We start from the raw sequence: 224,229 nt of genomic DNA on the forward strand, positions 1-224,229 counted from the left end.
CAAAATAAAGTCAAAGAAACACTTTTTCTTCATGAAAAGAATAAATGTGAAGAGAACATACACATGTAAACAAAAATATAATTTCCCTTCAAATAATTATAAACCCCTGACTGGTATTCTTGTAAATACTACAACTTTAATGCACTAATCTACAGTTTTGTATAATAAGAAGAGTTACAAGCACACAAGCACAGTCCTGCTGACACTCTAGATTTATAAAAACTTTTACATGTGCATGGTTACACAACTATAACTTATCATGAGGTAATGAATACTATAATAATAATATCAGTTTGAAAAGACTTGTACATGTTATTAGACATGAACAGTCTACCGTATAACCTTTATCATGAAGTTATAATTCCAGTAATAATGTCGACTGTCGGAAAAACTCTGACATTCAAACTACCGCTAACACTGTGAAATTTAAACTGTGAAGTTTAAATGAAAATAACTAACACAAAATACATTACTTTAACCGAATAATGAAGTAATGATTACTAAAACCTGAGAATAAACACCTGCTGACACTCTGCAAATTAAAGTGTGTAATTTAACAAGACCTTGACATGTTATTACACATGGACATAATCACACGATACATGTTTTCGTTAATTAAAAACCGCAGGAACAACAACAGTCTTTCATCACCCTAGCCTGAAACACTGATGAAAAAGATCTTATGATTCACATGCAGTCCACAGTCATTCACCATCAGCACCGTCTTGTGTGCTGTGGTCGGACTGGCGTAGGGTAGCGTACTGTTGCGTAGGCATGGCGTACAGTAGCGTAGTGTTGCGTAGAATTACGTACAAAGTGCGTACTTTCTGCGAATAGTGTCTACGCCGAAGGTACGCGAAAAAATTAAATATGTTTATTTTTTGCGTCCATCTTGCGTACCCATTTGCGTCCCTCAGTGTACAGTTACGTAGACCGGCGTAGGGTTGCGTACCCTCGGCGTAGTCGGTTTGCATGCAACACTACGCAACTCTACGCAAGGCCCGGTTTGAAAGCCCCTTTAGACACGATTTTTTTAACTTTTCATACCCATGTCTTGAATTCAACAACTAATTTAAACTTCATATATTTGGTAAACAGAATTTTAGCACGCTATTGCGGCTATTCTACAATTTTCGTGAATTTGTAATTATTCACCTAATAAGGTTTGATCTCTTAATTAATTATGGACTTCTAAAAAATTAAATTAAATGGGGAGCAGATCGACCTATGCGTTTTCATAATGAGATCTTTTAGTAATCTTGAGCGATGTCACTGTGATTTATTTTTTTAAAATTAATATCCAAAGAATTACAGGAAAAACGAACGCAGTCATATTATTTGAACTTAATTGGAAGTACCTTTTCACACTGAACCCATTCAATCCTCGCTATTAAGAGCATATTCAAAAGACGAAGAAATAAATTTTGCACATAGTTATGATTGTATAAGCTTACATCAATTATGATTGGTTTCCAGGCGTACGTGTGCAGATTCTTGACATGTTCCGGATAGGAGCTGAACGGGAATTCTCGCACCTGAACGTTACACAAGTTTTTGACCTGCAGAAAGGAGGGGGGGGGGGGTAGATGATGAATGTCTTGTTGATAAAACATTGATCTACAAAATTTCCGGAACTGCTACTTTTGCTGGCGAATCAGATTTATTTCATGTATTTCATAATTGTGTGCTTTTCTATCAGGGGCGGCAGAGCATCTTTCAAAGTGGGGGCGCACCAACAAAAAGAGGCACTTTCTGGGGGAAAGGGGGGGGGGGAAGCACCTACAAAGGGTTACCTCCAAGCTTTAAACAAATTATATATTGGCATATACGTCTACATTATAATTGATACATTTTCAGGGACGATTTTCAACATTTTCTCTTTACGTGTTGGTCCTAGATACTGCTTCAGCAGCAGCATACCTGGATGATTGTTTGATGATTCATTTGCGAGCGAGCGAAATTTTAAGGTTTTTCAGGTGGCATTGTGACAGATTAGACCTTAATATTCAGATGAAAATCCTGACGGAGTTTAAAGCACAATCTCATAATGAAAGAAATGATAAGACAATATGTTACTTAATGGGATACTATGACGTGGCTTGCATGACATTTGGTTATACAAATGCATTTGATTTTGAAAACTCCTTATTTGTATGAACCTTTATATTCTTGAACAAAGCTATAGGGCAATTGATTATTCAATGAAATTCAAAAGGGCATGGGTTTAAAAAAAGGAAGAATGCCTCATTTAGCAGTTGAGTAGAATATATCGCCTCAGTTTAAAGCGAGTAAAAGGGGCACACTTTTTAAACATTGAAATGATCTAGAGAAGGAAAAGTTTGATAGCGTTGGAAATGAGCACGATCATATTAAGAAAGAGGCAAGGTTCGTTCTTATGAAATGTGGGGCACTGTGTCCCTCTACCCCCCCCCCCCCTGCTACTGTCTATCATCATGGTGGTATAAATGGGGAATATAGGCCAAAATAGGCACCGATTAAAGGGCAGTCATAGAAAGGAAAAGGGACACTTAAAACATTTGTCAAAAGCAACAAGTGGAACTTATCATTTTTAAAAAGGGCACTTATCAGAAGGGAAAATGGCACTTCTAGCGTCTGAAAGGGGCACTCTCCAGAGGTTAGAAGGGTTAACAGGGAAATGAAAAGTGCACCTATCAGACTTAAATAGGCACACTTATTAGAGGTACTAAAAAGGGGCAGTTATGAGAAGGGGAAAGGTGCCCTTATTTGGAAGAAAAGGGGGCACATTTCGTACGTAAAAAGGGGTACTTTTGAAGTACTCGAAAAAGTAGGGGCATGTGCCCTCTTGCCCCCAAGCCTCTGCCCCAATTAATAATTTGTTATTAAAGTTGGACTGCCTTACTAGCCAGCTCAAAATCATTTGATATTATATCATAAATTAAATTACGTACTTCCAATGATCAATTCAATAATATTTATAACAACATGAAACGTGCAATTTTACCTTTTGTAGAGAGATTGTATCTAATCCCAAGTTGTAGAGGATGATGGTTTTCTCTGGCATTAACTCCTGAATAGTAGCAATCCAAGGAAAGACCTCTCCATAATGGTTCTGGGAAATGGCAGTTATGATACTAAGTCTATCGTACAGTTCATCAACAGGAGGTATCCAGCGTTCAATATCAATTTGTGCATTCTGCAGGTTGTTGAAGAAAGAGGCAAATCGTGAAACATTATTATGAATAGTAAGTTCAAATGTTAAAGACTTTCGAGATAATATCAACCGGATAAGGACACAGTCTTTCAATCTGCAATGATGCTATTACTTTACATTTCTGTTATTTTAACTCCGTGTATTTATATACCGTAGTCATTTAATGTAATTCAGATTCGCAATGTTTATGAATGCATTGTTTAATGTTTGACACGGTCCAAGTAGAAACCAAATCTTATTGATTGGGCTTTTCACCTTATATATATGAATTTAAATAAATAAATAAATACAAATAAATAAAGAACTAATTACCGTAAAGTTAACAGCTCCAGTATTCAAGTCTTTTCCCACATCACTGTCTTCGTTACCATGGAGATGATCTTCTGTGTCAGGATGGGCAGTGGCAGAACCAGTATACTGCAGTTCCGTTGGTTTTCGTTGAGTTACTGTTACAGTAGAAATTTAGTGGGGTAGAAAATGCTTGTAATTATGAAATATGTTTAGATATACAGTAAAAATTGCTTATCAGCTTATAAAAAACAAAATTTACATAATTTATGCAGATGTCGTATAATGAAAAATGACCAGTGTGATATATGTAAAGAAACAGAAACTACTTTTCATGTCTTGTTAAAATGTAACAAGGTTCGATTTTTTGGGGGGAAAATTATTGAAAACTTATATTATAATTTTTTCATGAACAAATCAATATTAATGAAAAAACATTAGTTCTAGGTTATTTTATTGAAAAAAGGAAAAGTTTGTGATAAACTTCATGTTAATTTAAGGACAATACATAATTTACATAATAAATATTAAACTTCGGTGTGATGGTAAAGAGTACAATAGTAAAAATATGTTTATTAATTTCAAATTAAAGCTACGATATTACATAGCAAATAAACAAAGTTTTTTAATGGCGAAACACAAAGAAATTGTTCAAGAAATGTTAAGGTTATAACAATTTATTTTATTACTTTTGTCTTTTTTTTATTATGTTAAAATATAAACTTAATTAAATATATATGAAATGTGAAATATGTGAAATAAAACAGCTCGGTAAGAGGACAAAAACAAATAAAGAACAAAATATAATAAGTGTAATTGATTGCCATGGACATTAATGTAAAGCATAAACAGCTAGGGTCATAAAAGAGGCCATTGTGGCACACAAAACGCAGCATTGTTTACAAATAAAAGGACTGAATCAAATACACTGGGGCAATCAAAACAATGCCTCGAATTACATTTCTGTTCATTCTCCTGGCCATTATTAGCCTTCGGAAGTTCAGGCGTTTAATTTTATCTGTCACGTGATTTTTTAAATACATACAAAATATCTTACATAATATCCTACGCTCACAATATCAAGAAAACACAGTTTTGATACTCACTGTTTACTTCGTAATTTATTGAGAAGTATAGCAGAAAGATTGCCAAGATAACCATCGGGATTAGCCTATGCAACCGATTGATGTTCTGAAATCGCCTCATTGCACAGGTCAGGAGAACCTTAAAGATAGACCATGGAATGGACGTGAAAATGCGGTTATTCTTCCATTTTTGTGGGTCATCTTCTGCAACCACAAACAAAACACTCTCATTAGGGGTATTCAAAAAGGTACTGAAACCAATCATAATTTTTTTTTTCCTTCTTTTCAAATGATATTTTATTTGGTACACAAAACATGATTAAAAAGCAGTAATAAAAAAAAAAACTTTATAAAAGCATTTTATGATATCTTGTAAAATGTAACTGTAGCTTATAACTAACCAATCAGGCTGATATAGCACATCGATAAAGGGCGACAATTTCAAGCTTGTAGTGATACCATTAACAAAAGGCGGTTCAACCTGACATTTAATCAGAATTAAACAATCATAAATAATATGTCACTTTTCAACTGTGTTTACAAATAAATTAAGTTATAAATGTATAAAGTTTAATTATAAATGTGCGAATCTACACCTAACAAGCATTGCTTTCAAGTAGGTTCGTTTTTTTTCATTTCCTGTAACCAAATCATTTTGCATTAGAATGATCAAAAACAATTTCAAAGATATTTCAATGCTTATTTCTGTTATTTCATTACGTTTATATTGTTTGTCATTGTTTATTTTATGTGAAAAGAAATGAAAAATAAATTCGCTCTATAAAGAGCTACTAGTACTACTATTAAAAATAATCTTGCATCAAATAAGTTCTATGATTAATGCATTTTTACTGAAATTACATATTATACTGTTCCAAAAATGAAATATCAATGCCCACTAAATATTATGTTCTAATACCTTATAGCATCATAATAGATAAATAATAACTTTTATGATACCCTGAAACTATGGCTGCTTGAATTTCCTTTATTCACTACCGGTATTGTATTTGTGTGCATGATAAAACAACAACCCCTTTGGCTCTATACAAATCACCCTAATTCCTCTTTATATCTTATGCATGTCTACAGTTACCAGAATTTATCTCCATTCTGTCACTTTACACAACTGCCTGTTATATATAAATGATATTGAAAAATAACACAACACGGTCTGTACAACAGACTATCCCCATAACAGTATAAAACCAACACCCAAATCAAACTGACGGCTGATTATTAATTATCAACATTGTTTGTTCAAATTATACTCACAACATTGAGCTTTTCTGGAATTATACTAAATTATCGATTGTATAATTTATTAGAAAGATGACTTTCCCAAATAGAGAATCATGTGCAGCTAAATTACGATATGCCCCCACTCGGCAGACTAAAAATTCAACCCCAAAACCATCGCTTCTGACGTCATACCTCGATCGTCAACTGAAACAGAAAATGTCCTTTCAAAACAGAGATTAGTATCTTACAATAACAAAGGTAATCAATATTTTTTAATTTTCAGGTCTTAAATTAATTAGATTTAGTCCACTGCCTGAACCGTTTCCGCCTCCCTCTCCCCATGCCGAGAGAGCAGCCCGGTTGGCGTCTTTTTTCCCGTAATACGTGCCCCAATTTTTTTCCAAGATCGGTTGAACTTTTTTAACACCCCTCCCAGGACGTCGATCGATTACATGTATGTGCCCCCCCCCCCCAAAAAAAAAAAAAAAAAAAAAAAAAAACACATCAAACTCTGGCTACGGCCCACAGTGGGCCAGGATTTCCAGGAATTTTCGCTTGAATTTTATTACCAACATTTTCTCTGATGTCTAAGCTTTAAGTTGATACCAGGTTTGGCTGCCCGATTCTGCCCGTTATTATGTTAGAGCCGTTTTCCTTGCAACATTGCCCCGAAAAATGTGTTTATTTTGGTCCGCGGTGTCAGAACAAGTGTCACGCGCCCCCCTCGCGCCGTGATTTATGACCACGAATCCTTCATGATTCAGCCGCGGACCAAAATAAACACATTTTTAGGGGCAATGTTGCAAGGAAAACGGCTCTACATAACAACGGGCAAGATCGGGCAGCCTAATTTGGTATCAACTTGAAGCTTAGACATCAGAAAAAATGGTGGTATTAAAATTTAAGCGGTACACCGCGGAGATCTAAACATTTCTTCTGGATTTATATAAAACATGGATAATTAGTCCATTTTTCAGTGAATTACCCTATAATATATCATGAAGATTGTGTTTCTATTAATTTTAACCCATTCATTCAACAAAATGAACTATCAGGAATATGTGAGAGCAATTTCATATCAATAACTTAAAAACTTCATGTTGAATTGAAAGATTTATAAAATAAGTCACTTTTGCACTAAAACTGTGAATATGTAAGATTTTGCTGTTTGAAGTAGTAAATTTATACCCTTATTGTGCATACCGGAATTAATTATTTCACTGAGGTATTCCTCTATGTATTACCTTTCAACTGGGCAAAAAAAAAAAAAAATCACCCAAACTTAGTTTTGGCGCACTTTGGTTCCTCCCTGGCCCACTGTGTGGCCCTGGCTCAGCGCAGATGAACGAACATCTCTTAGACTTTCTAGAGGAATGTTTTAGAAGTATACTGTATAGCATCAAGGATTTAGGAGATACGAAGGAAGAACGAAATGCCTTAAAACGGACCAGAAACGGACAAAATGGCGCCTGGACGGTTAATTTGGAAAACGAAGAGTCAGGTGACCTAGATTAGATATCATCAGAGATTACGACTACAAAATTTGAAAGGAATTGGGCTGGAGGAAGGGACCTAGATTGGGATCGCAAGCACCTCGTGCAAAATGAATGGGATTTCGGGGAAGAAGAAGAAGACTAAGAAGAAGAATTCAGAACGCGAATAAGAACTAATTACAAGACATTGACGAAAGTCGTCAATGCAAAAAGCGAGAGTTCGGTATGAGAAAGAGAAGAAAGGGAAGAGGTGAGAATGAGAAAGATAAGAAAGGGTATACTCAGTCAAGGATGGCATTGTTTAAAAAATGAAACGTTTTAATAGAGTTCTAAAACGAGAAAGTATAGAACTGGATTTAAATTTATCACAAATTGAATTCCATTCATGTACTCCTGTAAAAGAAAAGGGTACTTACGTACCCTTTTACGTTGAATGGGTAATAGGAACACAAAGATTATCCAGTGTGCGAGTGTGATACGTATGGAATAAAGAATTAGTTCTAAATATTATCGAAAAATACTGGTAGAATCCCTTTGTGATACCTATACATGAAAAATGTTATATAAGGTTGTAATAGTTCAAACTCTGAGAGAATTTTTAATTTAACAGATAGGGGTAGACTGGGATTACGAAAGTCACTCTTTTTCATTAGTCGTATTGCACGTTATTGTAACATATATAGTTTATCAATATAGATTGGTGGGTATAAAATATCTGAGTAAGGATGAAACACTTGCACTTCTTGAAAGCTTAGAAAATATTATTATTAGCAATGTGATTCTCCCCCCCCCCCCCCCCCCCCCCCACTCCGGGGTCGGAATGACCGCATGCGTGTTACCAAAATGTCCGGTAAAGGGGTACTTTTACCAAAGTCCGGCTCGTACATACACACAATTGACTTTACACACCGGACTAAGAGAGTGTTTTCAAAAGGAGGGAACACGCATATGCGTACCCTAAATAACACTGAGTGGGGGGAGGGGGGGGGGGGCGGGAATGTGATACTTCCAGTCAAGTGACTCCCTCATGAATAAGAATGCCTAAGAAAATTAAAGACTCAGTCCTCTCAATAACAGTATTTTCAAATCTCATCGGGTCAGTGTTTGATGGATTTTTTTTCCTTTTAGAATGGAATAATGCATACTTTGCTTTCTTAAAATTCAATAATAGCTTGTTACATCTGAACCAGTCGTTTAACATTTGTAATCAGGTGATCTGCCGCGTAGGGTAGCAGAGCCCCTATTGGCTATTGATTTGGCCGGAATCTATCTTTTTAGGTGATCTGCAGCGTAGCATATAGCAGAGGACCTATTGATTTCATCAGAATCTATATATGTTTTCCCCTTACTTTCTGTATGGAGTTTGTTCGCTTCATACCTCATTAATGACGTGGTTAATGACATTTTCATGACATGTCCCAAATGCATGATTATTTTTACCCTTTTCTCTTTTTTTCTTTCTTTCTCTCTCTTTTTTTCTTTAGCCGCCAAAAGGGGGGGGGGGGCAAGGGCCAGCTATGCCCCCGTCTGAATCCGCGCCTGCTCATTTAACAGTGGGGATTGATTTATGACGAATGGGATAACTTAAAAAGGCCGGAGACATAGAAACTTTATCTTAGGTTTTAACATTAATGGGGTGATTTTCATTACATGGGAATAGTGACCTCAATATCGGCCTAATTCAACTAAATTATTGTGTCATTTCGTTTGGTCAGATAAATTTAGGAGCGTATGCAGTATTATACTCTGACTACATACATCTTTTAAAATTTGATTCTGGAAATTTCCTATTTCACTCCAATTGAATTATACATTAGCCATTACGTTATATTCTTATTCAAAAGAGAGCAATCATATATGTCATCATATATATATATTTTAAAAAATAGAAATGGAATACATGCATTAGTATATAGCTGAGATACAATATGCGATTTAATTATGCATGAGAGAGAGGGGGGACGGATGGGAGGTATAGAAAGGGAAGGGAGGCAAGGGAGAGAGAGAGAGAGAGAGAGAGTGGAAGGGGGGCAAGCGCGTAGCTAGTAATTTATTTTAGGGGGCGGTAGTGAGCACGCGAAGCGTAGGAATCACTTACAGAGCGCGGGGGGGGGGGGTGCAGGGAGGAAGCTTTGACGTTTTAACAAGCTATTAGAGAAAAAAGACGATTCGTTGTACCGTTCTCGACTCTTAATCCTTGTCTTAATTCAGTCTTCCTCCATTCGCGCGAAGCGCGGAAGCTTTGACGTTTCATTAGACTATAAGAGAAAGAAGACGATTCGTTGTACCGTTCTCGACTCTTAATCCTTGTCTGAATTTTCAAAATGTTTCTTTGTCTGCTCCTTTTTCTTCCTACGTCCTCTTACTTTTTCTCTTCTCTCTCTCTCTCTCTCTCTCTCTCTCTTTTTGGCCGGTTTATGACTATTCTTTACCGTATCATAACTTCATATTGGTTTATGAGTGAATTAAATATGTCGACATAATTATCAGTGATAAAGCTATTTTTGTATACTTACATTAACACTAACTACTGGAATGAGTTAAAGTCCACCCAATGTCTTTAACGTTATAAATAATCCGCAAATAATCCTCGTCCAAGATCGCGAAGGCAGGGAACTGCTTCCTGGATAACTAGTACAGAACTAATAATTTCACGACAAGACCGTTTATTATGGTAAACCTCGAGAAGTACGCACGAGAGGTTTCTGCTCCAGGAAAACACGGACCGATCAATAGGCCAGACTTAGCATGCGCGAACCAATCAATCGTTAGTATGTCTGCCTCATATTTTGTAGACCGAATATTTCTGTCTCTTTCGTTCGAGCCTCTTATTTGGGTATATAGGGTCGTATTATAAAGGGGGTGTAGCATGGCAAGTACTGGTTAACGTCAGGGGCGCCGGAAGCAGTTTGGGATGGGGGGGGGGGGCAAACATTCCAGGGAGCAGGCGCGGATCCAGGGGGGGGGGCAGCGGGCCTTGCCCCCCGCAACAAACAAAAGAGAGAGAGAGAGAGAAAGAGAGAGAAGGAAAAGAAGGGAAAGGGGTAAGAAGGAGATCGGGGGCCGGAAGGGCCTTGCCTCCCAGGCTGTTGCCTCCCCCCCCCCCTAATAAAAAAAAATAAGAGCGAAGGAAGAAAGGGAAAGAAAAAAGGAAAAAAGGAGATAAAGGGAAGGAAAAAAAGAGGAAGAAGAAAAGAAAAGAAGGGGGTATCAGTTTTCTCGCCAACAAGTTGTGGATCGGGGGGGGGGGGGAGGAAAAAGGTCATTGCCCCCCCCCCCCCACCGCCACAAAAAAAAAAAAAACAGAGAGAAGGAAGGGAAAGGAAAAGAGGAGAGCTAACCAAAAAAGAGGAAGAAGAAAAGAAAAGGGTGAAAAAGGGGGAGATCAGTTGCGGTTAATCCCGCCAACAACATGTGGATCGGGGGGGGCGAAATGCCCTTGCCCCCCAGCAAACCTAAAAGAGAGAGAAGGAAGGGAAGGGAAAGGGAAAGAGGAGAGAAAGGGAAAGCAACAAAAAAAAAAGGAGAAAGAAGAAAGGTAAGGGAGATCAGTTGCGGTTTTTCCGCCAACACTTGAAGGTGTAGATCGGGGGGGGGGGGGGGCTTGGGGGAATAATAAAAAATCAAACGTGGTTTATTTCTAATTCCATGACGGTGATTTAAAAATGTTGCTAAAATGACATAATTTTCCGAGATTTTTTCTCACTTTTTTTATTAAATTATACTTTTTGTATGCGTTTGTTGGAAAATGACAAATTCCTAAACTTACAGTCAGGCAAGAAATAAGCTTATTGCGATGCCTACATGTCAGGGACCGCGGAACGGTGGGATCAGGTGCCTCGAGCTTCCTCCCCCTCCTTCACTTTAAAAAAATATATATATTAAAGAGTAACAGAAAGTAAGAGAGCAAGAAATAAAATCAGTGAACTGCCAGTGTCACAAAAAAATGAGGTATCAAAATATGCTCATCTGACTGTGATTAACTGCATAAGACCCCCGAGCTTTAGGGGTCTCTTCCCCCTGGATTCCATCTAGGGCCCAAAGTTCGGCCCTTAGATGCTCATGTGACGGTAATTTAATGCCTAAAACCCCTGAAATTCTTGGGGCTCCGTCCCCTGGACTCCAAGCCAAATAGTGTCCTGTCAGTGTCACAAAATAATAAGGTATCAAAAAATGCCCATCTGACCGTAATAAAACGCCTAAAACCCCTGAGCTTCCGGGCTCTACCCTAGACCCAACCAAGGGCCCTAAGGCGGGCCCACGAATGCTTATCTGACAGTAATTAAACACCTAAAACCCATGAGCTTCCGGGGCTCTACCCTAGACCCAACCAAGGGGCCTAAGGCGGGCCCCTTGATACTCATCTGACCTTAATTTAATGCCTAAAACCCCTGAGCTTCCGGGGGCTCCGCCCCCTGAATCCCACGACAATTAGTGACCTGCCAGTGTCACAATAAGGTCCCCCCCCCCCAAAAAAAAAAAAAGAGAAGAGAAAAAGAGGACATAGGAAGAAAAAGGAGCAGAAAAGGAACATTTTTGAAATTCAGACAAGGATGAAGAGTCGACAACGGTACAACAAATTGTCTTCTTTCTCTAATGATTTAATGAAACGTAAAAGCTTCCGCGCTTCGCGTATGAGGGAAGGGGAAACTAACCCCTCCCTGCACCCTCCCCCCTATGGAACGCGATACGCGCGCCCTGTAAGTGATTCGCATGCATCGCATCCTCAAATAAAATCCTAGCTACGCGCTTATCTGACCGTAATTAAATGCCTTAAACCCCTGAGCCTCTGGGTCTCTGCCCCCTGGCCCCTACCAGGGGGCTTAAGGCAGACCCCTGAATGCTTATCTGACCGTTATAAAATGACTCAAATCCCTGAGTTTCATGAGGCTCAGCCCCCTTGACCCTACGTTATACGCCAATTAATAACCTGCCAATGTCATGATCGAATAATTCAAAATATGCTCATCTGCCCGTAATTATATGCCCATACCCCTGAGCTTCCGGGGGCTCCGCCCCTTGCCCCCCGTCGGGGCTTTGCCTTTAGACCCCATGCCAATTTACGCTACGCTCTACCTGATCGTAAATACTTTAGCCTCCCCCGACCCACTTTGAAAAAAGTTCAGCGGGGCCTACATGTAAGAGAATGGGAGTAGAGATTGTGCACATAGTGGATTCTTAGATTCTTTTAAATCCTCCCTAAAGACATTCATTTGTATTTCTCCCTGTTAGTCTGTAGCTTTAATGTGTTATTCACGGTAGATGGAATATAATTGCCTTAATTTGAATTTGTAATATTTTGCCCTAAAATTAATTGTATTCTATTGTATTTATATGTATGGACTAGATGTATCTGTGCTTATGTATTTTGAATTAATTGTAGGTTGATTAGTATATATTAATTCTAGTTTGTAAATATGATATTGAATGTATTATTATCTAAGTATTGCCAACTTTGTAAAGCGCTTAGAAACATTGTAATAAGCGCTATAGAAATATAATGTATTATTATTAATCATTGTTATTGTGAAAGATAAATACAATAGTATAAACAATGAATATTTCACCTATGTCACCTGTAAATTATTTTTGTTTGATGTGTTTGTTTAAGCTTAGTGGCTGCTGAGAAAGTCTGTGTATTGCAACCAGGGGACCGATATCTTAACTCTTATCATGCCACAGGGCTAATCCCCATTGTGCCAAGCCCCAAATCCCTCAGTGCCAAGTTTATATTGAGATAATCTGATTAACGCGATGGTTCTATGAATAGCGCGTGCAAAACACACATCACACTACAATGAGCATGAACAATAACTGCTACTACAAAAGTGTACACGCACGCACAAGGCACCATAGCAGTAGTTTGCTCGCATGAACAAAGCACCATAACGATAGCGTGCATGCAGCCACATGGCAGGCTATGAGTTAAAATCCTCTCTGGAGGACTTGGTAATGAGGATTAATGCCTTACCAAAGGGCATGAGCGCATATGCAAACCTGGGACGTCTACATTACAAGTCCACTGCTCTCCCACTGAGCCATCACACCTCCTATTACAACTAATACACAGGCAAATACACCATACTCATACAAATAGCTCATATACAGTAGGCTTGCGGGTGCACCATGTGAGAGAGAGAGAGAGAGAGAGAGAATTGAGGAGTCCTGAAAGGGACTCTGACTCGGTAATCTTTCTTGGGGGTGTGTAGTCCTGAAAAGGACTGTTTATTATCTTTCTTAGCTTATAGTTTTAAGGAGAACTATAGCGCTTGGAGATGGATGAGTGGCTCGACGTTTCGAACAGGTTGACTATCAGTCGTCAGGAGTGCACCCGCAAGCCTACTGTATATCTACATCACCATGCAAGCCGACACTTACAAGTAGCAAATAGCTCAGTTACACACGATCTGACACAGATAATACAAAATGACAAATGAGAAGTGAGATATTCCCCCACCATTTATTAAATTAATGCAGATAAAAGCAACTTTCCTGAAAAAATATTATATTGAATCTACCCTTGTAACTTGTCATTGTATTACATCAAAATGAATTCTCCATAAATATGAATATAAAAAGATTATTAAAAAAAAGAAAGAGTATAAATGACATTCAAATGATAAATTGTCTACTTCTAATATATATAAATATATATGGAATGGGTCTCGAGAATATATTTTAAAAGAAGAAGTAAGCTTCTAATGCACTTTAAGAGCATAATATTGTCTCCTAATGAAGTGACAAACGGGTATCACACATGCATTTAGTTTTATCAAAGCATCAAGCCCATCTCAAGTTCCCTTTTACACGTATTGAAAATGCGACAACAGTCATCAGAAATATGTGTAGAGCATTATGAGACATTACCCAAACTTAACATTACAGATATACTGCGTTAAAACTAAGACATGGTTTAGCACAATATAAGAAAAAAAATGAGTTGAAATTCATCATGTTAACCATCATACAAAAAGGATACAAAAAGGATACAAATAAGACAGTTAATTTAAAAAAATGCTATTTTATTTGATAAGACGAACCATACATGTATGTATAATAAACGTACATATTATGTAATTGAACATTTTTGCTACGAATGGATGGCTTTGGAACTTCACACATACATGTGGCACATTAAATTCACTTCAATATTGAAGAAGAAAAAAATTGCACTAACAGTTTCTAATTGAACGAGTACAATTCACTTTCTAAATCTCAACATTTCTTTATAGAGTCCGTTCATCAGCAAGGAAAAGAAAGAGAAAAAAAAAGAAGAAAAAAAAAGAGAAAAAGTGAGGAATAAAGTTGATCTGCTAACCTTTTAGCACTACAGAAAATCATATAATACAGGTATCACCCTTCACCAATTTATAATACAGGAAATACTATAAATTTGAAATACTGACAAATATCCTACAGAATATTAGAAAAATAGAGACTTATAACAAACATAATATGAAAACGTACATTTGGATACAGGATATATGTATGTATGATAAATTCACAAAGGAATAACTTTCATTGCATTTTGTAGGTGTAAAAAATGAGAAATTATTAAGGACTTGGCAAAAAGATAGTACTCGTAACAAAATGAAATGATGCAAAGATGCAATACCTCCTCAACGAATACATTAGTCCAAATATAAACAAATTATTCTAAACATAATCTCTGATAAATGGGAGCCCCTTGAATAAATGTATTTGGTTTAAAAAGTACCAACAAAATTAACGTAGAAAACTAATCAATATATATAGATACACAATGTTTACCGTAAATGAAAAGCCAAGAATTTTTCTTTGCATGATAAAACTGTAAGACTAATTCTTTATGAAAGACACAGAATGAAAGACATAAACCAATTTATAATCACAAATTAAACAATGAGATATATCTCATATTGTGATATGTAGTTTGCTGAGTATATATATATTTTTTCCATTATAAAAATTCATATAAATTCAGTCTCACCAGAAAAAAAATCTCCATTAAAAAATCTGACATGATTCTCTAAACAGTGAATAATATTTTTTAACAAACCATTTTGTTCACACGTCACAGAATCACCTAAACAGTTTCATACCCGTTTCTATATTAAAATAATCACATGGTTTTTTTTTGACAATCAAAGCCTTATTCAGATATGCACAGGTATACTGTGTCGTTTATAAAAAGAACTGGGGGGTGTTTCAAAAAGATCCTAAGTAAAACTTAACTCTAAGTTGGACTTAAAAATTATGGACAGCCATTGGAGTCTTAAAATGAAATATATTCAAAAGCAGAAATTTAAGTATTTTAGACTTTTTTTATAAATTCCAAATCCAGAACATGAAATCTCCTTGATGATAGAAAATATGAATGATTTGAATCAACATTTTATGCCTTTCAAAATAACTTTTACAAAATATTTTCAAAGATGCTAACGGCTTTCCATAATTTTTAAGTCCAACTTAGAGATAAGTTCAACTTAGAATCTTTGTGAAACACCCCCCTGAAGACGTAAAGTGTATTATGCTTCACATTGCCTATTGGATAGCATAAAGCTACATGTAAGTTTAATGCATAAGACCATTGTTGCGTGCAGTTTACATTCGTTTAAACATAAGGAAACCGCAGCAGTTTATACGCGGTGGCATACCCGGTCATATGTGAACGAGCATTTTTTATTTTATTTACTAGAAATGCAGAGTTAACCCAATCGAATCTCATGGAGTGTCTCTGGGTGTAGTAAAAGTCCATTCTGGAGTATGATCCTTATTGCTCCTCGATCAAGGAAAGCACGGTACGATGAAGATAGATGTATTGGTACTGCAATGAGAATATCAAAACAGGATAAAAGTTAAGTCATATATAAGCGAGAGGCTGAGGGAGAGAGAGAGAGAGACAAAAAAGAGAAAGAGAGGAAGAGAAAAATAGAGAGAAATTCAAAGAGAAAAAGAGAAAGGGATGGAGAGAGAGAGAGAAAAAAAAAGATAGAGAGAGAGAGAGATGGATAGAGAGAGATATAGACAGAGATAGAGGGAGAGAGAGAATATACACATAAGGGCCACTGTATTGCTCTTGCTTTAATATGTGGATTAAAAATCATGTATGACTATTTACATGTGTATGTACCGCATACATACATAAGTATACATTGTATACATGGACAGAAGATGAGATAACATTAAAATTGTAGGGACTCGCCCAAAATAAAATATTGAATTTATTTTCTTATTTTCTGTGGGAAAGAAAATAGGAGAAACTTTTCTTCACATGACCATATGTGGCAAACCTAGGTTAAAGTCTGATCAAAGGAATGTATGCACTTTGAAGTGCCAGCCAGGCTGGAACCTACCACCTTGGCGTATCCAGTTAAGTGATTAAATCACTCAACCACCAGAAATCTATTTTTCTAGTCTTCAATTCCATCATGTTCATCTACGTGTCCGAATGTAGAATTCAGTTTGCGAAATTAAGACAGGAGAGATATTATTCATTGTCCCTTACCAGTGTTTGAACCAAGAGGGCTCTTTGCTCTCTGATCTTCGCTATAGTACCAGCAACGTCAATGTAGTCGGTAGCAGTGGATCGTTGTATGGCATCCATTAACATATCAGCAGCGATGAACGTTCCTGTCCTGCCAACACCAGCACTGCAACAAAAACAATGAAGACATATAAGAAATGTAGTCGAACCGTCAATTTGTTTTATATGTTGAGCCTTGCTCGCTCTCTTATAACCCATTATTCATAAGTCCTTTTCAGGACTCCAGTCATGAGTGAATACATCTCTCTCTGAACTTTCTCTACCTCTTACCCAACAATATCAAGTCCTCATCTCTACCTATGGTGGACTAATGAAACAAACGATGGACTACGAGAAGCTACTCTTGGTCAATGTAAATAAACATGTATACCTACTGTATATGATCTGCTTTGGGTAGGAAATATACATGTATGAAGTATACTCTCATGATAATTGCTCAGTGGTTGAGTTTTAACACTATACCAAATTCCCAACTTTTATCTGTTATCGGTTGCACAGCACATGTTCCTACAGCAACTGGGGGGTGTTTCACAAAGATTCTAAGTCAAACTTAACTCTAAGTTGGACTTGAAATTATGGAGAGCCATTTGTAGCCCAAAAAATCGAATATATTCACAAGCAAAAATTCAAGTATTTTAGACTTTTCATAAATTCCACATCAAGAACATGAAATCTCCCATGATAATAGAAAATATGAATGATTTGAACTAACATATTATGCCATTAAAAACGAATTGTACAAGATATTTCAAAGATGCTAACAGCTTTCCATAATTGTTAAGTCCAGCTTAGTGGATAAGTTCAACTTAGGATCTTTGTGAAACACTCCCCTGGTCTGGAATTGATTTCCTGACCTCAACCACGGACCAAATACACTATCTATATACATGTAATCCTAACCCTACAAGGTCACATAAAACCCAATTACAACCTCAACCCTAGTCCAGCGCAAATCATCCATTGGAGCCAGAAGGGTGTTAACTCATAAGTATTGAACACAGAATTAATACCCTTTTGCCTCCTAACAGACGAAATGATGGATCAGCATTTGTTGTCACTTACCTGCAGTGGACGACGATCGGACCGGTTGCTGCCCCATCTTCCTGGTTAGTCACTTTGACCTGACGGAGTAGCCCCACTAGAGGGGCAGTGGACTCGGGCACGCCATGGTCGGTCCAGGCGAGGTACTGGTAGTGGGTCACGGTGCGTTCTGTACCCTCCTGTTTGGGTGGGAGCAGAATAGATTTTTAGTATATTTCATGAACAGTCAAGCTTTACGATGATTGCGATATTTCGGCATAGGACAAAACATTGCAGACTGACAACTTTTTGGGTGGCTATTCCCTAATTATTCCCTGATTTGAGTGAATTTCCCGCAGTTTAATTATTTTTTACTTTCTTAACAAGAAAACAAAAAAGGGTTTTCACTGATTTCCAGGATAGCTGGGAATCCTATGAAATGTGATATTCATATAAGCCCTTACCTTTTCTAGGAGAAGTGTGCGTTCGATGAAGTTCTCGGTCTGGTTACTGCCAACAAGGGTGACAGTCACGTTGCCATGCAGTTGAGGCTCTTCTCCAGCTGGCCAGTAGTGCTCGCATTTGGTCTGCAAGAAGGAAAGCATTTCATTTCATTAGGTATTATTTTCTAGCAATAGTTTGCAGATTTACCTTATTTATTGTGCTGATATCAATATCACCAAACATGAAATCAATATAACAATGATGGTGCTAATTTATGGTTGCCAACATCATCATCATCCTCATATTTGTTATTTTCACCACCACTATCATCATCACCATTGTCCTCATAATAATCATCACCACCACCACCACCTCCACCAAAAGACGTTAAAAAACGGGAGTTGCTGCTACCTTGTTTGGCGTTCAACAATAAAGGGGATAGAGCAACGTCGATCTGGCGCTGCATGCTCAGTGGCTGCCAGGCTCACGATCAATTGGTCAAAAAGAATTTCCATTTTTGGTTTAACTTAATAAAACTTGGAGTGGATTATTATTATTATTATTATTATCATCATCATCATTATCCTAACCTTTTCTTGTCTAACTAATGCAATTACTACCATCATCATCATCATCATCATCATCCTCACTACCATCAGTATCACTATCACCACCATTATCATCATCATCATGATATCATTATGAATTGGAAAACGTATATATGTAAAAAAATCTGAAAGAAAAACCTTTTACAAAGTGTTTGGTTGTTTATTTCTTCTAAATTATTTTGCCAAGTAAATCTATGATATTTCAAAAATAAACTGCAATTTGTAACTGATATTTATAAATGTATGTTCCTATCACATTTTGAATGGCCAAGAATATAATTTCGAAATTCTGCATGTATGTATCGATTCTTGTATACATTAAACGAACGACATTATTTAATAAAGGAACCTTGTGGAAAGGGAAAAAAAATGATATCATCCTACACATCGTCCACTAACTAAAGCAACATCACCATCACTATGATCAATATAATAACAATAACTAAGACATTTATAATACACACTATATCCACGCTAATGGTACTCATGGCGCTTACAGTAAATAACTCAACATCATCCTCATCATCATCAATACCAACATCACCAACATCATCTTCCCCCTTACCTTTCCTCCTTCCACCAATGCAGTCATCATCACAATGGTACTGGTCTGGTTTTCCCAAACCATCTCCCAGAAGTGTTCAATGGTGTTTGGCAAGGGTCCTTGGGTCGCAATGTACTTCTTCTGTCCATGATCATCCTGAACATTAAAAAGAAACAAGGTCAGGGGAGTGTTTCACAAACACTAAGATCAACTTAAGTTGGATTTGAACTAAAGGAAGGCGATTTATGCCTTAAAAAGTCTTGAACCAGATGTAAAATTAGAGGAAAAAAACATAGAAATTATGCTGGGAGTAAATATTCGTATTCGACGCATGTCTTTGTCAGTGATGAAATTATATAACCTTATAGCATGTTCATGCGATGACAATACAAAAGTTATGTAATCCCATGTAATCCCACGATACTTAAACGATAAACAATGCATGCAAAAATGATCTTTAGATAATATTTTTTTAGCTTCAATTCATATTGTCTGATTCTGGCTTTCTGTTCATTCTTACGATTTATGGTAAATTTATGATTCACACATGTTATCTTTTTTCCGCTTTGAGCCTTTGTTCATTTAGCTTTCATTAATATTGTCTGATTCTGGCTTTCTGTTAATTCTTATGATTTCATGTGAATATATGATTCACAGGACGTTATCTTTTGTGCGCTTTGTTCCTTTAGCTTCCATTCATATTGTCTGATTATGGCTTTTTTGTTCATTCGTGCAATATACAGTGATGAATACAAGATGAAAAGTATGCCTGTATTCGTTACTATTCTTTGATGGTAATAACAATTGTTTGCTATGGTTAGAGATTTACCTTAATGTAACTTGCATTGATGTAATCGGTACCGGCTACTCCTTTCAGTTGGACTCTGGTGTAGTCATCTGCAGGAAAGAAAGAAAATTAAAGATATACATGTTTTTGATGTGATCAAAGTTTTACATTAAGTTTAAAGAAAACAAAAGATAAACATATTAATGTTTTAATGGGTAAAAGTAAAGAAAAGAGAAAAAAAGCTTCTTAAAATTTGCAGTTAACAATTAAATCATTCACACCCTTACCATGTTTTGTAATTTTGTGAACTATTTCAAAACTTGCTTTCTGTCCCGATTTATATTTCTTGAGAATGTGACATATAAGCTTACATCTAAGAGTAATCAACAAAGACTTAATTACGTCAGTCCACCTTTCATTCTTGAGTAACGGAAAGCACAAAAACATCAAATTTAGAAGTATGAAATTTCAGTTATTAACTCTTATCCTGCCATAATAAATACAGCCTAATGCCACAGGGCTAATCCCCATTGTGCCAAGCCTCAAATCCCCCTGTGCAAAGTTAATTTTGAGATAATCGGATTAACACAATGGTACTATCAATAGCGTCTGCGAATCACTAGGCACAGTGCAATGGACATTAACAATAACTGCCATTACAATTGCGAGTATGCATGCACAAAGCAGATAAGCGGTAGCTCGCTCGCATGAATGAAGCAATCAGTCAATAGCACGCTCGTGTGTACAAAGCACTATAACGGTAGCGTGCAAGCAGCCTTATGGCAGGATATGAGTTAACTGTACATGTAAGGCATGTATGTCAAACCTTAACGCATGTCTCCTCTGGTTTTCTTCATTTGACAAATTTACCTTTGTTAATGGAACAATGTCAATATTTATGCTTGCAACATATCCTTAGATAAGTATTTTTAGAAAAATGAAACTTTGAATATAAAACACTGAGAAGAACCTAAAATCTGAATTACTTACAAGGCAAGATGTTCCTGTATCTGTTCTTATCATCATTTCTGGCCTGTCGAGCCGCAGTCACCGCTCGAGTCTTTTCCATCGCTGGCAAATTCTGAATGAAATTATTGAAATATCCACATTCATTATTTAAACAATCTAATAGAAAGGAAAATACTTTGAATTTATTTATTCATTTAAAAATTCTTTTTTATTTATGTGCAGCTAATTCACTCACACGGAACAGCAGGGTTATGACCTCATTCACTTTGCCAAACCGGAAAGTTATTTAAGCCAATGGTGGTAACGTGTTTGTCTGTTCGGTTTGTAGTTGGTCTAGTGTCTGTCTTGTTGGCGTGAGTGAGGTATTAGGGATGCAAGAGGGTTCTAGGTTACATACTGGGTTATAGGTTTCTTTATGAGTTTTAGGTAACATTACAGGTTTTAGGTTACATTACGGGTTTAAGGTTACATATAGGGTTATAAGTTACATAATAATACAATTCCTCTTATATATAGGGTTTTGGGTTACATTTAAGGTTTTGGGTTACATAACTGGTTATAGGTTACATAGAGGATTTTAGGTTACATACAGGGTTTTAGGTTACATTACAGGATTTGGGTTTCATTACATGTTTTAGGTTACATATGGGGTTCTAGGTTACATTACAGGTATTAGGTTAAATATAGGCTTTTGGGTTATATTTAGGGTTTTGGGTTACATTTAGGGTTTTAGGTTTATACATACAGGTTGTAGGTTATGGTCAATCAGTGTAGTATTTTGAACATAGAGCAAAGGTTGCCAGGGCACATGTCATTCAAACCATTGAAAAACCCATCTTTTAAAGGTGAAATGAATCATCCTATGTAATTATCTTAAATCAATAATTGAACAAAACAAATATAAATGCATGAAAAAATTAAAATTAATTATAAATAATTAAGAAAATGAATAAGAAAATAAATAAATAAATAAACAAAACTGTGAACACTTACATTATATTCATCACTGAATCCAGCATTGTTGCGAGCAGACATCTTGGCAACGTGTTGGGCAAACATATTCTTCTTGGTAGGACTGGATATGAACATAGCATGTAGCAAAAATAATTAAAATTGTGAATCTTCAAGTCAAATCATTTTATTCAAATCTGTAGAAATATAAATAAACACAATCAATAATAAACTTAAGTTATAACTCATACGAAGCCGACATCTGTCATACACACACGCTTTGTCTGTGGAACAATTAGGTTACAAAAATACAATAGGTTATTGTGCCTTCTGGTTTACAGAGTAAATAAATGACAAGGTAAAATGTCTGGAAAAAAATTACTGTGTATGTAAATGGCAATTGGGAGAACAAAACATCCTCACACGACGATTGCCCCATCCAATACATTTTGTCCCTGATCTGAGAAAGATGATACAGATATGGGATGAGCCCTCTGCCCATCCAATTTAATCTCCCCACACCGATATATTTAAAAGGATTGTACTGCCATAGATGTAAATGTATGCTTAAACAGGTTTTACTGGAGCCTGATCGTGTACAAGCTCTGCTTTTCAGTTACACTCTTTAGATTTTATTCTTTAAAAAAAATATTTCGTCTTGCATCTATACTCCCCTCAAAACACTCTCCTTATTTACCATGCATGGTACTGTACTTGAGTTAAGTGATCTACCTGTACAGTACTGTTTTGCTACTCTCTTGCTTGTATGAATCTTAATTTAAGTGGTAGCTTACCGGGTATGCGTGGTGGAAGGTTGGTGAACTTGGGCTGTGGTTCCCCTGTTAGGTGGTATCGTGGAGTAATCGGGTATATTCGTGAACGAGTGCTCCATTATTTGTGGCTGCTGGTATGCGTACGTATTTACTCCTTCGTTGATTAGCGCCCTCTTCATAATGCCGTTGCCATTGCCATTGATGTAGCCGTTGCCGTTGCCATTGCTGTAGTCATTGCCATATCCATTACTGTCATCAGAGTACATACCATCATCCGGTTTTCCGCAGCTGTTATTGTAAGGTGCAAAAGCGAAATTGTTCTTAGGATAGTTCTGAATGAAAAAATTGGGCATTAGGACACACCCCTTTTCAGCCCTATTGACTAAAAGGTAAATAAAATAGTCATATAATTGCGATTAAACTATCTATTGTTGTCCCAATGGTACACGCCACCATCTGGCTTACCACAGCTGCAACAGAAACAAAAATGAAATCTTTTCTCAGGATAATTTTGAATCAGAAAATTGGACATTAGAATGCACTTCTTATAGCCTGTTTTTTTTATACACTGTTGTGTTTGAAGTATATGCCATTCACTGGTTTTCCACAACTGTTGGGAAAAATGGGGACATATTTCAATGAAATCATTCTAGGGCAATTATGGATTGGAAAATTGGATATTTAAAAAACCTTAAAAAAAAAACATTCCTTAACCCTTACTGTACTGGAGGGGGCCTGGGAGGCCCCCCCCCCTCAACATTTTTGGAGATTGCGCCGCAACCGCTTGGAATTTTGAATTGTCGTTTCATGACTTTTCCCCTTCGAGTCTTACGCACATTTTGATACCATTTTCGTCGAAATCGGATATACCTGTAAGGTGTTACATAACAATTAGTATGTGCATGTCATCAAAAATATGCTATAATTGCATATATTCATGTACAAGCAGAAATGTGAATACTGAATTGATATCAAATTGCTTTTATATGTTTCTCAAAGTAACTTGATGTATTCCAGAACAAAAGAATACATTAGAAATAAAACATTAGATATAATAAGAAATAAAAAACAATAAAATACAAAAGAAAATAAATATTTGAAAATCGCATCAAATTTGCATAAATTATCATTATTAATTACTTCAGATTAACTATTTTGTGTTAGAAAAGAAGTTTCATATAGATAATTGGTTTCAATTAACATTCAAAAAGGGGAGTATGACAATTTTTGTAATGATTCTAGTTCCCTGTATATTTCTAGATTTGATATTCCTGAATGCGTATTCATAATTTATGCAAATTAACCTATGTATTTCCAAATATCATAAAATAATGTAACCTCTTCACAAGTCTACAGACAAATATGAAGAGTTTTCTGTAAGATGCATAAAATTAGCATTTTGCATAATTAATTAGGCTTTAACGACATAAATTTGCATATTAGGAAAAAACCTAATTATACCATCTTGTTCCTTACGTAAATATCTACAAACATGCAAATTTTCACGTTCATCGGACTTTCGACGGCCGAGATCATAGGAGGGGGCCTCCCAGGCCCCCCCCCCCCCCCCCCCCCAGTCACGAGGTGCTCAAAATAGCCCAGTACAGTAAAGGTTAAAGTTTAAAGGAGAGTGATTGTAGTTTGAAACTAAAGAAAATTACACGGATATGTTCCATGAGTCTGTTTGTCAATGTATTTTTCTCTTGCTAAATGCCTAGGTTACAAGAAAACTTTTTAATTTTTATGTCAGTTTGTTTCATGATTTTCCAAATGCATGCATTTCCCATTGAAGCTTCTACCCTACAATGCACTCTTGGTTCGAAGTATGCATTTTAATTTCAATGTCACCTCGATACTGTCTTGATGCTGCTGCGATGTGGAGGAAAGTAATAGAAACACAGTGAGAAATTTGAAATTTTGTAGCCAAAATTTTCTTGGGCCTTTGCATTGTTAATCTTTTCCCCCCTAAAACGCGTGGGAAACGCAGTGTAGCTATACATGTATCAACGTCACTTTGGATCCAATTCAAATCATGCATTCCAAGATCGATGTTAGAACGTCTGTCCAGTTTTCACATCGCAATGGACAAGCATGGGTTGAACGCATTGGTGTGACATAGGCATACCTGACGCAAAGATGGTTATAGTTATCTACCAAAATGTACCCCCAACACACTAGGCGCGTCTTCATCATCTCGAGATTGCCAAATAGCCGGCTATTTCTGATTTGGGAAATAATACCGAAGTTACAAATCGCGTCTTCATCAGCTTGAGATTTGACCTCGAAACTTGAAACTCGACCTTGAGAAATAAGCTCAAGATATTTTGCTCAGCGTTTGCGCATAGTGTGAGTCTTCGGTCTGGTGAAGACGCACTGGACAAATAGCTGGATATTTTTCAAACTATCCCAAGATATCTTGGGATGACAATCCCGACCAAATATCCTTATAATTGCTACTTCGGGCTGATGAAGACGCAAATTAGCTGGATAGTTTGCAATCGGGATAGTTCAAATAGCGGGATATTTGGCCATCTCGAGCTAGTGAAGGCAGGCCTACTGTGAAAGTAGAGACTCACCATCCAAATCCCATGGCCATGAAGATGATGAGGATGATGACTACCATGATGGCAAGGACAATTGCCGGGATGACAAATATTCCTCTGTCGGGATCTGAAATCAATAGTGGATAGAGATAACTATAAGGCATCGTTTAACAATGTTAATTTTTTAAGATGCATGGCCCTACGTATTATCAGTGTCTGTAATATGGTATAATATTGATGCCCTAAAAAAATTGCACTTCAAAATAATCATGAAGTGCCTCACAAAAGTAGAAATCTTTGAGTGACCGGTTTTACCATAGTCATTTTTCACAATAGACAGTAGTATTATACAAACCATTAGGAAAATTAAATTTAAATTTCCCATCATAAATATCTTGATAATCAGACGATCAGGCGATCGGCTTGTAAAAGTCATGAGATTCCTGACTGACCTAAAGGTTTATGATTACGATTGCAGCATGAGCTCAATCCAAGATTTTGTTTCAGAATCTGAGGCAATGTCACCGAGGCACTTTAACAGCTGTAGAAAATGGAAAGAGACGTGTTGGACACGGTCTCATATTATGCCTGATAATTCATTGCGCCATCAGTGATTTCCTACAGTATGCGTTATTTCCAATGAAATATCTGACATGAATTCCAAATCGTGGCTATTTATCGACTCTGTCAATGCATATGCACAAAGCACAGAAAAACTTACATGGGTAAGGGATGGTGTTATACACAACTGGTTGTACATCAGTTTTCACCTCACATTGATACGATAACACCCATACATAACACATAACACATGTAGCTTGTATCATGTACATGTATATATATTTATATCTTCCTACTTATCAAATTAAAGACAAATATATCAATGTTGCTACAAATTTTAGAACACTGTGTACAAAACATGTAAAGGGTGTACATACCTGTTCTAAATGGAGAGCTGAATTCAGTATCCACAAACTTGCCGTCCACACCATACGCTCTAATAGCAAATCTGGTTTTAAAAAACACAGTGAAGAAAATTGTTTGATTTAAAAGTCATGAATATACCACATTACATTTACCTAATTCAGTTGAAATGCTAAGGCGTACATATACCGATAGTAGTTTGTCTCATTGTTAATACATGCGTGCCATGAGGCCTAAATCACCAAGCCCAAATTCTACTGAAATCTAAACCCAGACGCTGAACTTTAGCTTTCGTTCAAATTTCAAAAACTGTCAACCAATTCAAAACCTGTCTTAAAGCTAGTATCTGTACTAGTTTATAGGAGGGATTAGAGCACCCAGCATGGTCACTGTTATAGGCATTGTTTTCTATATAGAGAGAGCAAGTAGCTACAAGTAGGACAGTGTGGCTTTAAGACACATTTATTCAAAATTGCTTTTGATGCATCTAACTGACTCTGTTCACATTGATGTTTGTTTTATATGTATTGTAATTTTTTGTTTAATATATAATAGTTTGTCATTTTAATTTGTTTTTTATAGCAATTAAAGACTTTGGTTGAAAGCGCTTTATAAGCACGTTTTATTTTTATCATTATTATTATCAGGCTAAAAAAAATATTGTCTGAAGTCTAAGGTTCCTTTTGTTTGGCTTTTTCTTTTTTTGCCTGTTAAAAGAGATTTCTGACCAAAATGGACACCCAAAGTGCAATGACCTTTTCTTTCTTCTTTCAAATTTAACATGGCAGGCCGAGTATCTGATGATTTTTTTTTTTATTGTTGCTTATACAAGAATTTATGTCAGCCAAAACGGAACACCTAAATGTGACCTCAGTATTTGTTACACTTTCATGAAGCCAAAACAGCACACAAAAACCTGATGATCTTTTAATTTTGGTCGTCGCAAAATTCAGGGATTGTGCCACCACCCGAGAATAACAAATGTTACTATAAAGTGGGACTCTTTATGGTTATTTAAATTGAAATATGCTCGTGATAATTATTTGATACAATTCAACTTTAAATTTATGTATAATATTTTACCAACACCTGTTAATTTATTCAAATGGAAAATCAAAGAAAACAATTTGTGTTATTACTGTAATAAACCTGGTACTATTATACATGTATTTTTTGAATGCGAAAATATTTACCGATTTTGGAACGTTATCGAAATATTATTATGTAACTCCTTCTGTAAAGATTTTAAATTCTCACCCATTTGTGTTGTATATGGTTTTCATGACGCAAAAGAAAATGTTATAGATATTGATCTAATACTTCATTATGCTTTATTTGCAATCTATAAAGCGAGTGTTGGAAATCAATTTAATAAAAATGTAGTGACGAGAATAATAAGCAAATATTTTTTGTTTATGTTAGAATACAAAATAGAAGTTGAGGAAAACAGAACTAAAACAACGAATTTGAATATTATTAAGTGGAAGGAAACTATAACTAATTTAAAATCTGCTATTAAGTAAATAGAAATATAATTTGATTTGACCTCATTTAGACATGTAATTCAGTGATTTGTTATGAATATTTATGTACTATGATGTTATCCATGATTTTACCTGAATAAAGATTTATTTAAAAAAAAAAAAAAAAAAAAAAAACGGAACACCTAAATGTGACCTCAGTATTTGTTACACTTTCATGAAGCCAAAACAGCACACAAAAACCTGATGATCTTTTAATTTTGGTCGTCGCAAAATTCAGGGATTGTGCCACCACCCGAGAATCCTGGATATGCCACTGATGTATACTCTACCTGTAAGAGGTACCAGGGTAGAGAGCCCCATTGCAATAGGCAGTAAGATCATCAGGATCACAGGACTCTGACCCAACTCTGAAGGTGGTTACACCTGCCCCATCAGCAAAAGGGTTATAGTCATCGGGCGTGGTCTGGTAGGAGGGAACAGGGCGTGTCCTTCTGGCTTCAGCCCAGGTGAGTGAAGATGTGGTCTGACGTTTGGCTGTGATGACGACGGTACCTGCAGAACAAGAAGATGAACGATGAGAATTCGGGGACATCTTATATCTAAACCCCTACCATGCCACTAAGTTGACAAGCAGTTATCAAATTGTACTTTTATCACTCAACTTTCCCATTTCAATTCAGCGTTTCATTGTCAAACTGAGCATTTGATATATCTCATTATAAATCAGAAATACAAAGTCTAGCTATTCATAGTCCAGGGGGTGTTTCATAAAGAACCTAAGTCGAACTTAACTCTAAGTTGGACTTAAAACTATGGAGAGCCATTTGTAGGCTTAAAATTAAATATATTCACAAGCGAAAAATCTAGTGTTTTAGACAGATTTCCATAATTGTTACGTACAACTTAGAGATAAGTTCAACTTAGGATCTTTGTGAAACACCCCCCAGGAATTGCTCTTAAACAACAGACTACCACTGAGCTCTCTTAACCCAATAGCAACTAAACCGCCTGAAACGTTTTCCGTTTTCGTCTGTTTTTAACATGCTATAGTATCCGTTCTAGGGTCTACCTATAATGTTATACGTGCGCAATCCTACTTTGTCTACAGTAGAACTCTGCATATGTTTCATATTGTTCAGAAAAATGTCAAAATGAGAGCAATATTGCAACATCTTCCAGTGAGTAATAGGCTATTATTACAAAATCTCTAGTTGCTAATGGGTTTATGCCATGGCCAACAAATGCAATGATAGTTTGCAAAATCATGGCACAAAATGTCAAGAGAGACCTAAATACATATGCATGTACTATGTTCAATAGAGCACAGGATAATTTGACTACATGCAGAAGACACTCACTTTACGTGTTTCTTCACATCATGCTTCAAGGGCAATCAAAACCTTAAAAAAGCTTCATCGGCATAGAAGTTTGAAATATATCAGGCCAACAACAAGGAAGGTAGAAAGGTTTGAAATGTGAGATGACTACATCCTTGCGATTCTCAAAATGGCAATTTGGACAGTGGATTGTGACGTCCGATTAAACAACTCTCCCATTTGTTGTGTACAAAAATATCTGATTTTAATTCTCTTTTTAATTTCTCTGCTCTCAGCAGATGACATTATCATTAACACTTACCGCCATCAACACGTTCCTGCACAATGATTGCAAAGCGCACGATTCGTCCAAACGCAGTATCAAAGAGATTGAAAAAAGTGATGGTGATAGTGCTGCCTCGGGAGACCAACGAGGGAGTTGCACCACGAGGTGGAGACGGTGGAGCTATATAAAGAAAGAAAATAATGAAGATAAATGAACTTAACTGATTTTTCCCTATTTTTATGATATCTGAGCCCTGCATGTATCTTAACAAAACGTGCTTAAAAAGCGGGTTCCAAACCTTCATTGTAGACCCTCTTGTTTCCACAAGCATTTAACTACACATACACTGTAGATTGGTTGTGTGCCCGTAATGAACAAGCACTTTGAATTATATTTTTGTTTTACCAAAATTAAATGTTGATATTCATAAAGTAGTGGTGCTGCATCAATTCTTCTTCTTTCATTTTCTACTCTTCCTCATCTTCCTCTCCTTCTTCTTATCATCAATTTCATCATTATCATAATTATTATCATCACCACCGTTATTACTACTACACATACCTGTTTCAGCAAACAGGGTTCTGGTGGTCGACCTTTGATTACTAGACGCGACCTGGTTGGTAGCGTACACCGAGAAAACATAGTACTGCCCTGCAGCCAAGCCAATGACATCCTGTGAGTATTCTGTCTGCTCAGCCACAGCACTAATGGTGACAGTATCCCCATACTGTGTGTAAAAATAAAAGATTTGGATTTCCTCTTTACGAATAAAGGTCATTGCAGGCGCGATGGCTCAGCATTAGAGCAGTGGTCTTGGAATTGGGAGGTCCTAGGTCCAAAACCAGGTCGATATACTGGTGCACTTTGGTGAGGAACTTAATCCTCACTCCTAGTCTCTTGGCAAGGACTTTTTTCTAAAAAGAATGGGCTGTTTTGAACCTTTCAAAAAATAGGGGGGGGGGGGGGGGAGGGAGGGGGCTATAATAGGGCTGCCCCCCAAGATCTCGGCAACCCAAACTCTGATCGACTCCAAATTTGGCATGGTTATAGATGTTCATGAGGTCTACCATATTGCATACTTAAAATATTTTTTAGATTAGAATATGCTAATTAGAGCTAATTAATTATGCACAAATTGTATTTGTTTGTATTTTTCTTAATATATATGGTGATTCTTATGAAACAGAACTGTGTTCATGGTACAATATACATGCTAAGATTATATTTACACAATCTCTGATAAAAAATGGTAATTGATATGTCATAATTATCCAACTTATGAATAATTATGATATCATATTATATTTTTAATACGTGTTTTGGTCATGAAAGACATGTTAGAGTGCTGGTTTATTTGTCTTAATCATGAAAATTGTTAGTTTTTTTCTCTGCTTTTATCTTTTTCTTTGTTTTTCTTTGTATTATTTTTTATATATTGTATTGTTTTATGCAAATGAGAAACTTTTAATAACCATGCCAAATGTGAATACTAAAAGTTCATGTGAAAAGATCGGTATAAAACTGTAACATAAAAGATGCATCCAAAAACTCTGTACGTTATATATGGAAGAAAAAAAAAATCAAAATCAAGTGACACACGATCGCAAAATGTTACATAACACCCGGACCATTGACCCAGTATGCCCAAATTTGGTATCAAAGATGCGCGAGTCACGAAGGAAGAAAGTAACGAAGTGGCACTGTAATATATTTAAGCATTACAAAGTAATCACGAAAATAGAGGAGGGAGAGGCTAAATCAGCCCCCTTCCCCCCCCCCCCCCCCCTCCCAGTCTTTTTAGGGTTAAAGCCATCGGTCCCCCTGGTTGCTTACTTACAAGCAAGCAAAAGCTATTTCAAGCATTTTAATTCAGGTAAAGTAACCATGATCTCTCTCTCTCTATGTGCCATATCGATTGACTTGGGCGATCATGCTGTTCCACAACCCTCGCTTCCTAGCCTTCTGTATTAGTACCACTCCCAGCTCTTTCACTCCTCTCTCTTCAAACAATTTCTGCAGACTGTCCATCCAAAGTATCCTCCTTCTTTCCACAAATTTTCCCTGTCAAAGCAAGATTCTCTAGGCCTTCTTTACGTGTAATGTGACCCATGAACTTCAACTGCCTAATCAACATCTCACGTATCATTTTCCTTTGAACTCCAGCTCGTGTAAGAATTTCTTCATTACTAACTCTGTCAGTCCAGGGGATTTTCATCATTCTTCTTAAGAACCACATTTCGCAACTTTCCAAACGCTTTTTAGCATCAGAGGCTAAAGTCCATGTTTCACTACCATATATAAGTACTGGGTAGATGTAACAATTCAATACTCTTATTCTGGTCCTCATACTCATTGTTCAATTTGTCAGAATTTTGCCTAGCTTTGAAAATGAAGATTTAGCGAGAGCTATCCTTCTCTTGATCTCTGTCTCACATCTGGCATCCTCGGTGATCATGCTGCCGAGGTAGTTAAATGAGGAGACTTGTTTAATAATCTGTTCTTTCAGTTTCAATTTACATTTTGGACTGCTCTTCTTAGAGACCACCAGGCACTTTGTCTTGGTATAGTTGATCTCTAGTCCCATTCTCTCACTTTCTTTTACAACTACATTCAGGAGTCTCTGGAGATCTTTCTGACCCCTCATAATAAGTGCTATGGCTAGGATTTGAACCCCTGACTCTCTTAGTCTAACACACAACCCACTAGGCCCATGCCACTTTTACATGCAGTGTAAAAACTTGAAGATAAATATGATTTCTAATAGCAGTCAGGTATAAAACAATATCAAACAATTAAAAACTTGAATGCTTGAATAAACTTACTGGAGAGAGGGTGCCATTGTCATGTGAGATGTGAATGGTCAGGGAGTAGTTGGCAATGACGCCATTTGGAAGCAAAGGAGAAGACCAGCTGACCTCAGCATCAACGATACCAGTCTTGGTGATGGTCAGTCCACCGACCGCACTAGGCACTGGGAAGATTCAAAGGGAAAGATTTATTAGTAAAAGATAGTAATAATAATTACAGCAACAACACCAACGGCAACAATAACAGTGGATTTCTTGTGCAACGCTCATGTCTGTCAGATATACATCTCCTGGCACTCCACAATTATTAAATAATTAAATAACACTACAGTCAAACCTGTCTATTAAGGTCACCCAAGGGATACAAAAAAGTGGCCGCTGTATACAAGTGGCCTTTCTATACAGGTTTTACAACACACATTTCTCAAGATACATGGCTACTAAAGACCGGTGGCCTTTACAGAAAGGCGGCCACTTCAAAAGGTTTGACTGTACTACTACTAATACCACTACTACTACCAATTTTCGTGCCAATTGTCAGGTCGGTTGTACGACTCTTGCTCCTTTAATAATTGCTCCCCAGTAATGTCCTACACTAACCCAATTCCTAACTTCACCCATGGACCCAACACAATACTTAATCCAACCTCCAATTCTAAATATAACCAAAAATCAAATTGCAATCCTAACCCTTAATACACCAACCAGTACCTTGGATGAAAGAAAGCCAGACAAAGAGACAAGCCAGTTTGTCTACCGGTATTCCCAAATGGTCTACACCCAGGCCGTCTACTATCCTTGTGGTCTAATAATCATTTCGTCAACTTATCATTAGGTCTAATGACCATTTAGGCTAAGAGTCGCTTGGTCTAATTTCCATTTGGTCTAAGAAACTGGCCCCCAAATTCTAACTTACTTGACGGCAGTGTTGTTACTGGCAGTGCACTGACAGGATCGCTAGGTACATTGAAGAAGACAGCTTGGAGAACAGCGAAATAAGCAGTGTATGAGGCCAGATTCTCTTCTGTATAACTCATCAAGCCTTCTTGTACCTTTATCAAGATATCATAATATTGATACATGTATTAAATATAAAAATTATAATGATAATGATGGTGATGATGGCAGTAATAGAAATAATAGCAATAATAATAATAACAATATTACTACTAATAATAATCATAATAACAAGAATACTACTACTAAATCATGGTTATGATAATAATAGTACTACTTTTAATTATAATGACAATAATATAACCTAACAACAAGACCGATAATAATAAATTTAATAATGATTATAATAATTGGTGTAATAACAATAATTGTAATAAAAATAATAAAGGCAACAATAAAAATACTGTTATTAATAATGATAACAAACAACAATAATAATAATATATAATATAACATCAATAATGATACTGATATTAATAATAATAATAACAATAATAATTATAATAATAATAATAATAATCTTCCTTTATACAGTTTTTGCAACCAAGATACACTCAAGCTTTGCTTATGATTGCGGTCTCCTGCACTTTTCCAACAGAATAGTTTGAATAATACTTTAAATTTATGATAATATGTTATGGACACATTAAGTTTTGTTATTATATGTACATATATGTTGTATTATACATAACATTTATATGTTCTTTGTTATTCAGTTATATTGTATTTGGAAAAATGCAGAAATAATATTTTTTAAAAATGAAAATATCTTACAATTTGTGTGTTGATGTTAGCGCCTGTGTTATCTTTGATTGAGATTACAAAATTGGTAACAATCGTAGATGGCGAGCTCCATGTCCATGTAATAGATGTAGCCATAACCTCGCTTCCTGTAAAAGATGGGCTGTATGGCTCTGAAAGATTCGTAATCAAAGAGAGATGTTAAAGATAAAGACCAGTTGCGATTGCATTGTGAAAGAAACGTTGTGGAATCGATCAGAAAAGGTTGATCATCTAGCATTTAAGTATTGGTGTGTACTGCAAGGTTCTGGAATAATCAAAATGATAAGAAATTTGGCCCATTCTTTGTAAAGTTACAAGCACTGCACACAGAAAGATGTATATGGGACTACGCACACGTGTGCGACACGTGCGTTTATCTTTCATAGGCCAATAGATAAACTGATTTACCAAATATATCAATTAGTTGGCGGTTTCCCGGCAAAATTGTTATCATGTATTAGTCAAAACATAGTCTTTAACATGATTGGTAATAAGAGATTCCATTTCATTTTTTGAAATTGGGGCGTTTCCAATACTGGTCTTTAACTTAATAACACAGAATTAAAATCCAGAAACTTTAACAAATCTGCAGCCATTTTGTTATCGTAAAAGCTTGTGACTGTATGAATTGCAAAAATTTAGGATTGGAATCCTATAATTTTTCAGTATGATATTTTGTAAATCTGGACTGTCAATGAAATTTGCATAAAAGTATCTGGTTTTAACACTTTTGAGACGACGGGCTTCTACAGAAGCCGAGCGAGTTGTTAAGTCTGTGACGACGGGCTTCTATATAAGCCGAGATGTATCCCTAATATTTTGACAAAGTTTTCCAGCTTATTTATTAGCTATAATGTGCTTAAGTTCTTTGAATTATTATTTAGATATATTCATATATATGCTTGCGCAATTTGTATTGTGAGTGTATTGAAAAGGAAAGACGTGAAGCTTCAGCAAAATAAGACGGCAATTTCCCTCAAAAATAACAGACCTTATTTTTCGTATTGATGAACAAAACTCTTTTTTTTTTAAAGAAAAAAGTCTGATCTTTCATTTTTACATTTACTAAAAATCACGAAAATGACAGAATGAGGTGCGATGGGCAATGCAAGTAGAAAGCACCGCCAAATTTTCCATTACTGGCGATGTAACCAAAATCGCTCTGTCACAGGGGAAACAATCGTCGTGCGCTGGCTTGCTCTCAAAGGGTTATAGTAACATTCTTGGGAGTCATTACGGTAAGCATAAAGTGACATTCAGCAACTTCAGGTAAAAAGTCTTTGTAGGAATGGAAAAGCCCTTACTGTACTTGGATAGTAAAATCTGAACAAGTCAACGCAAAGTGTAGCAATAGCATCCCCTTGCAAGATACAAATGGCCTATATACGTCAGAACAAGTTACTTCCATTGGACTATACTATTATATTACTAGGCAAGGAAGTTGAACCCCATTTTCACATATATAATTAGGTGTTTTTGCTTATTTAATGAGCTATGACCTTTCACCTACATACTCAGAAATCGAACTGATGCTCAACATCTATTTTGATACCATGTACCTTCATATTAAATTTCACTAAAATCCGTCAAACATTACTGAAGTTATCGATCGGAAACCAAATTTGTTACGGACGGACGCACAGAAGCATGGAAGCCTGGAAGGATGGACAGAAGCGTTACTGTATCCCCTTTGACTTCGTCGGCGAGGGGATAAAAAGTCAAGATGTCGAGATTTGATGTGAATTCTCATTAAAATGTTGAACTCAACACCGACTCCATGAATGCTCAGTCAAAGTAATAACTAATACTTTAATGTAGAGGTTGATCTGCATGGCTCCTAACTAAACTGAGATCAAATGTAGACTGAGAATTCAGTTTGAGATTTCTACTGAATTTAGGTGCAATGTGCCTCAATTAAGGAAGCCACGGACTTACTTGTGACGATATTAACTGTTACGACATCACTGGAGCTTGTTTCGCTTCCTTCCGTCTGATCGCTTTCTGCCCACAGGCGGAACTCGTAACGCGTGCTGGGTGTGAGATTGGACAGCTGGATGGAGGTGTCGGTTGTTGTGGTGGTTTCGCTGGCCGTGACCGTGAAGCCCGGAAGGCCGTAGGTGTAACTGTATCGTGCAACCACACCCTCGCTTGGCTGCCATGTTACAGTTACTCGTGTCAATTCGTTGTTGCTTACGGAGATGTCAGATGGTGAGGCAGGTTCTGAATGAATATAGGATGTAAAGGGGCAGAATTAGGAAAAATACCCACTGAAGTCTACTTTACCAAAACAAAATGACATGATAAAAATGTACCAATCACGTCCAAATCTAACGAAATTAACACTGAATGTTCAAGATTACAAATAAATGTCATGTGCCAAACAATTTCGGAAGAAAATGTATACTGGCGGAGTAATGAGCATAGAAAGTAAGGAAATCAGGGTAGTACTAGCCCCGACACCATGTGCATTGTCCCATATACATCTTTCTGTGTAAGTGATTGTTACTTTACCAAGACTCTGCCAAATTTATAATAATTTTGATGACTCCAGAACCTTGCATTACACACCATTATGATATGATCAACTTTTCTGATCCATTCCACACCTTTTCTTTCACAATGCAATCGCATTACCAGTACTCAAGTTTATCTTTAAGCAATGAACAGGAATGTCATTTGAGCAGCTAACTAGAACAGCTGAAGACAGGAATTTACAGAGAACCTGTGTCTCTCTCTATGAGACATAGATAGAGAGATGTAATAAAGTTGTATCACTAGCTTTTTCAAAACTACAGAATATATAGTCAAACCTGTAATAGTGACCACCTCTCTATATAGACCAACTGTCTATAGCGGCCATGTTGTGTGTCTGCTATTGTTAGTGTGTTGTTTAATATGTCAAGAAAAGCTACCTGTCCACAGTGACCATTCCTTTAGGTGGCCTCAATAGATACAGTGTGACTGTACAAACTAAATGTACCACTAACACGAGACAAGAAAAGCAGTATTTGTAGGCTGGTAATCTTTCTGTACAGGTTCTATTAGTTCATTTCAAAGAGTTTTAATCACAGACTCTATTCAAGGGAAACAGAAAACATGGTTTTTATAGACATTTGGTCTTTCTATACAGGTTGTCGCTAAATCAGGTTCGACTACATATAAAACGTCTACACCAGGCACTTCTTTAGTTCGCTTGGGTGGGCTCAATAGCCAGGTTTGACTGTTCTAGATGAAAATACATGTATATAAAATCTCGGCAAATCTTACTCATCAGGAAGGGGGATGACACCTGAGGCTCTCCAATCACTTCTGGCTGGTTCAGTGCATCATCTGGCCGTATCACTGATGCAAGTTGGACAGTATAAGTTTGCCCTGGGACCAGGTTGGTCAGCTCAACTGTGTTGGTGTTCAGTTTTACTACAAAAAAAACCAAAGAAATTAAGCTTATTATATTATATCAAAAATGAATGCTATGGAGTCCCATATAATGAATTATAAGAATTGACAAATGAACCCTTGAAAATAGTTTTACAATAGTCCTTTTGATATGATGATTCTTTATGCGAGTTTCATATAAATTTGCTATAGTCTCAACAGGCTATAAGAAGTTTGTGAGTGATCTTATATCTGAACGCAGGCCGAGGTTGAACTATATTGGCAGAGTGAAAATTCTGAATTTAAAGATACATATATTTCAGATGCATGCAATACTTGGTATATGAAAGTGAGGATAGCGGTATTTGTTCTCCCATGCATTGCTCGTTTGGTGTCAGATCCTTGGATTATATTAAGGTTGACTTTGCATCCGAGGTGCCCATCTAAAACATATGCCTATGGAGCAATAGGCACAAAAAAGTACAAATGGCATTCAAATAATTTCTATAACATCCCATAGCCCATGACTTACAGATCGTAGTCTTCGTTGCTGGCATCGTTGTCATGACAACTTCCAAAATATCGAAGTTCATCTCAGCAGGATCTGCCCAGGATAACGTTGCTGTGTCTTCCCCGATCTCAGAGATGACAAGGTTTTGAGGAGGATCAGGTACTAGATATGATGAAAAAACAAACGTGTATCAATTCTTCAGTCCTGAATGATCGAAGCTGAGACTACCACACTGTACATAGACCTGTATACTAATTTTATTAATGCTTCTTGAGGAAAAAGTTTGCAAGACATAGCAACAACTAATTATTGCCAGGTGACTTCAATCCATAGAGATTCCATTATGCATAGCAGGTGAATTAGATAGTTCATAAAACCATACTCAGCTGGTTGTCAACTCATTCTATACCAGGCTATAGTACACAGAAACACGACGTAGTTGACAACTTGGCTTAGTAAGGTTTTATGAATATTGATATTGCCCCTGGGGTTCTGACATTCATGAATTGAAATACACCAATAAACAGGTCTATTGGAATATACATAAAGTATTATTCATTTCAATTTCACACCGGTTGGGGGGGGGGGGGGCTTATGTCTCCACTCCCTCGAGAGCATACCAGCCAGGCGTCATTTTTACAAGCGCACACCTACTAATCTAACCACATTAACTTTCTGTTTCTAGCGCTCCTAAATAATCAATATTATTATCATAATCATTACACCTACGTGTGTAAAACAGGAAGGTTGTATTTTCGCTTCTTTTGTCTCCACTGATGGCGGTTATTCCAACTGTATAGCCCTTGCCGGCTGCCAAGTTCAGGATTTTAATACTGGTCATGACGCCAGTGATGTTGACAGGAAGCTCATCCCCATCCACATCCACACTGCCCTCGTCTGCGGGGTCAAGGGTTACTTCGTAGAGTCCACGGATACCCTCGGGTTGGTCCCATTCCAGCATCACAGCGCGAGGACCGAGGGAGCCGTCCATAATGCGGATCTCTGCGATGGCAGCCGGATCTGTGGAGGCAAGGTAATAATAATAATAATAATAATAATAACGTTTTTTTTACCCAGGGTGGCCACTTCAGTTATGAAACTGCTCTTCCATGGGCCCTGCATAACATAATGTGTTATTACTACCCTTCTCCAATCTAATATGCTGAGCGCCTAGCTAGAAGGCAGAAGGTCCAATTGTTATAAGTCTTTGGTTTGATTGGGCCGGGGTTCGAACCCACGACCTCCTGTTCATGAGGCGGGCACTCTAACCACTGAGCCACCATAATATTCTAGACTGACTGCTGATGGGAGTGTGAAAACACACTCTATAAACCTGACAGTCAAAACTGGATTTATCACATTTTATTCTTAAAACATTTATGTGTTTCGTTTAATTGCATTGCTAATTTGTTCTATACAGTAGGCTTGCGGGTGCACCATGTGAGAGAGAGAGAGGATTGAGGAGTCCTGAAAAGGACTCTCTGTAATCTTTCTTGAGGGTGTGTAGTCCTGAAAAGGATTGTTGGTGTAGTCTTGAAAAAGACTGTTGGTTATCTTTCTTAGCTTATATTTCTAAGGAGAACTATAGCGTTTGGAGAGGATGGGTGGCGGAAGTGGCTCGTTGTTTTGAACAGGTTGACTATCCGTTGTCAGGAGTGGGCAATTCGTTCTAATCAAGCGTCATGTCTCCGTAAACGATATGCATGATTATGAAATATGTTGAATTTTGTTTCTTCTTAATTTCTTATAAAAATTTCTGGTGTCAAATGCGATGTGGTCATACCCTATTTTTCATGCATCTGATTACGATTTGTAGGGCTCTGCATCCAAAGTTGCTGACCCAAACATCAAAGTGTGGAATGCTTTTTTTAATGATTTAAGCTGAAGTTGAGTATCAGTCATGCCATGGAAGTTATCATTAATGACAAAGTTACCATCAATGCTAAGTTTATTGCAACAGGGTCCTGCATGGTCATATTTCGAATGTAGGAGGACAGATTCTGAAGAGCAATCATTTCCAAAGAACGCTTTGAATCACTAAAACTGATAAAGGGGCTTTATCTGTAATATATTGAAATCAATGCAGGGAAAATGAATGAAAGTGACACGAGATTCCCTCACCTAATCTGAACGAAATTCTTTCATTTGCATGGCTTGTTGGGTCAGAGACTGAGGAGCAGCTTGTGACATAAACCGTGTACTCCTGGCCTGGATCTAGACCGTAGAACCGGGCAGATCGGATGTTCCTGGCTACAGGAAAACTCTCCTGCTGCCTGTTTTCCTGCGCCTCGTATGGTTCATACATGACGCAGTACTGTTCAAAGGCCTCGGTGTCCAGGTCTTCCCAGCTCACGGTGAATTCGGTGTTGTCTTCAGGGGTTACGGCCAGACTGAGAGTCTGGGCAGATGTAGCTGGGATAAGAAATGAAAATGAAAAAGCAGTCGCTATTTATTACCATTATAATTATCATCATCATCAGTATTATATTTATTGTTTTTCTGCTTGTTCTTGTTCTTCTTCTTCTTATCGTTATTATTATTAGTAGTACCAGTAGTAGTACATGTAGTAGCATTATCTTTACTGTCATCATCATTATCATTATTATAATCATTACAACTCTCTTTAGTATGTTGAATATATCTAGTCATATGATTGGTAAAAAATTGGATTGGTGATTTTAGCCATGCCTACCTACCGGTCAAAAGTTTTTTAAAAAGATGCCTGTTGCCCCGGGTAACGGGCTGCATAAATAAGTTTTGCTGAGATCCCCATTGGTTTATTTGTACAAAGTTTCTCTGTTCTGAATGATCATAACATTCAACCTTTTTCAGGCAACTTTCCAGTGAAGATTTACAGCTAATGTCTCAGATTTTCTGTGTTGTTTCAACTAGTCTTTACTCAAGAAAAGGATAAGGTAAGAAAGAACTCTTGGTAGATTTTGTTGTGAATTCGGTATATAAAAGATATATGGACTGCTTTAATATTTGAAGCATAGCTGTTTCTATAATGGCTCTCGGGGACGTTACATCCTGCTATAACCCCTCGGCCCTGCCCGCCCTCGGGTTATAGCAAGATGTAACGTCCCCTTGAGCCTATAGAAACAGCGATGCCTTTTGTAGCAGTCAATATATCCATATTATTAGTAGAAGTAGTACCATTATTTTTATTATCAACATCCTCACTATTAGTGTTATTACTATTATTATCATTATTATTACTAATGATTAGGTCTGGATCCTCAGGGCCTGGCAGGCAACCAATAAGATTCGCGTGGACTGATACTTGTGACGTCCATTCAAGGCAGTGCAGGGTTGCCTGAAGCCTAATTAGGGGGTCATTTGCCCCTGAATTGGTTGCCTTGATTCTTGCAACTGTATTTAGAGAAGCGTAACTGTGATGGCCTGTTCCAACATGCCGTGAAAAGCTGCTGCCTGTTTACTGTATCACTGTGGGTATCCTCAATGTGAAAATGAACCGCAAGTGGGGATGAAAAAAAGTAGCTGCACAAAATAAAGGCCTAACGCGTACATAATTTTGGTGTGTTATAATATACCGACAAGTGGAGCTTAAAATGAGTTTGTCATTTAAAAAAATGCTATGGTTTATTATCATCATTATTATCATTATTATCATTACTATTATTATTATTATCATAATTAACATAACTACATATATTAATATATATTAATCATCATCATCATTATTCTTCTTCTTCTTTTTATTCTTCTTCTCCTTAGTATTATTACTATTACTCTAATTTTTATTATGAAATATTTGGAATCATTTGTGCCTGGGAGTAAAAAAGTGAACTAAATGATGTGTGAAAAAACGTTTATGCTCAGCTTTTTCTGGCCAAAATGAGGCATCTGTTACGCGTTTAGTTCAAAACACGGTTGCGTCCTTTCTCATTTTTGTAGAATCACCAAAAAACAGCGATCATAATCGCAGATCGTAAACTCACAAAAAGGTGCGTTTACGATCAGCGATTCTGGGGAAGCATAAACGCACAATCTGTAAATGCGTTTAAATGGGGTCAACGTAGCATGCACAGTGCAGGTGTGCGAATCAAGCTGCAGACTCTGCACTGCACTTCTCTGGCTCCTGCAGGCATGATTCTGGCTCTGAGCCAGAATCATGCCTGGAGGAGTCAGGGAAGTGAGCATAAACAGTACACCGTGGTACTGCGATTACGATGAGCGTTTCAAATCGCTCATTCTGCCTTCAAAACTGAGCATAAACATACCCTCAGGCAAGTCTATCCTTCTTGGCCTCAAAGAAACCATTTTTATGTGACTTTGTCAAATGGATACTTACTCGCCCTGGTTAGCTCTGAACGGCTTGGTAGAGATTTCCAAATATTCACTATCGTGAAGAAATACTCAGTCAGAGGTGTCAGGTTGCTAAATGTCACAGACGTTTCCGATGTTGATACAGTGTGGGGAGATGGCGGCTGCCCTCCGGTTACATTGTAGGTGATGTTATACGTATCGCTCCCACCCTCTGAAGGTGGATCCCAACTGACTGTTATACTCTGCGCTGCCACCATCGTGGTTCTTAAGTTTGTTGGCGGATTCGGAACTGCAGTGAAACATAATCAGTAGTGCATCAGGGGGTGTTTCACCAAACTTGTCATCAGTGAAAAATGACAGGTGCTGTTATAAGCTACTGAAATCCTTGCTTCTGATTGGTTATCAGCACATTTATCAATGATATTTGTCATTTGTCATTAAAAAAGGCTTTGTGAAACGGGTCCCAGGTCTTTTAGCTCTTACAGTGCCATGAGGTTTTGCTTGATAGAGATACATGTACATGTATTACCAAAACATGAACAGTGCTTACTTTCCAAATGCCTGCACAATCTTCTACAACAAAATTTAGTGAACAGAAGTTAATGCATATTTAATACTATTTCAAATGATACAAAATATTCCTACTTTATGTAGCTGATTTCATTTATCCTTTGAAATATCAATATATATACATAAGTGTTTGAAAGTGAAAGAATTGAAACTGTCCTGGTTGTAAATTTTCTATAGCTTCCTACAAATACTTGTAAACTGGATTTCCTTTAAAGAACAGAGAATATACATGTATCAAGCTGGACTCTCATGGTGTTATCTGTACCAGGAGCTAGATTGTATCCTTTAAATTGTCAGTGTTTGAAAGAGAGAGAATCTATTCTGGTTATGAAGATGTGAGTTGGCCGGTCTAATAGTAATGTTAGCAGTACATCAAGCTTGCTGCCTCTGCCTACAAATATAACCCTAGTCCGGCCTAGGTTCTAAATTGAGACACGTCTTTTGATGTTAAAAGTCAATCCCCACACCATAAATAACCATAATGATTGAATCTTTTTTTTTCTTCAATTAAATTAAATTCATTTATTGATACACCTGTGTAAAAACCAAAACACACACCCACACAAACTGGGATTGAATTTTATGAAGCTTTCTACACATACCTGTGGACTGCGTCTTCTCAAGTGCAGCGTATATACCTGGCTGGACACCAATGGTGTATTGTGTACCAGGGGTCAAGCCGGTGAAGGTGTAGGAATTGGGGTCAGTTGATTGAACGGTCACGTTACCAGACCCTCCCTCCAGTGCATCGTAGGAGAGAATGTACCTAGATGGAATGGAACAAACAAAACAGTTTGCATAATAATGACTGACAAGTGCAGTATATATATATCTCATTTCCTTACACTTGTTTATAATTCTCTCTCTCTCTGGTGCTCTGCTGAACACAGGGGTGATAGAGAGCGCACAAAAAAAAGTTTTGGTGAGAGTTTAAAGCAAGTCACAGAAAAACAGCAACCTGCCCCCTAATTTCAAACCAGATTTACATCGATCTCAGGGACTGTCCATTTTTTAAAGAAAAAATATCATGATTAAATTATTTTTTTTAAATCAGGAAAAAAAAAAATAATTGGGAAATCATCAGGCCTGTGTACAGCAGGATTTAAGCATTACAATAATTAACACAGCATGCTTTTTCGTCTTGAGATCCATAAGGTTCATATGGTTCATATTCATTGTCCATGTAACAATAGAAATTTGTTGTATTACATGGTATATGGATACACATAATTTGTTTGATAGCATCCAACATCATAATTATTTTCCTTTCCATCGGTCTTGTTCTTCTATCCTTCCCTCAATGAAAAAAGTTATCCTATCTTAATGTTTATGAATTCTAAAGCATTCGCTTTGATCTGGCTGAAACTTGCACCTTAATTGTTAAAATATACGTTTGGTTGACGTGCAGAATGTGCAAATAAAATCATAAAATCGAGATGTTTTATGATAATGTGATATACGCAATGCAAGAACAGAATAGGTAATATTATATCCCTTCTATGAATATTCATGAGTTTCCTAAATACATGATTGGTCATTTGGTGGTCACGTGATAAAATATAATTGCACTATTAGAGACAAATCTCTGCCAGAGCTCCGAATATTTTCACTATTTTTTCATGGGCAGAACTGCGCATGCTCTCTTTGAGATTTTCAGGTAGATAAGCATTGTGACATCACACGTTCAATCAAAAGTAATGCGCAATTAGCGTCTTATTAAATGTGCATTCATATTACTGTACGCAGGTTAAATTGAAAAATTCAATTTCTCAAATACATGATAATAAATTATCATATGCCAGCCAATCTTTAAGTCAAACGTTGACCGTACACATTGGTGTCAAATCGGTTCGGATCGTAAAGAAGGGATATAAAACAAATATACCAAGCATTTAGTTTGTAAGGATAGTGGAAATTATATATCTTCGGAGGGTCCGGCAATTGTTACTATTTTTTCCTCGAGGCTTCGCCCCTCAGAAAAAATAGTACCATGCCAGTTCCTCCTCAGATCAATAATTTTGGCTATTCTTTCTCCCAGCTTCGTGTATTTGTATACTACTATTACAATATTTTGAACTTACTCTTCTACGTCAACTTGCTCCCATTCAATGTTCATGGTGGTCTCATCGAATGCTGTGATGTTTAAGCTTCCCAGAACTCCAACAACTACAGGAAGAAATAGAATGGTAAATTTCTGTTATAAACTTAAGGCAGTGTAGACTTGTATGTGCATTGTACCGAGCATCACAATTCATACATGAAATTAAAATAAAAAGTATATATATCTTCTTTTTTGTTGTTGAATAAATAGAAATACTATTACTATGACTGTGACGACTAATACACCTACATCTGTTACTACAGTACTACTACTAGTACTACTACTACTACAATCTGACTGTGACGACTAATACACCTACAGCTATTACTACAGTACTACTACTACTACAATCCCACTGTGACGACTAATACACCTACAGCTATTACTACAGTACTACTACTACTACAATCTGACTGTGATGACTAATACACCTACAGCTATTACTACAGTACTACTACTACAATCTGACTGTGACAACTAATACACCTACAGCTATTTACTACAGTACTACTACTAGTACTACTTCTACTACTACAATAATAATGTTTTGAATAATGATAATGATATAATACCAATAACAGGAATGATGAAAATAATAATAATAATACTAACAATAATAACTATGATAATGATAATAATAATATTAGGCCAGTTGCAGACCCACTTATGTGTGTCTGCATCAGAAACAGATTTACTTTTAAACATCTGTCACATCTGGCCACTGAAGAAGAGTGTGACACTAACCTGTTTTTTCATTTTTTTTTTTTGACAAATCATCGCCTTCCACCTGCTGGATGGAAGGTTTTTTAGGCTGTTTTTTGTTTTTTCACATTCATTAACTAGATGGAACTTTGACTGCTCACAGTAGAAAATGATGCCTCCGTCATAGAACAATTTTACAAACCAAAACAGAAGAAATTTTTCAAATTCAAGTTCGATTGTAATCCATTAACAGGTTCTCAGAATATCGTGATTACTACCTATTTCTTATATTCATGTATGACCAACCTGTGTATGACCCTTATGATCTTTGACCTCATGACCCCAAAATCTACCCAGTTCACTGGCTCTGCAAGATACATACATGTACATGTACAAGTCTTGAGTTTGATGGTAATCCATCCATCTTTTCTAATGATAATGTGATCACAAGCTATTTTTGCATACATAATGAGCCCTGTGACCTTTGACTTATGATTGATTGATTGATTGATTTTGTTTCATTTCATATGACCTTGTGACCCTAAAATCTAATCAATTCAATGACTCTGCAAGTTACATAAATGACCAAAGTTTGGTAGGAATCCATCAGTCTGTTCTCGAGATAACACGATCACAAGAACAGGACGTACGGACGGACAACCCGAAAACATAATGCCTCCGGCTACTTCGTAACGGAGGCATAATACAATAAAAACCAATAATAATCTTTACCTGCAAAGACTTCCACAGGAGCGCCCATCTCCTGGAGATCTGCTTCCACTTCAAGGAGAGACACCACAGTGAAGGAGTAATTCATTCCCTCATTAAGGTCATCCACTCTCAGCACATTGCTTTCAGCAGCAGCCTGAACGACCTCGAACATCAGCTTTGTGATGTCATTAACAGGATAGTAGGAAATGTTGTAGCTATCGATCATCCCGGCAGGGTTGTCCCACGTCAGGACCACATAGTTCCTGCCGATGCTGGTGAATTGGAGATCAACCGCGGATTCTGGGACTGTGTCGGTTAAAGCAATGAATTTAACAATAATGATAATAACGATAATTTTGTTCCCACAGGGAAGCCTCATCAGCATCAATGTTGTTCTTCCCGAGGGCCCTGCAATTAATTTGTGGCAAATGTGAATAAATGTCATGCCAAAATATGTAGCTGCAGGGCTGCGATTTGAACCCTAAAGCCTTGAATTGAGACTCAAGTGATTGAACCACTATACCACAGCCTGTAAAGGTAGGCTGAGTACATGTAAATAACCTGCTAGTGTGAAGATAGGTTCAATAATCTGTTGAACATTTATATTGCTGGAGAGCAGTGGATTGCAATTGGCTCAGCTGGTCATTTCTATGTGATATAGATGCACACGTACATGTATTATTTGTTTCGAGTGGCCCAAACATGTACAGCGAGCAGTGCAAAGTAGCAAGGGGGCAAAAAATATCCAAGATTTCTAAATGTTCAGTCTGTCCCCTAGCTCACACATTTAAACTTATTTTTCGTTCCGTTGTTATCGGCATGATTGGTATGTACATGCAACTGTATCACTGTATACATGTAATATGTTTTGTTGTTTTTACAAGTGAAATGAATTGAAATTGATGTTGAAATTGGCCATATTCTTACTTGTAGCTGCCTTTGCGAGTAAGGGAACAACTTCACGTCCACTGCTCTGTACAACTCCAGCATAGAGAGTGTAGAGAGTGCCGGAATTCAACGTATCAAAGTCCACCGTGAACGATTCGCAATCCGTGGTCGAACAGTTTCTTGTCGTGCTGCTAGTCACCATCTCGTCGTTGTACAATCCGGTTGTAATGCTGCAAAGAGAATATTCATAATTGTCATTAGTCATTTGAAATTGTATGGTAGATGTAGCAGTGAAATAGTCGAATCCCATCTGTCACCTCATAGACTTTTGTGATTTGCAAATTTAAATTTTACTTGGCATTTTATGAGTTAACATTAAAGGGATAGTTCAGTTCTTGTTTAAGAACGCAAATGCCTTCGAAGTGCGTGGTTATTGCTCTTATTCTTATTTCTGACATATGAAGTGCCCATTTAGACCCCAAAATGTTTGAATTTAGATTGAATAGGATCATACCAATTCAGCTCCACTTTCAAAAATAATATGGTGACCGTTAATTGATTAATTAATTGAAAAAATAACAATACACGGGCCGGCCGATTGTGCGTATTATAACCAACACAAAAGAGCCAACAAAAAGCCAATATTGGAATTGGCTGGAATAAAATGTTTAAGGCGCTATCTCGTTTTTCAACAGCTGGTTCAAAATTACTGAATATGTAGGGCACAACAAATATTAGAAATGGTTATATTTATGGATATTTCAGCCGTCTCTGAACAGATTTTGACATTAAACTTGTATATTCAAATGTGACACTCAGTTTTTCATTATCTCACAATTTTTTTTTGTGTAGCGCCCTCTGCAACAAAACTCAACTATCCCTCTCAGAGTATGAAAACAATAAGGAATAACAATACTCCACGCACAGACCCAAAGTCAGAGTTAGGTTCTAAGAGGGCCTGTTTCTATGTGAGACCGTATGGGTGTGTTGACTAGTCAATTTAAAAGTCCCTTATTTGTTAAGTGAGAGTGTCTTTAAACTTGCAACATCTCTTTAAAGAAATAACATTTGAAGCTCATATTGTGAGTACAGTACGGCGACTTGGAATCCCTAAAACAGAGAGCAAACTACTTTCTGGTGATTGGTACATTTTAAAATACAGTCTTACCTTTCTACATTGCTTACGCTTGAATTCACCTCAGCTTGTATGGAATTCTGATCACGGCCCAAAATGGTGATGGTTACAACATTGACATCTGTGAGGAGTTGGAAAGAAAAGTTTTGAAATAAAGGTAGGTGGATAACACATCCAGATTTTATTCAATTGAATTTATCCTTCAATATTTAATGACATTGCCTTAATTAATTTGATGACCACTTATCCACATCATCAATATATTTTTTCTAAATCTTTTGTAATTTTGCTGGGTGATGTTATCATTGTTATTTGTTATATTGCTATTGTATTTGATGATAGCGCAACATATATTATTATATTGTAAGTATCTGATTACTTTGTAAAACATACAATATCAGCCTTGAGCTGCATGTCATGTTTTTTTTATTAATAAACCAATTCAATTTAATTCAATTTAATTATGTGTCTCAAATCTACTATTTTGGGGGTATATCTCTATATTTTACCAAATGAAATACATGTACATGTAGATCAAATCAAAACAATTTAAACCCCCTAAACCCTTCTTCATACACGACATGGTAAACTGCATTAAAAAAATACAGCTTTAACAAGAAATGACAGTTATACATGTACACATAGGAATAGAAGGCCTCACAAGTCTTCATATTGTTAGTCTATATATTTGCAGAGATGGTTTGAAGATACTTGGTGGTGCTGGTTGTTATTTAATACCCGACTGCTAAGAAAGCATGGATGCTTGTAAGTAAGCAACCAGACAGCCGACGGCTTTAGGTACTCTCCGAAGTACCTGGTAATGAGGATTACTGCCTTACCAAAGGGCACTATAGTGCATCGCCTTGGTTTCGAACCCGGGTCACCGGATTACGAGACCACTGGTCTACCGACTGAGCTATCGCGCCTCCACTGAGAGGCTTGAAAGGCCTTGAAAGGCCAGGGACTGAAGCTAATGGTGAAAGTTAGATACTGTACATAAGAGTTATATATTCTGGGTTTATATAGTGCTTAATATATTGTCAATGTCTCTACTGGAGTACTTTACAGATCAGACTTGCCTGCACAATGTACGCACATTCTCCACTTGCTGGGGGATATTCCAGGGGGGCGGCATTTTACAGACACTCACCATGCTGAGCAAAATACATAACTTTTGCACCCTACCGGGTACCCATCTAACACCTGGGTGGAGAGTGGTAAATGTAGATTAGTGTCTTGCCAAAGGACATTAGTGCCAGGCTGGGATTGGAACCCTAAACCCTTAGATTGAGAGTCTAGTGAATGAACCACTATACCACAAAAGAGATTACTGTAAAAGTAGATAGATATGGCACCTAGATAGAGAGGTATCTTTGTATGTGTATAATCGCTGGAGTTCAGCAATCACTCACTGGACACCATGTGAGGGAAATCAAAACAGGGGACGTCAAAGAAAAAGATGGAGAGATGAGCTGCAACAGTACTGGGGGAAAGGTTAATTGGCACCAACAGGCACTGAACAGAGACATTTGGAGACAGCATGCTGAGGCCTTCATCCTACAGTGGATCAATAATGGCTGCAGAAGTAAAATTAAAAGTAAAAGTGTTTTACTGTGTGAAACTGACTACAATGAATTCTGGGCCCTGTTTCATGAAGCTCTTCGTAAAGTTACGCATGACTTTACGAACGACTTGAATATGAAGTGCCAGATGGGATGCCCAAAGTTTTTCCTGATGTTTTAACAAAGAGTAACTATACTTTCAATAACCTTAATTAAATTATGGAAAAAAATATACTTTGCATTAAAAATGTTTGTTAGGATTAGAATGTTAATCTACATCTGCACAGTTCAACTTTAGTTGATGCAGTTAAAAATGATTGAGCATCCCATTTGGCTTTTCATATGTAAGTCATTCGTAAAGTCATGCGTAACTTTACGAACAGCTTCATGAAACACCCCCCCCCCCCTGATCTACTAACCAAGATCTTTCACCACCTGCTGCAAGCTTTCGACTTGATCCTCTCCAGCTCCAGCCACAGTGGTGACACCGACTTCTAACGAGACGAAGTCAGAGGATGAATCTTTCTCAAGTCCCTCTAAGAGATACGTCAAGGTCTCTGCGGTGTCGTTGATTGCCACGTCGAGTTGGAGGGGTGCGCCGACGATGGTGCCTCGAGTCACGTTGTAGTGGAAGATGTAGCTATCGAGGTTTCCTTCGGGTCGATCCCACTCCAAACGAACAGAGCAGGTTATGGACGGGATGACACGAATCTCTGCAACAGTCTCTGGATCTAGAAAACAATGCAGGGATATTGGAATTTCAATAGTGCATTTAAGAATTTCATGGAAAATGTGAGTGATTTTGTAGGAATCAATTACTTTCAATCCTCATAAAATCACCTTCGTCATCCCCATCATTGTTTTTTGACCGTCTCTTTTTTCATAGCTGTAAGGTTGGACATTCATTTTCCTTAAAGGGAACCAAAACATCCATACTAAGTTACTTTAATTGTAAAGTTTAAGATATTTTAATAAAATCAGTGAAATTTGAACAAAATCGGCAAGGAATAAGGAAGTTAAAGCTCTTTAAAATGACTAGTCACTAGAGGGCGATATTCAATTTGATGCGTCATTTGTGGCCACCTCTCCATGCCTTTTGTACCTCAAATTTCACAATTCTTTCGTTTTCTTTGTATTTATTTGTGTTCTTGATCCGACTTCATAACATGTGAAGTAGAATATCATTTAGCATTCTATAACTTACTTTCAGGGGAGTAGATTATCTCAATCACAAGAAAGAAGGAAAAACATGAAATTTGAAGTACAAAAGGCATGGAGAGTTGTCCACAAATGATGCATCAAATTGAATATCGCCCTCTAGTGACTATTCATTTCAAAAAGCTTTAACTTCCTTATTCCTTGCCCGATTTTGTTCAAATTTTCACCGATGTTATTGAAATATCTTAAACTTTACAATAAAAGTAACTTAGTATTAAAGAAGGTTTTGGTTCCCTTTAATGGCCTTTCTTCCAGCCTTCCAGGCTTCAGCATCCACCTGACTGAGACCTGATGCTCTCACATCGTCTCCTTTGAACCAGACTAATATTCAATAATGTACTGTACAGACAATTCAGTCTCTGTTTGTTTTTTCATATTTCACGTTTTCAGAATACATAGTAAAAACAAATGAATTCTATTGTCAAAGGCAAGAAAAGAATGTGAGCAGCCCATATTAATTTCTGTACATGCAGCCAATGGGGCCAATTTGTCCAATGGGGCCAATCCGGACCAATTGAAACCAATTGGGGACCCATTAAAGTCTAATGGGGCCTAGGCCAATGGGGCCAATGGGGCCAATTTGTCCAATGGGGCCAATCCGGACCAATTGAAACCAATTGGGGACCCATTAAAGTCTAATGGGGCCTAGGCCAATGGGGTCAATGGGGCCAATTTGTCCAATAGGGCCAATCTGGACCAATTGAAAACATCTGAGGTCCCATTGAAACCTGTTAAAACCTATTGAGACCTATTGAGACCAATTGAAACCAATTGAAACCAATTGAAATTTCAACTGGTGTTCAATTGGTTTCAATTGGACTTTCGTCTTGGGGTATTTATTAAACGAGACAGAACTACAAGAAGAGTGAAAGCTAAGGAGCCTACAGTGAAAACTGTGAGTTATATGCCCCAATTAATGTTGCCAGTGTGAGTGTTGGATCACCCATGGACATACTTGTGTACTGTGTGGCTCCGATGGAGGTGACTGCCTGAACAGTTCCCAGGGCATCCACCATGAAACTATACCGAGTGCCTGGCACCAGACCGTCGATGGTGTAGTCAGTCTGGCTAGGATCGTCCACCGAGATGTCCTGGACTGACCCGTTGTTGGCAGTCTCCCAGTAGCTGACCACGTAGCTGCTGACGTCCAAGAGAGGGATGTCTGTCCCCCAAACTATGGAGACTGCGGTGGTGTTGAAGCTGGTTATGTTGACGTGGAGCTCAGCAGGTGGGACTACAGGAGAAAAAATAGTTCATAAATAAAATAAATAGGTCATAGTTATTAGGTTGTATGATGGGGTTATTTTCATGTTCCATAATCATTTTGTGTGTGTGTCACTGTCTGTTTCTGCACGTTTATACATATTTATACATATATCAATGACTGTAACATCAAGTACTCTTTAAAGTGTTGTGATATTTGAAGGGTTGAAGTGATGGTGACTGCACGTTTCATTACTAACAGAAGGCAACAATGATGTTGATCTTTTCTCAGATGATTTCTTACATGATCTTGTCCCACCATGAGCAGAACATGAGAATCAGATATTTCTAAAATGACTGTAATGACAAGTACCCTTGTGTGGGTGTAATTGCGTTTCTACAGACATGTATCAATCAATCATGATTATTTGCGTCTGAGGACCTACTTTTAACGTCACCATCCGAAAGACGTGACGCAGTTTCGAACCTGCGTCCTTGGCTGAATCAGTTCATAACTTCCATTGCTAGCTGGATTACAGTCGCACGCCACAACACCCCGTTGTTTCTGTTGTCTTTTGTATAAGGGGTAGGGTGACTGCGACGGTTTCTTTACAATTCACAATATACTTACATAAGGTGACAATGGTAGTGAACTTCTCGCTAGTGATCTGGTTAGTCCCCGTGCCAACGACAGCAGCGAGTGACACCAAATACTCCGCTCCTGCTTCCAAGTCTGACAGCGTTCGTTCCATGACAGCTGGTCCAAGCTCCAGCGAGTTGGTCTCGCCATAAGCCCAGCAGAGCCTGAATCCTTGATAGCTGGTAAGCGGTGCTTTCCAGTCGATGGTGAGACTTGTCGTTGTGAGGTCGGAGAGCATGATGTCGGTTGGTTTGTCTGGGCCTGGAATTATGAGAACGAGAAATACACAGAATTAACCCGATTGCCTTATTTCACCTTAAGCCTAGGTCACAAATGCCATTACAAACGCCGTAGGAACGATTTTCAGACAATGGAAATTCAGGAAGACAATGGAAAAACAGGGAGATTCGTACGAACCTTTGTGACTGTAGCATTACTTCAGATAATTTATATAATCTCAATGCTGTTAAACAATAATATCTCTAATTCATATGGGGTAAATTTGCCTCAACAAAAACTTTTTTTTAATGTAATATTCCTTAACCCTTTTAACATTGATAGCAGTTTCAGTGTAAGGTCTGATTTCATGTGTACACAACTGTAAATATTTTTAATGTTTGTTATATTTATTTCAATTTTCTATAGTATTTTACTTTACTTGACCTGTGTTTTGTAGTAAATGAATTGCTATCTTCCTACTTTTTATATGTCTTTTTTCTGTGATTTACATTTGTATGCTTTAGATTTTTAATTGCAATCGAAAATATATGATACTTGATATTGGATACTAGTGATCCGACATTTGCTCCTGCAACAATTTCTCAGAATTAATTTCATCATAGGTATTGGGTAAGGAATTGGTAAGTGGTTTTTCTTATAACCCTACTAGTAATCTGATTACATTTTTTTTTCTTATTCCTTTTTTTTTGCTTTGCTAGTCAAAAATTTGGGTAAATTGGACCTCCCTTTCACAAAACCCTGTATCTGCCCCTGATATGCCATAAGGAATCTCATTATCCATACGCACAGGTACATGTACACGTTCTGCTTTTTGTAATGGCATAAACTTACGGGTGTACATAGGTGCACTTCTCTGTCTGTTACTGTTGACAATCAGCTCCACCCTGTACAGCTCGCCTGGCATCAAACCAATGAAGGTATGCTCTCTAGTCTCGCTGGTATTCACCTGGACGTTTTGGACATCGATGCTCAACTCGTTCTTCAAGTTCAGAAGGTAGAAGTCGAAGGGTCCGTTGGTATCGGCCGAGACCATACCCCATGCGAAACTGATTGACGTGGTCGTGACCTCGTTGAAAGAAATGTCACCTTCCTCCATACGTGCTGAAAGTTGCCACATTAAATGCAAGTGAATAACAATTAAAAAAAAATAATGTTAATGAAAGTTAGGAGGCTCTCTTAGAAGCTGCCAAAACAACAACCCACATCCCTCCCCAATCACCTAATTGATGTTTGTTGGGATATCATTGAAAGAAATTTGGCCTTCTTCAATACGTGCTACCAGATGTCAAATGAAAATAAAATCAAACTTTTAATTGTAATGAAAATCAGAAGGTTTTAGGACCTCCCAGATGTTGAATCAAATCGAATCAATTCAAATAAGAGAGTCTTTGATTGTAATGAAAATCACATGGCTCTCTTAGAACAAGGCTGCCAAAAACCAAACTTCCCTTAAAGAGTTTCAGAAGTAGCAACCCCCCTCCGACAAGCTGATTGAAGTGGTGGTGACCTCATGGGAGGAAGTTTGACTTTATTATTGTTATTATGTATTTGCCGTCACCTGCGCCTGGGAGACGAAAAGCGAACTTTATCACTGTAACCCTCTGGTCTCTCCTCCCGGTATAACTAATTGGATTGTGCAGGTGGACCACTATACCAGGGTTTCCCCCTACTAGTACACAAATAGTGCAGTAGTGGGTTCTTAATGTGCAAAGGGTGTGACTCTTCTCTACATGGGCCTCCCTTTAAAGGTAAAGACCAGTTCTGGTCATGCGATTGCATTGTGAAAGAAACGTTGTGGAATCGATCAGAAAAGATGGATCATCTAGCATATAAGTATTGGTGTGTACTGCAAGGTTCTGGAATCATCAAAATGATAAGAAATTTGACTCAGTCTTGGTAAAGTTACAAGCACTGTACACAGAAAGGTGTATATGGGACTATGTAACACGTGCGCGATATGTATCGGTCCGAATAGATATAATATAAATATATCAATTAGTAGGCGGTTTCCCAGCAAAATTTGTATCATCACGTATTAGTCAAGACATATTCTTCTACATGATTGGTAATAAGGGCTTCCATTTCATTTTTTGAGAGGGGGGCTTTTCCAAAAATGGTCTATACCTTTAACATCCTATCCAAGAGACACCCTTTCAAAAGAGCTACCAGATGTTCTAATCAAATCAGAGACATTTTCATTAAAATAAAAATCATGAGGCTCACCTTGAATTAAGCAAGCCAAAATAAAGTCCCCCCCCCCCCCCCAAGATATTAATTAAGGCTCCTCTGTCCCCCTCCAAAAATATGATTCAGAAACAAGACATAGACGTACGTGTTGTTACATCCATTGTACTCGGACTGCTCTCTGTGCGTCCATCCTCAGCGACAGTGTTCACATCCACGGCGTAGTCCGTGTCTGGTAGAAGATTATTGAAGGTATACTCCGGACAGGCGTCCGTCGGAATCAAGAATTCGTCTCCGTCTGGTCCAGCGTCCAAGCCCTGGCTGCGTCGTCTGACCCTCAGGCGTAGGAAACGGTACCTGCTCAAGAAGGAAAGTAGCAGAACTAAATCACTTTTTTGTGAAAATAAATTCAGCTTTTTTGTTTTAATCTTCTCAGATTTTCTGCAGATTGTTAGGTTGAAGGATACATAACATACATATCCTCTCATAAACACTGGCATATGAATAATTTCAAAACATTGCAGCTACTCATGATTTTCATGATTACATTTAAATCTCATAATGTCGTAATCCTTTAGAAGAGACATTATTTGATGAAAGAAGCAGAACAACTTGTTGACCAGGGTAATGGATGTCCTTGGCTGCTTATATCTCATCAACCGCCCCCTCCTAACAAGAAAATTCTAGTGCCCCCTCAGTAGCTGGACTGAAGCTTCGCCATCAACATCTGCAAAGGGGCAGTGCCATTGTGTAATACTGCCCTCTTTGAGGCATTGCTGTCATAGTTATGTTCATATGAAAGCCGTTGTCCTTAGCCCCCTTTCAGCGGTTTCTCATGCATAAATGAATTGTAACTGTTAGTAACAAGGGTCCTATGCGTAATCAGTTAACTCTGTTAACTAAAACACATAAATGTAAAGCATAATTATTATACTTCATTTCATCATGAACAAAAACTGCAATGGTTTACCGCTTCATATTTGGATAAGGTCATTTTATACAAGCTAGTACCTACCTTCCTCTTCGTGGCAAAGTAATTTGGATGGTGAAAGACGTGGGCCGTCGGAGTACAATGATGACCTGCACTACAGGCAATGGTGCTGTATTAGGGGAGTTACAATTAAAAAAAAAAAAATCATTCATCACAAACCACGATTACAGCAAAGGACGTGTACATGTAAAGCCTTTATATATTATCATACAGTCAAACCTGTTCTACCAATCCCTTCTTCTTTTTTTTTGAAAAAAAATTCTATTAAATTGGTCTATACCAATCAATTTTCCTGTACCGATCATGCAGCCTGTATACAGCTTCGACTGTACATGTAATGTAGTAACATTCCTATAACCTTCTACAGTTTACATTGTATCTTCTAATTTGAATGATACTACATTATGCATACTCATGTTCATGCACTATTTTCCCTTAAGAACATTTTTCAATCATACATTAACCCTAATTATATACCTCACTTAAGAAATCCAGCCATCTGATTGGTCGAAATTGGAGTCGTGATTTTAGCCATTCCCGTAAAGAAACAAACAATGCCAATACCGGTTAATAGTCCAAGAGTGAGATCCTCAAAATTCTGGTTACCATGAAAATAGTACAATTTTGCTGCGATATCCATTGGTTTACGTGTTAAAATTTCCTTTGTCCGAATGCGGACACCATACATTGCTTTTTGTCTGCGATTCCCAAATGATCAAAACTTTCAGTCATTTTTCTGGCAAAGATAAACAGTTTCTCAGATTTCCTGTGATCTTTTAACCAATCTTTACTCAATAAAAGGATAAGGTAAGAATTCTTGGGAGATTTTTGTTTCAATTCGGCATATAAAAGACATATTGGCTGCTTTAATATTCAAGGTCTGGCTGATTTATAGGCTCTCGAGAACTTGCACATCTTGCCATGACCCCTCAGCATGCCGCCCACTCAGGCACACCTCTGGGTCATGGCAAGATGCGGGCGCGTTCTCTTGAGCCTATAAAACAGCCATGCCTCTCGAAGCAGTCAATATCTCTATAATATAAATATTGCAAATATGTTTTTATACAACCCCTGTATTAAAAACATATCTATTCCATCATCAATAACTAAGACAAGGAAATTTTGAAATTTCTGTACAGAGCAATTTGGAGAGGAGCTTGTATGTGCATCACAGCCTTGCCAATTTGTGGTTCAATGATGACAACTTTAAAAATCTTAACTTTCCAATTCTAATCAGATTTTGCACAAACTTTCACTAATATTCTCTGCTTTTATTAAAACCAACTTAATACTAGGGTGGATTTCCCCTTTAAATGTATCCTTCACATGCATATTCAACTGCAAGTATTTTCAGGATGTGTAGCCGTTGGACCCTTGGCCATACATTTCATGGTTTTCATCATCAGTTTACGAATACACAATTAAATCATTCTTATTACCAAGCACAAAGGTCACGCCGGTTGTCGATCCCGTAGCTGTATAGTGTAAAGTAAAGTGGTATGCAGTGCCTGGGGACAGGTTGCGGAGGATCAGCTGCCTGGTGTCGAGGAAGATGGGAGAGCTGGGTGTACCTTCCTGAGGTGTATATTCCACCTTGTACGAAGATGCCCCATAGTCCTGCCAGTCGAGAAAGACTTCTTGTCCCCCAGAGGGGGAGGTGGAGGTGGAGACCATTAGGTTTTGGGGATCTGAAGAAAAGAGCGGCAACAAATCAAGTAGAAAATATCCCCTCTTAAAACATGATTGGACATGTAAAGTATATCCATTCTCCAAATTTCAAATTTCATTTCATTAATAATATTGTTTTATTCTGCTTCATATCATTATTATTATTATATTTTTTAACTCTATTTCATTCTATGTTATTCTATTTATACTTCTTTTTTTTCTTTTTTTTTCATTTTACTAATTTTGTTTCATTTCTTTTTTATTTTGTTTTTATCTATTCATTCATTTAGTCATTTATCAAAGCATATCTTAAATCGATGTGCATCATCTTCATCATCCTCACAGTATTAACATACCAAGGGGCGACACAAATTGCCAATTTCTTATTGATTTGTTAAAATTTTCTTATACCAGGGGTGAAAGTAAGCACTAAAAAAAAAAGAAGAGGATTCGGGGGAAACTAGATGCCTCCGCCAAAGAGCGATTTCACAAACCAAAACAGAAGCAATTTGTCAAATTCAAGTTAAATTGTAATCCATTAACAGGTTCTCAGAATATCGTGATTACAAGCTGTTTTTCATATACCTGTATGACCCTTTTATCTTTGACCTCATGACCCTAAAATCTAATCAGTTAATTGGATCTGAAAGATACATACATGTCCTGAGTTTCATAGCAATCCATCTGTCAGTTCTCATGTTAATGCGTTCACAAGCTATTTTTGCATAAATAATGAGCCATGTGACCTTTGACCTTGTGACCCCCAAATCTATTCACTTCATTAGCTCTGCATAATACATACATGATATAAGTTTGGCAGGAACTCATCAATCGGTTCTTGAGAAAACGTGATCACGAGCTGTTTTTGCATACATAATGAGCCCTGTGACCTTTGACCTTGTGACCACAAAATCTAATCAATTCATCGGCTCTGCAAGATACATACATGACTAAAGTTTAGCAGGAACCCATCAATCGGTTCTTGAGAAAACGCGATCACAAGCTGTTTTTGCATACATAATGAGCCCGGTGACCTTTGACCTCGTGACCCCAAAATCTAATCAATTCATCGGCTCTGCAAGATACATACAGGACGTACGGACGGACAGAGGAAAACCCGAAAACATAATGCCTCTGGCTACATCGTAACGGAGGCATAAAAATGTCATCTAACAACATTCCCTCCCCCACCCCCCCCCCCCCCCCCCCCCCGACCCCTTCTGAGTAAGAAAATTGGGGAAAATTAGGAAAGAATCAAGAAAATAAGGGAAAAATCAGGAAACAGGAAATAGGGATAAAATCGGGGGAAAAAAGAAGGAAAAAAAAATCGGCAAACCAATTTAAATCAGGTAATTATCAGGCCTGTTATACACCATTTTAATTCCATTTTACAATTTTTATTAGTTGTCACATTAGGAAACAGCTAGTGGCAACCACAAGTGATTATTTCTAAATTTGAAGAGGAAATGTTAATTTCATTTGGCCATTTAGAAACACTGTGACCTGCTATGGGTTAAAGTTAATGTATAGAGGCTGTATTACCTGTCCTGCAGGTCATGGTAGTAGGTTCTCCTCTTAAGTCTCCTAGCGTGCTCCTGACGATGAAGGTGTAGATCGTGTTGTCCATCAGGTAGTCAGCCGTCGCTTGGAGCTGCTCATCCTTCTCTACCGATTCCAGAGGGATCTCTTCGCCATCACCGGTCTGTGTGCTGATAGCATAACCATCAAAGTTACCCTCCTGCGTTGAGCCCCACTCAATCTCGAGCAGACTTTGTGTGGTCTTTGTGGGGTCACAGGAGATGTTTCCTGGCATTCCGGGCACTAATTAAATTGAAGGGAAATTTATTTCAAGTAATATCACAAAAAGATGGAATATCAAAACAGATAACAATATCAAAATTACATATAAATTGACATAATAACATTCAATATACATGTTTACAGAAAATTTGAAAGTTTAATAAACCAAAGAACAAATGTAAAATGTTCCATCCGTAAAAGCCAACAAGGAGTGACAATGGAATGTACAAGGTACACAAGTAATAATAACATAAGGTGTAAAAAAAAGGGATTGCATTTTGGTATGAGAATTGAGGTTATAAAAACTAATTACCGTCGATGCTATAATGTTAAATTAAAATATTATATTCATGCATCAACGTTTTTGTGAACGAAAAAGCAAAGCAAAACAAAACAAATACTTTGTTTATATGTTTATACATGTTCTTACTTATTTTACTTATTATAAAGAAAAGATATTAATTGAAAAGTCTTTTTAAAGGGACTTGGTAACATTGTTCAGGTTAGAGATAGTGGTACTAAGGTAGTGACTTCAATGCTAGATGTACAATTAAAGATATCCTGAAAATTTGAGTGAAAACGGACCATTATTCATGGTACAAATTGGGAAAAACTGATCTGATCGATTCCTTAATTCTCCCAACTATGTTATTACAATTTAATTACATTTTAGGTGAATATAAATCGTCACAAAGCAATAAAATGGCTCTACATTCCATTCCAGACATTTAAGTGTTGACAGATTTAATATAGCCTGTTTAAGGTCTTTTTTTCATGGAAAAACGGTGGGGAAAATTCAAAAATGGTTGGGAGAATTTACTGTTGATCACTGTTAGAGGGTGTTATGCATAGACACCTTCAAAGAAAACCATAGATATCTTCGTGGTTTGAGAATTTTGTTGGAATTTTCGCATGGCAGAGGGTTAGTACAGTAGAGGGAATATAGTAAGTAACATTTTATACAAAAATCAAGCAATTTTTTCATCAAATTTCAACAATGTTACCGAATCACTTTAAACAAATTGTTAAATCAAACAGACTGTAAAAAAGCAGTTAGGAAATTCAAAAATTTTAGGACAAACATAACAGAGAGGAGTGTTTGATATATTAGAAAAAACATTCAAATGATGTAATTTATCAGCATTTCTTGCGTAGCAGGTATGGATTGAAGAATTTAATTTACCGGTAATAAAGTTTAATCATTGATACATTTATTATCAAATATTGTACAATGTGAATCACATTATTACATGTAGCATATTATGTAAAGAGCGGTAATGTATAAGGTGTACATATGCTTCAGTTATTTTTGTATATATTTTTTGTATATAATTGATAACCAAAAATTGTTTCACTGTTATTGAAAAAAAAAATACACCTTGTGATTCAATGATTCACTGCTATTTGTTGGCTCCATTTACCAAATGTATCATGCTGAAATACAATGTATCTCAAATTTTGGTAATAAATGAAAAAATAACAAGACAAATGCAACATTACTGCCTCTCCTATATGCCTCTGCCCTAATTTCAGTATAAGAAATGGATGAAAATATTCATGACATATCACAATGGAAAACAAAAGTCTCTAATAAAATTACAACTGATGACTAAGATCTTGACCTTGTTGTTCTCTCTGACATGTGACCTTTGACCTAGTTACTCTAAAATCTATATAGATTGTCCTCCTATGGTGATACATGCTATCATCAAGTTTGAAGTTCATAACTGAAGTGATTCTTGAGATATCATGTTAACAAGAAAGAGGAACGGACGGACAGCACTAAAACATTATGGCCCGTATACTGAAGTCGTGTCTAACTTAGTCATGTCTAAAGTTAAACAACGGTTTAGTTAGACACAACTTAAACGTGAGGTCGCATGTAAGTCACGTCTAACTAAACAACTGTTTAAGTCCTGTCTAAGTCCTGTTTAACTACGAAGTCGCTCCTGACTTTAGTCACTACTTCTGCGCATGCCCAGTATGCCCAGTAGGTGTTAATTCGGACGATAGACCCGATGCGCTTGTGTGTGTGCATGCACTGGATAAATAAATTAACACGCACAGCTAGCTGTGCGCGTGCTAGTAATGTGATCATGACGTCATGACTAGACTGCATGTACTGTGTACGTACACACTGGATTGGTGCACAGTACAAACACACTAATAATATCACTATCAGTGCCTCAGTGCTCGGAAGAACCAGAAAAGAAACCTCCCCAACAGAATGGTTAGTTTATTATAGATTATGGAACTACCAAGATGTCACCATTAGATCAGAATAGTTAATAATATCGAGAAAAAATCCTGCACAACGTATTTGCAATTTTAGAGGATGCACGTACCATTATTCTCCCCTGCAAATTTGGGTTACCAAGTAGAGTGTACCGTATACGTTGAAAAGCAGCAGAATCGTGCCCTTAAACAGGACTTAAACAACCCCTCGCAGTTGTCTAATGTTAAACAGGACTTAGACAGGACTTGATTCAATCAAGACTTCAGAATACAAAAAAAGTTAGACACGACTTTGTGACTAAAGTTAGACAGGACTTAGACAGGACTTAGACAAGTGTTTAGTTAAACAGAAGTAAGACACGACTTCAGAAAAAGGGCCAATGCCTCTGGCACCACCTTCGGTGGCCGGAGGCAAACAAATTTCAAAGCACAAATGCAGAAAGAGAAGTTATGGATGTGAGAGGCTATAAAAACACTCTACTGTATTTGAAGATAAAACTTATTACTGGAATGGGATGTAAACAGAAAGTCTACTAAATATTAGGAAATGTTGATTATAAAGACAAATAATTTCTGTGTATGCTTTTCTTGAAAATAACTGTGTGATAATCTCAGTAAATGAATCATAAGTGACAGCGTTCGACTAATCATTTGATTGGAATCTGGGAGTGGGTGGCATAATGAGAAATTTACACAATCCTCCTGAAAAAAAATACATTTGAAAACATTGAACAGAGAAACCTGATACCTCTGTAACAACCCCAAACACAATTGTATACATGTACTTACATGTGGTGACATCAAGGGAATGTACTGCTGTATCCAATTGGCCTTCTACTTCAACAAGCAGGTAAACGGTGTAGTTAGTGCCAGGGATGAGGTCGCTGAATTCAACGCCTAGGACATCACCAAGGCTTACGTTCTTTATAGAGTCTATCGCGTCGCCCTCCTGGAAGGTAATACGCAATACGAAACCAGTCACCTCTGGTCGGGTGGTGTTGCCCCAGGAGACAGAGATGGACGTGGACGTCCTTGTCTGCAGGCGTAGTTCCTCTGAGTTTTGTTGTCCTAGGAAAGAATGAAGGCAAGAGAAGGATATTGAATGGTGTTGGATAGTTTTGTGTTGTCATGACTGGATGGTTAATTATATAACTAGTTATGAATGGTTATAACTGGTTGTGGACGGTTATGAAATGTGATGACTGGTTATGAATGGTTATAAGTGGTTATGGATGATTATAAAATGTGATGGCTGGTTATTAGAGGTTTTGGATAGTTTGTGGTAAATTAAAAAATGTATTAACTGGTTATGAATGGTTATAAGTGGTTATTACTGTTTATAAATGTGATGACTGGTTATGAATGGTTATAAGTGGTTATTGATGATTACAAAATGTGATGGTTGGTTGGTTATAAGTGGTTGGGGACGGTTTGTGGATGGTTATAAAATGTGATGGCTGGTTATGAATGATTAAGTGGTTATAAATAGTTATGACTGGTTATGAATGGTTTTGACTAGTAATGGCTGGTCATGAGTTGTTATAACTAGTTATGAATGATTATGACTGGTTAAGCCTGATCATTCATGGTTATAAACGATTATATATGATAATGACTCGGTATGCCTGCTTATGACTAGTTAAGACTGAAAAGGCTATAAAAGAGGATGAGAGATTGAAAATCAACTCACTTGTCATTGCAGTTATTTCTGTTGCATCACTCCTCTCCTCTCCTGCCAAGGCATATACCATGATGTTATACAAAGTACCCGGTTGTAAGTTAGGTATAATTGCAGTGTTGGTCCCCATGTTGATGGGGTCTAGGGCCATCACAGAATCAGGACTCCGAACCGGAGCGTATTCGACGAGGAACATGTTAAAAGAACCATCGATTGGATTCTCCCAGGATATGGTAAGAGTGAAAATGGTGCTATCATCAAGAGTCACGTTATTTACTGGCAGTGGTTCTGTTAAAAGAAGGACAAGGAGTCAAAAATAAACAACCGGTGCTTCTTGTTCTTTTATTATTCTCGTAAAGCCCCTTTAGAAACCATTATATCGACCAATCACAACAATTCTAGACTCAGCTAAACATTCTGTACATGTACATATATGTTTCCGGTAAATGTGTATATTTATTATTCTTTTAAAAGTCAAGTTTGGAATCATTATACATGTATATGTACATGAAAGAACAAGTTTTTAGCTCTCTGAATTGGGGGTACCACCCTGGTATTCTCTTTCTTCAGTTAAATTTTCTTTATAAACCATTTGAAGCCTTTACAAACATTTACTTTAGGAGGACAATCTCAGTCAAAGAAAAATATCAGGAAGCCATCAAAGTGTTAAAATTTTGTGCAGAACTTTCCACAAGGGTATAAAAAGTGGCCACTGTAGACAGGTGGCCTTTCTGGACAGCTCCTTCAACACGTTTTCTTCTAGAGGGAGACAAAATACAGGGCCATTATACACAGGTGACTTGTTTGTAGAGGTGGCCCCTAAGAAAGGTTTCACTGTATTTCATTGCTCTTTAAGAGGAAACATCAAACTGTATTAAAACATCGATTATAGTAACTGGCTTAAAATAATTACAACATGACCTACTTGTGTATTGCCTCATAAATGGCAGCAAACAAAGAAAGTCCCACGCAACGGTGATGTGCACATCGTCCCCTGGCTGCAAATTTCCGATTGAAAGTTCGTGGGCACCAGAAACAGTTGCATTTAAGGGATCTCCAGAAGCAACCGTCCATTGCACTGTGAATTCGTCCTCGCCGGGCACTTCCGACCAAGTGATGTTGAGGCTTGTAGTGCTCACGTCTGTTACAGTGATGGCACCACCTCTGTCGCCTGCATTAGAAAAGTGGAAAAACTATTGCGTGAGGATGCTTTGTGGTATTGATTGAAGACTTTTATTTGGAATATACTCTTTGAAAGCATTTTTGTTCAATTTCACGCTCTTTGACCTGTACGACATACATGTATGACACTTAAATTTATTATTTGGCTAGTTATATTTCATCCATAAATAAAAATATCTTGATATCACCATTGATTTGTAGATCTTTCCGGTAGCACTAACATTATCAAATGCTCAAGAGACTTTTCATTCTTGGATACTGCGCATATCACATGAAATTGCTTTTCTTCTAAAGGTTGATCATGTAGAAAACAACCTTTGAATAGTGATTTAGTAGAACAGGGAATTTTTAACAAACAAATGCACCTGACCAACCGAAAATTCTATATTTTGCCATAAGGAGCAATCGCTCAGTGGTAGAGCAGTGGTCTTGTGACCAGGATGTCCTGGGTTTAAACCAAGTTTATGCGCCAGTGCCCTTTGGAAAGGCATTACTCCTCCGTACCAAGTCCCTTGGAGAGGACTTGAAGTCGTCGGTCCCCTGGTTGCTTACTTACAAGCATTCACATGCTTCTTAGCAGTCATGTAAAACAAACAATTTAGTACATCTACACAGTATGTTGAGAGACAACCAATAGTAAAATGACTTGTCTAGAGGAATAAACACCTAACTGACTTTTAAACCCAGGATCGCCTGAATAAATGTCAAGAGCACAAACCCCTCTACTGCATCATTAAGGGTAAAAGCCACTACAGGGTAACAAGACAGTGGTCTCAATTAGTTCTTTCTTCACAATCAGAGTCGTGGCTGGCACTGTTGCTGGTTCAGTTGATGATATGCTAAAATTTGAACGTATGTTGAAGAAAGAGTATATTGTGCCAAGTCTCTAAATGTGTCGTGTTCAGCATGTTTATGTAAGGCCTCCTTTATCCATCTGGTGAGCTGTCTCATGAGCGTATGCTGCTCTTATTTCAGTTCAAGCAATGACTGGTGGTGGCAACATGGTCACTGATTCGGAGATGCAACTGTTCCATTTTTGCCATATTTGTTCTGTTTTTTTGGCTATGAATACGGCAGTATGTTTTGTTTAAAAATATATTTAAAAAATTAAAAAATTATTGAAATTTTTCTTAGTTTCTGATCATGGGCTTTGTGTCATAAGTGTATTATGCACCTATGTCCTCAAACGATGTACGCAGGATGGTAATACGGGCCCCAAACTGCGCACAATGCGAACAACCCACTTGTACTGTATCCATGTCGCGCTCTGATCCAGGTACATATACGTGTTACTGCCGTTTTTTTAAAGCTGCTCGATTGGGCGATATGTTAAGGTGAGATATTTTCAAAAATATTGTATTTTGCTCTTAAGTATACTTTTTTGTTGTTGATGAAGGTTGGCATCTCTGCTGATTGCATCAGCAACAGCGCTAGGTCTGAAGGAGCTTGCAGCACAGCAAGTGAAAGCTTTACCAAAACAGGTTATTGTTCCACTGGTTGTGAAAAAAGGACTTATTTTCGAATGAAAACACCAATCATATAAACCTCTTCAGCCATACCTGTTGTGCTGTACACCATGACGACCTCACTGCTTTTGTCTCCGCTCATCACCTCAACTGAAACGTTGTAAGACGTTGCAGGCTCCAATCCATCAAGGTACACCGTTTGATAGTCACACATTCCACCGGTGCCGTTGCCGCGGCTCAACGTTCGCATCGAGACATCAGGGACGATGGTGATGCTGATGTTGTCAAAGTCACTATCTGGGAGACACCATTGGTAGAGCAGGTTGCAGGAGGTGGTATTGGTGACGGAAGGATCGTAGATGGGTAAAGGATCTGCATGGGGAAAGTAACAAAAAATACATTTTTTTTTAAATACACTATTTCAATCCTATTATTTCATTTAGGATATTGGGGGGGGGGGACCATAAGCTATGCAGTTTTATTTTAAAGGTGGAGATGTGTCATTATAAATTCTCTTCTTTATCTTTATTCTGCACATTCTGAAGTTGACTTGTGGAAAATATCACAGGAAATGTCAATAACACATAATTTCACATAATTTACAATTCCCATGTAAAAAAAAATTAAGAAAATGAAAGGGTTCAAAGATATTATGTAGTGCTACTAGATCAAAGTCATGCATGGGACAGAAAGTGGATATTTTTTTTTACATAAATACCCTAAACTGTTGCCAAAAAGTACATTGCTACGATCTGAATTCAGGCCTTGGCTAAAAACTACCATTCCTGATAATAACGATGCTCTTACTTGTGCGAATGGCATCGGTGGAGTAGTTAAAAGCCAGGGGCCAGACGACAGTGAAAGTATACTCCCTTCCCGGAGTGAGCCCAGTGAAGTTCACATAGTAAATGTTGTTGAGGCCTTCCGCAATCGCGGAGGACTCGTCAATGTCTTGTGTGGCTTGCTCATTGCCATCTGGAGGGCTGTACGAGAGAGTGTAGTCCACGACACCCGGGATCGTCACCCATGACACAGAGATGGTATCTGTGGCAATGTCCTTTAATATCAGAGGGGACGTCTCAGCTGTATTACATTGAAATGATTGAATTGAAATTCATGTTTTAATATCAACAATATTTGTTATTTTTCTAACACATATCTACCATGCAAAGTGCTCAAAGTGCTCCAACATTGCCCCGGCTCTGCTAGGCTACCGATTTCGTTGCTGACAACATACAAAGGACTCCTTTAAATGACCATAGAATGAAGCCTTACTCAAAAAGACTGCATGAAGTAATATTCAATGGAATTGGCAATATCTTTCAAAATTGCAGTTGAATCATTTTGTTGTGGGCTGAAACGTAAAATGCCTATATATAGTTGTAAAGGTGGCGATATATAGCCATTTATGAATATCGTGTATTACATCCTCAAGGGAGAAAAATTTAGTGTTCACTAAAGACAGTGATTTGGCTATTGTGTAGAGGTAGGTACTATATACAGCTTTGACTAAGTTTGGCTGCAAATAAGTGTCATCATTTTAAGAGAAAACTCACTCAGGGTTATGAAGTCAGTAACCTTATTGCTGAGGACGTAATCGCCCTCACGATCCCCAACGAACGTAGCAACAGAAACAACATACTCCTCGTTGGGAGTAGAGATAACCCATGGGTAGGTGGTGGCATCTCCATCAAGCCAAGCTTTGTTGTCTTCAGTAGTAGCAGAATACCAGCAGATGAGGAAGCCGTCGTACATGGTGCTGGGTGATGTCCAGGTGAGGTTGATGGTGTTTTCTTGGGGTGTTAGCACCAGGTTCGAGATTGGATCAGGCTCTAAGAAGGTAGAAATGTTTAAAATGATAGATGATGACATTTAAAATACAATCATTATACATGTCATTCATTCATACCTGCCATCAATGATTCATTTATCATCATCATGCATTCATCATTCATTCATACTTGCCATCAATTAATCCATCGTATCAATAGTCAATCATTCATTCATAGGTTTCATTAATCATTCATTCGTACATGTACTAGTAGATGTCATCAATTAATCATTAATTTATTTCATCATTCATAATTTTTCAAATTTGCCATTAATTTTCCATTCATACCAGTAGTTACCATCAATCATGCTGTACTTTTCATCAATCATTCATTCATGTTTACAGTAATCCTACATCATAGTTTCATTCATACTTGCTTTTGATTATTCATACATACCAGAAGTTGCCATCAATCATTTAATAATAATAATAATATTAATAATCTTTTTAAAGTCCTCTCCAAATTTTATCAAATTAAACCGAAAATGGAAATTCTTTTTTCGAAATTGATCGTGAGCCCGGCAACCACGGAGCAGCGCCAGATCAATGTGCTCTATCCCTTATTTTTCGAACGCCAAACAAGGTAGCAACAACTCCCGTCTTTTAACAGCATTGGCCATCATTAATTCAAAGTCTTCATCATTCAATCCTTTATTCATACATTCAAGTACATTTGTATAATAACACCATTAATTACATGTATTCATTCATACCAGAAGTTTCCATCATTCATACTTTCCTAGGTCTCATCAATCGAGCAATCATCCCCTCAAACTAGCCCCCCCCCCCCCTCCAATCATTCAGCCAGGACAGCTAGTAGCTGCCCCTGCCGGCCCCCTCCCCCACTCCGGGAACGGAGGGACCGCATGCATGTTACCAAAATTTCTGGCTTTTAACAAAGAAAAAGATCTGCCTGCATTGACTTTACACACCAGACTTATGCTGAAAGGGGGGGGGGGGTGGTTGCTGAAAAGGCTTATATAACAAAGAAAAAGATCTACCCGTATTGACTTTACACACCAGACTTATGCTGAAAGGGGGTGGGGGGGGGGGAGTGCTGGGAACTTGCATATGCGTACCCTAAATAACACTGGGTGGGGGGGGGGGGGCAGGGCTCCCCCTATCATTCATCCACAGTTCCCAAACTCACTTGTGTACTGCATCACTTCCAATGCATCACCTTGCCTTTCCCTATTTATCAGACTGATGACACTGATGCTGTACTGCGTCCCAGGCGTAAGCTCGCCGAAGGTGTAGTAATTAATCTCAATGTAGGGGACAATGTCTGACATCAAAGGGCCATCAGGACCACTGTAGTGCAGGAGATATTCATCGACATTGTCAGTTTTCCAGATGATCTCTAAAGAGTTGGTTCCTACCTTGCTGATTTCCACTTCATTGTTGACTACAGTAGCAGTGGTGAAATTTTGCACTGAAAGAAGACGATGTAAAGTGTTTTAAAGAGAAGGTCGAGTTGATTCATTGTACTTCCAGTAACCGATTTATTACATTGCTAATAATTTCCTTACACAAGCATTTGCTTCCCCGGATTTCGACTGCTACCTGTTTAATTTATTCACTGTACTGTTCTGTTTTATTTATTGTTAACCATATATTGACAAGGAGAAGGAAATATTTTTGAGAAAAAAAAAAATTCAACTACAACTTTTATGGTCTTTATAGAAAGGGTGTCTTCCTACACATGTTTATGCTAAGAAGGATTCGCTGTATCAATAGTCAAAGTAGCTGATTAACAATATCGCTAAAAACTTCAACTTGTCTGAATGAATCATGATCTTCCTGAAAATTTGAAGACTTACAGGTGGTTTCACTAGGAAGACTGAGTCCCCTCTCCCCGGTCCTTGCGAAGACCTGGGCCGTATACATGGTGTTAGGGTACAGGTCCAAGAGGAGGAGCTCAGGGCACGCCTCACGGGAAAGGGTGAAGACCGGCTGACGCGCACCGCAGCTATCCGTCGGAGACGATAACATGACAACGTAATCGTCAAAGATCCCTTCCCTTAGAGAAAAGGTGAGTAAAGCAGTCGTTGCTTTGATGTCTGAAATGTTGGTAGATGGAGTTAATGGACCTGTTGATATTAAAAATAATAATAATAATGATAATAATAGTAACAATATTAACAACAATAACAATAATGATATTAATAATTATAATAATAACAATAATAGTACATGTAGTTATAGGTCAGTCAGGAATCCCATGACTTTTACAAGCCGATCACCTATCTGATTTTCAAGATATTCATGATTGGAAATCGAAATTTTATTTTTTGTTTTCCTCACTGTTTTTATAATACTACAGTCTACAGGAGAAAAAGAGTATGGTAAAACCGGTCACTCAAAGATTTTTACTTTTTTGAGGCACTTCATGATCATTTTGAAGCACAATTTTTTTAGGGCTTCAATCTTTAAGTAATATTGACTGCCTTCAGGGCAATACGATATATATCCCCCGAACCAAAGGTGAGGGTAATATATGACAAGTCGTATTGCCCTGAATAAGGCAGTAAATATTACTATCATTAAGACATCTAGAGCAAACAAGAAACTCTTACTCTTAAATTATGTAAAATACAGTAGCCTACGTACTGCACAGGGTTTCCTAGCATAAAGAGTTGCAAAAACATTGTCAAACCAGCACTGTGAATCCAGTGCTTGTCAAAATTTTTGATACACTGCATTTAGGACCCGCATTTAGGACAAACACATATAAAAACAGTCATCTAATTTCTGGAATTAGAGTATGGAAACAACTTGAAAGTTCTATCAAGACATCACCTACTTTGATCAATTTTAAACACACTCTAAAAGCCCTGTTATCTGCAGATGACGTGTAAGTGAACTTTTGGGTGGTTTTCGTGCGAAGCTTACCAATTTTTTTCTATTTGCAAATTTATTAAATTTGGTTGACATGGTTAGCGTTATATCATCTATTCATACATGTAATGTATCCATTTTCAGCTATCTTGTAAACAACCTAAGTGTATTTTCAAAGAGCAATTGAATGTAAATATGTATATAACAATTTTGGTCACTCTTGTGTTAAAGCTTAAGTTGAGTTCTGGTCATGCAATTGCATTGTGAAAGAAACGGTGTGGAATCGATTAGAAAATATTGATCATCTATATATGTCAGTATTGGTGTGTACTGCAAGGTTCTGGAATCATCAAAATGGTAAGACTGAATTTGGCCCAGTCTTGGTAAATTTACAAACACTGTACACAGAAAGTTGTATATGGAAGTACATGTGGCATAAAAATCTGTCCTGATTTTTATACTGTTACATGCCATAATTAAGAATATAAAAGTATTTGAAGAGCCACGCTTTTCAGGAAACATGTTTATCTGACGTTCTTCCCCATTTGCATAATAATAATGATAACTCATACAAATTAATTTTCACAGAACTCAACCTTATTTTTAAGCTACCGGTATATCAGATTATAAAAAATGTAAGTTTTAAATCATTTTTTTCTTTCTTTTGAATACATTGTTATCATCTAATTTTTTCTTCTTCACTTTTTCAATGTATCTTTTAAATTGAAAATTCCATTCACATACTTCTTGTAAATGATCATGGATGATTCTTGAATGATCAGTTATTTCATGAGGATACCAATTAATTTGTAATTTACCTGTTTATATGCTTGTGTATTTATTTATTTTGTTTTTGCTGCCGTTATTTATTTTAATCTTACCACACAGGGCGTCATGGAAGACCACCAAATTGGTGATGATGTGCCACCCTGCATAAAATATCAGAAATAAATAAATAAATAAATAGCTTAGTCAAACTACCGAGACCGACATCAGACCGACAAGAAACCAAACAATGATATTACATTAATTCTATGGCCAAGAATCAGTCTGTTTGAAGTCGGTCTAAAGTCGGTTTGGAGGTGTGACTGAGGTATCAGTCTGGTTCTTACTCTGAACAAAATCTGCATTGGCAACCTCCATTTCAGTGCCATCAGCAGCGATGGTGGCGAGTCTAAAATTGTAGATGGCGCCAAACAGAAGGTTGTCGATGGTGATAGACGTAGAGGTGGCTGGACGAGCAATGCTGTTGGTATTTCTGTTGGTGGTCGTGTAGATGAGGCGATAGGACTCGGCGCCCTCTTGTACCTGCCACGAAACGGTGAGGTTCTGGTTGCTACCAACATTAAACTCTAGGATTTGTTCATCTGAGTTGAATGAAAGGGAGACAGTGGGACGTTTTATGTTAACATTATATTAAAATTGATTCTTAACATCATCAGCATTAGTTCAATTTAATGTATTAAATATGATACACGATTGTAGTCCCCCAAAATCATGTTTACAATATATAACTGATAACATGCACAAACGTTGACCCCAAAATGTAATCAGGTAATCTTACATGGTCATACATACTCTCACCAAGTTTAACTATGACAGCACAATTTGTTCTCAAAAGAATATATTCTAACACATTTAAATTGACCTGTGACCTTTGACCTCTTGACCCAAAATAATAGGATAATCTTTACATGGTCATACATACTCTCACACAGTTTAACTATGATACCTCAATTCGCTCTTACAGGGGTGATAGTGAGCACTAAAAAAAAAATTGTTTTTTTGTTTTCCCCTCAACCACGCCCCCCTTGAGTAAAAAAAAAAAGAGGATTCGCGGGGAAAAAATGGCATTTAACATTCCCCCCTTTCGAGTAAGAAAATAGGGACAAAATTGGGGAAAAAATAGGGCAAGATTGGGAAGAATAGAGAAAATAAGAGGGAAATCGGGAAAATCAGGATAAAATAGAGAAGAAAAAAAAAATGGTAAAAAAAAAAAAAAAAAAAAAAAAAAAAAAATCTGGATTTTTTTTTTTTTTTTTAAATCGGGAAAAAAAAAAAATCGGGAAAAAAAAAATCGGGAAAAATAAAAAAATCGGGAAACCGATTTAAATCGGGTTTTTATCAGGCCTGCTCTTAAGTTATCGCGTTCACAAGAATAACTACGGTCGGACAGATGAAACAACAACCCGAAAGCATAATGCTTTCCGGTAATCACTAAGTGTAGCGGAGGCAAACAAAATATAGGCTTAGGGTTGGGGATAGAATTGAATGTTAGGAATTTGTTTTGAACTTGGCATTGAACATTTTTTTGCAGGAGTATGTATTGTATAACCATAATATCAACAGAAAGGTTATTTTTATTTAAACTACGTGTACCTGTATTGAATGATGCTTCTGAAGCGATGCTACGCGATTCAAAGAAGACAGAGTAGATCCTGACGTTATAGGTCGTATCTGGAAGAAGACCACCCACTTCAAATTCATTCCCCTCGTTGGGATAGACCACACCCACTGGGCGGGGCTCTGGCATGTCACCCCCGGAGATGGATAGTTCGTAACTGTCAAAGTTGCTGGTGGCTGGTGTCCACGTAAATGAGAGGCGGGTCTGGGTTGAAGACTGCAAGGTGATTGGGCCGGGTGGGGCAGGATCTAATAGTTTAAAGATAAAGACCAGTTATGATCATGCGATTGCATTGTGAAAAAACGTAGTGGAATCAATCAGAAAAGGTTGATCATCTAGCATATAAGTATTTGTGTGTACTGCAAGGTTCTGGAATCATCAAAATGATAAGAAATTTGGTCCAATCTCCGTAAATTTGCGAGCACTGTACACAGAAAGATGTATATGGGACTACGCACACTTGCGCGACGCGTGCGTTTATCTCTCACACACCAATAGATTAACTAATTTACCAAATATATCAATTAGTAGGCGGTTTCCCGGCAACATTTTTATCATCATGTATTAGTCAAAACATATTCTTTCACATGATTGGTGATAAGAGCTCCTGTTTCATTTTTTGAAATTGGGGCGTTTCCAATACTGGCCTTTACCTTTAATGATGGTAAAGATTTGATCACTGAATTATGTACTACTGTAGTTCAGCACTTCTCTTCCTTTTTTGAGGCCCACCTTGGCCATTAACATTGACCTAAAAATAAATGCTGTCCTGAAAAAGTCTTATTTTCATGTCACAGGACCCTAGTTAAATCACGTCAAGAATAGACTAACCTGTCACAAACTGCAGAACACTTGTTTGCCGGCTACCATCAGTATCCATCACAAAAAGTTGCACAGAGTAGTTGGATGCTGGCGACAAGGAGTCAAGCGTGGCGCTCAGAGTATTAGCAGAGGGGGATAAATTCATCATGTTGATACCAATGGCATTATACAACCGGACAGCATAGCCCAGGATGTTGTTGACAGGTCCCCATGCTAGAGCAATTTCATCGCTACTAAGGGATACCACATGGAGCTGACCTTCCAGAGCACATGCTGTAGAAGAGGAAGTGGGGGAGAGAGCGGAGGAAGAGGGCGAGAGGGGAGAGGGGGAAGGAGGGAGAGGAGGGAGAGGGCGAGAGGAGAGAGGGGGAAGGAGGGAGAGGAGGGAGAGGGCGAGAGGAGAGAGGGGGAAGGAGGGCGAGAAAAAGTGATAGAGAGGGTAGAGAAAGGGGAGGAGAGGGGGAGAAGAATGGAGGAGAGGGGGAGAAGAATGGAGGAGAGAGGGGAGGGGTAGAAAAGGAGAAATGGGAGGGGAGGGAGAGAGAAGGGATGTACTAAAATAAGGTTATATGTTCAAGTAGAGGGTACAGTTTCAAAAACGTACTTGTACAGGGTGTAGTATATATATATATCACTACATGAGGTGAAACTGATGTTTATGTAAATATACTATACCTGTGCCTGTACATGTAGGTGTATATTGGAGTTTCTTTGGCATAAAACATACATAATGATGACATAACTGTCAAAAAACAAATGCTTACCGGGGGTACAGAATGATATGTAGACTTACAGGTACCTGCAGTTGGAAATAGCTTCTCGCAAAGAATCCAATACTTCGAAATATCAATCTAAAGTAATTTCAATATCCTTATCGATCACGTTTTGAAAGTTGTGAACATTTCCAACGACAAGTGCATCATCCAAATATGTTCCTATGGGATAAGAAAAGCAACATCTGGTGCCGTTTTCAATTATGTTGAAGACGTACTTGATCTCAGAAGCCTTTTTAATAGATTTTGGTTGTGTGCCCGTAAAGTAGCTCTATAAAAAGTATTTTTGTTTACCACAGCGCAGTTGAGTATATTCATATATTAGCTGTTTTAATCAATGTTATTACTATGTTTACCTATACATGTGCAATAGGGTATTAGAATCGCCCTTGGGTTAATTTCTTAGTTTTGATGATGCAAGCTATAGAGAAAAAGGACGTAAAGTTGAAGTCCACCCTGATATTTAGTTGGCTTGAATAAAAGACGGAACAATTATATAAGCTGATCAGTGAAAGTTTGAGCAAAATCTGACTAAAGATAATAAAGTTATGAAACTTAGAAGTTTAATATAATCAATCAATCACATATCGGCAACACTTTGACATACATGTATCCTGCAAGATTTTACTGAAACTCTCACTGACCTATTCCTCTACTTCTATCAGAACCCATTTAATATCAGGATGCACCGTCCCTTTCAAAATTGAGCTGTCTCTCTTACTTGTAAATCCATATCTGGTTAGTACGTCACTTCTGGTGTCACCAGAAATCGCAGTGACCGAGACAGAATATTCCGTGTCCGGCTGAAGCCCCTCAAGGGTGAAGGTGCCATCGGTGCAGCGACTGATGTCGAAGGGAGAGTCCGTCTGACTGGACTCGGGGCTGTAGCTGACCTCAAGGCGCTCGTAGTTGAGGTCATTGAGAGACGTATCTACCTTCCAATCCAAGGAGTAAGGTCCTACACTCTCTAGCTCCAGACCATCTGGCCTTTCAGGAACTGTAAAGAATTTCAAACAAGAACAAGGATAGAGATTAATAATAATAATAGTGGGTTCTTGTTTAGCGCTCATGTCCATCACATTTAACACTCCTAGCCCTCCACAATTATTACCCCTGCGTTTGCACGACTGCTATCATATGGCGCTCTAGCATTTCAAGGACTCAGGTCCTGCCAGGTACCCATTTAATTATCTCACCTGGGTTGAGTGTAGCAAACGTAGATTAATGTCTTGTCAAGTGATCCACAGTCCGGTGACATACACATGTCCACTAGACCATGACACTCTTTCTCTCTCTCCTTTTGTACACTATGCCCATCATTCTTCTTTATCTCTTTCTAGCCCTTTTCCAATGCATTTCCACTTCTATCTCTACCCTATTTAATTTTTACTCCAACATCCTTACCTACCTTTACGTTATTCTGTGTTTCTCTGCGCTTATTCACTATTATGTCTTTCTTTCTATCTTTAGCTGTCTGTTACATGAACATATTTTGTTTCTTGTACCTTACTGGGCTGTGTCATCTCCAACTGTGGTCACGTAAAATAGACGTAATACAGAATAAAGAACTCTGCTGACAAGTTTTGTTTCATTAACTTGTCAACAGCATTCTTTCTTCTGTCTTGTGTCAGTGTTTGCTATTGAGCATTATTCTCTCATTTTTACTTCTCACAATTATACATGTGTGTGTATCATAATAATAATATCCTTTGGCAAGATATTAACCTGCACTTGCTACTCTCCACCCAGGTGTTAAATGGGTACCCGGTAGGATGCGACCATCATTGTTGGTCAAACAGTTTTTGAGCATCAAGTAACGCCTGGCTGGAATACTCCCCAGGGAGTGGAGATTGTGCACACAGTGTGTGCGGGCAAGCACTGAATCCAATGACCGGGGTAGTAGTATATTTGTAAAGCGCTTAGAGACATTGTATTAAGCGCTATATAAAAGCTAAATATTATCATTTTTATTATAATACTTTGTTCTTTTATGGTGCATTTCATGTCTGTTGACAATTCAATGCGCTTTACAATATACATATATATATAAAATATAACAAGATCATAAAAGGAAGATGAGTAAACAGAAGCATATAAAGAAAAAAAACGAAGATCTTACGAAGAGAAAAATTACAACATTACTTTAATATTCTTCATGATATGCTTATTTGTAAAGATGAGTTTTGAGTTTAGATATGAATGTTTGGGAGTTTGTTTGGGAGTATGCGTGTGCGTGTTTGTGTGTGTGTGTGTGTGGTTGGGTGCATGTTCATGTGATAATATGATGTGATGATGAGTTTATTTGTACCAGTTGCCTTTGTCTGCGTAGTGTACAACATATATAGCATGTAAGTATTAAAGACAGAAACAAAACATGACGCATGCTGTTTCTGTTTTAAGCTTTCTTCCTCTTTGACCTTTGGAAATTTACTTCTGTTTTTTAAAGACGGACCATTTGCCAATTACTAAATTCTTACATTACATAAATCTATAAACATATTATATCCTTATTTGTGACTCTATATCATAAATACGATTAACAACTTTAAAAGAATAATAACAATATTAACAATAATAATAAAGATAATTAATATAAATACTTTTACTTATAATAATAATGATAACAACATTAATAATAATAATAAATATAACAATAATAAATAATTATTATAAATAATAATTATATTATATTATAAAGATAATACTAAAACTAACAATAATAATCATAATAATACTAATACTACTACTACTACAAATGATAACAAAGTTCATAACAATTACAATTATTACAATGAGAGTAATAATACCTATGACCACAGTAATAGCAGGAAAAGTACATCCTTTTGTGTTTACATACCTGTTGTGAACGCGAGGTCAACGTCTTCCACTGTGAAAGTATACTGCCTGCCCGGGGTGAGACTTGGAATCGTGTGAGGTTGACTCAAAACTGAACAGATAAGGTCATTAATACAAAACTGTTTAACCCATCAAGACGAACACTGGGTACACGTGTGAGGACTAGTAGGTAGAACTAGAACTGGAACTGGATATGCGTTCATGAAAGTTATGCCATCATTATTCATTCATGCAACTTTCTGTGCATGGACTTATAATAAAAGTCATTCGTACAAAAACTGTAAAACCCATCAAGATGAATAATGGATATGCGTTCATGAAAGTTATGCCATCATTATTCATTTTTGCAACCATCTGTGCACCGACTGATAAAAGTCATTCGTACAAAACTGTAAAAACCCATCAAGATAAATACTGGATAAGTGTTCATGAAAAATATGTTCCGGTAATCATTATTCAATTATGCAAGCACAATTTCATTCTACAGGTATCATAAACAGCTGGTGGTATTTTTGTCAAGAAAGCATACAAGAGGTATTTCTGAAGGACCTCTTATCATTTGTTATCAACACGGCAGTTTATCTTCTAAATGGAGAAAGCGTGACCTCTCTTATAATGTTTAAGCTTTCAGGACAAAGATTTTCATAAGGCTAAATAGATCACATTTCCTTCTACAAATTTGCAAAACATTTACATTTTGCTTTTATTGCTTCATTGTCCAAATAAAATACCCTGTCTCAGAGAACAATATGCATGGTTATGAGCTATGTTAAAAAGTTTTAAATTGGCAATTTTATAAAAAAACACTTATATTTTTAGCCTTTCAATGTGCTGCCAATTTATGGATTTTAAGGCTCATGTTCTTATAAATACTTCCTGGCCTCAAATGCTATGCGGTCATGCAAAAATGTGGAAATATTGTGTGTAAAAACGTTTGCCCTTTCTTTTCATGCAACTTGTACATTTATTAGGGATCTGAATAAAAAGTTATTGAGCCAAACCACAAAAAGAGCAATCTCTGTCTGTGGATATTTGGGGCCATCTACTTTCTACGAACTGGTTTATTAGCCATACCTGTAATCTGTTTACCATCCAAGTATACCGTTGTAGGAGGTGGGATGGTCCAACCAATTTGTGCGTCAGTTGACGAAACAGACAGGAGGTACACTTCATCTCCATCTCCACGGGCTGAAAATGAGGACAAAATCTTTAAAATACATGTAGATGTTGGGATCAAGACCAAGACCAAGACCAAGACATAAAACATCTATACCAGGACTGGGCCCTGTTTATAAAATAAATAGTTACAATAACTGGTATAAAGAAGGCACTGAAATCCATATTTTTTGCAGTAATGTTACACATACAGTAGGCTTGCGGGTGCACCATGTTGGTTATCTTTCTGCTGTGCATTGTAGCAGACTACAACGTCGCCTACGTCGGGGACACACACAGCGTCTCGCCGACAGCACACCCCACTCATGGATTCGAAACTCTCCTAAGTCCACAACCCAGAGACTCCAGCCCAGACGGACAGTCAGACGGACGAGCCTACCATCCATGTCCACTCCCCGATGACTCAAGCCCACACGGTCATGTATTTTTCCCCGACGTCCGCACCCCGGTGACTTAAGCTCACGCACGCCAGATATTCTCCACTCCTGACGACGGATAGTCAACCTGTTCGAAAAGTCAAGCCACTCCCGCCACTCATCCTCTCCAAGCACTATAATTTTACTTAGAAATATAAGCTAAGAAAGATAACCAACAGTCTTTTTCAAGACTACACAAACAGTCCTTTTCAGGACTACACATCCTCAAGAAAGATCTCAATCCTCTCTCTCTCTCTCACATGGTGCACCAGCAAGCCTATACTGTATATCTACATCACCATGCAAGCCGACACTTACAAGCAGAATGTTACACATGTTATTGATAATAAATTTTATGAAACAGAGCCCAAGAGCAGGTTTCATTAAACTTGTTATAAATAACAAGTTACAATAACTGTTATAAGCTACTGGAATCCTTGCATTTGAGTGGCTGAGAGGAAAGATGTCATGGAATTTCAGCAATTAGTTACTGATAAGAATTTTTATTGAAACAGGGCCCTGATCTTGAAATTGTTATTGACATCTAGGCTCTGTCTTATAAAGAGTTGCAATTAATCACAACTTATAAGCAATTGAGATCAATTGCATCTATATAAATAAGAGATAAGAGACTGCAAGCTTGCATTTATAAAAGGATTTGCGATTGATTCAAATCAATCGCAACTCTTTAAAAGACGGGCCCTTGGACTCAAATTACCTGTCATGACAGTCTTTTCTGCTGTTGTACTCCTCTCTTCCAATCCTTCTTCGCCCATGATAGTTGTGACAGAAACAGTATACTCTGTATTATGCATCAGCCCCACGAAGGTAAATCCGCGTATGTCGCTACCCACTATCCTGGGCAGCTCCTGCAGGGCGGTTGGTGGTGAAATGTTGACTTCAAAGCCCCGGTATAGACCGCTTGCAGGTGAGTCCCATTCAATGCGCAGCGTGGTGATAGTTTCATCTACAACACGAAGAGACTCTGGAGGACTTGGAGCTGAAGGGTAAAGAAAGAAGAAATAGTAGGACACATTATTGCCACTTTTTTTTTTTCTTTTTTTTTTAAACTCTTCATATGATACACAACTTAGCTTCCTGTGCCATATCGTATTTAACATATGCCAAAGGCTTCAAGATTATTTTGACCGTTTCCTGTGCAAGATGAATTCATTACCGGTGTTAAATGAGTTGTCATGGAGCTAATCAAGATTGGAAGTGGGTGATTTTACAAAGCCATTCTGTTGCACAAAGGAAGCCTTCCGTCAATTGGTGCTTATTGTCTTGTGCAAGGTTGCACATGTGGTATAGAAGTAACCATGCAGAAAGACGAAGAAAGCAAGCTAAGTGTTAATAGAATGCAGCAGAAGTAATGACATACTATAGTATGCATACGGGTGCATATAAAGATGGACGACTAAATCTACAGTGTTGGAAAGCTCTGGTTTTACCTGTTCGAACCTGCAGTTGATCCAAAGGCGCTGGGAAAGTAGTGATGGGCTGGAGGAAAAGTGAGACCTCGTAGAGCTGCCCGGGAGTCAAGTTCGATATGGATTTTTGGTACGAAGTCTCCTCGCTCTGCTTCGGTATGACCTCATTGATACTGGCGGATGTGATCAAGTAGCCTGTGAATGTCTCAGGGTTCGGCTGCTCGTCCCACAAGAAAGTGAGAGCATTTGCTGTGTTGACGACTGACAGGATTCTGGCACCTGCAATCCATACAAGTGGCAAATAGGGTAAAAGAACAACCATCACAATTAGGGATTTTTATGGAAGTGTTGAAGGAATAACCCCAGCGGTTTCATGGTCTAGTGGATATATTGCAGGACTGTTAATCACATTGTTTGAGGTTCAAGTCCTGCTGCGGCACTAATATCCTTTGGCAAGATAATAATCAACATTTGACACTCTTTACCCAGGTGTAGTCAACAGGTATCCTGTAGGAAGAAATTGCTTGAATGCTTGAGTGCCTTATCATGGTATCTTGGCTAAAGCCAGGCTAATTATATAATCTATAATAGTAATACGCTAAGGCTCCGCGGGGGGCGCGACGTCTCCGCCGGCCTTTGTATTCTATTGTTTTTTAATGAGATCGCCGACCCAAGTTGGTGCGGCTATCTCCTCCTGAACCCTCCCCTCGGGGTACCGGTGACCGGTGCCGTCGTCCGCGGGAGAGTCTACTCTAGCGAATTGGCTATACTCCGCCCGAGGTCCTCCTCCGTGTCGACGTCCAGGGCGAAAACAGACGCGACATGCATAATGCAGGATATGCGTGACGACAGAGATACCTCATGGATATTCAACATGACATCCGTAGACACACGACCGATGACTGTCCACTCACATTAAGTTGCGTATTAAATGCACGACGCACAGGGTCGGGCTTACCCGAGTAAAGCATCTTTCTATAGGATATCCATTGTATAGTAGCTGCACGAGCCACAGAGATACACACGAAGCTTCCCGTCCACGTCCAAACTTAGGGACCTATTTCCATCATTATTGCCGCGATTTTTATATAGGTGTCGTGAATGGAGGTATGAAATGAAAGCTTATTTTGTGATTATTACGGCCATGCTACTAAATTTTGATTATCATTTTCTAAAGGAAAGTTTTCACAAGAAAACCATTGGACTGACAATTCAGTCGCAAGCTGCCTTCAGTCAGTGCAGTGCTGCTGTGCAGTGTGTGTGAGCTGCAATTTAACTCCAGCAAGCTCCAACACCGGCTCCGCGCACCGAAGGCGTCCGAGGCCTGCGGCGCCGGTGTTCGAGCTTTCTGGAGTTACACTGTGTGTGTGTGTGTGAGTACAGCTGAGCTGAGCTCGAGTCGAAGAGATTTGACACTTTGGAATTGTTATCTGTTGGTTTGCATCATTATTGCCGCGATTTCAATATAGTTTCGTGAATAGATTTACGAAACCTGAGCTTAGAATTAGTAAAAGTATTACTAATGTCTACGTTTTTAAACGACTGTCTGATTTTCTTGTGAAAATTTTACTTTGAAAAATAATTATCGAAATTTATGGTCAGAAATAATCACAATCTAGGGTCTATTATGTTACAGTTCTTGCATCAAATCAATGCATGAAAACTTATTTTTTGAACTAGAAAAATGTTTTTTTTTTAATAGGCAATTATGAAGAAGGAAACCTGAAACCCTGAGTTGAGTGTATATTTGTTTCAAGGGGCCATAAACCCCCAAAAGCTCGGGGGTTACGTTCTTCAAAGTTGGGAGGGGGGAGAGATCAGATCGCAGCGAGTTGAGTGTATATACAATATAGGCCCCACGTGGGGTCCACGGTTTCAAGGGGCCATAAACCCCCGAAAGCTCGGGGGTTTTAGGTGTTTAATTAGGGTCAGATGAGCATATTTTTAATACTTTATTTGTGACACTTGCGGGTCACTAATTGGCGTGGGGTCAATACGTAGAGTTGCGTAGTGTTGCTACCAACTACGCTGGCCTACGTTACTATATGCTGAGGGACAGAAAGGGGTACGCAAGATGAACGAAAACAAGTCAACATGTTTAATTTTTTTCGCGTACTTTCAGCGTAGAAACTTGACGCGGAAAGTACGCCTTTTTACGCAACACTATGCTACCCTACGCCAGATCGTCAAAGCAGTAAAAGCTTTCCACACAGTAAGCAACCATATAAGCAAACCTGTATGCCAGCCTACGCATAACCTACGCAGGGACTATTTTCCCATTAATACGCAGCCTAATTTCTGCGTAGTCGGTACACCACACTACGGAACTCTACGCAGTTCCAGTGGCTTCAAGAATAACTACCGGTACAGTTGGATCTTTTTTTAATTTTTTTTATATAAGGCCAAATTTTAAAAAAAACATGTTTAGCGTCCTGTTTTTTCGAAAAATGGGAAGGAGGAGGCCCTTTTTTTTTTTTTTTTTTTTTTTTTTTTTTTTCTTTCAAAATGGCTGCTCAGTACATTTTCCCTGACATTCAGGCTATTTTTCAAGATGGCGGCCGACAATTTTTTTTTTTTCTTTTTTAAGATCAGAAATACATTTTAGCAGTGCTTTTCATGTTTTTTTTCTTTAAAAAAAAAAAAAAAAAAAAAAAAAAAAAAATAGGAGAGGCCGGCGGCCCCCAGAAAGGAAGCGGGTGGGGACGCTGTTTTTTTCTGTCAAAAAAAAAAAAAAAAAAAAAAAAATTCAACAAAATTTCAAAAAAAAAAAAATAGGAGGCGGCCCCCAAAAAGGAAGCGGGCGGGGAAGCTGTTTAAAAAAAAAAAAAAAGGAGGTGGCCCTCAAAAAGGAAGCGGGCGGGGACGCTAAACATGTATATTTTTTTAATGGCCTGAATGGCAAATAAAGTTCTTGACGATCTCTATATATCTATTTACACCCCCCGCCCCCTCTAGAATCCCGCGGATTTCCGCGGGTCCTGCTAGTAATAATAATAATATTACTCAGCTTTGATATAGCGCGAGTTACGATGAAGTCTCTAAGCGCTTCCAAACTTGGATATTATTACCCCAGCTTTAGCTGTGCTGCCATTACGGAGCTCTAGCATTTCAAGGAATTAATTCCTGCCAGGTTCCCATTTACATCACCTGGGTTGAGTGTGGCAAATATAGATCAATGCCAATATGATTGCAGGGCCCTCAGGGAGGACAGTTGTAATCCTGATGAGGCTACCCTGGGTAAATAAGACATATCATTATCATTAATTTTCAAGTTGGTAACACCCACAGTATGCCCTTGTATGAACTACCTGCTGAAGGCTTCATGAACTCAAAACATGAAGCACTAGCCAATTACTGGGATTTGAATTTCATATTTTAGATTCCAAAGATCGAATGATATACATTAGGATATGACTATGTGAAAACCAATGTAATACATACATGAACCTATGATTGTTGTACATATGATGTTGAAATATGATGTTGTAAAGTGCAATGGTCTTTTTCAATGATGATCAAAGTAAGTCTACTAAGCTTCACATTACTGTATCCTATAACAAAGAGCTCAGTGAGTACATGTAAGACTGCAAGAAGTTTGCCATTCATTTACACATTAAAGGTAAAGACCAGTATTGGAAACGCCCCAATTTCAAAAAATGAAATGGAAGCTCTTATTACCAATCATGTGAAAGAGTATGTTTTGACTAATACATGATGATACAAATTTTGCCGGGAAACCGCCTACTAATTGATATATTTGGTAAATTTGTTTATCAATTGGTGTGTGAGAGATAAACGCACGTGTCGCGCACGTGTGCGTAGTCCCATGTACATCTTTCTGTGTACAGTGCTTGTAACTTTACGAAGACTGGGCCAAATCTCTTATCATATTGATGATTCCAGAACCTTGTAGTACACACCAATACTTATATGCTAGATGATTAACCTTTTCTGATCGATTCCACAACGTTTCTTTCACAATGCCATCGCATGACCATTACTGGTCTTTATCTTTAACAACTGCTGATGTTACATCTTTGTATCTGATCGAGCCTTTTGTGACTTACTTGTCCTGACGACTTCCTCCAGGGGCTCTCCTGACAAACGCTTGCCATCGCTGCCATCGCCAGCTCCTGTTCGTCCCACGCTGCTCAGCCGTACAGTATAGCTTGTATCCGCATCCAGACCATGGATGTCGTACATTCCGTCATTGTCTATCCTCGCCTCCCAGGTATTGGAGGGAGATTCAGTATCGAAGTACTCAAGGACCATCTCAGCGATGTTTGGCGGTGGAGTCCAGCGAATCTCGATCAGGCGAGAGCTGACCGCTGTGATGGTTACGGAGGATGGGGGTGAAGGCCCTGAGTGGAGACAAATTCACATGTACACATTCACATTTGTGACGAAAACACAGGTTAACACACAATAAAACACAGCACCTACAGAGGAAGGATCGAGCTTACGAAGGCAATCGTGGAGACGGCAAAATAGAAATTGAAATAAATATCATCAACACAAAAAACTTCTTTACACACAAGTTAGTACATATACATGCACATGCACAACACACGCAAATGGACTACATATACATGTACATTAGGTGCAGTAGAGACTGCGGAACATTCACCCACTGCTGCAATAGTGAATTAAAAAGGAACACTGAAATCACTGTAAGCAGGAATTTACTTACATTTGCTAGAAGACTACACTTAGAGGGTGTTAAAAATATGCTACTACGATTCTTTGGTTTCTAAGATGAAAATGAAATATTCCAAAAATTTCTCTTCTCCCTAATTGTCATGTATAATCTACCCTGGTACTCTCTCAGGTAATCCACACAACACCTATTGAAGAAAGTCTCATAGGAAAACCTGTGGAGAAGTACAAGGTTACTTTAGGGTGAACCGAGACTTGCTCCTGCGACAATTGCTCCAAACTTCATTCTGTCAAAGGTATAAGGTTAGGTTGCTAGTTGCAGCAGGGTTTTAGGTTTAGGTTCTAGGATAAAGGATAGGGCTCACGTTACGTATACAGTCGGGCCTGAACAGTTCACATGCATGCAACTGGAAGAAAAATGTTTTACTCATTGCATTCATTCCTATCAGGAGTCACATTATATAAATGTCTCGGAGCAATTACAGGTGACTATACACATTAAAAGGAGGCCAAACTTGCCTGTCTTCCCGAGGTAAAAAGTAGGAAGGAATGATTGAGTTGTGATAGTGTTTTTTTTCTTTCTACCAGGTGTATGTAGTCTTTCAGGCCTGACTATACATGTAAGGGTCCAGGATCGAAGTTAAGAATTCGGTTATTAGATCTATCCGTTCACATTGTTACAGCTAAAAAAAACTGTCTCAGACATAGGTACACAGACGTTTATACTCCCAGAAATATAATGATGAAGACTATTTCATTATTACTATATGCAGGAAATTGAAGGGGAGCAATTCTACAAGCTATATCCTTTTTAGTAAGTTCCTTTTTTCACATGTAATTTCGAAATTATTTAGTGTAAATGCCATACAAACTTATGCTATGTACATGTAGATGTCTTTATTGTTCACGAATATCAATATTGTAAATATGCTATGTTTTGTTAATGTATTGTTTTTGTTTTTTCATGTGACATAACAGAAACTAAACTGATATGCAATCTAGAATGTAACCTATTGCACCATTCGAGAATTCAGAAAGTACCGAATTCCTCTTTTCTTTGATATGTCAGTGTCTGAATCTAAAATCTAATTGGTGTGTCCAATCTATTTAACCTTGTAAAGTGAAACCGCATAACAAAGGCTGCTCAATGGAGACAAGAAAAGTGGTCCTTATAGGCAGGTGGTTTTTATATGTTCCTTTACTACAGGTTTCAATGGGAACCGATTTTCAAGGGAAATGAAAAGTGTGGTCTTTCTATACAGGTGGTCACTACAGCAGGTTTGACTGTACTGTATAAGGTGACAAAAAGTGCAAGCTACTGCCACTCACTTGTTCAATCTTATATAAACTTGTAAAGTGAAACTGCATAACAAAGGCTGCTAAAAGGAGACAAGAAAAGTGGTCCTAATTATAGTCAGGTGGTTTTATATGTACAGGTTCCTTAAGTATGGGTTTCAATTGGAACCGATTTTCAAGGGAAATGAAAAATGTGGTCTTTCTATACACATGCAGGTTGACTGTACATGTATAAGGTGAAAAAAGTGCATGCTACTGTCACTCACTTGTTCTCACTTTCTCCAGTTCCATAGACACTCCATAGGGGTCCATGTAGGAGACAATATAGAGCTGCCCTGGGTCTAGAGAATCAAACTCTCCCTCAATGCTGCACAAGTCAGAGTTATTAGTGAGGCAAACAGGGTCATCCAGGCGCTGGCGGCAGTACTCGACCAGGCAGACGCTGTAGCCGGCTTGGCCCAGGCGCCCCCAACGAACAGCAATGCTGGTGGAAGTTAAAGAGTCAACAACCGGTGTAGACTCGTTAGCTGGACGCAGGCCCACTGAAAATCAATCACAAGAAAAATAGCAACACCGTTCATTCATCAAGACATAACATTTATACAAATATTAAAAGGCCTTACGGTCAATACAAGGAATTATCGGACAAGATATGCCATAATGTTGGACAAGTTATAGACAGGTCCTATTTTGATTTCATATAGGATTCAATATTACCTGACAAAAGCGGGTACAGTATTATCATTACCCTGGTGACTGGATTTAATTACTATTCTGCATATTACAGTGCACATTCTTCACTCCCAGGGAAGCATTCCAGCTACTTGCCTTTTTACAGGTGCGCACATGCTATTCCAATCACATTGACATTCCCATCCTACCAGGTACCCATTTAACACCTGGGTGGAGAGGAGCAACTTGGATAAAATACCTTGCTTAAGCATACATGTCAGTGCAGTGCCGGGGCCACTACAACACCTTTTGGTTTGCAGATCTCTTGACTTGCATCCTGCATCATGGCTGACTGTAACCAAATTGTAATCTTTGCTATTCCACTATGCATGCTCTGTGAATAATACAGTTATCAAAATTGCAGCGCATTTCCATACATGTATACATATGCTTGTGTGTTAGGCACTTCGTTGATCGATGTATTGAGCGCTATATTAACACAGAATATTATTATTATTATTATGCATATATAGGGTGAAAACTCGTTCCTAAACACATGGCAAAACCTGAATGATTTCTTTCAAGAATATACATGTACCTGTTGAATTTGTGGCAGTTGGTGGTGTTTCGGTTGCGTATTGTTTTTCAAACGATCCGCTCTCCTGCAGCAGGGAGACGAGTTCTACTGTGTATTCCGTTTCTGGCTCAAGACACTTGAAAACAAATTCAGTGACATTTCCTGAAACATTGACAGATCGCACCTCCGTGCTGTTTGTTGAGAGTGTAAGCAGAATCTCATTGGAGCTTGTGACAACGTCGGGTGGGTCCCAAGATGCAATGAGTGTGATCTCGTCGAGAGATGTCAGGAAGACATTACTGACCGAATCAGGATCTGCGAAAGAATATGAAAAGTTAATCAAAAAATTGCACAGACGAACATGCAAAGGGCAGCTATACAATACGTCTGCACTTCATTTAATTTAATTTATTTAATTTTAATTGAGGAACTTTACATAACTATCTTGATCTAAGGAGACTGGAATGAACGGCAACAAATTTCACTTGAAACTGACAATAATTTTCTATGACACATGTATTCTTCGTATGCTGGATATCCTATTATTCCTTGCATGCTAGTCAGTACGCTTACCAAATATCCCATAACATTTCAAGCAAAAATGACGTTCATTTCATAAGAAAAGGGGGCCGAGTCATTTAGACAGTGCAAAAACTCTTAGACGAATAGTGCAGTGGGTTCTTAACATGCAGAGGTAGTGACTCTCTTCTACAGGGTCTCCATTCAACATCCTCTCCAAGGGAGAGAGTGTTTCCAAGTCATAGCCTGCATTTATGATATAGGGGAGGGGCACATTAACACACAACACAAACTTCAGTCATCCACCTTGGTTGATGCTTTACCGACTGAACAATTTCGTCTCCTAGAAATAAATGGTAGATGCGACAGAGTACTTTTATTAAATGACATCTTTCCCAGTATGCTACTGCCGATTAGAAGCATATGAAGGGAGCACTACATGTATTTCTGCGCAGACATGGCACTTTAGCCATACAACGTACATGTACATGTATGTCCTGATGATCTCAGAAGTAAGCTGTGATTGTGCAACACATGCTCCTGCGATAATTGCTCTGTGGTAGTTTTGTACACTAAATGAATTCCTTACTTGATTCCCCGGATCCAAAACTATATACACGTAATCTGAACCCTAATCCTAACCTAAAAGCCAATTGCAATCTAACCCTGACCCTATACTTTTGACAGAATATACCCTGGAACAATTGTTGCCGGAGCAAATGTGGAATCACCATAAGTTGTAAATGTGTAAACTTACCAGTTCTCACACTTCCCGCTGCTACAGAACCAGACGGGCCGGTCTCAACCAAGACATTGTAAACTGTCGAGGAAAGCACGCCCTCAAAGTCAGCGAATGGTATCGAGTCATGTGACATCAGCATTTGCTGGTCACTGGGCGGGGCCGTGATGTTGTAATTCCCGGTGAAATTGCGATCGCGGTTCCACCATACTCTAAACGCTGTTGAGTTGACCTTCGTGAAGACAAGTTCAGTCTCTCCTATCATCACTAGGAAAGTCAAGAAAATAGGCTACTGTTCATATCTAATGCACACATGTACATTGTTAATGGTACTTCCTAGTAATAAATAGTAGTAACAGGAAGGCCAGTTAGAATTGGTCAAAGGGCCTGAAAATCACCTAGAGTGAGCTATGTTGTACACAAAAAAAGCCTAAACTATGGCCTGAAAATAACTCGCCATCCCTGTAGTAATAATAATTACAATAAACTTTTTTTAACCCAGGGAAGGCTCATCAGCGTCAATGCTGGGTTCTGTTTCATAAAACGTGTTATCAATAACCACTGCCACAGATCTATGACAAATCTGCCCAGAGTCAATCAAAAGCAAGGATTTCAGTAAAAATATATTTCATTAAAAAAATTATAAAACAGGGCCCTGTTCTTACAGAGGGGCCTGAAATAACTAATACCCTATTAATTGACAGGTTCCCATTTACAGCTACAGGTAGGTGGAGAGTGGTAGAGGTCAATTAATGTTTTGCCAAAGGATGTTTAATTAGTGCCAGGTTGGGATTTGAACCCTCAACCCTGGGATTGAGTTAAGTGAATGAATCCCTCTCCCTCAACACCTCCACTTCAGTTGTTATAAGCAATCCTAAAGCTTGCTGCTTAGCCCAAGCGGCAACAGGAATACATAAGTTGCCTTTTTGTAAATATTATGTTATATAATTTTTTATCTTGTTATTTAGTGTAGAAAATCAAAGCTGTGTATTTAATCACAGAACATATTTTAGCCTAGATGTAGAATAGTTTGTAGCTTAAGTATGTATTCAAAAGTTATTCATATTTATTCATTATATTCTCATTCATTGTTGTGATAGTGGTAGCAGATTTAATAGCATATAATGCTATTTCCTGGCCCCATCATTCCTTTCAATGAAAATCACATTGGATTGTTAAATTGATCTACTTTTTGTTTGGGCAATAAAACTTCACACTCAAACTCAAACTCAAAACATACATTTCATCTCATTCCTAACACAGTTCCCCCAATACTCTAAATGTTGTCCCTAATGAAGAGGAGTTCAGTCGCTCCCATCACCACAAGGAAAGTCAAGAAAAATAGGTCACTGCTCACATTTTATGTACATCATATTTCTTACCGAGTGTAATAATCGCTATTTTGTTCTGTATGTTCTGGGTCCCTGTGGCTGGACTTCATTAAAAATATGAATGTCAAATATTACTATTCTCATAAAGGGATATTGCTAGTTTAAATAGACTTTCAAAGCATATAAGAGCAACTAGTGAGATCGCTAATCGACTGAACCTTACAAGCTTGCATATTAGTGCGATTTGGGTTCCGTGCCTGATGTTTTCTGTTATTCTTTATTTTCTTCATACCGGTTCTCATTATCTTGTCGCCCATAGAATGCAGGGTGAAGTTTTTTTAATGTTGATTTCATACAATTTATTGTGACACTTAACATCATTTTCCCTATTTTTTGCATAAATTTTTCTGTATATAGCCCATAGCCAATTCATAGACACACATGTACACTGTTCCTAATGAGGTTGGAACATGTTTTTGCTCACCTCTTTTTCACGTAAACATTCTTGTTAATAGATAAAGTTTATGTCTTCTCGAAACTTTATTGATCAATCCCTGTGACTCTTTTAGAAAGATCAATAAAGTTATGAGAATACTGTATATATCTATCAAGATCAATCATATTGTCACAGTTATTCTATGAAGAGAGGTAAGAAAAGATCATTACAACTTTATGTGCAACAGTGTACATGTGCCAAATTATGTATATGCATTCTTTACCAAACCAAACCAAAATTTTACTTACAAGTTCTGCCGATAGTTTCAACCGGTGCGCTACATTCCTCATTCATACTTCCTGCACCGCTAACGGTCACAGCCTGCACAGTGTAACCTGTGTCTGGCACCAAATCATCAAGGACAGTCTCAAGTTCGTTTCCTCCCAATCTTTTCGCCAAATCAAAGCCAAATTCTTGCGGGGACCTCTTTCTTCGCTCCTGTACTGCCTGGAAGTCGTCCATGGTGAGTACGTAGAAGGCATTGTAGTCGCCTGTTGGTGGAGTGAGCCTCACGCAGAACGAGAAGAAGGTCTCGCCGACATCTGGACAGATCGAGACGTTGTATGGAGGAAGAGGCTCTGCGAACAAAGATACAATGATATAATGATGGTGGCTTCTTATATAGCGCACATGTCTGTCACATTGTGACGCTCCTGGCGCTGCCCCGATTATGAACTAATATTGTGCAACACATCAGCTATGCAAAATTATCCAATTCAGGTCTTGACTAGCTCCATGACAACCCTATTAATACCAATAAGCTTGCCTGAAAACAGTCAAACAATTTTGAAGCTTTTGGTATATATATCGAATGATGAATACATTGTGGCACAGGGAGATTATTTGTGTGGCAGAAAGAAAGTTAAATAATTCTATCCTGAATAGACATGTATATGTATATGTAAGGCATCACTGCAAAAATGCTGTATTGCCTGTCCTGGGGAGTGTTTCACAAAGACTAAGATCGACTTTAAGTTGGACTGAACTATGGCAGGCCATTCATGCCACTGGTTGCTCTCACCATTGGTCTCTCAATCATGATCTTTAGATAATACTTTTTCCTTCATTGATGAACTATTAAGAAAGGTAAATTCTGTAGATTTGCGACAACGATTTGTACTGACCTCACTACGATTCTTTGCATGTTCATATAAAATGCTGTTGCAAATTGAAATTGGATTGTAGCAGAGAGCTTCCTTACTTGTTCTTTGAAAGATGGTTTCAAATGGTAGGACGCTGATATTATAGAGTCTCCCAGGAACAAGGCCAGTAACCTGAGCGCTTCTGTTACCGATGTTCAAGTCAAGGGCGCCATCGTTGGGTATGATGGAGATGCTAACGTTGAGGTCAGAGGTCATGTTCGGCCAGGTAAACATGATGCTGGTCGTGTCATATTCAAAGACTGTAACTGTCCCATTTGCCTCAGCTGGATAAAATTAAATGAGATGTTAATGATTCATAGATTTATTGAATTAATTCAGCAACAATAACAACGTGTTTGATAATTCATATCTTTATATTTCTCATATCCGCCCGATAGCGTGGAAATGGCTCATAACATTAATGTGAAATCCCCCGAAAAGAGGAATTATTCCTCAAAAAAAGGAAGGATTGACACGTATGTTAATGAACAACGTAGCAAATTATATTCTAATGTATGCAGAAAACAATTCCCAATCATTGAAAGCCTGGGAAATTCCCTTGCCGTTTATTTACAGATGCATGTATGTTTTAGTAGTTTCTCATAATTACCATTATATGGAAATATATATCAGTGTACAACTGTACATGTATGAATGTAGAATACAATCTCCCATCTGTGACAGAATTTTTGTTTACAGGTGCATGATTGCTTTAGAAATTTCTCATGATTAAACGAACAACAGCTTACCAGTGTATGCAGAATACAATTCCCCGTCGCTGAAAGCCTGGGCTTTTCCCTCGCCCACGACCGTAGACACATTGAATAGGTATTCTGTGCGTGGCGTTAGTCCTTCCAGGAAGATAGAGGTCACATTGGGATAGAGGTAACCCACCTCTGTGAAGTTACCAAGCTCATCCGCTCTCTCGTAGGCGACGTAGTACCGGTCAAACATGGTCTCGTTGCCTGGGTCGGACCAGGCGATTAAGAGCGAGGTAAGTTGGCTGTCGGCAGTCTCTATGTTCACTGGTGGTAACGGACCTGAAGGATAATCATATCGTTCACACATGGTTACATTCATTGCACTGTCTTCACTGCCAAATCATACTGACACATGTTTCTTGCAGAATTAAAAACAAAATTACAAAGTGAATAGGAAGTTCTATAGATGCATAGTTTTTGTGACATGTAACTTTCACATGTTGTAAACATAAGATATTTTCATAGCAAGCAGAAATATGAGGCCATATTAATTCAGCTAATCATTATCATCATCAAGCAAATTTAGAGAATTCCTCTCCAAAATTTTGTGTTATGCCAGTTTTTATTCAAATATTTGGGGAATAAAACAAAACTTTTGCAAATCTGAACAACTCAAGAAATTCGCTGACATTTTATATGCACTAAAATTTCAGGTCTTAATCTAATCTCTTACGTGTGTACTGCTGAAGGGTTCCACACACACCATCCTGATCAATGAAGACGTGGTATTTCCGACCAGATTGGAGGTCATTGATGTTAAAAAACTCGCTGCCGTTGCCAACAGCACAGATAAATTCGTTCTCGCACACAGTCTGGTTCTCGCCGTCCAGGTTGAATCGTATATTAACATAATCCTGAGTGTTGTTGCCCCATCCGACCTGAATGGAATCCGCAGACAGCGCAGTAACTGCTGCACTGCCATTTGCAGGAGACTCTAGAACATTTATAAAAGAAGGACAAGGTAAGATAATGGAAAATCATGTATTAACAGCATTCCAAACAAACTGCATTTACTACTCGGGTATAACGATCTAAAGGTAAGATCTAGATGTTGCACTGACAGGTGGGTAGATGGTTTGTTTTACCTGACTGATAAGAAAGCAGGAGTATGATTATATGTTAGCAATCAGGGTACCAACAGATTTCAGTCTTCTCTGAGAGACAAATGGTGCGTCACATTTTCAAGAAGATGGCTGCGCCCATGTCATGCTAAAAGGCATAACATCATACCAAGAATATCTTTATTATATATCTCTTGTATACTTTTGTAAGGAATTTTTTACATCTAAGGGTAAGAATACATCTCATTTTTCAGAATACCTCTACTTGTTTTGTAGAGTGAGGCTTCCTTTAGGTCTTCTCTGAGGGACAATTCACTAACCTGTTCTGAAAGAGATGTACGAGGGCTCACTCCTCACATCGAGGGCCCCCACGACCGTGACCACTGTGACGTTGTAATTGGTGTCCGGCAGAATGCCGATGAAAGAAAATTCAACCCTTGTTTGGTTCTCATTGATGTCCATGCGGTAGATGGGAGCTGGAGAGTTGGTGAAGCCATGGTCTGGACTGTAGGTCACTTCAAAGAAATCGTACTCACTTTCAGGGATATCCCACGTCACTTGACCTGCGCAAGAGGAGATGCTGCCCAAAGACAGATTGGCAGGACTTATGGGTACTAGATGGGTACGAGAAGAGAGAGAATACATGTTCCTTTTCTGTTTGCTTATATAAAATAGGCATAGGGGTAATATTAGTATAGCACTTAAAAACATTAATTTTAAGCACTATGTAAATGTTATTATCTACCATGTATGAAGGTTCTAGTCTCTGAATGATCAAACTGCAGGCATGAAATACGCTACTGACTACTGGACAGTATACAGCCAAATAACATTGACCTGGCATAGCTGTACTTGTGCGTACAATGTAAACAAACAATGATCGCGCATGAAGTTAACAATGGTTACGTGCAGTGAGACATGCGTAATGCTGATAGACAGGTATTATCTCCTTGCACTCAACAAATAAATACACTTTATTAAACAGATATATTTGTTAAAATAAATAATGAAACAATAAACATATACGTTAAGATTTATAAACTACATTGTTGGGTAAACATTCTTCTTGGTCAAGTATTTCAGGATTTTGTTGAATCATCTTTTTCTCTCTCTAATATTCTTTTAATACTGACTCTATAAAACAGATGAAAAACACTGATATAATTTGCCTTATGTAAACAAAGGTGAAACCGACGCCTGCATGCTTATGCCATTCATACTGCCGAAGAATTGACTCGCTTGGACGAACCTCGACCTGAAGTGAAGAATAATTGCGCAATCGCTTGGTAGCTGGGCATGCGCTTTGACTTTGGATTTGATTGGCAGGGCAGCTAGCTAGCGCTATAGCTCAATGCAGCTCAGCGATTTCGGCCATCAATTACATTTACAAGAGCTAGATCATCTTGCGCTGGTGGAACACAACCATTGATCTACGGTGGCTGCTTCTATTTCCTTTATTTCGGACATTACAGTCCAAACAAGCATTTTTTTAATGCAATTCATCTGGCTGCCAAATGAGTATGAAGCTAAATTACGCAGGAGGCAGCAGTTTTGCCGATCTCGAGCATGGACGTTGTGGCTATTCAGCACCGCAAATAATTGCAGCAAAATGTAACCAACACAGCTGGGTTCCAAAAAAAGCGAGCGTACACTACAGTACCCGGAACAAGATAATGACGTTCGACCTATTCCCCTGTGTTTTTTCTCCATCGAATGCGTTTCATCGAAGTCGCACTGATAGAAAGAGAATTTCTCCTGCTCTTGTGCAGGAGAAATTTATAAGCTAAATTGCCCGGATATTTCTCCTCTACCCCTTTCACAGTGGCCGTTTCCTCGGATGCGTCCCGATGCATCCAATGGAAATCAGGCCACTATGAAAGGGGTAAAGGTTCCTAATTTTCTTATCTTGCACAAGAGAGACAGCACTGTGATAACAGAAACAAGACCATTACAATTACCAGTGTTGAAGGTGAGGGTTACTCCACACGCAGACTCCCACCCTAGTGAAAATGTGTAGGCTGCACCAGGGAAAAGGTCACTAAATTCCGTCGTCTTCTCAGTCACGTTACGGCAAGTGGCATTCCCCATAATCTGCTGAATGCAGACATCATACTCGGATGCGTCTGGAAGGTCATACCATCCAAACGCGATGCTGGTTGATGTCACCGTTGTAATGTTGAAGGCACTGCCAAGGGAACCTAGTATATTTCAGAAATATATTGGAATGTGAAGACAGTAGAAGAAGTAATCTTGAGGAGAACAAAAAGGGCCATGACACGTTTGCTTGGATGATTTATTTCCCTTATTGCCCTTCTCCAAGTTTTCCGATCTTCAGCAAGTTTTGCAAGGTCTGCGGTTTGTGATAAATATTTTAATTGATTATCTTTTTTTGTTCCCATCTATGCTTCAAGGCTGCATAATAATAATAGTAATGCAGACACTTACAATGCCCAACAAATCCGTCCAGATGGTGCTCATGGCCCTTATAATAGAACAGAACAAAAGTTACTTAGGGGAAAACACTTGTCATTCTGTAGAGGTGTCATGATCGAGTGGATATGTTACCGGACTGTGGATCACAAGTCCTGCCGCGGCACTAGTGCCCTTTACCAGAACATTAATCCACATTTGCCACACTTGTCCCAGGTGGGTTACATGGGTCCCTGGCAGGAATTAATTCTAATGAAATGCTACAGCACCTTAATGGCAGCCATGCTAAACCCTAGGTAATAATTTCCATAGCTCTTTGGGAGTACATAGAGACCTTAAAATGTGATATGCGCTATACAAAAACCCAAAATATAATCATTATTAGATGTGTTTTTCTCTGAAAGTGATCTACAGTTTTACAATTTTTTCACTGATTTTGGAAGTCTGTTCCCCAACAGGGAGCTGCAGAGATTATCACTCCCCCGTAATCGTTAAGTTTGGGCTTGTGAAGGTTGATAAGAGAAGAGATGTATTGTGGTTAGGCTAATTAAAGCTAACATAGTAGTTACTCACTTGGACTGATCTTGACGGGGTTGCTTCTGGTCTGGGTCATTCCTGCACCAGCGAGCGTGGTGATGTTCACCTCAACACCTGGTCCATCCATCAAACCCATGATTGTTCTCTCCAACTGCAAAGAGTTCCTGTCGAACACATTGATAGGACTGTATGGACCACTGCCGTCGTCGTACATGATCTCGTAACCGAAGAGCTGGCTTTCAGGACGAGACCACTGCAGGGTGACAGAGTCTTCGGTGACCCAAGTAAAGACGGCGCACACCGGCTCAAGAGGTACTGTAAAAGATAATATAATAATAATAAAAACAATAATAATAATAATAATATTGATGATGATGATCTACAGCACTTGTATGGTGCCATTTATCTGTTTCAAACATTCAAAGGCACCCGCTCTTCCAATAGTCATGGACTACGCATTTGCTTGAATAAAAAAATTTAAAAAAAAAAAAAATTGGTTTTGAGGCCTGACTTCAAATCTTTCTAGCTTGTTGGTGTCGCGAAGAACAGGAGGGAGGGAGTTCCTGAGGCCTACACTAACGATGAAAATACTAATGATAATGATAATAACAACAACTATTATTCTTGTGTCACATGATATTACGTGCTTCCAAAGGACTTTGATATCATTACCCTGGCTTAGCTCCAGCACCCGCGGTGCTCATTCTATTCATGGATCAAATCCTACCAGGTATCCACTTTCTACATCTTGGTCAAGTGTGGCAAATATGGAATAATATCTTGCCAAAGGATGATATAGTGCAGCGGCAGGGATTCAAACCTTGGACCTGGTAGTTCACAGTACAGAGACTTATCCACTATACCACAATACCTCTCTAGACATGGAAGATAATTGGAGCACCAAGAATGTCAAGTCTGACAGACATGAATGGTATACAAGAACCGACAATTATTGGTAATAGGAGTGATAGATGTCACTTTCGTCTTACAGATGAAGGTGTACATGTACAGAGTATCAAAGGTACACATGTAATGTTTATTGCTTTAACTAGAATAGTGAACTATAAGGAATCCTCCTGCAAATGTCATTCGTGTCATAATACCATGCAACACACATTTATATCTCTGTGTGTGGCGTAATTGGCAGACAGGGAACAACGCCCTGTGTGCATTGATATGGTAAAAGGGTTAATTAATTTTGGTATTAAAGCCCTCGTAAAACTATTGTCAAATTTCTTTGATTTTAGATGATAAATAGCAAGATACTAGCTAAGCTGCTGTGAATTTGTTTCCACCTCAAGTGAAATAGAAAAATGAAAAATAATAATAACATCTTTGAATGTAAATTCTCACAACATTATCCTGCACTACTCGCATGTAAACCCTATGAGGATTGTGTGTATATATGCTACAGTCAACACACACACTGTCTCTAAGCGAAGTGCTCGGATTGATATGCCAGGAACCTTTGGGAGGAAGGGTCCTATCGTAAGGGTGTGTATATAGCTATTATCTATCCATTCCTTGTAGATATTCCACTACAATTCACCTGATATCATAGATAGAATACCAAATCATCTTGTATATACACATGTATGCTTTGATACAAGGAGAATTACATGAGACAGTCATCAAATTTAAACAAAATTGATCCAGTTTCTATTTTGATACCAAACATGCATGCTCATTGTACATGAGCTTCGACTACCGACTTACATGTATACTGTCGAAGAGAGAGAACTTCTCCGGCGCACTGCAACCCAATTTTGATGATGTACTCCTCTCCCGGCATCAGTCCTGAGAAGCTGGCCTTGAGGGAACTTCTGATGACTCCTGAGAACAGCTCAGTGTTGTTGCTGGCCAGGGTGAGGTTGACAATATAGTCGGTGATTCCTGCAAACTCGGTCCACGTGATTGAGATGGATGTCGAGGTCAACTCTTCCACGTCAATAGTCCCAGGTTCCCTTGGGTCTGTGGGTGCATGGATGGAACACATGATATAAATATGCATGCTCAGGCGTTCAATATAACAAAATAAATGAACCAACAAATTCAGAATTTCCTGGAAGATTTTATATTTCATTAGGCCTCACACCGAGGTTGAAATATAATGGCGTTGCATGACCCCAAAACTGTACAATCTGCAGCTGGAACCCCTCTGCATGTCATCCGCAAAATATGCTTGCCCAGTTTGAAGCAGATGAGCCCATATGAAGAAGCTTGATACTACACTCAATAACACATATCGAAAGCTAACAGGCTACCTGAAACCGACAAAAGTTGAGGAAATGTATCACCTCGCTGGCATCGGATCTCCTAACCAAGGACGCTCTAACACCTGCCTAAAGGAACGGATGAAGCAGGCGACATGTTATACGGCTACCTGCCACCCCACAGACGCCATGTATCCCGACACAGCTTCCTCGATTCAGTCCCACCACCTGAGCAGATTCCTCCACCACCAGCCAAGCCCATCATAAGGACTCATCAAAGGACTAAACCTGAAGTGGCCAGAGTGGAAATGCCTAAATCAAATGCGGACGAGAATGGGGCGGTGTGAGGTCAAAATGGCAAGATGGGGCTATGCCCATGAAGAAGAGACTCTCTGCGACTGTGGAGAGCCTCAGACAATGGGCAACATTTTGAAGTGCGGTAGAACGGGTTGCACAGATGAAGACCTGGCCCTTGTAAATGAGATGGCCATCGCAGCCATTGGGCGATGGAAGAAATTTAATTTAATTCAATTTAATTCAATTAAGAAACTGTACATTAATCTTGATCTAAGGAGACACGAACGAACGAACAACGTACAGGTACAGAGAGCTTGACACCGACTACGGTATTGCTATAGACAACGGCATTAAACATTGAGGTGATCGTCAAAACCGAGCTGAATACACATTCTCTACAGGGTAGACATCATGGCGCATGCGCAGATCATCAGAATGACGCAATGTTGCAATTTACTATGTAGATGTGACAATCGAAGAGTCCTTAATGTATGCTCTCACCACACTATTCAAAAGATTCATCTGTAAAGGAAAGGTCAACTGTAAGAAAAAGCCATCATGTTAAATTCTGAATCTGAAAGACGATAGAAGGTTAGATACATAAACTGTACATTAATAAATAAGACCCATCACACCAAAAAACACCATAGAGTAACAGATATGATTTTTAAGACCATTTCTAAAACAGAAGATATTCTTAGCTTTACAATGACATAAAACTCATCAGAATTGAAGGGGAAAAAGAGATTGAAGAATATCCCAGTCCCTAGAGATGTTAGTTTTATTTAGAGGAAAAGAGGCGTTTAAAATTTGGAATTTATTGAAGCCCTCTCACTCACAAGGCTTTGTACTAGAAGATTAAAAGAAGGATTAGAATTCAATAATATAATTTTCTGTGAAAACATTATCTAATTAAGCACATCCTGTTCAATATCAAATTAAGCACATCCTGTTCAATATCAAATCGAAGTACCTACCTACTTATATTACTGTAGACTGTATTTTTAAATAATGGTAATGTACAAGTACATCAAAATAAACAAACGGACAAAACGTTAAGAAAGGAGATTAATCAAATGAATTCCATACCACACAAACAAAGATATACAACAAATTGATTTGTTTTCGGTGGTGTTTCTTAATTAGACATTTCATACCTGAAGATGAATGTATACTTTTACAGAAAAAATACCACACAAATGAACAAATTACATCTTTATAGCACTCTAACCTAAAAGTCAGGCCATCAGTCAGACACAAATTATGAAAACAGAGAACAGGCAAATACTTCAAAAACGGCAAAGGAGAGCCTTCATCGTGCGATGCGAAGCAGTGTGTATAAAAGGCATTGGGGAAGTCTGGCAAAGTCACCCTGTTGTTAATAAAATATTTGTTTAAAGAAAAATAGTGTGGCTCAATTAACTTCAAAATCCTTGAATGGTTAGTCGGACTGTAGATAACGAGGTTTGGAGTTTGAGTCCCACTCCGATAATAGTGTAATAGTGGGAAAGCAAGATCTACATGAACATTTGCCACTCTCCAACCAGGTGAAGTATAAAATTAGTACCTGGTAGGATTTAATTTACTCCTTGAATGTTTAAGGCCCCTTAAGTCAACTGGGATAAATCTACGGTAATGATAGTACTTTGTCTTTGTAGGTGCCTAGAGTGTCCTCTTGGATGGATACCCGCACAATATACAAATGCAGCTATTGTTATCATTATCAAAATAACATTTAAATGGCAACCATTTGAAATAATTGTATCCACAACATTGTTTCTCAAAAATAAATACAAGTTTCAAAAAGAGGTTCACTTTACAAGGTTTCCCCCTTGCTTTTTAACATGATGCCTTGTATTGAACGACGAGGGCTCTTCCTTCCCTGCACACTATTCACTGTTTTTGAAGAGTTTACCTATTCTTGGTTTTCCAAAGTTGTGTCTGCCTAACCACGCCATTTGTTGGTAGTTTGAACGTGGCGCTGGGTCACAAACTCACCTATGATGAAATTCAGTGTTGAAGGCTCACTATACCAGTAATTAGAAGAGATGTTGGTGAAGGTGTAGATTGAGGCTAGGAACTCTTTATTTGAGTCGACCTGTATGGTAATCTCCTTCTCATCAAGAGGTATACTGTAACCGTCTAACGGTGGTCCGATAGCCAGAGCATATGCTTGAAAGTCTGAGGATGGGCCACTCCAAACAAAAGTGACGTTGTTGTCAATAATTTCCTTCACTTCAAAGAACAAGACTGGTTCTGGTCCTGCAGGTAAAGAATTTGAAATTTACCGTATAGAAATGAAAATGCTTTGTTTTAGAGTCCCACATTGAGTGACTTCAAGTTGAGTGTTAGTGTTAGTGTTTAGAGCAGTCAAGAGCTCTTAAATCAAGCTAAGAATTTGGTGATGAAATTAAGAGCCCGATACCGATATCAATATCGATAGCTTAATACCACACACAGACTTGATTTCATGACAATGATTTAAAAATAGTACATAAAAACAGTTCAAAAATAAAAAATGTTAGTGTTTATTAAACACTAACACCAGCCCTAAACACTCAACTTGAAATCACTCAATTATGCATAAACGCAGACAAGGGTGCTGTGAAAACTTGGGCATGCTAGCTATCACAATGCTGTCACAATGACAATCATAACACAATATAAAGCACAATTTGTGCTCAAGCCCATTTTCACTTGGAGGTGATTTTTTAGCTGCTTTCCAAGAAACTGTACTGCATTCCTATGCCAATAAATCAATAGAGTTGTTAGAACAATATGCTGCTATAATAATCACACTGAAGATTACTTTTCCTAGTTCTGGTACAGTAATATTCCAATAAATTAATAATATCTAATAATACTTAACCCTATGTTAACGGGGGGGGGGGGGGTGAATTTGACCCCTCCCCCCTGTAGTTATTTAGCGACTACTCCGGAACCACAGCAGATATAAAGTTTTCCTTTCATGCTTTTTTCTTTCGAGTCTTACGCATCTTTTAAAACAATGTTTTTGAAAATCAGACCTAAAGTTACAAAGTCATGTGACCTTTTGTCTTTGCATGTCAGACCAAAAATCGCTCAATTTTGTGGTTTGTGTCGAAACATATGGCAAAAGCATTTTTCCTAAAATGTAATTTCACAATTTACTCACGAGTAGAAATTGCGCCGGTATCCACATTATCTAATTCAGTCATCCCCGTCTTCCAGACCAAAAGATTAGGGGAATACTCGGTACCAGGCTTTAAACCAGTTAGTACATATGTAGTCTGAAGAGTGAAGAATAACCTGTCGTTGAGTTGAATGGCATATGTGTCTGTGTCAGGAATCGCTGCCCAGACAAGTCCAATAGAATCAGTTGTCACCTCTTCATGATAAAGTCGGCCCTTTATAAGAGGACCTGTAGGAATATTGATGAGATGATTGAGAACTGATCAATATGCATATAATGTTAAATGGCCTTGGGGAGGATAAAAAGGTATATCACATTAGCTGGCAAGCATATTTTACGAGTCCACGAGATGAATGAAATATTTTCATAACCAGTGCAATATAATGCTGAAGCCTTGAGGAAGATAAAAAGGAAAACTGTCAGTTTCAGTGAAACAGTACGTCAATCATTCTCACTACAGGAGGGCTCAATTATAGATGCAGTTATGCTGCAAGCTAAAGGCCTTCGGTTTTTCTCACATACCGGTGTTTTCTCAGAAATCGCTAGGCAACTACCCATGAACAAGCCCCAAAACCCACCTGTGATATGAATTCATATAAAACGGCAGCAGAAATTCCACCACAGAGCAGCGGGCGCACTACTCACCAAAAAAAAGAGAGAACAAACACTAATAGTTTTTATGGGTTTTTCCTTTAATGTAAATGGCAGTAAAAAAAAGCAATGGTTTTTAACAATATTTCCTGTATAAATGGGCCTTATGTTAACCCAAATCAGGCGGGAGGGGGGGGGGGTCAATATAGTTGAATCATACTTAGAAGTGAAAAGTAAACGCAAAGCGTAGCATCCCCTAGCAGGCTACAAATGGCTATATACAATGTACGTCAGAACAAGTTTAACTTGTTCTGACGTACATTATACCTCAGTTAGGCTACACTAGTACACTACTAGACAAGAAAGTTAACCACATTTTTGCATATTTAATGAGCTATGACCTATCACCTTTGACCTACATACTCCGAAATCGAACTAATTAGGCTGTATTTTGATACTATGTACCTTCATTTCAAATTTCATTAAAATCCATCAAACATTACTAAAGTTAGCGAACGGAAACCAGATTTGTTACGGAAGGACGGACGGACGGATGGACAGACGGAAGAACAGACGGCAGCGTTTCTATATCCCCTCCGAATTCCGTCGCTGAGGGGATAATAAAACAACAGAAACCATAAAATACCTAAGTTAAAAAAACAAAGAAATACCGAAGAACATAAGAAATTATCAAAACAATAGATAAGATAATGAAAAACCTGGCTCTTCCCAATATTGTTTGTTGTATTATTATTCAATATGGATTTATGTAGTGAAGACGAATAAATATGAAGACTATGTGATTTATGGGTAAAATGTGAATTTTATGACCTTATTTGCATAAATTACCATAAATATAAAAATGAGTGAATTTGTCAAAAAATAGAAATTACCATAGTATTTTACACACTTCACGAGACATGCATGCAAAATTTCGCGGCGATCAGCCTTAAATCTTGGGGTGAGGGCAATAATGCCCCCCCCCCCTCCGGTGTTAGAAAGACATGACAAAAACTCATCGTTTAAAATTGAAACCCCCATTTGACTTCCACTATTCCTCGAGCTAAGCCTAAACACTAACGCTATACAATGTAATCCCCCCGCCGAGACCTTGACTGGGTGATAAAGAGGGAGAGAGAGATAAGTATGATAGAGGGAGAGATCGAGGAAGGGAGAAAGAGTGCTAATTTTCAGTTACAATTGTTGTTATATCGCCAATTCTGGGTCATTTTGCTTCGTTCAAACTTTCATTTCGGTCTTCATCTAAATTATGAGTGACTTTTCGACATGGAAATATCTTAAAACGAGTAAAATATACATTTCCTACTTCTCATTTCCTTTCAGGCAGAGCCCCAGTAAGAGAGTTTGTTTATATTATTACGTAAGATGAAGCGTACGGCTGCAATCCAATATCATAATCTCTCACACAGAGCTGTAAGGCCCTGTCTAAGTTTTAACAAGAGATGTGAAAGTGGGGTCGTGACCCCACCTGATTTGCATTGGTTCCTATGTTATAGTGATGGCTCTGTCCCAAGTTTTAACGAGATAAACCTGATTTACATTGGTTTCTGTGTTAGAGTGGTGGGGTATAGTTTTAACGAGAGCTTTTCGTAATGGACCTCAAATACCCCAGCCTCATTAGCGTTTAGCAGCTTACATTCCAGAAGATCCTGATGAGAACAGGGATTAAGAGACAGTGGCCAGTTCAGACTTTGTTTTCAGACCTTGTCACAAGTTCTGCTTGACACACTTTAAATAATATCTTCATTTTTCCAAACAGATGAAAAGTAGAAAGAGAAATTTTTCTTGATTTAGTTCATCTTCGCAAATACTATAGAGTAATAATGTATGACAATCACCACAGAGGCACGTAAAAGAAAGATGATAAAGTATTGTGTCTAGATTCACAAACTAAGCAGGCGGCTTAAAGTAGGGTCAGATGCAGTTTCAAGATCTCTGTTTAAAAGACAAAGTGGGGTAAAATGTAGTCCAGCCTCTGTACCGTTTTCGTGTAGCGCACCCAATCAGCTGATAAAATAACACACCCTCAACGTTAAAAGTAGACCTAGCCATTCCTCTCAATCTGTTCGTGTGGACGGAAATTTGGGGATTGCGCGATCAGTGGAGAGACCGCGCTGTGTGCGATCATCGCGTGTGATAGAAGAATAAAAACAAAGAACGGACTGAATCTGGACTAGGTAAAATGCAGTCTCTAGATCGGAGCATTTCTTTTTCAGAAAATTGGTTTTCCTGCATCAATTTTGTTTGTTCAATGTTCTTTTTTCAGGTCTCTGTATAAACAAGACTGAGAAGATGAAAGCAGAAAATATAAAAAATATGATAGTATAGTAATAATGACTGCTATGAGAGACATAGTTGTTTTTATACGCTCAAGGGGAGATTACATCGTGCTACGATGTAACCTCCCCAAGAGCCTAAAATAAATCTACTATGCCTCAAATGTTAAAGCAGTCATTATAACTTTTATATACCGAAAAGGGTCATAGAATACATGTGCGACTTACCAATCATGGTAATCAAGTTTGTTCGTCTGCGCTGTGTTTGTAGCAACCAAATTAATCGCACACAAAAATGTAGTCGCGCTCTGCACATACTAAGTTAATTAACACGTAAACCAAAGGGGATCGCAGTACTCAAGACTATTGACTGGTAGGTGGGGCATGGCTAAAATCACGACTACAATTTCGACCAATAAGATGGCTAGATTTCTTAGGTGAGGTATATAATTCAATATATTTTCATTTATCAAAAAAACAGTCAAGGTGCTCTGCTGGTGGTATTTCATGACCTCAGCTTATTGACACCCCCCTCCCCCCACCCCCCTCAAAAAAAATTGTCACCTCCTTAACTCACATCCTGCCATGAGACTGCTAGCACGCTATTGTTATAGTGCCCTGTGCACGCGAGCGCGCTATCGATTGATTGCTACGTTCATGCTAGCGAGCTACCGGTTGTCTGCTTTGTGCACGCTAGCACGCACATGTAATAACAGTTATTGTTCATGCCCATTGCACCGTGCTGAGTGCTTTTGCAGCGCTATTGAAAGTACCATCGCATGCATCAGATTATCGGCTTTCGATTACGCGTCTTCGTCTACAACAGTCAGATTGGATTTTCTCGAGTAATTTAGCGATTTGTTTTTTATATCATATATCATCATTACGCCTCCCCATCGCAAGAAATGGGTATGCTTCATTCACCCGGATCTGGTGCGAGAGATGCTTATTTACCTCAGCAAAATTACAAATACATGAAATTATATTGGTATCAATGAAAAGAGGGTGAAATTTCCTACAACTTTCATGTACAATGTTTGTTTATACAACATACAAATGAGAAGTTATAGTGGATCAAACATAGTAAGATTTAAAAAAACATGCACTTGAACAAACACTAAAATTAACTTGGCACACAGGGGGATTTGTGGCTGGCGCAATAGGGATTAGACCTGTGGCACTGGGTGCATTGTATGGGTGGCAGCTTAAGAGTTAAGTGTCAATCAATGCTTCTTGCTTCTGGCAGTCAGAGTACAAATGTAGAAACTATCATATATTACAATTTTGTATAATTCGTTGCCAATTTTTCATGATGCAATATTCATTTTGGGACTACACTTCAAGAGAAAAAAAACAAGCTGGTTTTTGCTATGACCCTTCCAACCCGACGGCTCCTGGTACATTCATTTCAGCGCTTCGCTTAGAGACGGGGTGTGTGTAGATTGTAAGATATTTACACAGGTTTTACACACATGTAGTGCAGGATGCTGTTGTTAGAAATTACGTCCAAGGATGGTATCTAAATTATTTTCTACCGCTCATTTGTTTAATATTTCACTTAATGAGGAAAAAATTTCACAGCAGCTTATTAAAGCTATTATCTTCCTATTTATCATCTAAAATTAAAGGAATCTGACAAAAAGTTTGAGAGCTCACTAAAACCGTGCATGAGCTTTAACCCTTCCTGTACTGGGGGGGGGGGGGGCTTGGGAAAAGGCAGGTTAGTGATCAGGAGAAAAATCAATGCACAAACATGTGACGGTAATGAGAAAAAACGAAAGGATGCATCAGTTTAACTTACAAAGTAACTTGATGTATTCCAGAACAAAAGAATACATTAGAAATAAAACATTAGATATAATAAGAAATAAAAAACAATAAAATACATAAGAAAATAAAATGATGAATTTCGAATGCGTAATTTGCGTATTCATAATTTAAGCAAATTAACCTATGCATTTTCAAATATCATACAAATAATGAAACCTCATGAATTTGTGATGAAGGAAACATTTTCAAGATCCTTCACAAGTCTACAGACAAATATGTGGAGTTTTCTGTAAAATGCATAAATTTAGCATTTTGCATAATTAATTAGGCTATAACGACAAAAATTTGCATATTAGGAAAAAACTAATTATACCATCTTGTTCCTTACGTAAATATCTACAAACATCGGACATTCAATGGCCGAGATCATAGGGGGGGGGGGGCTGGGCAGTGAGGTGCTCAAAATAGCCCAGTAAAGTAAGGGTTAAAGGGGAAGAGTTCCTCTCGGTTTTCTGCTTCTATTGAAACCAACTTTTTATCAGGGTGGACTTCCCCTTTAATTATATTAGAAGAAAAAGTTCTTAGCAAAATGCATGCCTGTTTGAACTTGATGGTCTGCTTCTGCTTCTTCATCACCGGTCTTGAAAGTGATAGTGGCCGTGTACGTCGTGTTGGGATCAAGCCCTGTTATGTCCTGCCTGATGAATGCTGCTCTGTCACCCTGGAAAGTTCTGCCTGATGGACTTGGAGGTGGACTGATACTAATCTTGTACGTTTCAAACACTCCTTCTGGTGCTGTAGCGCCCACTCTATAAGTAGTTACAGAAGGTATTACTCCAGTGGTTTCTGGGTTGTCGTCATTGATTATTACCGGGCTCACTGGTCCTGTGGGTACAAGAAAATATGTTTGTTTGCGTTTACTCATAATAGTTCAGTCTTCTTATTTTCTAAATTAATCAGGTTTCCCTCCTCAAATTGGCCAAATTAAACTTATTCTCCACTCCTTCTTATTTTAAAAAGAAGAAAAATGAAATGTTTGTTACATGAACCAAAGTGAAAGAAGATTCCAAACATTTAACAACAACAAAATTTGCCAATTTGTACACAAAAATAGTTATTTTATGTTTTACACTGTGTTGCCAATAAAGAGACTTTATTGACTAGTTACAGTTGAATTGCTCTTAATCGAGATTGGCACAGCGTACTGCATTGGAAAGACACTCAAAATTTGTAGTGATTTTCAGCTCAAGTATAATGTATAATTTAGAGCATTTTGGATCAAATCATAATGCAAAAACGTCTCTAAAAGGAGACACTTTACTGCTTTGGGTTAAAATGTACCAATTTTCTAAAAAAATAAATTGTGTACAGATAGAATGTACTCTAAAAAAAATACCTTAAACTGCACTCTATGGGCTAACGGATAAGGAGTACGTATGAAAAAAATAAAGAATAACCAAAAAAGCTGTGCACATGGAATCAAAGTCGGGCTTGGGCTCTATGCAGGCCCTATCTTAACCCTATTTAGCCCGGGGGGGGGGGGCTTGAGAAGCCCCCCCCCTCGACATTTTTCGCGATAATTTTTTAACGCAAGAAAGTCTTGCACTGAAATTTTGTGACTTTTTTCTTTCGAGTCTTGCGCAACTTTTGAAAGAAATTTTTCGAAAATCGGACCTACCATTACAAAGTCACGTGTCCTTTTGTCTTCGCATGTCAGCCCGAAAATCGCTCATTTTTGTGATTTGTGTACAAAACATATGGAAATCTCATTTTTCAAATAAAGAGGTAAAACATTGGTTATTTGGTCTTGTTTAGATTTTAGGTGTTTATTTTGGGGTCAAAATAGTTGAATTATAGTTGGAAATGAAATAAAACAACATAAACAATAAAATACATAAGTTAAAAAAACAAAGAAATACATAAGAAATTATCAAAACAATAGATAACATAAGGAATAACCCTGGTTTTTCAAATTTTTGTGTTGTATTATTATTCCAAATGGTCTAACAAATATATGTAGTGAGAAAGAATGCTTAAATATGAATAATGTCTGATTTATGGGCAAAAATGTGAATGACCTTATTTGCATAAATTACCATAAATATGCAAATGAGTGAATTTTTCAAAAAAATTGAAATTACCATAGTATTCTATACACTTCACTTGACATGTATGCAAATTTTCGTGGCGATCGGGCGTTTCACGGCCGAGATCATAGGGGGGGGGGCCTTAGAAGCCCCCCCCCCCCCCCCGGGCTATGCAGTTTCAAAATAGCCCGGGCTAAATAGGGTTAAGTGAGCGTGTACAGGTGCGTCGAGTAGTCTACTCACAAGTCACTTTAATGTTGATTGAGAGTGTCCCAAAAAATTATTTCAGAAGTAATATTTGAAGTTCATATTTTGAATATACATGTAGTATAACCACATGGAACTGCTGATATACAGAACAAAAAATATTTGCTGGTGCCTGGTACACTTTAACCCCTACCAGTTAAGTGTCACCCATTTATAGTGACATCTTATTTTCATCTTTTGTCTACAATTCTTTGAATTTCAAATTGTATATGGGTAAAGTAAGTCACTTGAAAATTTGAGTCTATTTTAGGGTACATTGTGCCATTCATGAATAAGATTGATTCAATAACAAAATGAATTCGACTGCATCTCTAATATACCTCCACCTATATGTTCATTGATTGGTTTGAGTTGCTTTGATACTTTTCAAATTATCACAATAACAAGATATTTTCTGGCATTTCGCAACACTTTTATGATCCTGTGACCATTGTAGTTTTCTGCCCAAAATCTAATTATTCATCCTTGTATGTTCTTTCATAATTCATCCAAATTAGGTTTGGATATTACTTTAACGCTTTTCAAATGATCATGGTAACAAGATATTTTCTGTTCTTTATAACATTTTCATGACCAAGTAACCTTTGGCCTTTGAAAAATTTGATTCAATGAGCCGTTCAAAATACTCTGCCAAAGTTTGTGCTGTGTACATGTTTTTAAAGCCCACAGGAAACTTTGATGATCGTTTTCTTTCTCACTAATCATCTTTGAGAAGTGACTAACTTTTGTTTATAAGTGGCCCAAACATTGTAGAGCGGTGTGTGCAGCACTTTTTAACCGCAAGGAATAGGCGCTATGTAAAATATATTTTGGATTGGATTAAGTGTTTCTGGCCATGGTAACAAAATTGGTGCTGTCCTTCCCTATCCATTAAAAAATAACATTGTCAGTCTTGTCAGATGTTTTGACACAAGAAACTCTGACAATCCTTTTGACTTTGTCATGCTATAAAGTTGCCTTTTGCACACTAACTGTTGCTGCCCCTCCCTATATACTCCCTGGAAAATAATCCTGGACCCACCACTGAAGCTCCCGACTTACTGAGAGTATATGAAGTCTGCGCCAGCAAATCGCTTTGTCCATCCATGCCGTGAACAGACAAAATAAAGACATATCTCTTGCCAGGGGTCAGGCTACCGATGGTCACCGAGAGGTCAGTGAGGTTGGTCAAATCACTATTGGTCAGGTTGCCGTTATCCGGAATGTAAACCAGGTTGACGTAATCAGCGCCATCAGGTCTCTGCCAAGAGACTGTCACAGCCTGGCTATCATCATCCACAGTTGAGGTCATCACAAGATTATCAGCTGAAAGGAAATAGTATAGAGGAAGATTACATTAATTCTTAATGTACCAAGGGTTTTTTGTTGTTTCAAGATTTTACCAAAACACCTAAGAGCTTCTGTTTCAAATGCCTGTACTCATAAACCATGTTTTATATAATACAAAATGTGGTCTATACCAAAAAACGAAATATTCCGGATTATTTGGAAGGGTTGGCAGGTAGGCAAATGCTTTGTATATATTGTATTGTTACCCATACAAGGCATTTTAGCTGTAAAATAAAAAGTCATATTTTGCACGCTACTCCGAATACGAAACCGGAGCAGGCAATATTTGCCATATTGCCCTCTTCCAGGGTTTCCCTGTAGACCACTGTACTAAATCAGAGGGCAACATTCTGTCATATTCCACTCTTTCTTGTCAGTGCGCTTTTATTAAAGAGCATATGTGCAGTATTGTGTACGTGTTAAAGTGCACTCGCGGTAACAATTTACGTCACAATGACATTTTCATATACATTTTCATCTCTGGACAAGAGTAAGGGAAATACATGCATACACGGTGAGTACAAATCATGCTTGATACCAAAGTTGTTTATCATTTGTAAAAAATGCCTTGTATAGGTAACAATGATTATATTGACAGGGCTTCTTTCAGGGTAAGACCACATGGCCCTCGTCTTCGACTCAGGGCAATATAATCTAAGCTTGGTCAATGTCTTTTAAACTGAAGCATGAATAAAAACAGAACTTGATTAATTCACACAAGATTCACGAGTTTAATACTAAGGTGTCTTTTTGTTTGTTTGTTACATGCAAAAGAATAGCATATAGGGAGGGGAAAAAAAGTGGCTGCGTGCAACAAATATCCTACACTTCCATGTACTCACTTGTTTGCATGTTATGAGAAACAGAAATGTAAAAGAGCATTACACTTTAATACATTTATGTCATAAAAAACACTGTGGTTTACCCCGTCATATTTTGAATAAGAAGATTAAATAGATTACTTGTTCGCTGAGTGGCGAGGGCGGGCTTCCCCTTAAATCCGTCAACAATGGTGACCACACCGATGGTGTAGAGTGTGCTGGCATCGAGGTTCTCTACCAACACATTCAGATCATCATCTGGATAAACAGTCCGCTCTAAGACAAACACTGGAGGATTGCCATGTCTGACAAAAACCTCATAGCTGCGTTCAATCAGAATTTGAAAAAAAGACAATTATTATACACATACAAGGACGGTGTCCACAATTGCAAAGGCAACAATTGCTCCTGGTTTGATACCTTCACAAGTATGGGGTTAGGGTTAGGGTTGCAATTGGGTTTTAGGTTTATAGGTTTAGGGTGAGGATTAGTGTTAGGTATAGTGTTGAAGTTAATACTGAAGTGGTGAATACCTAATACTGACCTAAACACGCAGCGTTGCGTGGAGCTTGGATATGGTAAAATGTACAATTATATTCCTTTGACTAAATAATCAATATAAATATCGAAATTGGAAGGGGAAAAATATGTTAATTATGATCATCGCAACTGATATTATGTGACAAGCTGTGGACCAATCGCACCCTTCTATCTGTAAGTAATATAACAGATAGTAACTCAAAGGGAGTGTTATATACATGCTTTGGACTGCAAGGGAGTTAGTTTTCCCTCGTTATCAAATTACATGACTAGCCCCTTGTAAAAATATAACTCCCTTCTGTGGTCAAAATTTGACCAAGCACCATACAACCACCAAACAGTCAAATGGTGTGATTTTCAATTAGAGCTCAATACAGGTGCATTAGGTGAGCACTGTAAAATTTCACTTTTTAACATTTCCTTAAAGATTATTCATTCCTATATCAAAGTTTGAAAGCACCCAATAATCTACAAGATGAATTTTTTTGAGTTTTGTACACTTATGTTTGTCTGATCTTGAGGTTATTGTAGTACATTCTTTATGACCTTAGCTACTGGTCTCATAATCATTTTGATCCATAACTTCTGTGGAGCTGGATCACATATATACATGTATACTACACTCAGCAACAAAAGAAAGTTGGCACTTTTCATTATTCAGATTTTCAAATAAATATTGCAATTTAACAATAAATGAGTCTCTGAAAAAATACCAAAACTGATGAGCATTTCCATCTAGCTAAGTCAAGCTAAAACGATGAAAAATAAAAACAATCACAAGAAACAGGAAAGCAGTGGCATCCTGACCATGCTTATTAAACCATGCAGTCCTGACACTACAGCTGACATCCAGAGCTCAATTCTTCTTATTATTTCTCAATCTTTGTTTTCATTGTTGAACAAGAAAGTCTTACAGATGACATGTCGATTAACATTTGAACGGCTACATGCTCTCTTTTTGCAATGTGCTTAATCAGACCTTATAACGGTTAAATGAATGTGTCCATCCAAGCATGACAATTAAAAACTTCATCTTAATATTGTTGGTAGGGATTTAATTTTGCTTTCATTCGCTATATATTTATCATATTTTATTGATGTTTTTATGTGAACATTTTTTTAACAATAAAGATTGTCAACCTTTTTTTTTAACACACCTGTGAAAGTTCCCCTCTGGTGGAAGCCAAGTGAAGGTCAGGCAAGTTTGGGTAGAGAAGATTACAGTCACATTCTGGGCTTCACTTGGACCTGGAAAAAATGGAGTTCATGATTTGTCAAAACTTATCTCCATACCACATTTGTTCTTTACAGCCCTACATGTATTGCCCATTACATCATTTGTATTTCTATTTCCGGCAATCTGTTTATTACTTTGTTACTTTCACTCTTTCTCTCCTTCTCTAAGGCCTAAAAAACAAATTTGTATTACCCTTTAGGGGCCAAAACGTGGGTTGGTCGGTCAGAAACCTTCTTCTTTTTTTTTAACCTTTTTTTTTTCTCTCCCTCTTCGGGCTGATATTTCTCAGTTTTGAATGCTTTAATATTCTTTTCTCTCTAAAACACGCTAAAAAAAAATATAAAAAAATTAAAAGCCAACCGTAGAATTCAAGATTTTAGGGTTGGTCGCAAAGGGCAAAATTAGGCCTAATTATAAAGCACTTTAGCCTTTAAAGAAAAATCCAACCTTAATAGACGTCTACCCAGAGAGAAACCAGGATTAGAAGAGAAGCATACGGGTAAAGGAAATCAGACAAATAATTAAAAAGTAATAAGTTTTAGAAAGTTGTAATCATTATGTATGGGCACTTTAAATTGGCTGAATCAATCACTGTGATGAAGTTTCAGAAAACTTTCCTATTCGTTTCAACTCACACAATTGCTACAATGTGAATTTTTCAAAATATATGAGAGTTATTTTCTTTTTAAAGGACCTAATCAAACATTCTACTCATAATAAATTTTGAGTAGTGCTCCAAGTGAATAGAAATGTAATGATATTTTTGTACATGACAAATGGAGGAGTTGTTCCTGACTGTATCCCAATCAAATGACCAAATAGCCAATTTGGGATTTGCATAGATTTAGTGATCACAAATTGTTCAAACATTCATAGCACCCTCATTATTAGTCAGATTTATTTCAAACTTTTGTCAATCTGTTTCTCTTACATTTAAGCTTTCATAGATATGGAGTTATTACAAATGTTGGACTGCCATTTAACTGACCAAAGTGCTTACAGTATTATTATCCTGGTCAGTGGAATCAATTACTTTTCTATACATTACAGTACACATTCTCCACTCCCTTGAAGGGCACTCCAGCTAGTCGCCTTTTTACGGGCACGCATAATATGCCAATCTAACCACAATAGGCGCGTCTTCATCATCTCGAGATAACCAAATAGCCCGCTATTTCTGATTTGGGAAATAATCCCGAAGTTACAAATTGCGTCCTCATCAGCTTGAGATTCAACCTCAAAATTTGAAATTCGTTCAGGTGAAGACGCACGGCACAAATAGCTGGATATTTTGCCAAATAGTGGGATATTTTGCAAACTATCCCAAGATATCTTGGGATGAAAATCTTGACCAAATATCTCACTAATTGCTACTTCGGTCTGATGAAGACGCAAATTAGCTGGATAGTTTGCGATCGGGATAGTTCAAACAGCTGGATCTTGAGATAATGAAGACAGGCCAAATAATGGCCTGCACATCCTCCTGGGTACCCAAATAACACACGAGTGGAGAGGAACAATGTAGATATGGGTCCAACCTTGCCTTACCAGTCCAGTGATTAAACCACTCAACTACAACACCTCTACGATAATTCAGGCTCGTTCAGATATGACGCAGCGAAAACACGGCAGTATCTTTATGATGACATGAAGTGTAATACGCTTCATATACAAATCCTTTGTTGCTCGCGGTTGCCACTCATTTTAATACATGTTTAAAATTTTGTTTCTGTTTTCACGAAGTGACGGTAGTGAGGAAAATCCGCACGCAAATTGAATGCGATTTTCATTCACTAACGTCACTTCGTGAAAATAGGGACGATTTGTAGCAGTTTACAGCGCCATATCTGAACAAGCCATTATTGAGGATAAATGTTTGCAATCACAGTTGTACACAGTGGTATCGACATGACATACATGAACTCTCTTCTACAATTTGAAAAATAAAAAAATGCATTTACTCACACGTAGTCTGTGTAACAGTATCAGTGATTGCGGTGCCGTTCACATAGAGCACTACAGTGTACTCCACTCCACTCATCAATCCATCGAATGTGTATTCTAACACAGACAGATCTAGCTCCATGACGATGGGGGTGGAAGATTCGGGCGTGGCAACAAGTGTGAAACCGGTTGCAGTGGCCTGGGTAGTGTTTCCCCAGGTGAGGGAAATGCTGTCTGCCTGTACAGAGCCCACATTGAGTTTCTCCTTTTCAGGGCATGCTAAAATGAACAAAGAGAATAGATATTAATAATAATAATAATAATAGTAATTAGAAATATCGCAATTTGTATTGCAACGCACGCGGCGGTGGACGTGGCGTAACGCTGCTGAATCCAAAGTACCCCACCGGCATGTTGCCGGGGGATACAATAATAGTCTGAGGTTATACAAGACTTACTACATCCATGATGTCTCTAGTGCTTCACGGATATATGATTATCCCGGTATAGGATTCAGGCTTGCCGACACACAATGTATGCACATTCTTCACTCCCTGGGAGGCATTCCTGCCAGGTCCTATTTTACCAATGCTTACATCCTACTAGGTACCAGTTAAAACACCCGAGTGGAAAAAAGCAATGTAGGTACAAAGATGGAAATTATACTTCCTGAATTTCTAATTACAACAGTGTATTTTTTTCATTTTGAAATACAGAAGAAGGGTTTTCACAACTGCCCACTGATAGCTCGATAGCTCAGTGGTCTTACAATCAGGAATTCTTGTGTTCGATACCACGTCTACATGTACAAGCGCCCTTTGGGTAAGGCATTAATCCTCATTACCAAATCTCCCAGAGAGGACTTAAAGGCATCAGTCTATGCTTTCTTAGCAGTCAGGAAAAACCAATCAACCAAGATATTATACAAATAATGCACTGTTTTCAGTGTGTTAGCGCAAGGCCAGTGCACAAAGTTTAGTCAGTGTACATAGGTGATAATCAATGCATGCGCCCGCAGGGCAAGTGCGTTATCGATATCGCACTGACTAAACTGAGTGCACTAGAACTGCGCTAACACACGAGCGAAACAGTGCATTATTTGTTTATACTTTCATAAAATATAGTCTAGACCTAGAGTATAATTAGATAAAGATCTAGGTTATATCTAACTAGATCTAGGTCTCGAATATTCTAGATCTAGATCTAGATATTGAAAATCATGCAAAAAATAAATTTGGCTGAATTGCGCGAAAGCAATATCAGCAGGTATCGAGCGTGTGTTATCAATTTTTGATGGGAGATGTTTTGCACGATGAGAAGAACTAATACACGCCCACGTGATGTCAATTGACCAATCGGATTGCTTACATTCGAGAACCCATCTTATAAAATCGTCTGATAACAATTCCTTCAAATTCTTTCAACTCAACATTCTAAACAGATGTGAAATATCCTGCTGTACTCACTTGTGCGTACGCTGGCTACATAGGGCTCACTCCTGGCTGTCATTTGAAGAGTAACAAAGGATAACTGATATTCCTCGTTGGCTTGTAGAAGAGTCAGAGTGTACTCATTGCCTTCATCGTGATTGAGCACAATTGGTGACGGGTTGGTGCAGGTGTCTGGGGCGTAACTGATCTCTATCCGGTCGTAGCAGCCAGAGGGCCCCGTCCAGCTAAAGGTGACCGCACTAGAGTTGATGAATTTCACGACGATGTTGCTTACTTGGTCAGGCACTGTTTGAAATTTTGGACAAAAACACAAACTTTGCAATAAATTATCTGTGATTGTCTACCTGTAGCAACACCTAATGGTGTCTGCTTGTTAGTCTCTGAATTGAATGGAATCAAATACATTGGAAGGTAATCAAATTGAAATGAGTGGAATGAACATGGATAGAATTCAATCAAAGTGAATTGAATGAAATTAAATTGAAACTGAATTGACTCAAAATGAAATTAATGAAGCCTCTTTTAATTGGATGGAATCAAACTGAAAAGAATGGAATCAATCTATTATTACCATCAATATTATATTTCAATTATTATCATTATTAATACTATGACTACTGTTTTATCATCATCATCAACTTTATTACTAGTATTATTATCATTATCATCATTATTAATATTATCATTGTTAGTAGTATAATATCATTATTATTATAATATTATTATTATTATAATATTATTATTATTGTAAATTATCACTATTGTAATATAATTATTATTATAATATTTTCATTATTATTATTATCATTACTAGTACTACTTCTACTACTATTTACTACTACTATCATTATTATGAAGTTAAACGCACCTGCTATAAACTCTGCATTATCTCCACCAATGCCGGAAATAGCATATCTGGCACCAGGCATAAGGTCATCAAATGTCGCCGCTCTAGAAGTCACTTCCTGTTCAGGTGGTTCTTCCGCCATGCAGCTTCCGATGGGCATGAGTCCGATGGGGGATTCAACCGATCCAGTCCCCCACCAGGTGAAGGATACAGACGTTGAAGTAAGGTCGCGGATATTGACCTCGTTTTCTTCGCCCTCGCCTTGTGGACATAGAAAGAATATACAGTTAAGAACTAAATTAGTCAATCCTTACAAAGCTTTGTCATTGAAAAATTGATTTTTCCCAATTCATGTTTCTTGAGAATGTGAGATATCAATGCTTACATCTAAAAGTATTCAAAAAAGGCCCTAATTCAACCAGTTCACCTTTCATTCTTGAGATACCAAAAACGAAAAAAATATCAAATTTACAACAGGTATAAATAATTTAGTAATTTAGCTGTATGTACATGAATAAAGTACATCATGAATCAGGTTTAAATCTTTATAATAATAATAAAATACTGTTCTTGTAATCAGCATATCACATTATGATATAACTTCTCTATGCACTTCCAAAGGACATTGGATATTATTACCCTGGCTTTGGCTACGGCAACCATAGTGCTATGTGTATTCAAGATACATGTAGTAGTATAACGCAGTGGAATTTTTGTTTATTTAAAGTATATTATGCTTCACATTTCCATATTTTATAACACATACCAGTAGCAGAGGTAACCAGTAGGACCTTCGTTACACATTTGCCATGCATTTACAAGAAGAAAACAAATCTTGGGGGGCTTGTTTTTGGCGGTTTTACTGCATCATATCCGTCACTGTTACTAAAACCTTAGTAGCAGAGAGGTTTGCCAAAAAGCGAAGCTTAGAGAGGACTTGTTTTTTAAAGTTGTTATTTAGAGGTGCTCTGTTTTGGAGAGAACAAGTTTGAAATTCATCTAAGTACTGTTTTTTCTGTTTCCTAGCTGGAATTCTGCTCATTGCCCTCCACATAATGGCAAATTGGGACTACAAAATCATTGGAATATTCAACAAATTTTTAGACTTGATGGGAAGTCTATTAAAAAAAATGTACAGGTTACGGGCTTCTTTTTGGCAGTTTACTGCATCTTATCTGAATGAGGCTTCACTGTTAATTAAAAAAAGAGCTAAATGTACAGAACATGTACCTGTTATAACCATGTCAGATGCTGGGTCACTCTCAACGTAGGTGCCTTCTTGCCCCATGATCGACCTAATACTGACATTATAAATCTGGTTAAACTGAAGTCCAGTGATGGTCAATTCTTCTTCATCCGGCCCTAATTCTATGGGCGAGCTCTGGTCTCCGTTGGCTGGCGAGTACGATACGAGATATCCCCGGTACAGGCCAACAGATGGCGCCCTCCACAGCAGCCGGATGCTCGTTGATGAATCGGTCTGTCCTTCGAAAAAAGACACCATTTCAGGCTCTGTACATGATGAGAATACATGTATTTCATCAGATAAGATGCCAGCAGTTGGGAGTCAATTTTTTCATTTCATTTTGATTTTTTCTCTTCCAACAAAATACAATACATAATAACGAATTCAAAGTAAAATGCATACAAAACATAGTTACATTTGAAAAAAAATAAATCTTAATAGAAATCTATACATTTGAGGAAGACAAATATTGAATTTTTTTAATTTAACTGCATTTATATTTTGAGGAAATGGAGAGGTCCACTGAAAAGCAGAGCTTGTAAATTGTGTACCCCTCAGATAATAATAAACATCATGAATTCAATTTTGATGGTAGAAAAAATATTCAAGGAAAACAGTCATCAGCAAATAAATTGCTTTAGAAGAAGAAAAAAAAACAGAGACTCTGATAAAATTGAGTTTGAGGAAAATCGGACAACAATATAAAGATCACTATTTATGGAGACAAATTGGCAACACTGTGATGAGGCTGGGATGTCATAGGCTCCCTATTTTATAAATTGTGACATAAGATTTTAATATCCTACATTTCTCATTTTCCCCCATGAACCTGATTTGTTTGTGGCTTTGCCCAAGTAAGATTTAGGACACAATGTTATTTTATGTATCGACCAATACAATGGAAGTATATTTCTTTCATAAACACACAAAAATGTGATAGTTTTTGTTCAAAATAATTTCAAAGACTTATCAAAAAGATCTGTATTTTGGTGTGTGTGTTTTTTGTGTTAAACTCACTTGTTCGGCGGATGATAGTGTCTACTAAAGTAGCCTGGCCACTTAACGTGACAGTCTCAAGGTTGAACGTGACAAGATCTCCTGGTACTAGGTCTGTGACTGAATGGCCGTAATCAATGCTGGTAGACATGGCGTTTTTGGGGATGGGGATTGAATCAGACACCATCGAGAAGTACAAGAGTCTGAACATCTGGAAGGAGTCGACATCGAGCATCTCTGTTTCCGTTGACCACAAAACGAAGATCTGATTGGTCTCAATGTTTGTAGCAACAAGAATTTCCTCATCTAGAAAATATACGGTGAGATCAATGGATGATACGTATTAGAGTACCCTGTATATTGTACCATTTCACCCAAATAACATTAACAGAGGAGTCTTATATAAGAGCCCATGTCGGGCACATTGCCACACCTGGCGCTCCGTTGTTATGACCCTCGCTTTAGCACGGCTGCCATTACAGCACTCGAGCATTCTTGGGAATTAATTCCTTACAGGTATTCATTCACCTCACATGTGTGGAGTGTGGCAAATGTAAATGAAAGACTTGCCACAGGACATCTTTGGTGCCGCGAGAGGGATTTGAACCGTGTACCTTGTGGTGCAGAGACTTATCGAATGGACCACATCTTTTATTGCAAACCTGACCTTATGCCTGATTAGTACTGTGCTACGGTACTCAGAATATAAGATGACCACCAGTACCAGTTTTGTTAATCTGTTTCTGTTTATCGTTGGATATGACAAAATATCTATATCATTATATTTTAAAGCTTTATCATCATACTTTTAAGCTATGATGAAAAAGGGGGGGGGAAATCTATTATACGCCCTGTTTTCAAATACCTAATACATGTACATGCACATTTATTAGGGAATAGCTTGATGTATCCTGATGATATACATATAAATATCTGTGTTTTTTTGTGATTGATCAATATCAAAGAGTTAAATTTCAAACACAGGTCTGAATTTTATTCTCACCAGTGGTGGCTGTTGTTGAGATCGCATCACCCTCTAGCCGTTGTCCACTGCTTCCACTATAAGCAAACACCTGGATGTTGTAAGTAGTATAACTTTGGAGATTGTACAGGAGATGCTCCCGCGTGTCTGGTTCAAGCAAGATGGGACCGCCGGCGGAATTAGGAGAGAAGGAGAGCTCGTAACCGTCAAACTCTCCCTGGGGTGGGGAGAGGAGGACTCTAATCTCATCGGAACCAAGAGCAGTAGCGTTGAGGGACTCTGGAGGGTTCGGTTCTGGGAAGTAATAACATATCAAAAATGATTATCAACCCACATTTAATGCTAATTTCTCTTGTCATAATACCAAAAACCTGCAATTTACTCTTTACCCGTTATGGACATGAACCCCAAGACCACCAAATTGTACAGAGAATATTGTACATGCAAATGTGAGCTTTGATTCTTTTTACGTAAGTGTGGAAGAATAACATAGAAAAAATGTCTCCTGAAAATATAACAAGATATAGCTGATTCAGAAGTGATTTGACTCATCTTTCACGCCACATGTTTGTGTAGTCCCACACATTCCAATGTTGAGTGTATATGAATTTCAGCAAATATGAATCAATTTCATATCATTTTGCTAATTCCAAAGCCCCATAGTTAGTATACACCAATTCTTATATACAACATAATCAACTTTTCCCATAGCTGCTAACATTTGAAAATAAGAATTAGGAATTTTTAGCATGGTAAACTGCCGCATAAAAACAATGCCAGGGTCTTTTTTGCATGTAAATGAATGGCAACTGAGCGCAACAAAGATCCTGCGCATATTCACTGAGCTCTGTGTTACTACAGTATTGAAGGTCATATCTGAACAAAGCTTTACTTGTTTGCGTGAAAATGACATCCTCCATTGTCCCGTCGTTGTATTCTACGTAGACCACATATCTCCTGCCGGGTACCAGCCCCTCGAAGGTGTAGAACAGCGGGCACGTCTGGTTGGTTGGGAGACACATGGGCGTGTCACCTCGTAGGGTGCTGCAGAGTTCCTTCAGACACACTTGTTGACCGTTGGTGGCAGCATCCAGCCAGATGACCTGAAGGTTGGTGTTGTTGGTGCTGGAGACGTGGGGTTCGTTGTTGTCGTATTGACCTGTTGGAAGGTTTAGCATTCAAGATCCAAATTCAAGAAGTAAGTTTTATTGTCAATATATACATGTAGTTAATAGAAACATGACGTCCATAGGGTTACATACACTGTACAACATAGACATATGCAAATTAATGGTTTAAAAACTGAGAAACTGTGGAGGAAGTGGTAATGAGAAGTAAATTGAGATGGATGGGTCATGTGTTGAGAAGGGAAGATGATGAACGTGTGGAATCTGGAGGTGGATTGCATAAGAGAGATAGGAAGATAAAGCAGTAAGGTTGGTCTAAATGAGGAGGACGATTGAGACAAGAAGAAGTGAAGAGAGGGAGTGTCATCACCACACAAAAGTCAGTAAGTGGGAAAATGCTGACTTAATTTATAGACCTCTCTACCTCCAGTCCTCCGCTTATATAAAAACAGTTCAATGTTTAAAAAAAAATGAAACTGACCTTTTATTCTGAGTATCGTTAAATTTACCTTCCAAACCTTTATGCCCCCCTCCAATTTTAAATTATTTCATACATTTTTTGTCTTTATATTGTGTTTATCGCCGTATTTTGTGATATCTTTAACTCATAAATGCTCAACAATATAAATAACATAAATTATAATATTCAGGGAACTTTTTATACAAAGCCACCATGGGCTTTTCCTTTGTTCTCCAATTTCATTTGAGCTATTGTGTTAACTGACCATTCCTTGTATGTACATGTATATATACTTGTATGTTTATTTGCACTTGCTGTGTTTTTTATGAAAATGAAATAAATAAACTAACTTGAATTTGAACTTTAAAAAATAACCCAGATAGTAGATGTAGGAATACAAGTGTACATGTAAGCCTTTTGGTCCTGATATGCTAAAAATAGATATCTATATCTAATATAATTGCCATCTCTACGAAAATCTAAATTGCACGAAGATAACATAGTGTGCGGTGGGCTTAACTTATTCTTGCACAAGGAAAAAATGCAACCCCTGGCTTACCTGTTGTGATCGAGATTGACTGTGCAGAATCGCTTGTCTGTTCACCAAACCCATCAGCTGCATCCAAAACAGTCTCTACCTCGAAAACATACTCCGTGTTGGGTCTCAGACACCCCTGGCTGTACGTCAGGTCCGAGCTGTTATTCGGAATCGTGGATATAAGTTCTCTTCTGAAAGAGAAAGGGACATAGTACATCCTGTAGGATGAGAAGGTTGTGTTGGTAGGGGCCCACTCAAAGGACAGGCTGAAAGGTCCTACGCTGGTCAGGATTGGTGGCTGTGGGGTTTCAGGATCTGTAAATTTAAAAAAATGAGAAGAACCGTCACTATCATGTAATTTTTGGTTAGGCAGGAATTTCCAAATACCAAGTCCCTCTGACAGGATGTATTAAACTGTTGGTCACCTGGTGACTTATCTTTAAGAGTGCTTCACTAGAGCAAGACGAGATTAGACATCACTATCATCAGAGTACTATTCCATCTGGTAAGGCAGCGATCTTCAATTACCAAGCCCCTTTGAGGTATGAAACTTTCAATAAATCTAAGCGCTCTGCAAAACTTTCCAATATTTCATGCATGCCAAAAAAAAATTGCTTTACAGCAGGTTCTAATGGAGCACTGGTGAAGGACTTCAAAAACAAATATCCTTTTTATTAAATTTGTGAATTTTGCAAATGATCTGTAGACAGGAATTTGGAGTTTCTGAATTTGGAGGTGAATGTGTGTCACAAAGAAGAATTATATGCAAGCAAAAATGTAAACATTATTTTAAAGGCAGTATTTGCTATATGTACATGCTTTGTATTTCATTAAAATCATCTTTCGCAACGACATAACAGTTGCCTTCTCAGTCAAATGCGCACAGCTATTAAAGACAACGTAAGCAGCGGATATGCGTATGGAAGCATTGGTGATTCAATAGGATATGCCTTTACAGAATATCCTATTTCACGTAGCTCTAAACAGCAAAACGGTGGCAAGAAAAGACATATAGAGAACGAAAAAGGCATGATAATAATCAGTAATGTCAGTGAGTTAAAAATTCTTATTTCATACATTTCATGAAAGTTTTGGTCATATCAGGTCTAATGAAAGTTATATTACAGCTCCATATCATTACTGTATGGCCTACATGTACACACAGTGAATCAAATTGCCAAGACTGTCATAGCCCCCACACGGGTTGTTTTATTTTCATTTGTCATGACTTTCCAGAACTTTCTGGAAAGAATTTTCATTTTCCATGACTATGGAAACCCTGAAGTAATGTATGCAATAATGTATAAAATATTGTAGATCATAAACAACCGTTATGTAACACCTTTACCCAAAGTTACAATGCACTGTCCCTTTCATCTAATGACAAATTAAGAAGAATTGTAGAGGTTTGTATTCAGTGTTTTGTTTTAAGAAGTGAAGTGAAGTAGTATTTCTTAAAGTGCAGGGAGTTTGTTCTATGCACGCCGAGCAATGTATTGAAAGGATTTGATGTCGTAACTTAAAAATAAATATATCAGTATTATGATAACCATCAAATATAATAGAAAAGTGAAAGAGCAAGCTTGGATAAACATGTACTTACTTGTTCGAACAGAATTATTTGCCACCACAAATGCAAAAGTGGAATCGTAGATAGTGAAAACATAAATCTGTGATGACTTCACACCGTCTGTTACGATGAGCATGTTGCCATCAGGACTCGGGGTAGAAAGTGTGTTTGTCTCAGTTCCTAACATGATAATTGGCGTATACGGCGGTGAACCACTGTCCGACCAAATGGCAGTCATAGATGAAGAAGTCACATCTACAAAGACGAGCTCCCCGGTCGTCAAATTATCTACGGATCAAATGTAGTTATACAAGATAAACGCTACTTCGTCTCCAGTATGATACTGCCTACATGTTCAAAGTATATTCAATGATCACCCCAAAATCTAAAAAGTTTATCCTTAAATAATTATATATACTAGATTGAAGTTATCGCAGTAACAAGATATTTTCTGGAATTTTTTTACACTGTAAATGGCCCCCTCCCTAAGATCTCGGCCTTGATACGGCTGATCGCAGCAAAAATTTGAATGCAAGTCTAGTGAAATGTATAGAATGTTATGGTAATTTCAATTTTTTTTGAAAAATTCACTCATTTGCATATTAATGGTAAATTATGCGAATAAGGTCATCAAATTCACATTTTTACCCATAAATCATATATTCTACATATTTAAACATTCGTGTTCACTACATATACCATTTGGATCATTTGGAATAATAATACCAACACAACAATTTGAAGAACCAGGTTATTCCTTATGTTATTTATTATTTTGATAATTTCTTATGTATTTCACTGTTACCATAAGTTATGAATTTTAGTGTTTTTGTTGCTTTATTTCATTTTTAACTATAATTCAATTTTTTGACCCCCAAAACAAACACCTAAACTATAAACAAGACCAAATAACCAATTTTTTATCTCTTTTTGGAAAAAATGATATTTCCTTATGTTTTGTACACAAATCATGAAAATTAACAATTTTCGGGCTGACATACAAAGACAAAAGGTCATGTGACTTTGTAATGGTATGTCTGATTTTAAAAAAATGTGTTTCTAAAGATGCGCAAGACGCGAACAAAAATATTCACCAAGTGGCGGGGTGTCATCCTTGTACGTTCCTGAACAATCAGAAAAATCGCAGAGGGGGGGGGGCATAATGTCCCCCGGTCTGATTAGGGTTTAAGAAGGACATTCTCTTACCAGTTATGACCTGGAACTCAATTGGATCGCTTATTTGCTGATATAGCCCAGTGCCACTGATAGCCACAATAGACACATTGTAGTCCGTGCCTGGCAGGAGGTTCGTAACCTCAATGAAGTTTTGATCCGTGTCAAGGGTTGGGTTTATTGTCACCCTGTAGAAGGTGACGATGCCACTTGGTGTTTCCCATTGGAGACGGACAGACGTGACACCAGCAGATGGTGAGCTGCCATCGACAGGGGGCAACGGTTCTGCAATTGTTAAAGTACAAAAAAGAACATTATAAAAGTGTCAGAAAGACACATACACATAGCTACACACTGTATGATCCTGACTTTATTGCAGGGAAAATATGTACACATAAAAGACATAAACAGCATTTTATGTCTATATTTTAGCAGCTGGTAAAAGAGGAAAAAAAATTGCATCCAGCTGTTGGTTATTAAAGATCCATCATTGAACAGAAATAGTTCTTTAAAAATTGCAGTACAAAAAAAAAAATTAAATGTGTCAAAAGTGTCTAATACCATAAGGGGCTTAGGGCAGTTGGGCTAAAGCCAGGATAATAATACTATTAGTAATTTGTAGGCACCTTGAGCATCCCCTGTTGTGCTTTAAACCTCAATGTACAATTTAAATTAAAAGATGTGTTTTTTGAGCTGTGATTAAAAGAATATAGTATTTTGGGAGCTGCACAGGGGGTGTGTATATTTGTGAGACTTAAGTTTTAAACAATTCTACACTACAACTAAGAACCTGAGCAATTAGCGCCTTATAGACAATCAACAGAATCTTGAATAGTATTCTGTGAAATAATGGTAGCCAGTGTAGAACTCTCACCAGAAGGGTGATCCATCAGAATTTGGAGCAACCACAAATCAGTTTTGTACAAGTGTTATTAAACATACAGGGTGGTATTCTCGAAAGTGGACTAATTTTAGTCCATGGTTTAATCCACTGACTAAGTATGGAATGCCAAATGTCCATGAATATGTTTTGAATAATTTAATCTGTCACGAAATTAAAATAAAATGTAATAACATAATTAATAAACAACAATATAACTATGATATAATTATGTTATCATGGTAATTTAGAGACATATCAATTCATTCAAAAATATATTCATATGGACAGTTGGCAGTTCATACTTAGTCGGTGGATTAAACCATGGACTAAGGTTCGTCCACTTTCGAGAATACCACCCACAGTTATTATTATTATGAAACAGGGCGCTAAAATCACTAGAGGTTGATATCCATGCCTTCTATGGTGAGTGTCATGGTGTACTACTGGTATGTTTATTAATGTTATTGTTATTATTATGATCAGTAGTTATATCAAATAATAGTAGTAGTAGTAGTAGTAAGAGTAAGGTAAAGAATAATAGTAGTAGCATCATTATGATCATCATTAATTAGTATAATCAAAATAATAGTTCTAGAAGTAGTAGAAGTAGTAGCAGTAGTACGAGTTTCAATAGTAGTAGTAGAAGTAGTAGAAGTAGTAGTAGTCATAGTAGTAGTGGGAGTAGCAGTAGTTGTAGTAGTAGTAGTGGTAGTAGTAGTAGTAGTAGCTGTACTAGTAGGGACAAGAGCGTGGACTGCCGTGTGTAACATTGTGTTAAGGCACTGGGCCGTGCCCGGCAGTGCCTTAAAAGGACGTCACATTACCTTAAAAGGATGTCACACATGGCGGTCCACGCTCTCGTCGTGTAAATCTTACAGTCCCTATTAGGAGGAAACAGGGCCCTAGAACTACTGACTTACTTGCTCTTTCTGTGAGGGTGAACGTGACGTCCGTGCCTTCGATGGTGGAGGTGATGGTGTATAGCTGTCCAGGGATGACATTGCTGTAGACTCCCGTCAGACTATCAGCGTTGAAGCTGATCACAGGGCCAGGTGGCTCTACCGCAAAGGCATAAGCCTCGAATCCTTCCAGGGCACTGGCGTTACCCACAACGAAGGGGATCTCATTGACAGTTACATTCGTGGGAGATACTTCCCCAGCTTCCAGGGACTCTGTCGGTGAGAAGGAGAAATTCAAAATGAAAACGCATACATGTAGGACTTACATGAATCGGATAACTGTCAAAATTTCATTCTCCATCCTCAGCCTGAAATTGACAAAATAATTCATTCTTACATACTCTCTGGTTACATACAAATAATGTTAAATCCTGATTGATTAAAGATTGCGAACAACAATGGGAAGATGACAATTTTTTTTTAAAGGAAAGGATTAAGCCTGCTGATGTATAAATGCAAGAACTTGTAGTCGTGTACGACTAAATGCAATTTGTTACTTTTTGTATTACCGGTACTTGTTTTGGTATTTAATGTCTATCTATCCAACTTATCTGTATAATGTTACAATTTAAAAAACATTTCTAGATTTGCAATTCCAAATATGTCTTAGAATACAATCCTTAATGTTCTACATTACTATGTAAAGCTCATAAGGACTTTTACGAGTATCATGCTCTATCTTAGAATTTAATAGAAAGATTAAACAAGAGCTTAAGTTAGAAATTATTATTACTATTATCATTGAAATTATTATTATAATTTTCATCACTATTATTATTGTTATCATTACTATTATTATCATTGATATAATTATCATTGTTATCATTATTACTATTACTCTTAATAGTGTTATTCTTAATGTTATTGTTCATATTGTAACATGAACATAAACATTGACTGAAAAGATGGATGATGAAAAATTATCAATTAACCGTCATACCTGTACGTAAATATTTACATCACAAGATAATTGTATCTGTACCAGTGCTTATTTGATGTCATTTTTGATGGAATATTTGTTTGTCTTTTGATAATGCAGACTGATGTGTTGTCAAGGCCAAATAATTTTTTTAGTAACTCTCAATACCAAAATTCAAGAAAACTTTTTACACCATGGACATAATCTTGAACAATGAAGTTTTCACCTCAAAATGCAGTGGTGGAATTTTGAAATCGCATAAACAAAGGTTCTGTTGTCTGTGTACTGTTTCACATTACACACGTTTGGGATTTTTTTTGTGAAAGGTAGCATTTGAAGGCTTGTGAATAACAAAATACTAAATTTTAATATTTCTCAATATTTTTAGTTGTTTTTGTTAATGAATTTGTATTGCTGTCATAGACACAGATGTTTTGTGCTAGTTGCATGTTTCATTTTATCAGAATCACAGTTACTTGTATGGGCAGACATAGGTACTCCAGCCATACTCACTAGTGACAGCATTTTGATTACAGGGCACAGCCCCAAACTGCTGAGGAAAGTTGTTTGTGTCATCAGCTGCCAACCATGAATTGACTGCCAGTGTGAGTTCGGTTTCAGGTGGGACCCTGATCTTAACCACTTCTGGGTTGTCTGTGGGAGGAACTGCCTCTTCTTGCACAAGGCCACCTTGTGAATCGGTGACGGTCACCTGGTAGCCATCGTTACTGCCAGGGGCTAAGGCTGACCAAGTAAAAGTGTAGCCTGAAGACGTGGTCTCCACGGAACAATTTTCAATTGAAGGAGGATCTGAACGAACATAAATTTGTTAGAGATACAAGATGTAAATACGTGGCCATTTTCATAATGTAATCAACTGAACCCTATATAGCCTAGGAGCTGCCCCCTATTCCCTCTACATTTTTTTGCGATAATTTGTTAATGCCAAAAATCTTGCACTGAAATTTTTTCACTCTTTTCTTTCGAGTCTTGCGTATCTTTAGAAACAAATCTTTAAAAATTGGACCTACCGTTACAAATTAATGTGACATTTTGTCTTTGCATGTCAGCCCGAAAATCGCTCATTTTCATGTTTTGTACAAAACATATGGAAATATTATTTTTCCAAAAAAAAAAGATATCAAATGTTGGTAATTTGGTCTTGTTTAGGGGTCAAAATAGTTGAATTATAGTTTGTTTTGTTTTCCCCTTGAATAAAAAAAAAAGGATTTTGGGAAAAAATAATAGCATCTAACAAAATTCCCCCCCCCCCCCCTTTTGAATAAGAAAATTGGGGGAAAATAGGGAAATTAAGGGAAGATATGGGTAAAATCTGGAAGAAAAAAAAAATTGGTATAAAAAAAATATTAAAAAAAACAGGAAAAAATTATTTAAAAAGGGATTTTTGGGCTAACATGCAAAGAAAAAAAGGTCACGTAACTTTGTAACGATACATCTGATTTTCCAAAAAAATTGTTTCAAGAGATGCGCAAGACTCAAAAGAAAAGAGTAATAAATTTCAGGTTAAGACCTTTTTTGCTTAAAAAAATTATTGTGATAAATGTAGCGAGTGAAGCTTTAGAAGCTATTTGGGCTTAACGCTATTCAGTCCTATTAATATGTTCCATTCAAAACAAAGAGCTTCTTGAGCTCTTTTGATTGATGCTAGATTTGTCACAACTATTTCTGGAGTCATCAGTAAGTTAATGATATTCAGCAAGTGAGCAATTTCCCTGGAATTGCCGATTCACATAATGGCTTACCTGTTCTGATGAGAATTGAAACATCGTCCGGCATGGTGAAGCGATAAATTGTGACGGGTTCCAGACCACTGACCTCCAGCACGTTAGAGCTGAAGCAACCGTCGTACACATATGTGGCATTGAGGACATAACCACTGGGCATCAAACGTTCCATGGTGATATTGGCTGGCCCACTCACTGTCCAGGCCAAGATGACACTATCTGGTGTCTGGTCCAAAACCGTGAAGCGATTATCAGGAATCCCCACTGCATAACGATATTATAGTACATGTAATAGTATTAATAATGATAACAAAATAATGATCATAATAATGGTAATTATAATAATAATAATAATAATAGTAATAGTACTAATGAAAAATTACTTCTATTATTATCTTTAATATTAATAGTCGTAAGAGTAATAATACTACTAATAATAATAGCAATGATAATAATTACAAAAATAATTTAAATAATTGTAAACAAATACTTAAAGTAATGAATATAATAGTAATAATGATAATTAATAATAATATTAATAATTTATAATACTGATAACAATAATAGTAATAATATTGATAATAATGCAAACTAATACTATAAACCTAATAATATTAATATTTTACATTTAATACAGGATATACAATGTAACACATGATGCAAATACTTCAGTCTTCAGTGTAATACAATGTTATTATTACACTTAATTCTATCACCAAATATCAAGAGATTTCATATTTTTGAATGAAACATGTGGTGAAAATTCATATATTATACAAGATACATTGCAAGAAAAAATAAAGGAAAAAACATTTCTATTTGTGTTTTACCGCTCAGGCTATGAATGAAATATATGAATGCTAAAATAATTCTTGATGATAGTCTGAGTTTTGGGAATGACCAAAATAGATCAAAAATAAAACATATACAAATATAAATGTACCTTGCTGAATGAATTTGACCAAAAAATATAAAACTCACGAGTCGTCACTTCCAGAGTAACTTCTACACTGGTTTCAGCTAGTTCCGATCCAGCCCATGCTACAACACTGATGCTGTACTCAACACTGGGTCGAAGGTCATCGATGACGAAGGTCTTTGCATTTCCTGGAACTCTGTGTTCCTCTTCGCAAACACAGTGGTCTTGAGTAGCATCCATGCATTGAATGGTGATGATGTACTCATCTAGAACGCCGTTGCCAGGCTGGAGACCTAATGCGATGCTGGACTCCGTCATGTTAAGAACAGTAATTTCAGGCATGCTAGGACCTATAAAATAAGATATAATAATAATGATACTACTATGTACTAATCCTAAAATCTGAACTCAACGCCAAGAACAAGATCAAGGCAATAAACACACCTGTATGACAATTTATATCTTAAAAGAAATTAATTGTATTCTTAAAATATCTAAATTATTTTTTTAAAAGCATTAAGGATATGTATCCTAATCTTTGCATAGGCATGACAATTTAATGAAATTATACTGTAGAAAAGAAATCATATTAATAACTATTGTATTACAGCATGTAAACACATTTTATTTTTAAACAGGCCCTGTACGGTATCAGAAATTGTGATCTGCTTTTACAAAAGTTTTCGACAGTGTTTGACCTTGGATCAACATGTCTATTGTGGAAAATTGTTCATCGCCTATAAAGACATTGTATACTTCAATTGAGAAATGTATTTAATAATAGAGTGGTGTAAGGACAAACATCTATAGAAAAGGGATATGCAACATTAACAACACAAGGTCTTCTATCCGTTCATCCTAGTGTTATCGGTTATGCTTACAAGGAAAACTGGTTCTTTGTGGCATCAGCTCCTGCATTCTTTGATCTCGTACCATTAATATTTAGGAAGATAAGTTTCCTCTAATCTACTATAAAGCTTTTCAATGAATCGTTCTTATAAATACAAGTAGTGATTTTCTGTATGAAATATTTATTCTTTTATTAAAAGCACATTGCAATGTACTTGCCATACCATTATGTGGTGTCATTACCCCCCCCCCCCCCCTCTCCCATAGTTGGCATCTGTTTGAAATCAAAAGCTATTCTATAAAACGAACAATTAAAATAACTTCCTTTTTCTTCATTTATAAACTATGCATTATGAAATATAATTCTTGTACCGGTATATCTTTGTAGTAATAGCATTGCACCTTTGTTTTTCAGTGTTTTTTATGTGTGTTTTGTATATTGGTTCCAATTGCATCTCGTGACATATCATGTAAACTGGGTGGATAGTGATGCTTTACAATTTTGATATCTTTGGATGCCCTTGTGCATGTATCATAAGCAGAAAAATTGAATATACAAATTTACCGGTGCTCACGGTAAATTTTGATAAATTTCAAAGAGCGCCTATGGCCGTACAATGGTAGCTGCGACCATGAAAATCTCAGAATTAGTTGTGATATACATGTATAATTTCCGAACGGGAATTGCTAATCGGTCGATTTTTGTCAAAAAACATTGTTTTACAGCTTAATTAAATTAACACGATCGCGGTTTACTGCGCCATATCTTAACAAGCCATAAGCAGTGTTTCTTGCGATTATCACCACTCTCAAAACACCTATACATGTGATCTACATCATGTATAGTAATGAGCGATTCAATTCAATTCAATTTATTATTTGATAAAACAATCACATACGATATATATACATTGAGAATTGTACTGGATCATTAGCACCGATAAAGCTGAAGACTTGAGGGAAGTGGGTGGACCCATGACATAAATGACAAATGTGGAAAATACAATCATCAAAATTCACAATATAACAAAATGCAAGACGTAAACAAGACATTACAAACTAAAACACAACCATAATACCGAACATAATTTATATGGTATTTGTATGCATCAGGGAAGTCATTTATAACATTATAAAACTTGTCAACATAACAAATGAAATCAAATCAAATGCCACGATTTCAGTAGCTTATACCAGTTATTGAATCAAGTTATATTTAAATATATCACTAACAAAACACAATAGATCCCAATAAATGCAAACAGTATGTAAACTTACGTAATCTGAATTGGATAGGGAGTATTTCGGCGGTTGAAATGGTACCATTGTACAGCTGACCGGGGAGCAAGTTAGTGATGAAAACTGTATGATCAGTTTCGTAACTACTCATCCAATCCCCGTTAGGGGATAGTGTCACATCGGAATCATCGAAAGCTCCTATGCTATACACGATGGCCGTCTCATTGCGATCAATCTCAAATATCATTGGTGAAACAGGAACATCTGGAGAAAAAGCATAACGAAACAAATTAATCATTAATTAATATTCTATCCAAATAGACGTGGGGGGGGGGGATGTTTCACAAAGACTAAGATAGACTTTAAGTTGAACTTAACTATGGCAGGCAATTCATGCCACTGGTTGCTCTCACCATAATGATCTTTAGATGATATTTGTTCCTTCAATAAGGAATTATCAAAAAATGTGAATTCTGTAGATTTGTGACCATGATTTGTATGTCCTTTGAGAGACCAATGCCAGTAAATGGTGAGAGCAAACAGTGGCATGAACGGCCATAGTCCAATTTAAAGTCGATTGTAGTCTTTGTGAAACACTCACCTGCTTGCATGCATGTTTCTCTCGCTTCTCTCAATAACCTCTTGTTAACTGTTATTTCATTCCACAGGTTTGAATAATGGCATCTTTATGGATGGAATCCACTTTGCATACAATAGTCGTTGCTATGTCCGGCAATCCTCTGGCTAGCTTTCTAGTTGTCAAGAGAATCTTTGTTTTTATAGGTATGCATAAAATATGCAGCTAACTGGACTATCTCTAATATTCTACTGAAATGCAAACCCCTCACAGAGTTTAATCCTTTATCTCAAATTGAATTTGAAGTTTAATAGTCTGTGGTCTAAATTGTCTCTGTGTTAAAGACCCTGTGTCGGGTTTAACTGAATTACATGTAGATGAATACGGACCAATGTGTACAGATAGCCAAGTGATGATACACAATATTCTTAAGAGATAATCTTGCATTCTGTGAATGGAGGAAAACAAAATTTCATAGATTCATACCAAAATTGCTGTTGACTGAATGTTCAATAATACACATTTTTATACTCATTTGACTAAAAAACTAAGCCAATGCTTTTCTTGCTCCAAGCTTGCCACTTCATGTAGATTATGCTTGAAAGAAAAGAATGTTTCAAGAGAACATCATCTTATATCACTGGTACTATACAGTATGATGTCCTTCCACATCACATCATGAATCTTAAAGGCATCGTTTAACAATGTTAAATCTGAGATGCACAGCCCTATACGTGCTACCAGTGTCTGTGATATGGTGTAATATTGAAGCCCTAAAAATAATCGTGCTTCAAAATGATCAAGAAGTGCCTCAAAAAAGTAAAGTTCTTTGAGTGACCAGCTTTACCATACTCGTTTTCCCCAATAGACTGTAGTGTTATGAAAACCGTTTGGCAAACGCAAAATTTGGTTTCAATTTCCAATCAAAAATATCTTGATAATCAGACAGGCGATCGGCTTGTAAAAGTCATGGAGTTCCTGACTGACCTAAAGGTTTATAATTATCATTGGAGCATGAGCTAATTCCAGGATTTTGTTTCAGAATCTGAGACAATGTTTATACTGAGTCACTCTAAGGATGCTTACCTGTTCGTTTGGTAATGTTGTACGGTCTACTCTTTTGCTCCTCAAACTCATCGGTCGAATTGAGAACACTCCTTACAGAAATATAATACAAGGTGTTAGGCAGGAGATTGGTGAAAAGATAGCCCTCTTCTATCACTGATGCAGTTTCAACCGGAGTAGTGTATCGCCCATCTTCCGTTGATGTCAATGTCAATTCCACACGATCCACATCCCCAACAGATGGAAGTTTCCCGGTAACTTCAATAGATGTTTGGTTTGCCGAAGTGACATTCAAATCCATAACAGCCGCTGGGTCTAAGATCACAAAGATATGCATTTTGGCATCATTAGCCCTAGAATCTACATGGGTTATTTCAGCGTAACACTTTGGGGGTTCTTTAAGACTGCTTTGAACAGAATTAAGAGTCCTAAAACATATTTCAGTCAGTGATTCAGAAACATTATACTATAAGTCTCATACATAGCATGTGTAATGCTAATCAACATAATGAGCACAAGATCATATTATGAGATAAAAGGTATTATGAACATTCTTGCCTTTCCTTTTATCTTTAAACAATAAAAGAAATCATTGCCAATTTGAAGAAAAACATGATTACAGCACTAATAAAAAACCTTGTCCTAGAAGGGATAAAGGATAGCTTATTATACCTGTTCGTGTGGTGTAATTGAACCCTTCCGAGGAGTCTGGACTGTATGCTATGATGTACACAGTGCCGGTACGGTTCAAGTCAATCTCCATTATTCGTGGGGAGGAGCAATCTGTCTCTGAGAGGAGGGTTTCAGTCACACTCTGATCCCTCGACCAACTCGTCAGAGTGAGATTAGAGGTGGTGTTTGAAAACCAGGCAAGATTTACGCTCTCTTCTCTCCTGTTGATGACGGTGAAACCATCTAATGGGACCAATTCTGAAAGGCAAACAAACATCATCAGAGGCAATAGGCGGTTCTCCTGTTAATACACAATCAAAGATAAAGTTCAGTTCTGGTCATACAAATGCATGACTCAGTCATGTAGAAATACTGTAAGTATGCGTGACCACAGGTTTTCCAGACACCTCTAAATGAGGATTTCTTCTGAAGCCAAAATACACCCTAAATGAGGATTTTGCATGTTTTTTTCCCAAATTCACACTCAAACGGGTGTTTCAAAAAAATTAACTCCTAAACAAGTATTGTAAAATTGTAACCACTTGAGCATTTTGAAGTCGCTAGGGATTACCATTTAAGTTGTTGACAATGTAAACTAAATCAAATTGCGCTTCTGATGTAAAATTCACAATGTAAACATTTATTTCAATAGAGAAGCAATTAGGTTTAAGGCCATCATAAGTCCTTTCTTTGAAAGAAAGAATTACATTCTAAATTTGATCTATTTTATGTAAAATACAAGTAGTGTTTACAAAAAATATACAATGTACAATGAACATTTACTATTCTACTATGCAAAAGAAAATATAAGGGACCAGCTATAGGTGTGAGACTTGGTAAGTCAGTGGGGTTTTACACTATAAACCCTGAAACTGATCGTAAAATCGATCGGATCGATTTTAAGGGCCTAAAGTTGATTTGATGAAACAGTTCACAAGTATCAGTTTTAAGCTAAAACAGATTCGGCCTTGAAATTGTTATTTAAAATCAAAATCAATTCTAGTTGATGAAACACCCCCTGGGTCGGTATTGTGGGCATCCATCTCGATCTATTGAATGTGTAAAGAATGGCAGGCGGCGACTGGTAGTTTCACCAATGGGCATTATTACACCTTTTTCTTCCCGGTCTGGCCTTGAGGGCTGGAAAAATACCCCTAAACACGTATACCGGCGCGTACAGCAGGGTTTTGAACTATTTTAAAAAATAAACAAAAATTCTTGAAAATGGCCCAAAATGGACATTTTGAAACCCCTTAATGTGGCACCGCGCGGACCGTGTCATTTCTCCCAAAACACCCCTTTATACGCGTTTTTCTTGATCACGCATTTATATTTGACTGAGACCCCCGGGCTCATTCCCTTCTCTCCCCACCTCTCCTCTCCTAATTCCCCTACCACACTGTCTCCTTATGCTTTTCTTAATAGTGCTTTCAAATTCTGTGCCTGCCTCAAACTCTCTTATCTCTCTTATTCATGTTACTAATTATGCTACATGTGATTTCACTCCAGGGTCTGTATGTCTATGTTTATTTAATATCACTCATATATTTTGAGTTCTTTTCTTGTTGTTTCAATATGCATTTCATTGCTTGTAAGAAATTGCCACGACAAATTAAATTGAATTGAATTGTATAATCTCCCATTTTTAGGAGTAGGATGGGGGACGGGGGGTTGTATGTCTGTACATGTATGTTGTACATAGAAAATTAAAGCTGTCTCTTTTGCAGTTGTTTCTTTAGAAAAAACATATAACAAACAAACTTTTGTTCCTATTCAGTGCAGTGTTATTCATTCACCTCTCCCTAAGTGACGTGACCCAGTTTTATGAAACTTTTAGCACAACCAAGTTGCACTAACTGTTATAAGCTACCAAAACTGTTGCATTTGATTGGCTGTGAGGAGATTTGTTATAGAAATGTGGCACTTTTTAATATTGATAACATGTTCTTTATGAAATGGGAACCAGGTGGGTTTTTTTCTTAAGTGTACCAATAACCTAAAAATTATTTGTGTACAGCCAGAAATGGTACAATCAATCTAAAAAAAAAAAGATAAGGAGTATGGAGAAAATACAGAATAGCATAAAACTGCGAAAATAAAACCCTATTCGGGTGAGTCGATTGGTCTACTCACAAGACGCTATTATTTATTTGCGAGTGTATTTCATTTTAAAGAATTTCTTTACAAAAGTAATGTTTGAAGCTCATATTTTGACTACCGGTACATGTATAGTATTGCAACATGGTACAGTCATACCTGCTTTAGTGACCACCTGTCCACAAAGACCACCTGTCTACAACAACCACATTTTTTGTTTCCCTTGAAAATGGTTTCTCATTGAAACATGTCCTCAAGGAACCTGTCTACAAAGACCACTTTTTTGTGTTTCTCTTGGGTGGTGGCTATAGACAGGTTTGACTGTACTACTAACATTTACAAAAGAAAATATATTTTGAAGATTGGTAAAAATTTAGTGGTTATTAGAATAAGAGACTTCAGTAATACCTGTAGATGCACTGAGGTTTACACCTGGGCTATATGCCTCTAGCCAAACGTCATCAATTGCTGCAACTTCAGACCTGACCTCTATGTTATACATTAGCGAGGGTGGGAGGTTGTCGATGACGTAGTCACCACTCTTAAAGAATTCAATGTTCCTTATATCTTCATACGAACAGAAGTCTGGGTTGGTGGATGCGATTCTAATGGCATACGTTTCGGCATCGCCTGGGCCCGCCACGATGTCCAGTGTTATTGTGGTTTCTGTGGTATCCCTGACAGCTACCATAGGTGTTAATGGAGCTGCAGATGAGTATCAGAATAGAATGACTTTGGCATGTATTCATAAAAGTGAACTAGCTATTATAAAAATAACCCGTTGCCTACAGGAAATGGGTGGCTCCTGTTCAGATATGGCGCGGTAAACAGACACAGAAAAGCCGCTGCTTCTTTGTAAAATGAATCGCAACTGCGAGCAACTTGCAGGTATTCACAGAGCGTTGTGTTATTATTATTATTAATTTGGCATTTCAAACATACAATAGAAGGTACAATAGAATGGCACATAGGATACAAAGTATGAAAGGATAAAATTGGCTTCCCCTGCTGCACCTCTCGAAGTTGCCCGGAAGAAAAAAAGGTATGTGACATTTCTATAACCCGTAAGTCTTTTCTTCCAACTCCAGGGAGTGCATCAGGGGATGCCTAAAATATTATACATAATCAGACTTTAAAAAGACAAAAACAACAACTTATTGATGACAATGTATAAACTTAAGCTCAATAAATTGCAATATGTTATCTCAGGTGTCACTGGCATGTCTGTCTAAGTGGAGCAAAAAAGAAAAGTGAATAGCAGAAATTGCAATTGAATAATAGTTACTATGTTGCACTTCAGAAAGATTTTGGGAAATAAAACTAAGCGGTCAGTTTGAGATGTGCGATAGAAACAAATATAATGAGGGAAAATACAAATCAATCTCCTAATATTCAAATTATATATTCAATTAAAATTATATCCAAACATCAAATTTTGATGTCTTTTACATGTGTTCATAGATTATTATTATAAGATATAGAAATGTAAAGAGTCTACGATTTGACGTCATCACAAAAAAAAACTGCCATGCTTTTGCCATTTCATATCAGAACGAGCCTTTACTGGTACCGCCATTGCCAGCAGAAAGAAGAACCCAATCTGATATGCGACATCAGATGCTGACAAGTGACTTTATTGGATGGAAGGAGCCAGCAAGAATGGGGAAGTGACTTACGCAATCTGAGCAGAAATGAACTCTCGAGATCTTCATCGACGACGTAGATTGAAACGTTATAGACGGTTCCTGGCATGAGATTGGTGAAGGCTACCCTGTTGTTGTCGCCTGGTACGATTACACCATGGTCTGGGTTGATGCTAAAGTTGAATGAACTGCCATTGCCCCCATGGATTAATTCCACTGAAGAGTTACCCATCTCCAAAATGAATACTTCAGAAGCTGGTAGAGACACTAAGAAATCAACAATGAACAACATTTTGAAAGTAACATGTATATAGTATTGCCAAATCAAAAATTTTACATCACAATGTATCTTCTTTTATCATTATTTTTGTTATCTTCATTATTATCATCATCAATATCGTTATCCTTATTATTATTATTATCATTACTATCATCATCAATATTTACTATCATTTATTTAGCAAAGACAAAAGAGAAAAGAGAAAACAAAAGAGTCAATACAAAATGACATTAAAGTTTGAAGAGAGTCACATGGGTGTTGGGAAATGCAAAAGATTAACAAAAGAACTATAATCCAAGAGTCTTCTTTTCCAATCAATGTGACTTCACGAGGGAAACGCTCTCAGCGGTCTCGCCTGCATTATGCAATTTGATATGATCAACTAGATGGAACTTCGACTGCGCGCAGTCGAAATGATGCCTCCGTCATAGAGCAATTTTACAAACCAAAACAGAAGAAATTGTTCAAATTCAAGTTCAATTGTAATCCATTAACAGGTTCTCAGAATATCGTGATTACAAGCAATTTCTCATATACATATATGACCCTTTGATCTTTGACCACATGACCCTAACATCTACTCAGTTCATTGGCTCTGCAAGATGTCCCGAGTTAAATAGTAATCCATCTGTCAGTTCTAATGAGAATGCGTTCACAAGCTATTTTTGCATACATAATGAGCCCATGACCTTTGACCTTTGACCTCATGACCCAAGAATCTACTCAGTTCATTGGCTCTGCAAGATACATACATGATCTAAGTTTGGGAGGAATCCATCAATCTGTTCTAATGATAATGCGATCACAAGCTATTTTTGCATGCATAATGAGCCGCATGACCTTTGACCTTGACCTCATGACCCCAAAATTTAATCAGTTCATTGGCTCTGCAAGTAACATACATGACCTAAGTTTGGCAGGAATCCATCAATCGGTTCTTGAGATAACGCGATCACGAGCTGTTTCAGCATACATAATGAGCCCTGTGACCTTTGACCTTTGACCTCGTGACCCCAAAATCTAATCAGTTCATCGTCTCTGCAAGATACATACATGACCTAAGTTTGGCAGGAATCCATCAATCGGTTCTTCAGATAACGCGATCACGAGCTATTTTTGCATACATAATGAGCCCTGTGACCTTTGACCTCGTGACCCCAAAATCTAATCAGTTCATCGGCTCTGCAAGATACATACATGACCAAAGTTTGGCAGGAATCCATCAATCGGTTCTTCAGATAACGCGATCACGAGAACGGGACGTATGGACATACGGACGGACGGACAACCCGAAAACATAATGCCTCCGGCTACTTCGTAACGGAGGCATAAAAATTGAGATTGAGACGTTATTTATAGGCAGGGTGGCATATTAGCAGGCCCCCCAAAAATGAAATCTTCTGAATATTATCAGCATTTTTAAGTGAATATTGACTCATCATGAATCGTCATGACCTCTGACCTTGTCTTTGTTACCTGGAATCTGTGTCATATGATATGTTGCCATTAAAGCTGATATTCTAAGCAAATAAATGTCCCTTAATTTGGTACCTAGGGCAAGCATGTGTTATTTATAAGTTTTTCAATTACAAAGTATATCACAAAAAAATTCTGGCTACTCTAAATCCTTGATTGAATTGTCGAAAATATCTGCCTCTCTTTGCATAGAAAATCAGTCACGGCGCTGGTCTACTACATATGACATCACGTCCTTGAAAGAGTATATTCACGTACCCGGATGTTCCATAAAAACCATGTGCAGAGAGATATGATTTTCTGCTTATTTTGTTTCAAAGGCTGAAAAGTTTAATACATAGTTATAGTATAGTTGTCTGGTAAATGGACCCACAGTTCATTACCATACAGCGATCTCCCGATGGTTTCTTCTTCCCGCTTTCCCCATGTCTTTCGCCTAATTCCTTGGTCCTGAATTAAGATCCTTCATCTTCTTCCATGATGTGCATTGGGCGATCTACCGATTTTGACACCAGTAGACACTGAGGAGCAGGTCTTTGTTAGTTGTTTTTTTAGCTGGTAATGTCGCTTTCATTCTCTTGCAATTACTGATAAACATATAACTAGCGCATGTACGTTCCACCACAAGCAAGCCGTGCCTACAGCAGCGGCCTGGTCTTACATCCTGATTCTGCTCTTTTGTGCAAAAGCCGCAGCACTCGCGGATGAATATCGTTCGATCACTAATTAGACGTTGTCAACATATTATAGAGGAAGATCGCTTGCATGATCTCATTCAAGTTAGATATTTTACAACATAAAATGTTTAACTAGTACTGTATCCTTTTTTGAGGCAGTCACACACATCTATGATAAGTACTATCATGGTTCTAGTCCTATTCGTTTGACAAAACTGCTCCTGTACCTTATTTGATGACAAGATAATGCATCCGCCTATTCATACGTGCATGATTTAACTTTGTTTCCCAAGCAGTAAATTCGTCTTAAATCTCTACCAAATAGGTGAATATGAGGATATAAAAAGAAATCAGCGACTGGAAAATGTTGCTTCGTTATTCTTCATTCCAATGAAAACAGAAAATCCATCAAATATACTCATTAACAACAACAAATCTAAGCTCTGACAGGATAGCATTTACGTAGGGATATCACTGCCATCCACTCTCACTAAGCCCATGAGTCTCGTTCGTGACGTCACGGATACAGGCCCGACTCTACATGCATTTCCGGGTTTCAGACTTAGATATTTTGGTAGAGTTTACTCGCATAAATTCACCATTCTAAACTTGTTTTTGTCAGTTGGACACCATTTAGTGTTATTCTGGGGGTTAAAAGCTTTCTATTCATGTAATTATCTCAATATTTCGGATTGTCTTAGAATATCAACTTTAATACTTCATCCAAAGATGCTCATATTGTATTAACACTTTGGAGACGACGGGCTTCTACAGAAGCCGAGCGAGTTGTTAAGTCTGTGACGACGGGCTTCTACAGAAGCCGAGATGTATCCCTAATTTATTGACAAAGTTTTCCAGCTTATTATTAGATATTATGTGCTAAAGTTCTTTGAAGTATTCTTTAGATATATTCATTCATCTCATCTATTAAAAAAATAATAAAGTTACGTGGAAAAAAATCGAAAAAAAGGTGATATCATTTCAACTTAACCCTAAGTTAGTGTTCGGATCGAAATAACCGTACAGCTGGAGACGGACGCGTACGTGCGCGTCCGTTCTACATTCTTGCCTTGATTCAAGGCTTTGGATTATTGGTTTTGTTGGTGAAGATGATTACATGGCGATTTTCCATCAGTGATTGGATGATTTTTGCTGGTCAATATGAGAGGGCGTTTTTTCCCACATTTCGATAGATGTATTGTAGTTATTCATATAATAATATTATTAGGCCTATAGTAGTCCTAGTCATGAAGACCTATTCTTTTTAAATTAAATTTGCGATTCGCCGTGTTTCACTTGGCTACAAATAACCGACCTTACTCTAAACTGTGTAAGTAAAAAAAGTATGCTTTGATAAAAGGAGTTGGTAATTCTTCTCCCCTATGATTACCAGTGCCTTTTCATTTCATCAACTTGACCAATTTAGCGAATCATTCATGTATGGACCTCCTCTTTTATGAAACGCTTATCTCAGCTTATCTCAGGACCCTACCCTTAGAGGAACAAACGAATGTAAAGAAGTATCGACTCTGGAAGATTACTGTTTTGAAAGAAGAGGATGCAGAAGACAATCATTGTCATTGACAAAAGGGGAATGAATGGAGGTATCGACCGATCTGCGCGTGCGGAGGTGCTTGCGCATTTTGTATTGTGAGTGTATTGAAAAGGAAAGACGTGAAGCTTCAGCAAAATAAGACCGCAATTTCCCTCAAAAATAACAGACCTTATTTTTCGTATTGAAGAACAAAACTTATATTTTTAGAAAGAAAAAAGTCTGATCTTTCATGTTTACATTTACTAAAAATCACGAAAATGACTGAATGAGGCGCAATGGTAGGCGAAAGTAGAAAGCACCGCCAAATTTTCCATTACTGGCGATGTAACCGAAATCGCTCCGTCACAGGGGAAACAATCGCTGTGCGCGGGCTCGCTCTCAAAGGGTTAAAGTAATCTAAATCAGTTCAAAAGTATGTTGAATATTAACTGTATTCATTTACATTTACTACTCATAAGTATGTACCGGTATGTATTTTTTTCTTCGGATGTCAGTTATTGTAAAAAAAATAATGATATCACAATTCAGTTTTATGACTGAGAAGATTTTTGAATCAATAAAGTATGTAAAATCAATCAAATCCAATTTACAAAATAATAAAAAAAATCATTACTTCCCAACCGAACATGAGCTTATATAACGTACGTGTAGTAAAGCTGATCCTCTCTTCAGGGCCAAATTGTTCTTCAAATCTAGCCGTGGCATTGCTGAGGGCCTTCACACGGACGTTGTAACTGGTTGAGGGTTTCAGGGCTTCTAAGGTGTATTGGACTAATGGATTGAACGTTCTCAACTGCTGTCCTGGAGGAGAGTATTCTTGATCTTGAAGGGAAGTCACGACTAATATAACACCATCATAGCTGCCTGTGGACGGGTCAGTCCAACTGAACTGAGTTGACGTTTCCATCGTTTTCGAAAGGGATACACTGTTAAGGATCTGAGGATCTGAGCGGGGAGCAAATTACATAGAATACAACTGATGATTGGTTTGTGTATAATTGAAGAAAAGATATTGAAAAAACAAGAAAAATGGAAAATCTCTAAAAAATCTTCCATGAACAAATTATTGATTTTAAGTGTGTTGATTTCATTCACCTACATAGAGCAATTTGATATTTGAAAAAATAAACTGTACTGTAATGCTTGTTTGTTTAACAATGACTTTGTTATTGACTATATCATCTTGTTATTAGTTTTATGAAACAGATTTTCACTTCTATAACAGGTTGCCATAGTCGTAATTAGATTTGTTATAGATATCAAATTTGTTATACGGTAGTCGTAAATTAAATTTTTTATGAAACGGGCCCAAGGAACGCAACATGCATTTAATAGCTTGTTAATTAGAGGTTCTTTTTTACACATTTGATGAGAGTTCAGCTAACATTACGCCTGATGGTATATACATTTACCAGCTTCATATCCTAACAATGTGGTTCTCTACCTCTGTGTGATTGCATTATGATTTTCAACAGTGAAGATGAGTCTGTTTGCAACACTACATTTCACTAAGCTACTCAAACCTTTTCAGATCAGTTAAACAATTATAAGAGAATACGACAGAAATAAATCTGCCATGGACTAGTATAAGATTTATATACTCATTACCATTATTGTAAAAATGTACCACATATCGTTATATACAGTGTTTGATACATGGATATTGGCATTTCAAAAATAAATTGACAAAACACTCATACTGCACATGAATAGCCAATTAGAAAATTAACAATCAACTTATAACAGAATTTTTTAAAATTGAGCAAGAAAAAAATTGATGTTTTTCGTACCTGTCCTGTACTCTGTGAATGGATGCCCGAAGGGAGAAGTCACATTAAAGCCTACAATTATTCCCCTTGTTAAATTCCATGTTATGAAGCTTGAATCTTCACAAGATCCACTTGTTGAGATGGACAGGGATGTAAATGTAAACTCAGTGTCAAACAAATAAAGTACCAATACTTCTTGTTGGTCTCCAATATCTTTGCTGGGTATTACGGTCAACCTGCCATCCACAACTCCAGTGGAATCTGAATAAAAGACAAAGAGAATGTTAAGACAGTAGAAGAAATTATCTTAAGGAGGACAGAGAAAGCCATGACATGGAAGATGTGTGGTGTGAAACTATCTGATAGAAAGAAACACAAGGGAGCTCATGGAAAGGATAGGTCTGGAAGTGGTAAAGAGAAGTGGATTGAGATAAATGGATCATGTGTAATTGAGAAGGGAAGATGATGAACTTGTGAAAGGAGCATGGGAGCTGGAACTGGATGGTGTTAGAGGGAAAGGAAGACTGAAGATTGCATGGAAAGATATGGTGAAAAAAGAAAGCAGCAGTAAGGTTGGTCTAAATGCTGAAGACAAGGAGAAGTGGAGGGAGGGAGTATCATCATGTGGCGAAAGTCATTAACCCCTCGCAAGAGGGAAAATGCTGATGTTAATAAATGATGGAGATGATGATTATGAGGGAGAGAGAGAATAACTTCATGTCGGATATATAGGCTTCACAAGAATTTGTGTAATTATCATTTTGTGTAAACCTTGGAAAGTATATCAACTGTTCAGAGCCAAGAGGGCGTTAACTCTGTATCAAAGAATATGAGTAAACACCCTTCTGGCCCCAACCAGACGATCTAACGCCAGCAAGCACGTAACTTACATGACACATGTTTGTGCCATGCATCTGTGTGAGCCCAAAGTAGAGTATTGTCAGAGGTACTGTACTCTAAGGGTGAATTGCCATTTGACTAAATTGACCATTTAGGCTAATTAATAGTCAGGTGGCTTAGCGTCAAATCTATCAATTATCGTTACTTGCTGGATAAAAGCACCATTTTTGGTACATGGCTTCCTTAGGATCTACATGTACTAAACGATATTAGGCTAGGAGCCCCCGGCAAAAATTTCAATCTAAGGGTGTGGGGGCGGGGGCGTCTCTTTGGAGCCCCCAAATAATTTTATAACATTGAATTGTTGTTGTACAGATGCCATTTTTGGTACAGGGCTTCCATAGGACATACTGAACGATATTAGGGTAGGAGCCCCACGGCAAGAACATCATACAAGTCAATGCAAAGCGTAGCATCCCCTCGCAGGGTACAAATGGCCTATATACATCAGAACAAGTTACCTCCATTGGACTATACTATTATATTACTAGGCAAGGAAGTTAACCACATTTTCACATATATAATTAGGTGTTTTTGCATATTTAATGAGCTATGAACTTTGACCTACATACTCAGAAATTGAACTTAGGCTGTGTTTTGATACCATGTACCTTCATATCAAATTTCATTAAAATTTGTCAAACATTACTCAAGTTATCGAATGGAAACCAGATTTGCATATTTAATGAGCTATGACCTTTGACCTACATACTCTGAAATCGAACTTAGGCTGTGTTTTGATACCATAAACCTTCATATCAAATTTCATTAAAATCCTTCAAACATTACTAGAATTATAGAACGGAAACCGGATGTGTATTTGTTCGCATGTTTAATGAGCTATGACCTTTGACCTTTGACCTACGTACTCTACAATCGAACTTAGCCTGTCTTTTGATATCATGTACCTTCATATCAAATTTCATTAAAATCCGTCAATCATTACTGAAGTTATCGATCGGAAACCAAATTTGTTACGCACGAACGCCAGCTAGCATCGCCGGCGAGGGGATAATAAGGGTGTGGGGCGGGGGTGTCGCCTTGTAGTCCACAAATAATTTATAAGGTAATATACCATTGAGTTTTTGTTGTACAAACGCCATGGGGTCCCCAGTCACACATATATGAATAGCTATGCCAGGGGCTCCTACCCTACCATCATTCAGCAGGTCCTAATGAAGCCCTGTACCAAAATGGTGCTTTTATTCGGCAAGTAACGGTAATTTCACTAAGCCACCTTACTATAATAGTCATTTGGTCTGATATCCATTTGGTCTAATCTCCAATAAGATAAGACTAGGTTGGTAGTAGACTTATTGGAGATAAGATCAAATAGTTATAAGACCAAATTACTATTAGCCTAGACAAAATGATAAGTAGACAAAATGATTATTGGACCATGTGGATAGTAGACTGGCTTGGTGTAGATTATATCATGCATCAAAAATTTATTGGCTTTTGATTGGTTGAGAGCTCGTCACGTGACCAGAAATATTTCATGTACTTTAAGGTTGCTCTGAAAAAATACTATATGAGAGTACTATTTGGGAGTTGAACAAAATGTGATTTATTTTTTTTTAATTAATTTTTTTTTCTTTCAATTCTTAATTTAATGAAAACTAAATATTTTAAATCTTTTTTGATTTAAATTGACATTTTAAAAAATTCTAAATTCTTTTTTTTTTTGCCCAATTTTTTTATTATTTTTTTATTTGTATTATTTTTTTCAAATAAATTTTTGATGCAGGATATAAAACAAATATACCATGCCTTCTATTCAAGGTACTGGTTAAAACTATGGGCCTCGGTGACTCCAAACGTACAATTGGAGACACCTCTTGCGCATAGTTTTAACCAGAACCTCTCAAGACCTGTATATTTGAATACTATATGGGAATAGACCAATTGGGAAGTAGACGAACAACTTGTGGACCAAACAGCTATAAGCCTAGTACTCTATGTACCTACCTGTAGGTACTGTGATAACAGCAGGGTCACTCTTCTTCTCCTCATTGGCCACCGCCACAACACTGATCGTAAAGTTTGTAGCAATCCTTAGATCCGTCAGCGTTATGTTAAGATCACTAGTGTTAATCACCGGGAGAGAGATCCCTCCACATGCTTTAGACGTTGCAACAATCTCGTACTCTATGTCCTGACCAGAGCTCTCACCCCACGACAACACTATCTGGTCATAGGTGGCGGACAACATAGCCAAGCCATTTGGTGGTAGTGGAACTGTTTGGGTGAACCAGGAAATAAAAAGGAAAATGAACAAAAGAAATGAGGTTGCATAAAGCATCAATTTTTCCAAAGGAAAATATATGGAGGATATAATAACATGAAATATAGACGTTGAGGGGGATATAATGATACTAATGAATCTGGATATATAATGTGCTTAATATGGTAGAAGTAGTAGTAGGAATAGACTGTATCAGATAACTTGTTTAGCACAAGGCTAATCTGCCACAAAGTCCATTGTGGACAGAATGCCATCTGTAAGAACTCTACAGATATTATTATTACCCAAGTTATTGATTCATTCGCACATGGAGTGTCCACAATTTCCATTTCCTGGGGAGTATTCATACCATATGGTACTGGAGAGCATATGTCAATTTCTATCACAAAGGTTTTTGTCATCCTACCAGGTCCCCATTTTTCTCCTAGGTATTGAGTAGCAAATGTAGACTAATGTAATTGCCAAAGGACGTTACAATGGTGCCGTGTCAGAGATCAATCCTTTAGTTTCTTCATAGTTATTAACCCCAAAACACAATGCCTCTGGCCCAACCTTCAGTTGGCGGGGGAATAAAAATGAGCCCGTCAATATCATTAATTATATTTTGAATAACAGGTTTTGAGCTAGCAAAAAACTCCGGACATCTTGAATGCTTTGAGCAAGAGTAAAAATTACCATGCAGTACATTTTTAATATCTTGTGGTTTGCGAAAGTTCCCAGATGACCATGAAGTAAAATTTCATATCTCATGGCTTGGAACGTGTTGAAATAAGCACAAGCAAAAGACAAAGGAGGTTGGCGTGCAGCCCTTGCAAAATACATGGGTAAGGACATAGTAATCATTTTTTTTTCTTTGGATGTTTAACAGGCAACTCCATACAAAAAACATTAATTTGTGAACATGGAGAAACTATGTGTAGGATTCAAACAATTGACCCTACCACCAAGTACTTTTTTTTTAATTAGGTGGAATTAGGACCAAGGCTATGTCTTTGCTCCTCTTACAACCGTAAGTATCAATTTCACAAGATTTCTAGCTAGCAAGCTCTTTGTGAAATGGTTTAGGAAGATCAGAGACATCTCCATTGTTGGCGGATAAAGTTTGAACTGTCTTGTCCTTGGTTTCGAGAAACAGGCCTCAGTTTCTTAAAGGCTAAGTCCACTCCAAAAATAATTTGCTTATAATATATGCAGAAAAACGAGAGAAACAGAGCAAACAAAATTGGACAACTAAATAAGGCAGTTATGAATTTTTGAAAAAGTATGATAACTATCGAACAATGGAAATCACTACACAAATTGCCAATTTGGTTATCAGTTTGTGACGTCATTTCCTCACTATTAATTAATTGCTTTATATATTTTTATCTCAATTAATTTCCCTTACTTATCCCCCAAAACTTGATTTCCCCATGTCTTTGCCCAGGTTATGTTATTAGTATCGTATTGCGTGCATGACATTTCACAAAATCATTTATGAACTTTGAAGAATCGATACTATTTTCTGAATATTGTATATTCATAATTACTGATTTTTACATAAATAGTTTATCAAATTTCACACATTTGTCATGATGTATCCACACAAAAACATATAACTATCAATAAAACTTGGATGCTGATGTAAGGAAATAAGATTTTTAGGGGGAAAATGGAAAATTTATATTATCAATATAGTGAGATAGTGAGGCAATGACGTCATAGACGTATGAGTGAGTTGCCAATTTGTCTTGGGATTGTCAAAGTTTTTCCTGTCATTAAAAAATTCTTAACTTTCATATTAGTTATCCGATTTTGCTCAAACATTTTTTGATTGGTTTGTCTGATTTTTCTGCTTCGGTTGGAAATAAGATATTTTTGGAGTGGACTTGGCCTTTAAATAACAGACATCAGGGAATGCATCTCATAATGGACTGGGCCGGTATTTAAGTCAATACTTGTGTTAGAAAAATGAGTATTTAACTCAGTTTTTCAGTTCAGATAAAATACCCAGCCAACATTGATCTTAAGTTGAAATTTTAGGCTAGTATTTTACCCTAATAAGTTTTATGACAGCTCCCAAACAGACTTAAGCCAATTATTTTGGAAGCATTGATTGGCAGGCTTTTGGTTTTCATATGGAGTCATCCCTTGCTGCGCACATTCAATGCATCACATTAATTACACAATATTTTGGATTGAGAATGTGACGTAGATATTTTACCTTACAGTCGGCTTGCTAAAGTAAACTGCTTAGATATGATCTGAATAAGAGTTAAGACTAATTACTTAGCTACGTAAAATGCTAAGTATAATACTGACTTAATTGAAGTACTGAATTGACTACAAGCCCTGGTTGGAACAACATACCAGTCATGTAAGCCTACATGCCAAAGCAGATGCATATGCACAATGTAAAAGTAATGTAGAAATGAGAAGGGGTTGGAGAAAAAAAAGATTATCCCTGTGTTGGGGAAAAGAAATAAATTCTCCCAAAATAAAAAAATAAAGTGAAAATGGGGTAGGGAAACAGAAGGAATTCTGCCCATGAGTACTTTAGAACCACAACCTTCACAGAACTAGAATGCAGAACACATACCCGTGAATGAGGACACATTCAAAGACACACCCGCGGAGCTGTTCGTAATGAAGATAGTGTACTGAGTGCCTGGCTGCAAACCACGATAGGTAACAAGACCATTGACCCTGTCTAGGTCCATTTCTGTTCCCTCATGAGTAGGTTCGATCGAATGATCATAGGTATAGGATGACACTCCCCACGTCACCTGGATGTAGTCTGTACCGCAGTCAACAAGAAAAATCTCCTCAGGTTCAGGGGCATCTGATCAAATGTCAAGTAATGGAACATATAATAATAATAATATTAACGATAATAACAATAATAATGTTTGTTTTGGTTTTTTTAACATTCATAATAATTATAATGGTTATAATTGTAATAGTATTAATCATAATAATGAAAGTAATAAAAAAAGTTGAAATAATATTAATAATGATTATAATAATAGTATGCATATTAATAATAATACATATAATAATGATAATAATCATAATAATAAAAGGTTCTTGTATAGTACATAATACGTTAAAATATAAAAAATAAAAATATCCCTTTGCACTTCTAAAAGAGTTTGGATAATCTTAACCTGGCTTAATTTAGCTCTAGCAGCCGCAATAGGTGCACAGTGCATTTCAAGGATTAAATTCTATCAGGTACCCATTTAATACATGTAACACCTGGGTGGGGAGTGGCTAATGTGGGTTAATTCTTGTCAAAAAGACGTAAGTGTCCGGGCCCTGTTTCATACAACTTGAAATCAATAACAAGTTACAAGCTACTGTTATATTAAGCTACCGAAATCATGGCATCTGATTGGCTGAAAGCAAATTTGTCATAGAAATTTGGCAGTAGTTATAGATGGCCAGTTTAATGAAATGGGCCCCTGGTTCAAACTCACAACCCTCGGACTGCTAGTCAAGTGAATGAACAACTATACCATGGCACCTCGATTTCACATCACCACATTTTCATAACAAAAAAATGCAAGACATGTGTGACTTTGTCTCCAATATACCTCCACTAAATTTAGTTAAATTCATAGCTTGAATTATTCTTGAAATATCATGAGAACAAAAAACCTATACTTGCATGTCAATTGTTCTGTATGAACCCTTGACCTGATACAACCAAAATCTGATCACTTGTCTCCCTACAGTGATGCATAGCAGTTACAGGTTGTTGAGTTCAAAGCAAAAATAGCTTGAAATAGTCATTGATTTTGTAATCAGATGAATGCAACTGCGTCTCTAGCTTGTCTCCCCCTGTATGCAAGTGTATGTTCAGTGGTAAATGATCCTGTGACATTTAACAGCTGACTTTACGAACTCAAACTTTTCATTTAATCAGTTCATGCTTGTACATACTTGAGCCCAGTTTGGCCAACATAGGTCCAAATTTGGTTGAGTTATCTGTGGAATAAGACGTTTTATTAACACTTTCATGACCCTGTAATCTTTCACTTTTGACCTCTTACACCCAAAATCCCTTCATCCTTGCATACTCATACATGATACTTGAGCCAAGTTTGGTTTGAATTGATTCAATGAATTTCAAGTTAAACGAAAGCAGTTCCTTTCTGCTGGGCGAACTGCCACTACATCAGGCAAAGGAGAATTCAAGATAAGTTCAGCTTTTGCTACAGGATTTGAAACAGCTCATCATCAAGTACTTCATGTCTCTTCTCTCTCTTCAGACCATCTCGGGAATTTCTCCCTTTGACGTCACTCATTGGCCAGGGGGGTCTTTCACAAAGATTCTAGTCGAACTTAACTCTATTTTGGACTTAAATATTATGGAAAGCCATCTGTAGCTTTATAGTGAAATATATTCAAAAGCAAAAATTTAAGTATTTTAGACTTTTTTTTTAAATTCCACATCAAGAACATGAAATCTCCCATGATAATAGAAAATATGAATGAACATTTTATGCCTTTTAAAATAAATTTTACAAAATATTTTCAAGGATGCTAATGGCTTTCTATAATTGTTAAGTCCAACTTAAAGATAAGGTCAAATTTAGGTCTTTGTGAAACACCCCCCAGATCCTGCCTTCGCCCTCTGTTCATGATTTGGGTGTCATCTTCGACAAGAATGTGAACATGCGTGGGCACATCAACATGGTTTGTCGCAAGGCTTCACTAGCACAAAGACGTATTGGGAAGATTCGGCCCTACTTGAACAAGAACGTGAACGAGATCCTCGTACATGCTTTTGTGTCTTCCATTCTCGATAACTGTAACAGCCTCCTGCATGGAGTCCCAGATAAAGATGTAAGTAAACTCCGAAGAATTCAGAATTCAGCAGCAAGACTTGTTTCCAGATCCAAGAAGCGCAACAACACCACGCCCATCCTCAAAGAACTTCACTGGCTGCCCATTAAACCCCGAATCAACTTCAAAGTCCTACTTCTCACCTTCAATGGCGTCCACGGTCTCGCTCCTCACCTAACTTCTGAACTAGTATCCTCATATAACCCTTTAAGATCACTTAGGTACTCCACCCAACAACTTCTGCAAGTACCACGACAGAGAACAAAGACGTACCGTGAAAGGTCCTTTGCTTAAAGCAGCCCAACCCTTTGGAACTCTCTACCAAGTGCTCTTCGTTCTCAGAATAACCCTGAACTCTTCAAGAAACAACTAAAAACATATCTTTTCAATGATGCATTCAATTAGATCACGTTTCGTAGATTAATTTCATATAACTATTTTTGTTGTTTAATATTGTTTTGTATCTTAAGTGTAGAATAAGGTATTGATATTTTTTGTATTTTTAAAGTGTAGAATAAGGTATTATTTTGGATGTAAAGCGCATTGAGAGTTTTGACAGTTCTGAAATGTGCTATATAAAATGTATTATTATGATTATTATCATAAGTGTCAACCTAAAAGTGGGAACCTTCAAGTGCTTGTGTCAAGCGGAAGGTATCTAATCCTAACTCTAGTACAGATGGTAAATGCAAGTATACAAGTCAGTCTGCAACTTCGTCAAGTCATAATAAGCAAGAATCTAGAGATAAACGAGTAAAACAGACTATTTTTGTCACCTCAGACAAAACTCTTAGTTTCTTTCTACGCTATGCAAAAAGGTTGTTTGAGAAGAGAAACCTTTTGCTTCAAAGGAAAGAAACTTGCATCCATCTTCTTAACAGAGAACTCAATAGACAACTGAAAAAGATCTATCTCAAGTTTGTAAAACCAGCATCAGTTTCGTCAGTAGCTCTTATACAATACAAAGAAAGAGAACATCATCAGGTGCCCATTTCACAAAGCCTTTTTTCAATGACAAATGACAAAAATCAGTGACAAATCTGCTGACAACCAATCAGAAGCAAGGATTTCAGTAGCTTATAACAAAAACTGTCATTTATCACTGATGACAGGTTTTGTGAAACGCCCCCCAGAACTTCAGAAGTATGATGAAGCACTCATGATAGGCAAGGATTCTGAGCTCTATTTGAGGCACCAGAGAAGTCTCTAGAGCAGTCTACATTTTCTCTGAGTGAATCCAACATTCAAAGTTTCTACAGTGCAGTTCGCACTTTCCATGTGAACGCTTGTGATTACATCTTGAAAACATGGCCTTTGGAGGATGCATTAGCAAAGCATGCTGAGGTACTAGATTTTGACCTTTTTTTCTTGACAAATTTCCGTCTGTTGGGAGATTGTGATGTTGATCAGCTGCACAGTGAATTTGCACTGTATCAGGCTGACAGCTCCATGTCTATACACTTGTAACTGATACAGTTAGAATGGATAAGCAGTGGAACACAATATCACAGATTGCAGATGCTAGTTGAGGCAAGAGGTTTCCTACTTTGAGTAAAGTGATGAAGGGGATCTTAGTAATCCCTCACTCAAATGCTTCATGTCTGGTCTTTCAGGGCTTTCAGTCTGGTCCGTAAAAACGAGACAGACTTTCGACCCAACCTGAGCATCTTCGTTGAGAAATTGTCCCAAAGTGCTCCTTGTTACCAAACTACTGCAAAGACATGGTGAGAAGAGCAAAGCAAGCAACATACAATGCTCTGAACATGTCTGCTTTTAAAGGAGAAGCAAACATAAATAGCAGTCAGAGAGGTGGGTAAAATCTGTCTACATGTGTTTCTTTCTTTTTACTATTTTAATTTTAAAAGGGTATGAAAAGTATCAGTAGAATTAGCTAATATGAAATTGCAGAAACCCTGGACTTCAGAGGGTGCTGCCCCCTGGTCTCCTGCAGGGCTTTGCTCCTTGATCCCACCACGGCCCCTACAGCGGACCCCTGGACCCCACCTGTTCTCGCGAGCTCGTTCACTACGCTCACTTGGATTATCCTTCTGATTACATTTTTCCAAAGTTGGCATCTCATATATGTGTGGAGTGAATTGAATGGGACAAACTGGATGACACAGCACAAACATAAAAATGGAAAAGAGATGAATGGTAAGGCCTTACCTGTCGTGATATTATTACGCAGATTTATACTCTGTTCACTCCTCTGCAATGGGAACATTCCCACAGGATCAAGGTATGTCCCAACCTCGATTTCGAAGGTTGTTCCTGGAATAAGACCTGTCACAATGTAGAACCCAGGGTTGTTGGACAATGTCTCTTTGAGAATGCGCTCCCCGCTAGGCAAATCCAAATTTGTAATGTATACCTCGAAGCCATCATGAGGGCTTGCTGGGGATATCCATGTAATGTTGGCCGTGAGGACGGAGCCGGAGATGTTTAACGGACCTATTGGCGATCCAGGCCCTGAATGAAACAATGATTAACAGCAACAATTATATGTAAGGTCTGTTCACATAGGAAGCACCATTCTTTTTTGGTTTGTTTAGGGTTTTCGTTTGTACTTGTACACAAATATGCCACAAAGAGGGAAAGGAAAAACAGTAGCCGAGTGCAAAAATTTTGTAACATTGAATTCAAACAATTTTCTGACAATATAAGCATACCTGCCAACATTTGAAAATGAGAATTAGGAATTTTTACCCTGAATAGGCAACTGGCAATACGCGGTAAATCTGTACAAAAAAGCGAATACAATTTCGCTGCTCGATCATGCAGCCCTTCAACGCACGCAATACGTATGTTTAAGTGGTTAGAGTTGAATCTGCTCGAAGCAAGTGGAGGGAGATCTCTAGAGTCATCAGGGGCAAACAAATGCCTGTGAAACTAAAGGTCAAGTTGTACAACACAGTGATACGACCAGTGCTACTTGGCCTGCGTCCTCTGAGGAAGAAGGAAGGATTTGAGGTGACAGAAATGAGGTCTTACGAAGTATACTAGATGTAACATTAACCCTAATGAGGTTTTTTTCTGATTGTTTGGGAACGCATACGGATGGCGCCCCGCCGCTCACAGATTTTTTTCTTTCTTGTCTTGCGCATCTTTTAAAACAACTTTTTTGAAAATCGAACTCACATTAACAAAGTCCTGTGACCTTTTGTATTTGCGTAATAGCCTGAAAATCGCTCATTTTCGTGATTTGCGTACAAAACATATGGAAATATCATTTTTCCGAAAAAAGAGATAAAACATCGGTTATTGGGTCTTGTAAAAAGTTTAGGTGTTTGTTTTGGAGTCAAAATAGTTGAATTGTAGTTCGAAATGAAATAAAACAATAAAAATAATAAAATACATTAGTTTAAAAACAATGAAATCTAAAAAAAATTATCAAAACAAGGGATAACATACCGGTAAGAAACAACCTGGCTCTTTCAAATTTTGTTGTCGTATCTATTATTCCAAATGGTCTAATGAATATATATATACCGGTGCATATGATTTATGGGTATAAATTTGAATTTTATGACCTTGTATGCATAAATTACCATAAAAAATTAGATTTACCATAGTATTTTATACACTTCACTTGACATGAGTGCAAATTTTCGCGATGAACGGCTGTTTGACGGCCGAGATCTTAGGAGGCTGGGGCCATAATGCCCCCCCCCCCCCCCCCCGGTACTAAAAAGATCTCAAATACCCCGGCCTCATTAGGGTTAAGAGACAGAAGACACAAGAAAATAAAAAAAAGAGCAGAAGGTAGCTAACATCATGGATAACATAGTATAGCATCAACCTAAGAAGCTTTATACAAAACAGTTATCATTATTGTAATATCCCGTATATTCACTACTGCATATTCAGTACGAGATAAAATAGTTAGGTAATACAAATTCCTTGTATATATATATTTATTTGCACTCTCTTATAAAGAAAGTCCACTGTATGCCTTTTTATGGCAAATAGGAAAAATACCACAATTATGACTCATCCCTACTGGAATGTGTCTTGACCATATGAGTGACCACTGCAGGCATTTGAGTTTAAGACTTCAGCCTACCGAGTTATGTGTGCCGGCCTGTTTCTCTTATTTACACTTTCTCGGTTGAGTTCTGGTCATGCGATTGCAGTGTGAAATTAATCAGAAAAGGTTGATTATCTAGCATATAAGTATTGGTGTGTACTGCAAGGTCCTGGAATCATCAAAATGATAAGAAATATAATTGGCCCAGTCTTGGTAAAGTTTCAAACACTGTACACAGAAAGATGTATATGGGACTACACAGTCATGTGGCGTAAAAATCTGTCTCGATTTTTATGCTTTTACATGCCATATTTAGAATATTAAGGCATTTGAAGAGCCATACTTTTCAAGGAACATTTTTAATCTGATGTTCTTCCATGCTTCCATAATGCTCACAAAATATTGTTCACCTCTTCCCAAAACTCAATCTTCTCTTTAAGTGCTGCTAGATGTGTTTGACTACAATTCTATATACCAGGTAGTTTGTCCAGTAATAAAAATTATTATCATAAAATTGTACATACCACTTCTGAGTTGTGTGAAGGCTAATACATCAACGCTATTGAATAAATCCCCCAGAGTCACATTAATGATATTGCCGGGTGTGTGGATGACAATGTTAATGTCAGGCACAAGAGCGCCATTATTAGGTATAACTGCGTCAACAGGATCGAAGGTTATTGAATAGAAGGTAACACCGTCATATGTTCCCCATTGGATGCGGGCCCCTTCAGAGGTCACATCTGTAACCACGAGTAGCCCTGCAGGAATCTCCTCTGTGTTTAAAGATAAAGTGAAGTTAAGGTCATGCAATGGCAATTGTGAAAGAAAATGTGTGGAAACGATTATTAGTATTTTCATTATTATTATTATTATTATTGTTGTTGTGTTGTTGTTGGTGTTCTTCTTCTTCTCATTATTATCATCTATTATTCATTATTGATATTATTATTAGTAGTACCGTAGTATAGTATTGTTGTGTTTGTGTTGGTGTTGGTGTTCTTCTTCTCCATTGCTTTCTACTTATTATTATTATTATATACTATTTATCATTATTATTATTATTATTATTATTATTGTTATGATAATCATCATTATTATCATTATTATCATCATCATTATAATTATAATTATTATTATCATCATCATTATCATTATCATCACATCATTATTTTTAATCTTGATGTTGAAAACATATAATGGTATCTACATTTTGAAGTAAAAGCACTTAGGATATGTAGCTTGTAAATGCATGGACTACCTTGATTGCCAACATACTACCTCTACTTTCATTCAAATAGGTAAGATAAGAACGCTTAATAGACCAGTTCATAGTTAGCACATAGTACAAATGACTTCAAATATCGGCAGATTTTTTACAGATGGAGTATTCCCACTTTGTGAATTTTAGAATAATCATTGCCAAAGTGATGGATGTAGTAATACTTCCACCTGTGTTTAATAGAATGTACCACCAGTACATCAATTAATAATGATTACAACACTTTCATGAGCATGTATCCAGTATTTATCTCGTTGGGTTTTACATTTTGGTACAAATAACCAAATGCTCATGAGCAGATTGTTTCTACAAACTGGTTTATTCACCAACATTACTAACTATTTCACCCTAAGCGATCCAATGGGTCTTTTCTTGCCCTATGTTTCGCTAAGATACCTTAGATTACTAAACACCACAACTGTTCTTATAATCTTATTCATGAATGCCAGAATGTACTTCATTGAAATGAGCTTCAAATATTTGTTGTGATTTTTTGCTTATTCTGCTCATGTGTCAAGTGTAATTCCTCATAATTTGAATCAAAAAAGAAAATCGTAACACATCTTTAAAATGAGACAATGAACTGCTATGAGTGAAGTAAACATAGGTAACAAGCCATGTAGAATTAGGGCAGTGTGGTCTTTTACTTCACAACTTGAGTGGTGTATTGGTATACGGTAGTTATTCTCAGACAGGTTAAGCCTCATTTAGATACACAGTAAAAAGAAAAAAGGGTGACATTCTTCTTGTATCTTTAACACATCAGTTTTGTTTTTTAAAAGGATGCCACTTGGATTTTAAGGGGGCATGGGTTGGTTGTGACCTCCTCCCTAAATCCAAAAGAGCATTTTTTTTAAAGGGGTGGGGGGGGGGGTATATGTATTGTGCAATTGTGAACAACAGCCAGTTCAGGTATCAATAGATAATTGTTGACTGCAAGGAAAGCCCCCAAAATCGGCCAAGCACTTCGGTTTGCTGCATGTACTTGCCTGCGGAAGCATCGATAGTCACTTCTTCACTGTCAAAGTCCCCGGCGCGGGAGCTAATGATAGAAAAGCTGTAGACTCTGCTTGACCGTAAGCCGGTGAAGGTATGGCTGGGCTGATTAGTCATAACTTGATCATCTCCTGGGGTTCGTCTTAGAATGTAGATTGCAGCATTAGGAACAGCTGTCCACTCCAAAGTGATTTCAGTATAGGTGGTCAATGTAGCCTCAAAGTTCGAAGGACTACTAAGAGCTGGGGGGTGTTTCACAAAGATTCTAAGTCAAACTTAACTCTATGTTGGACTTAAACAATATGGAGAGCTATTTGTAGCCTTATAATGAAATACATTCAAAAGCAAAATTCAAGTGTTTTAGACTTTTCATAAATTCCACATCAAGAACATGAAATCTCCACAGATAACAGAAAATATGAATGATTTGAATCAACATTTTATGCCTTTTAAAATAATGTTTACAAAATATTTTCAATAATGCTAACGGCTTTCCATAATTGTTAAGTCCAACTTAGAGATAATTTCAACTTAGGTTCTTTGTGAAACACCCCCCTGGTGAATGGGAATCAAGGAGAGGAAAGCATGTCAAATACAGATATGTTCTGGGCATAAGCGACGGACAGTCCTTTCATGCAGTGTTTTAGGATATTTTCTCTTTATTTCTCTCTTTTCGCATATTCTTCAGTTGACATCATCAAAATGAAAAAGTTCATAAGCTATGCACATGTAATAAATGAATGAAAATTTTGAGTTTGCAGCTGACTACCTGTAATGTTAAAGCTCCGTCAATTTCAAACTAATGATGATATAGAGTACCGAAGCTGTGACATCATAAAAATCTATTTTTAGAATTTCTCATTTATTTCTACATTACCTGAAAGAGCATCAAAAATAATGTCCAAATGTAGAAAACCAATTGAATATGTTAAGTATTGGCTGAGATATGACCATCTGAATAATAGATTTCCTATAGGAACTCGGTGTTATTTTGCTATGGTTCATAATGTTTTGAACCAGAGCAAAATAACACAAAATAACAATTGAATATGTTAAGTATTGGCTGAGATATGACCATCTGAATAATAGATTTCCTATATGAACTCAGTGTTATTTTGCTCTGGTTCGTAATGTTTTGAACCAGAGCAAAATAACACTGAGTTTTACATTCGACAGTTGGACATTATTTGTTATGCTCTTTCGGAAAATGAAGAAAAAATTTAGAAATTCTAAAAAAACATTTTTGATGACGTCACACTTCACCACTCTATGACAAGAAATAGATGACAATTTCTAGAAAATTAGGGGCAAACTTAAATGATATTCTCAATAAACGAGTCAGGTCTCATTCATTATCCCCTCAATTGTACCTGTGCTTTCTGATTCGGTGACCTCTGAACTTTCCAGATTCATGAACACAGACACCACTGTGAAGGTGTAGTTTGTGTACGGTTCCAAGCCAGAGAAAGAGATCGAAGATGAAATGTCTGTGACTGTCTGAGGCACATCTGATCCCCCACCGGTTACAGCGTATGTCACCAATTCACTGCTACTGCTTGGTGCGGTGATGTTCAACAACAGCAGTGAATCAGTAGGGCTCCCTCTCTGTACGGTCACAGAAGGTGGATCAGGCACTGGAAAGGAATACAGATTTGGATTAGGGTTATAACTGTACATGACGGTTATCAAAGAATGGCATACACACACAAAACAAGGGAAACACTCTCGGCGGTCTCGCCTGCATTACGGAATTCTATATGATGAAAAATTGAGGTTGGAACATTATTTATAGAAAAGGTGGCCCATTAGCAGGCCCTCCCCCCCCCCCTCCCACCAAAAAAAAAAAAAGAATGAAAATGAAAATGAAAACCTTGGAATATAATCAGCATTTTGAAGTGAATATTGGCTAAGAATCATCAAAACAATTATGTACTATAATTTGTAACAAGGTTGATAACTTTAATGGAATATGAACAAATAATAATATTGATTTATTAATTCTCATATTAAGTTGTGAAAACATAATCCAAGTCTACTGACCTAAAATGACCTTTGACCTGGACTTCGTGATCTGGAATTTGTGTCATATGATTTGTGTTACTTGATAACCCTTGTCTACAAGTTTCATGGAATTTGAAAACACGCTTTTGAAATTATGCTAAAAAATTCAAAATCTTGATGTTGATACCACAACAAAGTCTAAGTTTGCAGAACTTAAATTACATTTGACCTTGACTTTGTCACCTCAAAGACTAAATCACATGATTGATGATACCTTGATAACCCCTATGTTCAAGTTTCATGGAATAGGAATGTATTCTTTCAAAATTATGATAAAAATTCAAAATCGTAACCTTTTGGAAAGTTTTGAGAATGATGCCACAACATAGTACGCTCCACTTCCATCTATCTAATATTGCTCGGATCAGACCCTACCTAGACAAGTCTGCGTGTGAGCATGCTGTACGTGCTCTCGTCACATCTAGGACTGATTATTCCAATTCTCTTCTATGTAATATTTCTATGTCAAATATAAATCGCCTGCAACGAGCTCAGAACCGAGCAGCAAAGTTGGTGTTCCGCGCTAAGAAGCATGACCATGCCTCTCCCTTCCTTCGTCAGCTCCATTGGCTTCCAATAGAAAAGCGAATCACATACAAAATTCTCACAATGACCTACAAGTGCATCCATAAAATGGCTCCCTCCTATCTCCAAAACCTTCTCTCATTACATCAACCAGGAAGGCATGGTCTGAGATCTGGCAACGACCCAACCTTGCTCTCGGTTCCCAGGAGTCGTACACGCTTTGGGGATCGATCTTTTTCTGTTTCCGCACCACATCTCTGGAACAATCTCCCTCAGGCTGTACGATCTTCTCCTTCTCTCGCCATCTTTCAACGTTCCTTGAAAACCTTCCTCTTTAATAGTTGAATTTATATATTTTTGTGTACGTAATTTTATTGTTTGCTATCAATGTCAATTAAGTAATGTAATGTTGTAAAGCGCTGTGATACACATGTATGTCTGTAAGAGCGCTATATAAATGCCAATATTATTATTATTATTATAGTCCAAGTCTGTTGACCTGAAATGACCTTTGACCTTGACTTTGTGACCTGAAAATCTACTCACATGATTGAGAATACTTGATAACCCTTTGGTCCAAGTTTCATTGAAGAAGAACTTATACTTTCAAAATTATACTAAAATTTCAAAAACTTAACCTGAGGTTAAGTTTTTGATGTTTACGGCGTCGCCGCCGCCGTCATCGGAAAAGCGGCGCCTATGTCTCGCTTTTTGCTCGAGGGCGAGACGAAAATACATAACACAAATCCGTCAATGTATGCTGATATCCTAGATCATTATACATGTAATACATGAGACAAAACAATTCGCAGAAAGCCTTCCTAAGAATGTTTATCTTCATTTCTTTTTTTGTTTGCACTCGAGAATCACTTTTACAAAAGTTATATTAAAGGTATTACAAAGTTTTGGTATGGGGTCATGAATTTGGTTCAAATAAACATATTGAAAGCATATGCGATCCTACAATATTCAGTGATTGTTGTCACGGTTGAAATCAAGTCTAAAGTGATAAAACTGTAAATAATAAACTCTTGATGTTGTATAACTCCCTCCCAAGGTCAAGATATTAATTTCGCTATAAAACAATGTTTCTTGACTAAAATTGACCAATTGGCTATTCCCGTTTGAAAATTATTTAGCCCAACTACATATTCTGAGATTTTCATGGTCGCAGCTACCATTGTATGGCTGTAGGCGCTATTTGAAAATTATCGAAATTTACCAGGAGCACCGGTAAATTTTGATATTAAATTTTTCACAGAAGCAGAAGTGTTTTAGGGGCTTAATTTTTTAGTGCTTATAATACATCCACAGGGTCATACAAATGTTTCAAAATTGTAAAGAATCTTTTTCCAGCCAATTTTCAAAATTGTAAAGATTATTTTTCCAGCCAATTTTTCAAAATTTCACAAAACTTTGTATTACTAGCTTTAAGGCTGTATTATTCAGGTCTCTCTGTATGCAAGCTCATTATGTGCAGTGACGCCACAGATGGCGTTATACAACTAACACACATCATTTTCAATGAAACAACTTTGTTCGCTAGATAATTTTACCATGGGCGGTACTGTAAGTGAACATGTACAATGACAGCAGGCACTACAAGTAAAAACTTGGCTGAACGGTTGTTGAACAGGATCATCAAGATGGTCTAGATCTTAGGAATTGAAGGAAGCATGACAGCTCCATGGTAGAGCAGTGGTCTCGTAACTGGAAGGTCCCAGGTTGAAAAAATGGGTTAATGCTCTTTGGTAAGGGTACATTGATCCTCATTACCAAGTCCGTCAGAGAGGACAGAGCCGTCTATAAACTAAGTCTAACTTCTTGGACATCCCATCAGAACACATTTTGTAGAAATAACGTACACTTCTTCGGGATGTCCATTATCTTAGACTTGCAACGGTTTGAGAAACTAACCCCTGGTTACTTATTAACATGTACAAGCATACAAATACTTTCTTAGCAATCGGGTAAAACAAAGAAACAGACAATTCATACTTACGGGTGCATTCTTCAAAAAAATCAATTAAAGCTAAACTTCTGGCGACTTCAATTCTATAGCACCTGGCCGGTGATAATCCGAATATAACTCCGTTCCCCAACACATCAGCCAAGACTGAACCACCACCTTCTGCTGATGCCTCATCACCCGCAGTCAAGCTGCCTAGGGTTATACTGTCCCCCGTCCTGGAAGTCACCTCTGCAAAGCGTGTGACTGTGGGAGAGACAAAAAGAAAGAATTACAACTTGCCATGCAGATTTATCCACAACAATAAGACTAGTGTATAGTTTTTTAACTTCTTGTATGGATTGAGATACACAAAAACATTAGTCCGATTGTAGAATATAATTCTAGTGTTTGAGACTATGAACAAAAGGCTATTGACTGAGCATTGCTTGAGTTTGCATGTACAATGCTAGGGTGCAACAAATGGGCATAAAGTTTGTAATGGATACATGCAGTAAGACACGTTCACTAGTTAGACTGGTAAATTTTCTAACAAATAACTATACATTGTGACAGGCATATCTTGTCAAAATATCCCCTGTAAGAATCTACATGCGGGATGCAGTACTGAAAACAAAGAGTAGCTGGGGGGGGGGGGGGTGTTTCACAAAGATCCTAAGTCAAACTTAACTCTAAGTTGGACTTAAATATTATGGAGAGCCATTTGTAGCGTAAAAATAAAATATTTCCAAAAGCAAAAATTAAATAATTTTAGACTTTTCATAAATTCCACATCAAGAACATGAAATCTCCTTGATAATAGAAAATATGAATCATTTGAATCAACATTTTATGCCTTTTGAAATAACTTTTACAAAATATTTTCAATGATGCTAACAGCTTTTCATAATTTTCAAGTTCAACTTAGAGATAAGTTCAACTTAAGATCTTTGTGAAACACCCCCCTGCATATTTTCACATCATGGTTGAAACCGTAGCTCCTCGGTGAACTAGAGACTGCACTATGATCCTTGACTGTTATTAAACATCCGATATCACACTGAACTAGATGGATAGTTTGCTAGTAGTCCATCCGTCTGTTCTAATGGTAATGCGTTCGCAAGCTATTTATAGGCAACATAATGAGCCCCATGACCCTTGACCTCATGACCCTAAAATCTAATCAGTTCATTGGCTCTGCAAGATACATATACATGCCTTGAGTTTGATTGTAATCTGTCTATTGGGTCTCATGATAATGCGATCACAAGCTATTTTTGAATACTAAATGAGGGCTGTAAGCATAAAATTTATCCAGACCCTCTCATGGCATTATGTATTTCAATATATTAGATAGCTTAGACAGATACCTAGATGTGATCGGTCCAGAGCTACGTGATATCGATTGCAAGGATCGTAAAATTGTTATATTAACCAGCTGGTGAAATAAACATTTTTTTATCAATGCATGTCGCCCTCTTGAGGACTGTATGTCACTAATTACACAAATTACACCAATACCAGGGGTCAATTTTTTGTTTTCAGTATTTTTTTCAAATTGTTTTTTTCCTTGGTATTATTTTGTCCAAAATTTTTTTTGTCAAATTATTATTTAATTTTTTTTTTTTCTTTCACTTTTTTTTTCTAAATTTGTTTCGTTTTCTCAAGAAAAAATGAAAATAATTTCGTGCAAAAAAAATGGACGCCCCCCCCCCTAAATTTTGAACCCTCGTGACCATATTTTTCCCTTAGCACTGTGCGCTTTGGGAAAATATAACTCCTTTCAACGGTTCTAAGAATGTTATATATTACACCCCCTGCCAGTCAAAAGCTGGATAATATTTTGAAGCCCTACGGGTGAAAATTCCAAGTTTTAGAAGTTTTACAGAATTATTCAATTATTTCAACTTGTTCTATTTTCCAGGTTTATTCAGAGGCAGACTACGACTTTTATTTCCTATATACATATGTATATACATGAAATATGTAATCTTGTTATCACAGAAGGGGTCAATTATTATAATTTTTTTGTTACTACAGGGGGGGGTGTTTCACAAAGAGTCTAAGTTGAACTTATCTCTAGTTAGACTTAGCAATTAGGGAAAGCCATTAGCATCTTTGAAAATATTTTGCAAAAGTTATTTTAGAAGGGATAAAATGTTGATTCAAATCATTCAAATTTTCTATTATCAAAGAGATTTCATGTTCTGGATGTGGACTTTATGAAAAGTTTAAATACTTGAATTTTTGCTTTTGAATATATTTTATTCTAAGGCTAGAAATGGCTCTCCATAATGTTTATGTCCAACTTAGAGTTAAGTTTGACTTAGGATCTTTGTGAAACACCCCTCTGAAGGTGAATTTACTTGTTGTGAAGGGCATGGTGCTGGTCCTGCCAGTGAGCTGTTCTCCAGCAATTCCATTTGTGTCTATCGACGTGATGGAAACTGAGTAGGCAGTTGCTTCTTCCAAGTCCTGTGGCTCAAATGGAGGTCCATCGTACATATCATCAGACAAAGTGTCACCGCTTAAATCTGTTTGGTACAGGGAAGACAGAAGCATGGGAACAATTTATAGAAATTCCTTTCTAAACAGGCTTTTGCTGTATTTTCCATCATATATGTTGGTACGATCATTAACATTGCTATTACATTATGAAGAAAACCCATTAGCAGCATAAATTCTCCACCCTATTGGTGGAGAACTCTCCCTTATTATTATTGTCACTTTTATTGTATCACTAGGATTATTTTTATCATAATTATTGTCATTATATTATTATATTTCTAATCCTTATTCTTAATTATGAATATATTCCTCATTATTATAACTATTACCACTATTACAAATATATTCATATTATTATTACTAATGTTATTTTTATCATTTAGTTATCATTAATATTACTGTTATTATTATTATTATTATTATTATCAGTTTCTTTATTATTGTAATTATTGTTATAAGATGATTTTGGGCACCACAAAATGGCAAGAAAAAAAAACGAGAGTCCATCATCATCATCATCATTACCATCACTCTCATTATTAATATCATTATCATTGTTATTTACTGTTATTCACAAATTAAGGCATTCAGTAGCATCATGTGATAGCCTTGTTGAAAAGAGTAATATCATCGTTCATTTTATTATCATCATCTTCATTTTTAAAATTATTATTATTACTATCATTAATATTATTATCACTATCATTAATATTATTATCATCATCACCATCATTATCATCAATATCATCATCATCATCATCGTCATTATTATTATCATCATCAAATGATAGACTTTTTGTAGGACTGGGACTAGAAAATTTGAGTTGATATGATTCCCCATGATTGAAAAATGCTAGAATATTGTAGCATTGTTAAATACTGCTTTCAATTTACTTTTGAGAATAACACGATACATTTCTGCATCGGGAACATCTGTCCAATCGATATCGGCTCCAGTTGAGTAAGCAGTAATCTCGATGCCTCCTGGGGCTGCAGGGCCTGCAAGTTCATTTAGAAATAATCAAGATATGAATATGTATACATGTACACACAGGGAAACAAATACTAGAAACCACAGAATTAGCTGTTTTGTTGCTGTTTCTATTTAATAACTTAGATGTCTTATAAACCCACCCTTCAATTTGCTACAAACCAGCGATAAAGCAGAGGAATCTAAGCAACAAAACAGAATTTCATTATTATTTATTCATTATTTTTTAAAGGACCATTAATATGGAATAGTATACCTCAGGAAATTAAAAACTGTCAATCTTTTTAAAATTAAATATAAACAATATCTGTTAAATAAGTATAATAATCAGTATTAATAGCATGGGCAAATTTTGACACTTTTTTTTACTCTGATCGTGCATGATAGTAAGTTTAAGTATGTTCTTTGTTTTTTGTTCTGTTCTTTTGTTCTTGTTTTCCTGTATGTGTGTTTTTAGGGGTAGGCTTTTATATAAGGAATCCCTCCTTTCTGCCTATCCCAAATGCTCTTATAAATTGCCATCGTATTTGTTATCACTTTTTTTTTTAATAACTTCATTCTGTATTTGTATGTTTTAAATGTTATTATGAAGAGTGTTGAATAAACTTTGAATTTGAATTTGAATGCCATAGTAGTAAAAAAACTAGATGGAATTTTGACTGCGCGCAGTCGAAAATGATGCCTCCGCCATAGAGCAATTTAAACAAGTTTGGAGTTTAAATCTCCAGTGGTTCTTGAGATATCATGATAACAATCTCAATGTATGGAATTTCATAAGTTGACCTCTGTGACCCTTGACCTTTGACCTACGTGCTCCAAAATCTTTTCAGATTGTCTTCCTATGGTGATACACACTATCATTAAGTTTGAAGTTTAAATCTCCAGTGGTTCTTGAGATATTATGATATGGTGATACATACTGTCATTAAGTTTGAAGTGAAAATTCTCCAGTGGTTCTTGAGATATCGCGATAACGATCTCAATGTATGGAATTTCATAAGTTGACCTCTGTGACCCTTGACCTTTGACCTACGTGCTCCAAAATCTAATCAGATTGTCTTCCTATGGTGATACACACTATCATTAGGTTTGAAGTTTAAATCTCCAGTGGTTCTTGAGATATTATGATAACAATCTCAATGTATGGAATTTCATAAGTTGACCTCTGTGACCCTTGACCTTTGACCTACGTGCTCCAAAATCTAATCAGATCGTCTTCCTATGGTGATTCATACTATCCTTAAGTTTGAAGTTTTTACATCTCCAGTGGTTCTTGAGATATCATGATAACAATCTCAATGTATGGAATTTCATAAGTTGACCTCTGTGACCCTTGACCTCTGACCTACGTGCTCTAAAATCTAATCAGATCGTCTTCCTATGGTAATACATACTATCCTTAAGTTTGAAGTTTTTACATCTCCAGTGGTTCTTGAGATATCATGATAACAATCTCAATGTATGGAATTTCATAAGTTGACCTCTATGACCCTTGACCTTTGACATACGTGCTCCAAAATGTAATCAGATTGTTTTCCTATAGTGATACACACTATCACTAAGTTTGAAGTTTAAATCTCCAGTGGTTCTTGAGATATCATGATAACAATCTCAATGTATGGAATTTCATAAGTTGACCTCTGTGACCCTTGACCTTTGACATACGTGCTCCAAAATCTAATCAGATCGTCTTCCTATGGTGATACATACTATCCTTAAGTTTGAAGTTTAAATCTCAAATGGTTCTTGAGATATCGCGCTAACAAACTCAATACAAGGAATTTCATAAGTTGACCTCTGTGACCTGTGACCTTTGACCTACGTACTCCAAAATCTAATCAGATCGTCTTCCTATGGTGATAAATACTATTCCTGAGTCTTACGTTTAAATCTTAAATGGTTCTTGAGATATTGTGATAACGGTCAAACGGGACGGACGTACGGACGGACAACCCGAAAACATGATGCCTCCGGCACCACCTTCGGTGGCGGAGGCATAAAAAGGCTGAGACAATAGTGAGAGAATGGCTAGAAAACAGAGGAAATGGCAAGTGGTTACAACAAAAGAATCCTGGGAACCGCTTCACAAAGCCTTTTTTCAATGACAAATGACAAATATCAGTGACAAATCTGCTGATAACCAATCAGAAGCAAGGATTTCAGTAGCTTATAACATCAACTGCCATTTGTCACTGATGACAAGTTTTGTGAAACACCCCCCTGATATTAGCTCATTGTGACATGTAGCCTTATGCTATGGTCACAAAGGTGTGTACGAAAGATAATTCTGTACCGTACGAATCTCTGTTTTTCCATTGTCTTCCTGAATTTCCATTGTCTGAAAATCATTCGTACGGTGTTCGTAGCAGTTCGAAATGGCATTTGTGACCGAGCCTTTATCATTGTTGGAATGATTTTACTGACAGGTGTGTATCATGGTAAAAATTACAAGAATTTAACAATGACGATGAGGATTGATATCATAAGAAAGATGGCACCTCACACCCTGTACAATATGTCAATAATTCTTTTAAGATTCATCTTTTCTTTATTTGGCTAAAATACTGTTCAGTTTAACAGTTAAAGTGTAACAGTCACCTAAATTTTGAATTGAATTGGTTTGGTTTATTGAAAAATCACATCAAACAAGCAGCTCGCAGGCTGAAAATGTTCAATTTACAAACAAGTTAAAAATATAGAGAGACATAAACATATACCAAACTAAAATACATATTGTAAGTCAACTTTTGCAGAAATTATTTAGCATTGGTAATTTGTGTACAGCTAGAATGTATAAAAATAAACATTGAAAACTTTATCTGACATTCTATGGGTTAACAGCTGATGAAAAAATGCACACAAGGAACTAGGCTTAGTTTCCGTGTAGGTCCTGTTCTAAGGGAGCATGTGCCGGTCTACTCACAACATGTGTTTATGTTTACTGACTGTGTTTGAACTTGCAATGTCTCTATACAGAAGTAATATGTAAAGTCCTTTAAACACTTTAAATATATACAGTAGGTTTGCGGGTGCACCATGTGAGAGAGAGAGAGGGTTGAGGAGTCCTGAAAACGACTCTGACTCTGTAATCTTTCTTGGGGTTGTGGTAGTCCTGAGTCCTGACGACGGATAGTCAACCTGTTCGAAACGTCGAGCCACTCATCCTCTCCAAGCGCTATAATTCTCCTTAGAACTATATGCTAAGAAAGATAACAAACAGTCCTTCTCAGGACTACTACACCCCCAAGAAAGATTACTGAGTCAGAGTCCTTTTCAGGACTCCTCAACCCTCTCTCTCTCTCTCTCTCACATGGTGCACCCGCAAACCTACTGTATATCTACATCACCATGCAAGCCGACACTTACAAGCAACTTTAAATATAGTATAGAGGCATTATGTTTTAGGGATTGGAACACTTTAATATTTTTAGAAGCCCCTACTCCCCCCCCCCCTGAAACCAAATTGCAACCCTAACCCTCATCCTGTGCTTTTGATAAATAAAACGTGAAGCAAATTGTTGGATCACCATTGAAAGGGTTCACAATATGAATGCCTTAGGCACTATGTCAATCAATGCCCAGTAGAAACCAATCTTTGAGAGTTACCTGTAAATCTGTTTTCCGTAGCCGTGCCTGTCGACTCAAAGCCACCCGTAAAAGTTTTGATGCTGAATGTGTAAGTGGTCGACGGGTCCAGAGTAGTGAATGTGTACGTGTTCGCTGTGATGTTCAAGACCATGTCCCCGGGGGTGACAGTAACCTCATAATAATCCACCACTCCTGGGTCACTTCTCCAGTTCATTACCAGGTCACCATTCTCCTTCACAGAGAAGGTGATGGTGCTTGCATCCAGGGTGGCAGGCACTGGAAAGAAATAGGAGAATAAATGTATTACGCAAATATTGACTGGTAGGTTGTGTAACATCACATTCTTTAGACCATGGAAGGGAGTTATATTTTCCCAAGGGTTTATGAGCATGAGGGAAATATAAACTCTCTTGCAGTCCACATAATGTATATTACACCCTCCTGTGAATATCTGCTTTTATTGGATAGCCGTTATTATACTTTGTTTTATAAAATAAAGGGGATTTGCGATGTCGTGCCTTGTATTTTTTCACACTATCTAGCACTATGCCTGGCCACATTAGAAAACAATGGGTATGGTATGCGCAGAGTTGCTTGGATACTGTACCATGCAAAAATATACCCATTTTACCGTATGGTCAATATAAATAACCATCGAAAAATGACCGGGATGAAATATTCTAATTATGATCCTAGATATGAGCTTTGGGCCCATCCCACCTTCGTATCTGTAACAGCTTTCAAATATTGCTTACTCTTGCACATACATAATGTGATTTGAGTCGGGAGAAACCATTTATTTCTAGTAACATTTATGGTGTCTTACATCTGTAATCCAGGAACTTGCCAGTTGTGCAAATTGACTGAAGGATTGCTTTGCGCAACACGATGGCTTTGGAAAGTTACCCATTTCCAGTCTTGTTTAGCTCCAGGACATCCTTTTTAACACCAATATATAGTTTGTAGATTAATCCTGCACTGAAAATAGTTAAACATCTTGAAGCCTTTGTTATATCTATCCCACGATAATGCAATATGGCACAGGGAGACTATTTGTGTGGCATATAAAGAGTTAAATCAGATTCAGAAAGAGCGGATTCTCACGGGCGCCCAAAATACAAGTCCAGACTCCCCAACGTTTTCATGTTAAAATAGGGCTCATACATACAGACTTTTAAGGTCAATCCAGACCACCTTCAAAAGAAGGTAGCGTGGAGTCCTATACAAGGGTCAGATTTTCCTTTCAGTTTTATACTTACATGTCTGAAATGTATTCCGTGTGACGAGATCCCCTCTGTCTTCGCCCATCTTCTTGTAAAGAGACACAGTGTGCTCGGTTCCGGGAGTAAGTTCGGTTAAGTTGAAAGCTAGAGATTCAGCTGGCAGGTCCTCGATTCTGCTGTTCAGTCCAAATGATGCTTCCAGCCGAAGACTGTCATAGTCTGTGCCTTCAGGTTGGCCCCAAGATAGACCAAGGACTGTCTCCTCTCTCAGGATGAGGTTAAAGTTCACTGCGGAAGTAACAAAAATAAAAACAACAATAAAAATGTTTACCGATACAAACATTGCAGTGCAGTGCGACCGTCAGCAGCGGCTATACCGCGCCGGTAGTACCGGTGTCAATGCTTCCGCGGCATATCTGCTGGAGCTAGAGGCGATTGCAATGACCGAAACATGCAGAACAGGAAGAAATGGAGAGAATGTCATCACGGGATGAAAGTCAGTAACGGACCCCATGTAACTTGTAAAGTTGTAAGAGGGAAAATGCTGACTTAAATAAATGATGATGAAAAAGTATATAATTTAGGAGTATCATGGGTACCAATTCAATGGAAATTTGTATTAAAAAAAAGAGCCCCCGTCATTACTGTAAGAGTCCCTGTGAAAAGGCTCACGGAGCATTTTTGAGGGAAAGAGCCCCCATGGAAAAAAATTATTCCAGGCTTGGGAAGTAGTAGTAGAAATACTACTACTACTACCTAATCCATACATGCCAACATTTTAAAATCAGAAATCTGTACAAATTATGCTATTTTCAAAAAAAAGAGGAACAATCCTAACTCTCCTATTCAATACTACAGACAAATTTGTACAGGAAGAGGAACACCTGCATTAAAATGATAATTATCTTCTCCCAAAAAGAGGAATGTTCCTCTTTAATCTGAACAGTTGGCATGTATGCTAATCCATATAATTGTCCTGCATTTTATCTCATTATTAAACTAGAGAGCTCAGGACTCAAACATAGATATGTACATGTATGTATTTTAAAGGAAGTAATATCAAGTAGTGATAGAGTAGCTAAAGCCACCTTCACTGCTTGATTTGAAATATATTTTACATGTACGGTTTATTATCACTTTCTTATGTTTATAATTTTTTTATACTGTAGTTTATGAACAAATTATTCATTCTCATTTTACATAACACGTATACCTTGATATGTTTATGTATTTGATGGAACTCTCATACCCCAAAAGGGGGTAGAAAAAGTCAATAAAATCAACTCAACTTCTACTACTAGTTCTACTACTACTGCTACTACTACTACTAATTATAATAACAAAAATAATAGTAATAATATTAATTAGGTTTTTTTTTAAAAATCAACAATAATAATAGAAACATTTCCAATATACGCATATCCATCCCAAGGGATGCTTACCTATTTCAGACCAGGCTTTTACCGGGGGGGGGGGGGGGGTCAATTCTTTATGTTATCTATTGTTTTGATAATTTCTTATGTATTTCATTGTTTTTCTTAACTTATATTTATTGTTTTATTTCATTTCTAACTACAATTCAACTATTTGACCCCAAAACAAACACCTAAACTTTAAACAAGACCAAATAACCAATGTTTTATCTCTTATTAGGAAAAATGATATTTCCATATGTTTTGTACACAAATCACAAAAATGAGCGATTTTCGGGCTGACATGCAAAGACAAAAGGTCCCGTGAATTTGTAACTTTACGTACGATTTTCAAAACAAAAAAAATTTAAAGATGCGTGAGACTCGAAAGCAAAAAGTTGTGAAAGGAAAACTCGATATCTGCCGCGGTTCCAGAGTAGTCACGAAATTACTGCAGGGGGTCAAATTGACCCCCCCCCCCCCCCCAGTTTACATAGGGTTAAGGTACTTATACTCTTAAGCTGCCACCCATACAATGCACCCAGTACCCCAGTGCTAATCCCTATTGTGCCAGCCGCAAATCTCCTGTGTGCCAAGTTAATTTTAAGGTTGGTTCAAGTGCGTGTTAATTAAATCTTAACAAAAAACAAATCGCTGAATTTCTTGAGAAAATCCAATCTGACTGTTGTATACAAAGACGTGTAATCCAAAGCCGATAATCTGATGCACTCGATGGTACTTTCAATAGCACTGCAAAAGCACTCAGTACGGTGCAATGGGCATGAACAATAACTGTTATTACATATGCGCGCTAGCGTGCACAAAGCAGACAAACGGTAGCTCGCTAGCATGAACGAAGCAATCAATTGATAGCGCGCTCGCGTGCACAGAGCACTATAACAATAGCGCGCTAGCAGTCTTATGGCAGGATATGAGTTAACAACATAGGCCTACATACAATTGTAAAAGAAACAGATCAGAAGATTACATAAGAAAAAGTAGATATAGTATGGAAAACATGAAACAAGTGAAACAAGATGATCGAATGCCACTGCATCTATGATATGCCTCATGTGCACATTTATCAATGTTCCTGTAACCTTACTTAAAACATCTGACCTCAAGAACCTGTCTTTTCATGCCCATACATACAGTTTACTTGAAAAACAAAATCATGTGAAAAAACCCAACCTCATACCTAGAATTCGGGTGTCACTGAAGATTTCGCTTTCTGCTTCATCCCCGCCGATACCCACAAAAGACGTCACATCGAACGTATACGGCGTATTTGGGGCCAAACCGTCGATGATCACTGAAGTCGTGGCACTGCCCATCAGAGTCTCCCGCACTTCGTCGTTGACACAGATCTTAAATCCATCATAGTTGCCACCAGTTGCTGGAAGGTCGAAGGTCACTGCAAAAGCATTGCCTGGCGATGGATTTACCATGACATTCTGGGGGGGATTTGGAGCTTTGATGGAAGGAATAAAGGGATATTCATCATCAACACAGCTGTCAAAAGCAAAACTTTATTATAGACAATCACCCACTGGTATCACTTCATATTGACTTAATTTGTATATGCAGGATAGTTTTGTAACACATAGTACAGGGGGTGTTTCACAAAACTTTTCATCAGTGACAAATGACAGTTTTTGTTATAAGCTACTGAAATCCTTGCTTCTGATTGGTTGTCAGCAGATCTGTCACTGATTTTTGTCATTTGTCATTGAGAAAAGGCTTTGAGAAACACCACCCTGGTGTATACTGTGAGGTTTTGGAATTATAAAAATGATAAAAAATTAGCGCAGTCTTGCTAAAAGTTGTATGCAAGGTAGACATAGCCCAAATATGTACATGTCACTACACACACGTGTGGCATGAAAGTGCGGTCGACACATTTTGCCTCCAAAAAAGAATGTTCAGGAATGCTGAAGAACATTTCAACGTTTGCAGATTTGAAAAAAAGTATGACGGATTGGATTTGAAATAAAGGGTATGTTTTTTTAAAGAGTAAGTTTGATTAAAGAGGTTCACATTTTCACATTGTATGCTTGAACAAAGTTTGTGAAAACGGGGTACTTGTATACTCGATAAGCAGGTATAAATACAGAGAAAATTAAAAGACATGTTTTAATGCAACAAAGAGTCATATTATATGTGGGAACTGAAAAATGCAAAATAGGGGTATATTTGCCAAAATTGTAATTTTTAGCATTATATCTTGCCATCAAACTTCTGATAGGGTGAAATCTATGAGTACAAATCTTCTAAAATTTGTCTAAAGCTGTATTTACCCAATAAGGCTCATTTAGATATGAAGCAGAAAACCTGTAACTTTTTTCTACATGACACGAAGTGAAATACACTTCATATTTCTGTATTTCGCAACACAGATCTCATTTTGCCTTCATTTACATGTGTAATAAAAAAGTGTTTTTTGTATTTTTTTTGCAACAGCAGCAGTTTACAATGCCATATCTGAACTAGCCTTTAGGAGTAAAAATTATAGTCACATGAATACAAATATGTGATGATCAAAATCTGCAACTTCATGGTAAAACACTTGGTTTTCACAATGCACAAAGCTATTTGAAATGTCTTTTGCGGTTCATTATCTGTATATTTTAAAGATAAACTCCAGTACTGGTAAAAAAAATAATAATAATTTTCACAGAATCAAACGAAACTTACACTGAATGTTCAAGATTACAAATAAATGACATGTGCCGAAAAATTTTGGAAGAAAATGTATACTGGCTAAGTAATGAGCATAGAAAGACAAGGAAATCAAGGTAGTACTAGCCCCGACACCATGTGTGTTGTCCCATATATAGCTTTCTATGTGAGTGCTTGTTACTTTACCAAGACTCGGTCAAATTTATTATGATTTTGATGACTCCAGAACCTTGCAGTGCACACCAATACTTACATGCTACATGATGAACTGTTTCTGATCCTTTCCACACCTTTTCTTTCACAATGCAATCGCATTACCAGTACTAAAGTTTATCTTTAACTATCATTCAAAATCGCAAAGACTATTGAAAACTAATGAAAGGCTAATTTCAGCACCTTATGCTGTATCATGTTAGGATTATATAATACATCTCTGTAATGTACACACACTACAACCGGTGATGTACAAGGCTACTGGAATGCCTTGGCTTCATTTTTCGAAAGTCTTTGCGATTATCTCATTCCCAGTTTCCTGGAAGAAATACTTACGATATCTGAAGTGGATCTCATTCAAGTAGTTGGTTAGGTCACTCGATGGAGCATTTGATGCGTACAGTAGATCTCCCGGTGAGACAGCGGGAAATGAATTGAAGATGATGCTCCCCATATTATTTACTGGCTGATTACCAGAAGTCTGCAATGTACTCCCGAAATGACCAAGTCTTATTTGCTGATTGGAAGATGGCTCGTCCTCGGGCAAGGTGTAAGCAACACTGATAAAGGTTTCGCTCCTTACCGTCACCTCTATGCGGGAGACTTTGGGAAGAAAAAGTGGGAAGAAAAAGTAAGTAGAAACATGGTAAAGGACTAAATAAATCAGTTCTTCAGCGTCAAATTGGCATCAATTATTTGTATATTCCACCCTTTCATAGTTAAAAAACTGAAAGGGATAATTGAGTTCTTGTTTCAGACCGCAAATGCCTTCAAACTTCAAAGTACATTGTTATTGCTTTTATTCTTGTTTATGACATTTCTAGTGCCCTTTTAGGACCTAACATTTCTATGAAGGCAATTTCAGACCCCAAAATGTGTGAAATTTAGCCAATACGATCATACCAATTTAGCTCTACTTTTATAAAAACGCAGACCGTTAATTGATTAATTAATTACCGGTAACAATAGCAATACATGGACCGGCTGGTTGTGCGTATTATAACCAACAAGAAAAAGCAACACCGACATGGGCTGGAATAAAACGTTTCTGCGTCGACATAGTGGGCGTCACACGTCCACTTTTTTGACGTGCAAATCTAAAAGTCCCTAATGAGAGCTATTTGACTGCTCACAGTCACCAACCATGCCTCTGCCCTGCGTGCAACTCCAACTTCCTCACATTTCACCAGAATCCAGACCCCCTCCTAAAAAGAATTTGTGTAAAGCCCTGCCAATAGTGAAGAATGATCAAGGGGGAGTCAAATACCGTTTTTAAGAAATGAAATGAAATTAGATGGAACTTTGACTGCGTGCAGTCCAAAATGATGCCTCCGCCATACAGCGATTTTCACAAACCACAACAGAAGCAATTTTTCAAATTCAAGGTTAATTGTAATCCATGAACAGGTTTTCGGAATATCGTGATTACAGTCTATTTTTGATATACATGTATGACTCTTTTATCTTTGACCTTATGACCCTAAAATCAGTTCATTGGCTTTGCAAGATACTTACATGTCTTGAGTTTGATAGTAATCCGTTACTCGGCTCTAATATTAATGCGATCGCAAGCTATTTTTGCATATATAAATAAGCCCCATTACCTTTGACCTCATAACCCCAAAATTTAATCAGTTCATTGGCTCAGCAAGATACATACATGACCTGCGTTTGATGGTAATCTGTCCATCGGTTCTAATGATGTGATCATGAGCTATTATGCAAAATAATGAGCCCTGTGACCTTTGACCTTGTGACCCCAAAATCTAATCAATTCATTGGCTCTGCAACATTCATACATGACCTAAGTTTGACAGGAATCCATCAATCGGTTCTAATTGAGATAACGCGATCACAAGCAATTTTTGCATACATAATGAGCACTGTGACTTTTGACCTTTGACCTTGGGATCCCAGAATCTAATTAATTCATTAGCTCTGCAAGATACATACACGACTTAAGTTTGGCAGGAATCCATCAATCGGTTCTTGAGATAACACGATCACAAAAAGGGGACGTACAGACGTACAGACGGACAACCTGAAAACATAACGCCTCCGGCTATTTCGTAACGGAGGCATACAAAAACAGAGCCTCCATGGTGTTCTAGATTACCAGACTTTAAGCAGGTCAGGGGGGTGTTTCACAAAGACTAAGATTGACTTTAAATTGACCTTTACTATGGCAGGCAGTTCATGCCGTTGTTTGCTCTTACCATTTACTGGCATTGGTCTCTGAAGGGACGTTTAAATCGTGGTCACAAATCTACAGAATTTACATTTTTTTTAAAGATCATTATGGAAGGAAAAAATAGTATCTAAAGATCATAATTGAGAGACCAACAGTGAGAGCAACCAGTGGCATGAATGGCTTGCCATAGTTAAGTCCAACTTAAAGTTGTTCTTAGTCTTTGTGAAACATCCCCCTGGTCTAAAATTGTTTCTCAAAACCGTCATAATTACAAGATCAATGAAATTGTGACGCTGTTGCTCAACTTGTCTTTACTTTTACAAACAGTTTGAATGAATTAAGCCTTATAATCTCTTTTGATAATTCAGGATAAAATCTCATTGATTGTGACAAAAACTACCGGTATATCTTTTTAGCCGATAGTTTAGAAATCCGCCACTGCCTCCCCCCCCCCTTTCTTTTTTTCATTTGTTACGAGCCAGAGATTTTGGGAACACGCATGCGGTCCCTCCATTCCCGGAGTGGGGGGGGGGGCGGGCATCTCCATAGGTCGTGGACATAGATTTGACTGTTATGGAGTTGGTTTCATGAAACGACCCGTCCTGATTGCCATGCCCTGCGGTCCGGCCTTTAAGCAGCCCTAGGGTCATTTCACAAAACTTGTCATCAGTGACAAATGACAACTTGTGTTATAAGCAACCGAAATCCTTGTTTCTCATTGATTATCAGCAGATTTGTCACTGATTTTTGTTATTTGTCACTGAAAAAAGGCTTTGTGAAACGCCCCCCTAGTCTAAAATCACCTGTTCCCCTTTTAATATCTCTATACTCTGTTCGGGTGGTTCACGTGTAACATCCACAGATATGCATGTTGATTGTACAGGTTTGAAATTCAGGAACAGGTAAATTGCAGGTTAATATTCATTCTCAACCAAAATTATTCAGGAAATTTTAGTACAATTTTTTTGGGGAAAATGCTTCAAAATATTATGACTCAGATTTTACCACAGTGCATCTAAGAACCTGAGAGCCCATAAGTCCATACTCCTTCAATGTTTCAATTTTACATGCTTTAATTTTTGTTCAACCGTCATTCTCCATTTTCTTTTCAACATTCTATCCCTTATTAAGGTACAAGAAACATATTGAAAAAATTATTAATGATGTATTTTACTCGTATTAAATGGACATTCCAAACACAAGGCTTGCTTTATAGGTTTTTGGCTTCCCTCATTGTTTGATCTATCATTTTATTGTACATACTGACCTCTTCATCAAACCATGTTCCATAATAATAAGAAGGAAATATCCATGAATTTCAATTAAATTCAAATTAACTTAAATATCCCACATAAAGTTTGGCAGGTTATCATTCTATGTCTCATGACACATTATATTTTGCATGATTGGTTCACTAAAAGTAGTAGAACTCCAGGCTGAAATTAGAGAATATATATTCAAACTCTTGGGACAAACCTATGTGGGAGTGTGTTACAAATCGATTACTGGACTACTTCAAAATAAACACTAACATCAATTGAAGTAAATTTTAATTTACTTACATTTGCTAGTTGACCTGATTTGGAGACTTTTCAACTATTACTCTACTACAAATTTGGAGTTGCTATTAAAAAAGTTGAAAATGAAATTCTAAAAATTATTTCCCTCTCCTCCTGTATGATATACCCCGGACAAATCTGGGCCAATAAACACCAGACCCATAGGAGCCAATTCTACACGGAAAGCTACATGTATGTAGGGGTCAAAGGTTATCTCCAATAACAATGCACATGTATAAGCAGGGTTCAATACTAACAGGCACCTGGAACACCGGCTGCCCAAATTCTACCCCCGGTCGCCTAAAATTAACAGCTTCGTCAATGACATCTTCGAGCGAATTGCCAGCGATTCTTCCCGCCTCGCTCAGTACAACAAAAAGTCAACCATTTAAAAACTCCCAATTTTAAAAACTCTTACAAAGGTAGCATGCATATACAGACTCTAAAAAAGTTAAATCCGGACCCCTTTCCCCAAAAAGTTAGTGTGTATACGTGGTGTAAGTGAAATTCTTATGACAGTTATTACCATCAGTTGTGCCCGATCTAGTGTCCAGTTGGCCTTCTTCTCCATTGTTCAGTTTAGGTTGTACCTGAATATCGTAAGCTGTATCAGGGTACAGATGGATCAGTTGTGCAGACGTTGAGGTGGAGTTCATAGGATATCCAGGGGCTTCCTCACCAGATCCTAGATAGGCAGTAATGACGTAGTAGTCCCAGGCTCCTGCCGACCATGAGATTTCAAAACCGAAGGAAGTGGTGCTGTCGATCTGGAGGCTCGAGACTCCTTCTTGTCCATTCTGGAAATATATATGAAATACATGTACATGTATTATATATGGCCTTAGTGCAGGTTCGTACCCCCACCTGACATTCTTCATATTTCTCACTTGTATTATTCGTTTCTTCATACCAACTCTATAGACGCTAGACATACATGTAAGAGTGGACGCTAATGCATATGTCGAAAAGACCTAAGCATGCATGCCCCCTGCGAAAGTGCACTATACATCATAACAATACTAGTGCCATATATATAGGTCCGAGTCGTTTCAGTACGTAAACTAGAGGGAACTTTGACTAAGCACAGTCAAAATGATGCCTCCGTCATAGAGCAACTTTATAAACAAAAACAGAAGCAATTTTTCAAATTCAAGTTCGATTGTAATCCATTGACAGGTTCTCAGAATATTGTGATTACAAGCTATTTCTGATATACATGTATGACCCTTTAATTTTTGACCTCATGACCCCAACATCTACTCAGTTCATTGGCTCTGCAAGAAACATACATATCTTGAGTTTGATGGTCATCCATCCATTGGTTCTAAATGATAATGTGATCACAAGCTATTTTTGCATACATAATGAGCCCTGTGACCTTTGACCTATGACCTCATGACCCTAAAGTCTAATTAATTAATTGGCTCTGCATGATACATACATGACCTAAGTAGGGCAGGAATCCATCAATCAGTTCTTGAGATAACGTGGTCACAAGCTATTTTTGCATACATAATGAGCCATGTGGCCTTTGGCCTCGTGACCCCAAAATCTAATCAATTCATTGGCTCTGCAAGCTGCATACATGACCAAAATTTGGCAGGAATCCATCAGTCGGTTCTTGAGATAACGCGAATACAAGAACGGGACGTACAGACGTACGGACGGACGGACAACCCGAAAAAAAATAATGCCTCCGGATACTTTGTAACGGAGGCATAAAAATATCTTCCGCTGCACTCTTCTCTACACGTGGGACAACGGTATAGATTTTGCATTTAATTTAATTTTGGAGTAAAAAAAAAAAAAGAGGATTCAGACTTCATAGAAAAAATGGCATTTAACAAAATTCCCGAAATTCTCCCAATTACAAGCCAACACTCACTCAAAGACAGGTATATAGACCTCTCCAGCAAAGCATAGAGAGTCAATATGCTAATTATGCGTATTGACCTCTAGCGCTGCACTAATGTGCTAGTATAATAGGCAGCAAGTGCACACATGAATATTCAATACACAAATAACACACAAATACACACAATGATGCCAATGTGGCTGTAAGCTTGACAGTGTCAGTAGCTCGACGTCGACTCATGATTTTAATTTTTGAATTATCCTTTGAAAAATTGTATTTTACTGCTATTTAGGTGTCATCAATTGTCACTAAAGTACCGAAGTTCAGTGAAATCAGTTGAGTTTAGTACAGTGGTGTATAGAACAGGTTTTAACTTTAATACACAGCCAGGATAGTAATACATGCATGCAGCGCAGCTATGTGTGTTATATAGGTCTACTGGTTACGGAATACGAAAACTCTCGCCTCACGCCTCATCGCCCACCGCGATACTAGAGGGAGGGAGCCTGAAGCTAGGTGCTTGTCGAGTAAAATTCGTTTCTTACCTAACTTTCCAAGAGAGATGAGTACTTCTTTACCCCCTTGTCTTTACGTTAGCTTTTACACCTGGGATTTTGGAAGAATTTCGTGCACCAGAGATTGGTCACCATGATGAATCGACTCACAAAGCTAGATGCTCTTTTAAATGCATCTACCATCAGTATAGTTTGCGCAGCTCAGCGTACTCCACTAGTCACACCCGGTGTCACAACGCGATGGCAGCACCGCAAAATTTGTTTGACTTTAATTGTTAGGTTTGTGTCCACTCAGCTGGCTCAGGGCCTAGGGAGGTGGATCTCGAAGCTCCCTGGTCCAAACGTCACAGCTTAATTAGTACTAGTATATGTATATATATATATATATATGAATAATTCATAGAATAGTCATTTGTGACTAATTGGCAAACAAAATCAAATCAAAGAAAGAAAGAATTAGAAATAACCTCTCTTCCTCTTTACCTCTCTTCCACTCCCACTCCCACTCTCCAACTGCCCTCTCCCATACCCTCTCCCACTCTCTGTGATGAAATTATCATTATTGATATTATTGTCATAAGTATAATAGTATATATAGTAGTATAGTAGTAGTATATAGTATAGTAGTAGCAGTACGGTAGTAGTAGGCCTAGTAGTAGGCCTACTCTCTAAATTTGAAAGTCTTATTTTTAAATCTTAAAGTCTTACTTTTAAATCTAACAGAGACTGATATTAGTGACGAACCCTTTGGGATTTAAAATAAGTCTAAGCTAAGACTTGAAATTTTAAGTCCCTGAAAAGGTTTAAAATTTAAGTCAATTGGATTTATATTTCAAGTCTTTTAATATTTATTTTAAACCTTTCTTGGATTCATTTCAAAAATAAATCTAAGCTAAGACTTAAAATTTTAAGTCCCTGAAAGATTTAAAGTTTAAGTCAATTGTATTTATATTTCAAGTCTTTTAGATTTACTGGTCTAGCTAAGCCATTAGAACCATTTGGTAAAACTTCCAACCAATTGAACGGCAACAACACTTCAATACTGGTACGTCTGTATTATCAATGTAAAGGCATCGGTAATAAGTAGACTTATACATAATTTAATTAATCGAATTTTTTTTCATATACTTGTATTTTATTGAAATTATTTTAGTTCATAGTTAATGTTTCCCTTATTCATGTTTAATTAAATGGAATTCATACGAAGTAGCGAAATGTCCTAATAACTTGTAATTTATATTTGTAGTATTTTCGAAATGAATTGCATATACCTAAATCATCAGTAATTAAGAAATATGCTGTAAATTCAGAAAAATTGTTAAAAAAACATAGATCTGCACGCACCCCATATTCAATATGCAAATTAATTGGTGTCAGCTGGTTCAACTGGAAATATGCCAACAGTCAGTCATCAACAGGTGCAACTGGAAATATGCACATCTTATTGGCGAGAAGTTCAAGTCTTTCCAAGATTTATATCTAGAAGCTGGTTTCGATAAAACTTTTAGTCGAATTCCCAATTTATTAAGTCTTAAAGACTTGAAATATTTTAAGTCTCAAAATGGATTTAAAACTTAAGTCCTAGAAATTAAGAGAGTAGTATGAGTAATAGTAGTAGTAGTATAGTAGTAGTAGGACATTTTTAATGATTGGCAATGTGTGTATATATCTATCATTTTAACCCCTCCGTCTGACCTTTGTGACATTTGATTTCTACTTATTTTGTCAGGTTTCTCCCCCCATATAAATCTATAAAAGTGAGCATTTATATCTTTCAAAAGATTTTCACCAGGATTAGGAAGCTAGGGACAAAATAAGTTTAACTTGGATACCAACAATGATTTGACAACAGTGATTCTTCCAAGAACAGTTAAGTATCGCCTTAACCACGATGTCATTTGACTTTCTTTTTTTCTTTTTTTTTTTCATTATAATTGTGATTTGCCAATTTGAGCAAATCCGTACAAAAGTCTATATCTAAATATCTGAAATAATCATCAAATACCCAATTTAGATTTCTATTCAAAAGAACACCATCTTGCTTTTATATATGTAATGCTTCCTGCAAATTTCAATTATTTAGACATAATTGTGGCTTACACCCAGTAAATAAGATCGATTGATCGATCTGTATTGAAAAACAAGTCAGAAAAAATCTTGGAACCAGCATCTACTGCTTGCCGGGCAGCGAAATTTTTATTCCCAACGGTTACTTCATTGCCAGTTACGTAACATATCAGCCAATCAGATGACCGGAAATATTAGCATTGGCAAACCTGTTTGGGAATTAAAAAAATTAGCTGCCGGGCAGCGACTCTACCACCAGGCCATCACTGGTCCATGGCATAGTCACGATGGACTAGAAACAAATACCCAAGCTCTCCTGATTTATTGTGACTTATTAATATTCATTAGTCCGCCATAGGACAATAACTTTTATATATGTAATGCTTCTTGGGAGAAATTTCAATTATTTAGACACATGATATTTGTGGCTTACACCCAGTAAATAAGATCGTTTGATCGACCTGTATTGAAAAACAAGTCAAAAAAGCAGCAATATATGCAATCCTGGGAGAAATTTCAATTATTTAGACATATTTGTGGCTTACACCCAGTAAATAAGAGCGTTTGATCGACCTGTATTGAAAAACAAGTCAAAAAAGCAGCAATATACCAGGAATGTCATTTATATCAGTATACAATAATAATCATATAACAAACGGATTTTCTCTCCGATGAAGCGCCCTGACATAAAGCCTTTCTGATTATCATGTAGGAAAAGAAAATTCCTTTCTTTAATCTGTTTGCTATACAAGCGGAACCTAATTTATACACCACGTTCAATAAAGATATGGGTCTCCAACTTTCTCTTTTTCCTTTGGGAATTAAAGAGATGACTCCTAACTTCTGTGTATAGGACATTCCGGATGAATATGCAGAATTCAAATATCTCACTAAAAATATGTGTAATTCTTTCCAAATTTCTTTTTAAAATTCGACGGTGTATCAATCTAGACCAGGTGTTTTTTTTTCTCTTCATATTTATAAGTGCTTAATGAACTTCATCAATGGAGAGTTCTCCGTCGAGCTTCTGTGACATTGAAGTGGTTAATTTACTTATATCTGGATTGTTTAATATTGTATTTAAGTCTACATCAACAACAGGATTATTTTCATACAATTTAGAGTAGAATAATACAATTCCTGATATAATATCAACCTACGATGTTATCTCCTTGTTTTCAGTAGTGACCAATTTGCACATACTACGTTTATTCACAGCATATCTTTCTTCTAAATTCAGAAAATACTTCGATAGTTTCTCGCCATATTCCATCAATTTAATTTTAGACCTCATCTTTATTTCTTCCATTTTATTCTTTTCTCAACGATTTTATCTGACCTTTTTTTTCTTCATTTAATACAACTAAAGCTCTATTTTGGTCCGTTTTTTTTATATCAATGCCTTCTCCAAATCTATAATTTCTTTCTCTAAATCATATTTTAAATTTACCAATCTTTTTTTCTTTCTGGCTGCGTATGAAATTGTTTCACCTGTGATTATGGTCAACAATGTATAAAAAAAAATAACTGATCATTTACAGTAAATTCATATTGTGTATCTTGTCCTTCTACCTCAATTCTACTTGAATTGTTATTATATGGAACTGAATGTTTTCTCAACGATTTTATCTGACCTTTTTTTTCTTCATTTAATACAACTAAAGCTCTATTTTGGTCCGTTTTTTTTTTATATCAATGCCTTCTCCAAATCTATAATTTCTTTCTCTTAATCATATTTTAAATTTACCAATCTTTTTTTCTTTCTGGCTGCGTATGAAATTGTTTCACCTGTGATTATGGTCAACAATGTATAAAAAAAAATAACTGATCATTTACAGTAAATTCATATTGTGTATCTTGTCCTTCTACCTCAATTCTACTTGAATTGTTATTATATGGAACTGAATAGGTTTAAATCGTTTGTTGATTGACATCTTTAATTTTTCCACATAACTATCATCCCTTAACAATGAATTATTGAATTTCCAGTAACCTCGACCTACCCTACAATGATTTAAATTCAAAGATAACTTGACCAGGGAATGATCATTAATTAAATGTCTACAACATGTCTACAAAATGCTCAGTCCACCTCATATTGAATATGTTTGATAAAATAAATTACAACTAGCATCGTTTATGTTTTCTTATTCTAAACAAATATTAACCAATAACTTTCATGACTATTTTGGATATAATAGCAACATCAATGAGTGTAAAACAAGAAATTCCAATAAAATGTATGTACCTTTGTATAAATTTTAACTTTTCAAGAACCACAGTAAGTTTTAAAGGCCAACAGCTTTGGAATGAGTTGCCAAATGTATTAAAAGAAATATCCACTGTTCTTGCATTCAGGAAAGAATATAAATGTTTTCTTCTTAATAGTGAGTAGTTTTATTTGATCTAATTGCCTTTTATGTAATTTATTTTTCTTAAAGCAGCAGCCCAATAAATAGCGAATTTTTTGTGGAAATCTCAGCAACGCAAAGTATATTTCAGAATTATTCATAATGTCCCATTCGTTTACTATTGTTACTCATAATTGTAGGCTAATTGGCAATATAATATTTAGAAATATCGACATTAAATATTTGAAGATGGATATAAGTGAGTGGTACAAGGAAATCATACAGGTGTGGAATGATTTTGTCCACAAAGATGTATCAATCTAAAATCTAAATAATTTGGAACAATAAGTCTATACTTCTTGATGGTAAAACTATTTTTCAAGTCGAGTATTTTGGAGAAAGGAATTGTGGAAATAGCGTAGGCCTACATTTTAGATAAATACGGGCGACCTATGATTTGGAAAGATGCAAAAGAAAGGGTTGTTTCGTTTGAATAATATTTTACTTTGTTAGACTGTTACAAGAAACTCCCTCTACATGGAAACATTTTTTTCTTCAACAAAACTTCCACACTGACACTGTTATGCTTTCTTTAAGCCCCATTACAACTAAAACTATATATGGTATTGTTATAACTTCTGTTGATGTGTCCAAAGGACAAATGTATTCTATGTGTATGCAAATTAACAATCCATCTATTTCGTCTACTTTCGCCCGCCTCAATGATCTGTACAGACTTCATGATTCCACCGCTGTTGAGCTTTTTAAATTGCCATTTATGCTCACGAAAGATACAAAATTACCAATGTTTCAGTTGAAAATCATCCATAATCTAATACCAACTAAAGTCTGGTTGGTTCATATTAAGAGAATTGAAATGCAGCTTGCTACTTTTATAATAATGATGATGAAAATCTTAAACATCTTCTTGTTTCATGCAGAGTTATAAAACAGTTTTGGTTACGCCTAAGCAGAGCTTTTTTTTGGAAATTTCTCTCCCCTCGATTTTGTCAACTAAAAATATCCTGTTTGGGCTGACCCAGCTTGTCAAAGTAAGAAACGTTTCCACCGTTAATTTCCTGTTTTTGTTAGGAAAGCACTATATCTTTAGGTGAAAACAGAAAACATGCCCAACGTTCATCATTTTGTACATTATGTTAAATATTTTCATACGGTAAAAAGGTTTATTAAAATAGATAGGCACAATGAAAAATGGCGCTTAATTTCCGGAATTTTAGAGAATAATCCTATTAAAGCATTTTAGCAGATGACAGAACGCTGACGGATATCCTTTTTTGTTCTAGGGAAGGGGGATTTTGACGATCGTTGATGTTTTTTATTCTTTATACTATAGATTCATTTGATTTCTTCTTTGATTTATTGTTGTTACGTGGATATAAATGTCTGTTTATTTGTATTATGTTTATGTTGAATGTAAACATTTTATTGGATTAATAAAAACTTATCAAATATACAAAATAAACGAGAAATTTAATTCGTCACTGAGGACGATTTAGGTGGTCTGTTATTTAATCTGAATAACTGGAAGACTATAAACATCTGTGAAGGAGAGTAGAATCATATATATATATATATATATATGGGATGAATTGATGTTGCATTATAAATTGATGATCATGATGATGGTGATAGCGATGATGAAGATTGTATCACATTATCAATATACTTAGTACACTGTGGCTCATAAAGTTGGATTTAATTTTTTTAACCCCAATTTATGGAATTATTTTGACAATGATTTATTCCTAATAGATCTAGATAATAGTATACATTCTCAGATTTTATTGAATAATAATTTGCCAGTGTTTGCTTTGCGTGACTGCTAAAGCATGTGTATGCTAATATGCTTATCAACTAGGAGACCTATACGCCTTTAAGTCATAAATGACAGTAATGAGGATTAATGCCCCACAGAAGGGCATTAATATAGCACATCGACACAGTTTTGATCCTGGGGCCTCACAGTTACGTGGCCATTGCTTTGTCACTGAACCATGACTGTACGCAGCGGGGGCTAGGGTAGGGAGCAGTTCCCACAAATACAAACAAAAAATGCAATAAATTATCAATAATTCATCCCAACATTAACAAAAATCCTCTGTACGGCCATGCATAATGGCTCAAGGCATGGGCGCACAGAAGTTTTTTTTTCTGTTGGGGACCGGGGGGATTCATCCGTAATCAGTGCCCATCGCCTTAATTTCAAGGAATTAATCCTGCCAGGTACATATTCAACACCCGGGTGGACAGTGGCAAATATGGATTAATGTCCTGCCAAAAGACGTGAGTACCCACCTGGGATTCGAACCCTCAACCATTGGATTGAGAGTCAAATGAATGAATCGCTATACCACGAGACCTCCTTAGCACTACATTGCACCAACAACCCCCCTCATTCTGTGTTATACAACATTAGACAATCGAAATTATCCGGTATGATACAGAAGCGGATCTAGAGGGGGGGTTGGGGGGAGGGGTTGCAACCCCCCCAAAAAAAAAATCCGGGGACCATTTTTTAAAATCTTATCTTTTTTTTTAAACTTGTAATTTTATTTTATTCTATTTCTATGTATTTATTTCATTTATTATTATTATTATTATTATTATTATTATTATTATTATTATTATTATTATTATTATTATTATTATTTCTTTTTGGGGGGAGGGGGGGGAGGTTGGACGAACAAATGTCACAGAGTCCCTTGCCCCCCCCCCCCCCCCCATCAGCTTTTTTGAGGACACGGGCCACCGCCGAAGTGACAAGCTAGGCCAGCGTTGCCGATTCTCATCCCCAAAATCCCCACATTAAAAAAAAAAAAAAAATTGGGGAATTGTTGAAGTCTTTGGGGATGAAAAATAAATATTTGGGAATGAAAATAATATTGAGTTTTATGAAAAACGAATTTGGGGATTTTCTGTCAAAATTTGGCAACTTTGGGGATATTTTAAGTGTCGTTTGGGTGGGGATTTTGTGAAGATTTAACCTGGCAACGCACGCTGAGCTGGGCTGCTCATTTCCTGGATTACTTGTTCAAGTTGCTCACTTTTTTATCAGTCTGGTCTGAGTGTAGTGACAAGCAATATGGAAGCAAACAGGGCAAAGAAGTTGCGGCAATCCAGTCTCGCATCTTTTTTTACAGCTTTTTATGGTCTCCATTGTGTTAATAGATGCCAGGAAAACATCACTTACGGGTTCAAATAAACACCCCCCAAAAAAATCGGCTCGCCGCTTCGCGGCTCGTGGACGATGCTCCGCATCGTCATTATTTTGGTCAACCCCCCCCCCCTTAGCAAAAAGCTAGATCCGCCCCTGTGATATCAGATACAAATTAAAGGCTTCAATATGATGTAATTGACTTATTTGTCTTACATTTCCGTACACGATTATAACACCACCGTGATGAACATTAAATTCACGATTAAGATTTCTATATCCCTACAATCGAATCTCCTTCAATTAATCGCAACTTTACAATAGATAATCATGTAAAATTTGTGTTACAGATGCATTATAATCAAAGGTAAGATTTAAATGCATCAAGATTTTAGATAAAGTAGCCATAGGTTATACGTCGATGTCAATGTTACTGACATGGGTCATACATTTTAATATTTCTTTAACCATTACTATACTTACGGTATTTGTGAATAAGCAGCATGTTAACACTCCCAGCATCCAAAAGACTCGAAAGTTTCCATCAGTGTGAACAGCCATGGTGTTTTGTAGCCGCCCAAGTTACAACGCCAATCCGAACGAGCTGACGTACAAGCCGCCGTTCCCCCACCACGCTAGAACGACCCTAAACAGGGCGTGGTTATCCCGTTACGAAAATGTATCCAAAATCGGTGGTTTGTTTCCAAACTTCCTTATATAAACTGTCATAAAAAGCGTTCTTAAGGACCAAATAATCGAGTCCAGTTTAAGAATAAACCATCAGCAAGTTGTGTAGAAAGTACCCCTAAACGAGGAGCAGAATTTTGGTGGTGATTTTATTCCGTGGCGTCACAAAGTTGGCAAGAACGTTTGAAAGCAAAATAGATCCAAGGTGTTGGCACGCCAGCCTTGGAGAATGGTACTGCAGTATATGCCAGCGGTCTTGCGAAATGAACGCAAAATTATAATGCAGTATACCAGTCGGTATCATGTCATAATTCATACCTGTATCGAATTCATGGTGCCCATCCAAGCATAGGAGGTGCTATTATATTCCGTTTGTATATGCTTTTCATTTGGACGTGAACCTTTTTGTGTGCCAGCAAACTTGTGGGATTTGGATGAATCGGTGGAAAGAATTGGGCAATTCCATTTGCGAATGATAGGTAGAGGGAAGGAGCTGGAAATAACAGAAAGAGGGAAATAGAGAGAGAATAGAAAGAGGAAATAGAGGGGAGGGAGAGAGAGAGAGAGAGAGAGAGAGAGAGGTGGTAATGTACCTGCATGGGGTATATTTAAACAACATTAACATATTTGAACCTTAAGCATAACCTAAGAGCATATAAAATACAAAATTATGAATATAACTATACAAGTTTAAGAAACAAGGAATATTTTAGCCTAAGATACAGAACAAATTTCGTCGAGTAAGATTTGGGGGATAATTTAAGTGTGTGATAGAAATAGCAGGGATAAAGGGGAATGGCAGAATAGAAAGAAGAGAAAGGGAGAAATTGAGAGCGAGAGAGGGAGAGAGAAAGAAAGAGAAAGACAGAGTGGGAGACAGAGAGAGAGAGAGAGAGAGAGGAAGTGAAAGAGAGAGAGAGAGGAAAACTTAGAGAGGGAAAACAATAAGCATGAAATGGGAACTCCAGAGTAATCGAGGAATACTGATATAATTGGAGAAATAAACGTGTACACGATAATCAGAAACACTTAAGATTTAGAACGAAGAAAGGGAGCAAGAGGAGAAACAAACAGAATGAGAAAAGAATGGGAGAAAATGGGGTATAAACTATAATGAATAAACAAAGCGAACTGAAACAAAAAAGATCGAATTAATAAACATGGTGAAAATAGAATAGAGAAAATTGGGATCCGTGAAAAGGAGAATAATAACGAGAGAGAGAGAGAGAGAGAGAGGGAGGGAGAGAGTGGGGGGGGGACATTTTGTGTTTACTTCCCCTGATAAAATAGTTGGATAAAAGTATCTTTGTCTTTGTTTTTATTATTGAGGTTGTTTTAATTTTTTTAAATACAGAAAAATACGTTTATTTTATAATCATGTTGTTTATTGTTCACACACATTCAGAATTAATATAAACTATCGACTGTGATTAAATAAATCTTAAAGACAAAGTGTAGGTGCCAATGTATTACTTACCATAAATGCGGTTGTGTCCATTTCCTTGGTATTTCACATTAAAAACAATCTATTTTCTTCCTGTATCACATGAATACAAAATCTTAATTTATACTCACATAGAGCTCCGGACTTGTGACTAGTTCTTAACCCAATTAGTTCGAATACATTCCGTCCTCTATAACGCCATAATTTAAGGTTAGAATCTATTTCTATCTTTCTAAGTACCTTCTCCCGGTTCGGAGGTTGATTGCAACATCTCTCCAGTTCACTTTATCTTCTGCCATTCTGGTGCACTCTTACAGTTTTAGTCCACTCCAGTTCTTGATATTCTCTTCCCAGATGATTACGGGTCTCCCTCTTGGTCTAGTTTCCTCCACTTGCTCCTCTATCCAATACATCCTTTAAGAGGCTTTAGGGCCTATTAAAGGAACTTTGTCCCATTTGTAGGCCAACAAAAATGAAAAGGTTAAATTCCAAATTCCGGCATTTAAAAGATAATACTAATTTAGAACTTCCCTAAAAAAGGGGGGAGCTTTAAAACGTCTTTAAGTGGGAACATAACGACTATTATTTGTCGAATCGACTTAAGTGCTACGAAGTCAGTAAGTAATATGTGACCCGCTACGGCAAAACCCGACGCTTCTCGGCAAATCCCATTGTGCTGTAGGCCCGTTTGAACATGAAATTTCGAATTTAGGGATCAACTGAGATTTTTGCATGATCAGAAAGTCTATTTTTTATAAATTGATTTAGAGAAAAAATGAACTCAAAAGACGATCTAGAAGTATTTTTAAATATATTTTGTATCTAATCATGTGCTCCATTGTCCAGTGAAATTAGTTGAAACAATGCGGTCAAAAGAAGGGAAAGTTCGCGATTCATCGCTTGTTGTTTTCCCTCTCAGTTGACCACGTTTGAGTCGATCCCTGACGTATTTGGTACGAAAATAACGAGTAAGGATCGGTTATTCCAAATATGGTTATATTGGGCGGTCCTAAATAAAATTGCCCAATGAAAAATGCCATGAAAGATGACATCATTTCGATGAGCTGTCAAGCAGGCCGTAAACAAATGCCTGTTGCCAGCCACGTGATCCAAATCCAGACACTTGATTCGCCAATATTCGCACATGACGTCATTGCCTTGTTGTTGTGATTGCTCAGCGGTCAAATTCTCGCATCGAAACACCAGCTTTTTTCTTCGAAAACTTGTTCAGAAGTTTGTTTTTAATGAGCTAGAGTTTCATATATCAAGTAAAATACGTGTATTCATCGAGTGGCTAGAACAATGTCGAGGAAAAAGAGGAATTTAACGGATAAAACCGTCGCTTCTTTGTTGAATGATGCATCGGCGTGCGGTATGCCGTGCATGGCTTGACCGAACACCTGGCTGACTACTTCGCGAACCCGACCGGGCCGAGCCCCCGGCCGCGGGCGAGAGAGGAACTCCTTCGTCTCCTAGCTCCGACTCTGATTCTGGTAGGTTTATTAATATTATCATTATTAAAAAGGTATTCAAGTTACTTAGTTAGGTCTACGCCCATATTATTTATTAAAGACTTGTTTCGCCAAAATGTTCGAGCAACAAAAGCTAGATTAGACATTTTAAGTGCACTATTATTTAAATTAAAATTTATTATTAAATTAGATTATGATTTATGAAGCTTCTCATACCTATACAAAAATCTCTGCGGAGTCTAGACTACTTGTTGATATTAGTTTTTGAATCTCTATTTTATAATTATACTTAACAGAGTCTGATGAGTTCGAGGAGGCAGGTCCATGACCAGCAGAGCCATGTGAAAGCGGCGATGAAAGCGGCGATGAAAGCGATTGGGTCGATGAGGCAGATGCATGCAGAGGAGCCTATGGATTTGTCAAGTGACAATGAAAGCGTCATACTGGGACCGGGTCCTGTCATTGATGACGAGGAGGAGGCGGCAGCAGCTACAAATCTGGCCCAACAAATAGATCTTGATCTGGAACCGCTGAAGGACCGCGTGAATAAATGCAACTGCCGTATCTTCAATCGAAGACGCTGTATCAAACAATTCTCTGTAGCCGAACAAGAGTCCATAAGGTATAATTGGATCTGTCACTATTTACTTGTATTTCTTTATAATAATGTCTAAGGACTGGATGTTTATGTACAAGCTGCAGTTTAATGCAAAATATACTTACATTTATTCTAAGCTAATTATATTTTCTCCTATTTTGTAGCATTAATCAGTAGACCCTAACGTATGCTTTAAAAAAATACTTCACCACTAAACTGTACCAAGCATAATAAATATTATAATTGAGATCCTTAGGAAAACGTTGCAAAGCTCTGTCCAAATTTCAAGTGTTTTAATGAAATGAAATTTGCTACAATACATTTACTCTTTTCTTCTTCCAAGTCAACCAACTTTTACTTTATTGTGAGCTGGTGTTTTCCATTTGAGAATGATCTACTATTGTAGTGTAACAAAAAATATTTACTTTGTAAAGAAAAATAGTAGATGCGAAAATTTGACTAATCAGGAGATTTTTGTTTCGTTTTGCTTTTTCCCTCATGTCTGCAGGTCAATGTTCCTAAAGAACAGAAGACAGAGGCACTCAGGAGGCAGGAGGAGCATCTTCTACAGGACAGCCTGTCAAGCCTTACAGGCAGTCGCGATAGAGCTCTCCATCAAGAAGCTAGGGAAGAAGACTGCGAACTCCAAGCCTGTAGTTTTTCATTACAGATTCGACTTTGCACAGCAAGTGCATTATCCAGTTGACCCCCAACAACCTGGCCCTTCGTATTTCCGTACACAAAGAAAGTGCCACATCTTTGGCATGTCTTATCCTATGTACATACTATTGATCTCTTCGGCTGTGAATTTTGTATGAAACAAGATAACTCAAGAGATTCGAAACTGTTCATCATTAATTCTTGGGCACTAATGCATAATAGTTTATGATTAGTGTAGTCACTAGTCAGATTGCATTTGTTATGGGATTTGTTATTGTTTTTTCTTTACTTTGATAATGAAAGAATATATTTTATATCTGATACATCATACTGATTGACTGAAATTAATATTTTTGCATTATTAATCTCTATCTCAAGAAGACAACAGCTCTGTCAAATGGTCTCAACTGTTACTTTATTGTACATTCCTAAATGAACCAGGATATTTTTACAATACATGTATTATAGGTTATCTGTTGTCGAGTGACTTACACGATATCTTTTTTTTTCTCAAATAGTCTTGATTAAGACTAATGCTTTATATCATAGCCTTTATTAAATATGACAAAATATCAATCATTTTGAACTCGCTTTATTTGTTCCAGTAATCATCATTTGAAAAATAGATTCTGACGGGTTTCAAGTTCAACGCAATTCGTTATTTCACTTTATTGCAATCTTATTTTTAATATATTTTTTTAAAATCATTTTTATTACATCTGGTTTTGTAATAGGCCTATTATTAAGCATAAATTTTAAGAAAATGCACTATTACATTTTATTATTGCAACATTGATGTAACCTGCTACTATTTTGTGTACAAGAACAAATTCTGTACTGATGAAACATAATAAACCGTGGAATCGTTTTCCCATCAACTTTGCCTAGTATAACAAAAACTTTGAAATTCTTTTGTTTTCTATTGTTTTTAAAAATTATCATAACTTTATTAATATTTTTCCAAATCTAATGGTTTTAACAGAAATGTAAGTTGGGTATGTGTCTAGTATGCCTGTAAAAAAACAAGACTTTAGCTTGTTTGGTTGATGCCGTTGCTATGAAGTGAATGTATGCATGTTTTTTGTGTGAAAATTGAACCAAATTCTTAACTTTAAACCTCAATATCTCATAATCAACTTCCGGTGATTGAAATCACAAAAATCACAATAACTTTGTCAAATTTCAATCAATTTTTTTAAATGAGGTATCATCTTAAAGGTCATACTTTACTCTTTCCAATGATACCAAGAACTCAATTTTTATTTTTACCATGAAGTGTTGGGTTTTGCCATAGCAGGTCACATATGCTGATTTTCAGACCATTGTACCGAAAGGTCGTACGTTTTGTGCTGTACAAAGATTCAATCAGTTTAATTTTGGCCATTACAAGAAGTGGATTATTGATTCAGACAAATGCTCATGTACCCCTTTACAGCTTTTTGACATCTTATGTATGTTATTACCGAAGAAGAAAACAGCCAGTCAGTCACTCAATAGTGTCTGACAGTGAATTCTAGCAAGTAAAGGGGTTTCCTTGCATAATTTGAATATTAGGACACTGCTAACGTTTTAATTTCACAGATAGGACATACATGACATATTGATAATTCCTGCAAAGTTCTACAGAATGTGATGTTGGCTGCAAAAGGGACATAGTATGTATAACATGACCAAAGTATTTGATTTTCTCTCCTTAACTAACTACTAGTGCAGGTTGTTTACGCCTTGCCATGTGCAATATCTCTTTGTTGGTTTTCATTCGTTTCCAGGATATTTTCATAATTCTTCTGTAAATCCACATTTCAAAAGATGTTATTCTATTTCCATGGCCTTGCTTATTGTCCATGTTTCTGCTCCGTACAATAGGACATACCATTAATAACAGTTTACTAGTCTCAACCTAAGCGTAAATTTCACCTTTCTGTCTGTGAATAAGATTATAATATACAACTTTATTAAAGTTAATACCCATTTTACATCGTTCTCCCATCGAATGTAAACTTTGGCTAGTCCTTTTGCTCCCGTGTTGTTTGCCAACTTTCCTTTGAACCATTGGGCGATTTCTTTGCTGCTACCGTGGAATAAATTTTTTTAAATAAAGACACAGGGCATGTTTTTTGTCATTCCCGGATGACCAAAGGTCAAAGTGGGAATCCATGCGAAGTATATTTGCAGAGTCACACCTTGCTCTCGACAGTTGGATACAAAGTGGTCTAATAAAAGGCACGTCCTCGAGAAGAAAAAAAACCCTGTATAAATACATTTTGTTAATGCCTATATGCTCAGAAACCTCGGAATATCTATGAAAACCTGGCTATAAAAGCAGGCAATGGAAATAAAAGGGCATATATTCGAAAGGAGGATCAAACGAGTGAAGATAGATCCTTGGTCCATGCACTGACATCCCCCAACCCCCATCACACACGCGCGCGCACACACACAGGCACAAACATACATATCGACATACTTGTGTAGGCTTATTTAGGGGATATCTTATTTTGGGCGATGCCTTTTCTTCATTCCAATGTAATACCATTTCAAGTTTCAAGTTTTCTTCAACCATGTTTCCAGAGCATTCATTAACAAATACCAAAACTTCGATCATGTTAATTATATTTCACACTGTTTTTGTAAACTCAATTTCAAAAAGCTATGAGCTTATGGAACATACTGTGGGACCAATACCAACTATCTTGATATCAAAGTGCTATTGCATGACATGTATTCAATTTTCAACGTTCATACGCACTGTCACGCACGAACGAAGATCGAAAATTCTTTTTGATGATAATCGGCTAACTGAGACGAAAAATGCCTTTCTTCCATTTTTTAGGAAAAGGGTATTATACAATCAATCATAGCCCTGTGTTGTTTGTTTGATGATTCATAAGGGAGTCATATGGTTCGCATTTTAGAGACACAACCACACAGGTCACACCAACGCCTTATTTACGAACTAGTGCAAGATGAAATGAATATTTGTGTAAATAAAGAGTACGTTTATGCTCAGCTTTTTCTGGCCAGAATGAGGCATCTGTTACGCGTTTAGTTCAAAACACGGTTGCGTCCTTTCTCGTTTTTGTAAAATCACCGAAAAACGGCGATCATAATCGCCGATTGTAAACTCACACAAAGGTGCGTTTGCAATCGGCGATTCAGGGGAAGCATAAACGCACAATCATTTGTAAACGCGTTTAAATGGGGTCAACGCACTGACCTCTAGTGGGTCTACGTTGCATGCGCAGTGCAGGTTTGCGAATCCAGCTGCAAGGCTGGCCACCCAGCCAGAATTGCCTGGAGGAGCCACATAAGTGAGCATAAACAGTACACTGTGGAACTGCGATTACGATGAGCGTTTACGATGAGCGTTTCAAATCGCTCATTCTGCCTTCAAAACTGAGCATAAACGTACCCTAAATGACGTGAATGATGGGTGTGACCTCTGATTTGTGAGCTTTAGCTTGATGGGTTTGAAAGAATGGGTGTCCGATAAAGCGAGGATGACAGACAACTGAAAAGGATCATTCATTTGGTGGCGTATTTGACTATGAGTCAAAATTAAAACGCCCTGATGATATGGCTGCCTTATTATGAAATAACTAAGAATCGTTCTGGCCCCATCCCAAAATAAAATCACTTAACCCGTTGACTACTGAATTGTATAAGTCCCATAGGCTTAACACAGGGACCACCAAGTTCCCGCAAGCAAAGGGTTAAGACTTAAGACTACCTTTGATGGTTGCCTGTTAACTATACTTTTAGGGTAAGATGTGATTTACACAAGTATTTGAAGTCACCATTATTTAAAAATTGGTATGAGTTGATCATATTTTACGAATAACCAATATGGCTTTGTGGAAATGAAAGTCCGACTCTCACTGCATTCACAATACAAGGATATCAGTTAAAGAGAAGATTGAAAGATTATGAAGTAGCAAAATAGAGATCTTTAATCCAATCCCGTTCTAATCTAATATGCCATTTTCGTAATGTAACCAAATGTTATGCATAAGTCTTTGTGAAGTGCCTCAACACAAATTATTTCATTCACCTGATAAGAATAATATTATTTCAATAGACAGAATCCGAACTGCATACATAAGTTGTTGGTAGGTTGGACAAACATGATGGCTTGACCTACCTAGCAATATGCAGTTTCATTCTGACTATTGCCGCCCAACCAACCCTCTGGGTAATCCATTGCGTTAACTGGGAAAGCCCATTATACCTGTATACATAATTTGGCTAACGTTGGTCTGAGCAAGAAGGCAACTTCTTGGTCTGAGTCGGCGAATGGAAAACTCTTTCAAGCGCAATGTAAAGGTCATTTCGTGCAAAATGTGAATGCAAAATGAACAGGGCAAATAACGCGTTCAATTAGTCTGGCGGTTGCACTTTTTTGCCTACCTGAGCTTTCTCTAAAGTTCTAAACAGTCGGTCGCGGTGCGCTGACCAAAATTATCCAAACAAATCAGGACTTTCTGCATGGTATCTTTTATTTCTGCGTGGTATTACTTTTTTTTCTTTAAGAACTAAAAAGATGACCACATGGTAAGTATGAATGAATGAATAAATGCATGGCATTGATAAACGTTGATAAGAACGCAGTCAAAGTTACATTTTTATAAACAAATCCCACGATTCAAATTAGGGATGAGACAAGAATGTCAATGATATCGGCATGGGAGGACTGCGTGTGATGAAATATGTGAAAATAGGGAGAAAATACTGGAAGAACATAAATGTTACTTGGAATCAATCTGAAAAGCTGGGCCTGTTGAAATAATTCGTCATGTCAAAATTAACAACTTCCTGTTGTATGTGTTGGTATAAAGCATATCATTTTTCAAACAGATTCTTTTAATTTGGTACATGATTATAAGGATTTGATGGAATTCGTAAATTGGACATCCGAATCTATTCAATGCAGACTATCGACGATTTTGAATGGCTAGCTATCCATTATAATTATTCATACACAAAGGGGTAAAAGCCGGAGGGCATATTTTCTACATTCTTTGCATACTATTGGTTGCATCAAGTCTTTCACGGTTATTCAAAGAAAAATAGTTTGCTATGCTGTTTCTCATCCACAGAAAGCATTGTTACCATGACCGCAAAGTGAACGGGGGTTCATCAACAGATTTATAATTCATAGGCATGTGAGCGGAGAGAGAGAAAGAGAGATAGGAGAGAACAATGTGCGTAAATGAGAGAGAGAGAGAGATAAAGAGAGAGAGGGAGAGAGAGAATGAGAGAGGGGGAAGACACTGAGGGAGATAGAGGAAGAGAGAGAGAGAGAGAGAGAGAGGGGGGACGAGATACAGAGTGAAGGGGGAAGAAGTGGGGGTATTACACAAAATCTCAACAAAGAGATAGGGCAAAGAGTGGTGTAAGATAGGGCAACTAGGGGAGGAAAAAAAGAAAAAGGGAGCAAGAGAGAGAGAGAGAGAGAGAAAGAGAGATGGGAAAACAGAGGGAGAGCTAGAGTGTACGTAATAGAGAGAGAGAATGAGAGAGAGAGAGAGAGAGGGGGGGCTGCAAAATATAAAATATCATTTACAAAAATTGCAGAATGATGTGGAATGCAAAGGATGGGGAAAGAGAATTATTAGATGGATTGCTTGCATAAAAGCTTGAATTCCACCCAACTGTATTTATATTGCTTAACACATTGAAATCACAAAGTCTGTTTTTAGAATCATTTGGTTACTTTTATTCTAGATATCGGACAATCTTTTTACCGTATTATTGCTCAAATTCTAAATTGCTGTTTTTTCCTATATATTTAAAGAACTCGTGGGCTATCGAGCATTTGCACATACTGGACCATAGTACATATGGAATTAACTGCCACATGATATTTTAGGTTTATCCCCTCGGAACTCATTCATCCCAAATTGCTTACCAGTAGATCTACTTTCATTTTGTCGATTCAATCTTGTGTATTTTCCTGTGTTAACTTTTGCTTTTGCGACTTGAGCCTATTTAACTAATATTAGCAATGATAAATTGCCTTGTTCTGATTTCTAATACGTGCTATCATTACCTGTAGGCCTATTTGAATATTAATATGGTATAAACGAAAGAAAATCGAAATACAAAGACATGTTATCATTGATAGTGAGTGAATATCAACATAAACTCATGACCAGGTTGCCAATTTGTTCATAAAAGAACATCATAATTATGACAATAATGATTTTACTTATTTCTTCATGCAAAAGAAAAATCTTAACCTCATGATTCAGACTTCCCTCTGTAATGTTGGGTTTATCATAGTATTGAATTCTCAAATTGCCCCGTAGAGCGCAGCGGGTACAATATATGGGGCAAATGTATACAATACGTCGTATAATATGCCAGTTCGTAAATAGCTTCTGAACGCATGACCCCCAAATATCCACAGATCTTTTACACTATGGATACGTCGAAGTGATGGAGGTGCTTCATAAATACCTTTTGTTTGCCCTCTTGACAAGAATACTTCCACCTGTGTATCAGATAAATGTACTGTTGGTACATAAATAAATACAAATTACAAAACTTTCATGAGCACGACACGAGTATTCGTCTCAATGGTTTTACAGTTTGGGAACGAATGACCTTATCTGCACATGCGCAAGTCGTAATTACGAACTCGCTTATTATCACAGGCGCGTTTAAATGTACATGATAGTTTTCATACTATTTTGACAATTTAACAGCACTGTACGCACATTCAACGCGACTTATTTCATACATATAGTTGTATTTGTTCATCTCTAGTTATCATCATAATCATCATCAGCATTATTATTATTATTATCATATAGAAGTAGTATTAGTAGTAGTAGCAGTAGTAGTGGTGGTGGTGGTGTTACTAGTGGTAGTAGTGGTGGTGGTGGTCGTGTAAGTAGTAGTAGTAGTAGTAGTAGTAGCAGCAGCAGTAGTAGTATCAGTAGTAGTAGTAGTAGTAGTAGTAGTAGTAGTAGTAGTAGTAGTAGTAGAACTAGTAGTAGTAGTAATAGTACTAGTAGTAGTAGTAGTAGTAGTAGTAGTAGTAGTAGTAGTAGTAGTAGTAGTAGTAGTAGTAATAATAATAGTAATAATAGTGGTATTAATAGTAGTAGTAGTGGTATTGTTAATATTAGTATTATTGATATTATTTGTATTGTTATTATTGATATCATTATTATGGTCATTATTATCATTATAGGATTTCCCGGCGGAATTCGCGAGGTTGTCATACGAATTTATTCACTTTGCATTTAAGCAGATCTGCTTTGTCATGTCAATTATCATTCAATTTTCCCGTTTTTGTATTTGTATAATCCGATATATTCCTGACAGCATTAAAACCGTCGAATTTGAACGCAAGACAAATTAATTTGAATGACAAACTCGCGAATTTGGTCGGGAAATCCTATATTATTACTATTATCATCATCACCATCACCATTAATCTTATCACTATTTATTGTTAGGTGATCTTTCGCGTAGCGATCCAACGGATCACCTCTTAATTTCGTCACTGAAGTTTCTAATATTAATAGATAAGATAGAAATCTTATCTATTAATATTATTCATTTCTTTTTATTCTCTCTCGTAAATTTGATCGGCAAAGATCTCGATAGTGGAAAGAGCTAAATCAATGAAATTTCATAACATGATGTGTCAAGTCAATGTCCTGAACATAACGTCGAGATTTTTCCGAGAAATGGTAATGTCACCTGCCAGGTGCCATTTTGTTGTTTTTCGTGCATGTCTTTGGACCATCATATCGTACAAACATAATGTCGTACAGATTTCTTATGAAGACCGTTTGTTAGGGCATGGGTTGCCCTGCATTCGGTATGTGGACGTAAACTCGATGTAACGTCATCTTCAATACGTTATCACATGTCCAATATTGTTAAAAGTGAAAATGACCTTGAAAATGTAGAGCTTTGATAGCTTCGTTATTGAATATAATTTTGACATGAAACTTATACCACTTATATATCTTGAAATCGCAGCCATGTCTCTGCATGGACCGTCTCAGAAAAGCTTTGCTGCACTGAAGCGTTGCAGTGCGGACTTTGGACTCGCGCCTCGAAGCCATGTCCACGCATGAACCATCTCAGAGAAAAATATCTTGAAAGCCCTACTGCACTACTTATATCTACTTGCGCCCTCTATATAGCAAACAATGCCTAATTGTTGCCTGTTGGTACCCCATGATCCCCCTTTTCTTATGTTAATTGAGAGCTGATTTGATGAGATAATCACCTGTCAGGGACCTTGCAGGGATATCAAATCCCCCCCCCCCCGGCCAAACTAGTGCAGACGGGCTTTAATGCAGACTCTTTTTTTAATAAACTAATTACATTTAATTGTCAGAGAGATACATAACGGATCACTTAATTCGTCTCAACGACGATTTAACGTCAAGTTTTGGTTTTGTTATTGTCTACCAAAACTCTCGGAAAAGAAGTAACATTAGAATACATATTTTTAATTAAAAAATGAAAATAAATGAACCTAATCAATACGAGGGAACATTAATATACTTTGTTTTAATTAAAAAAATAGGAAAAAGAAAAAATTAGATCCTATGATCATGACAATAGACAAGATGTCATACATCAATGTCTTTAAGTTTACCCAGTGTGTATGATATAGGGTTCCTCTTGCCGGGCGTGAAGAAAAAAAAATGGTAAAAGGGGGCAAAGAGAGAATTTTTCGTGAGTTAAAGGAAAAATGAAGAAAAAATGAAAGAGAATTAAACAACGATAGAGAGAGGTGCGAGAGCATGATGAATTGCATTTCTTTTAAAAGAAAAATGGGATACATACCAGGAGCGTCACTAAATGGGGTGTAGAGTGCGACACCCTCCCTACTGTCAGGAAATTGTCGGTAAAATTGTACTGCTGTCGGGAAAAATGAGAAAAGGGGCATGGGAAAATGAGAGGGAAAGGGAAGGGAAAAAAGGAAAAGAAAGGAAAGAAAGGAAAGAGAAAAGAAGTTAGAGAACAACAAAACTTCAAAAACCTGTGAGGGGGTAGTCAGTGCCGTCACCTTCGCCCCTCTCGTTCACTTTGCTCTCTCGTCCCTCGCACTGGGGTACCGGCGGGGGCTTGTGGGCAGTTGCCCCCCCCCCCCCCAAAAAAAAAAAAAAAAAATAAATAAATAAATAAATAAATAAATAAATAAATAAATAAATAAATAAATAAATAAAAATAATAAATATAATAAAAATAATAATAATAATAATAATCAAACGTTTTTCTCACTTTTTTACGCGTTTATGGAAATTTACAGTCAGCCTAAAAATATGCGTATTGAGAAGCCTACATGTCAAGGCCCGCAGATCCGGGGGCTCGAGCCCCCCCCCCCGGCCCCCTCACTTATTTGAAAAAAGTATGTTAAAGAAAACCTGCCAGTGTCACAAAATATGAGGTATCAAAATATGCTCATCTGACCGTAATTAAATACCTAAAAATCCCTGAGCTTGCGGGGGCTCCGCCCCTTGGGTCCTACAAGGGGCCCGTCAGGCAGGCCACTAGATTCTCATCTGACGGTAATTAAATACCTAAAACCTTCGAGATTCCAGGGGCTCTGCCCTTGTACCACATCAAGGGCCATAAGGCGGTCCCCTGAACGCTCATTTGACCGTAATTTAATGCCTAAAACCCCTGAGCTTTAAGGGGGTTTGCCCCTGACCCCATGCTAATTAGTGACCTGCAAGTGTCTCAAATAAAGGTATCAAAATATGCTCATCTGTTAGTAATTATATGCCTAAAATCCCTGAGCTTCCGGGGGTCCACCCCTTGACCGCCGCTGGGGCTTTAACCCCTGGACCACAAGCAAATTTTCGCTCCACTCGCTTCGCTCGCTACGCTCTACCTTATCATTAATACTTTAGCCCCCCCCCCCCCCACACTTTGAAAAACGTTCTGCGGCGCATGCATGTCACATATAAGAGTGGTGGTGATGCCGATTATTTTCTTCTGCCCCCCCCCCCCACGTTTTTGCTCATTACGCCACTGGTCCGTCGCATCCCCCCCCCCCCCTCCCGGTCATGAAAAGAAATCGTCGCCCTTGGATGTAGAGCATACAATTATTCAGATGTATTTTGAAACAAGTTAAAGACAAAAAGGTGAATGAAACAGCAATAACACTAAAAGAACAACAACAACAACATACATAACTTGAGGCGAACGTCTTTCACTATGAATATGTCTTAGATTGGTTTTGAATTGTGCTTGTTATTAATTGTCTTACCGTCTTTTTATAAAACTGATTTCGCCCCAATTCAATTCCGAATTTCCAACGTTAAATTACACAATGGTTAGTATCTTTCCACCAAAAAAATATTTACACCGATTAGGTAGCATAAATTGGCACCAGGTTTAGTGGATATCTGAATATGCATCATTCCTTTCGTCACAGACGTGCGTCGTGCAATTAAAACTTTAATCCGGGCCTACAAGTTATGAAGTTTGGAAAGCTTAATCGCCTATTGATACCGTGGTGTGATGGTTGTTATTTTCTTGTCTTTCCTCACTTAAAATGCAGATCATGTGCAGACCCCCCCCCCCCCCCCAGGTTGTTCTCCGAACTGTGTATTCAGTACGAAGGCCTACCACATTAAAGGTATAGATCATTTTTGGAAACACCCCTTCTCAACAAATGAAATTGAAGCCCTTATTATGTTTTGACTAATTATGTGATGATACCAATTTTGCCGGGAAACCGCCTACTAGTTCATATATTTGGTAAATTATCATTATCGATCCGGCCTGGATAGATATCGCGAATGCACTTCAACATTGCACATTTGAGCAACATATTTGTCTGCTTTTTTGCGAATTTTGGTCGAAGTATTTCCATCTAAACCTATGAAGGCAATATTTAAACAATATTGAATGGTTATTTTGCACCCAAAATCCTTAAACCTCAATTTTACCACTACCGGTCTTTAAACAGAGTGCGATCCCCATCCAGCCAGGCACCATATTTAGAAAAATCATTCTGTGTAATGGTTTATTTAGGAAAATGGAAATGTAATACTGGAAAGTTGTTGGATAACATCACTCAGTCTGATTCGATTGAAGACATATCTCATTAATGAAACAGTGTAAAGGCTATATAGTCTCAAACAAACCTACACCATTAACATTTAAGCTCACTCACACATTATATATTGCGACACTTTCTTTGAATGCTAATTATTATTTCAAGTTCATGTAAATAGGCCTACAAACGGCATCAGTTTCCATATAAAATGTAAGTTCTCCTCACTAAAATCATTGGTCTGGAAACAATTATTTGCCCATTGTTGAATATTGTATGACATTTTCACTAACGATAAACGTACATTGTAATGCAATTGTCAAGTTTCCCAGGTTTATTTAGGAGAATAGAAGATTGATATTGTTAAGTTGTTCGATAACATCACTCAGTTTGATTTGATTGAAGATATATCTCAATAATGAAACAGTGTAAAGGCTATATAGTCTCAAACAAACCTACACCATTACACTTCAAGCTCATCACACATGACATATTGCGACACTTTCAAGGTTACTTATTATTTCAAGTTCATGTATATACAAATGGCAACAGCTTCAAAATTAAATATATTAAGTTCTTCTCACTTAAATCATTGAACTGGAAACAATTATTTGCCAATTGTTGTATATTATACAACATTTTCCATAACGATTTATATACATTGTAATGCAATTTTCAGGAAAACCATACTCGTCATTTGTTATATTTGTTATATGGTACTAAAGCAAATCGTTACGCTTATCGATATGATAATGTGAAGTAGGTGCCAAATAATAAAATCATTACGTGCTATTATTAACCGGACTAGACATTTAAATTTATAAAACATGTATACACTTTTGCCAGCAAGCAAGTTTTCAAACAAAAAAATTAGAAATCGAACAACATTGCAATTTTAGTCAGGACAGATTAGATTTAGAAGATGCTTTCAAGCATCTTCTTATCTGACCTGACTAAAATTCCCTACACTCTTAGTTGGACTGTAACAGTTGTCTTCTAATGTCTTCCATATCAATATAAATTTAAAGGAGGTCAACAATCATTATGAAAACCACTTTCGTAAGGTTGACACATCAATATATATTGTGAACACATGCAACAATTTGAAAATATTTTTTCTTTGGGGGGACGGGGGGGGGGGGGGGTAAGGGACCGATATGTGAACATTTGGGTACTGGCCCATGGACTATGGCCTAAAATGGAAGTTTACTGATAGGTCGCTTCACAAAAAGGGCATACATAGTCCTTTTTGTGGATACTTTTTTTGGCAAAATACAAAGCACATGGAGCTAACGTCCACACACGTCACAACGCACCCATGGAGGTTTTGTGTCTGTGTCCTTCCGTGGCTTTTCACACGACACATATATTTCCTCATGTCTTTGGCGAGATGCCCCACCTTCCGAGGATCTATTCCCTAGGACATAGCTAGAGCGTTCTGCAATTGAAAGCGAAATGTGCGAGTCAGGGGCGGCGATCCCGGGGGGGGGACACGTCCCCCCCCCCCCTCCTCAATTTTTGTACGGGGATCGTCCCCCGGGAAATTTGAAAAAGTGCACACCGAAAAATGTAAAGCAAATACTGACTAAAGACTGCAACACACTTTGAGGCTCTGGAGGGCCCAAGAGTGCAGCGTTTAGACTAATAAAAACGCAAAAAATAAAACTTCTCGCATAATATCCTTCAAAATATACGAGTAAATATTGTAGAAATATGTATTCTGTTGGTATCACGTAAGCACAGTTTACACTGTATGTTTACAAGATTAAGATTTGTTTAAATAAGATTAAGATTTATATAAATGATCTGTGGTACTAAAAATGAATATTCAGATTGCTCTTTTAAAAAGTCCTTTCCTGCCTACTTAATATAATTTACCTAATAAATATGTACAACCCTTCGGACTGCACACTAGATACCGGCAAAGTAAAAGTAAAGTGTGAAAAAAGTATATTGCTAAACAATGTAATGTTGTAATATATACAACGAAGCTGTGAGGGGATAGCATAGAGCTATATAATAAGACTTAGCATATAGTTCTACTGGGTGGGGGTGTAGTCACTTCCGTCATCTTCGCCCCTTCAACCTACCCTCTTCTCTTTCGTTATGTCTTTGTTTCTCCTTCAATCTATCCTCTTCTCTTTCATAAATATGTCTTAATTTGTTTATTTCTTTAATCCTCTTCTCTTTCATGTATTTCTTTGTTTTTCCTTTAATCTGTCCTCTTTTCTTTCGGTGTGCCTTCATTCTCCTTCAATCTATCCTCTTCGCTTTCGTTAAGTATTTATTTGTTTCTCCTTCAATTTATCCTCTTCTTTTTCGTCATATATTTCCTAGTTTTTCCATATAAATGTATCCTCTTCTCTTCCGTTAGGTACTTCTTTGTTTTTCCTTTAATCTTTCCTCTTCTCTTTCCTTATGTATTTCATTGTTTTTCCTTCTCCACATCCTCTCCACTCTCCTATCGTTTCCCTTTTCTATTATTTTCCCTTCCCTGGGTTAGGGTGCTTGCACATGCTGCTGGTGATTGTAAGTGGTGTGCGCTGATGACTTAGTCTCTTTCACCAGAGCACTTCTAGGAATTCTGTCGCAAAAACGGCCAAACGGTTGAGTAAAAAAAAATATGCGCGGCCCGCCATATACGCCGCCATATTTACCTCGACTAGCTTTTAACACGACCTTTACCCTAGGGTAACTTTTGTCCGTCTGAACAAGACTACTATCATTTTTGTAGCTTGATATCTCCAGGCGCGGATCCAGAATTTTTTAGGGGGGAGGGGGCCCACTTTTTTGGTCCGAAAAAAAATCGTAACGACTCAGCCAGCCGCTAAATAGGCGGGGGGGGGGGGGGGGGGGGGGGAGGACACTTTTTTTGTTTTGGTCTCGAAATTTGAAAATTTGACATTTTGTTCCGTTGGGGGGGGGGGGGTTAGGTCACCTTTTTAGGTCAGCCGTTGGCATATTTTTAAATTAAAAAAAATTTTAAAAAAATCACAGAAAAAGGGGGGGGGGAGTGCTCCAAAATACACACATAAAAAACCGAAGGGGGGAGGGTCAACCCCCTAACCCCCTCCCCCCCTTCCGTACGTGTCTACTCGTCTGAAAATAGTTTTTCCCCTTCCGCGCGAAGCGCAGAAGCTTTTACGTTTCATTAAATCATTAGAGAAAGAAGACGATTCGTTGTACCGTTCTCGACTCTTAATCCTCATCTGAATTCAGTTTTCCCCTCCTCCCTCCCGCGCGAAGCGCGGAAGCTTGTACGTTTCATTAAATCATTAGAGAAAGAAGACGATTCGTTGTACCGTTCTCGACTCTTAATCCTCATCTGAATTCAGTTTTCCCCTCCTCCCTCCCGCGCAAAGCGCGAAAGCTTGTACGTTTCATTAAATCATTAGAGAAAGAAGACGATTCGTTGTACCGTTCTCGAAAATAATCCTCGTCTGAATACAGCTTTTACGTTTCATTAAATCATTAGCGAAATAAGACGATTCGTTGTACCGTTATGACTTTTAATCCTTGTCTTAATTCAGTTTCCCCCTTTCCACGCGAAGCGCGGAAGTTTTTACGTTTCATTAAATCATTAAAGAAAGAAGACGATTCGTTGTACTGTTCTCGACTCTTAATCCTTGTCTAAATTCAGTTTTTCCCCCGCTTCGACGTTTCATTAAAGACGATTCGTTGTTCCGCTCTCGAAAATAATTTAGTTTCCCCCCCACCCGCGCGAAGCGCGGAAGCTTTTACTTTTCATTAAATCATTAGAGAAAGAGGAAGATTCGTCGTACCGTTCTTGACTCTTAATCCTTGTCTAAATCAATTCCCCCCCCCCCCCCCCTTCCGCGCGAAGCGCGGAAACTTCGACGTTTCATTAAATTATTATAGAAAGAAGACGATTCGTTGTACCGTTCCCGAAAATTATCCTCGTCTGAATTAAGTTCCCCCTGCCCTCCCCGCGCGTAGCGCGGAAGCTTTGACGTTTCATTAATTCATTAGAGAAAGAAGACGATTCGTTGTACCGTTCTCGACTCTTAATCCTTGTTTGAATTTCAAATATGTTCTTTGTCTATTCCCTTTTCTTCCTACGTCCTCTTCCTTTACACTCCTCTCTTTTTTGGCCGGCGTGTATTGGGGGACCACCCCACTGCCCCCTGGCTACGCGCTTGCTGTCAGATGAACATATGTTGATACCTTGTCCGCCCCGGAAGCTCAGGGGTTTAAGGTTTTAATTTACGGTCAGATTAGCATTCAGGGGTCCGCCTTAGCGCCCTAGACGGGGTCCAGGGGGCAGAGCCCCGAAGTTCAGGAGTTTAGGCATTTAATTACGGTCAGATGAGCATTATTTTGATACCTAATTGTTACAATGGCAGGTCACTAATTTGCTTGGGGTTCAGGGGGCGGAGCCCCGGAATCTCAAGGGTTTTAGGCACTCAATTACGGTCAGATGAGTATCGAGGGGCCCGCCTAAGGGCTCTTGGTTGGGTTCAGGGGGCAGACCCCCCAGAAGCTCAGGGGTTTTAGGCGTTTAATTACGGTCAGATGAGCATTTTTGATACCTTATTATTTGTGACACTAGCAGGACACTATTTGGCGTGGGGTCCAGGGGGCAGAGCCCCCAGAAATCAGGGGTTTTAGGCATTAAATGACCGTCATATGAGCATCTAAGGGCCCGCCTTAGGGCCCTAGGTGGAATCCAGGGGGCAGAGCCCTTAGGATTTTAGGCATTAATTTTAATCATGGTCAGATGAGCAAATTTTGAAACCCCATTATAATGTGACACTGGCAGTTAACTATTTTTTCTTTCTCGCTCTCTTCTTTCTATTTCTCTTTAATATACTTTTTCAAAGAAAGTGTGGGGGAGGGGCTCGAGGATCCCGATCCCCGCCGTTCCGCGGGCCCTGATATGTAGGCATCTCAAGAAGCATTTTCTTGCCTGGCTGTAAATTTAGGAATTTGTCATTTCCAACAAACGCATGAAGTGAGAAAAATTATCTCATTTCAGCATTATTTTTTAACCACCGTTATGGAATTATAAATAAACCACGTTTGAATTCTATTTCTCCAACCCCCCTCCCCTATCAGTATGCCAGTGCCCCCCCCCCCCCTCCGATCTACACCTTGTTGGCGGGAAAATTGCAACTGATATCCCTTACCTTTCTTCATTCTCTTTTTTTTTCCTTTCCCTTTCTCTCCTTTTTCACTTTCCCTTCCCTTCCTTATCTCTCTTTTAGGTTTGCTGGGGGGGGGGGGGAGGGGCATGGTCATTTTGGTCCCCAACTCGCTCCACACATTGTTGGCGGGATTAACCGCAACTCGGATCTCCGCTTCTTTTCGGGTCAATGTCGCTATTCATAAGGACCGCTATTCATAAGGTCCGCTATTCATAAGGTCTATTATTCATAAGGACCGCTATTCATAAGGTCCGCTTTTCATAATTGGAGAAAAGGGTCATTATTCATAAGGGTCATTATTCATAAGGACCGCTATTCATAATCAAAGAAGAGGGTCGGTATTCATAATATTAGAAGAGGGTCGCTATTCATAATAGGAAATCGGGGTCGTTATTCATAAGGGTCCCTATTCATAATATTGCAAAAGGGTCGGTATTCATAACACAGAAAGAGGGTCGCTATTCATAATACGAAACGAGGGTCGCTATTCATAATAAGAAATGAGAATCGCTATTCATAATAGGACTAGAGAGTTGCTACTAATATTACTAACTGAGGGTCGCTATTCATAATAAGAAATGAGGGTCGCTATTCATAATAGGAGTAGAGGGTTGCTATTCATAATACGAAATGAGGGTCGCTATTCATAATACGCCCCCCCCCCCTCGGCTACGTTTCTGGTCCTGTAGGGGGGGCGATATATAGCCCTGAATAGTTGTCTCTTTTTAAAGTAATTATATTTTATCTGTTATCTTTGATCATTATATAGAGCCAACCCCCGCTCATGTGGTGACGAAAAAAAAGTAAAACATAACACACATGTAATCCTATCGTAAATTTTCCTCCTTGTTGGAAATCTTGCCCCACCACCCTGCCCCGACTGATCTTATCCAGGCTACGCCACTGAGATATTAAGTACGCCAAGCAGGCCCATTATCCATTTTAGCTTGCTATTTAAGAAACTAGTAATTGTTTATACGACAATAATGTTTTTGTAGAAAGTAATTTTTATTAGGACTTATGGACCTACAAATTACTGAGCGGAATTGGACCTGACAATTGGACCTAAGCCCAGTATCTACCGATCCCCCGAGCCCCCCCCCCCCCCCCCCATCAGTACGCCCCGGCGCGGATCCAGAATTTTCCTATTGGGGGGGGGGGGGGCTGGTGACCGGAATGATGGGACATGTTCATTATTTAGGCCCGCCTTTCTTTCTTCAGAAATGTGAGTTTTCAATAAATATTTTCTTCAAATGTTTGGGACCATGTTGCCTACCCCACCCCCCCCCCCGGCCTATATACGCTGTAGCCATGGGGTGTCCAGTATGTCGCTTTCTTATTAACATTTAGTTTATTGCTTATGTAATTTTGACTTTTTCGGTATTATGAATAGCGACCCTCTTCTCCTATTATGAATAGCGACCCTCTTCTCCTATTATGAATAGCGACCCTCTTCTCCTATTATGAATAGCGACCCTCATTTCCTATTATGAATAGCGACCCTCTTCTCCTATTATGAATAGCGACCCTCTTCTCCTATTATGAATAGCGACTCTCATTTCCTATTATGAATAGCGACCCTCTTCTCCTATTATGAATAGCGACCCTCTTCTCCTATTATGTACAGCGACCATCTACTCCTATTATGAATAGCGACCCTCTTTTCCTATTATGAATAGCGACCCTCTTCTCCTTTTATGAATAGCCACCCTCTTCTCCTATTATGAATAGCGACCCTCATTTCGTATTATGAATAGCGACCCTCATTTCCTATTATGAATAGCGACCCTCTTCTCCTATTATGAATAGTGACCCTCATTTCCTATTATGAATAGCGACCCTCTTCTCCTATTATGAATAGCGAACCTCATTTCGTATTATGAACAGCGACCCTCTTCTCCTATTATGAATAGCGACCCTCTTCTCCTATTATGAATAGCGACCCTCATTTCCTATTATGAATAGCGACCCTCATTTCCTATTATGAATAGCGACCCTCTTCTCCTATTATGAATAGCGACCCTCTTCTCCTATTATGAATAGCGACCCTCATTTCCTATTATGAATAGCGACCCTCTTCTCCTATTATGAATAGCGACCCTCTTCTCCTATTATGAATAGCGACCCTCTTCTCCTTTTATGAATAGCGACCCTCATTTCGTATTATGAATAGCGACCCTCTTCCCGTGTTATGAATAGCGACCCTTATAAGTAATGAACCTTATTTCGTATTATGAATAGCGACCCTCTCGTCGTATTATGAATAGCGACCCTGATTTCATATTATGAATAGCGGTCCTTATGATTAATGACCCTTAATGTGAATTATGAATAGCGACCCTCATCTCACGTTATGAATAGCGGTCCTTATGATTAACGAACCTTATTTCATTATGAATAGTGACCCTCTTTTGCCATTATGAATAGCGGACCCGGAAGTACGGGAATTTACACGTTATGAATAGCGGTCCTTATGAATAGCGGACCTTATGAATAGCGGTCCTTATGAATAGCAAATAGACCTCTTGGGTCAATATCGCTATTCATAAGGACCGCTATTCATAACGTGCAAATTCCCGTACTTCCGGGTCCGCTATTCATAATGGCAAAAGAGGGTCATGGTCATTTTGGTCCCCAACTCGCTCCACACATTGTTGGCGGGATTAACCGCAACTCGGATCTCCGCTTCTTTTCGGGTCAATGTCGCTATTCATAAGGACCGCTATTCATAAGGTCCGCTATTCATAAGGTCTATTATTCATAAGGACCGCTATTCATAAGGTCCGCTTTTCATAATTGGAGAAAAGGGTCATTATTCATAAGGGTCATTATTCATAAGGACCGCTATTCATAATCAAAGAAGAGGGTCGGTATTCATAATATTAGAAGAGGGTCGCTATTCATAATAGGAAATCGGGGTCGTTATTCATAAGGGTCCCTATTCATAATATTGCAAAAGGGTCGGTATTCATAACACAGAAAGAGGGTCGCTATTCATAATACGAAACGAGGGTCGCTATTCATAATAAGAAATGAGAATCGCTATTCATAATAGGACTAGAGAGTTGCTACTAATATTACTAACTGAGGGTCGCTATTCATAATAAGAAATGAGGGTCGCTATTCATAATAGGAGTAGAGGGTTGCTATTCATAATACGAAATGAGGGTCGCTATTCATAATACGCCCCCCCCCCCTCGGCTACGTTTCTGGTCCTGTAGGGGGGGGCGATATATAGCCCTGAATAGTTGTCTCTTTTTAAAGTAATTATATTTTATCTGTTATCTTTGATCATTATATAGAGCCAACCCCCGCTCATGTGGTGACGAAAAAAAAGTAAAACATAACACACATGTAATCCTATCGTAAATTTTCCTCCTTGTTGGAAATCTTGCCCCACCACCCTGCCCCCGACTGATCTTATCCAGGCTACGCCACTGAGATATTAAGTACGCCAAGCAGGCCCATTATCCATTTTAGCTTGCTATTTAAGAAACTAGTAATTGTTTATACGACAATAATGTTTTTGTAGAAAGTAATTTTTATTAGGACTTATGGACCTACAAATTACTGAGCGGAATTGGACCTGACAATTGGACCTAAGCCCAGTATCTACCGATCCCCCGAGCCCCCCCCCCCCATCAGTACGCCCCGGCGCGGATCCAGAATTTTCCTATTGGGGGGGGGGGGGGGGGGGGCTGGTGACCGGAATGATGGGACATGTTCATTATTTAGGCCCGCCTTTCTTTCTTCAGAAATGTGAGTTTTCAATAAATATTTTCTTCAAATGTTTGGGACCATGTTGCCTACCCCACCCCCCCCCCGGCCTATATACGCTGTAGCCATGGGGTGTCCAGTATGTCGCTTTCTTATTAACATTTAGTTTATTGCTTATGTAATTTTGACTTTTTCGGTATTATGAATAGCGACCCTCTTCTCCTATTATGAATAGCGACCCTCTTCTCCTATTATGAATAGCGACCCTCTTCTCCTATTATGAATAGCGACCCTCATTTCCTATTATGAATAGCGACCCTCTTCTCCTATTATGAATAGCGACCCTCTTCTCCTATTATGAATAGCGACTCTCATTTCCTATTATGAATAGCGACCCTCTTCTCCTATTATGAATAGCGACCCTCTTCTCCTATTATGTACAGCGACCATCTACTCCTATTATGAATAGCGACCCTCTTTTCCTATTATGAATAGCGACCCTCTTCTCCTTTTATGAATAGCCACCCTCTTCTCCTATTATGAATAGCGACCCTCATTTCGTATTATGAATAGCGACCCTCATTTCCTATTATGAATAGCGACCCTCTTCTCCTATTATGAATAGTGACCCTCATTTCCTATTATGAATAGCGACCCTCTTCTCCTATTATGAATAGCGAACCTCATTTCGTATTATGAACAGCGACCCTCTTCTCCTATTATGAATAGCGACCCTCTTCTCCTATTATGAATAGCGACCCTCATTTCCTATTATGAATAGCGACCCTCATTTCCTATTATGAATAGCGACCCTCTTCTCCTATTATGAATAGCGACCCTCTTCTCCTATTATGAATAGCGACCCTCATTTCCTATTATGAATAGCGACCCTCTTCTCCTATTATGAATAGCGACCCTCTTCTCCTATTATGAATAGCGACCCTCTTCTCCTTTTATGAATAGCGACCCTCATTTCGTATTATGAATAGCGACCCTCTTCCCGTGTTATGAATAGCGACCCTTATAAGTAATGAACCTTATTTCGTATTATGAATAGCGACCCTCTCGTCGTATTATGAATAGCGACCCTGATTTCATATTATGAATAGCGGTCCTTATGATTAATGACCCTTAATGTGAATTATGAATAGCGACCCTCATCTCACGTTATGAATAGCGGTCCTTATGATTAACGAACCTTATTTCATTATGAATAGTGACCCTCTTTTGCCATTATGAATAGCGGACCCGGAAGTACGGGAATTTACACGTTATGAATAGCGGTCCTTATGAATAGCGGACCTTATGAATAGCGGTCCTTATGAATAGCAAATAGACCTCTTGGGTCAATATCGCTATTCATAAGGACCGCTATTCATAAGGTTCGCTATTCATAAGGTCAACTGTTCATAAGGACCGCTATTCATAAGGTCCGCTTTTCATAATTGGAGAAAAGGGTCATTATTCATAAGGGTCGTTGTTCATAAGGACCGCTATTCATAATCAAAGAAGAGGGTCGGTATTCATAATATTAGAAGAGGGTCGCTATTCATAATACGAAATCGGGGTCGTTATTCATAAGGGTCCCTATTCATAATATTACGAAAGGGTCGTTATTCATAAGACATAAAGAGGGTCGCTATTCATAATGCAAAATGAGGGTCGCTATTCATAATACGAAATGAGGGTCGCTATTCATAATGCAAAATGAGGGTCGCTATTCATAATACGAAATGAGGGTCGCTATTCATAATGCAAAATGAGGGTTGCTATTCATAAGGGTCATTATTCATATTAAGGGTCATTATTCATAATCGATGAAGAGGGTCGCTATTCATAATAGGAGAAGAGGGTCGATATTCATAATAGGAGAAGAGGGTCGCTATTCATAATACGAAATGAGGTTCGCTATTCATAATAGGAGAAGAGGGTCGCTATTCATAATAGGAGAAGAGGGTCGCTATTCATAATACGAAATGAGGTTCGCTATTCATAATAGGAGAAGAGGATCGCTATTCATAATAGGAGAAGAGGGTCGCTATTCATAATAGGAGAAGAGGGTCGCTATTCATAATACGAAATGAGGTTCGCTATTCATAATAGGAGAAGAGGGTCGCTATTCATAATAGGAGAAGAGGGTCGCTATTCATAATACGAAATGAGGTTCGTTATTCATAATAGGAGAAGAGGGTCGCTATTCATAATAGGAGAAGAGGGTCGCTATTCATAATAGGAGAAGAGGGTCGCTATTCATAATACGAAATGAGGTTCGCTATTCATAATAGGAGAAGAGGATCGCTATTTATAATAGAAGAGGGTTGCTATTCATAATAGGAGAAGAGGGTCGCTATTCATAATAGGAGAAGAGGGTCGCTATTCATAATAGGAGAAGAGCTATTCATAATAGGAGTAGAGGGTTGCTATTCATAATACGAAATGAGGGTCGCTATTCATAATAGGGTCACTATTCATAATAGGAGTAGAGGGTCGCTATTCATAATACGGGATGAGGGTTTTTATTCATAAAATGAAATAGGCCTAAGCAATATCCAAAATGCTCATAACAAATGGAAATATTGGACGGAGGACACCCCCAAGGCGATACATGGCCCTAAATATTTGTCTTGCTTTTAAGTAGGTTTGAAATTTGTTATCCAATGTTGTAAACATAATTGAGAATTTAAATCAATAACATTTGAATCATGAAACATCCTCACGCTCACCTCCCCTCCCCCCTCCCCCCCCCCCACCTCCCCCCACACCCGCCGCCTTCGCCTTTATGATGACGACTCGGACATTCAGGTAGCGGACCTTAATATTTATTTTCGGGGGGGGGGCTGAGGTGGTTTCCTTATAATATATATGGTCTTGTCACCAAAGTAAATTTTCTTAAGTTTGACTATCAGTTGAGGGGAGGGGGGGGGGGGTTCGCACAAGGGGGACAAATTACGATAGGATTATGTATGTGTTATGTATCCCTTTTTTGTCACCACTGGAGCGGGGGAGATATTTTAGCTAGATTAGGGGGATGTATTTTTATATAATTATCAAAGCTTAAAAGAAAATATAGGCCTACTTTAAAAAAAGACATAATGAAGGGGACGCCACCGTTTGCATAATGCTTTACGGTCGCAAAATCGTATCTTATTTGACTTTAAATCTTGAAAATCTTACTTCCTTACTTATGAGGAGAAAAACAAAATCGTGCAATGTTATATATTTACGAAAAGCTTGAATATTGTATATAATCTAACTCTCTACAACCAGGGGCGTCGCTAAGGGGGGTGTGGGGTGCGACAATCCCACCTGTCAAGATATTGTCGGTAAAATTGCGCTGCTGTCGGGAAAAATGAGAAAAGGGGAGGGGAAAAAGGAGAGGGAAAGGGAAAGAAAAGGAAAAGAAAGGAAAGAAAGGAAAGAGAAGAGAAAAAAAAAGGAGAAAAAAGACAAAGACGAAGGAGAGGAAAGAAAGGAAAAGAAGAAAAAAGAAAGAAAAGGAGCAACAGAAAAAGGGGATTAAAGAGAAAGAGAGAAAGGGGTATGTTTGGTGGAGTCGCCACGTCGAGGGAGCAAGAAAGATACGCATAGATAATTTTGTTGCTGTGTCGGGTCCGCTGTGTCGGTATTCTTGCTCGATCTTCGTATACTATATTTATGTAGAAGTTTGAAGTCGGTGAGATGTATTAAGTCGGTAATTTTTTTTCCCCTACGAAGTGTGACTTTTTATCGGATAAAGAAACATTTTTGAGAATTCAGACAATGATTAAGAGTCGCCCGAATCGTCCGAATCGTCTTCTTTGTCTAATATTTTAATGAAACGTTAAAGCTTCCGCGCTTTAACGGGTTATTTTCGTTTCTTTTTTTCTTCACTTTTCGAATGCATTTCATGAACTAATGTAGATGAAATGAAACGAATGAATGTTGATGATGTGGGAGGAAAAAGGAGTTACCTAAAAGTCATTTCGAATATACTGAAATAACTTTCCATTTATCTCTGTACGTCCCACATAATGTACACTAAACACTCATTACATGTCGTGGGAAGTTTTTTTTAAAAAGTAGAGCAGCAAGCCACATTCCCCAATACGCGCATACCTCCTAGTTAATTTCAAACAGCTCATCAATATGTAAGACCTGAATTGACCTCAATGCAAGCAAGCACATGCGTCTTACTAGGTAAACCATCTGCAAGTAAAGCATTATACAATGTACTAGGTCATCATGGAAGTTCTAGAAAACAACAGGGGAGGGATCAAAATAAGCTTTGAAGGGCGCTTATACGGGGAAAAATGAATTCAGACAAGGATTAAGAGTAGTGAACGGTACAACTAATCGTCTTCTTTCTCTAATATTTTAATGGAACTAATCGTCTTCTTTCTCTAATATTTTAATGGAACGTCAAAGCTTATGCGCTTAGCACCGGAAGGGGGGGGGGGTGAAAATAATTTCGTTCCTGGCCCCGGATTTATTGGGTTAAATTTGTAGACATTGGAACATTGGCATTAACATATATATATATATATGTTAATATATAAATGGTAGCTATTTTTGTCGGTATTCGGTGGCCTCTTCACCCCCCCCCCTGAAACTGAAAAAGGTCTAGCGACGCCCCTGCCTACAACCTCCCTTTTGTCGCTTCCATCCTTTGCTGAAGGTAAGGGACATGATAGATCAACCCCTTGATGGCAACAATGTTACCCCCCAACCGCACCCCCCCCCCCCCCGTGAAACACAAACAGTCTACGCCATCTATGAACTAATTGGACGAGAATTGTCAGTAATATGTACTTGTACCACGGAAATACTGCAGGGAGGGTAGGCCGAATGGTCGGACTGATGGGGGGGGGGCACGCCTTTTTCTCTTCTTTTGTTCAGAAATGTTTTCAATATGTTTTCAATAAATGTTTTCTACAAATATTCGGGGCCATATGGCCCCCTCCCGCCTACGCTACAGCCGTGGGGTATCCGCTATCCATTATTTCGCCTACTAATGTTTATTGCTTATTTAATTTACATTTTTTTTTATGAATAGCAACCCTTATACCGTATTATGATAGCGACCCTCATTTCGTATTATGAATAGCGATCCTCTAGTCGTATTATGTATAGCGAACCTCTAGTCGTATTATGTATAGCGACTCTCCTTCCTTATTATGAACAACGAACCTCTAGTCCTATGATGAATAGCGACCATCATTTCCTATTATGAATAACGACCCTTATTCCGTATTATGAATAGCGAACCTCATTTCGTATTATGAATAGCGACCCTCTTCTCCTATTATGAATAGCGACCCTCTTCTCCTCTTATGAATAGCGAACCTCATTTCGTATTATGAATAGCGATCCTCTTCTCCTATTATGAATAGCGACCCTCTTCTCCTTTTATGAATAGCGACCCTCATTTCATATTATGAATAGCGACCCTCTTCTCCTATTATGAATAGCGACCCTCATTTCGTATTATGAATAGCGACCCTCTTCTCCTATTATGAATAGCGACCCTCATTTCGTATTATAAATAGCAACCCTCTACTCCTATTATGAATAGCTCTTCTCCTATTATGAATAGCGACCCTCTTCTCCTATTATGAATAGCGAACCTCATTTCGTATTATGAATAGCGACCCTCTTCTCCTATTATGAATAGCGACCCTCATTTCGTATTATGAATAGCGACCCTCTTCTCCTATTATGAATAGCGACCCTCATTTCGTATTATAAATAGCGACCCTCTTCTCCTATTATGAATAGCGACCCTCTTCTCCTATTTTGAACAGCGAACCTCATTTCGTATTATGAATAGCGACCCTCTTCTCCTATTATGAATAGCGACCCTCTTCTTCTATTATGAATAGCGAACCTCATTTCGTATTATGAATAGCGACCCTCTTCTCCTATTATGAATAGAGACCCTCTTCTCCTATTATGAATAGCGACCCTCATTTCGTATTATGAATAGCGACCCTCTTCTCCTATTATGAATAGCGACCCTCATTTCGTATTATGAATAGCGACCCTCTTCCCGTGTTATGAATAGCGACCCTTATAAGTAATGAACCTTATTTCGTATTATGAATAGCGACCCTCTCGTCGTATTATGAATAGCGACCCTGATTTCATATTATGAATAGCGGTCCTTATGATTAATGACCCTTAATATGAATTATGAATAGCGACCCTCATCTCACGTTATGAATAGCGGTCCTTATGATTAACGAACCTTATTTCTTTATGAATAGTGACCCTCTTTTGCCATTATGAATAGCGGACCAGGAAGTACGGGAATTTACACGTTATGAATAACGGTCCTTATGAATAGCGGACCTTATGAATAGCGGTCCTTATGATTAACGAACCTTATTTCTTTATGAATAGTGACCCTCTTTTGCCATTATGAATAGCGGACCAGGAAGTACGGGAATTTACACGTTATGAATAACGGTCCTTATGAATAGCGGACCTTATGAATAGCGGTCCTTATGAATAGCGAATAGACCCCTGTTAAGTGTCCCGTTTATTTTAAGCATTATACTTTGCAGTTTGGTTTGACGGTCTGAATATGCGTTTGCGAGCTAGCGACGAAAAATGTTAAGTGTTTGAGGTCGCAGTGCGACAAATCACATCTTATATACAAAGAGGTAAAAACCCAGTCATGATGGGGTGATAATCACATTTTCATAACGGAATACTGAAAAGACCTTTGACAATTAACATAATTATATCATCTATAAATGCGAGCGAGCGAGCTTGAGGGGAAACTGCTCTTAGTCCCGTGTCGAAGTACAAAGGGTAATTATCAGAGGTGAAAAAGGTGCACTTCTTCCACCTTAAAAGAGGCACTCACCAGGGATGAAAAAAATAACTAATGAGAATGGGAAATGGGCATTGATCGACGGAAAAGGGTTATCCATTTTGATATGGGCATTTATAAGAGGGGAAAAGGGGGCATTTATAAGAAAAAAAGGGTTGGGTCCCTCATTAGAAAGGAAAAGGGGCACGTATCATTGTTAAAATGTAAATCATCAGAGCTTAAAATGGGCACTTGTAAAAATGAAAAAAGGCACTTATAAAAAAGGAACATATGCACTTGTAAATGAAAAGGAGCACTGGTCAGATTTTAATAGGTGCATTTATTGGAAGTAAAAGAACGCTTTTATGAGAAGGGAGAAGTGGCTCTATTTGGAAAGGAAAAGAGGCACATGTTAAAATAAACGGGACACTTGTCAGAAAGATTAAACTAATATGTTACGATTAAATATTTTGATATTACGATCATAGTAACTATTTGGTCGGGTGGCGCTGTGCAACTAAGTCGTAAATGTTTATCCATTTGTTTTATTGAGCACAGTCTGTTTTTTTGTTGAACCAGCGACTCGCTGCATAGTTAGAAAGAGATCAGATACGTGAGCGTTTTTATGAAGAGTGCAGAGGGCGTATATTTCCACAACGTTTTGAAGCCCACTCCGCCAAAAAATGAAACAAAATAAAGCAAAGAAAAACAAACAAACAAAAGGTTTGATGGGGAATATTCAGCTCTAATCGACCTTTTGACCAATTTTAGGGGAACGCAAACGTGAATGAGACGTTCATTCTAAAACCTAAATAGTGTAATTTGGAATATATTTCAGTATTAAATGAGCCATTGGGGGTGTTTTCTCAGCACAACTATGATTAGGCTTTGCATTGCTGTTCCTGAAATCCTCGGAAAATAATAGTAATCATAATACTGCTTTTAATAAAAACTAATACATGTATAGAGCAGTGAATACTTCAATGCACTGTACACTCATCATCCCCCCCCCCCCACTGGTGACTGGATATCAAGCAGACTGTGCAGACACACACGTGTGCACCATCTCCACTACTTAGATTGTATTTGTATCAAGAGATTTATGACATGGATGCTTATAGAGCAATGGCAAAAGTAGTCACATCGGCCTTCGGAAATCCTCACAGGTACCCAATATCTCCTGGATGAAGCTTAGCAATGTAATGATCTTGCCAAAACGACGTTTGTGCCACGGCCGGGACTCGAACCGCAACTATCTGATTGACAGTCCGATTACAAGATTATAAATTGTTTTGATCTGATTTGACGTTTAGTTTTTTCCATATACAACATAATTATGGACATTTAAATGTGTATAACTTTGGATGTATGATAATGGTATATATATAGAAAAGGGGTCGTCTTAAACATAAGCTTGAAGAGACCTCCCTCTATAGCTTGAAATTAGACATTGTTATCAAACAGCACGTATATTCCCCCGATGCAGTCGAACGTACATTGATTGCGTAATCCTATGTTCTATAAACACAACGTTCTCATTAGAGATGTTATGTCTCATATGGGTTGAAATATTAGCCGCCCAAATATGTTTACTAGAAGAAAAAAAATTGCGTGTCTCCGGCACCTAAATCTTGTAATTCATTTTTAAAAAAATCACAAATTAGACGCACCAAATCACATCCCATTCATCAGGATGAAGCACGACTATAAAGGTAAAAACCAATTGCCATTAATTGAGTTATGTCTTAGCCCATATGCAGCTGTTTCCATAGTGATTGTAATCCTAGTTTTTAAGAAGGGGCCAAAGTGAGGGCACCATTGGCGGATATCATTTTTTTTTTTATCTCTGTTTATGCCACACAAATATTTCCCGGTGCCAAACTGTATTTATCAATTGAAATAAATAAAACAGCAGTTCAAAATTGTATAAATGTATAAATTTGCAAGAGTAGAGGGTGTTTCACAAAGATTTTAAGTCAAACTTAACTCTTAGTTAGACTTTAAAATTAAGGAGAGCCATTTGTAGCCTTAAAATAAAATATATTCAAAAGCAACATTTTTAGACTTTTCATGAATTCCAAATCAGGAACATGATATTT

At 37.5% G+C, this 224,229-nt stretch overlaps 2 protein-coding genes across 2 annotated transcripts; one reads left to right on the forward strand and one right to left on the reverse strand.

Annotated features, from left to right (window-relative positions):
• Positions 1-15,700: 15,700 nt before the first annotated feature.
• Positions 15,701-191,585, reverse strand: LOC578203. The gene is made up of 93 exons (XM_030988229.1): positions 191,040-191,585; positions 181,120-181,390; positions 177,180-177,446; positions 175,150-175,422; positions 172,576-172,827; positions 171,335-171,592; positions 167,632-167,736; positions 166,596-166,763; positions 164,284-164,496; positions 161,066-161,329; positions 159,689-159,937; positions 157,942-158,193; positions 155,557-155,859; positions 151,139-151,381; positions 148,284-148,553; positions 145,437-145,676; positions 144,292-144,591; positions 139,692-139,925; positions 138,424-138,720; positions 135,919-136,176; positions 135,268-135,561; positions 133,644-133,868; positions 131,579-131,866; positions 130,616-130,861; positions 129,366-129,662; positions 127,895-128,146; positions 126,125-126,376; positions 124,952-125,206; positions 123,370-123,663; positions 98,853-99,107; positions 97,173-97,451; positions 96,128-96,367; positions 94,490-94,783; positions 93,782-94,042; positions 93,097-93,387; positions 92,407-92,631; positions 91,454-91,783; positions 89,397-89,645; positions 88,142-88,435; positions 87,138-87,413; positions 84,987-85,280; positions 80,941-81,198; positions 80,208-80,489; positions 78,972-79,085; positions 77,899-77,988; positions 75,763-76,038; positions 74,278-74,541; positions 73,422-73,694; positions 72,155-72,409; positions 70,025-70,294; positions 69,355-69,636; positions 67,930-68,205; positions 67,181-67,456; positions 66,467-66,745; positions 64,651-64,896; positions 63,738-64,013; positions 62,837-63,115; positions 59,555-59,833; positions 57,784-58,032; positions 56,369-56,453; positions 55,502-55,710; positions 54,001-54,270; positions 52,921-53,190; positions 52,042-52,320; positions 50,288-50,599; positions 48,340-48,427; positions 47,211-47,401; positions 46,305-46,589; positions 44,851-44,935; positions 43,372-43,535; positions 42,225-42,488; positions 40,031-40,321; positions 38,639-38,929; positions 37,931-38,071; positions 37,291-37,440; positions 35,959-36,243; positions 34,015-34,154; positions 33,200-33,335; positions 32,299-32,447; positions 30,038-30,203; positions 29,513-29,656; positions 28,204-28,426; positions 26,405-26,475; positions 25,500-25,593; positions 22,945-23,211; positions 22,193-22,274; positions 21,221-21,311; positions 20,273-20,340; positions 19,465-19,599; positions 18,312-18,434; positions 17,890-18,047; positions 16,789-16,933; positions 15,701-16,107 (listed from the first exon to the last, which is right to left on the reverse strand). Exons 1-93 carry the CDS (start codon positions 191,115-191,117, stop codon positions 16,054-16,056), a joined length of 20,916 nt encoding a protein of 6,971 aa, XP_030844089.1. The 5' UTR covers positions 191,118-191,585; the 3' UTR covers positions 15,701-16,053.
• A 1,929-nt stretch (positions 191,586-193,514) lies between these two features.
• On the forward strand, positions 193,515-196,316 carry LOC115924909. Its single transcript, XM_030987756.1, has 3 exons — positions 193,515-194,180; positions 194,456-194,781; positions 195,266-196,316. Exons 2-3 carry the CDS (start codon positions 194,462-194,464, stop codon positions 195,573-195,575), a joined length of 630 nt encoding a protein of 209 aa, XP_030843616.1. The 5' UTR covers positions 193,515-194,180; positions 194,456-194,461; the 3' UTR covers positions 195,576-196,316.
• Positions 196,317-224,229: the final 27,913 nt, after the last annotated feature.

This window comes from Strongylocentrotus purpuratus, unplaced genomic scaffold (assembly GCF_000002235.5).
Source record: "Strongylocentrotus purpuratus isolate Spur 01 unplaced genomic scaffold, Spur_5.0 spur5_scaffold_17, whole genome shotgun sequence".
NCBI lineage: Eukaryota > Metazoa > Echinodermata > Echinoidea > Camarodonta > Strongylocentrotidae > Strongylocentrotus > Strongylocentrotus purpuratus.

Coding starts and splice junctions, on each gene's coding strand:
- LOC578203 (XM_030988229.1), bottom strand. CDS start 191,117: ATGGCTGTTCACACTGATGGAAACTTTCGAGTCTTTTGGATGCTGGGA. Junction 81,199..84,986: donor GGAGGAAGTCGTCAGGACAA/GTAAGTCACAAA, acceptor TATGGATTGCAG/GTGCCAGAATCCTGTCAGTC. Junction 54,271..55,501: donor TACAATGGATGTAACAACAC/GTACGTCTATGT, acceptor GGCAACTTTCAG/CACGTATGGAGGAAGGTGAC.
- LOC115924909 (XM_030987756.1), top strand. CDS start 194,462: ATGAGTTCGAGGAGGCAGGTCCATGACCAGCAGAGCCATGTGAAAGCG. Junction 194,782..195,265: donor GCCGAACAAGAGTCCATAAG/GTATAATTGGAT, acceptor TCATGTCTGCAG/GTCAATGTTCCTAAAGAACA.